General features: G+C 48.0%; 5 protein-coding genes and 1 pseudogene across 16 annotated transcripts; 3 read left to right on the top strand and 3 right to left on the bottom strand.

Moving 5' to 3' along the window:
- Positions 1–86,798: 86,798 nt before the first annotated feature.
- Positions 86,799–129,502, bottom strand: NKAIN1 (sodium/potassium transporting ATPase interacting 1). 2 transcript variants are annotated; one of them, XR_014794163.1, is made up of 7 exons: positions 129,056–129,502; positions 93,634–93,771; positions 92,181–92,261; positions 89,863–90,076; positions 89,376–89,436; positions 88,862–88,943; positions 86,799–88,712 (listed from the first exon to the last, which is right to left on the bottom strand). XR_014794163.1 is itself a non-coding variant. In XM_084874376.1 (7 exons), the coding sequence occupies exons 1-7, from the start codon at positions 129,107–129,109 to the stop codon at positions 88,703–88,705; spliced, it is 624 nt and encodes a 207-aa protein (XP_084730502.1). In that variant the 5' UTR covers positions 129,110–129,502; the 3' UTR covers positions 86,799–88,702. The 2 variants fall into 2 exon arrangements, 1 of the variants encoding a protein (XP_084730502.1); XM_084874376.1 differs by having other exon boundaries at positions 89,863–90,060.
- Positions 121,219–121,724, top strand: LOC311617323 (large ribosomal subunit protein eL32-like; annotated as a pseudogene). The gene has a single exon. The product of its transcript is annotated as a large ribosomal subunit protein eL32-like (transcript).
- Positions 129,503–146,682: 17,180 nt separating the features above from the next.
- SNRNP40 (small nuclear ribonucleoprotein U5 subunit 40) lies at positions 146,683–174,267 on the bottom strand. Its single transcript, XM_084873116.1, has 10 exons — positions 174,061–174,267; positions 171,348–171,477; positions 169,551–169,644; positions 167,957–168,122; positions 162,326–162,448; positions 159,723–159,843; positions 157,665–157,747; positions 152,087–152,148; positions 147,798–147,901; positions 146,683–147,212 (listed from the first exon to the last, which is right to left on the bottom strand). Exons 1-10 carry the CDS (start codon positions 174,202–174,204, stop codon positions 147,163–147,165), a joined length of 1,077 nt encoding a protein of 358 aa, XP_084729242.1. The 5' UTR covers positions 174,205–174,267; the 3' UTR covers positions 146,683–147,162.
- Positions 174,268–174,397: 130 nt separating this feature from the next.
- ZCCHC17 (zinc finger CCHC-type containing 17) lies at positions 174,398–214,137 on the top strand. Of its 9 annotated transcripts, none has more exons than XM_084874369.1 (9): positions 174,460–174,497; positions 182,514–182,634; positions 185,135–185,217; positions 190,073–190,130; positions 195,156–195,256; positions 196,460–196,551; positions 202,273–202,373; positions 204,389–204,531; positions 213,242–214,137. In XM_084874369.1, exons 4-9 carry the CDS (start codon positions 190,079–190,081, stop codon positions 213,401–213,403), a joined length of 651 nt encoding a protein of 216 aa, XP_084730495.1. In that variant the 5' UTR covers positions 174,460–174,497; positions 182,514–182,634; positions 185,135–185,217; positions 190,073–190,078; the 3' UTR covers positions 213,404–214,137. The 9 variants fall into 9 exon arrangements, with proteins under 9 accessions (XP_084730489.1, XP_084730488.1, XP_084730495.1 ...); XM_084874364.1 differs by lacking the exon at positions 185,135–185,217 and adding an exon at positions 178,855–178,908 and having other exon boundaries at positions 174,480–175,117; XM_084874368.1 differs by lacking the exon at positions 174,460–174,497 and adding an exon at positions 178,860–178,908.
- A 636-nt stretch (positions 214,138–214,773) lies between these two features.
- Positions 214,774–222,955, bottom strand: FABP3 (fatty acid binding protein 3). Of its 2 annotated transcripts, none has more exons than XR_014794162.1 (4): positions 221,644–221,822; positions 218,418–218,590; positions 215,463–216,633; positions 214,774–215,268 (listed from the first exon to the last, which is right to left on the bottom strand). XR_014794162.1 is itself a non-coding variant. In XM_084874375.1 (4 exons), exons 1-4 carry the CDS (start codon positions 221,714–221,716, stop codon positions 215,044–215,046), a joined length of 402 nt encoding a protein of 133 aa, XP_084730501.1. In that variant the 5' UTR covers positions 221,717–222,955; the 3' UTR covers positions 214,774–215,043. The 2 variants fall into 2 exon arrangements, 1 of the variants encoding a protein (XP_084730501.1); XM_084874375.1 differs by having other exon boundaries at positions 214,774–215,097; positions 216,532–216,633; positions 221,644–222,955.
- A 27,449-nt stretch (positions 222,956–250,404) lies between these two features.
- Positions 250,405–271,030, top strand: SERINC2 (serine incorporator 2). The gene is made up of 10 exons (XM_084873100.1): positions 250,405–250,552; positions 260,472–260,633; positions 262,080–262,270; positions 262,671–262,750; positions 263,178–263,315; positions 264,245–264,414; positions 265,994–266,084; positions 266,398–266,539; positions 269,398–269,604; positions 270,459–271,030. The coding sequence occupies exons 1-10, from the start codon at positions 250,514–250,516 to the stop codon at positions 270,592–270,594; spliced, it is 1,356 nt and encodes a 451-aa protein (XP_084729226.1). The 5' UTR covers positions 250,405–250,513; the 3' UTR covers positions 270,595–271,030.
- Positions 271,031–279,429: the final 8,399 nt, after the last annotated feature.

The raw sequence follows: 279,429 nt of genomic DNA, 5'->3' as shown, positions 1-279,429 counted from the left end.
CCGATCCATGATTCTCTCTCATCATGGATGTTTCTCTCTCTCTCTCTCCCTCTCCCTTCTTCTCTGAAATCAATTTTTAAAATTTGTGGGGGGTTTTTTTTTAAAAAAAAAAAAAAGAGGGGAAGGAAAAGGGCTCCCCAAAACTGCCGAGGGGGTTAGTGAAATAAGATGTGTAAGGAAGGGGCTGAGTGCAGGGTCTGCGGCTTGAAAGCAGAGCCTCTCCGTCCATAACCTGCAGGGCCTGGCGCAAAGGAAAAGGCTCTTGAATCCAAATTATTAAGAATTTCAAGACGATAGCCGAGCAGGAAACCATCAACATAAGGCTGACCCGGCTTGTAAGGGCTCCGTCAGCGTCAGCTGCTGTCATTCAGTCCGTTTTCGAATAGGAATAGAAATGTGATCAAAGTGATTCACCCCCCGCCCCCCAATCCGTAGTATTTGATAAGATACAGTTATTCTATCTTACACTAAACTCAAGATGGATGGGAAACTTCGGCAAACTACAGTACTCTAAGAAACCAGGAAAAAAAAAAAAAGATATACGGGGGGGGGGGGGGGGGAAGCTTTACAATGGAAGGAGGGGAGTGTTTATAATGAATCAAAACCAATAAATCATTTTAAAAATTAAAAGAAATGTAAACATTTTTACAGGGAGAGGTGCCGGCAACAAAAAAGAACAAATGAGAAGATAGCTTTACAATATTTCCAGACACACTGTGGGTAAATAGTTCTTCATGATCAATACAGAACTTCTCTGAGCGATCAAAAAGGAGCAGTCCAAAAGAGGCAGACATAAAATGGCCAAGAAACACATAAAAGATACCTAACCAGGGGCTGAGAGCTGGAGGGGGGAGAATGGAGGGACTGCCAGTGAGTAAAGGCTTCTTTGGGGGTGTTGAAAAGGCCCTGAAATTAGATTGTAATGATGTTTGCCACAACTCTGAGAATGCACTGAAACCACCGAACTGTGCACTTTAGATGGATAAGTTTATGGTATGTGCGAATAGATCTCAACCTGTAAAAGATGAGAAATGAATAATAATAAATGCAACTTTGAAATATAATATTTTCATCTATTAAATACACTGGTAAAAATGTAAATGATTAACACCGTTTTAGCAAGTTTTGTGTAAAAAACATGTTTTGTGAGAAGATTAGCACTCATTGATTAAATTGTTTGCATATATATTATTTTTATTTTAAAAATAAATGTTATATATATATAAAACATTGGGTGAGAGCTAATAGTTATCACCCAAAAACATGTTTTATTGATGTTAGAGTGAAAGAAAGGGAGGGGGAGAAAGATTAAAACATTGATGATTCAGCCGAAACCAGTTTGGCTCAGTGGATAGAGCGTTGGTCTGTGGACTGAAAGGTCCCAGGTTTGATTCTGGTCAAGGGCATGTACATTGGTTGCCCTTGACTGGGGATGTGCAGGAGGCAGCTGGTCAATATTTCTCTCTCATCGACGTTTCTAGCTCTCTATCCCTCTCCCTTTCTCTCTGTGGAAAATCAATAAAATATATTTTTAAAAAAAAACAAAAACATTGATGATTGCCTGCCTCCAGGACTCACCCACGGATGGAACCTGCAACCCAGCATGTGCTCTGACCTGGAATCAAACTGGCAACCCATTGGAGCACTAGATGAAGCTCACACCAACCACAACTGTGATCTGACTGGGAATCAAGCAACCCCCAGACCTTCCAGTGTACAGGACGATGCTCCAACCACTGAGCCACCGTGGCCAGCGTGGAAAATACTGTTATCTTTATTTTAAAAATAAAATAGTGAGATTTTTATTTTTGGTGGAGGGAGGGAGGAAGACTTGGAATTTAGAGATCCTGAGCTCGACTATGTCCTGGCTGTGTGACCTTGGGCGAGTCCCAGAGTCTCAGCTCCCTCATCTGCATAATGAGGATATCAATACTTTTCTCACTGGGTGGTTACAATGGTTAAATGAACTACCAGACATCAAGTGCCAGACACAGAATTAGCACTCAATGAATAACTGTTTTATTGTAATTGCAGCCTTAATATTCATCTCTGAATCCCCAGAGACCAACATAGTGCAGGGCATATGGTCATTGCTCATTAAATGTTTGTTAAATGAATGAATTCAACAGCCATTTAGTGTCAACTCTCCAATTCAACAACCCTACAAATAATACACTAGGTTATATTCATAGATCCAGCTCTTAAGCCAGACCAGAAATAACCTTTCTAAGCTCATTTTCCCCCCATGGAACATGAGATTAATAATTTAACAGTACTAAATGAAACAAAGCAGATAAAGCATTTAACCCTGTGAGGTAAGGACACCGGAAAGTGCGGAGTAGCTATAATGGGAAAACATGTAAGAGGAGGAAACAGCAGACATGAGAAAATTACAGTTTCCAGAATCTTACCAGGTGCTGTGCTCCATGATTTCATTCTGAGATCCGTGACTAACTCCTTCGTTTTAGGCTTTAACTTTCATTACTTGAGGGAAGAAACTCTATTATCAGTTTAGTCACAGCCATGTGGTACCACTCCCAGTTCAGGCCCCTCCCCAGTCAAATGCTGTAATCCCAACAGAATGCTAATTACCCACCTCTGGTCTCCCTTAAGGAATTGCTCTAAAGGACCTGCTGCCCCTGCCCAGCCCCAAAATAACCCTATCAGAGCATCACCTCCAACACATTCATGAGACAGCCTATTATCTAGCAAATGCTTACCTGTGTGCCATGCACTGTGCTGGGGCTTTTATATTCCTTATTTCATATAAAACTCCCCAAATATCTTTGACCTAAACATTATTATTTCCATTTTACTTTTTTTTTTAAATATATTTTATTGATTTTGTACAGAAAGGAAGGGAGAGAGATAGAGAGTTAGAAACATCGATGAGAGAGAGTCATCGATCAGCTGCCTCTTGCACACCTCCCACTGGGGATATGCCCGCAACCAAGGTACATGCCCTTGACCGGAATCGAACCCGGGACCTTTCAGTCCCCAAGCCGATGCTCTATCCATTGAGCCAAACCGGATTCGGCCCATTTTACTTTTTTAAAAAATATACTTTATTGATATTTTACAGAGAGGAAAGGAGAGGGATAGAGAGTTAGAAACATTGATGAGAGAGAGACATAGATCAACTGCCTCCTGCACAAACCCTACCAGGGATGTGCCTGCAACCAAGGCACATGCCCCTGACCAGAATCGAACCTAGGACCCTTCAGTCTGCAGGCCTACGCTATATATACACTGAGCCAAAATGGTTTCAACCCATTTTACTTTTTAAACTGAATTTATTGGTGGTGACATTGGTTAATAAAATGATATCGGTTTCAGGGGTACAATCCTATAAGACACCATTTGAATATTGTAGTGTGTGTTCACCACTCCAAGTCAAATCTCTCTCCATCACCATTTATCCCACCTTTTTATTCCCTTTTTTTTTTTTTAAATGAGAAACTGAAGCTTAAGGAAGTTAAGGAACAAGATTAGCATTTAACCAGAAATGTTACCTAAGGCTATTTGCTGAGAATTGTCTGGTCTGGAAGATGTTGAAATCATCCCTAAAGCTTAGGAATCTTCACAATTCTTCTGGTGAAACTCATAAAATCTTATCAAGATGCAGTGAGGATTAGGGTGGATTTGAGAAAGGTATTTTAACTCTAATCAGTAGAAACCCAATCCATCCCTTTGTAACCTAATCAGAGAGAGACAGAGATCTTGAGACAGAAAAATTTAGTAAAGACCATTTAAGAAAGCCTTGGTTGGTTCAAGAATTTCTAATGTCGGGGGTGCAGAGGGAGAGGTGGAAGAGGGAATAGAGGGGATAAATGGTGGTGAAAAAATAAAACAAAATAAAATAAATAAGAATTTCAAATGTCTACCACTTTCTTCAGTAGTGATTGTCAAACTATATGACCTGGGACTCACTAGTGGGTGCACCAACCTGGCCATGTCCCAGAATGGACAAATACTATTCAATTCCACAGTCTTACATTCTTTTTGTTTGTTTGTTTCTTCTGCCGTCTTTTTAAAAATATATTTTATTGATTTTTCACAGAGAGGAAGGGAGAGGGATAGAGAGCTAGAAACATCGATGAGAGAGAAACATCAATCAGCTGCCTCCTGCACACCCCCCACTGGGGATGTGCCCGCAACCAAGGTATATGCCCTTGACCAGAATCGAACCTGGGACCCTTCAGTCCTAAGGCTGACGCACTATTCACTGAGCCAAACTGGCCCTGGCTATTACATTCTCTCTTACAACCAACTGCTATTGGCTATAAAAGTTACCATGTGGCAAACTATAAAATATCCTCAAACAAAGCTGAAATACTCCCACTTATCTGAAAAGATACTTTGTTATCACTGTTGGTTTCAGTTGCTCTTGCAACGCTGTTACAATTGTGTTTCTGGGTATTTGTAGAAACTCTCTTGGGTGGCACTTTCCCACAGTTGTTTTGTTTCTTGGAAACGGTTACACTGTTAGCATTTCCATTGTCTTTGGGTTTCTTGGAAAATCTTGGTTATTAGAATATGTTTTCCATAGTGAGGGAGGGTTTGGGCCTCCGGGGTTGGTGACTAGATAGTTCTGACCGCTCTCGGCACTGAGGAAAACTGGTAAAACTAGAAAAACCTAAACTCTCCTTGAAATCATTGGAAAGTTAACAGATTAGTACTGAATGAAATAAAGCGGATAAAGCATTGAACCCCGTGGAGTAATGGAAAATGCGGAGTAGCTATAATGGGAAAATATGTAAGAGGAGGAACCATAGTAGATATGAGAAAATTACAGAGTTTCCAGGTGCTGTGTTCCATGATTTCATTCTGAAATTAATGAAAAAGGAGGAAAACTGGAATTCAAGACCCACATTTGGGACTCCTTTTCCGGGTGGGGAATTTCCTGGGAGGTAGTTAAGAGACTGAGTAGTGCTTTTAACAGCCTTGGTAGTTTTGGGAAAACAAAGTAGAGTCCAGATCCTTCTAAGAGAGAGCACCTAGTAAATTACTACTTTGGATTAGGAGCCCAAGGGACTGCACTCTAAAAGCAAAGGTGAATAGCGTCGACAAGCTCTTTTTTTTTTTTTTATTTCTTTATTGATTAAGGTATCACATATTTGTCCTCAATCCCCCATTCCAATCCCCCACACCCCCACTGATGCCCCCACCCCCCTATTGTCCTTGACCACTGATTAGGCTCATATGTGTGCACACAAGTCCTTTGGTTGATCTCTCCCTTTTATCCCCACCCTCCCTTTGAGGTCCAACAGTCTGACCCATGGCTCCTTATCTCTGGGTCTGTTCTTGTTCATCAGTCTATGTTGTTCACCATTTCCCCTAGATGAATGAGATCATGTCCTACTGGAAATATACTTATCAGAATCAAAAATGAGACAAGCAATAATCGTTATCCTGAAAGGCATATGCATCAGTCTGTAGTGAGCTTCTTTGTGGGCCAGCAGTTCTTTTGACATTTCAATGTCAAACAGTTCCTTATGTGTACATGTCAGCCATGATATTTCAGTTCTGGATGGTGGGCAAATGGTGTAAGCTGCAGTTCTTGGGTGAGGCGCCTGGAACCACAGAGAAGGGAGCCTGGTTCCTGGGCGTGTCATCTGAGATCCGCCCCCTTTTTCCATACTCTGGAAAGGCTGTATAAGATTAGCATGATCCGTGCCTTGAAAGTTGATAGAATTTGCCTCTAAAACTACTAGGGCCTGAGGTTCGTTCTCTTTGTTGGAAATTGTTTACTGCTTCCATGTTTAAAACCTTTTTATTATGAAATAATTATAGATTCACAGAAAGTTGCAAAAACATGTACTGGAAGATCCTATATACCTTTCACCCAGTTTTTCCCAATGGTAACATCTTGCTTAACCACAGTACAAGATCAAAACCAGAAAACTGGCCTTGAACAGCCTACATGGCTATTCCGATTTCACCAGTTTTGAATGCACACAGTTGTGGGTAGATGTGTGCACACTTTGATGCAGCTTTATCACATGTGTAGATTTGTGGAACCATTACCACAATCAAGATACAGGACTGTTCCATCATCGCAGGCTCCCTCCTACTACCCTTGGTAGCCATAACTACCTCCATTTCTAATCTTTGGCAATCATTAATTCTGTCATTTTGTTAACTCAGGGATGTTATAGAAATGGAATCATACAGTATGTCACCTTTCAAGATTAGTTTTTGGTGTTTTTTTTCACTCAACTATTTTTTGTATCAACTAGAGGCCCAGTGCATGAACTTGTGCATGGGTGGGGTCCCTCTGGGTGGCCTGCAGGAATCAAGCCGAAACCCACAGTCCAATGCCGCCTTCAGCTCCTACCTGCCCCTCCTGCTCATCCCAGCCCCACTGTGCTTGCAGTGGACTCCTGCCCAATCAGTCCCCATCAGGAGAGGCTCAGGTTTGCCACAGCAGTGCTCACCAGCCATGAGCCTAAGGCGAGTGGCCTGCGGGATCCGGCTGAAACCGGCTCTCTGATAACCAGGCCAGGCTGAGTGACCCCACCGGAGCACAATTGGGCCAGGGAGGGCTTGTGGGAGGGCTCTAGGGCATGTCCAGCCCATTTCACTCAGTCCTGATCAGCTGGGACCCCAACAACAAGCTAATCTACTGGTTAGAGCATCTGCCCCCTGGTGGTCAGTACACATCATAGCAAGTGGAGGAACAGCCTTAGCATATCATTAGCATATTACACTTTGATTGGTTATTTGGTTGTTCTGCTGGTCGGTCTATTTGCATATTACCCTTTTATTATAAAGGACTAGAGGCCCGGTGCATGAAAACTCATGCACTGGAGGGGAGTTCCTCAGCCTGGCCTGCCTCTTCTCACAATCTGAGAGCCCTCACGGGCAGGAAGCAAACCAGTGATCAGGGGAAGGTGACACCCCCATCACACCTCTGCTGCTGCCACTGCCAGCACCTTTGCTGTTTCCACTGCCAGTAGCACAAGCCTCAGAAAACCCTGGTTACCTGAGCCTTGAGCAGCCCTACGCAGCTGAGCAGCTGCCATCTGAGGCTTGCTTGTGCCTTGGCCGGCCCTGGGTGGCTGGGGACTGAAGGTGGGTCTGGCCACACCATGTGCCTACCACCCCCCCAGCGGGGCTGAAATGACAGAGGGACTCCAGTGGGGCTGAGGAAACTGAGCGCTGCCATCTGTGGATATGAGCACTGCTATATTTGTGATGGTGTGATGGTCAATTTGCATATTCCTTCTTTATTAGATAGGATAGTTTGTTCATTTCCATTGCTGAATAAGTAGTATTGAGTGGTATGGATGTACCATAGATTCAACCATTTGAGGACATTTTATTTTATTTTATTTTTAATATATTTTATTTTTTTTGTACAGAGAGGAAGGGAGAGAGAGAGTTAGAAACATCGATGAGAGAGAGTCATCGATCAGCTGCCCCCTGCACACCCCCCACTGGGGATATGCCCGCAACCAAGGTACATGCCCTTGACCGGAATCGAACCTGGGACCTTTCAGTCCACAGACCGACGCTCTACCACTGAGCCAAACCGGCTTCGGCTGAAACGTTTACTCTCATATAGTGATTTCTTATTTTCCATAATAATGTTTTTTGTCTTGAAGTCTATTTTCCTTCCGATATACTAGTACCATGATTGGCAAACTGTGGCACGTGGCTCTTTGGCCCCTTGTGTGTGGCTCTTCCACAAAATACCACGGCCTTGGAGAGTCTATTTTGAAGAAGTGGCGTTAAAAGAAGTTTAAGTTTTAAAAATTTGACTCTCAAAAGAAATTTCAATCATTGTACTGTTGACATTTGGCTCTGTTGACTAATGAGTTTGCCGACCACTGTAACTATACATTTTATTTAATTTTACTTTTGGTTAAAATTTACCTGAAAGGTGTTTTTTTTTAATTAATTTTATTTTAAAATATGGAATGCTTTCCCTAGCTGGATTGGCTTAGTGTAGGGGTGTCGAACTCAATCAGAGAAGGGGCCAAAATCTAAAATCCAGCCTAAATCGCGGGCCGAATGGTTTACTGAACAGTCATAAACTGACAATGTCATAAACTGACAGCGGAGTGCAGTAATGACAGCGCGGTGCGGGCCACATTGCAAGGCCTGGCGGGCTGGATTTGGCCCGCGGGCCTTGTGTTTGACACATGTGGTAGTGGATAGAACGCTGGCCTGTGGACTGAAGGGTCCCGAGTTCAATTCTGGTCAAGGGCACATGCCCAGGTTGCAGGCTCAATCCCCAGTAGGGAGCATGCAAGAGTCAGCTAATCAATGTCTATCATCATTGATGTTTCTATCTCCCTCTCTCCATTCCTCTCTGAAATCAATAAAAATATATATTAAAAAATAATAAAATATGGAATGCTTCACGAATTTGTATGTCATCGTGCATAGGGGTAATGCTAATTTTCTCTGTATTATTCCAATTTTAGTATACGTGTTGCTATAGGGAGCACTTTTTTAAAAATACCTTTAAAAAAATATATTTGTATACAGCCGAAACCGGTTTGGCTCAGTGGATAGAGCGTCGGCCTGCGGACTAAAAGGTCCCGGGTTCAATTCCGGTCAAGAGCATGTACCTTGGTTGCAGGCACATCCCCAGTAGGGGCTGTGCAAGAGGCAGCTGATCAATGATTCTCTCTCATCAATGTTTCTAACTCTCTATTCCTCTCCCTTCCTCTCTGTAAAAAATCAATTAAAAAAAAAAAAAATATATATATATATATATATATATATATATATATATATATATATATGTATGTATTGATTTCAGAGAGGAAGGGGGAGAGAGAGAGAGATAGAAATATCAATAATGGGAGAGAATCATTGATTGGCTGCCTCCTGCAGGCCCCACAGTAGCGATCTAGCCTGCAACCGGGTCATGTGCCCCGACCAGGAATCGAACCATGACCTTCTGGTTGATAGGTTGATGCTCAATCACTGAGCCACCTGGCCAGGCCCTTATTTCTTTTTAAAGCTGATATCTATATTGTTCCTCTGATAAGATGAAAACTTTAGCGTGCTCTCTTGTTCCTTGATATCTCCTCACTCATCATAATGATAATGTCTGAAAATTTAATTCTGGATTGTTATGAAAATAATTCTTCCTTTTTTGGAAAAAGAAGATGTTTTGTTTTTGTTCTGTTGTTTTAAGACTGCAGCAAGCCTTTCCAACATTTTTTATTAACTTTGCTTCTTATCTCTGACAGCATCTCCTGGGTTTGTTTTTCTCCTTGAATTCTCTCCAAGAACAACATTTCCTATGTGCGTCTTTGCATGGCAACACTTTGCATGCTTGAAACTGTTTTTATTGTTCTACATTCACAGAGTGATAATTTAAATAGTTCAAAAATATTTTGCTTTAAACTCTTATTTATTTAATAGTCACCTTGTATCTATTTATCCAACATACTACTACCCTGTTTCCCCAAAAATAAGACAGTGTCTTATATTAATTTTTGCTCCCAAAGATGCGCTAGGTCTTATTTTCAGGGGATGTCTTATTTTTCCATGAAGAAGAATATAGTACACATTTATCGTTAAATGAAAATAAAGGAAATTTATTACCTGTATACGGTACAGTAGTACGGTAGTTGTCAACACAAACCAGACAAACTGAATCCTACAGTATCAAGAATTTACTCATTTATTCAATGACAATCATGTCATCATCTTCTGGAACATCATCATAACAATCCAATTCCTGAATTTCCTGGTGAATTCCTTGTGACTCCATTTCTTTCAGAATCAGTGGACCAAATCTCTCATGTTTAGCCTGGGGGGGGGGGCGCTTATTTTCAGGGGGATGCCTTATATTTCACTCAGAAGGAAACCTGTAAGTAGGTCTTATTTTCGGAGGATGTCTTATTTTTGGGAAAACATGGTATCTAACACAACTCTATTGTAATTTTGAAAAGTCCAATTTCTTTTTGTAATTTTATTTATTGATTTAGAAAGAGAGATTTTTTGTTCCACTTATTTATGCATTGATTGATTCTTTTTTTTTTTTTTTTTTTTTTTTTTTTTGCATTGATTTTCTTGTATGTGTCCTGACCCGGGATCAAATCTGCAACCATGGTGTATTGGGATGACGCTCTAACCAACTGGCCAGGGCAAAAAGTCCAATTTCAATCCTATTTCCTTCTTTCTTTCTTTCTTTCTTTCTTTCTTTCTTTCTTTCTTTCTTTCTTTCTTTCTTTTAAAGACTGTGCTTTTATTTTATTTTTTATTTTATTTTTAAAATATATTTTATTGATTTTTTTTTTACAGAGAGGAGGAGAGAGGGATAGAGAGCTAGAAACGTCGATGAGAGAGAAACATCAACCAGCTGCCTCTTGCACACCCCCTACCGGGGATGTGCTCACAACCAATGTACATGCCCTTGACCGGAATTGAACCTGGGACCTTTCAGTCCGGAGATCGACGCTCTAACACTGAGCCAAACCAGTTTCGGCTCAATCCTATTTCTTATCCCTTTGGAAATTCTGTGTTTTTTTCTTTTCTTTTCTTTTTTTCTGATTAGAAGCTTTTAGAATTTCCTCATTTGAGTTGATATTTTTAAATTTTACTGAAATGTATTTAGAATTATTATTATTATTTTATTGATTTCAGAGAGAAAGGGAGGAGAGTCAGAAACATCAATGATGAAAGAATCATTGATCAGCTACATGCCCCCCTACTAGGGATTGAGCCCGCAACCCAAGCACTTGCCCTTAACTGGAATCGAACCTGGGACCCTTTAGTCTGAAGGCCCACTCTGTATCCACTGAGCCAAACAAGCTAGGGCTAGAATTTTTATCTTTTCTTTTTGGCACTTCATGAACACTTTCAATCTGATGTCTTTCATTTTTCTCTAATGCTGAAAGTCCTTTCTTTTTAAAATATTTTGTTCTCTAATATTCCTAAACTACAAATGTTGGCCCTTCTACTTCTTTCCTCCATGTCTCATATCTTTCTATTTTCCTTTACTTTACCCTTCCTTTCTTCCTTCTTGGGGGTTTCTTGAAATCTGATCTTAAATCCAATCATTCATCCTTCAGCTATATCTAAGAACCATTTATCCCATCTATAATGTCCTTTATTTCATCTATTATATTTTTCCTGGCTAATATTTTTACTTGGTTCTTTTTTCTATTTTTCATATTGTTAATACTTTTTTAAATCTCTCTAGTATATTTATTTTTTTCTGTTAAATCTTTGTGTTTTTTGCTTTTAAGACGTCTGTTTCTGACCATATGGGCAATCGATCTGTTGGTTTTCCTTTGAGGTACTTCTAGTTGTATGACATCTTCTTAATTTGGCCTGTCAGCTCAGATTCTGCTGGGGTTATTGACTCCTGCACCTTGGAAATGCTTCTTGGGAAAGGGAGAAGAGAGGAAGGTCAGCTCCAGTCTTCATCCCAAAGAACATCACAAAGTCCCTTTGGCTTTACCTTCCAACCTCTAGGAAACAGACTGAGATGAACTGGAAGAAGTGGGAGTGAATAAGTCAATGCCCAAGGCAACTTAGGCACCATCTGTTTCCCACTGTCTCTCCCCCCCCCCCCCCCCCCACTGTCTTCCTTTGATCACTGTCACATGTCTGGGTCATGACCCCAGATTTTTGTAGCAAGTGGCCAGGGAACAGCTAAACCATGGTGATGGTGGAGGGGTACAGAATTTAAACTACTTCTTAGGAATGTATCCTTTCATAGTCCTGCAGGCTACCCTTTGTCTCAGCTGCATGTGTGTGTGTGTGTGAGAGAGAGAGAGAGAGAGAGAGAGAGAGAGAGAGAGAGAGAGTGTGTGTATGAGTGTGTGTGTGTGTGTGAGTGTGTGTGTGTGTGTGTGTGTGTATGAGTGTGTGTGTGTTTGTGTGTGTGTGTATGAGTGTGTGTGTTTGTGTGTGTGTGTTTGTGTGTGTGTGTGTGTGTGTGTGTGTATGAGTGTGTGTGTTTGTGTGTGTGTTTGTGTGTGTGTGTATGGGTGTGTGTGTGTGTGTGTGTGTGTGTCTGTGTGTGTGTGTGTGTGTGTGTGTGTGTGTGTGTAAAGAGTTTCCCCAGGGTTTTCTCCCTGTTGTTTTGGTTCCTTATCTTCTGTATCAGTTTCAGTTTGAGTTCCTTGGGGTGGGGTGGGGTGATTTGGGGAGGAAGCAGCAGCCCATACCATTTTGCTGTTTTAGTAGAAACTGAAAGCACATGGATAATCTTGAGTCCAATCTGGGATAAAGGTAAGTTCTCCAGAAAATTAAACATAGCATGCCACGTGACCATCAATTACACCCCTGGGTGCATATATATACAAGAGAACTGAAAGCGTAGATCCATGCAAAAACTCACACACACACATGTTCATAGAGATATTATTAATAGCCACAAAGTGGAAAAAATCCAAGTGCTCATCATTTGATTAGTGAATAAACAAAATGTGGCATATCCAAAAAATGGAATAGGATTTAACCATAAAAATGAATGAAAGTTTAATATATATGACCTTGAAAACATAATGCCAAGTGAAAGAAGCCACAGGAAGCCATATGTTGTAGAATTCCATATATATGAAATGCTGAATAGGAAATGCATAGAAACAGAAAGTAGGTAAGTAGTTGCCAAAGGCTGGACAAAGAGAAGAATGGAGAGTAACTGTTTATGGGTTCAAGATTTCTCTTTGAGGGGGTCAAAATCTGGAATTAGATAGTGGTGATGGTTGTACAGGTTTGTGATTATACTAAAACTCACTGAAATGTATACTTTAAAATGTTGAATATTACAATATGTGAATTACATCTCAATATTTTAAAAAGTTTAAGGTGGATAGAGCATCGGCCTGCGGACTGAAGGGTCCCAGGTTTGATTCCAGTGAAGGGCATGTACCTTGGTTGCAGGCATATCCCCAGCAGGGAGTGTGCAGGAGGCAGCTAATCAATGTTTCTAACTCTCTATTCCTCTCCCTTCCTCTCTGTAAAAAATATCAATAAAAATATTTTTAAAAAAGAAAGAAAAGAAAAAAGACTTCAGAGGATCAAAATAAAAAGATGAAATTATCACTACTGCATATAACATAATCACCTGTCTAAAAAAGCCAACAGGTCTGGCGGTTATGGCTCAGTGGTTGAGAGTTGACCCAGGAACCAGGAGGTCACAGTTCAATCTCAGTCAGAGCACATATGGGTTGCAGGCTCCATCCCCAGTGTGGGGTGAACAGGAGGCAGCCAATCGATAATTCTCTCTCATCATTTATGTTTCTATCTCTTCCTTCCTCTCTGAAATCAATAAAAAATACATATATTTTTTAAAAAGCCAACAGAATCATCAAAAAAACTATTAGAATAGCAACCTATCAAAGTCAATGAAATTTGTCTCTATCAGCAATAACCGACAAGAAAGCATAATTTTAAAAATTAAGAAACATGTCACAACAAAATCTTATTGTATTTAAGAACTAACCAAGAATATGTAGGTATCTCCTGAGAAAACTTTAAGACCATGGTATTGGAGATAAATGATAATCTGTTTTTGGAGATAGATGTTAATCTGAAAAATGAAAAAAAAAATGCCTCAGAAAAATAACTCAAAATTTATATAGGTGCCAACTCTCCCCAATGGTCTACAAATTAATTGCAACCTCAATAATACTGCCAAATTAGAGTTCCACAGAGAAAGGTCTACCTTGAGAAGACTGAGTAAAGAAAGGACACTAGCCTTGTCTGTTATTAAGACACAATCTGGCCCTAACCAGTTTGGCTCAGTGGATAGAGCGTCGGCCTGCGGACTGAAGGGTCCCCGGTTAGATTCCAGTCAAGGGCATGTACCTTGGTTGCGGACACATCTCCAGTGGGGAAGGGGGTGTGTGTGTGCAAGAGGTAGCTGATTGATGTTTCTCTCTCATCGATGTTTCTCTCTCGTAGATGTTTCTAACTCTCTATCCATCTCCCTTCCTCTCTGTAAAAAAATCAATAAAATATATATTTTTTTAAAAGACACTCTGAAACCATAGGAATGAAATGTATTGTAACATGGTTCAAGAACAAACAGATAGCCCAATGAAATAAAATAGAAAGCTTATGCCCTAGCTGGTTTGGCGCAGTGGATAGAGTGTCAGCCTGAGAACTGAAGGGTCCCAGGTTTGATTTCGGTCAAGGACACATGCCCAGGTTGTGGGCTCCATCCCCAGTGGGGGACATGCAGGAGGCAGCCGATCCATGATTCTCTCTCATCATGGATGTTTCTATCTCTCTCTCCCTTTTCCTTCCTCTCTGAAATCAATAAAATATATATATATATATATATATATATATATATATATATATATAAATAGAAAGCTTAGAGGAAAATCCATGCATATAGGAGAATTTAAAATACAAGAAAGGTGGCACCGCAATCAGTGTGGAATGAATGTCTTATTTAGTCGGTGGCTCACAGTAACATGATGATGACTTACCATTGCATACAAACGAAGACCCAAATGGCGTAAAGACCTAAATGTGAAGGGCAAAGTCTCAAGTCAATAGGGAAATACATTTGTGACTTAAGAATGAGTATTTCTCTTAAAAAAATAAATAAATAATATATATATATATATATATATATATATATATATATATATATATATATTAATTATGGATTTCAGAGAGGAAGGGAGAGGGAGAGAGATGGAAACATCAATGAGAAAGAATCATTGACTACCTCTTGCGACCTCACACTGGGGATTGAATCCAGGCATGCGGAATTGAATCCATTGTATGTGGATATGCTCAACCACTGAGCCACGCCAGCAGGGCTAAGTATTTCTTAAGTGAAACTTTAAAAACATAAACTGTTTTGCCCTAACTGGTTTGTCTCAATGGATAGAGCGGCGGCATGCAGACTCAAGGGTCCCAGGTTCGATTCTGGTCAAGGGCATGTACCTTGGTTGCGGGCATATCCCCAGTAGGGGGTGTGCAGGAGGCAGCTGATGGATGTTTCTCTCTCATCAATGTTTCTAACTCTCTCCCTCTCCCTTCCTCTCCGTAAAAAATCAATCAAAAGTATTTTTTAAAATAATAAAAACAAACTATTTTAATCACATTAAAATGAAGGAATTCTATTCAAAGCATGATACAATAGACAAAGTTCAAAGACAGAAGACTGGCCTGGCCCTGTAGCTCAGTTGGTTGGAGTGTCCTCCAATTGGCCAAGGTTTTGGTCAAGGCACAAGTAAGATTCAACCAACGAATGTATAAATAAGTGGAACAACAAATAGCTCTCTCTCTCTCTCTCTCTCTCTCTCTCTCTCTCTCTCTCTCTTGTTCTCTCTTTCTCTCTCTCATCAATAAAAGATTAAAAAATAAAAAGACAGAAGACAGTGGACGAAGATATTTACAATGACTGAAAATGACTAGAACTGATAATGACTCAAAAAACAAAGAATTCCTGCCAATCAACATTGGCAACAGATATATAAGCAGGCAATTTACAGAAAAGGAAAAGCAAAAAGCTAACAAGCATATGAAGAGATGCTCAAGCATGTTAGTCATCTGAAAAAAATGCAAATTAGAACCATGGTGAGATACCACTTCATACTATTACAGTAGCAAAAAGCAAAAAGCCAAATAATTTGAATGTTGTCAAGGAGAGAGGCATATAGGATCCCTCAGGCCCTAAGCCATTTTAAGGATCAACATATCTGAATTTGATAAGATTAAGGATAAGCCTATCCGATGATACAGCAATTCAACCTCCTATCTTAGATTCCAAAGAAATGTTTACAAGGGTCCATATATCATAGGAGGATGCTTATCGTGGCTTTGTTTGTGGCTACAGACACAATTAGCCAGCAGGTGTCCAACACTTGGGGAGTGAAAAGATGAAATTGGGTGAATGCACTCAGCAGAGTACTGTGCTTCAGCACACAAGGCACCATGAATGAACATTTATTTATTCTTAATTTACTTTATTCTTTATTTAATTCATTGGGGTTATCCATACTAATAAAAAGGTAATATGCTAATTAGACTGGATGTCCTTCTGAATGTCCTTTTGGACAAAGCCACAGTGGCGGGGGCTGAAGCAGAGGTGGCTAGGGGCGACCAAGCCAGCAGGGAAGAGCAGTTAGGGGCAATCAGGCCCCCAGGCAGGTAAGCGGTTAGGAGCCAGTGGTCCCAGATTGCAAGGAGTCCTGGATTGGAGAAGTTGCAGGCCAGGCTGAGGGGACCCGCCCCCTCTACTATTGGTCATAAAATTACATAGGTTAAAAATATTCAATTATGGCCTAGCCAGCATGGCTCAGTGATTGAGCATCGACCTATAAACCAGGAAGTCACAGTTTGATTCCCCGTTAGGGTACATGCCTGGGTTAGGAGCACAGTCCAACCTGCAGGAGGCAGCCAATCAATCATTCCTTCTCATCATTGATGTTTCTCTCTCTCTCTTCCTTTCCCTTCCTCTCTGAAATCAATAAAAATATACATTTGTAAATAACACTCTGGCTATTGTGTCAGAAATAGACTGAGTGGGGCAAGGATAGAAGCATAGACACCTCCCTGGTGGCTGTTTACAGTAAACCTGAAAAAGTGAAAATGGGGGCTCAGACAGAAGTATCAGGAGGCATCTATGAAGGTGGTAAGAAGAGGCTGGATTCTGGATTTTTTTTTAAAGTATATTTTTATTGATTTCAGAGAGGAAAAAAGAAATAGAAATATCAATGATGAGAGAGAATTATTGATTGGCTGTCTCCTGTAGGCCCTGATCAAGCCAGAAACCCGGAGTGGTAATCGAACCACAACCTCCTGCTTAATAGATCATTGCTCAACCACTGAGCCACATTAACCCGGCTGGATTCTGGGCTATTTTTTAAAGGTGGAGCTAATAGGATTTACTGAATAAAAGAATGCGGTGGGTAGGAGGCAGTGAAAGAAAAGGGAGGAATGAAAGAAGATAGCAGACCGAGGTGTTGGTCGTGGTAATAAGATATGTCTCTTTGGGTTAGGCAATAAAGAGTCAATAGCCAAAGCCGGTTTGGCTCAGTGGTAGAGCGTTGGTCTGCGGACTGAAAGGTCCCAGGTTCGATTCCGGTCAAGGGCATGTACATTGGCTGAGGGCACATCCCCGGTGTGGGGTGTGCAAGAGGCTGCTGGTCGATGTTTCTCTCTCATCGATGTTTCTAACTCTCTCTCCCTCTCCCTTCCTCTCTGTAAAAATTCAATAAAATATATTTAAAAAATAAAAATAAAAAAATAAAGAGTCAATAAAAAGTAAGAAATCACGTGTCTTATCTGTAGAGAATTTTTAAGTCATAATAAAAAGGATTAATGCTGCTCTGCTGTTTATTATTATTTGCAGTACCAATTTTTAATATTATCTAAAAAGATATTATCCCTTCCCACTGCCTGTTCCACCCGCCAACCCCAACCTTGGTCTACAACTTAGAGGACTTGAGGATTTGGAGGCCCGAGTACTGGAAAGTTGTCCTCATTTTTTTTTTTTAAATATGTTTTATTGATTTTTTACAGAGAGGAAGAGAGAGGGATAGAGAGTTAGAAACATCGATAAGAAAGCATCATCGATCAGCTGCCTCCTGTACACCCCCCACCAGGGATGTGTCCACAACCAAGGTACATGCCCTTGACTGGAATCGAACCTGGGACCTTCCAGTCCTCAGGCCGACACTCTATCCACTGAGCCGAACAGGTTTCGGCAGTTGTCCTCATTTTATTGCAGAAGGTTATAGATGAGGAAGTGGGGGGATTGTGAGGGGAGATATTAGGAGTTCAGTTTGAATTTTAAATTTGAGATGTTGACTCATCATTCTAGCATAGGGGTGTCGAACTCAATCAGAGAAGGGGCCAAAATCTAAAATCCAGCCTAAATCGCAGGCCGAATGGTTTACTGAACAGTCATAAACTGACAATGTCATAAACTGACAGCGGAGTGCAGTGATGACAGCGCGGTGCGGGCCACATTGCAAGGCCTGGCGGGCTGGATTTGGCCCACGGGCCTTGTGTTTGACATATGTGTTCTAGCAGATTCATGCATATCAGTGACTAGACAGAGAAGTAAGTCTGGAGCTCAAGGAAGAGGTCTGGGCTAGAAGTATAAATTTGGGAGCTGCTTGCATGCAAGTGATATTTAAATGATGCAATAGGATGAGATTAAGAAGGGAGTAAACGCAGATAGAGAAGAAAGTAGAACAAACTTAAGCCTCAGAGCATTCCTACAGGAAGAGGTCTGAGAGAAGGGAAGGACTCACAAGACGGCAGGTAGATGATGAGGGATCTGGAAACCAAGAGAAGAAAGTGTATCAAGGAGGAGGCGGGGGCATAGGTGACACACAGAGGAACTATGCAAAGTAGCCATGAAATTTAACCACGTTGAGGTCATCGGTGACCTTCACCAGAGCAGTTTCAGTGGAATGCCAGGGACAGGAATCAGATTAGGGGAGGGTTAAAACAGAGTGAGAGGAGAGAAGTTAGAGGTAGTGGACGGACACAACTCTTTGGAAGAGACTGGCTTCGAAGAAGCTGTGACTGGCGGAAAGTTTCTCTTAAGAGGGGAGAAGTGGCCAGATGTGAGCCGGTGAGAAGGACCCAGGAGTGAGCACAGGTTGGTGATGCAGGAGAGAGAGGAAGAAGCCTGGAGCGATGTCCTTGGCAATGTCATGGCCAGGAAATGTCTAATGATCCAATACGATCCATGGAACATCATGCCCAGGACTTTCGCTGAAACTGCTGAGGGAGTCTGTGTTCTTCCTGCGCGCTTTGCTAGGCTGTGAGGAGATAAGGGTGGCTCTGCTTAGTGCCACCTTTGCTGCCTTGTAGGAAGAGCCTTCCAGAGAAGAACAGGAAAATGAAGGCAAGGCATGGCGACCTGAGGCCCTGAGGCCGTGGTTCTAGCCATACCCCAAAGCCAGTCTTCCGGAGCCAGAAATTCTTTCTGCTCTGTTTGTGCTTACGTCAGTTCTCTTTAGTTTTCTATAATCTAGAACTGAAAGAATTTTAGACTATATAGCCTGGATATTTCATGTTGCTGTTGTTCATGTTTTTCATCTCGGATTCTCTTTTCTTTTTCTTTTTTCTTTTTTTTCTTCTTTTTTGTTTAATATATTTTATTGATTTTTTACAGAGAGGAAGGGAGAGGGATAGAGAGTTAGAAACATCAATCAGCTGCCTCCTGCACATTCCCTACTGGGGATGTGCCCACAACCAAGGCACATGCCCTTGACTGGAATCGAACCTGGGACCCCTGAGTCTGCAGGCCGACGCTCCATCCACTGAGCAAACCGGTTAGGGCGGATTCTCTTTTTCTTTATCAGTTTTCGGTGATTCTATTTATGCAGCTATAACTTATATGCTAATTATGCTCAAATTTAAGTGGTTAGTACAGATGTCTCTCATAGTCACCAAATGCTTATTAGACTCTTCCACATGGATATCCCAAAGATAATGAAAATCCACTTTGCATGGGCCTTTACTTATCATCTCACTCCTCCTCCCCAAACCAACTGTGTATCCCCATGTCTGTAAGTGGCATCACTGTTTACCCAGTTGCCAAGAAAATTGTACTAGACTTCTCTCTGACTCATCCGATCAGTCCAGAAACCTCAGGTCATTGCACCTCCTTTACCCACATTCTTTCCTCCAATCCACTACTGTGTTTGTGGCAGGTATTAAATGAGATAACCTATGTAAAGTATTTAGAACATGGTCCGAAATATTGAAAATCCACCTGCCTGAGTCTTCCTTTCGGCCCAGAGACCAGGGACTATCCTTGGTCCATCTTCAAACCTACAGTGTCTAGCACCTGGTATGCTTATTGAATGAAGGAATGAATGAATGAACGAATGAATGAATGACAAGACAGTATAGGGAGGAAGACTAGAAAAGCAATCCAACAGAATGTCATTATACCTTTGGATTATGGTCTTGAGGAAAGTAGAAGAAAAGCAACTTCAAAGCTTTTAGAGAGAACAGATAAACCAAGAGGGTGCTGCATTTCAAAAACCTCAGGCAGGCCTAACCGGTTTGGCTCAGTGGATAGAGCATTGGCTGAAAGGTCCCAGGTTCGATTCCGGACAAGGGCATGTACCTTGGTTGTGGGCACATCCCCATTCGGAAGTGTGCAGGAGGCAGCTGATGGATGTTTTTCTCTCATCGTTGTTTTTAGCTCTCTATCCCTCTCCCTTCCTCTCTGTAAAAAATCAATAAAACATATTCAAAAACAAAACCTCAGGCAGGAGGAGTAAGCTTGAGTGAAGACCAGGTTGCTTAAAGGGCCCAGTTCTTCAAGTCAAGAAAATGAGAGTAGAGAGGCTCTGTCTGTAGCCCTCTTCTCATCTCTTCCTCAACCTCTCCGGGCGGTAATTGTCATTGGATTGGGGTAAAATAGCGCCTATTATCTGGGATTGGTGTCCTCTCCCCGGGCATTAATCACCATCGCCATCTGATCACCTGCATAGCAGAGCTTCTGTTTGTTGTAGTGAAGGTTGAACACTATATAACACCACCCTATCTAAGGGGGTGTCATTCAAATAGTAGATACCTTTGCTATTTTAAAAAATATATATTTAAAATTAATTTCAGAGAGGAAAGGGGAGGGGAAAAGAGATAGAAACATCAATGATGAGAATCATTGACCAGCTGCCTCCTGCACATCCCGCACTGGGGATCCAGCACAACCCGGGCATGTGCCCTGAGCAGGAATCCAATCCTTACCCCTTGGTTCATAGGTCAATACTCAGCCACTGAGCCACACCAGTCAGGCAATATCTTTGCGATTTAAACAATTTTACAATGTTTTGTTATAATTTTCCTGACTCTATAGTTATTTGTATTGCAACAATGTTTAAGTATATATTAAAGTATTTTTTTCTAAGCCCTGGCCAGGTAGCTCAGTTGTTTAGAGCATCATCCCTATACGTCAAGGTTGTGGGTTCAATCTCCAGTCGGGGCACATATAAAAATTAACCGATGGCCGAAGCCGGTTTGGCTCAGTGGTAGAGCATCGGTCTGCGGACTGGAAGGTCCCAAGTTCGATTCCGGTCAAGGGCATGTACATTGCTTGCAGGCACATCCCCAGTAGGGGATGTGCAGGAGGCAGCTGGCCGATGTTTCTCTCTCATCGACGTTTCTAGCTCTCTATCTCTCTCCCTTCCTCTCTGTAAAAAATCAATAAAATATATTTTTTAAAAATTAACCAATGAATGCATAAATAAGTGGAACAACAAACCTCTCTTTCTCTTCCTCTATCTCTAAAAATCAACAAATGAAATAAATAAAAGAATCAATAAACAAAATTTAAAATAATAATAAGAATGTCTTTTTCTAACAAAGTCAATCTACATCATTTCACTTTAACAATAATAAAAAAAATCTTGTCACTCTAATATCGTCTAAGATAATTTAAATACACAAAAGGAAAAAAAAGAAAAAAACTTAAACAACAGCTGCTTTTTTTTTTTTTATTACACTATTGATCAGTAATAATTAAAGAAAAAACAAAAAACAAAAACAAGAATCCCATTGGTATTATTGCCCTGGCCAAATGTGACATATTTTAACTTACAATTCACACCATCTGCTGTTTCTGTACAATGAGGTTATTGTTGAGTTTCTAATTAAATTTACTAGTACTTCCATTATGACATAAATTACTGTGTAATAGCCAGCGCGAATCTCCCATTAAAAATCTACAAAAGGCTCCCTCTCCCTCTCAGGGGCATGCTCCCGCCTTTCCCGTCAGCCACGCCTTCTTCTTCACGTGGGTTACCTTTGCCTTTCTCTCTCCCACGCTCCAAGGACCCTTCTTTTGCTTCCGTAACTTGTTTTCTGAGCTACGAAGCTGAGCTGGCTCACTTCTACTACCTCTGTAACTTTCTAAATAAACTGCCTCTTATAATTAAAAAAAAAAAAAATCCACAACGAATTACACAGATATAACTTAAAGATTATTATATAATGATCTGCTAATTATATTATAGCAGTTGTTTATGCTCTATCCACTGAGCCAAACTGGTTTCGGCTACTTTAACCTATCTTAAAGGAGATTTTGCCTCATTGTAATGTCTAGACAAAAAAAAAAAAAAATCAAATCAACACTAGAATGAGAATGAAAGCAAAGATTGGCAGCATTTACTGCATATTTCTAACAAACATAAAAAAAAGTGACATGTACACCAACCACACTGAAATCTAATTCCAAAAATATATCCATGTGAAAATGAGAAAAAATACTGGGTGCTGTTTTTGAACATCTGATACTTATGATTTAGTTTTTGGTGAGGGACTAGCTAAGCTCATCCAAGAAAGTTAATGAGTATGATAATGGAAAATGTTTTTTATTTGGCAGGAATCCTAGCAAAATTTGATACCATTATTTCAGAACATTTATGCAACATATAAATACTGACACAAAATAATATTACACATTGTTTAGGGAATAAAAGACAACATTAAATAATTGAAATTATAGATACAATGAATAAGATCCTGTTAAGTAAGAAAGTTAGACATTACTGAGTTATTTTAAATACAGCGCCAGGAGCAAGGTATGTTGAAGACATAGCAATTCTTTTAGATTTGTTGATTTCCAAAATGCAAATATATCTATATGTGAACATCTTGGGGCAATTTGTTTAGCAGATGACTCGACTAGGGAAGGATTTTACATTCTCAGTAGACTACTTACAGAAACTAAATCTAGACAAAAATAACCCAAGGGGCCAGAAATATGACAATGCAACAAAAATGCATGGGAAACTATAATGGGTTGTAACAAAAGATCTTTGAAAAATAATTCTGGGGAAATCTTTCTTCTTTGTTTTTTGTATTCTTTCAACTTGATAGTGAACTTCATTGTAAAAAGGTTTTTTTACATCATTGAATTTAAAATATTGTCCAGGAACTATAGAACAAAATTTCAGTCAATTTTATCATTGTTGTTGCTAATCCTCATCACAGGATATTTTCCCCATTGATTTTTTTAAAATATATTTCATTGATTTTTTACAGAGAGGAAGAGAGAGGGATAGAGAGCTAGAAACATCGATGAGAGAGAGTAATCGATCAGCTGCCTCCAGCACACCCCCCACTGGGGATGTGCTCACAACCAAGGTACATGCCCTTGACCGGAATCGAACCTGGGACCTTTCAGTCCGCAGGCCGACGTTCTATCCACTGAGCCAAACTGGTTTCAGCTTCCCCATTGATTTTGAGAGAGAGAGTGGAAGGGAGGAGGAGAGACACAGAGAGAGAAACATCCATGTGAGAGAGACACATTGATTGGTTACCTACTGCACCCGCCCTAACAGGGGAGGGATCAAGTCTGCAACCAAGCTGCATGCCCTTGACCAGAATTGAATTCAAAACCCTCAGTCCAAGGACTGACACTCTAACCACTGAGAAAACTATCCAGGGCTTGGGCATATATTTTTAAATACAAATTTTCAAATGTTGAATTCACAGTGAGAAAGTCAAGTGGATGAAATGTCACTAAAAACTCAAAAGGCAGAGGCAAGGCCCTTTTCAGGAACCCTTAATTATATTAATAATGAAATTGATTCTACAATGCCAACTACACAGGCAAATTTCAGCTTTTAAATGTATTTGCTCATCATTAATATGAAATGGTGCCGAAACCGGTTTGGCTCAATGGATAGAGCGTCGGCTTGGGGACTGAAAGGTCCCGGGTTCAATTCTGGTCAAGGGCATGTACCTTGGTTGTGGGCACATCCCCAGTAGGGGTTGTGCAGGAGGCAGCCGATCGATGATCCTCTCTCATCGATATTTCTAACTCTCTATCTCTATCCCTTCCTCTCTGTACAAAAGCAATAAAAAAAGAAAAAAAATATGAAATGTTATTTAGGTAAGATCTTATAAGTAAATCATATAGGAACCAAATTTAATATATGTAATGCCTTTGAAGACAGTGACAACCTAAAGGTGTTCATTGTTTTAAAAAGGAAGCAAGATATATGAAAAATAGGTTATTGATGGCTAATGACATTTCAACATTGCTGCTATTGCTCATGAAGAAAATTCTAAGAAAAAGGAGGAAGAATCATTTTTTTGTGATTTCTAAAACCCCAAACTAAATTTCAAAATTACTTTATTTTGCTATTCTAGACCCACTAATAGCATCTTTAAAAGATTTATGATACTCAAAGAATATGGCCTTTTTAAAGTGTTCTAATCCAGATAATAAATCTAATTTGAAGAATTATAAAAAATATGGTATACTACAATTCTGTAAAAATTTATGATTGAGCCCTAGCTGGTTTGGCCCAGTGGATATAGCGTCAGCCTGTGGACTGAAGGGTCCCAGGTTCCATTCCAGTCAAGGGCACATGTCTAGGACGCAGGCTATACCCCAGGAGGGGGTGTGCAGGAGGCCACGGATCAATGATTTTCTCTCATCATTGATTTTCTATTTCTCTCTCCCTCTACCTTGTCTCTGAAATAAATAAAAACATATTTAAAAAAATTTATGACAAATTTGAGATGAGATGTTGCTGGCATGCAAATGGTATTAAAATCATGCGATTGGATGAGATTTGGAAAAGAGTTAACGTAGATAGAGAAGAAAATAGAACAAACTTAAGCCTTGGAGCATTCCTATATAGAAGGAAGTGATTTTGATGGGACATTAATGTATTAAGACTCCCAAATCTTGGCTGAATGAGACTTCAGGTGGTGCATACAATGCAATATATAGATGATGTATCATAGAAATTGTATACTTGAAACCTATATAATCTTATTAACTCCAATAAATTTAATTTAAAAAAAAAAAGACTCCCAAATCTTGTGATTTTTCTAAAATCAAATAGTGAGTATGAGTCCCACACTGCTCTCTCCCCTGAGAATTTTAATCTTGAGTGAATATGCATAGTAATGCTGAACCGGTTGCTATGGGTGTCAGCTTTATAGAGTAGGGCTTCAGGTGTGAACTCAGGAGTCATACTGCTTAGATTTGAATTTCAGCTCCACCACTCACTAAACTGTGTGACTTTGGGCAAGTCACTGAACTGGGCCTGGGTGCCTTCACTTGTGCAATGGGTATCAGAATGACAGGTCACACTAAGGCCTCATCTCTTGAGGATTAAATAGGCTCATTCCTGTGAAGGGCTCAGAGCAAAGCTTGGCACAGGGTGGGAGCCCATAAAGAAAGCTGTCCTTAGTCCTAGAGAGCTAGCACACAAATTCCTGTAGTCGTGACCCCTCTTCCTCTCCCCTCGGCCGGGTTATTTGTCCTTCAGCTCTCTTTAAGAGAGCCTTTTGCCCAGCTGGTGTGACTCAGTGATTGAACATCGACCTGTGCACGAATTTTGTGTACCAGGCCTCTAGAGAGTGAGTGTGTGTGTGTGTGTGTGTGTGTGTGTGTGTGTGTGTGTGTATAAATTGATTTTTAGAAAGAGAAAAGGCGAGAGAGAGAAACCCTAATCCTAATCACTGACCAGGGATTGGATCTACAACCTGGGTATGTGCCTGGACAGGGAATTGAACCCACTACCTTTCGGTGTACAGGACTACACTCCAATCAACTGAGCCACACAGGCCAGGGCATTGTCTTTTACTTTTCCCTCCTCCCCAGCAAGCTGACAGCTTTTGGAAGGCCCTGGACTGTGGCTCCCCGCCTCAGAGGCCCCAGAACCTGGCAGGGTGGGACCAGTTCATGTCTTTTTTTTTTTTTTTTTTAATATATATTTTATTGATTTTTTACAGAGAGGAAGGGAGAGAGATAGAGAGCTAGAAACGTTGATGAGAGAGAAACATCGACCAGCTGCCTCCTGCACACCCCCCCTCCGGGGATGTGCCCGCAACCAACGTACATGCCTCAGACCAGAATCGAACCCGGGACCTTTCAGTCCGCAGACCGACGCTCTATCCACTGAGCCAAACCGGTTTCGGCAGGGACCAGTTCATGTCTAACAAGTGGGAGAATAAGTGCATTTTAAAGGAACGGAAAGAAAAGGGTGTCTTTCTGAGTCAAGGAGCCCAGATGAAATCTGGTCAACTTCTTGTTCCCTTTAGCAGAGCCACAAACAGACGCTGGTCATGGCTCAGTCCTGAGCTCCAGCCACTGGGGTGAACCCTCCCAGACTTGACATTAACTCCAAGGCTCTCTCCACCTGGAGGGAGGGAGGGAGGGAGGGAGGGAGGGAGGGGTAGAAAGGGGAGCTTTTTTACACAAGTGCACAGCGACAATGACAGGTGGGCTGTCTACCCAGCCCGAGGGGTAAATAAACAGCACAGGTGCCCTGTAAGCGAAGGAGAAGAAGCAGGCTGTTTACAACAAGGCTGGCTGGCTCCTGGCGTGCTGAGTAGCTACATTTTCATTCTGTTTTTTCCATTTCATGCTGTTTAGAGCATGCATTACCTTTTGAAGCAAAAGCAAAGCCCAAATAAAATATTACTTTCAGAGACCGGTTTGGCTCAGTGGTAGAGCGTCGGTCTGTGGACTGAAAGGTCCCAGGTTCGATTCCAGTCAAGGGCATGTACCTTGGTTGCGGGCACATCCCCAGTAGAGGGTGTGCAAGAGGCAGCTGATCGATGTTCCTCTCTCATCGATGTTTCTAACTCTCTATCCTTCTCTCTTCCTCTCTGTAAAAAATCAATAAAATCAATAGTAAAATAAATAAATAAAATACATTAAAAAAAAACATTGCTTTCAAAGTCATCTTTTTTATTTTTTGATCCTCGCTGGAGGATATATTTTCACTAGAGGCCTGGTGCACAGATTTGTGTACTGGGAGGGGTGGGGTGGGGGGGTCCCTCAGCCCAGCCTGTGCCCTCTCTCAGTCCGGATGCCTTGGGGGATGTCTACCTGAAGTGGAGGTGGGAGAAGCTCCTGCCATCACCGCTGTGCTCATCAGCCATGAGCCTGGCTTCTGGCTGAGTGGCGCTCCCCCTTTGGGGAGTGCACTGACCTCCTGTGTTGAGCATCTGCCCCTTGGTGGTCAGTGGTTGTCATAGCGACTGGTCATTCTACCATTGGGTCAATTTGCATGTTAGGGTTTTATTATATAGGATTGAATTCTTACAGAAAGAGAAAGAGAGAGAGATGAGACATGGATCAATTGCTTCCCCAAAGTCCATCCACCAGGGATCAACCAGAAACCTGAGTATGTGCCCTGACTGGGAATTGAACCCTTAACCCAACCAACCGAGTCACACCAGCAAGGACTGTGGCTGATTATTCTTTATTTTCAGTGGAGTAGATGCCAGACTCCTTCCCCCAGATTCTGCACACATACAAACCCCAGGAATTAAATCATTATCATTATACAAAATTACAAGGAAGAAGAAGAGGCGGTGGGGGAGGAGCCGGGTCCTGGAAAGGCCTATGGGTAAGAACAGGAGCAGATCCAGTTTAACCAGGTGGCCCGCAGCCTCTTACCTCACTGCAGGCCTTACCCCCAGGCCCCAGCGCTCCCGCACACCTGTGAGGGGGCGGGGAGAGGAGGCGTGGAGGAGTGAGGGGGTGGGGCAGCAGGTGTAGGGGCAGCACAAAGAACGTCCTGGACTTTGCCACATTCCCTCTGCGACGGCACTTAAGAAGAAGAAAAAGAAATGAATTTCCATCTGCTCTTTTCTAGAAGCATCTAATGACATGTTTCTGAAGCAAAAACAATGACAACATTTTAAAAACACGATTTCCAAAGCAGCTTTTCGAAGGCAGCTCTCCTCCGCTTCTCTGCCCCTGGGCCAGGCCACCCTGCAGGGCCGGCTGATGGGTGGAGAGGCTGGCCAGGCCCTGACCTGCGGGGTCCCGGCCATGCCGGCCTCCCCTTGCTGCCATCTTAGCAGAAAGAGCCGCACGCAGATCCTCAGGCCCAGATGGGAATGAGTCCCCCACAAAACGCACGACCCCGAGACCCTCCTAGGTCTTGCACAAGTGAATTTTACAACCGGCACAAAAGCTCTGAGGATGCTGGAGTGCGGAGGATCCACTTCCAGTTCTCCTCAGACTGTCTTCTGCTTAATTAAGGAAACCACTGCCGTGCTCCCAGCTGAAGAAACGCAGGAAGGGCCAGGAAGGGAACTTCTCCCAGCTCCACCTCCCCAGGTTGCCCCAGCGTCCAAGCCAAGCGTGGACTCCCAAAATAGGGCTGGGGGGAGGGAGTGGGAGGGCGGGGGGGGGGGGGCGGGGCGCGATGTCAGGCTCTGGAGCCAGGCCAATGGACCTGGGCTTGGATCCCTGTGGCCCACCTTCGTTTCCTCCTTTATAAAACTGAGCCAGGCACTGCCCTACAGGCCTGATGCATGTTAATTCATTTCATCCTGCCCACCACCCTAGGAGGGAGCTGCTATGATTATCATTTTACAGAGAAAAAGGTTAAGGAAGTTACTCAAGTCACACAGCTAAGTGCATGGCAGAGTGAGAGTCTCTGGTCCGGTAGCTCAGTTGATTAGAGCATTGTCCTGATGGGCCAAGGTTGTGGGTTTGATCCCAGGTGAGGGTACATACAAGAAACATACCAGAAGCAATCAATGAATGCATAAATAAGTGGAATAGCAAGTGGATGCATCTCTCCCTCTCTTTCTCTCTCTTGCCCTCTCCCACTAAGTCAATCAATCAATCAATCAATCAAATCGCAGAGTTGGGATTTGAACTCAAGCAGTTTGTTGCCACTAAGTTCTAGGGCCCCTCACTGCACAAACATGGTAAAGTCCTTCCTAATGAGCTTAAAAAAAAGTTTAAAAAAAATAATAGTGGAGCCAGCCAGTATTATTAAAAAAAAATAATAGCTGCTTAGTAGTTGAGCATCAATCTATGAACCACGAGGTCACAGTTCCATGTGAGCCTGATCCCCAGTTTGGGGCATGCAGGAGGCAGCAGATGAGTGATTCTCTCTCATCATTGATGTTTCTATCTCGCTCTCCCTGTCCCTTTCTCTTTAAAATCAATAAAAATATTTTTTAAAAAAAATAATAACAGTGGATTTAAAAGTAAGAAGAAGAATAGGAAAAACAAAGGAGAGAATGGAGAAGAGAAAAATCAAACAAAAAACAGAAAGCAGACCTTGGTGATATAGGCAGCTGCTAAAATTTTCTCTTTAGTGCTTTTATTTTAAAACTAGAGGCCTGGTGCATGAAAATTCATGCACTCAGGCGGGTCCCTCAGCCCTGGCCTGCACTCTCTCGCAGCCCAGGACCCCTCAGGAGATGTCCATCTGCTGGCTTAGGCCCACTCCCCAGGGATCAGGCCTAATCTGGCAGTTAGACATTCCTCTGGCAGCCTGGAGCCCTCAGGGGATGTCCAACTGACAGCTTAGGCCTGCTCCCTGGGGTGGAGTGGACCTAAGCTTCAGTTTGACATCCTTAGAACTGCTGAAGAGGTGGGAGAGACTCCCGCCACCACCGCTGGGCTCACAGCCTTCAGCCCAACTATGGCAGAGCAGAGCTCCCCCTATGGGAGAGCACTGACCACCAGGGGGCAACTCCTGCATTGAGCGTATGCCCCTGGTGGTCAGTGCGTATCATAGCAACCAGTTGTTCCCCAGTTAGGGTCAATTTGCATATTACCCTTTTATTATATAGGATAACATTTATGCTTTTTAAATTCTTTTTTAAAGTTATAATTCTAATATGTGCTCATAAATATTTCAAACAAAATTTTAAAAACTCACCATTGCCTGGCACGTGTGGCTCAGTGATGGAGCATCAACATATGAACCAGGAGGTCATGGTTTGATTCCCAGTCAGGGCACATGCCCAGGGTGTGGGCTCGATCCCCAGTGAAGGGCATCCATGATTCTCTCTCATCATGGATGTTTTGACCTCTCTCTTCCTCTCCTTCCTCTCTCTCTAAAATCAATAAAAGATATATTAAAAATAAAGTCACCATCATTATAAAAAAACAGTATGGAGATTCCTCAAAAAAATTAAAAAATAGTACTTCCAGATGATCCAGCAATCCCACTTCTGGGTACTTATCCAGAGGAAATGAAAACAAGACCTTGGAGATATTTGCACGCCCAAGTTCTATGGAGCATCATTCTTTTTTTTCTTCTTCTTCTTTTTTATATATATATATTTTTAATTGATTTTGTACAGAGAGGAAGGGAGAGAGATAGTTAGAAACATCGATGAGAGAGAGTCATTGATCAGCTGCCTCTTGCACACCCCCTACTGGGGATATGCCCGCAACCAAGGTATATGCCCTTGACCGGAATCGAACCCGGGACCCTTCAGTCCCCAAGCCAACGCTCTATCCATTGAGCCAAACCGGTCTTGGCTGGAGCATCATTCTTATTTTTATTTATTTATTTATTTATTTATTTATTTATTTATTTATTTTTAAATCAATCTTTATTGTTCATATTATTACAAAGGTTCCTCATTTCTTCCCCCCTCCACCAGGTTCCCACCCCACCCTCTGCCCCCTCCCCATCCCCCATTGTCCTCATCCATTGGTGAAGTTTATGTTCAGTCTCTTCCTCCCTCCCTTTCCCCGATAGTAAATCCCTTTTCAGATAGTAAATCTGTTACTTAGCATTTTCTCATATCAATAATACCTCCACATGCCCAATGATACACTTCACACAAAAGACATTTCCAAATAGGTCAACCAGCCTCATCCAGGCCCCACCCAAGGCACTCACAGATCAACACCCCAGCGCTATACTAACTCAACACATCCAGATCTAAGCCTTCATCACTTGATTCAGCAGACCCTCAAGTTCCCGCAAAAGTTTCCAGCCATGTCTGAGAGGCAGCTGTGGGCAGGTACAGGCGAGGAGCAAGCTGTTTCGGGCCTGGCTGCTCCGGGCCTGGCCTCTGTTGCTCTGGTTCGTTCCACAACCAGCTGCTCCGGGTCTGGGCACTGCCGCTCCCGACCTAGTTGCTCTGGACTTGGCTGTTGCTGCTACAGGCCTGGCCGCACCCGACCCGGCTGCTCTGGGACCGGTTGCTCCGGTCCTGGCCGCTCCGGGCCTGGCTGCTCCCAGCCTGTCAGCCGCTGCTCTGGGCCTGGCCGCTCCCAGCCTGGCAGCCGCTGCTCCTGGCCTGGCCGCACCAGACCCGGCTGCTCCGGGCCTGGCCGCTCCCAGCCTGGCAGCCGCTGCTCCTGGCCTGGCCACTCCCAGCCTGGCAGCCGCTGCTCCTGGCCTGGCCGTGGAGCATCATTCTTAATAGCCAAGATATGGAAACAGCCCAAGTGCCCGCTGACAGATGAATGGATGTTCTTCAGCCATGAATAAGAAGGAATCCTGCCATTTGTGACAATATGGATGACTCTGGAGGACATTATGCTATATGCTACAATAAATGAAATAAGCCAGACAGAGAAAGATAAATAGCAGGATTTCACTTCTACGGGGAAATTTTAATTGAATTAAGTTTAGAGGTCTAATGTACTGGCATAATGACTGACTATACTTAATAATAATACTGTATTGATCACTAGAATATGCTAAGAGCCCTGGAATGTTCGCTCAGTGGTTAGAGCATCAGCTCAAGGACCAAGGGGTTGAGGGTTCACCTCTCGGTCAAGGGCGAGTACCTGGGTTGCAGAATCCCTGCCCTGGTTGGGGGTGTGCAGGGAGGCAACCTATCAATGTGTCTCTCTCACATGGATGTTTTTCTCTCTCTCCCCCTTCTTCCCTCCCTCCCACTCTCTCTAAAAATCAATGGGGAAAAAATATATCCTTGGGTGAGTATATATATATATATGCTAAGGGAATAGATTTCAGGTACACGCATCACACACAAAAAGAGCGGTAACTACATGAGGAGATTATGTTAACTGGCTTGACTATAATAATTACTTCACAATGAATATGTATATCAAATCATCATATTGTACACCTTAAATATATATAATTTAAAAATACATAATTTTTATTTAAACATATATAGATAAGTGTATTCTTTCATTGGATTTTTCATCACTTTGCACAGCAGGGGTTCTAAATACCTTTTTATGTTCCTCAGCCATTTCTTTTGTATGTGTGTTTTAGTTTTTCATTTATTAGTCACAGGCTTTCTGGAACAGATTGTTTCTTAAACAAACTAAATATAAGACATCCATTCAAAACACTTTTGAAATCCAAATAATTTTTTTTTTTTGTAAATAATGATTTACAAATGAAGTCATTCCTTTCCCCTTAACATTTTGATAGGTTATTAATTAATTTTTTTATTGTTTAAAGTATTACATATAGTATTACATATGTCTCCTTTTCCCCCTATTAACTCCCCCACTCCTCAGCCATTTCTCTTGTGAATTACCTATTTATTTTATTATTTAAAAAAATATATATTTTTATTGCCTTTTTACAGAGAGGAAGAGAGAGGGATAGAGAGTCAGAAACATCGATGAGAGAGAATCATCGATCAGCTGCCTCTTGCACACCCCCTACTGGGGTTGTGCCTGCAACCAAGGTACAGGCCCTTGACCGGAATCAAACCTGGGACCTTTCAGTCTGCAGGACGACGCTCTATCCACTGAGCAAAACCGGTTTTGGCTATTTCTTTATTTTTATTGTCATTTGTTTTTAGGTGAGCTGTGCTTATACTGTGTATATCAGTGTTTTTCAACCTTTTTTGGGCAAAAGCACACTTGTTTCATGAAAAAAATCACGAGGCACACCACCATTAGAAAATGTTAAAAAATTTAACTCTGTGCCTATATTGACTATATATTGATATAAAGTAATTCTCTTGAATAGGAATCAAATAAACACAAAGAAAGTATTTTATAATTACTTTATTATGAAATATTAAGTAAACAAAATAGTGAAAAATTATAAAATTCTTGTCTTATCTGCACCTACGGCACACCAGGCAACATCTCGGGGCACACTAGTGTGCCGCGGAACAGCGGTTGAAAAACGCTGGTGTATATCACATATATTTTATAAATAGTTACTCCCAATATGCCATTTTTAAAAAAACAGATACATTTTTATTGATTTTAGTGAGGAAGGGAGAGGGAGAGAGAGAGAGAGGGAAACATCAATGATGAGAGAGAATCATTGATTGGCTGCCTTCTGCATGCCCCCTTACCGGGGATCGAACCCACAACCCAGGCATGTGCCCTTGACCGGAACCAAACTCGGGACCCTTCAGTCTGTAGGCCAATGCTCTAGGCACTGAGCAAAACCAGCTAGGGCCCAATATGTCATTTTTAAAACTTAGTTTTAGACGCTTGCAATACATACGTTTAATTTTTTCCCCCTCACTACACGAGTCAATCTTGTACATCATGGCTCTGGTTTGGTGTTTGTTAGGAATACTTTCCTGAGCCCACATTATAAACGTGTTCAGGTGTTTTCTTCCTGAACTTTGGTGGCTTTAGGTTTAACATTTAAATCTGTAAGGGAGCTCCACTCCGTCTGGGCCACAGTCCAGCCTCTCTGAGAGTGGTTCCTCCCAAGCACGGTGACTCGCTGGGACTTAACTATTATGGCCTGACTTTCCTGCTAGAGAGGTTGTCACACAGTGAGCCATCCTCAAACAAAGAGCTCTTTTTGCAGGATTGCAAAAAAAATCAGCTCAGGTGGGAAACTACCTTCCCCGTCTGCCCTCCGGCAAGCCCCACTAATCCACAAAATCTGCTCTTTGTTCCGGGTGTCTGCTTCCCTCTGGGTCTCCATCACCTTCACCTGACAATCAGAGGCTCGCACTCCCCCACTGGCCCTGCCACCTGCACAGGGCACTTCATCCCCCTCACCCAGTGAGTCACACTGGGACTTCTGCAGGGCTCACAGCCCAGGTGCTCATTCCGTAGCTAGAGCCTGCCAGACAGGAGGTGCTCCCTACATGTCTGTTGACTAAATATATGAACAAACAAGTAAATTGAGTGCTTACTCTATGCACTTAGACTATTCATCTCTACATACTTTCCTACCTACAAAGTAATATATGACTATTATAAAATACTAGAGGCCCAGCGCGCGAAATCACGCGAGACCCAGGCCTGCCGTGCTGGTGGGACCCCAGACCCATCACCGGGAGCCGCAAGCCCCACCACGCCCTGTGAGCTGTGAATCCCCACCCTGCCGCTGCAAGCAGCTCGTGGGCTGGGGGGTAGGGACCCTGAGGTGCTCCATGCACCTCCTGGTGACCAGTGGTTTTGTCGTTCCAGCCACTGGCCTTTCATAATATAGATTCCCAATGATAGGAGTCTATAAAACGTACCTGTCCCCCATAATCCTGTCCCTATGGTAACCACTGAGAACAGCTTGACATACACATATTATTTTGGCCTTAGCTGGTTTGGCTCAGTGGGTAGAGTGTCAGCCTGAGGACCGGTCAAGGGCACGTACCTCGGTTACAGGCTCCTCCCCGACCTGGGCCCTGGTCAGGGCACATGCAGGAGATAACCAATCCATGTTTCTCTCACATGGATATTTCTCCCTGTCTTTCCCTTCCTCTTCCACTCTCCCTAAAAAAATCAATGGAAACATATCCTCGGTAAGGATTTAAAAAGCAAACAAATACTATTTTCCATTCTTCCAACAGCTGTTAAGATAGGTGTTGTTGCCGGGACTGGTTTGGCTCAATGGATAAAGCGTCGGCTTGGGGACTGAAGGGCTTCGGGTTCGATTCCAGTCAAGGGCATGTACCTTGGTTGCGGGCATATCCCCAGTAGGGGGTGTGCAAGAGGCAGCTGATCGATGACTCTCTCATTGATGTTTCTAACTCTCTATCTCTCTCCCTTCCTCTCTGTACAAAAATCAATAAAATATATTAAAAAAAAAAAAAAAAGGTCTTGTTATCCCATTTTTCAGTGAAGGGAAGTGAGACCCAGAAAGGTGCAGCCGCTCGATCAGGGTCATAGAGCTGGTAAGTGGTTGAGTCAGGATTGATAGGAGTGGTCTTTGCCACTGTCCCTGAGACTTACTGCTACACCCACAGCTGAGTACGTGAAAGGTCCTGAAGTCTTTTTGTGGGATTAAATGGGAGCAGCCAGCAATGCCCGAACTCAGAGGAATACTGGAAATAGGAGGATCCCCTGATGGTGTCTCTTGGTTCTCCAAGGCTCTAACATTCGGGGATTTGATGCATAACCCAGGATCACATGTGGAGTTCTCTACAGGACCGGTCCTGGATAACGTGTTCACCCGCAGGGGAGGTCACAGACCTGGACGGAGCCTGAAGGACATTGTGAGGGGGGATGCACCCTAGACAAAGGTCAGGAGACTGGAGCCCTAATCCTGGCTGTCCCATATACCTGCTGTGTGAATTTGGGCAAATCACCTCAGCTCTCTTGAGTTTTCACTTTGGGTTTGTAGACTAGAGAGATGATAAAACCTGCTCTCACTGCGTCACAGCAGCTATGGGGAGGTAATTGGGCATGAAATTGGAAGTGTTGGGGGACCTCTTGCTCCCTAAGTCTCTTGTGCTTTCCTCTCGCTTTGTACTTATTACCCCGCATTGGAAATACCTTTTTACGAGGCTGGCATCACTGACAGAGAAAGGGAAGAAATCATACATATAAGTGTATATATGGTAAGTGCCAAGTCCTCCTTGTGCATTAGGCTGGTTGGACAACACGGACTTAAGCTTACAAACTCCAGAAACAACTGCCCGGGTTCAAATTCTAGCTCCACCAATTCAAATTGTGGGAATTGGGGCAACTTACTTAACCTTCCTAGGATTTGGTTTCCTCATCTAAAGCAAGGATAAGGACAGCACACACTTCATCCTATTTATAATAAGATTAATTGAGCCACTTATGACACTTAATGGGTTTAGGACAGGGGTCAGCCAATTTCATCCCACAGGCCAAATCTGGCCTGCTGTGGATTTTTATGCAGCTCATTAGCTGAAAACAGCGTTCACATTTATAATCCCATTAAAAACTGAGTGGAAATTTCCTTTCTCTTACGTTATATAAGTACCTACACGATAGCTTCCATTTTGGCTCTTTGCCTACAAATCTTAAAATCTTCACTGTCTGGCCCTTCACAGAAAAAGTTTGCCAACCCCAGGTTTCGTATAATTTCTGACCCCTAGGAAGAGCCCAGGGACTGTTAACTATTTATTGAAATGGTACGAGATATGTATTTTTGTCTGTATTTTTAAAGATGGTAAGATTAAAGTTGAGAGACGGGTAGTGACCCTGGTCACACCTATAATTCTGGCAGCATTGATCGGAATGAGTCTGCGAGGGTGCCAGGGCCCACCTACACAGATGAGTCCTCGGTCCTCACCAGTCCACCGCTCAGGTCCCTGGTCCGGGAAAGGCCTAGCACATGTCCGCAGGCCAAATCCAGCCCGCCAGGCCTTGCAATGTGGCCCGCACAGCGCTGTCATCACTGCACTCCGCTGTCAGTTTATGACATTGTCAGTTTATGACTGTTCAGTAAACCATTCGGCCCGCGATTTAGGCTGGATTTTAGATTTTGGCCCCTTCTCTGATTGAGTTCGACACCCCTGGCCTGCCCTCAGCACAGGAGGTGAGGCACCAGTTCCCTTCACTGTGGATTGCTCCGTGGAATCCTCCGTCTGAGGCTTTCAGCAGCCCAGCCTCATCCACCCAGCATACGTTCATAAAACAAGTGTTTATGGAGACGCTCTGGGCTTCGCTGTTTCCCTGCTTGGTCTGAGGGTGGGACCGCCAGGCAGCGGATGGGCTCCTGCCCAGGCCCCACTGCTGCAGCTCAGAAGGGCCCAGAAAGCTCCGCCAGAGGATGAGTGGGGGAGGAGGCCCAGAACAGCTGCAAAGACAAGAGACATGGCTGAGTGCTGACCCCGGATCAGAGGGAGCCCATGAAGGAAAGCTCCCTCCCGTGAACTGGGCATCATAAATCTGTATGGATTAAAAGCTCAGGGTTTGGAATCCCGGCTCCAGCCGCTATTTATGTGGCCTTGGGCCAGCCACTTCCTCTTCCTGTCTAGGGAGGCAGAAGTGACCTTAACAACCACCCAGGCACAGGCCTTCATTTTGCAGTTAAGAAACTGCTATGGGCTAAATTGTGTCCTCCTAAAATTCATATGTTGAAAATGTAACCCCCAGTACCTCAGAATGTGACCTTCTTTACAGAGGTAATCAAGTTAAAATGAAATCATTAGGAAAATTTGGAGACAGGTGTGCATATAGGAGAGCACCATATGAAATGAAGAAAAGATTGGGGTGTGGACTCCATAAGCCAAGTATCATTAAAGATGGCCTGCAATAAAAAAATAATAATAATAATAAATAAATAAATAAATAAATAAATAAAGATGGCCTGCAAACCACCAGGAGCCAGGGAGGAGGCACAGACAAACTCCTTCCTAGTATCCCTAAGAAGGAACCAACCCTATTTGACACCGTAAACTCAGACTTCTGGTTTCCAAAACTCTTAGACGATGCATTTGTGTTATTTAAAACAACTGCTTTGCGGTATTTTGTTATGGCAGCGCTAGCAAACAGTTACAAAAATTGAGCCCAGGAGACCTGAATTCTTGCCCCAATTAGATTTAGCTTTGTAACAACCCTTAATCTTGTCTTTAAAAAAAATTATAAGAGAGAAAGCAAGATATCGGCATAAACACCTAAACTGCTGCCTCACACAACAATTTCAAAACTACAACTAAAAGACAAATGGACACCATCCAGAACCACAGAAAGGCTGGCTGAGTGAAAATTCTAGAACTAGAAGGAAAGAGAAAAGCACACTGTGACCCAGAGGAACTGCAAAAGGCAGAGGTATGAAGGCGGGTGCGCTCCGGGAGAGTTGGCAACTGAGTGGCTATCTTTCTCAATCAGGAGGGAGACAAAAGCTCCTGAAGGCTCTGAACTCCAGTTATAGGTGATAATCTGGAGACCCAGACTCATTGGGGGCGAAACGGGACTGTCTGGCAGTGGGCAAAACTCAAGGGCAGCTTTCTCCCAGAGGTGCTTGCAGCGAAACCAAGGGGCCTCTTAGGGCAGGGCTGACAGGAAGCCATTGCTGTTTGCTTCGCCCTGGGACTTCGCCCCATCCAAGCTGAACACAGAGGCTTTTGCAAGTCTTGTCTCATAAGGGTGTCTCCAGCACAGAAGTTCTCCCAGTGTAGACACAGCTGATCCTCACAGACAATTGGCCTGGGGGTCAATTCCTCCCAGTGATACCAACAACAATCAATGCTTAACTACAACAAGACTGTGCACACATCCCACAAAGGGGTGCACCAAGAGTGTCCACCTCAGGTAACTGGGGAGGCTGAGCCACTGGGCCCTATAGGACACCTAGCACACAAAGCCACTCTATCAACTCAGGGAAGCAGCCAAAATGCGGAGTTAAAGAAACAGGTCACAAATGAAAAAAATGGGGGAAAGCAAACTACTGAATATAGAGTTCCAAAACCACAATTATAAGGTTTTGCAAGAATTTTCTAGAAAAGGCCAATAAATTTAGTGAGTCACTAGAGGATATGAAAAAAGACCAACTAGAAATTAAGCATACACTGACTGAAATAAAAAACATTATGTAGAGACCCAACAGCAGCCTAGAGGACAGCAAGAATCAAGTCAAAGATCTGAAATATGAAGAAGCAAAAAACACCCAACTGCAAAAGCAAAAAGAATCCAAAAATATGAAGATAGTGTAAGAAGCCTCTGGGACAACTTCAAGTGTACCAACATCCGAATTATGGGAGTGCCAGAAAAAGAGAGAGAGCAAGATACTGAAAACCTATTTGAAGAAATAATGACAGAAAACTTCCCCCACCTGGTGAAAGAAATAGACTGATAGTCCTGAGGGGTCATGGTTCCTATTCAAAGCAGAACCTGTTTCAAAAGCACAGAAAATCCCAAACAAAAGGAATCCAGAGAGGACCACACCAAGACACATCATGAGTAAAATGCCAAGAGCAAAAGACAAAGAGAGAATATTAAAAGCAGCAAGAGAAAAATAGGGAGCACCTATACGATTGTCAGCTGATTTCTCAACAGAAACTATGCAGGCCAGAAGGAAGTGGCAAGAAATATTCAAAGTGATGAATAGCAAGAACCTATAAAGCTATCATTGAGAATTGAAGGTCAGATAAAGAGCTTCACAGATAAGAAAAAGCTAAAGGAGTTCATCACCTCCAAACCAGTGTCATATGAAATGCTAAAATGTATTCTTTAAGAAGAGGAGAAAGAAGAAAAAGGTAAAGATAAAAATTATGAATAACAAATACATATCTATCAACAAGTGAATCTAAAACTCAAGTGAATAAAAAATCTGATGAACAGAATAATCTGGTGAATATAATAGAATCAGGGACATAGAAAGGGAATGACTGACAGTTCTGGGAGGGAAAGGGATGTGTGGGGTGTGGGAAGAGACTGGATAAAAAACCACAATAATTGGAGAACCTCCAGATAGGAGCAACTCCAGGCTTATGAACTCTGCTGTTTCACGAGACCCCATCCTCAGAAGGGCCCCGGCTTGGTTCAGTGCTCTGCTGTTGCCCCTTTGAAATTCTTAATAATTTCATCTTTGAACTTGTGTTTTGTATAAGAAATCTGAGAGGATGATGGAGCCTGTGCATGAGCAGAGTAGATAAGCACCATGTGACGGCCATTCCTTGCCACTCTCATTTGCAAATACATACAGTATTCAGGAGACTGTGAGCACAGAATTCTAGTGGACTCACTGCAAGAGAAAGAAAGTGAGCTATATCTACGCCTGGCTAAGTGTGAGCTCTGATAGTCCCGAGGGGGCATGGTTCCTATTCAATCCAGAGCCTGTTTCAAAAGCAGGAAGAGGACAGTGGCATTCTCAGAGATACACGTGGCTGGAGAACCTGCTCCCATCACTTCTTACTCATGTTACTTTCCTGTATTAACCGAACACTGGTTCTGAGATAGGGCAACTCAAAATTCACCTCATTCCTTATTCATCAGTAATTATTTCATATGATGAATTATTAGCAGTGGTGGTTATTATTAAGATTAACATTATTATATGTAGTAGTAATTCTTATTTCATTTCCTTCGTTATTCATCAGTAAGCCATGCTGATAGAATGTGTGCATAACAGAAGTGAAATAAAAGCAGCTGAGTCTGGTACAGCATTTCCATTGTTCTGGTGAACATGTATGTTTGTATGTATGTTTGTACAAGCTATGAAACACAAATTGTGTAAATTGGGTGATTCTGCCCAAGAGTTAAATGCTCTTATAGTTGGATTTGAAACCAGAATTTTATTTAGAATATATAACATTAAGAACAAAGTTATTATGTTTGAAAGGACTGAGAAAACTTCAGAGCCAAGAATGTAAGACAAAGTGAGAGAGGTGTAGGGAGCTGGTCGGTAAAGTATCTTTTTTTTTTATTATTAATATTTTTATTGATTTTTTACAGATAGGAAGAGAGAGGGATAAAGAGTTAGAAACATTGAAAAGAGAGAATCATCGATCAGCTGCCTCTTGTACACTCCCTACTGAGGATGTGCCTGCAACCAAGGTTCATGCCCTTGACCGGAATTGAACATGGGACCTTTCAGCAGAAGGCCGATGCTCTATCCACTGAGCCAAACCAGTTTCGGCGGGTAAAGTGTCTTAATAGTCCTGGCTGTTAAGTAGCTCGGTGGCTTAAAGAGTCATTCTGAGTCACCAAGGTTTCAGGTTCGATCCCTGGTCAGACACATACAAGAATCAACCAATGAATGCATAAATAAGTGGAATGACAGATCGATGTGTTTAACAAACAAACAAAAATTGTATTGTCCTCCAAATGAACTAAGGAATCTTAACTTTGATTTTTTTTCTTTTTGTTGTTTAAAGTGTTACATGTCTCCTTCCCTCCTACTCCCCGATTAATCTCCCTCCAGCCACTCCCACCCCTGAGGACAAGCCCCCACCACCCCAGTGTCTGGGTCCATTGGTCATGCTAATATGCATGCATACAAGTACTTTGGTTGATCTCTAACCGCCCTACCCCCCCACCCCCCCCGCCTCCCCACCAATGCCTTCTCCCCGAGGTTGAATGGTTTGCTCAGTGCTACCTTGTCTCTGGATCCATTTTTGTTCATCACTTTATGTTGATCATTATATCCCACATATGTGTGAGATCATGTGGTATTTATCTTTCTCCTACTGGCTTATATCGCTTAGCATAATGCTCTCCAGTCCCCTCCATGCTGTTGCAATATGGTAAAAGTTCCTTCTTTTTATAGCAGTGTGGTAGTCCGTTGTGTAGATGTACCACAGTTTTTTAACCCACTCATCTGCTGATGGGCACTTAGGCTGTTTCCAAAAATTAGCCATTGTAAATTGCACTGCTATGAACATAGGGGAGCATATATCCTTTCTGATGGGTGTTTCTGGTTTCTTGAGATAAAGTTCTAGAAGTGGGATTATTGGGTCAAATGGGAGTTCCGTTTTTAACTTTTTAAGGAAACACCATACTGTCTTCCACAGTGGCTGCACCTGTCTGCATTCCCACCACAGTGCATGAGGGTCCCATTTTCCCCACATCCTCAATAGCACTGGTCCTTTGTTGATTTGTTGATGATAGTCATTCTGACAGGTGTGAGATGGTATCTCATTTTTTAAATTTGCATCTACTTTGAGCATGTTTTCATGCTTCTTGGCCCTTAACTTTGATTTTTATCAGACAAAAAGTCATGAAAATATTTAAGGTTTTCAGAGCTGAGTTTCAAAAGGGTCCATTTTGCTGCATAGACACCCTCACCTATAAAATGGAAAAGCAATGCCCTAGATGGCATGGCTTATTTGATTGGGCATTGTCAGTGCACCAAGGAGTTGCCAGTTCAATTCCTGGTGGTGGTGCATGTGGTAGGCAGCCAAACAGTGTTTCTCTCTCACTCTATGTTTCTCTCTCTCCCTTCCTATCTGTCTAGAATCTATGAAAAATGTATCATCGGGTGAGGATTAAAAATTACATATCAGCATTAAAAAAAGGGGTGGATGAAACTGGTTTGGCTCAGTGGTAGAGCGTCGGTCTGCGGACTGAAAGGTCCCAGGTTCTATTCTGGTCAAGGGCATGTACATTGGTTGCAGGCACATCCCCGGTAGGGGGTGTGCAAGAGGCAGCTGGTCGATGTTTCTCTCATCGATGTTTCTAGCTCTCTATCTCTTTCCCTTCCTCTCTGTAAAATATCAATAAAATATATTTTTTAAAAATTACATATCAGCATTAAAAAAAGGGGTGGCCGAAACCGGTTTGGCTCAGTGGATAGAGCATCGGCCTGCGGACTGAAAGGTCCCAGGTTCAATTCCGGTCAAGGGCATGTACCTTGGTTGTGGGCACATCCCCAGTAGGGGGTGTGCAGGAGGCAGCTGGTTAATGATTCTCTCTCCTCGATGTTTCTAACTCTCTATCTTTCTCTCTTCCTCTCTGTAAAAATAATAAATAAATAAAAATAATTTTTTTTTTTTTTAAAAAGGGGTGGGGTGGGGTGGGGAGTAGAGTCAACACATTTCAGGATGGTGGAAAACGCTGGCAGCGTTAACCTGACGGGGAAATGAGAATGCAATGAAGGGCTGGAGTCAGAGACGGGCTGTGAACGCAGGTTCCACGTCCCTCCCAGACGCCTTTCCATCACACAGAAGGGCAGGCTCTGGTGGGAGCGCTCATCTCTGAAGCAATTAAGCCAACTCCGCGGAGACAGTGAGCACAGGGAGGGCGGTAGCTCCTGCCCAACACAAATCCCTCCTCGAGCTCCGCTGGCACCAGGACGGCCCTCCCTCTCCAGCCAGAAAACCCCCAGCGAGTCCTCACAAGTCCCGAGGGCCTTTGCGATGCCTCCTTCTTAGCCATGCACACCCAGCGAGGCTCGCCACGCATCTGAGGAAAGCCTGCCACATCAAAGCAGAGGACCAAGATATACAAGCAGGAAAAAAGGCCTTGGAGGTAAAAAAGATAATTTAATGGGCCCAGTTGGTGTCCTCAGAGAAATCTGAAGTTATTGCAATCCATTAAACAACACTAGCATGCTTGTTAAAGTGAACGGAGAAAGACTTATTGGCATTCATAATGATTGCTTGTGGTTTTTTTAAACTGCATTTGGAGAATTTTAATAAAAGGTGATAAAATTTCCCAGAATGTAGGAGACAGGCAGAGACGTGACCCAAAAATAACTGTGCAATTTGAATCCCCAACCATCAAAACGAGATCGGAAAGTGGTTAAAGTTCTATCACTATTACTATTATGAAATATGTTTTTATTGATTTTTTGAGAGAGAGGAAGGGGGGGGAGAGACATCAATGGAAAGAGAAACATCTATCAGCTGCTTTCTGTATGCCCCATACCAGAGATTGAGCCTGAAGCCTGACCAGTAATCAAACTAGTGACCTACTGGATGATGCTTAGCCCCCTGAGCACACCAGTCAAGGCAAAGCTTTATTAATTTTTTAAAAGTATGAGATCAGATGTTTTGTGAGGAACAGAATATTTAAATGACATATATATATATAAATAATGTCCCAAAAATATTTATTACAAATGGAAAAAATGGTCACCCTGGCCAGTTGCTCAGTGGTTAGAGCCTCAGTCTGGGGATCAAGGGTCTTAGGTTCGGATCCTGGCCAAGGCATGTACTTTGGTTACTGGTTTAATCCTGAGCCTCGTCTAGGCTCATGCTGGAGGCAACCAATTGATGTGTCTCTCACACATTGATGTTTTTCTCTCTTTCTTCCCCTCCTCTTCCCCCTCTACTCTCTTTAAAAATATCAATGGAAAAAATGTCCTCAGCCAAGTAGGATGTGGCTCAGTGGTTGAGCATCAACCTTGGGGTTTGCCGAAACCGGTTTGGCTCTGGTAGAGCGTCGGTCTGCAGACTGAAAGGTCCCAGGTTCGATTCCGGTCAGGGGCATGTATGTTGATTGCGAGCATGTACGTTGGTTGAGGGCACATCCCTGGTAGGGAGTGTGCAAGAGGCAGTTGGTCAATGTTTCTCTCATCTACGTTTCTAGCTCTTTATCTCTCTCCCTTCCTCTCTGTAAAAAATCAATAAAATATATTTTAAAACAAAAACAAACAAACAAACAAAAACCTTGGGGTTTGATTCCTGGTCAAGGCATATGCCTGGGTGGTGGGCACAATCCCCAGTCGGGAATGTGCAGGAAGTAGCCAATCAATGATTCTCATCATTGATGTTTCTCTCTCCCCCTCTCTCTTCCTCTCTAAAATAAATTAAAATATATATATTTTTCAAATGTCTTCAAGTGACGATTTTAAAAAATAATAATTTTAAAAATACTAACTTTTCAGTGAAGAAACTAGGAGGACAACTTAACTGAATAGTCAAAGTTAACTCACCATGATTGGGATAGCTGACAGTTTATCAGGTACAGTACTAAGTATTAAGAAGGACACACCTCACTTCTGTGATGTTCCTGCTAAAAATGCCCAATCTGAGCTCAATCATGAGGAAACATTAGGCAAGTTCATCTGAGGGACATTCTACCATGTTTCCCTGAAAATAAGACATCCTCCGAAAATAAGACCTACTTACAGGTTTCCTTCTGAGTATAAGGCATCCCCCTGAAAATAAGGCCCCCCTAGGCTAAACATGAGAGATTTGGTCCACTGATTCTGAAAGAAATGGAGTCAACGGAATTCACCAGGAAATTCAGGAATTGGATTGTTATGATGATGTTCCAGAAGATGATGGCATGATTGTCATTGAATAAATGAGTAAATTCTTGATACTGTAGGATTCACAGTTTGTCTGGTTTGTGTTGACAACTACCGTACTACCGTACCGTATACAGGTAATAAATTTCCTTTATTTTCATTTAACGATAAATGTGTACCGTATTCTTCTTCATGGAAAAATAAGACATCCCCTGAAAATAAGACCTAGCGCATCTTTGGGAACAAAAATTAATATAAAACATTGTCTTATTTTCGGGGAAACAGGGTACAAGATAACAGCCTGGACTCTTCCAAAATGCCAAGGTTGGAAAAACAAATTAAGGCTGAGGAACTATTCCAGATTAAAGAAGGGTTTTAAAAGGACAATTAAACGCAGTTTATGATGTTGAGTTAGATCCTGGGCTGGGGGTGGAGGGGAAGAGGGGTGGGCAAGAGATACTTTTAAGTGGCATCACTACAATAATTACTGATAATTGAATATGGGTTGTATATAGGTAATAATAATACCTTAATATTAAAGTTCCTGATTTTTATCATTGTTTTCCAGTTATAAAGGAGAGTGTCTTTGTTTTAATTTGAAGAAAAAATTAAGAGAGAGAGAGAGAGAGAGAAAGGGAAAACTATAATTATGTAAGGCAAAATGTAAACAATAATTGTATGTGAAATACCTTTTACTGTACTGTTCTTAATTTTTTTTTCTGTAAGTCTAAGATTATATCAAAATAATTTTCAGCCCTAACCGGTTTTGCTCAGTGGTTAGAGTGTTGGCCTGCAAACTGAAAGGTCCCAGGTTCAATTCCAGTCAAGGGCATGTATCTTGGTTGCAGGTACATCCCCAGTAGGAGGGTGTGCAGGAGGCAGCTGATCAATGTTTCTCTCTCATTGATGTTTCTAACTCTCTATCCCTCTCTCTTCTTCTCTGTAAAAAAAAATCAATAAAATATATATAAAAATAATTTTCAAAAGCTCTGATGGTGTGGCTCAGTGGTTGAGTGTAGATCTATGAACCAGTTGATCACTTCCTCCTCCCTTTGTTCATTTAGCTTCTGGGACACCATACTCTTAATTATTCTACTTCTCTGGCTTCTCTTCCTTAGCACTCTTTGACAAAGCCTCCCTCCTTTTCTAACCTCTAAATGTTGGAGGTCCCCATGACACAGTCCTTGGACCTCTTCTTAGCTACCGTCTCTTCTTACATGATTTCATCCAGTTTCATGAGTTTAAATTCCATTCCTATGCTGACAACCACAGATTTATATCACCAGCTCTGACCTCTTCCCTGACCTCCAGACAAGGAATTCCATTATTGGGCAAACTTTTTCACTTGGCAGTTCAAACAGGCATCCCAAACTTAACCTAATCAAAATGATACCTTGATTTTCCTTGCTAAGCCTGCTCCTCTCCCAATTTTCTCCATTTCATCAGTGACAGCTCCATTCATCTAGTTGTTCAGGTAAAAAATATTGCATTCATCTTGATTCCTCTCCTCCTGTGTCTCTATTCTCCAATCCATCAGAATGCTATCAGCTCTGTCTTCAAAATGTATTTCTAACCCAGCTAGTATGGCTCAGTGATTAAGCATTAACCCATGAACTAAGAAGTCACTGGTTCAATTCCCCATCAGGGTACATGCTAGAGTGGTGGACTCTATCCCTGGTGGGGAGGTATGCAGGAAGCAGCCTATCAAAAATGTTTCTCTCTCATCGATGTTTCTTTCTATCCTTCTCACTTCCTCTCTCCCTGAAGATCAATAAAAACATATTTAAAATATATCTCTAAAAAATATCCTATCTAATAAAATAGAAACATGCAGATTGACTATATCCACTACCCCCACAAGCCACGCCCATCATCAACTCAGGATTGAGTACGCAAATTAACACACCCTAGATGGTGGTTAATTTGCATATCTAGACACAGAGCTAAGACTGAAGACAGTGCAGAAGGAAGCTGAGCTCTGCAGAAGGGAGCAAAGCTGCGGAGAAGCAAGCAAGCAAGCAAGCAAGTAGGGTGGCGGAGAAGGGAGGGAAGCAGGTGGGGCAGCGGAGATCACTGCAGGAATCTTCCTGCAACGGGCCTCTAGTATATTTTTATATCTCTCTACTTTGGATACTTCTTACACCCCCATAGCCACCACATCAATGCAAGCCACCATCATCTTTCTCCTGGATTATTTTTTTGGCTCCAAGTGTTTCCACCTTTGCCCTGCCCCATAGTCTATTCTCCACTCAGCACTCAGAGCAATACTTTAAAAACTTGTCATTTTTCTACTTAACTCTTTAAAATATATATATATATATATATATATATATATATATATATATATATATAATTGATTTTTTTACAGAGAGGAAGAGAGAAATAGAAAGTTAGAAACATCGATGAGAGAGTCATTGATCAGCTGCCTCTTGCACGCCCCCTACTGGGGATGTGCCCGCAACCAAGGTACATGCCCTTGACCGGAATCGAACCTGCGACCCTTCAGTCTGCAGGCAGATGCTCTATCCACTGAGCCAAACCTGTTTCGGCTCTACTTAACTTTTTATCCCCATAACACAACAAGCTCATGTTGGGACCTTTACCTCTGCCAAGAATGTCCTTCAGGTGATTCGCACGATCAAATCATTTCTCAATGTCAACTGATCACAGGGGCCTTCCACAAGCAATGAATCTAAAATAGCACTTCTGGCCCAGCTGGTGTTGTTCAGTGGTTGAGCATTGACCTATAAACCAGGAGGTCACAGTTCAATTCCCAGTCAGGGCACATGCCTGGGTTGTGGAACATCCAGGAGGGGGTTTGCAGGGGGCAGCCATTTGACGATTCTCTCATCATTGATGTTTCTATCTCTCTCTCCTTTCTCTCTGAAATCAGTAGATATATCTTAAAATAGCCTTTCTAGTTACTCTCTACCCCTCAACTTGCTTTATTTTTCTTATAGAAGTTATCGTCCCCCGATATATTTTGTATTTATTTCTTGTGATTATCTATCTCCTCACTGGAATGTACTGGTAAGCTCTATAAAGTCAAGAATTTTTCTATCTTCTGTTTATTAATGTGTTCCTACCACCATTAGTAGTCCTTGGTCTATAGGAGTTGTTCAATAAATATCTGTTGAATTAATGAATGCTGAATGATGTTTTTGTTTATTTAGGAAAACCCAATAACTCTAGTAGAAGAAGAAGAAGAAGAAAAACCCACATCAAACTTCCTGTAGTAGGTTGAACAGTAGCTCCTGAAAAAGATATGTCCACCTCTTGGGACCTGGGAATTCGAGCTTATTTGGGCAAAGAGTCTTTGCAAATGTAGTTAAGTTAAAGATATTGAGATAAGATTGTCCTGGATTATCTGGATAGGCCCTAAATCCAATGACAAATGTCCTTATAAGAGACACACAGAGCAGAGATGGCCAGAGAAGAGGAAAAGGCCGTATGAAGATACAGACAGAGATTGGAGTGATGCGGCCACAAACCAAGGAACACCTGGGGCCACCAGAAGCTGTAGGAGGCAGGATGGACCACCCCCGGCAGCAGTGGTTCTCAACCTCTCTAATGCCTCGACCCTTTCATACAGCTCCTCATGTTGTGTGAACCCAACCATAAAATAATTTTCGCTGCTACTTCATCACTGTAATTTTGCTACTGTTATGAATCGCAATGTAAATATCTGTTTTTTCCGATGGTCTTAGGCTCTACAGCAACGGTTCAGTGGAGTGACCCTGCCACTGGAGTTTGGACTTCTGGCCTCCAGAACTCTGGGAGAGAAAATTTCTGTTTTAAGCCACCAGGTTAGTCATGGCTACCAGACTAACAAGAGAACTTGGTAAGGAGATGGCTACAAGATAAATAGGACAACATCAATTGTTTTTCTTTGTACTCTCAAGAAGTAATTAGAAAAGATCATTTAAGAGAGCCTGTATTTTCTAATTTTTCTGAATTAACTTCCAATCTCAGCGGAAAAAAGATAGAGAGGAGTTCAGAAGAACAACAGCTAACTACTAGGGATTTCAGAAAGAGAACAGACCTCTGGAGAGAGGTCTAATAACACTGACCCTCGGAGGGAAGGGATCGGGATCCTAATCTGATCATTCCCAGAATGCAAATTTCCTCCACTCCTCCAGTCTCCATCCGGGTACCAATTTAGAGAGGCAGCCCATGGCAGGCCACCAAGAGCACAATCACACACTCACACAAACACACACACACACACACTCACACTCTCACACACACACACACACACACTCACACACACAGCAGGCAAACCAGCCCTACATTTCCATAACTAATATGTGTCACTCCAGGAACCCTTCCCTGGACAGCTCTGCCCCTAAATGACTTTCTGTGTCCGTCTAGGCTGGGAAGCAATCAGCCGTTTAAAAATAGCAGCTTCTCTAGCCAAACCAAAAATTAGGCTCTGTCTCACCAGGCAGCCTTCTACATTATTAACAGCGAAGAGACCATTTAAACCTGCCTGGGCCTGCCCCACAGCCTGGAAGCATCAGAAAGCCCCAGCTAGAGGCGCTCTCAGGACCCTAACCTGATACACTTCAGCTTGCCTCTCTGCTTATTTACAGCGACTGAGCAATGAGCTCATTGCTCAAGGTCGCTCATCCAGGGGACTGCCAAACTCAGGGAACAGCCTCATCTCCCGGGCCTTTTTCATTTGGCTGTTTAAGGGGGTTTATCTGACTGCATGGCTCTGTGTAGAGAAGAGGGGTTCAGCACGACGGAGGTCACCAGGGGGGTGCTGGTCATTGTCCAACCACCAGCTGCTGCGTGAACAGGCAGCTCTGGTTTGTGGCGTTCGTTGATTTCCTCGGTGTGAACACTCCCTGTGACTGATTTCTAGTTCATTTTCAACTCAACAGCAACCTGAAAACAGTGTGCAGTCAGGAGCAGAGGTGAGCAGACTCCACCACCCAGGGTAAACTTGGGGCCCTTCTGAGGACATGCTACCAGGGTTCTGACACCTTGTAGGCCAACTCTTGCCTCTTTCTCACCTTGGCATTTAAAAAAGTGTCACTGGTAGGGAATTATATTGAGGCAACATGAGCAGAATGGGACAGACACTTGGGAGATTTATAGCCTGGGTTCTCAGTAGCAATCCCACCATTTACGACCCAAATTACCTATTCAACTGCTTCACCAATCTGGGCCTCAGTGATCTCATCTGTAAAATGGGGATATTGAGAGAGGATCCAAGATGGCTGCTCGGGTATACACCTAGCCGCAGCAGCTCACAACAATTTCAAGGGAATACAACTAAAATGTAGAGTGGACATTGCCCAGAGCTACAGGTAGTCGACTGACTGAAAACTCTACAATAGGAAGGAGGGAGAAAACCAGAAGGAAAATCAGAGGAACTGAAAAAAAGCCTAAGGTACGGAGACATGCTGCGCGCTCACACGCACGCGCGCGCGGAGAGGTCGCAGCCGGAGAGGAGGAGAGGGCTGGGTGCTGCCTGGCGTTCCCTAGCAGGAAGGAAATAGAACCCCCAGCCTGGGCTGAACCCCCGAACCGGCAGCGCTGAGCCCCAAGTTATGGGCCAGACCCTGGGGACCCAGGCTCCGGCAGGGGGAGACAATCCCGGGGGACGGCGAAATGCGGGGCCCCCGGAGTCGCGCGCACATGGCGCGCAGAGGACTGAATGTTGACTCTGATGCTGGATTGCCCTAGCCGGAAGAAACAAAGCCTCCGGCGGCAGCTCTGAGCCTCAGTCCAGACCGCCCCGAACTCCAGGTCTGGGCCAGTCCCTGGGGACCCAGGCTCGGGCAGGGGGAGACGGAGCTGTGAGGTGGAGTCCTGGGAGCGCAGCGAAAGGCCGAGCCCCCGGAGTCGCGCACACTGTGCGCAGAGGAGAGTCTGTTGACTCTGATCCTGGACTCCCCTAGTGGGAGGGAGAAATAAAGCTCCAGACTGGAGGAACGCCCCGAGGAGCAGGAGCCCCTGCCGGACACCGGCCAGCCGGGCGGCAGCAAGGAGCCGGGCGCCAGCAAGGAGCGGGGCGACGGGGCCCCCAGTGGGGGGGGTGCCCCTGAGCCTTCGACTGCTGAGCGCTGGCAACGAAGCCAAGGACGGGGGCTGCTTCCTGGGCGGCGCTGACCCCGGCAACAGGCTGGAGCAGCGCGGGAACCCGCGGAGAACAAGGGGGTGCCACAGGCCAACCTGCTGAGCTCCCAGGACAAGGAGGAAGAAACCAAAGAAGTTCTCAATGTGAAGAAATCAAGTGAGAGCAAATGATAGTAAAATTACTTAAGAAAGAATACAAAGAGGATCTTGAAGGATCAAAGACTAAGTCAGAACTCAACGCACCAGCCAACATTGCAACATAAATGCGTTTTGTTTTTTTTTAAAAAAAGAAAAAAAAAGAGAGAAAAAAGGGACAGAATGTTGGAACAGCGGCGACCAGGCCTAGAGTGGCCAGGCACAAGGCAGTGGCAGCTGGGCCCGGAGCAGCAGTGGCCAGGCCCCAGAGCAGCAGCAGCCAGAACATGAGCATCAACGGCCAGCACTGGAGCAGCCAGACCTGGGGCAGTGGCAGCCAGGCCTGAGGCAGAGGCGGCCAAGCCCAGGGTGGCCAGTCCAGGAACACCCAGACACGGAGTGGCTGGGCCCGGAGAAGCCCGGCCCAGAGCAGCCGGGTTGGGAGCAGCCAGGCCCAGAACAGCAGTAGCCAAGCACGGAGCATCCAGGCTGGGAGCGGCCAGGCTCGGAGCAGCCGGGTCGGGTGCGGCCAGGCCAGGAGCAGCGGCGGCCAGGCTGGGAGTGGCCAGGCCCGGAGTAGCTGGGTCTGGTGTGGCCAGGCCTGGAGCAGCGGATGCCAGGCTGGGAGCGGCCAGGCCCGGAGCAGCAGCTGCCAGGCTGGGAGCAGGCAGGTCCGGAGCAGCCGGGTATGGTGTGGCCAGGCCAGGAGCAGTGGCTGCCAGGCTGGGAGCGGCCAGGCCCGGAGCAGCCGGGTCTGGTGTGGCCAGGCAAGGAGCAGTGGCTGCCAGGCTGGGAGCGGCCGGGCCCGGAGCAGCGGCTGCCAGGCTGGGAGCGGCCAGGCCCGGAGCAGCAGCTGCCAGGCTGGGAGCGGCCAGGCCCGGAGCAGCCGGGTCTGGTGCGGCCAGGCCAGGAGCAGTGGCTGCCCAGGCTGGGAGCGGCCGGGCCCGGAGCAGCGGCTGCCAGGCTGGGAGCGGCCAGGCCCGGAGCAGCCGGGTCTGGTGCGGCCAGGCCCGGAGCAGTGGCTGCCACGCTGGGAGTGGCCAGGCCTGGAGAAGCGGCTGCCAGGCTGGGAGTGGCCAGGCCCGGAGCAGCCGGGTCTGGTGCGGCCAGGCCCGGAGCGGCGGCTGCCAGGCTGGGAGCGGCCAGGCCCGGAGCAGCCGGGTCTGGTGCGGCTAGGCCCGGAGCGGCGGCTGCCAGGCTGGGAGCGGCCAGGCCCGGAGCAGCCGGGTCTGGTGCGGCCAGGCCCGGAGCAGCGGCTGCCAGGCTGGGAGCGGCCAGGCCCGGAGCAGCAGCTGCCAGGCTGGGAGCGGCCAGGCCCGGAGCAGCCGGGTCTGGTGCGGCCAGGCCAGGAGCAATGGCTGCCAGGCTGGGAGCAGCCAGGCCCGGAGCAGCGGCTGTCAGGCTGGGAGCGGCCAGGCCCGGAGCGGCCGGGACCGGAGCAACCGGTCCCAGAGCAGCCGGGTCGGGTGCGGCCAGGCCTGTAGCAGCAACAGCCAAGTCCAGAGCAACTAGGTCGGGAGCGGCAGTGACCAGACCCGGAGCAGCTGGTTGTGGAACGAACCAGAGCAACAGAGGCCAGTCCCGGAGCAGCCAGGCCCGAAACAGCTCGCTCCTCGCCTGTACCTGCCCAAGGCTGCCTCTCAGACATGGCTGGAAACTTTTGCGGGAACTTGAGGGTCTGCTGAATCAAGTGATGAAGGCTTAGATCTGGATGTGTTGAGTTAGTATAGCGCTGGGGTGTTGATCTGTGAGTGCCTTGGGTGGGGCCTGGATGAGGCTGGTTGACCTATTTGGAAATGTCTTTTGTGTGAAGTGTATCATTGGGCATGTGGAGGTATTATTGATATGAGAAAATGCTAAGTAACAGATTTACTATCTGAAAAGGGATTTACTATCGGGGAAAGGGAGGGAGGAAGAGACTGAACATAAACTGTGCACCTATGGATGAGGACAATGGGGGATGGGGAGGGGGCAGAGGTTGTGGTGGGAACCTGGTGGAGGGGGGAAGAAATGAGGAACCTTTGTAATAATATGAACAGTAAAGATTGATTTATTGTAAAAATAAATAAATAAATAAATAAATAAATAAATAAAATGGGGATATTGATACTTGACGAGGTGGCTGTGAGAAATAAGATAATGTCCATGTACTTGCCAATCAGTTCATATGACTTTCTTCCCTACATTACCATGAGCAATTGCTTATGATTTGTGTGCAAAAATCAAACTCACCCATGATTTATTAATGGGGAGGTACTGGTTGCGTGTGATGGAGGCAGGGAGATTGACAGAGAAGGGAAAGAGGGACATTTCAAAGATGATGTAAATATTTTTTACCGTGAGATGGTTACGGGAGTATGCCTTTGTCAAAACTCATCTTGCCCTATCTGATTTGGCTCAGTGGATAGAGCATCAGCCTGTGGACTAAAGGTTCGCGGGTTCGATTTCAGTCAAGGGCATATACCTGGGTTGTAGGCTCGATCCCCAGTGAGGAGCATGTAGGAGGCAGCCAATCAATGATTCTCATCATTTCTCTCTCTCCCTCTCTCTCCCTTTCTGAAATCAATAAAAATATATTTTAAAAAACAACAAACTCATCTAAGTGGAATGCCCTCAAAGATCCCGGATCTCTTTTTAAAAATATATTTTTATTGACTTCAGAGAGGAAGTGAGAGGGAGAGACAGAAACATCAATGATGAGAGAGTCATTGATTGGCTGCCTCCTGCACGCCCCACACTGAGGATTGAGCCCACAACCCAGGCATGTGCCCTGACTGGGAATTGAACTGTGACCTCCTGGTTCACAGGTCGACCTCAACCACTGAGCCACACCAGCAGGGCCCACATCTATCTCTTGCTTCAGCCGCTGACCACCCTCTAATGTCTTTTCCAGTCACCACGTTTGGAACCACTTTAGCCATCCTCAGCTTCCGAGACCAGCCAACACCATTTATGGTTGTTGTTGTTGTTGTTTTTTTAAAAAAAAAACAACTTAACTTCTTATTGCCAAACAACCAGGGGAGGTGGAGGCTGCCGTCAACCGCCTGGCCAGCCTGCATCTGTGGGCCCCCACCCATACCTCTCTCTGGGCTTCTCTATCAACCGGGAAAATGTGGCTCCGGAGGGCGTGACCGCTTCTTCTGGGAGTTGGCAGAGAAGTGCGAGGGCACTGAGCAGCTTAAAGATGGAAAACCAACGCCGTGGCCATATCTCCAGGACGTGCTGAAGCCTCCCAAGACGAGTGGGCACAACTCAGGACCCCGAGGCAGCCACCCTGGCCTTGGAGAGGAGCCTGACCCAGGCCTGGGGAGCGGCCGCCCCTGGCTCTGCCGCAGGCTCCCATCCCAGCACCTTCCCGGAGAACCACTTCCGGGCGAGGAGGTGAAACCCCTGGTGAAGATGGGCGACACCTGACTCCCCTCCGCAGGCTGGCCGGCCCCCAGCTGAGCTGGGCGAGGTCTCTTCTGGAAGCTTCCCCCTCAAGCACCACTAGGAGCCTTTGGAGCCCAGACGCCCTTGAGGGGCTCCTCTGCTTCTCCTGGTGCCTGGCTTAAGCCTGAGCCTCTTCCTGAAACCACTAGCCATTCTTTTAATATATTTTATTGATTTTTCACAGAGAGGGATAGAGAGCTAGAAACATGGATGAGAGAGAAACATCGATCAGCTGCCTCCTGTACACCCCCCACTGGGGATGTGTCCGCAACCAAGGTACATGCCTTTGACCGGAATCGAACCTGGGACCCTTGAGTCCGCAGACCTATGCTCTATCCACTGAGCCAAACCCGTCAGGGCACCATTAGACATTCTTTTCACCACCATGAAGCCCGCTCCCGTGCATGGGACCAAGTGAAACAATAAAACTTTTTGCAGAAAAAAAAAACAAAAAAAACCAAACCCACAAAAACTCATATAACTTAGAGCTGTGGATGCCGCTATTAAAAATGAAAAAAAAAAAAAAAAGTGGTGGAAGGAGCATGATTATACATTACAAGCGACTTTAAAAAGCGTACACATTAACAAGTGGATACGAGGCTAAGAGAAAGAGGTAGGTGAGCAGGCTCACCAGGCCAGGCTAAAACCCCCCTTCTGGCCTTGCCTGGAGGTGGCCTGAGCCCTCTCTCTAACATGGAAGTGTCCAGGCAGCTGCTGATCACAGCGACCACGGGGTCCTGAGCTTAGGCAAGGGAGCTATGTTGTCCGGCATCATCACACACAGGGAGCTAGGTTGTCGAACATCTTCCCAGCAGGCAGTGCTCCAAGACCCCCTGCCGAGGGAACCAGACAGGGAAGTCAGAGTTCAGTCAGGCTTTCATTGCGCCAGGGATACTGAAACCAGGCCACGTGACTCGGCTGGAATAGCTCACCCTGTAGAGCTGGCTGTTGGACCACGTTTATTCAGCGGACATGGTAATCAACCCAAGCATGCCTTTGAAGTCTATTCAGCAATGCCTTCCTGCTTCCTGGATTCCTGCCGCCAGTGCCCTGTGCGCTGTGCTGAATCTGACCCTCTCCAGACCATGGGCGTCTGTGATCCGACTCAAAACTGTTGCCAAGATACCAAAGGCGCACGAAGCCTAAAGGAAACCTGTCCTGCAATATTAACAGAAGAAGAAGCAAAAAAGAATGTTCAGAAAGGCCTCTCGAACAGAAACCTGTAAGATCTGGTTTCTTTTACACCCTTTCCTACCCCCCAAAATGTGCCATATACTAACGAGAAGAGAGAAAAGGCAGTAGTTGCTTCAACATGGAATATGAGTCATTAGTAAGATGAGCAGAACTTCCCTTTCCTGTCATACTTGGCCTAAGACCTTAGCAGATATACATTCTTGTATGCTGTGTTTCCATTCCATTTCTATGACTTTTAATCTGAATACCAAAAGATGGGCAACAGAGTTCAATATTAAGATTTAGCTTTTGAGCCCTAGCTGGTTTGGCTCAGTGGATAGAGTCATGTAGGCCTGTGAACGAAAGGAACCCATGTTCAGTTATGATCAAAGGCATGTACCTTGGTTGCAGGCTCCTCCCCAGCACAGGCCCTGGTTGGGGCTCCTGTAGGTTGCCTCCAATCGTTGCGTTTCTCTCACATTGATGTTTCTCTCTGTCTTTCCCTCTCTTCCACTCTCCCTTAAAAAAAAATAAAATAAATAAAGGTTTAGCTTTTAAAAGACTCTAATGCGGTTTTCACTTAGTTGTCTCCTGTGGGTGAGCAAATCTATAATAATAAAAGCTTAATATGCTAATTAGACTGGACAGCCGAATGACTTTCCGGATGTCATTCTGGACAAAGCTGCGGCGGTGGGGGGCTGAGGCAGAAGTGGTTAGGGGTGATCAAGTAGGCAGGCGAGCAGTTAGGGGCAATCAGGCAGGCAGGCAGATGAGCGGTTAGGAGCCAGTGGTCCTGGATTGTGAAAGGGATGTCCAACTGATGGTTTAGGCCCAATTCCACCAAACCAGCAGTCAGAAATCCCCCTGAAGGGTCCCAGATTGAGAATGCGGGCAGGCCCGGGCTGAGGGACAATCCCCTCTGTGCATGAATTTTGTGTACCAGGCCTCTAGTAATATAGAAATGTCTAAACATCTAATTATACTGAATTTTAAAAATGTTTTACAAAAAAGAATAAAAGAGTAATTGAATGTTATCTCTTTTTATTTATAAGAATAATGTGTTTATAGTGTCTCCCTATTTTTCTGGGAAAGTAATTTGAAAATCACATAACACTAATTTGTGAAAAGTATCTTAACAGGACTTTGGGACAGACTGATGCCAGAATAACACATTTCTTACTCCAGAGCACAATTTGTGGTGTTCTATGTAAACAAAACGCAACTCTGAATAAAAACAACTTGTCTTGCAGATTGGTTTCTTCAGAATAGAAATTAATTACTGCCTCTAAAATAAGAAACTTATAAACAAGTTGGCCACATAGACTGATTTGGTTTTGTGGCTGAACACATTTTCAGTTTATCTGCTTCAAAAATAACCCAGCTAAAATTTTCTTTATTTTTAAATTATTTTTTTAACTGATGAGAGAGAGAGAGGGAGAGGGAGAGAGAGAGAACGATTTGTTGTTCCACTTATTTATGCTTTCATTGGTTCCTTCTTGTATGTGCCCTGACCAGGGAGCAAACCTACAACAGAGTCCATTTCTTTTGTCTTTCAAGATTTAACATCACAACCAGACTCTGTGTGTGTGTGTGTGTGTGTGTGTGTGTGTGTGTGTGTGACTATGGAAAGCTTGTTTTTCTCTTTGGAACCTTGTAACTTTATCTTTTTGTCCCTATTGTTCTGAAATTTCCTGCTATGTAACTTGGCATGGGCCAACTTTCATTTAATTTTCTGGGGACTTAGTGGACCTCACTATGATAATAAAAGTTCTTCGGAGTTTTTTGTTGTTTTTTGTTTTGTTTTGTTTTGTTTTTCTCTTGAGGATATCCTTTCCTGTTTCCTCTGTTCTTCCTGCAATTCTTGAAACTCAGGTCCTAGACAGGCCCTCTAGTTTTCTGATAATTTCTCTCCTGTTTTCCATCTCTTTGTCATTCTGCTCTACTTTCTGTGACGTTCCCATTACTTTATATCCAACTCTTCTGTTCCAAGTTCTATTATCATAACTTTAACTCCACGAGCTGCCTCATAGGTGTGTAAGACACCATTTGACACAGAAAAACGGTCTGAACTTCCAAAAGCATCCCCATGTCAAAGCCAAGGACAAAGGTCTTTTTATGAGATTGGTTTTCACAGTATCGGGTCCAGCTCAAGGAGCTGCTTTTCAATTCCACATAATTAATGGCTAAAACCAAGGCCCTTCCTGGGTAGCTCAGATGGTTACAGCATCATCCCGATATACCAAGGTTGTGGGTTCAATTCCCGATCAGGGTACATAAAAGAAGCAACCAATGAATGCATAAATAACTGAGTGGGACAACAAGTTGCTGTCTATCTCTCTCAAATCCATATGAAAAACACAAACAACCAACACACCTTTGTGCAATTGCCCAAGTGTTGATATTACTGGCTTGGTACATGGAGCTATTCAACACTGCATTTTGGACCAAAAGAAATACCATGTTTGGAAGCAGTGGAAATGGGAAGGGTGCCAACTTAGACTGACGCTGCACCATTGGTAGAAATGTCAGGTGATTTAACTTCAATCTAGAAAACTTATATACAACTAGAGGCCTGATGCACGCAATTCATGGAAGACTAGGCCTTCCTTCCCCCACTGCCAGCACCAGCTTCCCTCCGGCCCCAGCTTTGTCTAGAAGGGCATCCGGAATGACATCTGTTCTAATTAGCATATTACCCTTTTATTATTATAGATAAAGCTTTTATTGTAGAGCGATGACCCTACAGCCCTGAGCATTGGTCAGAATCCCCAAAGAGAAACGTCTTCAACAACAACGGAAGTTCCGAGACAATCTACTAGGGGTGCAATATTTAAAGTGTTAGCGAATACTTTGAAACACAAGAGGCATTTTGGAAACATGTGTAAGTCTGAGGATGAGGGCCCAGACAGGAAGGTGTATAGGTTTACGTCAAGAGTTCCTTCTAGAGCCAAAATTGGTTTGGCTCAGTGGATAGAGCCAAACCAATTTTGTCAGTCTGTGGACTGAAAGGTCCCAGGTTCTATTCCAGTCAAGGGCATGTACCTTGCTTGCGGGCACATCCCCTATAGGGGGTGTACAGGAGGTGGCTGATCGATGTCTCTCTCTCATCAGTGTTTCTAACTCTCTATCTCTCTCCCTTCCTCTCTGTAAATAATCAATAATATATATATATATATATATATATATATATATATATATATATATATATTTTTTTTTTTTTTTTTCTACACACCAACAGCGAATTTATAGAAACAGAGACTAAAAAAGCAATTCCATTTACCATCGCACCAAAAAAATTAAGATACCTAGGAATAAACTTAACTAAGGAAGTAAAGGACCTATATGCGGAAAACTACACGACACTGAAAAAAGAGATAGAGGAAGATGTAAACAGATGGAAGAACATACCATGTTCATGGATTGGTAGAATCAACATCATCAAAATGTCCATACTTCCTAAAGCAATCTATAGGTTCAATGCACTCCCCATTAAAATACCAACGGCATATTTCACTGACCTAGAAAGAACTCTCCAAAAGTTCATTTGGAACAATAAAAGACCCCGAATAGCCACAGCAATCCTGAGAAAGAAGAGTAAAGTAGGAGGGATCTCAATACCAGACTTCAAACTATATTACAAAGCCACTGTTCTCAAAACAGCCTGGTACTGGCACAAGAACAGACATATAGATCAATGGAATAGAATCGAGAACCCAGATATCAACCCAAATCACTATGCTCAATTAATATTTGACAAAGGAGGCACGAATATACAATGGAGTCAAGACAGTTTCTTCAATAAATGGTGTTGGGAAAATTGGACAGACACATGCAAAAGAATGAAACTAGATCACCAACTTACACCATTCACAAAAATAAACTCAAAATGGATACAGGACTTAAACATCAGACGGGAAACCATAAAAATACTAGAAGCATCCACAGGCAGCAAAATCTCAGACGTATGCCAAAAGAACTTCTTCACTGATACTACCCCTAGGGCAATGGAAGCTAAAGAGAAAATAAACAAATAGGACTACATCAAAATAAAAAGCTTTTTTACAGCAAAAGAAACCATCAACAAAACAACAAGAAAGCCCACAGTGTGGGAGAACATATTTGCAAATGATACCACTGATAAAGGTTTAATCTCCAACATCTACAAACAGCTTATACAACTAAATAAAAGGAAGATAAATAATCCAATTAAAAAATGGGCAATGGACCTAAATAGAACATTTTCAAAAGAAGACAGAAGGAAGGCCAAAAGGCACATGAAAACATGCTCAAAGTCACTAATTGTCCGAGAGATGCAATTCAAAACAACAATGCGGTACCATCTCACACCTGTCAGAATGGCCAACATCAACAAATCAACAAACGACAAGTGTTGGCGAGGTTGCGAGGAAAAAGGAACCCTCGTGCACTGCTGGTGGGAATGCAGACTGGTGCAACCACTGTGGAGAACAGTGTGGAGTTTCCTCAAAAAACTGAAAATGGAACTCCCATTTGACCCAGTAATCCCACTTCTAGGAATATATCCCAAGAAACTAGAAACACCAATCAGAAAGGATATATGCACCCCTATGTTTATAGCAGCACAATCTACAATAGCCAGAATTTGGAAACAGCCTAAGTGTCCGTCAGCAGATGATTGGATCCAAAAACTATGGTACATCTACACAATGGAATACTATGCTGCCATAAAAAAGAAGGAATTCTCAGCATTTGCAGCAACCTGGATGGAATTGGAGAACATCATGCTGAGTGAAATAAGCCAATCAATGAAAAAGAAACACCACATGACCTCACTCATTTGTGGATAATAAAGAGCATTATAAACTGATGAACCAAAAGATAGATATAGAGACAGTATATCAACAAGTAGACTGTCAAATTACAGCAGGGAGGGGAGGAAGATCTGGGGGAGATAAGAGATCAACCAAAGGACTTATATACATGCATATAAGTACAACCAATGGACACAAAACTCTGGGGAGGGAGGGGATGTGTGGGAGGGAGGAAGGGGGGCAAAAAAAAAATCAATAAAATATATTAAAAAAAAAAAGAAAAAAGGTGGAGGGATTAAGCAAATATGTATATTTATGTATAGATGTAGTTTGCAATTTAGTTTCAATGTTTTATAAATAAATATAGTTAAAGAATGTTAAAAATTAAAAAAAAAAAAAAAAAAAAAAAAAAAAAGAATTCCTTCTAGAGCCAAAACTGGTTTGGCTCAGTGGATAGAGTGTCGGTCTGTGTACTGAAAGGTCCCAGGTTAGATTTTGGTTAAGAGCATGTACATTGGTTGGGGGCACATCCCTGGTGGGAGGTGTGCAGGAGGCAGCTGGTTGATGTTTCTCTCTCATCGATGTTTCTAGCTCTCTATCCCTCTTCCTTCCTCTCTGTGAAAAATTCAATGAAATAAATATTTTTTAAAAGTAAAAGAAAGAATTCCTTCTAGGAAACTGAAGAGTCAGGAAATACTTGTCTTATTTGTACAAAAAGCTTCCCCATGAAAGCATGTAGATCTTTGCCTGTGGCTCTGAATTCCACATAAGTGAGGTTATCGAAAATGATGACTCTAAGTGCTACAAGCTGGGACAGCCTCTTCTGTTTAAGATAAGAATACCACATCTGATATTTCGCATTAAAGTACATGAGCTCCCTAGGGACAAGTTTATGGTTAAATAAATAAGGCTTATCAATAATTCTTACTCTCCTGACTTGTTGAAGGTTATTCTTGTCTTTTAGGAAGATTTTATTCATTGACCTTTACATTTTTTATTTCTTTATGGTTTTTTGAGAGGAAGGGAGAGGGCAAGTGAGAGACTTGTTCCCCTTATTTGTACATTCATTGGTTGATTCTTGTATGCACCCTGACCTGGAATCAAACCCACAACCTTGCTGTGTAGCTCTACCCACTGAGATACCCAGTCAGGGCTCTCTATACCTGGTGGGCTTTAGTATCCCCTCAATCACATTTCTTCTCATTTTAGTGAGAAGGAACACTTATTTAAGCAGGAGTACACTCTGACATATTTAACTAGAAATAAAAAGTGATTTCCCCCCAAACTCTTTTAAACCAGAGAAATGTTTTTCCCCTCCCTAGTGGGAAACCACTTGGAAGTCCCATATATTAAAGAGAAAAAGTGGAGTTGCTTGGGTTGGGGTGGGAATGAGGTGCTCTCCACATGGGTTGTGTTCTATTTCTGAGTCCATTAATCTCTAGACCAAGGTTTCACTTGACTCAATTTGTCTCAATTAAATGGCAGCAATAACGTGCTTTCTCTCAGCCTGGCCTTGTGCTAGTTCCTGAGAAGGCAGCTGTGGACAACAAAGCCCCTGCCTTCAGGGAGTTCACGGTCCAGGGGCAGAGACAGACATGCATAGAGAGAATTATGAGGTTTCAGGACACTGGGATGAGAACGGGAGAGGGGACCAGCAGGGGACTGTCTTTCCGTTGCTCCCAATAGACACCCATTCAAACTGGCTTCAGCACTGCTAGAGGGACAAGGGCATGTGATGAGCTCCCAGGGCAAGACATGCAGCCAGGAGGCCTGGACCCTGAGACCAGCAAAGCCACCCCTCTGTCCTTCGGTAGTTAGGTGGGCCCGCCTTCTCTGCTAGTCACTCTTGGAGTCATTCTTTTTATATATTTTATTGATTTCAGAGAGGAAGGGACAGAGAGAGAGATAGAAACATCAATGACGAGAGAGAATCATTGATCGGCTGCCTCCTGCACACCTTATGGAGCCAGCAACCCAGGTATGTGCCCTGATGGGGAATCGACCTCCTGATTCATAGATCGATGCTCAACCACAGAACCGGCCAGGCTGGAGCCATTCTTTTTATATAGTTTTATTAATTTCAGGGAGAAAGGGAGAGGGGAGAGATAGACACATCAACGATGAAAGAGAATCATTGATTGGCTGCCTCCTGCACGCCCCGCACTGGGGATCGAGCCTGCAACCTGAGCACGTGCCCTTGACCAGAATCAAACACAGGATCTTTCAATCCTCCGGTCAACACTCTATCCACTGAGCCAAACCAGCTGGGGCGTGAGTCATTCCTTTTTTTAATCAGCAATTCATACACTTTATTTATTTATTTATTTATTTAACCCTCACCCAAGGGTATTTTTCTATTGACTTTTAGAGAGAGGGAAAGACAGAGAAATATCAATGTGAGAGAGCCACATCAATTGGTTGCCTTTTGCACGGGCCAGGGAGGAGCCTGCAGCTGAGGTATATACCTTTGACTGGAATCGAGCCCAGAACCCTTTGGTCCGCAGGCTGACGCTCTATCCACTGAGCCGAATCAGCTAAGGCTGGAGTCTTTCTTGACTCTTGTCTTCTACACCTATTTGCAATCTGTCAGTAAGTTCTATTGCTTTTATCTTCAAAATATAGCCTGTCCAGTGTGGCTCAGTGGTTGAGGATCAACCTTTAAACCAGGAGGTCATGGTTAGATTTCAGGTCAGGGCACATGCCCAGGTTGCAAGCTGGATCCCCAGCATGATTCTCTTTCATCATTGATGTTTTTATCTCTCTTTCTCCCTTCCTCTCTGAAACCACTATATATATCCAGAATCTGACTCTTACCAACTCCACCATCACTCATGGCCTTCTTTTTTATTCTTTTTTATTAAATCTTTATTGTTCAAATTATTACAGTTGTTCCTCTTTTCCCCCCCATAACTCTCCTCCATCCAGTTCCCACTCCGCCCTCTGCCCTTACCCACCCTCCTGTCCTCATCCATAGATGTATGATTTTTATCCAGTCTTTTCCCACATCCCCCAAACCCTTTTCCCCCCAAGGATTGTCAGTCTACTCCCTTTCTATTGATATGTCCCTGATTCTATTATATTCACCAGATTATTCTGTTCATCAGATTTTTTTATTCACTTGAGTTTTAGATTCACTTGTTGATATGTATTTGTTGTTCATATTTTTTATCTTTACCTTTTTCTTTTTCTTCTTCTTCTTAAAGAATACCTTTCAGTATTTCATATAATACTGGTTTGGCAGTGATGAACTTCTTTAGTTTTTTCTTATCTGTGAAGCTTTTTATCTGACCTTCAATTCTCAATGATAGCTTTGCTGGGTAGAGTAATCTTGGTTGTAGGTTCTTGCTATTCATCACTTTGAATATTTCTTGCCCCTCCCTTCTGGCCTGCATAGTTTCTGTTGAGAAATCAGCTGACAATCGGATGGGTGCTCCCTTGTAGGTAACTTTTCTCTTGCTGCTTTTAGTATTCTCTTGTTGTCTTTGCTCTTGGCATTTTAATTATAATGTCCTCTTTAGATTCCTTTTGTTTGGGGTTCTCTGCACTTCCTGGACTTGTAAGTCTATTTCTTTCACCAGGTGGGGGAAGTTTTCTGTCATTATTTCTTCAAATAGGTTTTCAGTATCTTGCTCTCTCTTTTCTCTGGCACCCTCATAACTCGGATGTTGGTACACTTGAAGTTGTCCCAGAGGCTCCTTACACTCTCTTCATATTTTTGGATTCTTTTTTCTTTTTGCTTTTCCAGTTGGGTGTTTTTTGTTTCTTCATATTTCAAATCTTTGACTTGATTATTGCAATCCTTTAGTCTGCTGTTGGCTCTCAATATATTATTCTTTTTTATTTATTTTTATTTATTTATTTTAAATAAATTTTTATTGTTTGCTGGGACCGGTTTGGCTCAGTGGATAGAGCGTCGGCCTGCGGACTGAAAGGTCCCGGGTTCGATTCCGGGCAAGGGCATGTACCTTGGTTGCGGGCACATCCCCAGTAGGGGGTGTGCAAGAGGCAGCTGATCGATGACTCTCTCTCATCGATGTTTCTAACTCTCTATCTCTCTCTTCCTCTCTGTGAAAAATCAATAAAATAAAAATAAATAAATAAATAAATAAATAAATAAATAAATTTTTATTGTTCATATTATTACAAGTGTTCCTTTCCTCCCCCTTTCCCACCCCATCCTCTGCCCTTTCCCCACTCCCCATTGTCCTCATCCATAGGTGCACAGTTTATGTTCAGTCTCTTCCCACATCCCCCTCTCCCCTTTTCCCCAAGAATCGTCAGTTCACTCCCCTTCCATACCTCTGATTCTATTATATTCAACAGTTAATATTGTTCATCAGATTTTTTTTTTTAATTTCCTTGGTTTTTAGATTCACTTGTTGATAGTTACGTATTTGTTGTTCATAATTTTTATCTTTATTTACTTTCTCTTCTGAAAGAACCCCCTTCAGCAATTCATATAATTCTGGTTTGGTGGTGATGAACTCCTTTAGCTTTTTTTTATTAGTGAAGCTCTTTATCTGACCTTCGATTCTGAGTGATAGCTTTGCTGGGTAGAGTATTTTTGGCTGTAGGTTCTTACTATTCATCACCTTGAATATTTCTTGCCATTCCCGTCTGGCCTGCATGGTTTCTGTTGAGAAATCAGCTGACAATCGTATAGGTGCTCCTTTATAGGTAACCACCTGCTTAGCTCTTGCTGCTTTTAATATTCTCTCTTTGTCCTTTGCTCTTGGAATCTTTTTTTTTTTTTTTTTTTTTTTTTTTTTTTTTTAAATATATTTTATTGATTTTGTACAGAGAGGAAGGGAGAGGGATAGAGAGTTAGAAACATCGATGAGAGAGAGTCATCGATCAGCTGCCTCTTGCACACCCCCTACTGGGGATATGCCCGCAACCAAGGTACATGCCCTTGACCGGAATCGAACCCGGGACCCTTCAGTCCCCAAGCCGACGCTCTATCCATTGAGCCAAACCGGTCTTGGCTGCTCTTGGAATCTTAATTATGATTTGTCTTGGTGTGATCCTCTTTGGATTCCTCTTATTTGGAGTTCTGTGTGCTTCCTGGACTTGTAAGTCCAATTCTTTCCCCAGGTGAGGGAAGTTTTCTGTCACTATTTCTTTCAGTATGTTTTCGATATCTTGCTCTCTCTCATCTTCTGGGACCCCCATGATTCTGATGTTGGATCGTTTGAAGTTGTCCCAGAGGTTTCTTACATTATCTTCAATTTTCTGGATTCTCTTGCCTTCTAGCTTCTGCAGAGGAGTGTGTTCTGGCTCTTTATGTTCCAGATCTTTGACTTGATTCTTGTGATCTTCTATTCTGTTTTTAGGACTCTGTATAATATTTTTTATTTCAGACAATGTATTCTTTATTTCTTGTTGATCCCTTTTCATATCCTCATAGGTCTCATTTATTTTATCGGCCTTTTCTAGGAAACTCTTGAAAAACCTTATAAGTGTGGTTTTGAACTCTATATCCAGTCGCTTTTTGTCCTCCATTTCTTTCGTTTGTGATCTATTAGGTTTAGGCATTTTCGCAGGCAGCTTTCCTGATGGGGCGGAGTTTCAGGGTGGAGCCTACAGCTTTGGCTTCTGTCAGCCCCGCCCTATGCGACTCCTGAGACTCAGGGTCCTTCAGTACTTGTTGCAAGCACCTCTGAGAGAAAGGTGCCCTCGATTTTCGCCTGCTACCAAACAGTGTAGGCTCTCCCGCAATGGGCCCGAAACTGGGGTTCAGTTCAGTTGGAAGTAGAGTTGGAGATGGCGTTCAGAGCAGTCTGGAGCCCCTGTCTCCTTCCTGCCAGGGCAGTCCTACGGCACAGCCGGCCGTCCCTTCTCTGCGCGCAGTGTGCGCGCCTCTGGGACCTCCTTTCGCCGCTTCCCCGGGTTCCGCCTTACAGCCCAGCTCCCTCTGGATGAGCCTGGGTCCCCGGGGTCTGACCTAGAACGGGGTTTCAGAGCAGTCGGGGGCCCAGCACAGTCGGAGTGTTTATCTCCTTCCCGCTAGGGAACGCCAGCCAGGCACTCGGCCTCCCTCCTCTCCGGCTCCGTCCTCTCTGCGTGCGCCGCGTGTCTCCGTACCTTGGGCTTTTACAGCTCCTCCACTGTTCCTTCTGGTTTTCTCCTTGCTTCTCGTTGTAGAATTTCCAGTCAGTCGACTTTCCTGTATTTCTGGGTAATGTCCATTTTATATTTTAGTTGTATTTTATTGAAATTGTTGTGTGCGGCTGCGGCTAGGTGCCTACCCGAGCAGCCATCTTGGATTCTCTCCTCAATATATTATTCTTTATTTCGGTCAGTGTATGCTTAATTTCTAGTTGGTCCTTTTTCATATCCTTGAGGGTTTCACTAAATTTATTGGCCTTTTCTAAAAAAGTTCTTGAAAAACCTTATACCCATGGTTTTGAACTCTATATCCAGTCGTTTGCTTTCCTCCATTTCTTTCATTTGTGACCTGTTTCCTTGTCTCTGCATTTTGGCTGCTTCCCTGTGTTGATAGAGTGGCTTTGTGTGCTAGGTAGTAGGGTCCAGTGGCTCAGCCTTCCCAGTTATCTGAGGTGGACACTCTTGATGCACCCCTTTGTGGGCTGTGTGTACAGTCTTGTTGTAGTTAAGCCTTGATTGTTGTTGGTATCACTGGGAGAAATTGACCTCCAGGCCAATTGGCTGTGAGGATCAGCTGTGTCTACGATGGGAGAACTTCTGTGCTGGAGACACCCTTAAGAGGCAAGACTTGCTTCAGTGGGGCTTTGGTGCTCCCAGGTTTTGGTGCGAGTCTGCCCCCTGAGTGTGTCCTTTATGGATCTGAGGAGTTGTAATCTGGATGGTCCTACTCTGACCCCTGGATACACTGGCTCTTGGATCTCTAAGGAGGTGCTAATTTAGCCCCTGCCTGAGGCCACCCAGTAGGAGCTATGGAGAGATCTGCAGATTCTTCTTCTTTGTTTGGGGTTTGGAGGTGCCCAAATGAGGCCCAGCTGTGAAGCAATGCAAGCTGCTGGGGGGCCTTGGGCCTTCTTTTGGATGTTCTGGGTCTCACTAACTCAGCTGCAGTTTGTTAGGTAAGTTTAGATTTCAAAGGACCAGGCCATTCATATGCAAATGCCTCTGCACACAGCTTGGTTGGGGTGGAGTCTCAGGGCAGAGCAAACAGCAATGGCTTCCCATCAGTCCGGCCCTAAGAGGCCCCCAGGTCTCAGTATCCTGTGGTAATCGCTGCAAGAACCTCACTTTCCGCCTGCTGCCAAACAGTCTAGTTTCTCCTCCTATGAGTCTGGGTCCCCAGAGTCTCGCCCAAAACTGGAGTCAGAGCAGTTAGGAGCCTGTGTCTCTCTGCGGCTTGAAAAGGACAGCCGTCTACTCATATGCCAGCCCTATCTGTGCACGCCTCATTATCTCTGCCTTTACTTCCACAGCTCCTCTGAGTCTCAGTGTGCTTTTCTCTTCCCTTCTAGTTGTAGAATTTCCACTCAGCCAGCCTTCCTGAGGTTCTGGATGATGTCCATTTTGTCTTTTAGTTGTAGTTTTGAAGTGGTTGTGCGAGGCAGCACGTTCAGGTGTTTACCTATGCCGCCATCTTGGTTTCTTCCATTTATTGAGCCTCTTCTTTGCTCAGACAGTGCTAGTTACTAGGGATGTGAATGAACAAGACAGAAGAGAAACTTTTCTTGTGGAGCTTGCAATCCAGTGGGAGAGAGAAACACAAAATGATAGTCACGTGGGTAATTAATTTATTAATTAGAAGCATAATTACACAAGATGAATTTGTTATTTACAAGTGTCCCAAATACAGTGTGCTCTAAAGAAATATGACATGGCCGAAACCAGTTTGGCTCAGTGGATGGAGCGTTGGTCTACGGACTGAGGGGTCCCAGGTTCAATTCTGGTCAAGGGCATGTACCTTGGTTGTGGGCACATCCCCAGTTGGGGTTGTGCAGGAGGCAGCTGGTCGATGTTTCTCTCTCATTGATGTTTCTGGCTCTTTGTCCCTCTCCCTTCCTCTCTGTAAAAAATTAATAAAATATACATATTTTTTTAAAAAGGAAGAAGTATGACATGGACATCATCCTGCCTGGGGCCTCAAAAGGGCTTTTCTGCTGGGACTACAGAGGCAAGTAGGAGTTAGCTAGGCAAAGAGGGGGAGGGGTTGGGGGGGGAGGGGAGAATATTCTGCAAGAAGAAATGAGTTATGTAAAGACCCTGAGGCAATTAAGAGTATGGTACATTCAAGTGACTAAGGGAGTCCAGTGTGGCTGGAATGGGCTGTGCAAGAGATGAATGTGAGATGAGACAGAGGTGGGGGTGGGGCCAAGTCAGGCCATGCCTGCAGCTGTGGTAAGGGACTTGGATTTTATTTGAATTTTTTAAAGTGGAAGCATTTCTGCAAGGGCCCTAAGCAGGGGAGCAACGTGATGTCATAGGCAGCTTAGGAAGGTCACCCTGGAGGCAGGTCTAGATGTGCTGACATGGAAAAACATTCAAGACAGAAGCTTAAAGAAAAAGGGCAGGTTGCCAAGTGAAACACAGAGCTATCTCAGTTATGAAAAAAACAAGCAAAAAAAAAGCACAAGTCTGAGTGAGAGCATAGTTGGAGGTCTGAAAGGACACCATATAATTAATAGCATAGTTTGTCCTCTTAGGGAGCAGTGGACTTGAGGTTGGTGAATTTAAACATGGCTTTGTGCTCAATTTTTTGTTTTTGTTTTGTTTTGTTTTAAATAAACAGCGATGGAAAGTGAATGTATTGCTTGCCTAATTAAACAAATGACCAAATAAGTCAATAGCCCTGGCCAGTTTGGCTCAGTGGTGGAGCATCAGCTGGGAGACTGAAGGGTCTCGGATTCAATTCCTGGTCAAAGGCACGTACCTTGATAGCAGGTTTGAGCCCTGGCCCCAGATGGGGCACCAGCAGGAAGCAACCAATCAATGTGTCTCTCTCATGTCTATGTTTCTCTCTCTCTCTCTCCCATCCCCCCTCCCTTGCACTTTCTCTTTAAATCAATGGAAAATAATACAGTCAGGTGAGAATAAAAACAAAACAAAACAAACAAACAAACAAGTCCTGTTTCAATAAAAGTAAATACCCATAGACACAGACAACAATGTGGTGATGGCCAGAGGGAAGTGGGGGTGGGGGAGACTGGGTAAAATGGGGACATCTGTAAGTGTCAACAATAAAAAATCAAAATCAAAATCAGATAAACAAATAGGTTGGTCTTTCCAGAAGCAGACCTCCAGATGAAGCCTCGCGTACAGGTGATTTATTACGAAGGCTCGCAGGAGGCATGGGGAAGGGCGTGGGGGAAGGACAGGAAAGGGCAAACAAGAATGTGATTTCAGATAGGATCCTGAGAGGGAGCAGCAACTGCCTGAATTCCGGAGTGGAAATACTGAGCTGTCTGATGTCTGAGGCCAGGGAGCTGGGCTTCCATTCCATTCTGACCAGTCACTGACGAAAGCATGCCCACAGGGAGGGGGTGGGGTGTGGGGAAGAGCTAGAACTTAAGTTCCAGGTTCTTCCAGCTCTCCGGAGGGCAGAGCAGGGCTGGGCCATTACTAAGCTAAATCACAGCGCAGAAACAGAGAAGCGCATACAGAAATGCCCTGGGGGTCGAAGAGAATCTGGATTGAGCAACAACAAAGTCCATTATGACATTTTAAAAAATGTGTTCTGTACAATGTGCTATAAAGTATGACCTGGGATATCACCCAGCACAGCCAGGCAGGTCCGTCTCTCTCCCATCAATGATTCTCTCAGCCTCAACCCCTCCCTTCCATCCTCTCTACAGGTCAAGGGAGGGAATATCCTCGGGTGAAAATTAACAACACAAACGAACACAAAATTTTAGTAAGTAATACCTGCAAGTGGTCGAAGAAAACACTTAGGACAAAACTGTGTAGTCTGTCCCTGCATATTTTTGCTTGGCCTTAGAACTGTTTCCAGAGATTTTCTGGGCACGTACAAGCATGACTATATGTTTCCTACCTTCTTTTAAAAAGGGGGAAATGAAACAAATAGCAGCATCTCATTTCTCGCTTTTCTTATGTCACATCTTGGAGATGGTACCATGGTGGTACATTTAGACATGCTCATTATTTTCAGTGACTGCTGAAGAGACCTTATTGGGGGACCTGTAGATTTTATACCTACTCTTGACTACAGCACATGAACAAAACTTCAATGCATATTCTTTGCATATGTCTTGTATACATCCACAAGTATATGTGGAAGTCAGATTTGTAGAACTGTCTTTTTTATTTATTGATTAAGGTATTATATATTATTTATTACAATAAATAAAATACATTTCATTTATTGATTGATTTTTTCTTTCTTTTTTTCTTAATATATTTTATTGATTTTTTTACAGAGAGGAAGGGAGAGGGATAGAAAGCCAGAAATATTGATGAGAGAGAAACATCTATCAGCTGTCTCCTGCACATCCCCCACTGGGGATGTGCCCGCAACCAAGGTACATGACCTTGACCGGAATCAAACCCGGGACCTTTCAGTTCGTAGGCCGACACTCTATCCACTGAGCCAAAGCGGTTTTGGCTGATTTTTTTTCTTTATTGATTAAGGTGTGTGCTTATCGCCCCATTGCCGCCCCCCACCCCCCAACCTCCTTGTAGAACTGTTTGATCCAAGGTTATATGCAGTTAGATTTTTAAAAAATAGATATTAGCAAATTGTCTTCCGTAGGCCTGATACTGAATTAGACTCCTCCCAAAAATCCTGAAGATTTTGACAACTTATTTAACTCAGATAAGGACACCTTCCACAGAAGTCTTCAATTGGTGCATTTATCTTTCTGGGCATTGGAACAAAAAGCAAATTATAGTCCTGGCCTGTGTTGCTCAATGGTTAAGGCGTGGGCCCATGCACTGGAGGGTCTTGGATCCCATTCCCAAGCAAGGGCATGTACCTGGGCTGCAGGTCCCACTCCTGACCAGGTTGGGGCACATGCACACTGCATCTTAGGGAGGCAACCAATTGATGTGTCTCTCCCACATTTCTCTCTCTCTGTGTCATTTTCCCTTTCTTCCTCCCTTCCACTATCTCTAAAAATCAATGGAAAAAATACCTTTGGGTGAGGATTAACACAAAAAAAACTTATTTTTAAAAAAGCAGATTATAGCCGAGGCCGGTTTGGCTCAGTGGATAGTGCGTTGGCCCGAGGACTGAAAGGTCCTAGGTTCAATTCCAGTCAAGGGCATGTATCTTGGTTGTGGGCACATCCGCTGTAGGAGGTGTGCAGGAAGCAGCTGATCGATGTTTCTCTCTCATCGATGTTTCTGACTCTATCCCTCTCCCTTCTTCTCTATAAGAAAGGAATATATATATATATATATATATATATATATATATATATATATATTAAAGCAGATTACAGTTTATGAAAAGAAAAAAAAACACAATTTTAGGAATATTTACTGGGCTTTTATCAGCATTGGAGAGGAGCTTACCACAGCTGTGAATACCTAGGTGGTCCTTCTCCTTCTGGGGCTTATATTCTAGGAGAAAAATGACAGTAAAAGAGAAAACGAACACACTAGCCACTCATAAGAGCTGATACCTTCTAGGGAGAAAAATTGAGTGGCCTGGGCCATTTCTTTATTGAGTAATCTTTTGTATCTTTAGAATTGTGTACTTCTACCAGTAGTAATCATTTTTTGAAAAATGTTGATTCATTATTTTAAAAGTAATGCCATACGGAGATGCACTACACCCATCAGACTGGCTAACATAAAAAGATTGGCAGTGCCCAATGCTCAGGAGGTTGTGGCACTGCTGGAATTCTTAGACATAGCTGGGGAGAATGTAAAATGATATGACCGCTTCAGAGAGCTCTTTGGCAGTTTATTTTCTTTCCTTTTTTTTTTTTTTTTTAATATCTTTTATAAGAAGGGAGAGAGAGAGATAGAAACATCAATGATAAAAAAAAAAAAAAAAAGAAAGAAACAGCAATGATAAGAGAGAATCACTGATCAACTATCTCCTGCATGCCCCCTACTGGGGATGGAGCCCCCCACCCTGTGGATATACCTCTGGCTGGAATCAAACCTGGGATCCCTCAGTCCGCATACCAATGCTCTATCCACTGAGCAAAACTGGCTAGAGTTTGGCAGTTTATTATAAAACTAAAGGCCTGCTGCACAGATTCATGCACCAGTGGGGTCCCTCGGTGTGGCCTCCCGGGATCGGGCTGAACCTGCAGTCCTACATCCCCCAAGGTATGCAGTAGTGCACGAAGCGGAAGGCCTGGCTCCCGCTCATCCGTCCCCGCTGCACCTGCCCCCGGGGCCACTCAGTAAGTTCGCTGCTACTCTGCTGTGGTTTCCCATGCCTGTTCTAGGTGATACCAGTGCACCCATGACTGAGAAGCTCACACCCAGCCAATCCCGATCTTGGTCCCGGTCTGGACAGGGGAGGGGTGTGCAGGGGGAGTGTCCGTGGAATACCCTCGTGCTGTTGCAGCTGTGCTGGCCAGCGATGAGCCCAGCGGTTGGTGCCCATTGGTCAGCTGAGCGGCGCTCCTGCTGTGGGAGGGCACTGACCACCAGGGGGCAGCTCCTGCATTGAGTGTCTTCCCCTAGTGGTCAGTGCACATCATAGCGACCGGTCGAACAGTCGCTTAGGCTTTTATATATAGAGAGAGATTAAACAAAGAATTACCCTATGGCCCAGCAATCCCACTCCTTTACCCAAGAGAAATAAAAACTCATGTCCACAAAATGATTTGTGTGAGGATGTTCATAACTTAATACTAGTCCCAAACTGAAAACAACCCAAATGTCCATCAGCAAAAAAATGGATAAACATGCTATGGTATCCTGTATAATAAAAGGCTAATATGCAAATAGACTGAGCAGTGGAATGAACAGTCACTATGACATGCACTGACCACCAGTGGGCAGAAGCGCAATACAGGGCCTGCCCCCTGGTGGTCAGTGTGCTCCACAGGCAGAAGCCAGGATTGTGGGGTGTGGGCCTAAGTCAGCAGTCCGACATCCCCAAGAGGGCACAGGCCGGGCTGAGGGCCTCTAGTAATTATATAATGAAATACTACTCAATTATTGATTGATTGATTGATTGATTGATTAAGGTATCACATATTTGTCCTCAATCCCCCATCCCACTCCCCCACCCATCCCCACTCATGCCCCCACCCCCTTATTGTCCTTGACCACTGGTTAGGCTCATATGTGTGCACATAAGTCCTTTGGTTGATCTCTCCCTTTTATCCCCACCCTCCCTGTGAGGTCCAACAGTCTGACCCATGGCTCCTTATCTCTGTTCTTGTTCATCAGTCTATGTTGTTCACCATTTCCCCTAGACTACTCAATTTTTTAAATTGCTAATACACACAACAATGTGGATGAATCGCAAGACGCTTATGCTGAATGAAAGAAGCCAGACTTAAAAAATGAAAGTAGCCAAAACCGGTTTGGCTGAGTGGATAGAGCAGCAGGAACTCCGTGAACTTTCTGTGCCCCTGGAAATGTTCTAAGTCTGGTAGAGGTGTGAGCTACAGGGGTGTTTTCGTCTGTCAAAACTCATGGAACTGCACGTTCAAGTTCTGTCTGTGCATTTCGTTGAATGAAAATTATACCTTATGTTTTTTTAAAAGAAGTATTTGAACAGGGAGAAGGACTGCACACTATGTAAATGTGCGACGGGATACCTCCACGGGGCGTGGGTGTGCGGAGAGAGCAGGGAGGAGATGAGGGCTCGGTCTTTATGGGGTGGTGGAGGAGGGCGCACTAACGTTCACACCCTGCAGCTTTTATTTGTGTTTTTGCATCTAGTGTCACAATCTCAGCATGTTGGCTCCCATTTTACAAGTGAGGAAACGGAGATTCAGGGAGGTCAGAAGGCTTGCCTAAGACCAAGGACTAGGACGTGGCAGGAGCCAGGTTAGAGGGCTGCATAGTTAGTGTAGGTTTCCTGACCCAGAACCTGAAACCAGCCCGCAGCCTCCGCAGGGTGGAGGGCTGGAGCACAGGAATGTTCGGAACAAAGACGGGCCGGGCTCGAAAGTCGCACCTCCCGCCCCCCCCCCCCCCCCCCGACGCCAGCACCTCCCACCCCCCAGACGCCAGCCTCCGGCCTCCGGAGAGAGGGGGCGGGGGAGGCGCCGAGGTCTGGCTCCACGGGGCTGACTCAGCGGCTCCCCGGTGGCCGGCGGGTCGGCTCCAGAACAAAGAGTCCGCGGGGCTGGGGGGCGGGTCCGATAGGGGCGGGGCTCAGGCCGCGATGGGGCGGGGCGAGAGGTGGCGAAGGGCGGGGCCGATCCCAGGGACACAGTGGGTTCCCCCCTTCCCCATACCCAAAGCCGAGGAGAGAACGGGAAGGGGTGGGGTGAAGGCGGGCCTGAGTTCCTGAAGAGAAGGGCGGGAGCAGCGGGTTCTAGAGGAATTCTATTGGGGGAAACAGAGAGGCTGGAGGGGCCGAGCTGGGGAACGAGGCGGGGAGTGAGCGGGCGGGGTGCAGGGGACGGGGCACAGGGGGCGGGTGCAGGGGGCGGGGTGCAGGGGCGGGTGCAGGGGGAGGGGTGCAGCAGAGGTGTGCAGGGGAGGGGTGCAGGGGGCGGGGCGCAGGGGGAGGGGCGCAGGGGGCGGGTGCAGGGGGCGGGGTGCAGGGGGAGGGGTGCAGCAGAGGGGTGCAGGGGGCGGGACGCAGGGGGAGGGGCGCAGAGGGCGGGTGCAGGGGGAGGGGTGCAGGGGAGGAGTGCAGCGGGCGGGGCGTGAGATGGGGTCGCAGAGTTTGCAGTGAGCAGCTCGCTCCGCAGCCCCGCCTGCTGGCTCGGGCAGCCCTGGAGCCAGTCTCTCCCCTGCCTGGTCACTGTCCTGTTCTGTGAAATAGTAAGGTGACCAGATGTCCCGCTTTTGGCGGGACAGTCCCGATCTTTAACCATTTGTCTTGGATCGCAGGGTCATTGGAGAGGGGGTTGAGAGAATGGAAACGAAGAGGAAGACTCGTCGTGCCCTTCTGTCTTTTGTACTTGCCGGGAAGAACTGTCTTCATACACACATTTTCGTTTAATCCACAAAACCACCCACAGAGAGAGGTCATACTGTCATCCCCATGTTACAGCTGAGAACACTGAGGCCTAGGAGCCTTTTATAGAATGTTCTATTAACAAGTTGGTACGTGTCAGAAACACTTAAATCCGAAACCAGGGGTCCGGCTGTGCTCAGTCGTGTTGTGGATGCTACGGAGGCACCAGGCATGGGAATGGACTCTTCCCCAGACAGGGGTCTTCAAACTTTTTAAAGTGGGGCCAGATCATGGTCCCTCAGAGAGTTGGAGGGCCTGACTATATGAACTACTAATTCCTACTGTAACACCTTGGCTGCGCTCACTGCCCAAAAACCCTGGTGGGCAGGATCAGACTCCCCTGGGGGCTGCATGTGGCCCGCGGGCCGTAGTTTAAAGACCCCTGCAAGCACTGCCAAGAGACAACCCCCCCTTTGACCCCAAATGGAGCAAAACGCCCCAGCTGAGCCCTGCCTGAAATCCTGATGCACACAAGTGTGAGATGTATTAAAATGCTTCCACCTACTGAGTTCCCTATTGCAGCAATAGAAAACCGAAACAGAGGGAACAAGTCCCTGAGGAGCCAGACTCGGGGTGCTGGCTGGGCAGCCACGGGGACTCCGGAGGGCAGGCCGAGGGAGCGGTACTCTGGTGGGAAAAGGAAACGGTGAGAGCCTTATTGCACCCGGCAGGGCTGTGGCTGGAGGGACAGGCTGCCCACCTCTCCCTGGCTGGCCACCTCACAGAGAAGATGGTGACTTACCTCACTCGGCTGGCCTGGGGCGGAAAGGGCACACAAAATGGAGCTCAGTGACCCATGGCTCTTTAAAATCCCCGTGCAGCTCTGGCAGCTTTGGCTCAGTGGATAGAGTGTCGGCCTGTGGACTGAAGGGTCCCAGATCCAGATTCGATTCCCATAAAGGGCACATACCCAGGTTGTGGGCTCGATCCCCAATGGGGAGCATGAATGAGGCAGCTGATCAATGATTCTCTCTCATCGTTGATGTTTCTACCTTTCTCTCCCTCTCCCTTCCTCTCTGAAATCAATAAAAATGTATTTTAAAAAATTCCCTGTGCAACACACACATCTGGATAGTGGGTCTGCATGTTAAACAGGTAAAACTGAGGCTTAGAGGGAGAAAATGATTTGCCCTTGAGGCAAACAAAGCTCCAGCTATGGAGGTGTGGCCTGGCCAAGTCAGAGGGTTCAGAGTCGCTGGACGATGTCATGGTGGTGGTGACCCCCTGGGGCTGAGTGCCCTGGGGGAGGGCCTTAGATGCTCCCTGCCTGGAGGAGGGCTTGTATACCTGTTCCAGGAAGAAGAGGATGGGGAGAAGTGGGGAGTCCAGGTCCCCTAAAACCCAGGGAATCAGCCAATGTTCTTGCTATGCCCATGAAGGGCATGACATGCTGCAAGACCCGGGGAAAGAAGCTAAAGAAGCAGAATCTGCAGCCAGGACACTCCCTGGGCATAAGGCCAGGATACCAAGAAGGTGGACACAGACGCATACAGGGGTGTCCACCTGAGAGAGTTAGGAAGTCAGCGTTCTTGGAAGGTGATATCATTGTTTGAAACTCAGTTTCCCTGTCTATGAAACAGTGACAGTAACCGTGAATGAGCCAGCGGCTGAGGGGAAGCCCCTAGCCCAGTGCCTAGCACCGTAGCCACAGGACTTGTGGTGCTGGTATTGAGGACTCGAGAGTCCCTGCTCTCTCCATAAATCACCCAAAGTTTGTGGTTCTTTTGTGTGTGTGTTAATCCTCGCCCGAAGATAGTTTTCCATTGATTTTTTGAGCGTGGGAGAGGGAGAGACAGAGAGAAACATCGATGTGAGAGGGACACCTCAATTGGTGGCCTCTTGCACACACTCCAACCAGGGCCAGAAACCTTGCAACCAAGGTACATATCCTTGACCAGAGTGGAACCTGGGACCCTTCAGTCTGCGGATTGACACTGTATCCACTGAGCCAAACTGGCTAGGGCTGTTTGTGATTCTTAATCTGATATTTGGGAGTTTCCGATGGCAGAATGAGGTCCTTGTGCTGCTGTGATATTTCTGAAAGCCAGAGGGCCGTCCCCTGTGTAAGCGGGGAGAGGTTGCACAAGCTGACAGAAGAATCTCTGTTCTGGGCCGGGATCGCCAGCTCTCCAGAAGGTCACGTGGCGAGTCCTGCCCCACGCAGCTGGGACAGCTGTCTTGGCAAATAGGAAACAAATTAATAATTAATCAGTGCTCTGCTTTCTGAAATGGAACCCGGGTGGGGGTGGTAATCTTAAAAGTGGTGAGCCACAGGTCTGGTTTGAGTCCTCTCTTCACCCCAATGCCGTTGGATGGGCAGAGGACACGGAGGCCCCAGTTTGGAGCCACGAGATCACAGTGTTGGAAGTGGCCATGGTTTGGTGAGACCAGGGCCAGGGGCTGTCATTCCTGTATTTCTCCGTAAATATCCATTGGGGCCTCCTATGTGTCAGGCACTTCACAGGGATTCCCATTAATGATCACAATAACACCTTGAAATGCTGTGCCATTTTACAGGTGAGAGATGCTTTACCCTCGTCCAACTTGATGACTTCACTTACTTAGCTGCCTCTGTGTAGAACAGTGATTCTCACTGTTCCTCGGGGACATGTTGCTCCTCGGGGACATTTGGCAATACCTGGAGGCATTTTATTTTTTAATATTTGTATGGATTTCAGAGAGGAGGCGAGAGGGAGAGAGAGATGATAAAGGCATCAATGATGAGAGAGCATCATTGATTGGCTGCCTCCTGCACACCTCCTACTGTGAATTGAGCCCACAACCCAGGCATATGCCCTTGATTGGAATCTAACCTGGGACCCTTCAGTCCGCAGGCTGACGCTCTATCCACTGAGCCAAACCAGCCAGGGCTGGAGGCATTTCCGGTTCACTCCTGGAGGTGGGACACATCTTGTGGGTAGAGCCCAGGGATGCTGCTAAACACAGGACAGCCCCCCACACACAAGGAATTATCTAATGCAAAACGGAATGATGCTGTTGGAGAAACTCTGTTCCAGAAAGCTCCATGCCTGCCCTCTGGGCCACTCCAGGAGGCCTGCCCTGAGGCCTCTCCTGGGATAGGTACTCCTCCTGGTGGCCCCTCCAGCCACCATCTGTCCTAGGTTATCGATCACTGATGTGCTGCCGCTAACCAGAGCCGTTTGGGCAAAGGGCAGTGAATTGATACTCAGTGCCTGTTGGCTTGAAACACAAGGCCGTGCCCATCTTTCTATGGATGCCTTGCTTTCATTAGGCTGGTGGCTCCTTCAGGTCTGGAGCGTGTGTGACACAACCCACAGCTCTGTTCTTGCCAGAGAGGTGGTGTGTGCAGTGTCACTTGTGCAAGTGGACAATCTGACAATCCACCCATATTGCTTAGCACAGGGCCTGGCAGGTGGCAGCATCCTGAGAAAGTTGGCCATCACTATGATAAGGCGCTGCAAGCAGCAATGCAGTTTCATTGAAACAATAGCGAGGTTCCTTCTAAACACGAAACCCCGCAAACATGGTAGTCCCTGTCACACTTCCATGCCCTTGAGCAAGCTGCTTTCTGTTGTTGTTTTCATTACTTTTTTCTTGCTTAGAATGCTGTTCTCTCTGCACATGTCTCCAAACACACTCCTCTTCATTCTTCAAGTCTCAGTTCATGTGCCCCCTCCTCTCTGAAGCCTCCCTTGGTTTTCCTCTTCTCTTCTGCATCCACCATGATTCTCCACCTCATCCTGGGGCCACACTGCCATTAGAGTATCTATTCTATCATTAAAAACGTTTGTGTTAGCCCTAGCTGGTTTGCTCAGTGGAGAGAGCGTGCAGATTAAAGGGTCCTGGGTTCGATTCTGGTCAAGAGTAAGTACATGCCTGGGTCTCAGGCTTGATCCCCAATTGGGGGGAGGGGGGGGAGGGTGAGGAAGAGCTAATAAATAATTCTCTGTTATCATTGATGTTTCTCTCTCTCTCTCTTTCTCCCTTCCTTTCTAAAATCAATAAAAATATGTTAAGAAAATAAGTTTGTATTAAATTTCTTCCCTATGCAGTCTGAGTCCTTCCCCCATCCTCTCCTCCCTGCCTCCCTGGGTCAGATCTGTCTTTGCAGCCCGGCACCAGAACACAGACATGTGGAAGCAGCAATAAACTTCCATGGAATGAGCGCTGGGTCTGATTCTGTGAAGCCCTCCAGCAGGCTTCTTCCACAGACCTTTACCAAGGCACTGCCCTCCACCAATGAGCAGCATCAGGTCTGCTTTCCCCAGTGCTCCAGGTTTCGAGCCTTTGAATCCAGAAGGTCAGAAGGAAGAGTGGAGGGAAGGAAACTGACATTTCTTCTGAGAACCTGTTTGATTTCTTTAAAATGACATGAGTAGCCGGAACCGGTTTGGCTCAGTGGACAGAGCGTTGGTCTGCGGACTGAGGAGTCCCAAGTTCGATTCCGGTCAAGGGCATGTACATTGGTTGCGGGCACATCCCCGGTAGGGGTTGTGCAAGAGGCAGCTGGTGGATGTTTCTCTCACATCAATGTTTCTAGCTCTCTGTCCCTCTCCCTTCCTCTCTGTAAAAAATCAATAAAATATATTTTTTAAAAAAATAAAATAAATAAAATTAGTATTGCCCTGGTGTGGCTCAGCAGTTGAGCGTCAACCCAGAAACCAAGAGGTCTTTGGTTCAATTCCCAGTCACGGCATATGTTGGGGTTGCGAGCTTGATTCCCCAGTAGGGGCGTGCAGGAGGCAGCTGATCGATGATGTTCCTCTCTCATTGATGTTTCTTTCTTTCTTTCTTTCTTTCTTTCTTTCTTTCTTTCTTTCTTTCTTTTTTAAATATACTTTATTGATTTTTTACAGAGATAAGGGGAGAGGGATAGAGAGCTAGAAATGTCGATGAGAGAGAAACATCGACCAGCTGCCTCTTGCACACCCCCTTCTGGGGATGTGCCCGCAACCAATGTACATGCCCTTGACCGGAATCGAATCTGGGACCTTTCAGTCCACAGACAGACGTTCTACCACTGAGCCAAACCAGTTTTGGCTCTCTCATTGATGTTTCTATCTCTCTTTCTCTAAAAATCAATAAAAAAAAATGCATTTTAAAAAATAAATGAGTATTAGAGTAATACTCTAATAACAACAATCAGAGTCCCTATAGGGGTTTTAAAGTGCATCCACAAATTCTTTGACAATCCTCCCTTTCATAGTGAGAGATGAAGTGCTAACCCTTTCAGCGTGGATTGGACTGAGTGACTCACTCCTAACAAACAGGTGGTGGAAGGGAGGTGTGTGGCTTCTGAGACTCGGTCTTTCTAGTCTTCCTCTCCCTCCCTCTCTCCCATCACTTGGTCTGGGGCAGGCTGGCTACCATGTTATGAGTCTAGCCAAGCACCCCAGCGGGAAGATCTATGCACAGAGGACCTCAGGCTTCCTTTCGGCAGCCATTTGCTGTAGCAATGCTGGAAGTGGCAGCTCCAGCCCAGCCAAGCCTCTGTCTGTCTGCAGCCCGGGCAAGCTCCTGGGGGACCCTGGCCAGCACCACCCAGCTGAGCTGTTCCCAAATGTCTGCCCCACAGAAACGGAGACGATATTTGCTGATTTTGTTTCAGAGGCAGTTTTATGGTCGTTTGTTATGTGGCAAGAAAACGAATAGAGTCGCCCAAGTCCTCGAGCCGTGGTTCTGTCTTGGCTGGGCACAGGCGTTTCCAGGAGGCGGTGTGCCCAGTGGCTGGAGGACGAGCCCGGGGTCAGAGTGGCTGGGCTGAAACACGACTGCTGCTCACCAGCCGTGTGGCTCTGGATAAATGACAACCTCTCCCAGCGTTAGTGGCTCCCGCGGTTGTCATCCCAGCTTTGCGGGCAGCTCCACCCTTCTCCGCTCTCAGGCCAAAAAGCTTGGGGGCAATGGGGGGTGGTGTTTTCTTTGGTTCTTTTCTTTCACTCACATCCCACATCCAATCTACCAGAAAGCCCCATCAGCCCTACCCAGAAGATAGATCGGAGTCTATTTCTCAAGTCCTCCGCTGCTGCTACCCTGCCTGAACCACCGGCATCTCTCATCTGGATTTCTTGGTGGCATCGGACCTGGTCTCTCTCCCTCCGTCAGCCTGGATTTCCTACAGTCTGTTCTCCACACAGTATCCAAAAGGGTTTTCCCCGGCGCCGGGTCACATTCCTCCTTTTAGTCTTTCAGAGGAAAAGCTAAAGCCCTTATGAAGTCCTTTAAAGCCAATAGAGTCTGACATGCCTCCCCACTCCTCACCTCTAACCTTCTCTCTTACCTCTCTGCCCTCTCCACACAGGCATGCGCAGGGCCGGTGCACTCGCTGCTCCATGTGCTTTCTACCTAACCTTCTTTAGGTCTTTCACCAAAAATTCTTCCCCAGGAGACCTTCCTGACCTGGAGTCCAAGTGAAAACTGGAATAAATACTTATCCGACACTCCCTTCCCTGGCCTGTTTTGCTCTCTGACACTAAGCTTGACATATCATAGGTTTTGCTGGTTTATTTGTTTCCTCCCAGTAGCTATCCTCCTGAGATCAGGGATTACTTGTTCACTGTTGTATCCCCAATTCTTGGTGCACAGTAGGTGCTTCATAAGTATTTGAAGGATTAATTCAGGTGCTTGGGTCCCAATGAATTAGAACCTGGTATGTGAATGTGGCCCAGGAATCTGTATTTCAAAGAGATACCCCCAAGTACATTAGGGTTGAGAGGCCTTTTCTCAAAATGTCAGTCGGAAAGAAGTCATCATGCAAAGTTCAGCCCTCGAGGCACCAAGGCCAGAGGTGGGAGGAGTTGACCAGGTCCCAGGTGGCAGGGGCAGAGGAAGCAGAATTAGGGACTGGACAAGCAGCCCTGGGCACTCTGCAGCTCGGTCTGCACAGGCCTGCCCAATCAGATTCCAGGGCCTGCAGAGGGGGAGTGTGAGTCACTGGAAGCCGGGCTTAGGGCCGGGCGTGGCCCCAGCTCAGGTGGTCTGAGGCCAATTGGAGCTGCACTCACCTCCCAGTGACCGAGAGGAAAGGCAGAGCATGGTCCTGCCTTTGCCCAAACTAAGTTATGGTGAAGTTATGTCCATGTTTAAGTTCAAGAGTTGATCTCAGCCGAAACCAGCTTGGCTCAGTGGATAGAGCATTGGCCTATGGACTGAAGGGTCCCAGGTTCGATTCTGGTCAAGGGCATGTGCCGTGGTTGCGGGCACATCCCCAGTAGGGAGTGTGCAGGAGGCAGCTGGTCGATGTTTCTCTCTCATTGATGTTTCTAACTCTCTATCCCTCTCCCTTCCTCTCTGTAAAAAAAATCAATAAAATATATATTTTTAAAAAGTTGACCTCAGCCTTTAAAATACCTAACCGTTAGGCCCTAACCCATTAAAAAAATTATAACAACTAAAAGTGGGCTTCGGGGCAATAACTGAAATTTAACTCTGATCTGAAGGAGCTGACAGGCTTACTTTGGTGGGGCCTCCATGACACTGGCTTCAAGGAAGAATAAAAAATGTTTGCATGCCTCTTTTCCAGGGCTGAGGATTTCCCAGACCTGCATCACCTGGGGACATTTGTAAAGACAAAAGCAAACAAACCAGGTTCCTATTGCTGCCCAGATGTTGGGTTGTGTCTTGGATCTGGCTCAGAAATTTGGATTTAAAGGGACTCATATATGCAAGTGTGAGGAACACTGCCTGGGCCAGTAGCCTGGGCAATAATGAATCATGCAAAGCAATGAGGCTTTGGCATCAGGCCCTCCCTCACTTCTAATCCGTTTGAAAACTCCAAGACCCAATTTCAACACATTGAAGAAAACACTAGCATGCCTATAAATCTCAGTAGACTATTGTGCTTGTCAAATCCACCTTTGAGAATTTATGTTCGGTTGCTTCACGGAAAGCCTTGGGCACTCTTATGACCGAGCAGTTGTTGAAGATTGTCTGTCTTATCTGGATTATTCTAACCGGCAGAGGTTGCTGGGAGATGGCCCCAGGAGCTGGGGAGTTTCACTGGGTTTGGTGGGAAGACCAGTTTGGTAGTTTCCAGAGGCATTGTTTTTTTAATTGATTTTTTACAGAGAGGAAGGGAGAGGGATAGAGAGCTAGAAACATCGATGAGAGAGAAATATCAACCAGCTGCCTCTTGCACACCCCCTACCAGGGATGTGCCTGCAACCAATGTACATGCCCCTGACTGAAATTGAACCTGGAACCTTTCAGTCCGAAGGCTGACACTCTATCCACTGAGCCAAACCGGTTAGGGCCAGAATCATACTTTTAAAAAAATATATAATTTTATTGATTTTAGAGAGGAAGGGAGAGATAGAAAATCATTGATCGGCTGCCTCTTGCACGCCCCCTACTGCGGATCCAGCCCAAAACCTGGCCATGTGCCCTTAACTGGAATTGACCCCTGTGAGATTCTCCCTCTCCCCAACTGGTGGGCGGAGTTATGACATTACTGGCATCTGCCACAGAGACAACCCCAAGACATTGAACCACCAATCAGCGCGTGCCGAAGTGCCCTGGAGCCCACCCCTTCCTGTTCCGCCCTGGATCCAACCCCTTTCCTGTTCCTCCCCTCAAAAAGACTCCCCAGACCAGCCACGTGTTGCTTCTCTCCATCGCCATCTATGGAGGCAGCCCGCTGGGTCCTTTCTCCCCTCCCCACTCTTTCAATTCTGATTTCTCTACCTCCCTAATGAGTTCCTCTCACTACTGGGGGATAAATTTTACTTTACTATATCTTGGTGGTCAATTTCCTGCGCCTCAAACCTTACAACCCCGAGGCCCTTCAGTCCACAGGCCGACACTGTGTCCACTGAGATGAACCAGCAGGGGCCAGAGTGATACCTTTGGACCCAGGTATGCCTGACTTCTGCATTTGATGCTCTTCGTTGCTGTACTACCCTCCAAGGTTAGAGTTCATGGTCACACACATATGCCTCATGAAACACACAGGGAGCTGAGACACCCTAGGCCTCTTCCCAAAAGAACACTGCGTCCTGCTCTCCTCCTCCAACCCGCCCCTCTCCAGCCCCACGGCTCTCTCTGCAGGACAGCTCTAATTGATGGCTTTCTTCAAAATCCTGCGGAAGCCACCGTGTCTGATGCCCCTGGTTTGGCATTCAGGGCTATAACCTGGATACAACTTCCCTGTGGAAGGCAGAATAATGGCTCCTAAAGCTAATCCACATTCTAATCCCTGGAGCCTGTGAATGTGGGGCATGACAAAGGGGAGTTTTGCAGCCTTGGCCAGGTGGCTTGGTCGGTTGGAGCGCTGTCCTGTTACACTAAGGCTGCAGGTTCAATCCCCAGTCAGAGCACAAACAGGAATCAACCAATTAGCTCTGATCTGAAGGAGCTGACAGGCTTACTTTGGTGGGGCCTCCATGACACTGGCTTCAAGGAAGAATAAAAAATGTTTGCAAGCCTCTTTCCCAGGGCTGAGGATTTCCCAGACCTGCATCACCTGGGGACATTTGTAAAGACAAAAGCAATGCCCCCTCCCTGAAAAAAAAATCAATCAAAATCTTTATTTTTTTTAAGAAGGACTTTAGCAGATGTGATTAAGTGCTTTGAGAAGGGGATATTTTCCTGGACTATGTGGGTGGGCCCAATCTGGTCAAGACTTTAAAAGTGAAGAGCTTGCTGGGACCGGTTTGGCTCAGTGGATAGAGAGTCGGCCTGCGGACTGAAAGGTCCCGGGTTCGATTCCGGGCAAGGGCATGTACCTTGGTTGCGGGCACATCCCCAGTAGGGGGTGTGCAGGAGGCAGCTGATCGATGATTCTCTCTCATCGATGTTTCTAGCTCTCTATCCCTCTCTCTTCCTCTCTGTGAAAAATCAATAAAATATATTTAAAAAAATAAAATAAAATAAAAGTGGAGAGCTTTGCCCAGCCCCCAGCCGGTGTAGCTCAATGGTTGAGTGGCAACCTAATGAACCAGGAGGTCACAGTTCCATTCCCGGTCAGGGCACATGCCTGGGTTGTGAGCCTCCAGAAAGAAAGCTTGACTTTAAGTCCCCTGACATCCATGTTGAACTTCCGTCAGATAATATATTTGAATTAAGCCGCTGAAGCTGTGATAATTTATGACAGCAATAGGAAACATTATATACATAATACAATCTCCAAAGAAGCTTCCTCCAACCGGTTAGTCCCAGCTAGCCTCACTCCAGGTACCCTGTGTCCTCCCTCACACCTTTGTCCTGCTGCTGCCCCGCCCAGGACACTCAGACCACCTCTCTCCCAAGCTCCTAACAACTGCTTTTCCCTCTACACTAGGGGTGTCGAACTCAATCAGAGAAGGGGCCAAAATCTAAAATCCAGCCTAAATCGCGGGCCGAATGGTTTACTGAACAGTCATAAACTGACAATGTCATAAACTGACAGCGGAGTGCAGTGATGACAGATGACAGCGCGGTGCGGGCCACATTGCAAGGCCTGGCGGGCTGGCTTTGGCCCGCGGGCCTTGTGTTTGACACATGTGCTCTACACGGTCCTCAGCACTGACCCCCTGCCGGCAGCATTCACTGTCAGCCTGCCCATCCTGCGGGCTCCCCTCCAGACCATGCGGTGTCTGGTTTATTTTCCTCCGACCCCATGACCAGAAGGGTCCACAGAGGTCTGCACAGTGAATCTGGGGCACTTTTGGGGAGCCCCTGGTTCTTAGCCCCCAGCTGCATCAGGATCACCAGGGAGCCCTAAAAACTCAAAACCCCAATTCTCCCAAATCACTGCGGAAGGACGGGCCGCGGCCACGCGTGTATTATTGGGGGAAGGTTTCCAAGGATCGGCAAGGGAAAAACAACAGGGGGTTCAAAAGTAGAATATGTTGTCACTTGTGTGAAAAGATGGAAAAAACAAATACTTATAAAAAATTTAAAAGCATCGACTATCTTTGGAAAGATATAAAAAAAAGACAAGAGAACATAACTCCTGGTAACTTTCTGAATTCTGTATCATATATACGTAATATTAACTGCTCATAAAAGTAAGTAACATTTTAAAAACTCAAAATGCTGATTCTGGAGTATCTGCAGGAAGGACTCAGAATGCCCCCCCGGGGGGGGGGGGCACAGGAATCTCCTGGGAAAGCACCATCTGCCAGCTCATCCCAAGTCAGGAACTGAACTGTCAGGAAGAGGGCAGAGCCAAGAAGCAAGGGATACTTGAAAGCATACACTGAAAATGCACTTAATCAGAAAAACAAATAGGGCCAAAACCGGCTTGGCTCAGTGGATAGAGCATCAGCCTGTGGATTGAAGGGTCCCAGGTTCGATTCTGGTAAAGGGCATGTACCTTGGTTGCGGGCACATCCCCAGTAGAGTCGTGCAAGAGGCAGCTGATCGACGACTCTCATCGATGTTTCTAACTCTCTCTCTCCTTTCCTCTGTAAAAAAATCAATTAAAAAAATATATATAAAAGATTAAAAAAACAAAACAAAAAACAAATAGGAAGCTTTCCAAAGGACTGGGAAGCCCTAGAAACCCCCTGACTCAGTCCCACCTCAGAATCTTATGGACCAGGAAAGAGAGGGAGAACAGCCTGCGCAAAGCTACACAGCCAGTCAGAGGCCCAGGCCAGGGCCCCGGGAACGACAGTGACAAGGACATTGATTCCAGCCCCTGCCCACCCTCCTGCAGGGGCCCTGCTGACTCACAAGGCCGGAAGGAGGACAGGAGGATAGAGAAGAAAACACCATCTTTAATCAACCCGCCTGCACAGAGACCAGGGGAACGCTCCCTGCCTTGCAAGGTCCCAGTGAGAACTCCGTCCCCTTGCAAAAACTGTCTTATAAAAACAAAAGGCTTCAAAGCACCAGTGGCTACACCCCTTGAGTAGAAAGGGGGTTGGGGGAGTGGAGGTGAGATGACAATTGGCTGGGGGGAAGGAGGGCAGGGAGGAGAAAGAAGGGAGGGCTGGAAGCAGGAATTAGCCAAGTGGTGGGGCAGCAGTCAGGCCTGAAGGGAACTGTCCCATCTTGAGCTGTACCCACCGGCTAATGGGCTGACCATTTGGGACCTCGGTGCCTGTGGTGACCAGGGAAACTCCTGGGGCTGGTTCCTTGGCACAGAGCTGCACTCGGAGTGGGGTTTTAGCTCAGGCTATGCCGGCTTTAGACAGTAGGAAATACTAGACTGGAGAGTGAAGAGCACAGAACGAAGTGGTCACCACAGACGGGCTCAGGTGTGCAAACGGTCTGCACTTCCCTCCAGCTCCCTGAGGCCTCCCGCCCCTCCTTCCCCAGGGCCACTCCAACTTCACAGGCTGGGAGCTGAGGCCTGACCCTCCTGCCCTTGGACTCACCCGCCAGGGCCCAGGAGGCAGGGTGCTCTGGGATGCCTGTGGAGGGAGGTGGGGAAAGGAGCTCTCATCTCTACTTGCTCTCAAGGAAGTGTGCTGGGCCTCCTGACCCCCACACCAGCCCTCTCTCCCTCTTCAGAGCTCCAGGGCATTGGAGTAGTCATAAACGCTAGGGATCTGTGAGCGCGGTGACCCCGCAGAGCTGAGCAGCCCTTTTCCGCTCTTAAGTCACAGGTCTTCCAACTGCTCAGGTGGCGTTGCTGAGCGCGGAGGGAACCACAGGTGCAGCAGCTTTAGGGACCTGGAAAGGGGGGTGACGGCTGATTGGGAATCCCCTTTCCTGGAGAGAGCTTGGAAGGTTTGCCAACGGTGGACAGAAGCCAAGTCTAGGAAGGCCTCCCGGTGGGTCAGGCTGGATTCAGGGCTCTGGGCTACCTATGTCTAGTTCCCGACGAGAGAACGGGTATATTGCTTTAAGAGAGGCGTTGGCAAGTGGTGGCGGTGATGTGGAAATACGGTGTGGATCTCATCGGGTTCTAGGGTGTCTAAGTTGGAAAGAGGTTTGAAAATGACATCTGGAGACCAGGCACTGGGTTTTGGAGGTTGAAACTACAGAAAGTACACTGTGTTCAAAAGCCTAGCGGTGTGGCCTCAAAGCAAATCGCTCTACCCCCTCTGGGCCTCAGTTTCCTTATCTGCGAAATGGGGATTATAACCCCCGCCTAACCCAGGGAACTCAAGAATCCATTGAGAGAGAAGGCTAGAAAGAGCTCCATCTGCTAAGGGGTTATTTTAATTATCTGAGGTGGGGAAACTGAGGGCCAGAGAGGGCAAGGGCTTTGCCAGATGCCACACAAAGAGTCGGTGATGGAGCTGCGATTAGAACCCAGGACTCCTGCTCCTGGCTCGCGGTGTGAAATGAGTGTGGTGAGATGGGGAGAGTGTCCATCCTGCCTCTGCTCTCTGGACAGTGAACAGGATGCTGAATGAAGGTTGAAAGAGAGAGGCTGGAAAAAGGGAGGGAGGCCCCAGCGCCCGCCAAGGCTGAGATTTAAAAAAAATACAAATCCCGAGATTCCCCTCCCTCACCCCGCCCCGCCCCGCCCCATCCCTGAAGTCCATCCAGGCTGCACAGGGCCAAGTCCAAGTCCGCTGCAGGCCAGATCCGCTGCAGTCAGCCCGCCAGACACCAGGGGGCGCGCCTGCCTTCTGGGCCCGAGCTCGCAGCAGTGGCTGTCCGTTTAGCACAAAACACTGGGCACCGGGGTGGGCGTGGGGCTGAAGCTACCCCGACCTGCAGGAAACAAAGGCAGGTTAGGAAAGTGGATCCCGGATGATGGGGGAGCAGAGATCCGTCCGACTGCTCTTCCCACCCCTCCTCTCCTTTTTACTGACCCTAACGCCCGGGTCCCCCATCCCACCCTGCTCGGGGCCATGACCCACGTGTACAGAGGCTGCAGCTGTAAATGCGACGTCTTCTGGGGTGCCTGGTATCCGTAGGAGTCAAAGCCACCGATGAAGTCAACTGCGGAAGGGGAGGGGGCATTTAGTTAGAAATGGGCGGGGGGTGGGGCATTCTGAAGGGAGAAGGTTCTTGGGGGCAGGGCTTGAGCCACTTGCGGGGAGGAGACGGGGTTGGGGGGAAACGCTAGGAATGGGAGGTGCCAGATAGGGACCAGCCTTGTGGAGCCCCTCCCAGGGGCAGGGCCTGAGAGGGGCGGGGAAGGCGGGGGTCCTGGAGCCCTGGACTGGGTACCTGGACATCTGGACCTCAGTCCAGAATGGTCCGACTACCGTATATAAATCTCACCCACCCCTGGCTCCTCTCCTCCCCACTCAGAGAGGGGCCGCCCCGGGCTCCCTCCCACCGAGGTGGTGCGGGCCCCTGTCCAGGGTGCTGAAGCCCGGGGTGACCGCGGCCAGGCTTTCCCGCTTCCTGAGGGCGCCACACACTTACAGCTGTCTTCTTCCTCCAGGAACACTTTGCTCACGTAGCAGGCGAACACAAAGCCGAACAGCTGAGGGAGGAAGAGAATGAGGAAGAGGGAAACCCTCCCTCCACCCTCTGCCTGGCCCTGCCTACCCACACTGGAGGGGCAGGGCGTGCTGATATGAAGGCAAACCCATAACAACTTCCAAGTTAATGACTGGGCCTTCAAGTCAAACCTTCCTGGTTCCAGTCTCTGACCTGGGAGTGTGACTTTGGACAAGTAATTATTTGAGCCTCAATTTCCCCAGATGGATCTGGGCAATACCTTACTGGCTTGTTAAGAGGAAAGAGAATTACACGTGGGGGTGGGGAAACCCTCCCCAGGCAGGCTGGAAGACCTAGATTTTTTTTTTTTTTAAGACCTAGATTTAACCCTTTTTAAGTAGGGCTAAGCAAAAGGGTTTTCAGACCGCACTCCTGGGGGTGCTGTGAGGTGGGGGACAGGAGGACTCACAGCCAGGAAGATCTGCAGGGCGCTGCTGAGGGCTTCGATGTAGGGATAGTCGAGCAGGCAGCCAGTGACGGAGATGACATGGTGGTCTTCCAGGGCCAGGCGGGAGTTCAGGACAGGTGTCACCAGGCAGCCTGGCCCGTTCTCCATCCACCAGGAGCGGTGCAGGGATGTGTTGAAGGTCATGATGAAGTCCCGGTCCTGGGGGTAGAGGGGCCTAGGATACTGAGCTGGGGTGGGGGCATCCTCCCCGGGGCCCAGGAGACTATATATAAAGCCTCTTTCACGCGTGCACCGTTAGAGCAGCCTCCTCCCATCACTTGCTTTGTGGAGGGCATGGGGGTGAGGGGGTGCGAAGAGCACGTATCTGCAGATCCACATTTGGCCAGTAGGTGGCACGTGATGACCAGGCAAGCCTCCCCATGCCATCAGCAATAGAAGGGGCTGGTACTGAGCTTACAGAACCCCAGGATTTCAGGGCTGGAAAGAACATTAACAGTGACCAGATACAATTTTCCAGCTATTGGTGAAATCTTCAATACAGGCCCTTTCATGACCCATTCAGCCTCTCCACGCCTGCTCCCCATGTGTGACCCTGGGCAAACCTTTTCCCTCGGCCTCGGTCTCCCCATTTGAAATGGCGAAGCGGCTGACCTAGGCCAGAAGTTGTTATCCATGAGGTGCACCCCCGTGTTCATTAATCCATTCACTCATACAGGCCACTAACAGACAGTCACTGCATGCTGACCAGGTGCAAAGACTCAGCAATCAAAGGAAGTCGGGGTTGCTCTATCTGAACTTACTGAATGAGGAACTGAAATTCGGAGAGAGGAAGACACTTGCCCAAGGTCAGACAGCTAGAAAACATTGGAGCTGGATTTGAATCTAGTAGGTAGTCAAACTACAAAGCCAAATGCTCTCATTCATGTAATGCTGCCTTCTTAATATCTAAGAATGAAAGCTGTGCCTTGGCCAGTTTGGCTCAGTGGTTGGGGTGTCGGCCTGTGGACCAAAGGTTGTGGGTTGGATTCCTGGTCAAGGGCATGTACATACTTCCACTGCAGGTTCCTCAGCTCTCACAGGGGCACGTGCAGGAGGCAACCTATCAATGTGTGTCACTCTCATGTTGATGTTTCTCTCTCTCTCTCCCTCCTTCCCTTCCACTCTCTCTAGTTATTAATGAAAAAAAAAAAAAAATCCTTGGGTTAGAGTTAAAAAATGAAGAGAAAAAAAAAAGGAGCCGAAACCGGTTTGGCTCAGTGGTAGAGCTTTGGCCTGCGAACTGAAAGGTCCCAGGTTCGATTCTGGTCAAGGGCATGTACATTGGTTGCGGGCACATCCCCAGTGGGGGGTGTGCAAGAGGCAGCTGGTTGATGTTTCTCTCTCATTGATGTTTCTAGCTCTCTATCTTCCTCCCTTTCTCTCTGTAAAATATCAATAAAATATATTAAAAATAAACAAATAAATAAATAAATAAAAACGTTTTTTAAAAAAATGGAAGTTATACCCTCTGGGTTTACTCTTCTCAAAGCTAAATATTCCTACTTTCTTCAGTATTTTTCCATGGGACATGGTCTGTTCAATTTTTCCCAAACAAACTCTAGTCAATCTCTTTTTCTTTTAATATTTTTTTCACTTTCATTTTATTTTATTTTTTAATATATTTTATTGATTTTTTTACAGAGAGGAAGTGAGAGGGATAGAGAGCTAGAAACATCGATGAGAATCATCAATCAGCTGCCTCTTGCACATCCCTCACCGGGGATGTGCGTGCAACTAAGGCACACACCCTTGACCAGAATCGAACCGGGACCTTTCAGTCCACAGGCCAATGCTCTATCCACTGAGCCAAACCGGTTTCGGCTCAATCTCTTTTTTCTTCTGAAAAATACTGATCAGCACTGAACTCAAATCTTTGTGGTCTAAACAGTACAAAATGCATGGGATTTTCACCTCCCTTGCACTGAGGATGTGTGAGGCCTAAGAGTAGCTCTGCTGGCCACCATGTACTGTTAGTTTCTACAAAGCTTGTTATCAGCCGGGACCCCAGCCCATCTTCACACAGACTCATCTCCATCCTTATCTGCTCTGTCATCATTTGTGTCTGAGAGGGCAGAGGGGGCCAGAAACAAAAATGTGGGGTGGGAGATGGGAATAGATTACTTGGGTGTTCGGAGGGAAGTTTCTTCAAGAGATAATCCCTCCCCCAAAAAAAATTCACCAAAGAGATGATGGCCCAGCCCTCTATCACTGTGGGAGCCTCTAGGGCGGAGGGGAGAGGTCAGGCTGTGTCCTCTGGCACTGCCAGGCCTGAGGCTTACCTGGGACAGCTGTCCGACCTCCAGGTAGAAGCAGATGATAAACGCATTCCAGCCAACCCAAAGCACCAGCCAGGCCGCATACTGGGGAAAGCAGAGGTGGGGTCAGGGTGGGGCCTGAGGGTACGTCCATGGACACAGAGTTAATGGACTGAGAAGACTTTTGCAGGGGAAGTTACGACAACACCTTGCTCCTAGAGCACCGAGAATCGTTAACAAATCATTTTTATACCAAACCAGTCTTTGTAACAGCCCTGCAGGGAAGGCCTTGTCCTCGCTTCAGAGATAACTACAATAATTTAAGGCCGAGAGAGTCTTTTTTTTTTTTTTTTCCCCCCCAAGATCACACAGCTAGAAAGAGGCAGGGCTGGAACTCAAACCCAAGTCCTGGGGTAACTAATGCTATCCACTCGGCAGAAAACAACAGCCACCGCACATGGCCAAGAGCTGGAGCGGGGCTGGCTATTTGCACCCAAACCCTATGCCGACAATTCCCGTGGCTGCCACCAGCAGGCGAGCATTTTATACTGGTGCCTGGGCGTCCTGAGAACTGGAGAGAAGGGTTCTCGTGTCTCACTCAGATGAGAGAAAACCCTGGAAGGGCCATGTTCTTCTCCTGGCCTCTGGGAGGCGGGGACAAGCCCCAGAATGAGGGCTAGAGGGCGCTGGGGGTAGCAGGACACTGGGTGTCACTGTTATTGCAGGTGCCAAGCATTTCTGTAGTGAATCTACTGAAAAGCCTTTTCCCTCAAGAGAGGGAAGTGGTGAATGGGTCACAGAGGAAGAGCAGGGGACACAGGTGAACTGAAAACCGGAGTTTGACAGAGACCAGCCAGGACCAACCAGGACTTAGAAAAAGGAGCCAGGGACACAACCCACTCTGGGGATGGGCCGAGGGCCACTCTCAGCAGTATTCTCGATGAACACCGAGGGACGAGGGACAAACGCCAAGCTTTCCCGAAGCAACCCGAGGAACCAGGCTAGACAAGGCTCCTTCCTCACACGGGCTTCCGGAGGCAGCGTGGTGAGGTGGCAGGAGCATCCGCTCTGGATCGGAGGCGCTAGTCCTGGCTCTGCCTCCCACTGGCTGTGTGACCTTAGGAAGTGTTGTAACCTCTCTGAGACTCACAGAAAATGGAGCTGGTGCGACACACCTCGCAGAGCTGTGTAAAGATCCAATAAAGCAAGGACACCTTCGCAGAGAGCCCAACACAAGGTAGGCACTCCTTAAATGATGTATCATGTTCATAGTTGGATTTTTTCCCCTAGGAAATTCTTTAGGAAAAATGCCAATCTTGTCTCTGCTGAATAAAGAAGCATTGGGATTTGGGCATTCACACCAACAGGGCAGGGTCTGGGTGCCTGTGGTGGTGGTGGGGGACAGTTTTGGTTGGAAGAGTGGGGGCGATGGGAGGGGGTGAGGAGAAGGGGTTGGCTTAGGAGTCATGAGCCATACCAGAATGAGGTACCGGGAGCGGTACTGCACTGTGCCAAAGATGCCCAGGATAACCGCCATGATGTGCAGGAAGTTGGCCAGGATAGGAGCCCATTGGTAGCCCAGGAAGTCAAAGATCTGCCGCTCCAGTGCAGCCACCTGTGGGGAAGAGCAGACGGAGGCCGTGTGCGTGACATAAAAGGGAAGGACGGGGACTCCTTGACCTTGTGGATGAGGTGACATCAGTTATGGTGGTGATGAGGCACCATGGCGGATGGTGCAGAAATCCCAGAGCCATCCCAGCCCTGCAGTACCAAAGAGGTGCTGGGAGGTGGGACAAGTCTGTGGGGGTGGAGGACTGAGCCCTGAGCATGACTTTGGGGTGGGCTGAAAGGAAATGGGAGCCAGAGTTTAAACAGCTACCTCCTTGCCAAGAAGTCCTCCCATTTGCTCCCTCCTTATGTGGGGGCTCTCAGTCAGCAGAGTCAGGATCCAGACTCCTCCCCCGGCCCTGCCCTTGGAGGCCTCAGTGATGCCTCTGGGTCTGAGTCATCTCTTCCCAGGCCCCCTCTCTGTGGCTTAGGCAGTGTTTCCCAAAGTGTGGTACTCGTACCCCCAGGGGTACGAGAAGAGTTTGGTGGGGATATGCACTGCACTGTGCTTAGCTGCACCTAATTCTACGTTCTCATGAGTACAAGGGGTACTCAGCATTACGAAAATTATAGAAGGGGTACACCTATGTCAAAAGTTTGGGAAACACTGGCCTAGGGGATCCATGGGCCACAGAGAAAGGGATTTTGCTTTCTCCCCTTCCCTGAGGGAGCTGCAGTAGATTGCAAAACTGGCCTCAGATTCTCCTTCCTTTTTCCCTTTTCTTTGGCAGGGCCCGCCCACACTAGCTCTGCACTTGGTCATGTGACTTGCTTTGCCCAATGGGAGTTAAGTAAATGTGAAGCAAGTAAAGACTTGAAAAATGCTTGTGCACTGGAGCTTGCTCCCTGGCTACACTTGTAACAGAGAACACCTTGTGGAAGAGCCCACGCTGACCTGCTGAATGGCAGGCACCCCAGCTGCCAGCCAGCCAGCCATCAGAGTGAGGCCACACCAGCTCATTCAGATGCTGGCCAACCCACTGGCTGACCACAGCCACACAGCCCAGACCAGAACAATCCCCCAGCCGACCCACAGAATCATGCGCTGAATAAAATGGTTCTTTTTTTTAAACGACTACATTTCGGGGTGATTTGTTACACAGCAAAAGCTAGCTGATACAGGACACAATCAACACTCCCTTCCCAGCAGCCCCTAGTTCAGTCTTTCAGCTGATACAATCAGGAACAAAGGTGCCACGTATTGACTGACCGATATTCCTTCTTCTGGTTTTGGAAGCTGCGGCCCAGACACTCAGTCCGTGTGGCTGGGTGGGGCTGATCCCACTTCTAACTTCCACAGCGGGCTTGTGACCTATGCCTAACCAAGTAATCCACACAGTGACTCTTCAGGGGGCGCACTCACTGTGTGCCCTCTCCCGAGAGTCACCAAAGCTAAGCAACAGAGAGAGAGTGAGGAAGGTCGATGAACAGGCAGGAACAGTGTCCCTGGTGACATCATTTTAGGTCTGAGGATCCAGACAGGCCTGGAACTAACCGTCCCTCCTTGTACCTGCGATTTCTGTCACTTGCAACCAAGAGTCCTGACTAAGACAGAAGGAGGGGAGATTAGAGGGTCTGGCTTGGGAGGGAGAGGGAAGATTCTGATAAAGTGAAAAGATCCCAGAAGCTCTTTTCCTGGCAGGGAGGAGGAGAAGGTGGACCTGATGCCACCACACAGATGGCAGGGCTGGGCAGAGACCCAGGAAGCTGCGGGCTCACCCCTGGCACCCACCCACCCACCTGGCACCCGCCTGCCTCTTGTTGGTGACGCCCCTCCCAGGGCTCTGCAGATGGTAAAGAGCGTTCCAAGTTCATCTCCCCCTTGATACTCCTTGGCAGAAAGGCAGAACGGAGGCCACTGTGTCGTTTTTGGAGAAAGAGACGAGGCTCAGAGAGAGGAAGTGACTTGCCTAAGGTCACACAACTGGTTGTGGCAGAGCCAGGCAACGGTTCTGCCTCTCTCCGCCCTTCCTGGCCCCTCCCGAGTCCAGGGCAGCTCACCCTCCCTTGCACTCAGACCCCTAAATATCAAAGAACCTCAGGCTATAGCTGATTCTTTTTCATACTCCACTTGTCCCAGCATGCCTACTCAAGCTTCAGCGTCTACCTGCTCCTGCTTCAGCTTCCAGCCCCTTTATTCTTTTTTTAAAATATTTTTTATTGATTTTTTATAGAGGAGAAGGGAGAGGGATAGAGAGCTAGAAACATTGATGAGAGAGAAACATCCATCAGCTGCCTCCTGCACACCCGCCACTGGGGATGTGCCCGCAACCAAGGTACATGCCCTTGACCGGAATCGAACCCGGGACCCTTGAGTCTAAAGAACAACGCTCTATCCACTGAGCCAAACCGGTTTCGGCGCTTCCAGCCCCTTTAGAAACCAGCTACCCACTGGATGGCTCATCGTGAACTTAACACGCCCAAACCTGGCCCGTTTCCAGTGATGTGGGGCCCCGTGACGTGTTCACTGCAGGAGCTAGAAAGCTGAACTTTAGGTGCCGGTCTCCCTCTCCCCCGCCCCTCCACGCCGGCCTGTCCAGGTCTGGCTCTCTGACCTGCTCAGTCTCTTACACGGCAGGTCACCTCTCTCCCTCCGCGGTCTGCTCTCACCTGGCCTTTGCAATGCCGCCCCCCTTTCCCTCCTCCCCCGCCACGCCCCACTTCTAACCCACCCCTCTTTCCTGAGTGAAACCTCCAAGAGGCTCCCCTGCTGCCCCTCCCCCTGCCCTTAGCTCCCCACCCCCACCCTAATTATTTATTTATCGGGTAGCTGCCAGCTGAGGGGATGCAGTTGCCATGGGAACCTTCAGCCCCAGTCAGGGCTGCTTCTGTTCTCAGTAGGATGCTCTGGTCTGTCTAGACGCCAACCCCAGGAGTTCAACACCAGGTGGGGGGTGGGGAGTGGGGGGCAAGGAATGAATAATGGAGATGGGCTCACCCCACCCCCAGGAAGCTGGCTAGGGGGAGAGGACAGGGAGGGGGTTGGGCTTGGGGCCAAAACCCACCAGAAGTCTCTTGTACCCAAGCCCTCGCCAGCCAATTCTGCAAGTCAACTACTTTCCTGGCCCAAATCCCAGGCATGTCGCCCCGGGGCTCAGACACGGAAGTCAGGCTGTCTGAGGAATGATGAGGGAGAGGCCCCTGAAGTGTTCCCAGGATGGTTTGGTCCAGCCAGATACTCTTTTTTATTGACTTCGGTTCACGGAGGGCCAATTTGGGAAGAGTTCCCCATTTGGGATCAGGCAGACCTGAGATCTACCCCCAGCTCAGTGCTGGTGTGACCCTGGGTGAGTCACTCACCCTCTCTGAGCCCAGGAAAGTGACCCATGGATTCAGGCAGCGCACTTTACGGAAAGCTCTCAGCTCAGGGCTGGCACACAGTTGGTGTATATGGCAGCAGCCCTCTTTGCATCCCCAAACTCAAGCCCCCCCTTTTCCCAGTGGATTTCTGAGGCAGCTGACGAAATTAAACCCGACTCAGCCCCTCATCCGTGAAATGAGGGAGTGGGATTGAAACCACGGACAGCAGAGCTGGGAGGACCCCTGGAGATCTGCCGGTCCAGCCCCCTCATTAGGGAGGTAAGCAAACTGACAGCAGAAAGGGACAGAAAGGGATGGGACCTGTCGAGGGGGAGGGTCTTCTCCCTCTCCCTGAGCTCTGCCCCATCTCCCGGGGCCATTTGGGGTCAATGCCATCTGAGCATGAGCTGAAATACACACCCAACAAGAGACAGAAAGGAGTACAGTCATGGAGACCAGGCAGTCTTTGCCAGGACAAGACAGACGGGCTTGGCAGGGATGCAATTCATTGTACAAATGTTTCTTGAGCACCTACTATGTGCCAGGCCCTGGGCAGGGTTTGTGGACAAGTTGGTGTGGCTCCTGCTTCCAAGAGTGCAAGTCTAGAGACAGCTGTCACCGAGCCCTGGGAGCTGATGATGGGGCTTCTCTGCCAGGATCCCATCTACCCTGGGGCTCCTTCCTGTCCCCCAACACACACACACACACACACACACACACACACACACAACACACACCACTCTGGGACCCCTCCTGTCCCCCAGCACACAGGCGCACACACACATACACACACACACACACACACACCATTTGTTTTCCAGGGCTCCCGTAGCCCTTCTGCTTCTCTCGGTCCCAGCCTGGAACCTGCTGGAAAATGGCCAAGGCAATAACCGTTAAGTGAAATAAAACAAGCTGCAGAACAATATGATTCCATTTGTGTAAAAAAAAAAAAAAAGAAAGAAAAGAAAAGAGAGAGAGAGACACGAAATGTGTGCGACTGTAAATGCACAGTCAAGAGCCATGGAAACACAATAGATGATCATGAGAAGTTCTCTCCAGGGAGTGGGAGTGGGGAGATGGGGAGACTTTTACTTTTAAATATACACGCTTCTGTATTTCTGAAATTCTTTTTGACAACAGTTCTATTTTTTTGGGGGGAAATGTTTTTAAATGTTGATTCACCGCTCAGCCCCTGTAAAAATAGGGCCAGAGCGGCTCAGCGGATCTGAGGTCTCCTCCTCTGATGTGCATGTGTGCGGGGCCCTGGGAGGTCTCCTCCTCTGGGCCTCAGGGTTCTCCTGTGCCACGGGGGCCGCTGTCTGCCTGCCTGGGGGGGACCGGCCTCGGGGTCCTGTGGCCTCTGCTGAGATCCCAATGGCCCTTCCCCCCAGAAGCTGGTTCTGCCGGCCCTGGTACAGCCTGGCCCCACGTTCTGCCTGAGCCGTCACAGCCCTGCTTTCCCCGCCCCACCAGACCGGGACCCATCGCTGCCCTCATCTACGGTAGGTTCGGCCAGCCAAGAGTTCCTCTGCCCTCTACCCTCAGCCCTAGTGGAGCTGCCTCTGTATGAAGGTTCCTTTTTACAGAGCGGTCACCTGAGTCTCCTGAAAACAGACAGGAAGTGGCGGAGCCGCGATCTGAGTCTGTCTCTGTACCCATTGCTCTTCCCACCCAGCAGCCCTCTCTCCAGAGCCAGGGGCTTAGGAAGGGGGCAGAGCAGAGGTGGGGCAGAGCCTGCTCTGGGTCAAGGGCCTCTCCTAAGTCTCCCGGGCCGTGATGTAAGTTCACATTTATTAACCTCCCATTAGTGCCATCTGTTCGTTCATTCATTCTACAAATAGTTCTCAAGTGTCTTTTGTGTGCTAAGTTCAGAGAAGTCCCGGGGAACAGAGACAGCCCCACTCCTGACCTCAGGGCTGACAGTCCTGCCTCAGGGCCGACACCAGGACACGGGCCCCAGCCCAGACAGCAGGGGAAGCACAGAGGGGCAAGAAGAGGGAAAACAAAACAAATTCTCCCCGAAGATTAATACCTTCTCTCCATGGGTCTTAGAATTGTAGAATCATTTATTGAGCACCTGCTGTACGCACATCACATCTCTTAGTCCCACCCCCGTGGATGGACCAGGCCCAGAGCAGTGCAGGGCCTGCCCAAGGAAGCGCTGAGGCTCCAACCATCAGTGTGGGCCACGCCCTCGCTCTTTTCTACGCATGGCTCCCTGAGCCTGTGTGCATGAAGTGGCATTTGGGAATTCCACCCCTTAAAATCCTGCTCCCTCTTCCTCAGGACAGCTCCCCATTCCCTCGAGCCCCCACATCACCATCTGTCTTCCTCACACCCTCCCGCCACGGCCCAACCCTCTGCCTCAGTGGAGCCCGGGAGCAGGGAGCAGCTGGCCATCACCTTCCAGGTAATTAGCCCTGGGAGACCAGCTTGGAGCTGTTAGGGAGGCCAGGACTGTCTCCGAGGGCTGATCTAACCAGCCCTGGTTCTGTCAGAAGGTAGCCACTGGGGCTTGGCCTCAGTCTCCATGGCAACCCCACTCCAGTGACTGCTGACCCATCCCAGCGAGGGGCGCTCCTCAGGCCCCTTCTGGGCAGATCTATCCCAATACACCTCAGAACTGGCAGCTCCATTAGAAAGAGGGGATTGGTAGTGGTCTCATTAGCATATATCTACATTAATTTGCATAAACCCTAGGCCTAGCAGCCCAGGGTGATACCAAGGTCAGTCTAAAAAGAATCAAAGCGTCCCTCCATCTCCTAGGGCTTATCTCATGTACCATCTGGTCCAGACCCACAGGCAGCACAGTGGGAAGTGGTGTGGGCAGTGCAGGGAAGGGCCAGTGACTCTGTGACTCAGTCTCCCCCTCTGTAGAATGGGGACAGGGTGCCTACTTCAACTAGGTGTCGAAAGGACTGAGGGATCTTCTCCACCATTCCCAAGCCCAGGCCCTGCCCTGCCCTGTCCCCACTCACCGCAGCCTCCGCTCCTGGAGCTCCTTGCTTTCTGTCTGCGGGCAGACCCACCCCTCTTACAGGCCCAGAAGCCAGCAGGAGCCCAGCAGAGCCTGCACCTTGGATCTGGGGCTACTATGCCACCCTCCTCCTACCAGGCCCTTCCCCCCACTAATTTCTGGGTTCTGGCAGGAAGTGGATTGGAAGCTGGATTGGAAGGAACATTCCAGAAGGGGATGGAGGGGAAGGCAATCGGGCGGAGAAAGCCAGCAAAGCCCGGCTCTCCCAGGAGCGGCCGGCCACAGACAAATGGACATTTGTATAAATACAAAGATGATGAATCAGATCCCCCCATTAAATACCGTGAATGACATCCTATAATTAAGCCAAAATCTCATGGCAGAAAGCACCTAGATGGAGCAGGCACTTAGGCAGAGAGAATTAATAAGGAGACACTGAAAGTTTCAGGAGTGGCTATAAGGATGGAGTTGGGGTGGGAAAAAGCATAAGGTAGACAAAAACAGCTGGGTGTTAACATCTGCCCAGCAGTTAAAAATCTCAGGCTCGCACCTAACTGGTTTGGCTCAGTGGATAGAGCCTCAGCCTGAGGACTGAAGGGTCCCAGGTTCGATCCCAGTCAAGGGCATGGATCTTGGCTGTGGGCACATCCCCAGTAGGAGGTGTGCAGGAGGCAGCTGACCCATGTTTCTCTCTCATTGATGCTTCTAACTATCTTTCTCCCTTCCTCTCTGTAAAAAAATCAATTAAAAAAAAAAATAAAAAAAAAATATATATATATATATATATATATATATATATATATATTTTATTTTTTTATTTTTTTTTTTTAAATCCCAGGCTCTGGGAGTCAGGCAGACAGGGGATGGATTCCCAGCACTCACTTACAAGCTTTGGGGTCTGGGAGAGTCAGTTTCCTCACCTATAAAATGGGAATATTATTACAAACACCTAAGGGGTGTGAGCATTCAGCGAGGCAGCGATAGTAAAGGGCTTTGCCTATAGTAAGAGCTCAGTAAATCACCCTTCCTTGAACAAGTCACATTCCCTTCTGGGTCTTAATTTCTTTTTTTTTTTTTTTTTTTTTTTTTTTTTTTAAAATCAATCTTTATTGTTCATATTATTACAAAGGTTCCTCATTTCTTCCCCCCTCCACCAGGTTCCCACCCCACCCTCTGCCCCCTCCCCATCCCCCATTGTCCTCATCCATAGGTGCACAGTTTATGTTCAGTCTCTTCCTCCCTCCCTTTCCCCGATAGTAAATCCCTTTTCAGATAGTAAATCTGTTACTTAGCATTTTCTCATATCAATAATACCTCCACATGCCCAATGATACACTTCACACAAAAGACATTTTCAAATAGGTCAACCAGCCTCATCCAGGCCCCACCCAAGGCACTCACAGATCAACACCCCAGCGCTATACTAACTCAACACATCCAGATCTAAGCCTTCATCACTTGATTCAGCAGACCCTCAAGTTTCCGCAAAAGTTTCCAGCCATGTCTGAGAGGCAGCCGTGGGCAGGTACAGGCGAGGAGCAAGCTGTTTCGGGCCTGGCTGCTCCGGGCCTGGCCTCTGTTGCTCTGGTTCGTTCCACAACCAGCTGCTCCGGGTCTGGTCACTGCCGCTCCCGACCTAGTTGCTCTGGACTTGGCTGTTGCTGCTACAGGCCTGGCCGCACCCGACCCGGCTGCTCTGGGCCCGGTTGCTCCGGTCCCGGCCGCTCCGGGCCTGGCCGCTCCCAGCCTGTCAGCCGCTGCTCCGGGCCTGGCTGCTCCCAGCCTGGCAGCCACTGCTCCTGGCCTGGCCGCACCAGACCCGGCTGCTCCGGGCCTGGCCGCTCCCAGCCTGGCAGCTGCTGCTCCGGGCCTGGCCGCTCCCAGCCTGGCAGCCGCTGCTCCTGGCCTGGCCGCACCAGACCCGGCTGCTCCGGGCCTGGCCGCTCCCAGCCTGGCAGCCGCTGCTCCTGGCCTGGCCGCACCAGACCCGGCTGCTCCGGGCCTGGCCGCTCCCAGCCTGGCAGCCGCTGCTCTGGGCCTGGCCACACCAGTCCCGGCTGCTCCGGGCCTGGCCGCTCCCAGCCTGGCAGCCGCTTCTCCAGGCCTGGCCACTCCCAGCCTGGCAGCCACTGCTCCGGGCCTGGCCGCACCAGACCCGGCTGCTCCGGGCCTGGCCGCTCCCAGCCTGGCAGCCGCTGCTCCGGGCCTGGCCGCTCCCAGCCTGGCAGCCACTGCTCCTGGCCTGGCCGCACCAGACCCAGCTGCTCCGGGCCTGGCCGCTCCCAGCCTGGCAGCTGCTGCTCCGGGCCTGGCCGCACCAGACCCGGCTGCTTCGGGCCTGGCCGCTCCCAGCCTGGCAGCTGTTGCTCTGGGCCTGGCCGCTCCCAACCTGGCAGCCGCTGCTCCGGGCCTGGCCACACCAGACCCGGCTGCTCCGGACCTGGCTGCTCCCAGCCTGGCAGCTGCTGCTCCGGGCCTGGCCGCTCCTAGCCTGGCAGCCGCTGCTCCAGGCCTGGCCACACCAGACCCAGCTGCTCCAGGCCTGGCCGCTCCCAGCCTGGCCGCCGCTGCTCCAGGCCTGGCCGCACCCGACCCGGCTGCTCCGAGCCTGGCCGCTCCCAGCCTGGATGCTCCGTGCTTGGCTACTGCTGTTCTGGGCCTGGCTGCTCCCAACCCGGCTGCTCTGGACCGGGCTTCTCCGGGCCCAGCCACTCCGTGTCTGGGTGTTCCTGGACTGGCCACCCTGGGCTTGGCCGCCTCTGCCTCAGGCCTGGCTGCCACTGCCCCAGGTCTGGCTGCTCCAGTGCTGGCCGTTGATGCTCTTGTTCTGGCTGCTGCTGCTCTGGGGCCTGGCCACTGCTGCTCCGGGCCCAGCTGCCACTGCCTTGTGCCTAGCCACTCTAGGCCTGGTCGCCGCTGTTCCAACATTCTGTCCCTTTTTTCTCTCTTTTTTTTTCTTTTTTAAAAAACAAAACAAAACGCATTTATGTTGCAATGTTGGCTGGTGTGTTGAGTTCTGACTTAGTCTTTGATTTTTCAAGATCTTCTTTGTATTCTTTCTTAAGTAATTTTACTATCATTTGCTCTCACTTGATTTCTTCACATTGAGAACTTCTTTGGTTTCTTCCTCCTTGTCCTGGGAGCTCAGCAGGTTGGCCTGTGGCACCCCTTTGTTCTCCGCGGGCTCCCACGCTGCTCCAGCCTGTTGCCGGGGTCGGCGCCGCCCAGGAAGCAGCCCCCGTCCTTGGCTCCGTTGCCAGCGCTCAGCAGTCGAAGGCTCAGGGGCACCCCCCCCCACTGGGGGCCCCGTCGCCCGGCTCCTTGCTGGCGCCCGGCTGGCTGGTGTCCGGCAGGGGCTCCTGCTCCTCGTGGCGTTCCTCCAGTCTGGAGCTTTCTTTCTCCCTCCCACTAGGGGAGTCCAGGATCAGAGTCAACAGACTGTCCTCTGCGCACAGTGTGCGCGACTCCGGGGGCTCGGCCTTTCGCCGCGCTCCCAGGACTCCACCTCACAGCTCCGTCTCCCCCTGCCCGAGCCTGGGTCCCCAGGGACTGGCCCAGACCTGGAGTTCTGGGCGGTCTGGACTGAGGCTCAGAGCTGCCGCCGGAGGCTTTGTTTCTTCCGGCTAGGGTAATCCAGCATCGGAGTCAACATTCAGTCTTCTGCGCGCCATGTGCGCGCGACTCCGGGGGCCCCGCATTTCGCCGTCCCCCGGGATTGTCTCCCCCTGCCGGAGCCTGGGTCCCCAGGGTCTGGCACATAACTTGGGGCTCAGCGCTGCCGGTTCGGGGGTTCAGCCCACGCTGGGGGTTCTATTTCCTTCCTGCTAGGGAACGCCAGGCAGCACCCAGCCCTCTCCTCCTCTCCGGCTGCGACCTTTCCACGCGCGCGTGCGTGCGAGCGCGCAGCATGTCTCCGTACCTTAGGCTTTTTTTCAGCTCCTCTGATTTTCCTTCTGGTTTTCTCCCTCCTTCCTATTGTAGAGTTTTCAGTCAGTCGACTACCTGTAGCTCTGGGCAATGTCCACTCTACATTTTAGTTGTATTCCCTTGAAATTGTTGTGAGCTGCTGCGGCTAGGTGTATACCCGAGCAGCCATCTTGGATCCTCCCTGGGTCTTAATTTCTTACTGGCAACAATGGGACAATAATGCCCCGTCTTCTTCACAGAGAAATTAGAGATCACATAAGATCATAACCATGAAAGCCATTTATATACGCTAATGTGCTTTTTTAAGCTATAAAGTGCGATGGCCACATTATTAGGATAATCACGAAGTCCTTGGCTTCGTAGTAAGGTCAGATTCTTGCTGCTTGTTCCCTGAGACACTGCGCACTGTGGTGGTTAAAAGCATGGCCTCCGAGTCAGACCATCTGGGCTCGCATGCTGCCTTTCACGCATTCGCTGTGTACCCTTCAGCAAGTCACTCACCCTCTCTGTGCTTTAACTTCTTCACCAATAGAATGGGGGTAACGATAACGGTTCCTGCCTCATGGGGTAGTTGTGAAGCCTAAATGAGGGGATGCGTGTAAAAGGCCCAGAATACCGCCTGGCCTGACGCCATGGGGAAAGAGCCATGTCAGCTGTGATGATGCTCCCCACAGGGAAGATCCAGGCCCCAGACCTCTCAGAGGACTCACGTTCTGGAGAAGAGACCACAGCTGTCCTGGTGGGCAGGCCTCTTTGAGGCCAGGCAGGGCTCCCTCCACAACGGTCCGCCCTTCCTCTCCGTATTCACCTGTCAAGCATTCATGGCACCCCCACTAGCCCCCCACGCTGGGGGCACAGACCATGAAGTGCCTAGGGAACAAGGACTTCCCTCTGGGGACTGGCACTGAGCCTGTCTGTACAGGCTGCCTTATGTCCCCTTCATTCATTCCTCTCAACTCTTCCCCCGCCCCACCCCTTAATCCTCACTGAGGATATGGTTTTGTTTTGTTTGTTTTTTAGAGAGAGAGAAGGGAGAGAGAGAAACATTGATGTGAGAGAGCAACATGGATCTGTTGCCTCCTGTATGTGCCCCGACTGGGAATCAAACTCTCAACCTTTCGTGCACGGGAGGACACTCCAACCAACTGAGCCACCCAGCCAGGGCCATTCCTTTCAGCGTTTGAGATGTGTTATCCATATGTGGAAACAGAGCCCACGGAGCAAAGAAATGGACTCAGGTCACAGAGCAGGGGCAGGATCCAAACGCAGACCTGTGGGCTCTGAAGCCTGCCCACCACCACCCACCTTTCCCATGAGCTCTTCTGCTTCACAAATGGCTGCTGGGCCCCGCAGTGCCCCCACCCACCGAGGCCTGACTCCCTTCTGCTGAAACTGGCAGCCCTCCCAACGCATCTGCTGGTGACACTGATGATGCTGAGCTGTGTTCTGTCCAGACCCATCATGGACCAGCCACGTGACCTCCAGCCAGCGTCTGGCACGCCCTAAGCCCGTTTCCTCCATGCTAACAAGGAAAAGATTAAAACCCGCCTTTCAGAGTCGACCTTAAAGGATGCAAACTATGGCACTTGGCTCAGGAGGGACTCCTGACAAATGCCATCCTTTCATCAGGTCTGAGTGCAATCCTCCCGGGGCCCCGTGCCCCGCTCCGCCCCGGGCCTCCGAGGCTTGTGCTCTGACCTCGCTCGGCCTCCGATGAGCTTTCTCGTTCCCGCTGCCTTCCTCTGGGGAAGGTTCCTTTCATTTTTCTCTGAGGCCTTTCTTCCTTGCTAATGAGACAAAACAGAGTCCTCCCTGCAGCCCTTCTGCCATCTCCTCCAGCAGGAGGCCTGCCCGCCTCACAGCTCAGTGGGAACCTCTATGTCAGGGCTCAGTTGGCTGGGCCCCAGGGCTCCCTCACAAGCACCCTCGAAGCTGACCTGGGCTCCCGCACGGCAGGCCAGCTTTGATAGTGGCCACCGCTCCTCGCCTGCAGCAGAGGCACGCCAACAGACACCAGACGAGATGCTGCCGCACCAAACACTTCTGCCTTCCCGTGCCTCCTCCCGCCTCTGGCTTTTCTGACCGGGCTCTGGTGTGGGTCTGGGACAGCCTGTCTCAGAATGATGTTGCTAAGACATTGGGCAGATCACATGACCCATTCAGGGCCTCCGTTTCCTCATCTATAAAATGGGAATTGTAATCCCTCCCCTTCTGGCTTCTTGGGCTAAGGGTGGATCCAACAGGATAAATGAGATCAAGGAACCATCAAACTCTCCCCTCACAGGGGAGTCCCCGGGGCTCCCACGTCCTGTTCCAACTGGGTCAAGAGTAGCACACTTGCCTGACTGGTGTGGCTCAGTGGTTGGGCGTCCACCTATGAACCAGGAGGTCATGGTTCAATTCCTGGTCAGGGCACATGCCCAGGGTGTGGCCTCAATCCCCAGTAGGGGGCGTGCAGGAGGCAGCCAACTGATGACCTCTCATCATTGATGTTTCTATCTCCCTCCCCCTTCCTCTCTCGGAAATCATTTTTAAAAATATATATTTTATTGATTTTTTTTTTTTTACAGAGAGGAAAAGAGAGGGATAGAGAGTTAGAAACATCGATGAGAGAGAAACATTGATCAGCTGCCTCCTGCACACCTCCTACTGGGGATGTGCCCTTGACTGGAATCGAACCTGGGACCCTTCAGTGTGCAGGCTGATGCTCTATTCACTGAGCCAAACCGGTTCGGCTGAAATCAATTTTTTAAAAACATATTTTTTAAAAATAGCAGCACAGTAACATTCACGCTCCACCTCCTTCCCACCTAAGCATCTCCAACAGCTGCAAGAGAGGACTCTTCTGTGAATCTGTTTTATCTTAAAAGAATATGCATCCAGCTGAAACCAGTTTGGCTCAGTGGTAGAGCGTCGGTCTGTGGACTGAAAGGTCCCAGGTTCGATTCCGGTCAAGGGCATGTACATTGGTTGCAAGAACATCCCCAGTAGGGGGTGTGTAGGAGACAGCTGGTCGATGTTTCTCTCTCTTCGATGTTTCTGGCTCTCTATCTCTCTCCCTTCCTCTCTATAAAAAAAAAAATCAATAAAATATATATATTTTTTAAAAAGAATATGCATCCAGCATTCTCTTCTAAACAGAGCCTCCTCTTTATTTTTTTAAAAATATATATTTTATTGATTTTCTACAGAGAGGAAGAGAGGGGGATAGAGAGCTAGAAACATCGATGAGAGAGAAACATCGACCAGCTGCCTCCTGCACGCACCCAACTGGGGATGTGCCTGCAACCAATGCACATGCCCTTGACTGGAATCGAACCTGGGACCCCTCAGTCCACAGACCGGAGCTCTATCCACTGAGCCAAACCAGTTTCAGCAACAGAGCCTCCTCTTTAGTTCACTTCCCCGGAAATCAGGATAGAATCAATGCTCTGCACGGACGCACGGTATCTGTATCCTGTGGCTTAATGTCCTCCTCCTCCCAGCCTGGCAGGTACAGGGACTGCGACCTGAGATGCCATCAGACTGGGTATAAATCCTGTCTCCGCCACTTACAGGCCACTCGCCTCGTAAGCCGCTCGGCGTGGCCGAGGCTGTTTTCTCCTCTGAAATGGGGATGATTTATACCAGAACGAAAGTCTGTGGGTGAAGGCCAGGGGAAGGCGGAGAGGGTGGGTGAGGAGGAAGGATCCGAGCCTGAGGTCAGGGCCATGGACAGCTGGAGTCGCTGCAGGAGGAGCTGTGAGAGGACTGGCTCTCTCCGCCTTCATTAGGCCTTCATTCTCACCTCATTTACTGACTGTCAGTCACAATACCAGACGCTGAAGATACAGTGGCGAGCAAAAGCAAAAACAGACACAGCCCCTTCCTTTCAGGATAAAAACACTCAACAAAACTGGAACAAAAGGGAACTTTTTCCATCGGTTAAGGGCGTGTATGAAAACCCACAGCAAACATCATGCTTAAAGGTGGAAGTCTGAAAGCGTTCCCCCTCAATTCAGGAACAAGGCAAGAATGTCCGCTCTCCTCACTTCTATTCAACATTGCACTGGAGATTCTAGCCCATTAGGCAAGAAAGAGAAATCACTCCCAGGCACCTGGATTGGAATGGAAGAAACAGCCCTAGCTGGTTTGGCTCAGTGGATGGAGCGTCAGCTAGCAGGCTGAAGAGTCCCAGGTTCGATTCTGGTCAAGGGCACATGCCTGGGTTGTGGCTCGATCCTTAGTGGGGTAGCGTGCAGGAGGCAGCCAATCAATGATTCTTTCTCATCACTGATATTTCTTTCTTTCTCTCCCTTCCTTCCTCTTTGAAATCAATTTAAAAACAAAAGCAAAACTTAGGGCTACTAAGTTAGATCAGCAATGTTGTAAGGTCCAATATTAATATACAAAAATCAGTTGTATTTCTATACACTAGCAATGAACAATCCAAAATTGAATTAAGAAAATTCCATTTACAATAGCAGCAAAAAGAATAAAGCACTTAGGATAAATTTAACCAACTAGGAGGGTGAAAGATTCATACACTGAAAGCTATAAAATACTGTTAAAAAATTAAACAAACAAACAAACAAACAAACAAATAAATAGGAATCCAGTGTCCATGGGTTGGAAGACTTAATGTTGGTAAGATGGCAATATACTCAAATTGATCTCATAGATTCAATACAATCTCTGTTGAAATTCCAACTACCTTTCTCCCCCTCCCCCCCCCAGAAATGGATAAGTTGGTCCTAAAATTCGTATAGAAATGCAAGAGACCCAGAATAGCCAAAATAATCCTGATACATGGCCAACAAGGATGCATCTTGAACACATTACGTTCAGTGAAAGCAGCTAGTCACAAAGGACCACACACCGTATAATTCCATCTATATAAAATGTCAGGAACAGGCAAATCCAGAGTCAGAAAGAAGATTAGTGGTAGCCAAGGGCTGGCCGGAGGGAAAATGGGGAGTGACTGTTAGTGGATGAGGTTGTGGTGTTTTTTTGAGGGATGAGAATGTTGTGAAGTCAGATAGTGGTGAATGTTGCACACACTGGTACTCTGTGAACATACTAGAAATCACTGGCTTTTACACTTTGAAATGGTAAATTTAATGGTATGTGAATCACACCTCAATAAAGGAGAAGAAAGGAGGAGAAAGAGGAGGAAGAGGAGGAGGAGGAGGAAGAGGAGAAGAAAGAAGAGGAGGAGGAGGAAGAGGAGTAGGAGGAGGAGGAAGAGGAGAAGGAGGAAGAGGAGTAGGAAGAGAAGGAGGAGGAGGAGGAGGAGGAGGAGGAGGAGGAGTAGGAGGAAGAGGAGAAGGAAGAAGAGGAGGAAGAGGAGGAGGAGGAGGAAGAGAAGTAGGAGAAGGAGGAGGAGGAAGAGGAGGAGGAAGAGGAGGAGGAGGAGGAGGAGGAGGAGGAAGAGGAGGAGGAGGAAGAGGAGGAGGAAGAGGAGGAGGAGGAGGAAGAGGAGGAGGAGGAAGAGGAGAAAACCCAGACACAGTTCTTGTCCTCATGGAGCTTATATTCAGACACCCCCCCCCCCACACACACACACACACACACACAGTCCTCTGAAGGAGGGGTAACCAGAATGAGAGCTATGATGGAAGTAGTCGAGGAAGACTTTCTGGAGGATGTGATCTGAAGGAAGAGGGTTGGCCAGGAAAGAAGGCGGAGGAGGGAGGCTCCTGTGGAAGGAGGGGTTTGGGTAGAAGGGCCCAGAAAAGATCCCTGTGGCTCGGACAGAGGAGATGAGAGGGAGCAGGGCAACAGAGAGAAGGCTGGAAGGGCTTCTGTGTGCCATGGCCAGAGGCCAATGGGGCAGGGCCAGCGGCTGAGGGGGCACCAAACCCTCTGAGCACCTCGGGTCAAACATCACTGGAGGTATCAGGCCAAGTGCTCCCTGGAGAAGAGTTGGAGGTCATTTCTCTGGGCTAAGCCTCTCCCTTTGTTTGTTTGTTAATCTTCACCTGAGGATATTTTCCCACTGATTTTTTTTTTTTTTTTAGAGAGAGAGTGGAAGGAAGTGAGGGAAGGGGGGGGGGGAGAGAGAGAGAGAGAGAGAGAGAGAGAGAGAGAGAGAGAGAGAGAGAGAAGAGAGAAGAGAGAAGAGAGAGACAGACAGTCAGACATTGATATGAGAGATACGTTGATTGGTTGACTCCTACATAGGCCCCCACTGGGACCAGGGATTGAACCCACAATCCTTTGGGGCTCAGGTGGGCGCTCTAACCACTCAGCAACACCAGCCATGGCTGGGCTGAGCCCCTCTGGATGTGACCTGATAGTGAGGAAAACATCCAATTCCCTGACTTATTAGCGATACCTCCTGTACTGAAACTCCAGGGAAGGAAATACTGATGAAAACCAGCCTCGCTGCCTCACTGCTATGGCAACAGCAAGCCCTTCTGACTTCCCGCCAGACTGAAGGCCAGATGGGGAAGTCTGCCTAGCAACAGTGGTGGGCTTCAGGAGCCCCCCTCCCCACCAGGGGCTTCCGGATTCCCCTTCCATTACCGTCCCAGCCTTGGCTCCCATCCCAGCCTCCCGCTTCTCCTCCCAGCAGAGAACCACAGCGGCTACCGGCATCCAAACAGGCCTTCACAGCCCCGTCTGTGATTTGTGTCACCACCGAAATGTGGGATTATAGCCCCGCTGGACAGATAGAGACACTGAGGCTCAGAGAGGGGAAGGGGGTGCTGCCAGCCTGGTACCCTGCCCTTCGCTCTCCAGGATGGAAAAGGTCTGTGCATCGGGCAGGTCTCCCGCTCTGATTCGTCTGTGACAAAAGGAATAAACGAATGGAAGGAGTGCCATCCCTCCATCCTGTCCCCTCCTTCTTTTCCTGGTAATCCACCAGTTCTGGGGCGTGGGGGCGCTCTGCTCTGGTCTAGCCCAAAAGAGGGGAAAGGGAGGGGTCACTGGAGGCCTGAGAGCCAGAGAAGTAGGAAGGGTGGAGGTGCCCTGGCTGGTTTGGCTCAGAGGACAGAGCGTTGGCCTGCGGACCGAAGGATCCTGGGTTCAGTTCTGGTCGGGGGCGCATGCCTGGGTTGCAGGCTTAATTCCCATGAAGGGGTGTGCGGGAGGCAGCCGATCAATGGTTCTCTCTCATCATTGATGTTTCTATCTTTCTCCCTCTCCTGTCCTCTCTGAAATGAATAAAAATATATAGAAGAAGAAGAAGAAGAAGAAGAAGAAGAAGAGGAGGAGGAGGAGGAGGAGGAGGAGGAGGAGGAGGAGGAGGAGGAGGAGGAGGAGGAGGAGGAAGAAGAGGAGGAGGAGGAAGAAGAGGAGAAGGAGGAGGAGGAGGAGGAAGAGGAGGAAGAAGAGGAAGAGGAGGAAGGAGGAAGAGGAGGAGGAGGAGGAGGAGGAGATTTTGCGCACGCTTACTCTGTCAGGCTCTGTGCCAAGCACTTTGCCTGCGCCTTCCCGTTTTGCCCTTGACCACGAGTGAGGGATGGGTCACCGCCCCGTCCTGGAGTGGGGTGTGCAGCCTGAGGTCTCAGAGCTGGAGGGGGCAGAGCTGTGGCGAACCAGGCGGGTCAGGCCCCAGAGCCCAGGCTCCTACCCAGTACTATAGCCCCCAGGAGGCTTCTCTTCTCACCTCCCAGCCCCAGCCCCCAGGCTGGCTGAGGCTGAAGGGAGGGCAGAGGAGCTGGGAAGAGGGAGTGGAGCTGCCGCCTGTTTCCGGGCCCGGGGCCAGAAACTGATGCGGGGAGAGGTGTGCTGTGGAAGAAAGAGTGGAGGGCGGCCCTCCGAAGCACGGCCCCTGCAGGCCTGGGCTTCCCAGGAAAAGGAAGAAACGGTTTGTAAGTGCCTACTATGTGCATATGCTGAGCGCAGCACGTTTCAGGTGGCGTCTCATCTTATCCCCAGAAAGACACCAAGATAATAGCTAACGCTTATTACATCCAAGTATCTCTCGCATGCTTAGCAGGCTTTGATTCATCTAATCCTCACAGAAAGCATGCCAGGCAGAGTCCGATCATCCTGGCTTCCCACATGGGAAACTGAAGCGTGAGGAAGAGAACTGCCCCCGGTCCCACGGCTGGCAGCATGTGAACCGGGGCTTCTGGTGCCAGCGGCCACGAGGAGCAGACGCACAGTCCAGCTGGGGGAGTGGCGTCCCCATCTCCCAGAGAGGGCGAGGGAGGCCGCCAGGTGCCAGAGATGGGTTGGAGCCCCATCTCCGGGGGGCGTATGTGGCGTGCTGGCTTACTGAGTGGCACCTCCTGGACGGATGGGCCCCTCTGGCACAGAGACCACGGGGAGCGGCCCCAGCTGCAGACAGGACGGAGCAGGGGAGCATTTATGTTTCAGGGCATTTTTGTCCGGAACCACACACCCAACTGTGTGTGATCCATTCCAGCGACGGCATCAGCCCGCTTCCTAGAACAGTCCATGGAGGACCCTGATGCCAGGCATCGGAATGGACCGGGCATGCCCCACTGCCTCCCTGGGCCTCTGTGGACCTGTCTGTTCAAACAAAGGGTTGGAAGGATGTTCTCTGGGATCTTCCCGACTCCCAAAGCCCAGGATCCTCTGCCCGGGAGCTTCCCACTCAGCACAGCCATGCCTCCCCCAGGCACCGCCCTCCGGGAGCCGGACGGGGATTCCTGTGAGCCAGCCGTAATCACAGCAGCTACCGCGTCCTAAGCCTTGGCCAAGTGCCAGATGCTGTGCGGAGTGCTTTTCACGGATTCCCTCGTGGAGTTTGCTCAGCAGCCTTAAGCGGCATTTTACAGGTGCAAAACCTCAGCTCAGAGCGACTGAGCGACTCGCTGTGCTCACACTCCTGAGCAGCAGAAACAGGATGTCTCCGGGTCACCTGGTGCAGGCCTGGATAAACCATGCCCCCCCCCTCCTACCCTCATCCTGTCCCATCAGGCCTCAGGGGGCCCACCAGCCCAGCCTGTCACAGCTGACAACCACGGCATGATGCCCAGGACGGGCCCCAGAAAGCCTCTCACTTTGCTGGGGGAATCCCGTGCCCCTGGTGGCCTATCTTGGGGATGACAGCTAGCAGCAGCTTGGGGACAGCAGCCTACTCAGATGGCACCTGGGGCCGCCGGGAGCAGACAGGCAGTGACAGGCTGGAGCAGCTGGAATTGCCCGGAGCAAATCAGACACCTGCACCCCCACACCAAGCCCAGACCCTTCTCTCTAACAGTGGGGGTCTTCAGGACCGAGGCCTGAGTGTCTAAGTAAGTTAGAAACCAAGCTAACGCACTCTTAAATAAGGAATGGACAGCCAGGCTGTGAATTTCCATTTCTCTGCCTCCTTAAAGCTCTAAAAGACAGCAGCACCCTCTGGCTCCAGCCGGCACTCCCTCCTCTGCCTTCCTTCTGGGCCTCACACACAGGTCCGGACACACGTGTAGGCAACATCCACGCCTGCCCTTCTTCCCAACACAGTCTCTGGGTCTGGGGGTGCACACACCAGCCACACGGGCTGTCCTCTGGAGAAGCCGCGGGTCCTGAAAGTGGGCTTGGGGCTGACTGGACAGGGGGCCTGGGGTCTGTCAGAGTAAACTGGTCACCCTCACTGGAGACACGTTCCCAAAGCAGAGTCTCGGGCTCCGGAGGCAGCACGGAGGAGAGGAAGGGGAAATAGAAAGAGAGCTTGCGATTTGGGATTTGGCATCGGAATCCTGGCAAACCGCAGCTCTGCCACGTGCCTGCTGTGACTGTGGCCCCGGGAATTCCCCTCTGAGGTCCCATTTGTTCATCTGTGAAGCAGGGATGGCAGTTCCTGCCTGGGAAGGCTGCAGGGGGAGTCAATGCGATAAGATCCACGCAAGGGTTTGCGCTTTGTTTGCAGACTGTTCGATTCCACGCTGACCAGCGTCTCTGAGAAGCCCTCTCTGTACCTCCAGACCCTTCAGCATCTTCTCCTGGACAGCACTGGCCAAACCCAGCTCGACCTGAGAGCACCTGAGCCCACAGCGGCAGGGGCTGTGCCTCCCACACCGCGGAACCCCAGCGCCTAGCACAGCGCCTGGCCCAGAGTAAGCAGCAATGGCTATTGGACTGGCTGAGTACACGAAGCTTTGTGTCTGCTCACCAGGCTTTCTGTCTGCTCCTGGGGTTCATCCAAGTCTATCACACATTCACCGAGGGCCTTCTGAGGGCCAGGCCCCAAGGTCCAGATGCTCAGTCACCGCACCAAGCCTCACAGAGCTCCATCTGGGGAGAGGGTCCACGTGGAAACAGGAACAGATGCCAACCGTGTGGTGCCTGCAGTAACGGAGGAGGTGTCTGATTGGCTCCCCCCAAATGAAGGGCTGAGGGGCTGCCTCCTTGGTGACAGCAAGGGCTCCTGTATCCATGGTGACCCTCTCTCAAGAGGCCTGAGACCCTCGTGTGCCAGGCCTTCCCTTTCTCTGCCAGGGCGGGTTTTGGGACCAGTGACTCCTTCCTGTCTGGTGGCAGAGCTCCCCCTCTCTCTCTTCAGCTGCACAGAGTGAGAAAAAAGAGGAACAAGAGGATTCAGCGTGTGACCTGCCCTCAGGAGGCGGACACAAGAGGGCACACTGAACAGCCCACCAGGGAAACTCAGAACCACTCCGGTCCACACGGAAGCTCAAAAGAGAGCAAGCTGAGCTCTCAGACCTGGCAGAGCACAAAGCATGAAGGTTCTCGAGTCCAAAAGGCCTGGCTTTGAGTCCAGCACCAGCACCGTGGCATCCTGGGCAGGCTTTGTCACTTCCTGAGCCTTGGCTTCCTCACCTGGACATCAGAGATAATCTTAGAATCTACTCCTGGGGTTCACGTCTGACGTGATACACAGCCCCCGACACCTCCCTGCGTCTCTGTCTCCCTCTCTCTCAGGCCCCTGGTGATCTCTCTGCTGGTGGGACGTCTGGGGGAAGAGCCGCGGCTGTGGGGTCAGACACATCCCAGGAACACGGACTGCTGGTACTGTCATCATTACTCCTCCTCGCCGGGCCATGAATGGAGCCTGTCTAATCTCGTCTGCCCCGGCCCCCGAGGTAACTTACATTACCCAGTGCAGTCTTCCTTCACTACAGCCTGACTCAGGGTGTTTTCTAGAAAGCAAGAGCCATGAGCTTCTCCGTTTTCCTGCAATGCCCAGAGCAGGCTTCCTGCCAAGGAGCACCCGGGCAGCTCAGCATGGGAAGGACTTGGAAATCATCTACTCTCTCTCGGTCTGCAAAGAGAAACCCTCCTTCCTAGCCTCCTCAAGCGCCCAAACGCCTCCGGGGGTGAGGTCCCTCATCCCTGCGGAAGGTGGACGGACGGTGCCCAGGACTCCGGGAGGCTGAGCTCCGTGGAGTGAGCAGAAGCTGAGCAGGCAGCTGCTGGAGGGAACTCCCGGGGCCACCCCCAAGCCCTAGCAGCCCCCCCTGCCCTCCCGCTGAACGCTGATAATAGGAGTGGTTCTAATTATGCTCTAATTGCTTTCTTCCAGGCAGTTTCTCTGGAGCCAAGGAGTTCAGAGTTCATGAATAAATGAAGAGGGAGGAAGCGGGGAGGGGTGTTTATTGATCCACAAATCTCGACTGCCAGTGTCTGCCCCACAAATGCTTAGGCAGGGAGCTGTGTGCAGTTCTGCATACATACATTGAAACAACATAGCCCTAGCTGGTTTGGCTCAATGGTAGAGCGTTGTTGGCCTAGGGTAGGGGTGTCGAACTCAATCAGAGAAGGGGCCAAAATCTAAAATCCAGCCGAATGGTTTACTGAACAGTCATAAACTGACAATGTCATAAACTGACAGTGGAGTGCAGTGATGACAGCGCGGTGTGGGCCACATTGCAAGGCCTGGCGGGCTGGATTTGGCCCGCGGGCCTTGTGTTTGACACATGTGGCCTAGGGACTGAAGGGTCCCAGGTTCGATTCCAGCCAAGGGCACATGCCTCGTTGCGGGCTCGATCCCCAGTAGAGGGCATGCAGGAGACAGCCAATCAATGATTCTCTCACATCATTGATGTTTCTCTCTCTCCCTCTCCCTTCCTCTCTAATATCAATTATATATACAACGTACACACCACAGCCCCCCAAGCCCTCTCCGAAGAACTAGTGGGTCCCAGAAAAAGAACTGGCTTTGGGTCCCAGCTCCAACTCTGCCACTGAATTGCACTGTGGTCTCGGGCAAATCCTAGTTTTCCGGGGTGTAGACCGTGGGGGCGAAGGTAATGTCTGACAGCCCCTCTCAGAAAACCCAGATTTCAGGATGTCCATGGGAATCACCCAGCTCGACAGAACCCTGAGCCGGACCGGGTAGGCACTGTCACCCTCCCCCTCAGGTTGCCCCTTCGCCCAGATGCCTCCTTCTCTAAGAACCGGCCAGGCAGCGGGGGGCTCCAGGGCAGCGGTGGGGGGAACACCCACACCTCCGTGCAGGCAGGACGCCTGGTGGGGAAGAGCAGGGGCTCTGGATGTTGATCTCTGCCCACCCGCTGTGAGGCCCTGGCCAAGGCCATGAAGCTTCTTGAGCCTCAGTTGCTTCATCTGTTAAATGGGAATGACAGACTATGTTATAAAGCAGGGGTCCTCAAACTTTTTAAAGTGGGGGCCAGATCACGGTCCCTCAGAGAGCTGGAGGGCCGGACTATATGAACTACTAATTCCTACTGTAACACCTCGGCTGCGCTCACTGCCCAAAAAACCTGGCGGGCCAGATCAGACTCCTCTGCGGGCCGCATGTGGCCCGCGGGCCGTAGTTTGAAGACCCCTGTAAAGGTTCACCCAGGTCACATAATGGCCTTAGCCGAGTGCCTGGCATATAGGAAGCATTTGGCAAGTGGTAGGTATATGTGATCGCTAATATCAACAATATTAGCTGCCAGGTTCAGAGTGGTGACTTCTTTACAGATGAAGAAACAAACCATGGGTCAGGCAGCTTACCCAAATCACTAGGAAGTGGTAGGATTTGAACTCAAGCCCATCTGACCCCAAACCCTCTGTAGCCCAGTCTTATTTCTCCACTGTGTCTAACCCATCCCCAGGAGCTGGCACATAGTAGGTGTCCATAATAGCATGCCGAGTGACAGAGAAATGTAGGGAAAAAATTAGTTTAACAGGCTCTATTTCTAATGACCAAGGTAAGGGTGGGTTTGTGGAGTTAGAATGAGGCCAACATTTCCTTCAAGGTCAAAGCAAAGTGCTGGGTCTGCTTCCTCAGTGGCTGGGGCCCGGGCAGGTGGGATATGGGGATCCTTGGTATGTGCTTGTAGAAGGAAATCTTTTTTCTTTTTTAAATATATTTATTGATTTCAGAGAGGAAGAGGGAGGGATAGAGAGAGAGAAACATCATTGATGAGAAAGAATCATTGATTGGCTGCCTCCTGCACGCCCCCTTCTGGGGATTGAGCCCACAACCTGGGCATGTGCCCTTGGCCGGAAATTGAACCTGGGACCCTTCAATCCACAGGCCGACACTCTATCCACTGAGTCAAACCGGCTAGGGCTAGAAGGAAATCTTTTTACCCCTTCCCGACTTCCACTAAGAAGCCAAAGTCAGAAATCCCGGCTTTGGCATTCGCCAGAACCTGCTCTGCCACTGCCTTGCTGGGTGACTTTTGGCAAGTGACTTCGGTTCTCTGAGCCTCCGAGCCCTCACCTAGGAAGTGGGGGTAGCAGCGGCCCACCTCTGGGGCTGCTGCGGAGGAGATACGCGATGACATGCGCAAGGCTGAATGTTAGGTTAGGAGGGGGGCCTGCAGTCCGATGGCCAGGCTTGCACCCCAGCACTGGCACTGCCTGCAGCCTCGGGTTCTGCTCCTGTAAAACTGTCACTAAATATGGGTGAAACCGTTACAACAGTAGGCAGTGTGCGTAAGTGCTCCATCAATCTCCATTAGGCTACGCCGCGTGCAGAGAGCCCGGGTTCATTTCACACCTGGGGAAACAGCCCCAGAGAGGTGTGAGGACTTGTCCAAGGCCCCAGAGCCAGCCCACGGCAGACCCAGGCCTATGTAGGAACCTGCTGTATGCAAGGCCCCGTCCAAACCTCGGCTTGCACGGATGACCACAGACAGACCTTCCACAGACCGGGGCCATCCTACTCAAGGCTTGAAGACTCTAGGAGGCGGGGGGCGCGGTGGAAGCTCCCCTCTCCTGGCCTCCCTGGGGGCTCCAAGGCTGGCTTAAACCAGCAGGGTGTGTAGAGGGCAGGAGGGAGGACTGACCCACCTTCCTGGCCCACCTGGCTGGCCCCTCCATTCCTGGGCTGGCTGCAGAGGCCTCAGAAACAATCCAGGGACCCGGACCGGAACACCATTTGTCAGCCCTGCATGGTGGTGACGGGCTCATCTCCATGGCAACAGTACAGTGTGAAAGCATCCTGACATCATTAGGGAGCGCGCTGAGTAGTATAAACAGAGGCTGCAGTAGATTACACGCCTATTATGAGCAGTCTCGGGCTCTGAGCACTGGTAATTATGCCTAATTGTGCATTTAATTGTGTAATTGAAAACCCACATCTCTGGTTCCGGCTGGGGCTGCAGAACTTACCCCCCCTCTAAAAAGAGGAGGCTTAGGAACCATCCCTACCCTGAAAACCCCAGGGTGGCCTCCCCTTCTAGGGAAAGTGGTACCCAGAATAGTCTCAGGGGGAAGGTGCATACAGACTCCATGTCCCCCGTTTCCTGGGCCGGGTTCTGAGATTTGGGTTGGGAGGGGGTGGAGCATGCTTAAAGAAGGCAAAGGCAGATGGGAAGAGGGGAAAAAAAAAAATGCTCACAATTTTAATTATTCGTACTAGCTACCATTCTGTACTACTGCCCTTGTCCTCTCAGACCCAGACCACATCTGGTGGCTCCAAGGGACCTGGGTCATCACTAGCTCCATTATGCATCCAAGTGGTCATCCAACTTACATATAAATTCTTAATCACTGCCAGGGACAGGGAACTCACCACCTGATTGTCAGTCTGCAATACTCTTACCCCCATCCCCAGTGTCACAGAGCGGAGAAAAGGAGGCTCAGAGAGAGGCAGGGCCAGCTCAAAGTTGCACAGCAAGCGAGTACGAGAACTGTGGGATTCTTGCCCTAACCGGTTTGGCTCAGTGGATAGAGCATTGGCCTGTGGATTAAAGGGTCCCAGTTTCGATTCCAGCCAAGGGCATGTACCTTGGTTGCAGGTACATCCCCAGCAGGGGATGTAGCAGGGGATGTGCAGGAGATAGCTAATTGATGTTTCTCTCTGATCAATGTTTCTAACTCTCTCTCTCTCTCTGTAAAAAAATCAATAAAATATATTTAAAAAAAAGAATTGTGGGATTCTGGCTTGTAGACGAAGGCATTTTAAAAAAAGATACGTTTTTACTGATTTCACAGAGAGGAAGGGATAGGGAGAGAGAGAGAGAGAAACATTAATGATGAGAGAGAATCATCGATCAGCTGCCTCCTGCACGCCCCCTATTGGAGATGGAGCTTGAAGCCCAGGCATGTGCTCCTTCCGGGAATAGAACTGTGACCTCCTGGTTCATGGGTTGACGTTCAACCACTGAGCCACACCGGCCGGGCTGAGGGCACACTCTGTATGTACCCGAAGGTGAATCAGCACTTAGGACTGTGCCAGCACTTTGTGGGGTCTTCAGCAATAGTTGCTGAATGCAACTCCGGGCAGGGCTAGGGAGTGGCGATCCTTATTCTCTGACCCAACAGCTACTTAGTTTTTCTGGAGTTCAGGAAGCTCACCGGTGGTGACCAGGGGTTGGTGATGGGTCAGGACCTCTTGCTCTGAACCTCTGTGGTCTGAGACTTCATTTCACAACCAAACATACCATGTGGGCATTGGGGATGGGGACAGTATAAACCCTCGTTCCAACAGAAAGAGGAAAGAAGATGTCACCTGAGTCCCTGACAATCTGACACCAGGTGTGAAGCCTGGAGCAGGCCATCAAAGGCAGGCATCTCCTCCTGTCTCCAGGGCCTGATACCCACTCTCCCACCCTCCCCCACTCCTGTCAGTCACGCTGCCTGCAGCAAGGGGGGCCGCTGCGGCAGCAGCTCTGATCTCCACCTGGGAAAGGACGAACTTGTGGATGACGCAGAGCTGGAGTCCAACCTTCTTCCTCTACAGAAGGGGACACAGAGGGTCAACCTTTCTGACCCCCTCTGAGTGAGGGCCCGACTCTGTGCCCCGCTCTCTCCCTGCAGTATCTCAGGCCACCCTTACGACAGTCCCCACATTACAGAAGAGAAAACCAAGGGACAGTCAAGGCCACGGCCACAAGATTCAGCAGAACCTCTGCTCCAACCTGGTCCTTCTACTGGTTGAAAGGGGATAGGTCCCATCTCCTTCCCCTCAGTATTGATTCACAGAGTCTGCTTTCTCATTTCCAGGGCACTCAACAGTGTGAACCCTTCGTGAGCTCCTACTCAGCATATCTTACCCCAGAGGAGCCTCTGTCAACTCTCTGGGGCGGGTTATTACTATCCTGCCTGGCAGGTGGCTCAGCTGGTTAGAGCGTTGTCCTGATATGTCAAGGTCGCGGGTTTGATCTCTGGTCAGGACACATACAAGAAGCAACCAATGAATGCATACACAAGTGGAACAGCAAATCAATGTTTCTCTCTCTTTCTCAAATCAATAACAATTAAACAAGATGATTACCATCCTGATTTAGAGAAATGCAGGAGGAAGCTCAGAGAGGTTAAGTGTCTTACCCAAGGTCACCCAGCTACAAAGAAGCAGGGGTAAAACTCAAACCCCAGCCTGACCCCAAAGCCCAAGCTCTTCCCAACCTCCCTGCCCCAGGGCTCTCCAGCTGTTTGAGAGGCAGGGGTCAGGCGGCCAGGAAAACCCATCAAACCTGCAACCTCAGATGCAGCCCTTCTGCCACCCTAGTGTTTGCTGGCAGAAGTATGTCTCAGGGAGCCTTGGTTTGCTACCTGAGACTCTCCCTGTCTCCAAATCATCATCCCTCTCCCTTTCCTCACCAAGGAGGGAGGCCAAGGGCACTGGGATTGGGATTCCCAGGACCAAAGCCAGCTCCACTTCCCGTGGCCTGGAACTAGCTTTGAAAAAACACATCTCTGGTCTAAGCCTGCTCTGCCTGCACCCACTCCTCCCTGAAGGAGACGTCAATGATCAGAGCTCGGTTCAGATTTTACAACCGTCTTCACATCCTTTCCCCTTGATCACTCATCTGAAGCCCAGACTGTATCTTGTTTCCCTGGCAACAAGTCACTTCTTTCTTTTGAGCCTCAGTATGCCAATCAGTGAACGGGTATAAAAACACTATCTACCTGCTCTTCCCTGGCGCTGCCTACGGAGGTGGCAGCCATCTCCTACTGGGCACCATGGCTGCCCTCAGACCCCTCGTAAAACCCAAGATTGTCAAAAAGAGGACCGAGAAGTTCATCCGGCACCAGTCAGACCGATCCGTCAAAATGAAGTGGAACTGGCGGAAACCCAGAGGCGTTGACAATAGGGTGCGGAGAAGGTTCTAGGGCCAGATCTTGATGCCCAACATTGGTTATGGGAGCAACAAGAAAACAAAGCACAGGCTGCCCAGTGGCTTTCGGAAGTTTCTGGTCCATAACGTCAAGGAGCTTGAAGTGCTGCTGATGTGCAATAAGTCTTACTGTGCTGAGATTGCTCACAATGTCTCCTCCAAGAACCGCAAAGCCATTGTGGAAAGAGCGGCCCAGATGGCCATCAGAGTTACCAATCCCAATGCCAGGCTGCGCAGCGAAGAAAATGAATAGACAGATTGTGTACACATTGTATTTGTGTTAATAAAATCATAAAATTCTGCAAAAAAAAAAAAAAAACCACAAAAAACAAAAACAAACAGTATCTACCTGCCGAAACTGGTTTGGCCCAGTGGATAGAGCGTCAGCCTGCGGACTGAAAGGTCCCAGGTTCGATTCCGGTCAAGGGCATGTAGCTTGGTTGTGGGCACATCCCCAGTAGGGGGTGTGCAGGAGGCAGCTGATCAATGTTTCTCTCTCATCCATGTTTCTTTCTTTTTTTAAAAAAAAAACATATTTTATTGATTTTTCACAGAGAGAAAGGGAGAGAGATAGAGAGCTAGAAACGTCGATGAGAGAGAAACATCGACCAGCTGCCTCTTGCACACCCCCTACCGGGGATGTGCCCGCAACCAACGTACATGCCCTTGACCGGAATCGAACTTGGGACCTTTCAGTCCACAGACCGACGCTCTACCGCTGAGCCAAACCGGTTTAGGCTCTCTCATCCATGTTTCTAACTCTCTATCCCTCTCTCTTCCTCTCTGTAAAAAAAAAAAAAAATCAATAAAAAATATATTTTAAAATCTTTATTAAAAAATAATATCTACCTTATACAGTTCTTATGAAGGCTGATAAGTGTTCAATACCGGTCAATTCTTCCCTGTGTAACTTTTTCTCAACTTCCATCATAGTATCCTGAAACCCAACACTAGCATTGGGATGAATAGAAATAGGAACAGGGATGGGGGTTTGTGGAGCATTTGAATAAGCAGCTCAGAATATCGTGTATCTAGTAATGCATGCATCGAGGAAGGATTTAGATTTCCCCATCACCTTCCACATCCAGCGTCCCACAGGCTTACAGGGGGAGCAATGGGCATGCAAGGTAGAGGCTAGGAGTCCCAGGTCTGGGTTTGAATCCTCATTCTGTCCCTACTGTACATGTGGCCATGAATTAGCTAGAGAGTAACAAGAGACAGCTATACCAGGAGCCAGTGCCTGGCTCTTAGCAGACACCAAACAAAAAGGTGGTTATTATTGTTACTGTTATTTCTGCTGAACCATACACTTTCCAGATAAGGAAACTAAGACTTGAAGCGTTTAGGGGCAGGACTCCGACCACTACATCTCTAATCCAGGCAGAGAGGGGACAGAAGTGAGGTGTCCAAGCCTCAAGGCAAATAAGAGCTGGCCACCGGACCACGTCCCCTTAGCCGGGCACTGTGCCATTCGGGCATTGTCTCATTGAATGCCCCAAACTGCCACGGGGTAGGAGCTGTTGTTCTGACTGCTTTATAGAAGCGAGGCTGAGGCTCAGAGAGGGTAAGAGGGGCTTTCTGGACGTCACAAAGCAAGGCAGCAATGACTGACCCACTGGGGATGTGCCCACAACCAAGGTACATGCCCTTGACCAGAATCGAACCTGGGACCCTTCGGTCTGCAGACCAACGCTCTATCCCCTTAGCCAAACCGGTTAGGGCTCTGTGCCAGATTTTAGAGTGGCTGCCATTTATGGGGGGCTTATCTGAAATAATCACCCACACAGCCTGCAAAGGAGCAGAACCAGGGCCACCCCCAGTCCCACCGAGGCCCCCCTTCTCCATTTCACCCTGCTCTGCCAACATCATAGGGTCTTGGGAACTGTTTGTCCTCAGTCCGTTCACCTGCAAAAGGAGCTGATCCCCCGCCCCCCCGCTGTCCGAAGGAGTCCGTAGCCGGCACAGTTTCATGCTCCTGACTCCCAGGCGTGGCTCACGGACCTGAAGCACCCGGAGCAGAGCCAGGCGCTCCCCGGGAAGCCACGAGCTTGCGTGGCAGCTGCTTCAGGGCGCAGGAGCATCTCCCTCCAGTCTTCCCCATCACTCTCCTAATAGCCACATCAATCAGGCTGACCACGTTTCACACCATTACTCGCAGCTCAGCAGGAAGCTACGTATTTCCCCCCGTCACCCACCACCTTCCAGAAAGCAGAGTGCGTTCCAGAAGGGAAGAGAATGAAGCTGCTGTGTTTTTTTTTGTGTGTGTGTGTTTTTTTTTCTTTTTTCTGAGTACCTATTATGTAGATGGCACTGGTTAAGCCCTTTTGACGACTCTGAGAGGTAGGGACAAGTCTCTTTGGCAGGAAGAGAACGCTCCAGAGGAGTGAATGCATGTGTCCAAGGTCACACGAGCTGGGACAAGAGCAAGCACAGCAGTGACGGATTGCCGAGCACTCGCAGGCTCACGCTGCCCCGAATGTGCACGATCCTATTGAAATACTCTCGTTTCCACTCTCCAGGTGAGCAAGCGGAGGCTTGAAGCCGGGAACAGACCTGTCTGAGGGTTCACACTGCTCACATGTGAACTGCAGAGAGCACAGGGCCGAGAGGGTGGCTCTCTGCTCGGGCAGAAGGGTGCTCCATCCTGGTTCCGTCACTGACTAGCTTCGTGATCGCGGGCACACCTCCTCGCCTCTCTGAGCCTCAACCTCCTCCTCTGAGAAAGGGGACACGCACATCTCTCCCATCATGTGGAATAACAGGAAGAAGGATAAAAACGGTAAAATAGCTAACTTTTATCAGTCATTTAACATGCGCCAGGCATTTTGCCAAGCACTTACATATGTAAGCTCATTTGGTTAAATGAGGTAATGCCTATAAAGTGCTTAGCACAGGATTCCAGAAATGGGAGCGATAATGGCGATGATGAAGAAATTGATGATGACTCCCTTGGGCAAATCCCCTCGGTTCATCCTCTTAACGGGAAGAATAGCGGCCTGTAGGGTTTCAGGAAGGAGGTGGAAAGAAAGGCTGGGTCTGGCTGGGGGCAGGAAAAGGGAGATACATAAAAATTAGGGAGTGAACAGCATTGATAATGTCAAGATGATACATCAAGTAGGAGCTAGGAAGCCAAGGGGCCCAAGATATTCTACAGATGCCCGGCTGGCGTGGCTCAGGGGTTGAGCATTGAACTACGAACCAGGAGGTCATGGTTCGATTCCCAGTCAGGGCACATGCCCAGGTTGCGGGCTCGATCCCTAGTAGGGGGTGTGCAGGAGGCAGCCGATCAATGATTCTCTCTTATCATTGATGTTTTGCTCTCTCTCTCCTCTCCCTTCCTCTCTGAAATCAATAAAAAATGTTTAAAAATTAGATATTCCACAGAACGGAACGAGATTGTGATGCATCAAAACCTCCAGGCCAGCCCAGACCTCATCCCAGAGTCTCCGATGGGCAGAACTGGCAGGACCCTAGAGAGAGACACTAATGGTTCTTCCCATTTTACACATGGGAAAACCAAGGCTTGCAGTGGGGAAAAAACTTGGCCATGCTCACAGGACGTCAGTGACGGAGTTGGGCTTGAATCCAGGCCTCCTGCCTCTCAGCTCAGGGACCCATACCTGTTGCTTTCCACAAAGCAGGGGTCGGCAAACTGTGGCTCGCGAGCCACACGCGGCTCTTGGGCCCCTTGAGTGTGGCTCTCCCACAAAATACCACTGCCTGGGCGAGTCTATTCTGAAGAAATGGCATGATATTCTTTTTTAAGTTTAAGTTAAAAAAATTTGGCTCTCGCCGAGACCAGTTTGGCTCAATGGATAGAGCGTCGGCTTGGGGACCGAAGGGTACCGGGTTCGATTCCGGTCAAGGGCATGTACCTTGGTTGCGGGCATGTCCGCAGTGGGGGGTGTGCAGGAGGCAGCTGATCGACGACTCTCTCTCATCGATGTTTCTAACTCTCTATCTCTCTCCCTTCTTCTCTGTACAAGGTCAATAAAATATATTTAAAAAAAAAAAAATTTGGCTCTCAAAAGAAATTTCAATCGTTGTACTGTTGATGTTTGGCTCTGTTGACTAATGAGTTTGCCGACCACTGCCACAAAGAAAGAGTGCAGGGGGCACCTGGATGCGTGGGCCACAACTCCTGCAGAGCATTCCAAGGTATAGACATCATGAAGATAATAACAATGAAAAACTAAGGTTCATTCTGTGCTTGGCACAGTGCTAAATTCATTATGAGCACCTAATCCTTGCCACAACCCTACTTCACAGATGAAAAAACTGTGGCTCAGTAAGGGTAAGCAACTTACCTAAGGTCACAGCTAGAAAGAGACAGTCGGGACTCAAACCCAGGTCTGACCTATCAAACTCCCTGGCCTTGTCTCTTTTCTGTCCACCTGAATGGTAGAGCCCCTATCTGCTTCTCCTACAGTTTTCAGCCGAGAAACCATCAGCCTCTTCCTTCTCTGGCCCTTTCCACTGGGTGAGCACACAGACTCCCTTCTCCCTAGGATGTCAGGCGGGTGAATTCCAGCATCTGGGAGCACTTTACAGAAGCTGCCAGGGAGCAGAGGCTCCTGGGGGTGACAACTGAAGGGACCCACTCTGCAATCAGCTCAGACGGAGCAACAGAGCCAAGAGACCAATTTCCAAGTCCCTCTTCCGAGCTCCTCCCCACACCATCTCCTGTAACCCTCACAAGCTGCCAGAGCTGCCCAGCCAAGACACAGGAGACTCAGAACCCCAGCCAGGTCATGTGTAACTCCAGATCCCCTTGAGCTGGTGAACCCTCTACGTTAGGGGTGTCGAACTCAATCACAGAAGGGGCCAAAATCTAAAATCCAGCCTAAATCTCGGGCCGAATGGTTTACTGAACAGTCATAAACTGACAATGTCATAAACTGACAGCAGAGTGCAGTGATGACAGCACGGTGGGGGCCACATTGCAAGGCCTGGCGGGCTGGATTTGGCCCGCGGGCCTTGTGTTTGACACATGTGCTCTACGTGGAAGAGCGGGACTTAGGCCGAGACCGGTTTGGTTCAGTGGATAGAGCGTCGGCTTGGGGACTGAAGGGTCCCGGGTTCGAGTCTGGTCAAGGGCATGTACCTTGGTTGCAGGCAGATCCCCAGGAGGGGGTGTGCAAGAGTTTGCTGATCGATGACTCTCTCTCATCGATGTTTCTAACCCTCTATCTCTCTCTCTTCCTCTCTGTACAATAAAAAATAAAAATAAAAAAAAAGAGAGCGGGACTTAGCTTAGCTCATGAGAGCTAGAGGCAGGGCGATTACCTTCATTCACCACCTCATCTCAGAGTAGTAAGCACTTCCCAAGGGACCCCTGACTTAATCAGGCCCAGAACTAATTACTACTATTTTATAAGAAGGCAACAGAGGATGCTGGTCAGCTGCCTGGCTGCACAGCCTGGCTCCTACCTACACAACTTGGGCAAGTTACTTTACAGGGTCATTCTGAGGATTTAATGAGTTAATGGGTGGAAAAGTGCTTGCAATCACCTCGTATGTGCTCCCTAAAGCTAACTATTGTTATTTTTTTAAAAATAATTTATCATTGCAACCCTCATCTTTCATTTTGTATATACTTATTTTTGTTAAACCTCACCTGAGGATATTTTTCCCATTGATCTTTTGGAGAGAGTGGAAGAGAGAGGGAAAAACAGAGAGAAACATCGATCTATTGGTTATCTCCAGCAAGGGCCCCACCTGGGGCCCGGGCCTGGGAGGAGGCTGCCACCAAAATGTGTGCCCTCGACCGGAATCGAACCTGGGACCCTTTGGTCCGCAGGCCGACACTCTATCCGCTGAGCCAAACTGGCTAGGGCAAAGCTAACTGTTGTTATTATCATCAACAGAATGAACCTGGGACAAACTCTTAATTAGTACTTATCTTTGGGGTGTGGAACTGGACATACAAGGAAAACTTACCTTTCTCTTCTGCTCTGTTTGGATAATTTATTGATTCATTCATTCTTACAACATGTGTGCATTACTTTGCTAATAAAAAAGCTCTAGTTTAAAATGTAAACACGAAAGAGTACAGAAAAAGGAACCTTCTGAAAAGTTTTAGCACTTGTTGGCATTTTGTGTGCCTCAGAGCAGATAAAGAAGGGTGTTTGTGCTGTGCGCCAGGAGTGGCCAAAACAACGGATTCACTCAAATGAATGCGAATATTAATGGAGTGCCACGCACTGTTCCAGCTGCTGGGGATTTAGCAGGGAACAAAGCCGATCACGCCTGCCCTTCTGGAGTTTCCATTCCTCCTGTTCTTAATTAATCTCCTCTGCAACCCTCAAGGATGAGCAACTTACAGATCTGCAGACCAAGGCGGCCAGTGAGGGGAAGTCACTTGCCTGCGTGCCACCGCTGGGAGCAGGGCTACCACTGCCCAAGAGGGCAGGGCCGTGGATGGCAAATTTTGGGCTGGTGTCCCCAAGAGGGGAGGTCTGCCCATCCAGGTGCAAAGCTTCACTCTGTGTTACTGCACACACCTATGGTGGAGGGGCCGTGGAGCAGGCGAAAGTGGAGACCAGGTCACTGAGGCAGGCACAACTCTCACGCTTGAGTTTCGTCCATGGAGGTTCCCATGCGTTTCTACCCGGAGGAGCAGCGCAGCTTCAAAAATCCCCTGTTGTGGGGCCTCAGCTCTGGGGCGGAGAGGACCCTGGCCTCTCCTTAAGCACCTCCCCAATCCACCTGCCAGAGCCTGAAAGGAAGGGCAGTCGGTCCCCTTCCGCTCCTGAACTCACTCCACTAGCCTCCCAGGAGACAAGAACCTGGGTTCCCTAAGTTGGGGTCGGGCACAGCGTCCTCAGATGCTCCCATCCTCCCAGGGCACCCCTGAATGCCCAACTCCGTCCGTGCCAGCCCTGAGAGAGGACCGCTCTGCCTGCCCTCACCCCTGAAGCTCTGGTGGAGCGGATGACGGATGGAACACCCATGCCACGGTGGCCACAGGCAAAGCAGGGAGGGCGGCTCAGCGCCTGGTGAGTCAGACTGGCCAGCGCCTGGCACCTCCGTGTGGCCCTTTCCAGGGAGGTGGCTCCACTCCCAGGCCTGATCAGTCCGGGGGTGAGGGGGGTGGGGGTGGGGGGGCGAAACAGCACAAAGGAGAGAAGGGTTCTTGGCGACTAAGATCCCAACAGGATCCTAACACACACACAGATGGACATGGACCAGATCCAGAGATCTAGAGATGCCCAAGAGGAACCCAGAGACACACACGCACAGGAGCTGAGACTTTGTGAGAAACGCTCCCGGGGCGGAGACCAGAGGCAGCAGCCCAGAGGGAAGGGAGACCCACGCAAACAAACGAGTGATCTAGGCAAACACACGGCAGGGGTAACCACGGATCCACACACTAGCCCCGGCCACATCCCCAGCCCCGGCCGGCTTGGGGGCTCCAGTCCCACAGCGCACCCCGCAACAGGAGGCCGGGCGCGCGGAGCCCGGGGCGCGGGGCGCACTCCCGGCCCGGGGCGCGCCGGCGAGGAGCGCACACAAAGAGACAGCGCGGCCAGCAGGGGCTGGCTCCGCCCGTCCGCTCCGTGACTCCGGACCACCCCCCGCCCGGGCACTCTCCCCGGACACACACCCAGGGACCCCGCACCCACCCGCGCGCCCGGGACCCCGCCCGCCGCGCCCACCCCGCTCACCAGCTGCAGGCAGCAGAAGGCGACGAGCGTGCAGCGCCCGCTGCACTTGCCCATGGCTCCGGGGCCGCGCAGGCCGCCCGCCGCGGCGCCCGTCTGCTCGGCGGCCGTCGCTCCCTCCGCCCCGGGCGGTCTCCGCGCTCCTCCCGCTGGGCGCCCCGGGCGGCGGGGCCGGGCGCTCAGGGCCGGGGACGCGAGCGCCGGGTCCTCGGCGCCGGGGCGGGCCGCCCGCGCTCTGGGTCCATGATCGGTCCGTCCGCCGCGCCTTCTTTGTCTGCCCGGCCGGGCGCCCGGCGCACCCCTGCCCCGGGGCGGCCGGCGGGGAGCGCGGGGCGGGGAGCGGGGAGCGCACACACCGGCGCGGCGGGGAGAGCTCTGCCAGCGGGGACAGCCGCCCGGCGCTCCGCGGCCACGGCTCCCGGCCCCACCACGTGGCTCCGCCGCCGCCGCCGAGAGGGAGGGGGGCGGAGGGGAGGGAGGAGAGGTGGGGCGGGGCGGCCGCGGGAGGCAGAGGCGGTGGGAAGGGTAGGAAGCGGGGAGTTGGGGGAGAGAGGCGGGGAGTGCGGTGGGGAAAGCGCAGGCCTGGGGGCTGACAGCCCCGGGTCAGACCCGGACTTCACGACCTGCTCTCTCTCTTTCTGTGACCTTGGGCACATCACGTCGCCTCTCCGGGTCTCAGTTTTCTTAAACAAAGTAGGACTAAGGATGTCGCTTCAGTGTTGCCATGAAGAGGAAAGGTGTTTGTGTGAACAAAGCACTGAGCCCTGGGCCTGGCCTCCTGAGGGCTCTGTCCAGCCTGTCTGTAGGGTCTTGGTTGGGGTTCAAACTTTGGCCCTCCATTTTCCACTCCAGTTCCCAGATCTGCTGAATACCTGGTCACATTCTCGTCCCTCTTTTCTTCTCCTGGCATTTATTGGGCGCTGACTGCATACACAGACACACACACACACACACACACACACACACACACACACACTGGGATCCAGAAATGAGCCCTGCTGTTCCGGAACCCACTGGTCGAGCCTCCCACTCAGGCTCCCAGGGGCAGGCCTGCCTGGCCAGCCTTGGCCCAGGCTGCAGAGGGGAAGGGCGAGGGGAAGGGCTTGCCCTAGAAGACTGCCTTCTCAAGACGTCCCCCCAAAACTCTCAACTCTTTTTTTTTTTTTTAATATATTTTATTGATTTTTTTACAGAGAGGAAGAGAGAGGGACAGAGAGTCAGAAACATCGATGAGAGAGAATCATCAATCAGCTGCCTCTTGCACACTCCCCACCAGGGATGTGCCGGCAACCAAGGTACATGCCCTTGACCAGAATCAAACCCGGGGACCCCTCAGTCCCCAGGCCGACGCTCTATCCACTGAGCCAAACCGGTCCCGGCGAAAAACTCTCAACTCTTAAACACATCCTAAATCCATTAAACCATCCCTGCCCCACAGCTAAGTAAAAAAAAAAAAAAAAAAAAAAAAAATTCTCAAGAAGCATCGATCAAATGCTCAAACCTCAGAGGAAAGGTAGGAGAGAGTGGGGGTAAGGGAGAGAGGTCAACCAAAGGACTTGTATGCATGTATATAAGCATAACCAATGGATACAGACAACAGGGGGTGAGGGTGAGGGCATGATTGGGAGGGTGGGAGGGGGGGAATAGGGAGATAAGGACACTAATATAGTACCTTAATCAATAAGGGGAAAAAATTCAAAAAAATCCTCACCTGAGGATATATTTACATTTTTAATTTTAGAGCTAGAGGGAGAGAGAAACATCGATCAGTTGCCTATTTGTGCACCCCAATCCACCTGCAACCTAGGTATGTCCCCTGACCAGGAATCGAATCCATGACCTTTTGGAGTATGGAAGGGCACTCCAACTGACTGACAGTCCATGTGGCCAGGGCCACAGTGACTTCTTGTGGTCATCTTGATGATTAGCATCACTCAGATGGGAATCCCTCATCCCCCTCCAGGCTTCTCTATCCCGTCTGGCCTGTGAACTGTGCCTTCCAGCCAGTATCTATGAAATACCTACTCTGTGCCAGGCTCTCCCCCGGAGAGAAGGGGGTGCACCAGCCTCTGCACTCACAGAGAGAACAGGCTGGAGAGGAAAAGTCATTAAAACAAGAGGCCCTGGCAGAACATTTCTGATTCTTGTCCTTCCTCTCCAGCCCTCTTGACTCAGAAGGCAGTATGGCAGAGATTAAGAGCATGGTTTGGACCCCAACAGCCAGGGCTCCAGGCCCAGCACTGCCACTTGTAAGCTGCTTACATAGTGAGCACTCAAATGCATGCTTATCTACTCCCGGGACTGGCTGCATGCTTTGTGGGGTCCAGTGCAAAACGCCAATGCAAGGCTCCTTGTGAAGGAATTAAGAATGATGACACAGCAGAGCAGGAAAACAAGCACAGGGGGGCCTTGCATGACTCAAGCCAGCCCTCTTCTCCCTGAACTATCGAAACGGTCTCTTCACTAGTCTCCCCCCCGACCCCCGACCCCCCCCCTCCACTCACTCCTTCGCTGTGCCACCCGGCATGTTAAAGTACTCGGGAAACTCAGAGAATTGCAACAACACGTGCTGAGGTTTTCACTTGGTATAACGAGCTGAGATAATAGTGGGGAACTTTTCTCAGCCGTGCTCGGGGGAGTAACAGCTGGGTCCAGCCAGGCTCCGTGACTAGACAGCCTCCCAGGAGTCTGTGAAGTCCCTGAAATAATATGCAAAGCCTCACAGGAGCAGATGTGCTTTTTTTCCCTGGGAACAGGGTCCACAGCTTTCATCAGATTCTCCAAAGAGTTTGTTTCCCACAAAAGAATAACAAATCAGCCCACAAAGGATCAGCCGAGGTGTGACAGTTCTCTACCAGGTCCTCTTCGGGTCTCTTCCAGAGAGAGCGTCTGCCAGTTGCTTCTGTGCTAGCAATGCAGTTCAATAATAATAACAACAATAACAGCTACCATTTCTCGGGGAGGTCTCTCTAAGCCAGGCACTTGACATAGGCAGGGGTCTTCAAACTACGGCCCGTGGGCCACATGCGGCCCGCAGAGGAGTCTGATCCGGCCCGCCAGGTTTTTTGGGCAGTGAGCTCAGCTGCGGTGTTACAGTAGGAATTAGTAGTTCATATAGTCCGGCCCTCCAGCTCTCTGAGGGACCGTGATCTGGCCCCCACTTTAAAAAGTTTGAGGACCCCTGACATAGAGTATCTCACTGAATCTTTATAGACCCCACCTGGGCTGTGACCGGCCCTTGCAAAGTTTTTGGCTCTCTCCTGCCTGGGGTACCTGTTCCAACGCCTGGCTAACTCAGTCTTTTATTTATTTATTTATTTTTATTTTTATTGATTTCATAGAGGAAGGGAGAGAGGTACAAACATCAATGATGAGAGAGAATCATTGATCCGCTGCCCCCTGCACAGCCCCTACTGGGGACAGAGCCCACAACCTGGGCATGTGCCCTGACCGGGAATCGAACTGTGACCTCCTGGTTCATAGGTCAACACTCAACCACTGAGCCACATCAGCCAGGCTAGCTGACTCACTCGTAGGCCTGCCCAGTGGGAACAGGGATGGCCTGAGTGATTCAGCAGAACTAGCCTTGGTCTCTGGGTCATTCCCACCTATTACAAGTCTTACCCTCATGAACCCGCACACACCGTGCCCTCTCTCACTTCCGGCCTTTGCATTATGTTCTTTCTGTCTAGACCGCATCTCCATCCAAATTCTTGCCTGAAGAATTTCTATTTAAATTTCCAATCTCAACTTCCTCCTGGAGGCCTTCCTTCATACTACGATCCAGGGGAAGGGCCCTTCCTTTGGGCTCCTAGGGAGTCTGTGACACCTTTATCCCAGCTTTTACTGAGACTTCCTGTACTTGCCTGGTTTTGTTTCTTTCCCCCGATAGACTGTGAGCTGTACGAGGACAGGGACTGTTATAAATCATCTCCATATCCCATAGGGCTCTGATGATATCAGCAGTCAGCAAATATGTGGAGAATGGATGGTCTTGCCAGCCTCAGGCCCCGGTGTAACTTGTGCCCTCTTTACCACCGGAGAGTCCCGGGCTCTAAGGGGGCGGGCGATCTAAGTATGGGAACAGATGGAACGGTCTTAGGCAAGAAGTTGGAGGGGCTGAAACCAGTTTGGCCCAGTGGATAGAGCGTCGGCCTGCGACTGAAAGGTCCCGGGTTCAATTCCGGTCAAGGGCATGTACTTTGGTTGCGGGCACATCCCCAGTGGGGGGGTAAGGGGGGTGCAAGAGGCAGCTGATCGATAATTCTCTCTCATCGATGTTTCTAACTCTCTATCCCTCTCTCTTCTTCTCTGTAAAAAAATCAATAAAATACAAAAAAAAAAAAAAGAAGTTGGAGGGGGTTTGGAGCTGGGGATGACGTCAGGAGGGGCTTGGAGTAGTCAACACGGAGGATTACTAACCCCTCAGCTACAGAAGGTTTGTGGGGAAAAGGAAGAATTCGGTAATACAGGACAGAGATGAGTCGGAACACAAATCAGCCCTGCAGAGGCCCAGTAGGAGCTGCTGAAGTGCTGAGGTTCCTGGGGAGGTAAAAGTGCCCTCCTGGGCTTAAACCAGGGTTTCATCTTAGTCCCTCCGGGGGTTAAAGCGCTGAAGCATCTGAGGAAGTTCACTCATCAGATAGCCAAAATGTCAAACCTGTATCTCCTTCTTCCAAGTAAGAGGACTGAACGTGCTCACTAAGTATAGTTTCTGGGGGTGTTTTCTGATGCCAACGAATTCTCCAACACCAGCTGGTTGTCCGACAATTTAATTGAGTTCTGGCACTAACTGGAGGTAGCGAAGGGCCGCAGCGTTAGGGTTCAGTGCCGCAGACTGCCTCCGCCTCACATGCCGATCTCCGGCCACTCCTGCTTCTGATCAGCCAGCCAGAAACCGAGGGTTCCCACCACCACCTCCTCAGGTTCCATAACTTGCTTGTAAACGGTTCACAGAACTCAGGAAGTTAATTTACTTACCTCCACTGTTTATTATAAAAGCTACAAATGGGCCAGCTGGCATGGCTCAGAGGCTGAGCGTTGATCTATGAACCAGGAGGTCATGTTTAATTCCCAGTCAGGCCATACGCCCTAGTTGCAGGCTCCATCCCTTGTGTGGGGTATGCAGGAGACAGCTGATCAACTATCTCTCTCAGTATTGATGTTTCTCTCTCCCACTCCCTTCCTCTCTGAAATCAATAAAAATATCTATGCAAATACTGTAAAAGGGTAATATGCAAAAAAGGGGGTGGTAATATGCTAATTAGACTGGATATCCTTCCAGGCAAAGCTAGTTGGCAGGGGCCTAGGCAGAGGCAGTTAGGGGCTATCAGGCCAGCAGGGAAGCAGTTAGGGGGTGATCAAGACAGCAGAATGGCAGTTAGGGGTCAATCAAGGTAGCCAGGGGGCAGTTAGGAGGCAGCCAGGCTGACAGGAGGGCAGTTAGGGGGTGACCAGGCCAGCAAAGGGACAGTTAGGGCATGATCAGGCTGGCAAACAGAGGCAGTTATGGCAATGAGGCAGGCAGGCAGGTGACCAGTTAGGAGCAAGTGGTCCCACAGGGATCATGCCTAAACTGGCAGTTGGACATCCCCTGAGGTGTCCTGGATTAGAGACAATGCAGGCCGGGCTAAGGGACTCCCCCAGCGCATGCATGAATTTCATGCACCAGGCCCCTCTAATAAAATATATATAATTATATATATATATATATATATATATATATATATATATATATATATATAATTAAAAAGCTACAAATGAGTGGACAGACGAAGAGGTACACAGGGCAATGTCTGGAAGGGCCCTGGGTGCTTCTGTCCCTGTGGAGTTGGGTGTGTCCCCTCCTAGCAGGCTCACCAGCCCAGACGCTGCTCTGGCTCTCACTGTTCAGGAGTTTTCACAGAGCTCAGTCTCCAGGCTGACAGTTTCCACTCTCCAATCACTTGGCCTTCCCGGCAATCAGCAGCATCCTGAGTCTGTCTTAGGGGTCCCCTCACAGCAACCCTTTGAGGAAGGTATTATCAAGGGACCCCTGAGTGACAAGAGGCACTCATATCACTGTGGACACTCCCAGAGTTTTAGGAACTCTGGGCCAGGAATGGAGAGAAAGACCAAATATATTTCTGTATTATATCACACACACATATTTCTGTATTATGTCACACATATTCTGGTTTCTCCCCGGATGGTATAAATCTTTTGCCTTTTGTATTATGTCATAATCACAAACACCTATTAAGCATTCTGTACCAGGCACTGTTCTGAGCGATTTCTTTTTCTTTTTCTTTTTTTTTTTTTTCCATATATTTTATTGATTTTTTACAGAGAGGAAGGGAGAGGGATAGAGAGTTAGAAACATCGATGAGAGAGACATCGACCAGCTGCCTCCTGCACCCCCCCACCCCCCCCACCCCCCCGCCACTGGGGATGTGCCCACAACCAAGATACATGCCCTTGACCGGAATCGAACCCAGGACCTTTCAGTCTGCAGGCCGACGCTCTATCCACTGAGCCAAACTGGTTTTGGCTGTTCTGAGCGATTTCAACACATTGATTCATTAAACCTCACAGCAACCCTCTGAGGAAGATATTAGCCCCATCCCCATTTTCTAGACGAGGAAACTGAGGCTCGGAGAGGTTAGCTCACTTGTCCACGGTCACACCACAAGGAAGTGGCAGGATCAGGATTTGAACCAGGCAAAACGACATTTCTTTACAACTCCTATTCCATTCTTTACAGAGTTCAAACTTCTCTTTCTTGGAATCAGACCCCTTTCTTCAAAAGAAATAATAATTTCTAAAACTGAAAATAGCAGAATGCTCAGGTTGTGAGGGGAGGGACTGGCGCCCTGCTGTCAGTCTGCACTCACCTGTGAAGGCCCCCACGTCAGCACCACAATCCAAGGTCTCTCAGGACCAAAGTGGAAACACTACTGGCTTCCATGATCTTCAAGCCCCCTGTTTTGGAGAGGGGAGAGAACAAGAGAGGGGAGGCGGAGGGCAGAGAGGTTCGGCGGGTTCTGTAAAGTCACACAGCTGGATCCCAAGTTCTCCAGGGCAGTTTCAGGACTGTGCTTGGCACTGAGCTAGGAGCTTTGCAAGCAAAGATGGATCAAATAAGTTCCCCTGAGAATCCTTGGGATAAAGGGGTGGGTGCTAGCGCACTGGCCACCAGTGTGACATTGCCCCTGCTTATATTCTTTTTTTGTGTGTGTGTAGTTTTTTTTAGTATATTTTTATTTATTTACAGAAAGGAACAGAGAGGGATAGAGAGTTAGAAACATTGATGAGAAAGAAACATCGATCAGCTGCCTCTTGCACACCCCCCACTGGGGATATGCCACAACCAAGGTACATGCCCTTGACCAGAATCGAACCCGGGACCTTTCAGTCCGCAGGCCGATGCTCTATCCACTGAGCCAAACCAGTTTCGGCCCTGCTTATATTCTTAAACAGCAGTTTCACGCATTTGTCTATCCTCTCACCCCTGATGGCATCTGAGTTTGTGACTCTTGAGTCTGTGGGAGAGGAAGACTAGACAAACAGACAGTTACAAGCAATACGAGAGAATGGCAAAGCATCTGTGAGGCACAGAACCAGGATGGATAGCTTTGCTTGGGAACAGGTAGTGATGGAAAACTTTAGGGAAAAGATGATGCCTGAAATACAATTGCCAGTCAGAAAAAGAAGTGCAGACACAAAAAGCACCTAACCGAAAGGTGCATTTCAGGGACTAGGCCCCCTTTAGTGTAACTTCTGTACATACTTTACCCTTCCTATTGCCTCCTTATCATCAACACCCCCCTCCAATCAACTTTCTTTAAAATCTCAGTTCCAGAGCAAATCTTAAAAGGAAAAACAAATCTCTGATAAGAGCAGATGGTGGAGAAATAAAGAAAGACAGTACAGGGTGTATATGAATGGGCAGAGTCCAGATCAGAACAGCTTTGATGGCAATAAAGCTTGTAGAACGTTGACTCCCCTTCTCTGGGCCTGTGGGGTCCAGAATCCCTAGTATAGAACCTTCTGACACCAAGAGAAGTCTCCCTTTGCACTAGCTCTTGGAAGGCTGTATGGACTTTCAAATAGGGCCAGCTGAGCTGAGGACATTGAGAGGCAAGCGGTCCTCTTCGATTGGCCCCGCAGTCCGCGGGGCCTTTATTGGGCAGCACTGGGCTTGGCCAAGGCCAGCTGGGGATAGGAAGGCAGCTCAGGCCCCTCTAGCAGGTTCCAAATGCGCTCACAGGATTCTCAACTCCCTGCTGGCTCCTGGCCCCTTATCATTTTCTGTAAGTCCTCACCCAGGCACCCTCACAGCCAAACAATTCATCAAATCCCCAAATCACCACCCAAGAGTCTGAAAAAGGCCACAGAGGCCCTCTAATTGCGTGGCTCCCAAATGTTAGTGCACAGACCTGCATCTGCATCAGGGCCCCACACCAGCCCAACTCAAGCAAAATCTCTAGAGGTGGGACCTGATCATGGGGATTTAAAACCTATACTCCTCAGGGGTTTTGACGAGCAGCTCCAGCCCTCATTCAACACAGCAGAGGCATTCCTGTCAGGGGTCACCCAGCTTTGCCTGCACACCGGAGCGGAGGAACGCAGGCCACTCTGCGTGGACGGCTCTGATTCTGTGGCTTTCTCCGCTGAGTGTAAATCTGCCTTCTTCCACTTTGTCTCGGCTCTGCATTTTGAGCCACCAGCCCCCCCCCACCAGGATGAGTGCTTTTCTTTTCCAATGTAGCCTTAAAAAAAAAAAAAAAAAATATATATATATATATATATATATATATATATATATATATATATGTATACACACACCCCCCCCCTATATATTATTGATTTTAGAGAGGAAGGGATGGAGAGAGAGAGAGATGGAAGCATCAATGATGAGAATCATTGGTCAGCTGCCTCCTGCACGCCCCCTACTGGGGATCAAGCCACAACCCAGGCATGTGCCCTTGGCCAGAATCGAACCTGGGACCTTTCAGTCCACAGGTCAATGCTCTATCCATTGAGTCAAACCAGCTAGGGTCCAATGTAGCCTTTTGATGTTTAAAGACAGTGATCTCATTGATCTTCCCTCGTTCGCACAACTGTTCCCCACAATGACCTTCTCAGTGAGGACCGGGAACCAAGGTGTCCTCAGGTGTGGTCCTCCGACCACAGCCAAGAAACTCTGCTGGCGCCCTTTCCATAGGACAAAACCCACGGCTGCCAGCCTGGCTTCAAGACACTTTGTACTCAGGCTCCTTCTAACTTTTCAGGGTTCCTACTCACCTGTCGCTTCCAACATGCTATCACCACTGCACGCTGTGTCAGTTTTGAATACACCAGATTTTTAAAAAAAATTTTTATTAAATTATTATCTGTGTACATATCTTACCATTTCAAATACACCAGATTTGATCTGTGCGCATCCATGCTTCTCATCCATGTTTTTCCACTCTCAGTCCCCCTTTCCCCAATATCTAACCTTCCTGTGGGATTCACTTTAAGTGTCATTTCCTTAGTAAAAGTTTCTCTTATTGCTCCTTAGGCACTGCCTCCTTCTTTGTAGGGATCTCTGACAGTTTGTATTGGATTATATTTGGATTGCTTGCTTATTTGTTACTAAAACATGTACATGACAAGACACAAAGCACAAATAAATGTGGCAACGTTTTTCTGGAGTGTCATTCTACTTGGTGTTCAGTGATTTAAAGCATGTATTAATGTAAAACAAGCGCAACTATTTTTATGAAGCAGCACACAAAACCCATACATTTAAATAGTCTATTTCACTGGGGAAAAAAGGTAGGGGGACTGCTTCAGATTAAGAGACTCTGGAGAGATAGAATAGCCAAATGCATGACTTGGTTGATTCCAGATTGAAAGCTATGAGGACATTTAAAAATACATTTTATTAATTTTTTTACAGAGAGGAAGGGAGAGTTAGAAATATTGATGAGAGAGAAACATCGATCAGCTGCCTCCTGCACACCCCCCATTGGGGATGTGCCCACAACCAAGGTACATGCCCTTGACCGGAATCGAACCTGGGACCTTTCAGTCTGCAAGCCGACACTCTATTCACTGAGCCAAACTGGTTTCAACTACGAGGACATTTTTGATACTGAGGAAATTTTAATATGACTGTTAGATGGTACAATGGAGTCGCTGTTAATTTGCTAGGTGTGGTAATAGTATTGTGGTTATAAAAGAGAATGTCCTTAGGAGATACCTGTTAGAGTGAGTATTTAGGAATATTTGGGAATAAAGAATTATGTCACCATCTTCAACAGCCATTGAAAATGATATATAGGTATGCATGTGAGACAAGAGATTGTTAAATCGAGGTGGAACATATAGATGCTCCTCAACTTTCGATGGGGCGATAGCCCATTGTAAGTGGAAAGTATCATAAGTAAAAAATGCATTTAGTAACTACACTGTGGAACATCAGTCGTTTACCCTTGTGATCCCGGGGCTGTCTGGGGGCTGTGGCTCGCTGCCACTGCCCAGCATCACAAGGCAGCATCATATTGCATATCACTAGCCCAGGAAAAGATCAGAACTCAAAATTCGAAGCATAGTTTCTACTGAATGCATATTGCTTTTGTACCATTGTAAAGTGGAAAGTGTTAGGGACTGTTTGAAAATTTTCAAAATAAAATGTCGGGGGCGGGGTTTAAATTATACATTTTACAAATTCATGCTAAAATTTCAAAAATAATCTCAGGAGTCCCTCTTTCTGCTCCAGCTCATTCTCTCTGGCCATTAAGAACATTTCATGGAGAAGATTGAGAAGCCCTAATTTTTGTTTTTCTCCCACCATTGTGCCCCAGGAGCCCCCAAAGAGGCTAGGACTGTCATTTCTGTATTCTCAGAACTAGGCATGGCCTGCCACCGAGGGGTGCTGAATAAATGCTCCCTGAATAGGCAAAACCACTAACTTACATGCATGTGACCTTGGGAAACTGTATGTACACGCAGGCTCCCCTTCTGTAAAAGGAGGTTGGACTCGACGACCTAAGGTCCTTTCTAGCCCTAGAATACTCGGGGCATGAAAGGTACACAAAACCCATCTCACCAAGCAGAGATGATCACAGCGAATTGGCCTCTGCTCTCTGGCCAAGCTCCTACCTTTCAGGTGAGCCAGGGGCTTTGGGAGAGGTGTTCTTAAAAATCCACAGCACATGTGATAGAGCAGTGCTTTTCCTGAGAGCCAGAGGGTGGCAGGGCAAGTCAACTGAGCTTTAGACTGCCCTCTTGGCTGTAGTCATAGCATTGGCTCACACCAGTGTCTTCAACCTTGATTGCACATTGCAATCACTTAAGGAAGCTTTAAAATATACTGATTTTCACCCCAGGGACTCTGATTTAATTGGCTTGGGGAAATGATCTAAGCAACTGGATTTTAAAAGGCTACCTAGGTGATTCTATGTGCATTCTAAGGCCAACATCATGATGATGGGGTAAGAGCTCTAGTTGGATTTACATCCTGGCTTTGCCATTTCCAAGTTGGCTGGGGTGTTACTTCTCTTTGAACCTGTTGACCCGTATGTGACAATCAAGTGAGATAATGCATAAAACATGGAGCCAGAAAGAACAGCTAACTAGTTAAGGACAACTATTTAAAAAAATACTTTTTTTTAATTTTTTTTATTGATTTCAGAGAGGGAAAGAGGGAGAGAGATAGAAATATCAATGATGAGAATCATTGATCGGCTGCCTCTTGCACGCCCCCACTAGGGATTGAGCTCACAACTTGGGCATGTGTCCTGACCTGGAATGGAACAGTGACCTCCTGGTTCATAGGTCGACACTCAACCCCCGAACCATGCTGGCTGGACAAGGACAACTATTAATGAGTAAACATGAGCCGAAACTGGTTTGGCTCAGTGGTAGAGCGTCGGTCTGCGGACTGAAAGGTCCTGGGTTCGATTCCGTCAAGGGCATGTACATTGGTTGCGGGCACATCCCTGGTAGGGGGTGTGCAAGAGGCAGCTGATCGATGTTTCTCTCTCATCGACGTTTCTAGCTCTCTATCTCTCTCCCTTTCTCTCTGTAAAAAATCAATAATATATATATATTTTTAAAATGAGTTAGACACGGAGAATCCAAGATGGCTGCTCGGGTAGGCAACTAGCCGCAGCCGCACACAACAATTTTAATAAAATACAACTAAAATATAAAATGGACATTACCCAGAACTACAGGAAAGTCGACTGACTGGAAATCCTACAACAAGAAGCAAGGAGAAAACCAGAAGGAAGCACGGAGGAGCTGTAAAAGCCCAAGGTACGGAGACACGCGGCGCACGCGAAGAGGACGGAGCCGGAGAGGAGGGAGGCCGAGTGCCTGGCGGGCGTTCTCTAGCGGAAAGGAGATAAAACTCTGACTGTGCTGGGCCCCTGACTGCTCTGAACCCCCGTTCTGGGCCAGACCCCGGGGACTCAGGCTCAGCCATAGGGAGCTGGGCTGTAAGTCGGAACCCCGGGGTAGCGGAGAAAGGAGGTCCCGGAGGCGCGCACACTGCCCCCAGAGAAGGGACGGTCGGCTGTGCCGCGGGATTGCCCTGACGGGAAGGAGACTGGGGCTCCAGACTGCTGTGAACGCCACCTCCAACTCCACTTCCAACTGAACTGAACCCCAATACCGGGCTCATTGTGGGAGAGCATAGACTGTTTGGCAGCAGGCGAAAATCGAGGGCACCTTTCTCTCAGAGGCGCCGGCAGCGAGCACTGAAGGACCCGCAGAGGGCGGGGCTGACGGAAGCCAAAGCTGCAGGCTCTACCCTGAAACCCCGCCCCATCTGTAACTGCGAAATGCGACAACAAAATAGATCACAAACGAAAGAAATGGAGGACAAAAAGCGTCTGGATATAGAGTTCAAATCTACGCTTATAAGGTTTTTCAAGAATTTCCTAGAAAAGATGGATAAGGCCTATGAGGATATGAAAAGAGACCATCAAGAAATGATAAGGGAACAACAAGAAATAAAGAATACATTGTCTGAAATAAAAAATATTCTACAGAGTCCTAAAAACAGAAGGGAAGATCGCAAGAATCAAGTCAAAGATTTGGAACATAAAGAGCCAGAAGACACTCCTCCACAGAACCTAGAAGGCAAGAGAATCCAGAAAATTGAAGATAATGTAAGAAACCTCTGGGACAACTTCAAGCGAACCAACATCAGAATTATGGGAGTTCCAGAAGATGAGAGAGAGCAAGATATCGAAAACATACTGAAAGAAATAGTGACAGAAAACTTCCCCCACCTGGTGAAAGAATTTGACTTACAAGTCCAGGAAGTGCACAGAACTCCAAACAAAAGGAATCCAAAGAGGACCACACCGAGACACATCATTATTAAAATTCCAAGAGCAAAAGATAAAGAGAGAATATTAAAAGAAGCAAGAGCAAAGAAGGTAGTAACTTATAAAGGAGCACCTATACGATTGTCAGCTGACTTCTCAACAGAAACCATGCAGGCCAGACGGGAATGGCAAGAAATATACAAGGTGATGAATAGCAAGAACCTACAGCCAAAAATAAGCTACCCGGCGAAGCTATCACTCAGAATCGAAGGCCAGATAAAGAGCTTCACTAATAAAAAAAAGCTAAAGGAGTTCATCACCACCAAACTAGAATTATATGAATTGCTGAAGGGGGTTCTTTCAGAAGAGAAAGTAAACAAAGATAAAAATTATGAACAACAAATACGTAATTATCAACAAGTGAATCTAAAAACCAAGGAAATTAAAAAAATCTGATGAACAATATTAACTGTTGAATATAATAGAATCAGAGGTATGGAAGGGGAGTGAACTGATGATTCTTGGGGAAAAGGGGAGAGGGGGGCGTGGGAAGAGACTGAACATAAACTGTGCACCTATGGATGAGGACAATGGGGAGAGGGGAAAGGGCAGAGGGTGGGGTGGGAACCTGGTGGAGGAGAGCAATGGTGGGGGGGGGGGAAGGAACATTTGTAATAATATGAAAAATAAAAACTTATTTAAAAAAAAAAAATAAATAAATAAAAAAATAAATAAATAAATAAATAAAATGAGTTAGACACGAGAAGCCTCTGTGGCTCTCCTAGGAAAAATGAACATTTTTTGAATTTGAAGAGCAGTGGTTCTCAAACTTGCATCAAAATCACCTGGAGGACTTGTTAAAAGATGGCTGAATACCTCCTTTCCCCAAAGTGTCTGATTCAGCATGTCTCAGGCGGGCTCTGAAATTTGCATTTCTAGCAAGTTCCCAGGTGATGCTGATGCTGCTGGTCCAGAGACCACACCCTGAGAATCACTGTGCTTGAGCAGGGTTTCTCAGCATCACGAACGGCATTTGGGAGCACCTTTGGCCTCTCCCATAGATGTGCTCTCCAGTGGTGACAATCCAACATGTCTCCAGGTACTGACAGATGTCCTTGGAAGGCAACATTGCCTAGATCAGCCCTACTGCTCTAGAGCAGTGTTTCCCAACCTTCTCTCATGATGAGAATCACCTGGTGGAGTTGTTAAAACACAGATTCCTGAATCCCAACTAAGAAGTGCTAAACTAGAATTTTTGGGAACATATAGGTAAAATTGTATACTTAACTAGTGCTCTAACACAGATGTTATATACAGAGCACTAAGTTAGGTATGCAATTTTACCTATATGTTCTCAAAAATTCTAGTTTAGCACTTCTTAGTTGGGATTCAGGAATCTGTGTTTTAACAACTCCATCAGGTGATTCTCATCATGAGAGAAGGTTGGGAAACACTGCTCTAGCGGACACAGGTTAAAGACGAATCTAAGAATGTAGGTGGGTTTCAGAAGCAGGTGAGAAAAAGAAGTTGAAGCCTAGAAGAAAGGAGAGTTTGGGATATAGCTCAGGGATTCATGCAGAGGGTGGGCGCCCGCTCAGAGCTTTTTTGGAGAAAGATCATTATGGGAGATAGTTGACCAAGTGTGCAGGACCAAATGAAGCCAAAACCCAAATTTGGCTTCACTTGGTCCCACAGGAACAGAGGCTGTAAGTCTGGCCCCTCCTTCTGTCCTGGGACACAGCGGCCAAGCCCTAAAATCCCTAGGAAGGAGCAATTCTGTCCTAACTCAGATGGCCTGACAGCTTTTCCCTCAGGCCTACTTGCCTGCAGCCCCGAATTGCCCAGGGCTCTCACACCGCAGGTTCCCATCCACACACCTTGAGAATTAACAAGCAGCGGACGCCTGGTCTATCTGTGAGAACAAATAACTTTGCAGTTTCACTGTGAAGAAGCAACTCTGACAAGAGCCCTGACCTGTCCAAATCCACCTCCCTGACAGTTCAGTCTACAAAACTCAACCATCCAATGGGGGGGTGGGGGAGGGGGGCGGAAATCTGGCTCTTTCAAGTGCCAACAGTATTAAGTGTTAAGAGACGGTGGAAGTCAAAGGGAAATTAACTGAAAACCAGAGATGCCATTACTCATTCGGGAGCAATCTCTCTCCCAAAGCGAGAATACAATTTGCACCCTCTGGGGATGTTTTATACTCAAATCTTTATTCCCCAGGCGAGGGCCTCTATTTTCCTCAAATTCTAAGTGGTGCTGCTACTTCCTACTAATAGCCTCTCCCCAGCCCTTTGGAGGCACTTGGCAGGAGAGAAGAGGCTAAGGTTAGAGGAAAGCCCTGCAGTCTCCAGGTCCTCGTTCTACCCAATCACTGCCAACTTCTCAAGGGATTATTAGGCTTTTAAAAGTGTAACGTCAAGCCGAAACCGGTTTGGCTCAGTGGATAGAGCGTCGGCCTGCGGACTGAAAGGTCCCGGGTTCGATTCCGGTCAAGGGCATGTACCTTGGTTGCGGGCATATCCCCAGTGGGGGGTGTGCAAGAGGCAGCTGATCGATGATTCTCTCTCATCGATGTTCCTAACTCTCTTTCTCTCTTCCTTTCTGTAACAAATCAATAAAATATATATATAAAAAAAATAAAATAAAAGTGTAACGTCAAGGTTCAAGCCCCGGTTTACCCCAAGCCAAGAAAGAAGGGTGAACGGAGGGCACTGAACTAATTATGAGGTATGTGGATTTTAAAAGGAATTAGGGAGGAACCTGTGACAGTGGGAGAGCTGTGAAGAGCAGCTTGCAAAACATCTTCGGCCAAACCTCTCCTGGTTAAAGGCATAACCACACATGTAATTATTGCTCAGGCCCGAAATGAGTCATCATTCCCTTTGAAGATCCCACTATAACTTGTACCCTAAAGGGTCCAAGCAGTCCGGCAGTTAAATCTTTAGGCCCATGTTTCTAACGTACCTGGGAAACAGTGTTCTGTGGAATATCCTTTAGAAAACCTCTACCTATAGGATCAGGTTCATGAAGCACAAGCTTTCCAGGATTTGGTTATCACCTGCTGTTCTCCCCCCATAACAATGCCGAAGTTCAACGCATATGTTCTTTGTCCATCTGGCAAAAGCCCCACTCATTTGTTAAGTCCCAATCTAAGCATAGTCACATAATGTGGAAAACTCTCTTAACGCTCCCAGGTACAATAAATTGCTGTTTCCAGTGGTCTTTATTAAAATTTTATCCCCAGTGTATTAAAAGTGATTGAATTGCCGAAACCGGTTTGGCTCAGTGGATAGAGCGTCGGCCTGCGGACTGAAAGGTCCTGGGTTCGATTCCAGTCAAGGGCATGTACCTCGGTTGCGGGCACATTCTCAGTAGGGGGTGTGCAAGAGGCAGCTGGTCGATGTTTCTCTCTCATCGACGTTTCTAACTCTCTATCCCTCTCAATTCCTCTCTATGTAAAATCAATAAAATATATTTTTAAAAAAAGTGATTGAATTGATAGCTTTACCATCCTCTTGGTTCCTTCATTAATGAGTTAAATATTGGACGTGTGCTCACTTAAAACCATTCCTTCTCTGTTATAAGTTAAGATACACAGATGATTCAGGTTGGTGAGCTTAAGTATAAAACCAAACATGTTAGAACAGGTTGGAGGCATGAAGACCTTTATGAAATATGAGATTCAGTCGAAACTGGTTTGGCTCAGTGGATAGAGTATCGGTCTGCGGACTGAAAGGTCCCAGGTTCGATTCCAGTCAAGGGCATGTACATTGGTTGCGGGCACATCCCCAGTAGGGGGTGTGCAGGAGGCAGCTGATCGATGTTTCTCTCTCATCAATATTTCTAGCTCTCTATCCCTCTCTCTTTCTCTCTGTGAAAAAATCAATATTTTTTTTAAAAAAAATATGAGATTTAGAAAACATACACTTCACTTTCCCATGTTAGATGGAATCCATGAACACTGGTTTGTGTGCTTGACAATCATAAATGATCTAGGAAGACAGTAACCTGTCTTGGGGGTAGGAGACAACTATTGGCATTTCTTAAAGAAATTGATGCTATGTTCTCAATAGGAGAGCAGTATTTGTTACTGATATTCTGTCATTTTCATGGGAATGAGTACAGTAAACAAACAAACAAACAAAAAAAACCCACAAAAAAACAAAAACACACATAAAAGAGGGAAAAGCCAGACATCCTAGTAAACGGCTTCTTGGAAGTTTACTGGAATGTGTCACCTGTCCACATCATGTCCTGCTCAGATTTACAGTGGTCAAGTATCAAAGAAAAGATAGCAATAAATCCAATCCACACGGCTCTTGTAAAAAGGCATCTATTTGGCTTTTTAATACAAAATGACTCAGAGAAACAGAGATAAAATTTACAAGCCAATTATTAAAACAAATCCACAATAAGCAAATTTCAGTCTCATTCCCTGTCTTCAATCTGGATGAGAAAACAGGAAACTACAAACCAACCAATGTCTGTCCCTTTGAAGAAAAAAAAAAAAAAAAGAAGAAGAAGAAGAAGAAGAAGAAGAAGAAGAAGAAGAAGAAGAAGAAGAAGAAGAAGAAAAAACCAAACAGTCCCTGAAGTCTGGCAGGTGGTTTTGAGAGGCCTCTGTAAGCTTGCTTTAATCATCCATCCTGGTGAAATGAGATGCATGGTTGCTGGAATACAGCCGCCTCCTACTGGTTTCTTGATCTTCATCTGAAGGAGGACGCTGGCTTGGGCATCTCTTGATGCCACTGATGCAGTCTGAGGTCAAGCAGCCTGGGCGTCTTCCATTCCTGATCTTCACTGGATCTCCCCCATATACAGTCTCTTGTCACTGGATGCTGAGAGAACTGAGGTGAGAGAATAGAGGATAACTGGAAATAATGAAGGCTCAAGGAGACTTGGTGCTCAAGGGCTCTTATTTCAAGAGCCAATTTTAGTATAAAAGAGCAATTGGATTTAGCTTAAACCCCCCTCCTCCTAAACAGCATTCACAGCCTGGCTTTTCCATCCACGTCCTCTCGAAATCACGAGGGGGGACTGTGCTATGGGAAATACATTACCAGGCTCTATATCTCAATGTCTCTTTTCAGTAAAACCCTAAGAAAAGACTTCAGTTATTCTAGAAAAGAAAAATCAATGTTGGTGCTTCCATTGTGTAAAAGAGCTTAGCCCTAGAGAAAGTTACATTTTCTCCTTTAAATTCAAGGCCCATTATTTACAAAACGATGGGCTGGCCAATAAAATGTGGGTTAAGTTATAAAACGAAACACTGCTCTTACCCTCACCACTTTAAACAACGGTGACTACCATTGATACCCATGTTTGCATGGACATTCACAGAAAACGGACATCCAACTTTGCCTCTATATTCTCGGGGATCCTTTTGGGAGATTCCCATAGTTTCCTTTTCCCCAGAGTCAGGACAGACTTACTGATGGGCTCGTCGGGGTGGAAAGCCACTTCATTGATGGAGCCAGCATGGCCCGGCAGCTTATACAAAATCCTCCTGCTCGTGGTATCCCACACATACACAAACCTGCAAGGCACCACAAAGAACAAAGCATGGCTTTTTAAGGAAAATGGAAGCAACTATTTATTAACCCCATGTTTATTGAATTGTATTCTGACTTTTAGAAACTAGGAATACAGATTGCGATAATTAGGCATGGACCTGTCCTTGAGAAACTGACTGGAGAAATAGGAAGAGCCAAAAATATAGGCATTACTTTCCTAAACATAAACTAAGGAAACTGGAAAGAACATGGAGGAGAAAGACAGGTTTTCCTACAGACCCCATAAAGAAATCTTCCTCAAAAAGCACCCATATAATTAGGCTGTCATTAACATCACACGCACCCAGAAATGTCTTAAAGGTAACCCAATGCATGGTAGGCTGGGAGCCTAAGTTGCAGAGGCACCTGAACTTCTAGTATTGAAACCGCATAGCCAGAGAAGGAACAGGAAATTTGTGCTACATAAACATAAGCCAAATATACACTTGACCCAAATCTTGCACTGACTCCATGAGCAGAAAGGATACTAGTATGGGAAGGGGCCAACAGAAAACAGCAAGTATGACCTTGTTTAACAGATAAGAAAACTACGGTACAGTGACTTTTCCAAGTTGACACTGTTCATCAGTATCAGAAGTAAAATCAGAACTCTTAATATATTCCAGTACTCTTCTTTGGCTTAACCCCCTCAAACACCTTTCTCCCACATCCCCCAATAAAGAAGTTCCTTTGACCCTTAACCTTGCTTGGGTCGTTTTAAACTGAAGGTAAAATAAAGAGATATTATCTTCATATTACCATGCAAAAAGAACCTGTTGGTACATTCAAAGGGCTCCTGGTTTCAACCAGGTTATACAAAGTTACACATTTGTTTTGTTCCGTCAGCACTTAAAAGGGAACACTCACCAGTGCTTGATTATAAAATGCCTAGTTCTGATGTGACAGTACTAGTAAACACTTCTAGTCTAAAATGCAAATAAACAAGGAGAGCTTTGGAATTATACTCTTTAGTTCTCAAAAGCTAGGCTCCACGGGAACTGAACAAAAGCTCCAAGCAAGATGGAAAAGAAGCAGGAACCCTATCTGCCTACAGACTCCTTGGCTCTGATGCTCATGCTCTCCCTACTGTCTTTTTTCCTGCCAAGCACAAGTCACTGTCCTCATGAATCCAGCTGAGGACGATGTGCCATGGTGAAAAAGTGTATGAGCTCTGGAGTCAGAAAGACCTGGGTTCAAGTCTCAGTGCAACTATTTAATAGCTAAATAACTTTAGACAATTATTTAAGTAACTTCTCTGAGCTTCTCTTCCCTTAGTCGTATGGAGATAATATTGTTCCCATAGCTTAGTTGAGAGAGTAAGATACGGTAATGTATGCGAAATGCCTGGCACACAAAATTAATGATACCTATTGCTACGACAAACGCAATTATTATTAATTATCAAAATACAATAATATGAAATCAAGAGGTTAAATAAATCGCTCAGAGTGGAAAGACTGGCTGGTCTTCCCATAGTCTGTGATGGGACTTTTGAAGGGATTCAAGTCTGAACATGAGGAGGGAGGTGATTTGCAAAGAGAGAGGGGAAATCTGCCAAATCCAGGCCAAGCTGAAAAGCAGTTTTCTGAGGAGAGTCACATTTCCCAGGCACTTAAAGGCCAGCAGAACCCAGATCTCCAAAGGTCTACTTCAAGGCCTCACTCCCCATGGCTGCCAATTAGACGCTAAATTTAGAGGGTTCCATGTCCTCCCGTTACTCTGGCATGGCAACGTTCGGCAGGAACCAGGCTCTTTATGTAACAGAGCTGCTTGCTGCCTTTGGGCTAATTGGCGAGGAGGCCTGTGAAATCTGGCCAGCCCCAGCAGGTAGACAAGCAGACTCTCCCCAGACCAGAGCCATGCTTCCACATGGAAGGTTTAAAGGAACAGTGGGGAGAGAGAGAGAGAGAGGACATTGAAAGTCAGGGCCAATGAATGTCAGAAACAAACTGCTGGGAAGAAAAGCTTAGGCAAATGTCATTTAAAAGCATAAGTACAGAGGAAAGATACAAAATTCTGTGCTGAAGATAATGTAAAAATACTTAGAATGGTTCTTACTCTGTCAGAATGCAAGATACCTTATGTTGTACATCTGTTTAAGATCTTTAGTAACCCGACAACTGAAAATCTCCTCCATTCTTTCAAGGCAGTTCTCTAAACCAGCGTTTTTCAACCGCTGTTCCGCGGCACACTAGTGTGCCACGAGATGTTGCCTGGTGTGCCGTAGGTGCAGACAAGACAAGAATTTTATAATTTTTCACTATTTTGTTTACTTAATATTTCATAATAAAGTAATTATAAAATACTTTCTTTGTGTTTATTTGATTCCTATTCAAGAGAATTACTTTATATATAGTCAATATAGGCACAGAGTTAAATTTTTTAACATTTTCTTTCTTTTTTTTTTTTTTTTTAAATATATTTTATTGATTTTGTACAGAGAGGAAGGGAGAGAGATAGAGAGCTAGAAACATCGATGAGAGAGAGTCACCGATCAGCTGCCTCTTGCACACCCCCTACTGGGGATATGCCCGCAACCAAGGTACATGCCCTTGACCGGAATCGAACCTGGGACCTCTCAGTCCCCAAGCCAACGCTCTATCCACTGAGCCAAACCGGCCTCGGCAAATTTTTTAACATTTTCTAATGGTGGTGTGCTTCGTGATTTTTTTCATGAAACAAGTGTGCCTTTGCCCAAAAAAGGTTGAAAAACACTGCTCTAAACCACCAGGAGCCCTTTCCTCCCCAGAAAATAGCCAAATACTGGTTTGTTCATTTTTCCTGGCATTAAACTTGAAAAAAAAAAAAAAAAAAAAAAAAAAAGAAGCAAACTCTGGAATTTTCAGGTATGTTCACAAATATAAAGGTGTGGGACAGACCAAAATGAGGTTTTTCTATGGCTGTGCCCGGGCCACGAACAGAAGACCCTGGAACATGTGGAAAGCCCAATCTAGCCCAGGAAAGGCTTCATGTTTATAGGATGGTGCCTGTTTCAGCAGGGAAATCTCTAGAGAGAAAGATGGGAGTGAAACCCAGAGTTTGTCACCAGAGGGCTTCCTCAATCTTTGGCATTCTACATCTGTGGCCAACAGCCTGGGCCCCCGGACATCCCTCTTCAACCTCTGTCATCCTTCCAAGCATAGGTCACCACATGCAGGGTGAAATTCGACTGCCAACCTTAGGCTAGGAATTCATTCATATAATATTACTACTAAGTGCTTAGAATAGGTCAAACACGGCTCTGGGTTCAGAGATGACTAAGATTCATTCTCTGACTTCTAGGAGCAAATAATGTTCTGGGGTGCCCTACTTACTATAAGATGTAATAAATGCTAATAAAGGTTAGGTGTACAAAGTGTGACAACAGCACAAAACAAAGAGGAATCCGTTATGCCCAAGAGGTAAAGGAGAGAGAGGACCATGAAAAATTGATAGGCATAACAGAGAGAGGTGATTACGGGATTGGGCTTAAGCTGGCAGTCAGACATCCGTCTGGCAGCCTGGGAGCCCTCGGGGGATGTCTGACTGATGGCTTAGGCCACTGTCAGACATCCTTAGCACTGCCAAAGAGGCAGGAGAGGCTCCTAACACTGCCAGTCAGCAGAGCTTGTGGCTGAGCAGAGCTTCCCCTGTGGGAGTGCACTGACCACCAGGGGGCAGCTCCTACAATGAGCATCTGCCCCTTGGTGGTCAGTGCACATCATGGTGAATGGTCGTTCCACCATTAGGGTCAATTTGCATATTACCTTTTTCTGATATAAGATAAATGCAACAGAATCAAAGAAATTGTTTATCCTTCAGGTCTAAAATGTATCCAAAGAGGGTAGAAATGATGCGCTTGCCCGACATGATCTTTAAACTTTACACAGTATATACTCCTATGTCTACTCTAGCTCAGTATCCAAACTGAATGAATTAAACATGAGAAGATACCAGCATCATTCTTTTATATTTTTTTAATAATTTTAGAGAGAGAAGAAGGGAGAGGGAGAGAAAGAGAGAAACATCAACATGGATTAGCTGCCTCCTGCACACCCCACACTGGAGATTGATCCTACAACCTGGGCATGTGCCCTGACCAGGAATCAGCCACCTCTTGGTGCATGGGTTGATGCTTAACCACTGAGCCACATTGGCCAGACAGCTCTATCACTCTTTGCCACACTTACCTGTCGGCTGAGCCAGCTGCTATCTTGCTTCCATCAGGTGACCAAGAACATCTTAGAAGATTCTGAAATAATTAATAAGCAGGAATCCAATGAATAATGTACCAAACCCTCTTTGTTAGACTACAGAATAACCAAGAGACTTTAACGTTTCTTGAGTTTTAATTATTCTCCCAAGAAAGGTGATCAGCAATTACTTTTTACTAGAGGCCCAATGCGAGGGGGCGCCCCGCCGGGGGCTGGGATCTAGCACTGGCCGCTGCGTTGTGTCCGCTGGGGTGGGGGCAGGTGCTCTTGTGTCTCCACTCTGGCCCGCCCCCAGCCCCAGCCTCCCCGCGGCCACTCGGGCTGAGGCCAGAACGCAGTTCCCTCCCAAGCGGTTGTGATACAGCCTCCTCCTGAGTGGTCATGACTCCTGTCTAATTAGCATATTCCCTGTTTATATATATAGATTCTGTGGCCCAAGACAGCATACTTTATGATTTCATACCATATAAAAACCAACTTTAGAAAATGCTTAATTTATAGTAAATCAGACTGGACCTGGCAACAAAAATTTTGTTCTACCTACAAATGGAGGCTTCCCTTTGCTCCATTTACCTTGATCCTCATTAAAAACTTTATGTTGAAGGAAAAGAAAACCAAATCCAACAAAAAATAAAATTTCGCCGAAACCGGTTTGACTCAGTGGTAAAGCGTCGGTCTGTGGACCGAAAGGTCCCAGGTTCGATTCCGGTCAGGGGCATGTACGTTGGTTGTGGGCACATCCCCAGTAGGGAGTGCGCAAGAGGCAGCTGGTCGATGTTTCTCTCTCATCAACGTTTCTAGCTCTCTCTCTACTTTCCTCTCTGTAAAAAATCAATAAAATATATTAAAAAAAAAAAAATTTCAACCTGAGGATCCAAGATGGCTGCTCGGGTATACACCTAGCCGCAGCAGCTCACAACAATTTCAAGGGAATACAACTAAAATGTAGAGTGGACATTGCCCAGAGCTACAGGTAGTCAACTGACTGAAAACTCTACAATAGGAAGGAGGGAGAAAACCAGAAGGAAAATCAGAGGAGCTGAAAAAAAACCTAAGGTACGGAGACATGCTGCGCGCTCCCACGCACGCGAACGCGAACGCGGAGAGGTCGCAGCCGGAGAGGAGGAGAGGTCTGGGTGCTGCCTGGCGTTCCCTAGCAGGAAGGAAATAGAACCCCCAGCCTGGGCTGAACCCCCGAACCGGCAGCGCTGAGCCCCAAGTTATGGGCCAGACCCTGGGGACCCAGGCTCCGGCAGGGGGAGACAATCCCGGGGAACGGCGAAATGCGGGGCCCCCGGAGTCGCGCGCACATGGCGCGCAGAGGACTGAATGTTGACTCTGATGCTGGATTACCCTAGCCGGAAGAAACAAAGCCTCCGGCGGCAGCTCTGAGCCTCAGTCCAGACCGCCCCGAACTCCAGGTCTGGGCTAGTCCCTGGGGACCCAGGCTCGGGCAGGGGGAGACGGAGCTGTGAGGTGGAGTCCTGGGAGCGCGGCGAAAGGCCGAGCCCCCGGAGTCGCGCACACTGTGCGCAGAGGACAGTCTGTTGACTCTGATCCTGGACTCCCCTAGTGGGAGGGAGAAAGAAAGCTCCAGACTGGAGGAACGCCACGAGGAGCAGGAGCCCCTGCCGGACACCGGCCAGCCGGGCGCCAGCAAGGAGCCGGGCGACGGGGCCCCCAGTGGGGGGGGTGCCCCTGAGCCTTCGACTGCTGAGCGCTGGCAACGGAGCCAAGGACGGGGGCTGCTTCCTGGGCGGCGCCGACCCCGGCAACAGGCTGGAGCAGCGCGGGAGCCCACGGAGAACAAAGGGGTGCCACAGGCCAACCTGCTGAGCTCCCAGGACAAGGAGGAAGAAACCAAAGAAGTTCTCAATGTGAAGAAATCAAGTGAGAGCAAATGATAGTAAAATTACTTAAGAAAGAATACAAAGAAGATCTTGAAAAATCAAAGACTAAGTCAGAACTCAACGCACCAGCCAACATTGCAACATAAATGCGTTTTGTTTTTTTTTTAAAAAAGAAAAAAAAAGGAGAAAAAAGGGACAGAATGTTGGAACAGCGGCGACCAGGCCTAGAGTGGCCAGGGACAAGGCAGTGGCAGCTGGGCCCGGAGCAGCAGTGGCCAGGCCCCAGAGCAGCAGCAGCCAGAACAAGAGCATCAACGGCCAGCACTGGAGCAGCCAGACCTGGGGCAGTGGCAGCCAGGCCTGAGGCAGAGGCGGCCAAGCCCAGGGTGGCCAGTCCAGGAACACCCAGACACGGAGTGGCTGGGCCCGGAGAAGCCCGGCCCAGAGCAGCCGGGTTGGGAGCAGCCAGGCCCAGAACAGCAGTAGCCAAGCACGGAGCATCCAGGCTGGGAGCGGCCAGGCTCGGAGCAGCCGGGTCGGGTGCGGCCAGGCCCGGAGCAGCGGCGGCCAGGCTGGGAGCGGCCAGGCCCGGAGCAGCTGGGTCTGGTGTGGCCAGGCCTGGAGCAGCGGCTGCCAGGTTAGGAGTGGCCAGGCCCGGAGCAGCAGCTGCCAGGCTGGGAGCAGCCAGGTCCGGAGCAGCCGGGTCTGGTGTGGCCAGGCCCGGAGCAGCGGCTGCCAGGCTGGGAGCGGCCAGGCCCAGAGCAACAGCTGCCAGGCTGGGAGCGGCCAGGCCCGGAGCAGCTGGGTCTGGTGCGGCCAGGCCCGGAGCAGCGACTGCCAGGCTGGGAGCGGCCAGGCCCGGAGCAGCCGGGTCTGGTGCGGCCAGGCCCGGAGCAGCAGCTGCCAGGCTGGGAGCGGCCAGGCCCGGAGCAGCCGGGTCTGGTGCGGCCAGGTCTGGAGCAGCAGCTGCCAGGCTGGGAGCGGCCAGGCCCGGAGCAGCCGGGTCTGGTGCGGCCAGGCCAGGAGCAGCGGCTGCCAGGCTGGGAGCGGCCAGGCCCGGAGCAGCCGGGTCTGGTGCGGCCAGGCCCGGAGCAGCGGCTGCCAGGCTGGGAGCGGCCAGGCCCGGAGCAGCCGGGTCTGGTGCGGCCAGGCCCGGAGCAGTGACTGCCAGGCTGGGAGTGGCCAGGCCCGGAGCAGCAGCTGCCAGGCTGGGAGCGGCCAGGCCCGGAGCAGCCGGGTCTGGTGCGGCCAGGCCAGGAGCAGCGGCTGCCAGGCTGGGAGCGGCCAGGCCCGGAGCAGCCGGGTCTGGTGCGGCCAGGCCAGGAGCAGCGGCTGCCAGGCTGGGAGCGGCCAGGCCCGGAGCAGCAGCTGCCAGGCTGGGAGCGGCCAGGCCCGGAGCAGCCGGGTCTGGTGCGGCCAGGCCAGGAGCAGCGGCTGCCAGGCTGGGAGCGGCCAGGCCCGGAGCAGCCGGGTCTGGTGCGGCCAGGCCAGGAGCAGCGGCTGCCAGGCTGGGAGCGGCCAGGCCCGGAGCAGCAGCTGCCAGGCTGGGAGCGGCCAGGCCCGGAGCAGCCGGGTCTGGTGCGGCCAGGCCAGGAGCAGCGGCTGCCAGGCTGGGAGCGGCCAGGCCCGGAGCAGCAGCTGCCAGGCTGGGAGCGGCCAGGCCCGGAGCAGCCGGGTCTGGTGCGGCCAGGCCCGGAGCAGCGGCTGCCAGGCTGGGAGCAGCCAGGCCCGGAGCAGCGGCTGACAGGCTGGGAGCGGCCAGGCCCGGAGCGGCCGGGACCGGAGCAACCGGTCCCAGAGCAGCCGGGTCGGGTGCGGCCAGGCCTGTAGCAGCAACAGCCAAGTCCAGAGCAACTAGGTCGGGAGCGGCAGTGACCAGACCCGGAGCAGCTGGTTGTGGAACGAACCAGAGCAACAGAGGCCAGGCCCGGAGCAGCCAGGCCCGAAACAGCTTGCTCCTCGCCTGTACCTGCCCATGGCTGCCTCTCAGACATGGCTGGAAACTTTTGCGGGAACTTGAGGGTTTGCTGAATCAAGTGATGAAGGCTTAGATCTGGATGTGTTGAGTTAGTATAGCGCTGGGGTGTTGATCTGTGAGTGCCTTGGGTGGGGCCTGGATGAGGCTGGTTGACCTATTTGAAAATGTCTTTTGTGTGAAGTGTATCATTGGGCATGTGGAGGTATTATTGATATGAGAAAATGCTAAGTAACAGATTTACTATCTGAAAAGGGATTTACTATCGGGGAAAGGGAGGGAGGAAGAGACTGAACATAAACTGTGCACCTATGGATGAGGACAATGGGGGATGGGGAGGGGGCAGAGGGTGGGGTGGGAACCTGGTGGAGGGAGGAAGAAATGAGGAACCTTTGTAATAATATGAACAATAAAGATTGATTTAAAAAAAAAAACAAAAAAAACAAATAATATTGTGACCATGTAAAATACAATAATGGTTACTAGAAAGAGTGAAAACAAATTAAATAAATTATACAAACATTATGGATTAAAAAAAACAAACAAAAAAAACAAAAAAAAACATACAACCTACATACAACCTGCTTGTCTTAAAAACTAAGCTAAACTTGTACTTTGGAATTTTATCTATTTTATTTATTTATTCATTACCTGCTGCAATGCTTAAAAAGTCAGAGGTTTTAGATTAATATAAAGTAAAATCATCATAATATTCGCTAGATAAAAGAAAGTACTTAAATTTTAAATTTAGAGCTGACAAAGTAAACAGAGTATGTTCAAAAGAGATTAGTGAGTCGCTACCCTCATGGCTCAGTAACATGGACTTGAAAATCTACTGAAATGAGTATTTAAAGTCAGTGTTCATGTGAAGACGGCCCACAGCTTCTACTGCTGCATGATACTGACAGATAAAGAGGTCTTCATTTACCTTTTGATTTCTACTGCTTAATAAATCAGTGAGCTGTAATAGTTCATATATTGGGGAAGCTGCTGCGAAAATTGGGCTGAAGTCCTGCTCTCATTGTCCTTGTACCTCTCCAGAATAAACTGCCTTTTGGTAAAATAAATCTCATAAAAAAAAAAAAAAAAAAAAAAAAAAATTTCATTTACAAAGTTAAACTATCTTAATGGGATCTCAAAAGAGTCTCTATTATCAAATTATCTTGGGAGAAAGCTGCTTTTAAGAGCTGACCTGGGCTTTGTGAGTTTAGAAGACATTTCTCTCTCTCAGAACTTGGGCCACAGTGCTTACTGCAGAGAGAGACGTACTCTCGGGGCTCTGAACAGCTGGTCACTGGGCGGTGACGGAGGATGTTTGGGTAATAGCCATAGGAGCCTGGGTCCCATTTGGAACACAAACCTAAGAGGGTTAAAGTTACCAAGGAATTAAAAGGATATGAGTGTCTTATTAAAGTTGGAAATCCTAAATTGGAGGGTTGGTGCCATCACCATTTATCTATGCGATAGCCTTCTACTAATTTTTTTTTTCTAGCAAGGACAATTTTGATGAAGAACAGTGTTACTGGAATGCAGCCCTTTAGTAGAGCTATTGATCTCTAGCCTCAGCACCATCTCTCTCTTTTAAAATTTAAATTGAGATAAAACCGACATAACATTGTATTAGGTGTACAACATAATGATTTGATGTATATAGATACTGCACCGTAGCACAATCTTGAATGTTTCTTCGAATCAAAAGGACAGAACTCTTTTGCTATGCTGAACTCACCTTTTCGAAGTTGTGGACATTTCCTTGAAATATCTTTACACATCTCTCTTTGGGAGCAAATGGCCGGACATCCCAGACCCGAACTGCAAATTCAAATAAACCGAGCAAAACAGTTATCAGCCAGAGGCCCCCTGAGGACCCAGCTGAAATCGACAGATGCTATTTCCTGGGGGGAGGAGGCCAATATGGTACAATGCTACCTGGTAAGGCTCTCTCCTTTTGCTAAGAGGAATAAAATGCATTCAAGTCCCATTAACTGGGTCTATGGGCACAGGGATGAGGGGGCAGGAAGGAGAAATGTCAAACACACTGCTGGGGATTTGCAACAGAGAATACTTTGGCGTGACAATGATTTCAACAGAACATTTTGCAAATGTTCTGCCAACCCAAAGAGTCAGTTAACAAAGCTTTGATATGACAATCTAACCATCATTGACTACTGTGACATTCAATCTATAAAAATCAAACTCAGGACTAACCTTTTATAAATTTGCTCAGAGGGGCACCTGGCAGTCTAAACTTGAACAAGGTAAAATATATATCAAAAGAGCACTGTACCAAGAATCAGAAAGCGAACTTTTGATTCCATTTTTAGCTATATTATATATATGGGTGGTATCAGAAAAATAGTGAGGTTCTTTGTGTTTTGGTCTCCTCTGTAAAAAGGCATTAGCAAGGGTATTTTAATGATTAAATATGATAATATACATGAAAGGGTTCTAAAAGATTGGAGGCAATAAACAAAAATAAAGAATTTGTAATTTTATTATATAGCCATAACAAAAAATTCCTCTTCTTCTTAATTTAATAACCATTTAGGGAATCTCATCTTTCCTTACTGTAAACAACGTTAGATTCAATCAATGGTAAATCCATTGACATCAGAATGTATGTATAAATACCCACAGTGAGCAGTGTGAAAAAAATAATTCTTCAAGTCAGAGAGGCATAAAAAGGCAAAGCTGTGCATAAAAGTTTGCTACAGAGCTGACAAACAGTCAGAAGGTAAAGAATATTCATGCATTCCACAAATATTTATTGAGCACGCATTGAGCGCTAGGCACTGTTTTCATTACAAAATGTCAGTGAAAACAACACCTCCCAACAAGCCTATGAACTGTGTACCTAAGGGGTATTTCCAAAAATATTAAGCATATAATCCAACAAGCCACCATCCTTTTCTGCTATATTCATTCTCCTACTCAACAACTCAAAAACAAGCAAAGATAAGAGTGTGTACAAATTCAGAATGTTGAGTTGTTTTAATGAAGGTCTCTTGTCACAACAATGCGTTGGAGTGGGGAAGGAAGACATACCGGCAGAAAGAGCACAATTGAGACTCAACAGGTCTTTCAATCATCCAAGTTGGAGCTCTCTGAAAATGCCTGAGAACTGCCTTGGATGAATCTCCAGACTCATCTTTTTAAAAAAATCAAATCAGGAGTTTCTCGAATCTTGCTTGAACCCATACAGCATAGCAGGGCTAAAATGGGCCTTAAAAGTAAAGTCCATTCCTCTTCTTTATCAGTGTAGAAACTGATGCCAAGAGAAGTGTTATGTGCAAAGTTGCTCAGGGAATAGGTGGCAGATCTGGGACTAGAATCCTTTTTCTATTACGTGTTCTCCTAATTGCTCTGGTGAAACCTGTGAGCCATCCTGACTCTATCCTTGGACCCTTATTTATCCTAGCACACATTTAAAAAAAAAGTTTTTATTGATTTCAGAGAGGAAGAGGGAGAGATAAACACATTAATGAATGTGCATATCTCCTTTGTCTTGACCTTAAAACTTTGTTTTTTTCTATATAAAATAAACACACTATAAAAAAACATAACAAACATTAATGATGAGAGAGAATCATGGATTAGCTGCTTCTTACATGCCCCACACTGGGGATGGAGCCACAATCCCGGCCTGTGCTCTGACTGGGAACTGAACCTGGTTCATAGTCAACGCTCAACCACTGAACCAGGCAGGCCCTCTGGGCCCAGCACACATTTCTAACACCCGATGTCCACTTTCTTTAGGCATTTGGAGTGCTGTCCTTTCCAGAGTTACCTGTATTGTCCATTGCATTGGACAGAAGGTAAGAGCCTTCAGAACTTAAACTCAGGCCAGTCACTGAATCCGCATGGCCTCTCATGGTGTAGGTCAGCTTGTTTTGACGCAGGTCCCAGACCTACAAAACAAGAAGGTGCTCTTAGAAATCAAGTTGTGAATAGCAAAGAAATACGTAGAATTACTAAAGAGTCAACTGTCCAGAGAAATTGGTATCCCTTCTTAAACTGGCTCCAGAGCAAGAATTACTTTATCACAAAATACAGGATTTCTATCAGAGAGAAAAAACTCATCTTTCTAAAAAGGGAGCCAAGTAACTATATTTGACTAGATAGATACAAACAAATAAATGTCAAATATTAGGTAAACTAACAACCTATGAACCAGGCTCAATCCCCAGTGTAAGGCATGCAGGAGGCAGCTGATCAATGATTCTCTCTTCATCAGTGTTTCTATCTCTCCCTCTCTTTTCTTTCTTTCTTTCTTTTTTTTTTTTTTTTTTAATATATTTTATTGATTTTTGTACAGAAAGGAAGGGAGAGAGATAAGAGAGTTAGAAACATCAATGAGAGAGAGTCATCGATCAGCTGCCTCTTGCACACCCCCTACCCGGGATATGCCCGCAACCAAGGTACATGCCCTTGACCGGAATTGAACCCGGGGCCCTTCAGTCCCCAAGCCGATGCTCTATCCATTGAGCCAAACCGGTCCCGGCTCCCTCTCCTTTCTTCTCTATCAATAAAACATATTTTTAAAAATGCTTAAACTATGATTCTTAGCAATTAAAAATAAACTATAACTATATAAAAACAAGTAAACATGTTATATAAAAAAGACATGATTGCATATAAAATGTATAAAATAAGTTAATATGCAAAGATACAGACTTAAAATTTTTCACTTAATGTCATATATGCACACACATATAATTATAAGAAAGCATATTTATTAAAAGAATGTCTGTGTAGGAAATCTAAGAGAAACATTTCAGCTGGAAGAAACTTAATATCAAGTAGAAAAAAAATATATGGTTTATTAAGTATGGCTCATCAACACATTCTGGTCAAGGGCATCTACCTCGGAATCAGGTTCGATCCCTAGCCCTGGCCTTGGTGCGTGCAGAAGGTGATGAATGGATTTCTCTCTCTCACATCGATGTTTCTGTCTGTCTCTCCCTTCCCTTCCACTGTCTCTAAAAACCAATAAAAAATATCCAGGTGAGGATTAAGAAAAACAAAACAATATAAAACAAAAAAATGCTTAGCATATATATGTCTAGCATACAGAAGGCCCTCAATAACTGATAGGTATCATCAAGCTACTCCTAAAAATCACTCTGAAGACCAAATGTAAAAATGTGAGCAATTAAGCAAATATAAAGAATACAAACCAATATTTATATTTACATAGACTATAATGATGTGAAAACATATAAAAGAAAATAGAAATGGTCTGGAATGTCATATACAAAAGGAATAGCAATTTTGTTAATGTTGTTGGTATTGTACAAAATTTCCTCCAAATTTGATTTAATGTTGCCATGTAGTTTTTCTAAGTTAAAGAAAAAAATCTGCTGTCCCTTTTGGCAACTAAGGCATGTGCCTCATCTAGAAATGAGTTTGGTGTTGTCAAAGTAATAATCAAGGCAGACAATTCCACTTCCCCATCAATAGTTCATTCATGTGTGGAATCCAACACACTTTATATACAATCACTTTTTTGTCAAGATGTGTGTTGGCTCAATAATGAAGAAAACTTAAAATGGCTGACACTTTTTTATTCAGAGAAGGCACTGCTGAAATCTTTAGTTTATTAACAACCAAGAGAGAATGCAATTCACCATCCCTTACAGCACCTGATGCCATTTCCAGACTTTCCCCATTAGGGCCTGCACATGGTATTTGTATAGGCCAAAATGTATTGGGATTTGACATAGAAAGAACGAATAGGGCACTAATTTCAGGGGGAAAAATTACATATATATTTTTTTATTTTAGAGAGAGAAAGGAGAGGGAGAGAGAGATAGAAACATCAATGATGAGAGAGACTCACTGATCAGCTGCCTTCTGCACAATCCCCACCACAACCTGGGCATATGCCCTTATCAGGAACTAAACTGTGACCTCCTAGTTCATGGGTTGACATTCAATCACTGAGCCACACCGACCAGGCTTAAGCAAAATGTTTTATATCTCATTAGTGGAAAGTACTTGATTTAAAAAAAAAAAGTCACAATCTCTGCTCTCAATGAAGCACTTGGGCAAGGTATGAAAGATGAGGTACTTTTTTACTTCAACAAAGGAAAGAAGTATTCCTAGGCAAAAATAATGTGTGAAAACAGAGACAATTAAATGAATTAATAACATAAAGCTCTAAGAACAATGCCTGACACAAAGTAAGCATCTACATAAGTGTTAGATGCATTTATACGAGCAACCCTTGACTTAGGAAATCAATAAAGATAGGACAGAAGAAAAGAAGATCTAAATTTCTATGTTCCTTCTCATTGTTAATAAGTGTAAGCTCTACAATCTCAGAAGTTTGAAAAGATTCTCCTCTGTAAAGACAGTGAAAGGGAAATATAACACAAACACCAAACATACCTTGATATCATTGTCTATCCCACCAGAAATAATCTGATCGCTTGTGTCATTGAAGGTCACAGCCAACACCTGGTAGGTATTCTGAAATGTCTGGATGGCTGCTTTCTTCCGGATGTCCCAAAGCTGAAGCAGAAAACAGAGGAGTCTACAGTAACAGCACTTCAAGAAGTAATTGCATCATACACCCTAAGTTTAGCCCAAGGACTTTGTAGAGGTGAATCCACCTCTAATAGGGGCCTGTTCAGAAACTCCATTGGGTATCCTAGGAACACGGTGAGAAGTGACCACAATTTTGCCAGCGTATCTGAAGGTTGGTGAAACAAATCACTTTGGTTATATTTTCAGAGTCCTTTGTTAAAATTTAAATAAACATAGTTAATCAATATGTCCTTAGAGTGGAAAACCTCTACCTGCTTAGTTCATAAGTCCTTAGTACAGCAAGGATATAATCAGACCAGTGTGTTCAAATGGTATGTCCTACCTTATTAGTAGGCTACAACTCACATAAAAAAAATATGTACATTGCCCTAGCTGGTTTGGCTCAGTGGATAGAGCGTCAGCCTACGGACTGAAGGGTCCCAGGTTCCATTCCAGTCAAGGGCATGTACCTTGGTTGCGGGTACATCTCCAGTAGGGGGTATGCAGAAGGCAGCTGATTAATGTTTCTCTCTCATCGATATTTCTAACTTTCTATCTCTCTCCCTTCCTCTCTGTAAAAAAATCAATAAAATATACTTAAAAAAATATGTACATAGACAGCAAAAACTGCAGAGTAGGGAATTTTAAGACTGTCCCTCCCCAAAAGCAGAGAATTATCTAGCAAAAAAAACCTAGCAGAATAAACTTTATCAGAATTCTAGAAACTAATAAAAAATTAATAGCAACCAGGCAAACATTTAATGAAGTAAACATAAACCCTGGGTCTTAGGAAGAGTTTTGTGGTGTTTTAACTTACCCTTGCTCCATCCCGTAACCCAACAATACCTTTGAAGACAACAGTCCATATTCCCAGTGTAGGTTCCCAGGATAGGAAGAACAAAATGGACCTTATTCTTAAAAAACATGGTTGTTTTTACCTGTCTGGTGGCACCCTGAGGATGAGCTCAAAGAGTTTTCCTTTCTTTGCCTAACTTGGAACTCTCCCAAGGCAGAGGTATTTATCCAAAACACTTACACGCAAATAATGTGCTAGGCTCTGCTTGCTGAAGCAAGGACTAACAGTTTGGGCAAACAAAAGACAGCCAGACACTGGGGACTGAGAGTGGGAGAATGAGACAACCTGGAGCACAGGAGAGGCTTTGAAAAGCACTAACACATTCCCGGGACTCTAAAGGTCGTTTGCATGCCCGCGGCTGTGCACATGCTCAGAAAATAACCGAGAAGCCCCCACACTCTCACCTGCAGGCTCCGTAAAAGCAGGAAATGAAGGCTAATGCCGAGTTGGAACTGCCTGGCTGAGAGGTGAAGGCAGGCCCCAACACATACACACAGTCAATCTGCAAAGACCAGGAGAGTTCCCCAAACCCCTCAATTAAGAAAATCTTTGCCCAACCATTAGCAAACCACTAAGCTAATGAAATAGAGACTTCGGTGGCTACATGCAACTTTATAAAATTACACCAGAAAATTCACCAAATAAATAGCTACACCAAGCAGCAATAACAACAAACTCTTGAGGAGCATCTATTTCCAGAGTTGCCATCTCTATTATAAAAATCCCGTGGTCGCCGGGACCGGTTTGGCTCAGTGGATAGAGCGTCGGCCTGCGGACTGAAAGGTCCTGGGTTCGATTCCGGGCAAGGGCATGTACCTTGGTTGCGGGCACATCCCCAGTGGGGGGTGTGCAAGAGGCAGCTGATCTATGATTCTCTCTCATCGATGTTTCTAACTCTCTATCCCTCTCTCTTCCTCTCTGTGAAAAATCAATAAAATATATATAAAAAAAAAAAAAAAAAAAAAAAATCCCGTGGTCATGACACCAATAGCCATCACGGTGTCACAACCAAATACCAAAAGGCATCTGCTGAATGTCATATGATGTCATCATGGGAACAAGTAAGTGTTGCTCTGCTCAATTCTCATCTTCCAATGAAAGTTCATTTTTAAAAATATATATATATTTTATTGATTTTTTACAGAGAGGAAGAGAGAGGGATAGAGAGCTAGAGAAGTCGATGAGAGAAAAACATTGATCAGCTGCCTCTTGCACACCCCCTACTGGGGATGTGCCCGCAACCAAGGTACATGCCCTTGACCGGAACCTAACCCGGGACCTTTCAGTCCGCAGACCGACGCTCTATCCACTGAGCCAAACCAGTTTCGGCTGAAAGTCCATTTAAGTGCTCCTGAGAAGGAGAGGTTAGGGCAGGAAACTATTCTTATCTCCGTCCACAACTGTCTTCAAGGTGGACGGGGCTGCGTGTGTGCAAGGCAACGTGGGTGTGTGGGGACTTGACGCTGGGTCCCTCGACATGCCTGGTCTCGTGGGATTTTGTGCGGTGGGCATCTAGTATTATATATTCAACTGTCTAGTTTTCAACAAAGAAATTATGAGGCAAAGAAGCAGTAAAAAGTGTAGCCCACACAGATGAAAGAAATTAATAGTTTTTTCACAAGTGGTGCTGGGATAACTGGATAACCAGCTGAAGCTAACCCTTACCTCACACCACATGTAAAATTTAACTTGACATGAATCGAAGACCTAAATGTAAAAGCTAAAACTATAAAATTCTTAGAAGAGAACAAAAGGGTAAATATTCATGACTATGGATATGGCAATGAATTATTAGATAGGGCACCAAAAGCACAAGTGTCAAAAGAATAGATAAATTAGACTTCATAAAAACATAAAACTGTTGTACATCAAAGGAAGAGTGTCATGAAAATGAAATAACTGCCAACGGGAGAAAATACTTGCAAATCACATATCTGAGAAAGGTCTAGTATCCAGACAAAGAACTATTGTAACTCAACGACAAAAATACAACAAGCCCAATTAATAAATGGGCAAGGACTTGAATAAATATTTCTCCTCAGGTCCAGCTAGTGTGGCTCAGTGGTTGAATGTCAACCTTAGAACCAGGAGGTCATGATTCAACTCCCAGTCAGGACACATGCCCGGGTTGTGGCTCAATCCTCAGAGAGAATGCAGGAGGCAGTCAATCAATGATTCTCTCTCATCAGTGATATTTCTAACTCTCCCTCTACCTTCCTCTCTAAAATATATAAAAATATTTTTTTAAAAATTCTCTTCAGAAAATATAACAAGAGCCAATAACCACATGAAAAGATCTCAACATCATAAATAAAACAATAACTGGGTACCAGTTTACACTCATTAAGATGTAACGATATTAATAACAGTAACAAACCCACACAGAAAATAACAAGTGTTGGTGAGGATGTAAAAAAATTGGGGGTTCTTACATTAAAAAAAATCTCATACATTGCTGATGAGAATGTAAAACGATGTGGCTGCTACGGAAAACTTTAGATGTCCCTCAGAAGTTAAACATAGAAATACCATTATGTCCCAGCAATCGGACTCCTAGATATACGGCCAAGGAAAATGAAAATAGGTGTTCAAACACTTGCCCATGAATGTTTGTAGCAGCATTATTCATAAATATTTTTTTAAAAGATGGATAATTTCATGCACCGGGCCTATTAATTAGTTACTAATAAAGTTCAATTTGATAATTTGGTTAAGATGTTCTTTGACACGCTTTCTTGCATAAGATGTTCAAGGCTCATCTAGTACGTTCCCTGCCCAGTCCTAAAAGGAGCCCTGGTTCCTTTTAGTGGAAAATGGTACTTTCAAGGCCAAGCCTGAGCAGTAGATGTGCTCATTGCTGCTGGGGTGTTATTATTCCTAACCCCTCTCAGTGGCCAGTAGGAAATATATGTATACATAGGTATACACACACACACCTACATTCATTTTTTCTATATGTTTGCATACTGAATGTCATGAATTCACACTGATACTTCCAATTTGATACCAATCACACACAATGCATTTTAGTTTTCTCTACTTCAGTATTGGAACTCCTCTCTCTGACAGTGAGTAGTCTGTTTTCTATTATACTTATTGGATCAAGCTTCCTGTATAACCAACCTCCCATATCCTCTTCCACCCTTCCCCTGAATAGATACCCTTTTTCCTGAATGGCGATTCCCATTCTTGGCTAACTTTATGTGGACCCCTTCCTCATCCCATTTGGGTCATCCCTCTGTGTGAAGGAACACCTTCTTCATTCTGCTTGGGTTTTATACCCCTCTCTAGGCTGCCCTTCCATAGGGGTGCCATCTTCATCCTGCTCCGCCTCAGATACATCCCCGGTTTGGGCACCCTCAGCTAAGGTTCTGACACTATATTGCCACCAACGTGTAGATGATCCTTTTACCTCACTCTCCATGCTGGGCAGTGCCTCCTTCCTCATTCTCCAATTCCCCAGGCTGCCTACCCTGTCCGTGTGGATGCCCTCCTCACATCACTTGGGCTTTGATATGCTACTCTGGACCACTACACATACTCTTTTTATTAAAGCCCTTACCCGATGACACACTTTTATCGATTTTAGAGAGAGAGGAAGGGAGAGGTAGAGAGATATCAATATGAGAGTGAGCACATTGATTCCACACTGGGGAATGAACCCACAACCTGGATATGTGACCTGGCTGGGAATTGATCCTGCGACCTTTGGGTGCATGGGACAATGCTGATCTGAAAAAAAGCTATATATTGTATAATTCAAACTATATGACATTCTGGGAAAGGCAAAATTATGGAAATAGTAAAATGATCAATGGTTGCCAGGGCTTGAATGAATAGGCAGAGCAAAGAGGATTTTTAGGGCAGTGAAAATACTCTGTATAATACCATAGTGATGAATTCATGTCATTGTACATTTGTCCAAACCCAATGAATGTACAACACTAAAAGTGAACCCTCATGTAAACCATGGACTTTGGGTAATTATGATGTGTCAGTGTAGGTTCATCAATCATAACAGATGTGCCACTCTGGCGGGGGAGGCTGTGCATATGTGGGACAGTGGATATATAGGAAATCTCTATATCTTGCCCTCGATTTTGCTGTGAAGCTACAACTGCTTTAAAAATAGTCTTAATTTAAAAAGAATAAAAAAATCTCACTTCAGACCTACTGAACCAGAATCTGGTTGTTTTTTGTTTTTAACAGATTCTTTGAGCGATTCTGACATGCACACAGGTTGGAAATCATTGGACTAAATGACCTTTAATATCACATCCTGTGTTACTAAACTAGTATGTACTGACCTTTCTATATACTAATTTCACAATAGCCTTGTATGTGATTAGCATTGTCCCATACATGTATACTACCATGACCATTGTAAAGATTGAGAAACCGAGGATAAGAAAAGCTGCCTAAGACCACACAATTAAGTAAATAGCTGAGCCAAGAATCTAATTCAGGTGGTCTATTTTAATCCAAGATTTGGTTCTGTTAGATACGTAAAGTGTCTGTTTTGGGAAGTGACTGCTAAAACAAAGTTGTGGCAAGGAGGGTACAACACAGAGGAGTAGGCAAGATAAGGTTCACATTATGTCACCTCAGAAACTGCAACACTCAGAGACATCACCCACCTTAACTGTACCGTCATCACTGCCAGTGCAGACAAGCTGGGGGCCCCTCCTGGCCGGATAACAGGAATTCACAAAGGAAGTATGTCCCTTCAGCCTTTTAACTCTCTCACCTGTTTCACTATCCCACACTGCCACAGTTTTATCTGTGGATGCTGAGAAGAGCATACTAGAAGGTAAGAGGAAGAACAAACAAACAAACAAAAATAAGTGAATACAAATGCCAGCGAGCTCTCTTCCCCTTACCAAAATGTGCCCAACCCTTTAAGGTCACTGACATGTCCTCTGACAGTCCAGCACGTGATGCTGGAATGCCTGCCTCGCCCTATCTACCAAAATCCTATTGGTGCTGTAGATACGTTACATAGTCTACCCTAGTAAAAAAAAAAATGTCCTTCTATCATTCCCCATGATAGAGTAAACATTTAATGCAGCAGTTTTCTCAATCTTTTTCTTCTTTGTAATAGTTAAGACTTTATACATAAGATATTCTCCCACTTGGAAATATTTAATCACTCCTTGCTGCAGAGGAGAGACTAGCAATTCTTAACCCAATGGCTATGCAACTACAAACTTTTCCCTAAAAATCAAAGTTTTTATTTTGTATCTGAGGACAATTTTAAAAAAATATATATATATTTTATTGATTTTTTACAGAGAGGAGAGAGGAATAGAGTTAGAAACATCGATGAGAGAGAAACATCGATCAGCTGCCTCCTGCACACTTCCTACTGGGGATGTGCCCGCAACCAAGGTACATGCCCTTAACTGGAATCGAATCTGGGACCCTTCAGCCGCAGGCCAACACTGAGCCAAACGAGTTTCTGCTCTGAGGACAATTTTTAAGTTATAATTATTTTATAAGGCTTTCTTTACTCAAATATTAATAAGAAAATGTATACAAGGCTAAGTACCAGTTGATTCAGGGAATACTAGGTTTTACATACCAGAGGTTTAAAACAAGGAATATTTACTGAAATATCCAATGGGATTAATATCTCTTATAAACGCATTTCTATATTACTTACAATGATTCTAAAATTATGCAGTCATTAAAGTGTTTATGATAAATAGTATATTAGGCGAATAATGTTAAGGAAAAAAAGCAGCAGAGAAGATCGTAAATGTAGCTCTAACATATAAGTAAAAACCAAACAGTTTTGAGTAGGAAAAAGGCTTGAGAAAAATATAAAGTATCATAATATTAAGTTATTCTCTTTGGACTGGCGGAATATGGGCTAATTTTTCCTTGTTGTTTTTTTGTTCTTAGTTTCTTAAAATAATATTTTATTACTTTCATAATAAAAATAGCTAATTTATACATATAAAATTATTTTATTTTATGTCTTAAGAAAGAAAACAAATTTATCTGAGATGTTGATATATTAGATGATAGAAATGACATACTTTTAAATGCCTACAAGGAACAATAAACACCTTATTTGGAGTGACAGTGATAGACTAAAGCAATTGCCCAAATATAGCAGTTTTTAATAGCATAGTCTACTGAGAGAGAAAACCCAAGGATCAAAGTGAAAGGATGCCAAGGAGAATTAGTTTAAGTAACAGCTGCCATTCCACTATGCAGAACACTCACCTGCCATCTGTGTTATAATGCAGTTCCATCACGGCTCCACTGTGTCCCTTCAATGTTGCATAGTTATCACAGTCACCATAGACATTCCATAACACTGTTAGGGAGACAGGAGTTCTGTGAGCATTGCTAGGCAAAAGGAAATTTATTACTGACCATGGATGTGGGACCTATGAATTTATCAGAACAATAGTGCTTAGAACACTATTGGTTCTACCAGTTGGTCCAACTTTCCTGGCACTGTAACAAAAATAGTGCAATATTCTCACATCTTATAAGGTAAAAAAGTTAGCGGGTACAATTTTTTAGATCTTAAATTTCCTATAATATTAAAAAAGCTGACACTCACTATTGCTCATCTCCTATTAATATAATATAACTGTAAAATGGCAGCACTTATGGAAAACTGAGGAAGCACAAATGACTTGAAGGTCACATGGCAATGATTTTATCTGACATTTACTTAATCCACATGTAGTAAGTACCTAAAACATGTCAGGTACTGGGATAAAACAAGGTAAATGAATAGACACAGTTGCTATCCTCAATGAGCTTGCCCTAGTGAGGAGTAAAATTTAATGAGAATTATTAAGGAACACCTCTATACATGAGGCTTCTGTTACCTTCTTTTTCACTTTTTCTCATGACTTCCCCAAAGTGATTTTCTCTACCTATTTCTCAAAAAATGGGTTTTCCTCCCTATGAGTTGAGAATCTGGTAGCAGATCCTAATAATGTACAGACAGATTATCCAAGTGAACTGCCACTTTAAGGGTCCCCCTTCCTTCTCATTTGCTAAGATTCTGAGAGTGAACCAAGAGAAGGGTCTCTTGCCTTTGGGGGAAAGAAATGGTCTTTTTCTCTTTATTACTCCCACTAGAGGCCCAGTGCACGAAATCCATGCACTGTGTGTGTGTGTGTGTGTGTGTGTGTGTGTGTGTGTCCCTCAGCCCAGCCTGCACCTTCTCCAATCTGAGACCAGTTGGGGGATGTCCGACTGCTGGTTGGGATCGGGTCTAAACCAGCAGTTGGACATCCCTCTCACAATCCAGGACTGCCAGCCAGATCACCCCCTAATCACTCCCTTGCCAGCCTGATTGATACCTAACTGCTCCCTGCCGGCTCAGTCCTCCCCAAGTGCTCTCCCCTGCAGGCCTGGTCCTCCCCAAGTGCTCTCCCCTGTAGGCCTGGTTCCCCCCCAACTGCCCTGCCGGCCTGGTTGCCCCTAACTGCCCTTCCTGCTGGCCTGGTTGCCCCTAACTGTCCTCCCTGCCGGACTGGTTACCCCTAATTGCCCTCCCCTGCTGGCCTGGTTTCTCCCAACTGCCTTCCCCTGTAGGCCTGGTCCCCCCAGCTGCTCTCCCTCCCTGCTGGCCTGGTCACCCCCAACTCACCTCCCCTTCTGGCCTGATTGCCCACAACTACCTTCCCCTGCCAGTCAACTTAGACCACATGGGGGTGGCCATTTTGTGGGAGGGTGTACAGGTGAATTTGCATGTTTCTCTTTGATTAGTGTAGACAGGATTAATCGTTAACCCTAGAATTCTTATCTTGCTAAATCAGCTTAAGATTTGCCCCCATGAGGAAGATATTCTCAAACTAGGGCAACTCACTTTCCAACCAGTAACATAATTCCTTCCGTATTTACCACTTGGACTCTGAGTTCTACAATCAAGATCATTCAGCATTTTCACAACGATGTAGTTTGTTATGTGACCAAATCAGACTGATACCTTCTGTGGCACTAAAGGTTTTCAAAAAATAATCACTACTTATTCCAGATTCAAACACTATGCCTTACATATCAGTCGGTCGAATCCTGCAGATGCCAAGGTGGATCCATTGGGGTGAAACTTGCAGCAGTACACTTCGCCTTCATGTCCTGAGAGAAGCATGATTGGGGCTTGAAGGGAGGAACACCTTGGAGGCCCCTAAACAAAGAAGAGAAATACAGGCTAGTCATTGCATACTGGCAAAGGAAGCTGCAAATTAGGAAGTGGATGTAGGGAAAAGAGAAGGGAAACAATGACCGGTGGATTTCTCCTGATCTAGAGAACTCTTCTCACAAGTTATGCCTCCAATTGGATACTTTCCTGCTGAAGTTGCCAGTGTCTGCCTGCTTTACTAACTTTCCTATCCCCCATCCTGCTCCTGTCTCAGAGCCAACTAATTGCTCACACATGTTAAACTCATTTCTACCTCGGGATCTTTACACTTGTTGCCCTGACAGGAATCCGCTTCCCCTAGATCAGTGTTTCCCCAAGTTTGGTATGCGTACCCCCAGGGGTACATGTTGCACCAGTTTGGTGGGGATATGCACTGCACCGTGCTTAGCTGCGCCTAATTCTACGTTCTCATGAGTACGAGGGATACTCAGTGTTACGAAAATTATAGAAGGGGTACACATATGTCAAAAGTTTGGGAAACACTGCTAGATTTTCCTGTTTGGCTCTTTTCAAATGTTTTTGTTTAGAATCGAACTCAAGCAGCACCCAACCTCCCCTCTGTGTTTCACTAACTCTACTGTATCCCCTCACTGCACTTATCATTACCTGAAATTCCCTCCTTGTGTATTGGTTTACATATTTGCCTTTTTCCTCACTAGAAAAGCTCTGTGAATGCAGGGATCCTGCCCGTGTCATTCAACACTCTTTTCCCAATCGCTAGCTCATTTAATGGATGAGTGAATGATTGAACTGAGCAACAGTTCAGGGTACAGATTATTGGGAATGGCCTTTTGATTATGATTTTTTTTTTAAATTAGTATTTTTAATTGATTTTTTCACAGAGAGGAAGGGAGAGGCATAGAGAGCCAGAAACATCGATGAGAGAGAAACATCGACCAGCTGCCTCCTGCACAACTCCCACCGTGTGCCTGCAACCAAGGTACATGCCCTTGACCGGAATTGAACCTGGGACCCTTCAGTCCGCAGACCGACGCTCTATCGATTGAGCCAAAATGGTTTCGGCTTGATTATGATCTCGAAATTAAGTCTAGGCATGAGCAATATGCTGGGACCTGGGCTGATATTCATATTTGCGAGGTAGATGAACAAGTACATTATTAACAATCCCCAAATTTCTTCAGTAGTTTCCAGCTTATTCATTTATTTTAAGAAATGCTATGTGCCAGGCACTGTTGTAAGCAATGGGAAAATAAATGGAGTTTGCTTTCAAGTGAGAAGCAGGAAGAGAAAGAGGGACAGAGAGAACACAAGTAAAATATATAGATGGTTTTAGGTGCTTTGAGGAAAAACACAGCAATATGGGTTAGTAAGCACTGGGCATTGCAATTTAAAGGGGACCAGAAAAGCCCTCCCTAAAAAAGTGGTATTTAAGGAAAGATTTGGAGGATATGAGTATATAAACCAGATGCACATTTGGAAGAGTACTCCAGTAGAGGAAACAGCAAATGCAAACACTTTTAGGCAGTGTGATTGGAGCAAGTGTGAGCCATGGAAAATTGGTAGATCAGAGAGGTAAAGCGGCAAAAAGGGCCAAAGGTTGTAAGGATTTTGGTTTTGCAGTGAGTGAAGTGGAAAGCCACCAAAGTTTTCAGCAAAGGGTAATGGAATCTGACATTCAGAAGGCTTCCTCTGGCGTCTGGTTTGAGAACAGAATGATGACCCAGGAGCAGAAACAGGAATACCAGTTAGGACCTTACTGCAATAATGCCAAGTGAGATAGTAATAGCTTAGATCAGGAACTAGTGATGGAGGTGGCACAAGTGGTAGCCGTTTGTAGATCTATTTTGAAATGGTGCCAGGCGGATTTGAGGACACAGGCTTCTTTATCTGAGGCTAATAGAAGGAGAGGTATGATCACTACCTCTATCTTACAAGAAATGTAAAAAGAAGAAAAAAAAAAGAAAAAAAAGAATTGAGTCTGGGTTTAAGATGTTTCCATCACTACTAGGTAAGAGTTTGTCTTCCCATCTACAAAGTGGAATAACAGTTCCTAACTCTTACCAAGATTAATGGAGTCTTCATTTAAAATAAAATAACCTAATACAAGGCCTCAATGAATATTAACTATTCTCGGGTTGTTGTTAATAGTGTAGAGAAATACAGGGAAAAACAACTTGCCCAAAGTGAGCAAGATCATTAATTTCATTCCTTCCCTCATTCATTCATTCATTCACTCACTCATTCAATATTCTCCATCCTCCCACTCTTGCAACTTTTCTGAATGTGTACTCTACGCTGAATCCCTGCAAGGTTTAGGATACGAAAACCTCGATCTTGATTTTGAGGTCAAAATAAGGATCCTTAACTTTCATTCTAACCCATCCTCACAGGGAGATCGAGACGCTGAAAACGGGTGTCAAACAGGGAGACGTATGGAATCTCCGGAGGGTGTCGGCCGCTTTTACAGTGTTTTTCTGCCTTAACTCCAGGTAGAGGTTTTCGTGCCGCCCCACAGTAGGCGGAAAGGGCCGCTGCTGGACCACCCGGTGCAGCTCTCAGAGGAGGAAGATGAGCTGAAGGCCGCAGGCCGCCGGCTCCTTCACTCACCGCTTGCAGCAAGGCCCCCGGCGCCGCCTGCTGCTGTCCCGCTCCGGGGCCCGACCCCGCCGCTCCCAACAGCAACTCATGCCGCGGCCTCTTGACTGGAACCAGCGGCAACTCTGGACCCTTGCGCTTCTGCTGTTCAATCATGGCGGTGGCCGCTCTCCTCCGACACCCTGAGACCCCGCGCGACTGGTTCCGACTTAGTCCTTCCCTAGCACATCCGGCTTGGAGAGGCCAATCGGCTTCCAGTACTCTCAGCGCCCACGGATGGGCTCCTCCTATTGGTCATATCTCTCTGACGTCACGGAATCATGATTCTAGGATTGGTGGATGGGGCTGAGGCCCCGCCTCCGCACGCTGTGTCTTGTGGGTGGGAGCGCGCCGGCCGGGTTTGGGCGATTCGCGCAATGCAGCGGCGCGGAGAGCGGAGCGGACGCTGAGTGAGTGTGAGTGTGAGGGAGGCCGGGGGCGGGCGGCCGCGGAGTCTGGAGGCGGTGCCTCGGTTGTGCCGGGTGAGCCTGACCCTTCTCCGCCGAAGTTTTGGTTGCTAGCGGCAGAGGCGGGCCCGCACGTCCCAGCGCGGGTGTGCGGGAGCCTGGGTTCCCTTTCTAGGCGGGAGCGGAGCTTTGGGGTCTCCTCAGCGGCTGCCTGAGGCCCTCGACGGCCGCCTTCAGCGAGCGCCTGCCGTGGCCGCCCGTGTGCCAGGCGCCCCCAGGGAAGAAGGCCTGTCTCCCAGCCTCCGCTTAGGGTCCCGGCTGAGGAGGCGGCTCGTGTCTGCCAGCCTTTTCCCAGGGCCTGCTCTGTGCTCCTGTGAGGGACGGAGGGGGAAGAAAATGCCCGACGCCTGCCGGTCCAGCTGATACTGATTGTGCAAAGCATCGAGGTTACGTTGTGAGCCAGACAGGACCCCTGACCTCTCAGGGCTGTGAGGCTGGTGGGGAAAACGAATGGAAAGGGGTCTCACTGAGAAATGCGGAGTGCGTGCGACCTGGGAGAGGCACCTGAAACGAGCAGGGAAGCTTCTCTGAGGAAAAGCCGCCTGAGGGAGAATTCGAATGAGGTGGGTGAAGAGAGGAAGGCAGACTGTTCCTGGTAGAGAACAACACGAGAGACCGTGGGAGGAGGATGGCCAAAAAGCACAGAGGCCCGTGTGGCCAGGAGAAAGGGAGTGAAGGGGAGGTGAGGGGGAGTGTGGTACAAGATGAAGCTGGAGGCGGGGAGAGGTCAGATCTTGCAGGACTTTGTAGCTTTTACCGAAAGACTGCTAAGGTTTTTGTTGTTGATGGTTTATTTTTTTTTATTATTTTTTTAAATTTAAAAAACATATATTTTATTCAGTTTTCACAGAGAGGAAGGTAGAGAGACAGAGAGTTAGAAATATCGACGAGAGAGAAACATCGATCAGCTGCTTCCTGCACCCCCCCCCACTGGGGATTCCTGCACACACACACACACACACACACACACACACACACACACACCCCACTGGGGATTCCTGCAACCAAGGCACGTGCCCTTGACGGGAATCGAACCTGGGACCCTTCAGTCCGCAGGCCGACGCTCTATCCACTGTACCACACCGGTCAGGACAGTGGTGGTTTATTTTTTATGGGGAGTGGGTAGTGTGGTGGGGGATTGGGCTTGATCATTCAGAGGCTGGATAGTGAATAGATGGAGGACAGATAGACTGTTGGGAGTGAGGACTGAGGAGTTGGTGGAAATGCAGAGTTGGACAGGTTCTAAAGGTGTAGACAGGAGAGGTAAAATCAGTAGGACTCGCTAATGGATTGGATTCAGGGAGTGAAAAAAGAGGACTTCGAAGTAACTACTAGTTTTCTGGCTTATGGCAACTGGGTAGGTGTTTTGTTTTTGTTTTTTGGACAAGGGAAGGAAGAAATCATTCTTGACATCGAGGAGGCAGTTTGAAACAAGGGTTTGGAACTCAGAAAAGATATTTTTTTTGAAATATAAATCTGAGAGTAATTTGTATTTGGTGGTAATTGAGTCATAGATGTGAGTAAGATCACCTACGTCAGAACCTTTAGTAGTCGGGTTAATACTGCTAGGCACTAGAAATTTGAAGGGTATGCTAATGTGCAAGAATACTCAAAAAAATTTCATAATTAAAAAAGAAGAAAAAATGTTTGTAAATAGGATTTGAATCTCATCAGCATCATTTATAAGTTTGTGATTTTGAGCAAGTTACTCAGCCTCTGTGTGTTTTAGTGTCTTCATCTGTAAAATGAAGTTTTTTTTGAATGAGTGAACAGAGCCTTACTATGTGCTGAACAGATCAGAAGATGGGAGACTTTCAAATGACAACTAGTGGTCCAACTTCCCGCCTTCCCATCCAATATCTAGAATTACTGTCTTAGAAAGATGCTACTTCTTTTTTGAATTCTAGTAATGAATCTGTTGAGAAAACAGGTCAAAAGCAGGAAAGAGAAAAATAATAAAAAGCAAAGAAAAACACAAAAAGTGAACTCAAAATATGAAAGCTGAAAGCAATTATGGAGAGCATTTAGCCCATTACTCCTATTTAACTGAAAACAAACTAGCAGAGATTAAGTGATTTGATAGCTGGTACTAGACCTCAAGGCCAGTACTTACTCTACTATCTACAGTCAGTAATCCTGAAGGTCCCTTCCAACTCCTCTAATAATAATTGCTAATACTTGAGTACTTCCTATTGCCATGTATTAACCTAAAATATTTACTTGTCTAAACCAATTTTATTCCCTATTTTGACCACCCTAGGAGATAGGTAACCTTTCTGTGCGTGGGATGGCGCCCAACCAATTGAACTACCCGGGCCGGGGATGTGAATTCTACAGGGCATTGTAGACTAGTGGTTGAGAATGCAGTCTCTGCTCATATCTTAGAATTTTAATTTATCAACTTATCTCTTCTCAATTCATATACCCAGTGGTGCCTCGCATAAAGAACGCATCGCACAGCGAACGCTGCACACAACGAACTTCATTTCATGATTCATACAACGAACTTCGTTTCACACAACGAAGTCGCCCGAGCTTGCACGATCGCTGCCGATGTATTGCATCCTTCCGCGCAGGCACTGCAGGCAGTCGTTAGTCACTGCGCTTAACTTAAGCACGTATAGCGGCAATCGTTCTTCATTACGAATTAAATCACGCACGTATCACGGCAGTCGTCCTTTTAAGTTAAATTCAATATTTTTTTTATATCATGGCTTCTAAAAAAAGCAGGAAGGTGATTTCTGTTGAAATGAAACAGGAAATAATTAGAAGGAGTGAATGTGGGGTAAAACAGTGTGACCTCGTCAAAGAGTTTGGCCTCAGCAAGACCACCATTTTCACCATTTTGACAAATAAGGATGCAATCAAATCAGCCAAAGTAGCCAAAGGAGTATCAAAACTATTTCATGAAAAACATAGGTCTTCAATCCACGAGGAAATGGAGAGGCTATTAGCAATTTGGATTAAGGACAGGCAGGTGAAAGGTGACGTAACAACCCAAGATATTATCTGTCACAAAGCCAAGAGAATTTATGACGATCTAAAGAAAAACGTCCCTGGAAGTAGCAGCAATCAAGATAATGAAAAAGAATTCAAAGCCAGCAGGGGGTGGTTTTTTAGATTTAAGAAAAGGTGTGGAATCCACAGCGTTACTATGCATGGTGAGGCTGGCAGTGCTGACAAGAAAGAAGCAGAAAAGTTCTCTATTAACTTTCAAAAATGTATTAAGGATGAAGGATACTGCCCACAACAAGTGTTCAATGCCGATGAAACGGGTCTTTTCTGGAAAAGAATGCCGAGCAGAACCTTCATTACAAAAGAGGAGAAGAAATTGCCAGGACACAAAGCACTTCTGGTCCAGCAACAGGACAATGCTCAAAGGGAAGCGTCATCTGATAACGAGGAGCAACAATCAAACAACCAACCAATCCCAACTGCTGACATCAAGAACATCCTGGTCAAATGGAAAGCAGTTCAGGAGTTTACCAATGCCCACTATCCGGATTCAGCTGAAGCAAACAGGATCAACGATCTTTACTCCGATACTCTTGTCCGTTATTTCTGGCAGATGTTGGAGAAAAGAGAAAAACAAACGACTTTGGACAGGTTTTTCATGAAACCATCGGCCAAAAAGCAGAAAATGGATGAAGATGTGCAAGATTCGGTAGACTCTACTTAGTCTGTCTTAAAATTAAAAAAATGTGTTTTTTTTTAAAAAAAATTATGTTTTTAGATGTATCTAAATAAAAATAATAACAAAAAATTTATCTTTTTTTATGTCATCTTAGCATATTTTATGCTACAAAACGAATTATTTTTTTTAACATGTATTGTTATGGGAAAACGCGTTTCACATAACGAACTTTTCGCATAACAAACTTGCTCCTGGAACGAATTAAGTTCGTTGTGTGAGGCACCACTGTACATAGGTTAAAGATGAGTCATTCTCTGCAGTTTTCTTCCTCACCCAAGACAGGTTTTGACCTCACTCTGGGCCACCATTCCCCTGCTATACCACCTATTCACACATTATTCTTTCTTTGCTTTGGGAACAGAGTGCCCAGTAACCAGCTCCCTATTGATTTCCTACGTATTATTGTTGTTTAAAATAGTCACGTAAAATGAAGTACCTAAGGGAGATTTTCTATTTCTAGAACTATTGCAAAGTAACTCCAAATGGTGTATCTCAATCCTTGTCAATTTACTTGCTCTTTTAAGTCTACAGATGTGATCCTATTTGACTGGACTATATTTATTTCAATGTTTTATAAACTTTTTTTTTTTTTTTTTTTTTAAGCAGAACCCTCTCCCCTCCTGCCCCCGCCAATTGAAATCTTACATAGAAGCTTAATAGGTAAGCTAGATCAAAGCAGAATGCACTGTTAAGTTAGTTCCTCTTGCCCTAGCTGGTTTTGCTCAGTGGATAGCGCATCAGTCCCAGGTTTGACTCCAGCCAAGAGCACATGCCTGAGTTGTGGACTCGATCCCCAGTGGGAGGGGTGCAGGAGACAGCCCATCTATGATTCTCTCTCATCATTGATGTTTCTATCTCTCTATCTCCCTTCCTCTATGAAATCTATGAAATTGATTAAAAAAATATTTTAAACAAATAGATCTTCCTTCTGTAACTTCTACTCCTTCCTACCATGACCCACCTAAGGCTGGGAGGGCAAGTGGGAATCAGCAGTAATTTTTGAGGAGGGGCTTCTAGCTTTCCAAATGTGCTGAGTGGGACTTCCCTCAATTCTGTTTTGTTTTTTGTTTTTTTTTGGGGGGGGGGGGGGCGGGTCCTGCTCCTTACATCTTTGATATATAGGCTATCTTCCTAGAGTCCTACTTCTTTAGCCTTCTGGACATGTATGATCCCTAGATATTTCAGAATTGACTTTTTAAAAGTAAATTTGACCCAACTGGTGTGCTCAGTGGTTGAGCATCGACCCATGAACCAAGAGATCACTAATTCTATTCCTGGTCAGGGCACATGTCCAGGTTGCAGGCTTGATCCCCAGTAGGGGGCATGCAGGAGGCAGCCAACCAATGATGTTTCTATCTCTCTATCCCTCTCCCCTCCTTTCTAAAATAAACTTGAAATACCTAAGGAGCTTCTGAATAAACCACCATAGAACCCTAAACCATAGAACCCTATGTATCTACAGAACATAATAAAAAATTTTTTATTTATTTTATTTTATTTTTTTATATATATTTTATTGATTTTGTATAGAGAGGAAGGGAGAGAGATAGACAGTTAGAAACATCGATGAGAGAGAGTCATCGATCAGCTGCCTCTTGCACACCCCCTACTGGGGATGTGCCCGCAACCAAGGTACATGCCCTTGACCGGAATCGAACCCGGGACCCTTCAGTCCCCAAGCCGACGCTCTATCCATTGAGCCAAACCGGTCTCGGCATAAAAAAAAATTTAAATACCATTTTAAAAAATGGCAACCTTCTACTCTCCTGAATTGTAAACCTATAATTTTACATTTCAGACTTTCCCTAAAAACTGCTGCTAGTTTTCTAAAAGAATTGCATAGGATTTCTCAAGCTATTGTTCTAGAGAAGGATCAAACAGGAGAACTTTAAACTTGGCTGTTCATATTCTTATCACAGCAGAAATCAGCAAGAAACAACTTAAGATTGTTTCCAGCCAAAACTGGTTTGGCTCAGTGGATAGAGCGTCAGCCTGCAGAGTGAAAGGTCCCAGGTTCGATTCCGGTCAAGGACATGTACCTTGGTTGCGGGCACATCCCAAGTGCGGGGTGTGCGAGAGGCAGCTGATCGATGTTTCTAACTCTATCCCTCTCTCTTCCTCTCTGTAAAAAATCAATAAAATATATTTAAAAAAAAAAAGATTGTTTCCACTTACTTCTATTGCTCTTTCCACAACCTTTCTATAAGGAGGAACAGGTGAAACTAAGATATTTGAGCCTAATTTAGATGTCCTACCTACTGATGCCTCTATGGATTCTTTACCTCATTAATGCTTTAGGAGTTGGAGGGATAATTAAGGTTTTTTGATAGAGCCATTGACCCCAGGTTAATTTCTGTTCTAGGATGTGATATGAGGGATACTGGGCAGAGGGAAGGGAAGAACTAGAGTTGAGACTACTTAGCTAGGAAGTGAAAGAAAGAATCCCAACTAGGCTACGATACTTGGATTTAACCTGTTTATCAGCCACTTCTTAAGAACTGACAAATCAGCCTGCATTCTCTCTATCTGCTATTAATAAAGTAATAGCCCTGGCCTGTGTTTCTCAGTGGTTAGAGCATTGTCCTGTGCACTAAAGAGTTGTGAGTTTGATTCCCAACCCCAATCAGCGCTTGTGTGGGAGGCAACCAATCATGTTTCTCTTGTGTTGATATTTCTCTCCCTCTCCCTCTCCCTCTCCCTCTCCCTCTCCCTCTCCCTCTCCCTCTCCCTCTCCCTCTCCCTCTCCCTCTCCCTCTCCCTCTCTTCTCTCTTCTCTCTCTTCTCTCTCTTCTCTCTCTTCTCTTCTCTCTCTCTCTCTCTCTCTCTCTCTCTCTCTCTCTCTCTCTTTTTTTCTTTCTCCAACCCCATCTCTCCCTCCTTCCTTCTTCCCTTCTCGCTCCCTTTCACTTTCTAACTAAAGATTAATAAAAAAAATATCAAGTGAGGATTAAAAACAAACAAACAAATAAATACATAAGGTATGTGTATATGTATATAAGAACTGCTAAAATATATTAAAACTAGAGGCATGAATTGGTGCACAGGTGGGGGTCACTCAACCTGGCCAGTGATCTGGGCTGGTTGGAGTTGGGGGAGTCCGCAGGAGGTTGGCTGTGGGAGTGCACTGACCACCAGGGGGCAGCTCCTGCATTGAGTGTCTGCCCCCTGGTTGTCAGTGTGCATCACAGTGACCAGTTGTTTGGTCTCCTAGGTTTTTATATCTATACTAGAGGCCCAGTGCACTCGGGGGGCGGGTCCTCAGCTGGGCCTGTGCCCTCTCAGTCTGGCTAAGCCAGCAGTCAGACATCCCCCGAGGGGTCCTTAGTGCTGCTGCCATTATGTTCACCAGCTATGAACCTGGCTTCTGGCTGAGCAGCTCTCCCCTTGTGGAAGCACACTGACCACCAGGGGGCAGTTCCTGCATTAGCGCCTGCCCCCTTGTGGTTAATATGTGTCATAGCAATCGGTCTTTCTGCCATTCAGTCGATTTGCATATTAGCCTTTTATTATGTAGGATATCTATATATCTACTACTATTGGCTGCCTCCTACATGTCCCCTATTTGGGAATCGAACTGGCAACCTGGGCATGTGCCTTGGCTGGGAATGGTACCCTGATCTCCTGGTTCATAGGTCAAAGCTAAACCACTGAACCACACTGGTTGGGCATACTGTGTGAACTTCTAAAATGAACTTGTGTGTTTTAAATTTATCAGGAAAAAGTAAGCATATTGGTTAAAAGTGTGGACTCAGGTGTCAGCCAGAATTTGTCTCTACCATTTCTTGGCATAGGCATAGAGATTGGACCTCCAGAAGCCTTGGTTTTCTCATCTATATACTATGATAATAATAGAATTTATATCTTGAGACTTTTGAAGGTTAAATGAGATATTGGATGTCCAGTGTTGATCATAGTGCCTGGTCATAGTAAGTGCTTGATAAATGTTGGTTCTTATTACTATTACTGTTTCCAATCCATTTACCTCCCATCCTCCAAAACCTTTCATTGGCAAAAGAATACCAACTATAGCAATTAAAAAACAAGAAACAAAATAGACTGATGGCCTCGGGTAAGTATCACAATGAAAAGAAATAAGATCAAGGTCTCTAAAACTCCCCACAATTAGAGTAGACAAAAGAGATTTGGATAAAAGTACATGGTGTTAAATCTATGTTATTACTCTGAGAATAGCTGTGGATTGTCTGTACTTTTCTTCTTTAATGCAGATGTCTCAAATTATTGCCTGTCTTATTTCTTTGTGACAGTACACTTGAATTAGCTTTAGCAGAAGAGATATGGAGGAGCCATAGAACATTAAGGATGAATTCAGGAAGACCCGAGACCATGGAGAACTTGCCTGCTCTCTACACTATTTTCCAAGGAGAGGTATATTGTTTGGGCTTTGAAAATGTACCATTTATGTTAAGTATAGGTTGAAGGTGAAAAGTAGCTGGGTTTGGAGATCCTGTTATTTGAGAATATCTTGAGCATTACAGTTTAAATGGGAATGGCTAGTGGAGCATCTGGCCATCACCTGTACCCCTTCTAAACTCCAGATTTCTAGCTGCATACTTGGCATCTTCATTTGGAAATCTCATAGCATCTCTGACTTATGTTTTATATATTTTAATATGCTTTATTGATTTTTAGAGAGAGAGGTGAGAGAGTGATAGAAACATCATTGACTTGGTGTCTCCTCATGCCCCCTACTGGAGATCAAGCCTGAAACCTGGGTAGGTGCCCTGACCTGGAATTGAACCAGTAACCTCCCTCTTGTTTCCTGGGTCAGTGCTCAACCACTGAGCCACATCAGCTGGCCTGGTTTATGTTTTAAATAGAATTTTTAATTTCCTCACAAAATCTATTCTAGTCTTTCCCATATCAGCAGATGGAACCACTGCCTATTCATCTACCCACACTAGATATCTGGACATTATCTTTGATTTTTCCTTTTAATTTGATTTTGATGTTCCCTCCCGCTCTAGTCCATTAGTCCTATAATTTCTTCCTCTCAGATATATCCGTGGTCTTTGTACTTCTTTATTGTGGCAACCCATTAGTTTAAGCTCTCCATCTCTTCCCTGCCTCTTACTGGGATCTTTACTTCTATTGTAGCCTTTTTCCAATCTGTTCTTTACATCATAGCCAGAATAGCATTTTAAAAACAGATTGGACCATGCTGCTTTCTCACAGCTTTTCTAGGTTTCTCATTACACTGAATACATTCAAGCTTGTTTTTGAGACCCTTATATGACTTAACTTCTATCTAATCTGACAGTGTTGTTTTATCTACTTGTCTCCTAGCCACTCTGTCACTATTACAGCTCTGAATATTACAAGTTTGCTTCTTTCTCAGGAGTTTTACATATACTTTGAAAGTTGCTTCTAACTCCACTTTCCCCACCAATTTCTCTTTATTTTTTAAGTCTTAGACTTAATGTCATTTCCTTAGAGATCTTTTTCCACTATGAGTACACAGATTCATCCTGCATTTATTTGTGTACTTGTTTAATGTTTGTCTTCCTCACATGATACTAAGCTTTATGAGGGCAGAGCCCTGTCTGTTTTGTTCAGTGTTGTCTATTTTAATCCCAGATTGTATTTGTTTTCAGAGTAGAGGCTTTTGAACGGGAAAAGCCTGGATTCCTGTCCTGGTTCTTTTATTTACTACTAGAGACCCAGTTTACAAAATTTGTGTACTCAGGGGTTGGGGGTGGGGTGGGGGAGGGGTGGCAGGGGAATCCCTCAGCCCGGCCTGCACCCTAAGCCAGCAGTTAGACATCCTTAATGCCATCACAGAGGTGGGAGAGGCTCCCGCCACTGCTGCTGTGCTTGCCAGCCATGAGTCTGGCTTCTGGTCACTGAACACTGGGGTAGCTCCTGCATTGAGCATCTGCCCCCCTCATGGTCTGTGCGCAACATAGTGACTGGTCGTGCCACTGTTTGGTCGATTTGCATATTAGCCTTTTATTACATGGGATAGGATAGGATGTTATCCTTGAGACCATCACTTGATCACTTGAATCTCAGCTTTCTTATTTATTAAATTGAGAGAACAACTTCCATGGAATTGCCATGACTGTTATTTTTTAATATATTTTCTTGATTTTTTTTTTTTTTTTTTTTTTTTTTTTTTTTTTTTTTTTTTTTTTTTAATAGAGAAGAAGGGAGAGGGATAGAGAGTTAGAAACATCGATCAGCTGCCTCCTGCACATCCCCAATTGGGGATGTGCCCACAAAGTATATGCCTTGACTGGAATCGAACCTGGGACCCTTCAGTCTGCAGGCTGACACTCTATCCACTGAGCCAAATGAGTTAGGGCAATATAGTATTTTAACTATATAATTCTTATGGCATTTATTCTTGCTTTATGGGTTGATAAAAAGTTTTACCTCCTCATAATGTTAGGTCTTTGAAGATACACTTTGTTACTTTCAGTTGATTATAGATAATTGTGGCTCTTGATTTTTGTTAAGTTTATCCCAACCTGTAATATAACAGTCAAGATATAAAGGCTGATAAATTTTAAAAAATAGCAAACACCTTCACTGTTAGAGCCTTTGATGTTTAAGAACCATAGTACTGCCAAAATCGGTTTGGCTCAGTGGATAGAGCGTCGGCCCACGGACTGAAAGGTCCCAGGTTCGATTCTAGTCAAGGGCATGTACTTGGTTGCATGCACATCCCCAGTAAGGGGTGTGCAAGAGGCAGCTGATTGATGATTCTCTCTCATCGATGTTTCTGACTCTCTCTCTCTCTTCCTCTCTATAAAAAATCAATAAAATATATTTTTAAAAGAAGTTAAGTAGCCTTCAAATGGTTAATAAATGGCAAAGCTGGGGTTCTAAAGTTCTCTCTTTGAGACTGCGTTCTGCTACTCTGCAGTTGGGATTGTTCTACTGTACATAAGTGCATGGAGGAACTGAAAGACTCACAAGAGAACTCTTGACTGAATTGAGGTATAAGAGGTAGGTAAATGGTAAATGTGGTTGTTCCACGGTCATTTGTTTGTACCTTTATTATGGTATTAAATATAGTCTGTCTTGTATTATTTTTACTTTTACATGTGTGACTCCTTCACTGGATTGTGAATTAGTGGAGAGCAGAGGCCATGGCTGTCTCATGTATCTTGGCAACTACTTCAAATTCATTTTAAAATAAGCTAGGCATTCCTTTTTTTTAAGTTGTTTTTATTTTATTTTAAAGTACCCTGCATGGCCTCCTTCATATAGGTTCTCAGTAAATGTTTGATTTAAATTGATCCCAAATCTCTTAGGTCCTACAGTTGAAGAAACTGGTGGTGTAGCCCATTTCCCAGAAGTTCCTTCAGTGGGCTGAGCAGGACTGAAGGGCCCAGTGACAAAGTAGCTGAGAAGCCAGCATTCATCCTTTTCTTTCCATTAAGTGTGGTAGGGAATACAAGCATAGCAGTGGGAATTGGGTTTGGCTTAGCCTAGCCATAGTTAAAGAAATACTGAGGGGGGCTTCCTCTGCAGTTTGCATGAACACACCTTACCACCTTACCACCTCCTCTTCCCTCAAGACCCACACTGCTCGCTCTCTCACCAACGGCTCTTCTTTTGCCTCTAACTTGTTCCTGAGCCCACACAGCCAAGCTGGCTCACCTTTTTTTTTTTTTTTTTTTTTTTTTTTTTTTACTTCAGTGACTTTCTAAATAAACTTTCCTTGTATTTGAAAAACAAAAATGCTGAGGGAGATTGGTGTTGGTAAGGTGGACTAGAAGTTAAAATACTTCTGTTCTCTACCTGGTCATACTACTTTCTAATTTTGTGAGTTTGCACAAGTAACTTAATGTCTATGAGCTTCAAATTCCTCATTTACATTACAGAGAGAAATAGTTTCAAGGCCAATGCAATCTCTAATCTGAAGATGGTAAATTCATTTTATCCAAGTCCTGAGTTTAGTTGAGATAATTACTGAATCCCCCTGCCCTCCCCCAACACACACACACACACACACACACACACACACGCACGCATTCTATTTGATTAATTATTCTGGGGACACCAGAGCAAACTGTGTGATCATTTTACAGCAGGTGCCATTCTGTTAATTTCAACTCTGCATCCTAGGAGACACAGTGATGGAAACACCTGCTGCTGGAAATAGTCCTTTTCCTAACTGAATAGTTGAGTGCATCAATTCTGGTGCACATTAACCTTTCCTTTTGGGAGAGGCCACATTAAGGTCTATTATAATATTTCTTCAGAAGATCATAATGTGACACTGGAGCTTCAGGACTGAAAAGTGAGATTGTCTTAATTAACAACAGCAAGGTGATTTGGGTTCCAGCTTCCAGATGCTACTTTTGTTTGTTGGAGTGTTGTGCCCTTTAATAATGTTACCCAGTATGAGACATCTTAGCTCTTTTTCTAGAACCTTGGAACAAGTGCCTTTGGTTGGTTCAGAAAGAAGGGGGTTGCTTATATTGTAATTAAAATTTCAGCCCTGACCATTTGGCTCAATGGATAGAGCATTGGCCTGAGGACTCAGGGTCCCAGGTTTGATTCTGTTCAAGGGCATATACCCTGGTTGTGGGCACATACCCAGTGAGGAGTGTGCAAGAGGCAGCTGATTGATATTTCTAACTCTCTATCCCTCTCCCTTCCTCCCTGTAAAATATCAATAAAATATATTTAAAGATAAAATAAATTTTCTGCCGAAGCCGGTTTGGCTCAGTGGTAGAGCGTCGGTCTGCGGACTGAAAGGTCCCGGGTTCAATTCCGGTCAAGGGCATGTACGTTGGCTGCAGGCATATCCCCGGTAGGGGATGTGCAGGAGGCGGCTGGTCGATGTTTCTCTCTCATCGACGTTTCTGGCTCTCTATCTCTCTCCCTTCCTCTCTGTAAAAAATCAATAAAATATATTTTAAAATAAAATAAAATTTCAAGTCGCCTTTTTTATCCACATGATCCTGTTTTATAGAGGACCATGTGAACTTAGGTAAGCACTTCATGTCTCTAATCTTCACTTTTGAAAAACAAAGGGGTTGAACAAGCTAATCTCTTAAGATCCTTCCTCCAGTTCCACCTTGTTTTGATTATAAATGCTAGTACCTGCCTGATTATACTGGTGTGTTTTTTTTGGTGGGACTATCTGGTCTCTACCCTAGCATAGCATGTTCATTAGTGTAAAACTTCTGGTTTTTAACCCATTCTTTTATTTTAGTATATGTGCTGCCGAAGCAAGCACCCATTCTTTTATTTTAAAAAAATGTTTTTGCTGATTTTAGAGAGTGAGAAACATTGATGAAAGAGAAACATTGATGAAAGAGAAACATTGATTGACTGCCTCCTGCACACTCCCTACTAGGAATCGGATCCACAATCTAGGGATGCATCCTGACGAGATGTCCTGGTGCATGGGACAATCCTCAACCAACTGAGCCACACCAGCCACGGCTTAACTCATTCTTAATGCTCTATCTTAAGAGAGTTGGTTCAAGTGCTTTGTCTCAATATCCCCATTAACAAATGAGGAGAATGAAAACTTTAATCTAGTGTTATCCTAACATTGAAGTGGGTAGTAATGCTGTTTGGTAAAGTAGGAGGCACTGGTCCAAGAGTCAAGGGACCTCGGATCTGTACCTATCTTGTATCTAAATTAGTTTTATGCCTTTCTGTGCTTCAGTGTCTTAGACTGTCAATTCTTAAAAAGCTAAAATTTATTGAATGTACATTGGGTGCCAGATACCAGTGCTCGGTGCTTTGTGTACATCAGTTGTTACCTGCAGTTGTACATCAGTTGTTGCCTGCAGCAGCAAAGGGACTACAAGGGGAACTTAGACCCCGAAATGCAAGTTGTGCTCAGATCCCACAGGTGAGAAGTGGGAGATCTGGAATTAAAGGCCACATCTTTCACTCCAAAGCCTGTGCTCTTTTTCTACACCTGTGCTATTTCACCTTGTCTGCAACATGGGAATCTCCCCTTTATGCTTCCTAAGATTGTTGCCAGGAGCAGAGAAGATATCACCTGTCCCATTGCTTTTGGCTGCTAGGATTTTATAGTTAAAGAGAACACAGAAGCAGTTTTAATGTAGTTAAAACTTTAGTTTTAGTTCAGATCCCAGTAATGTCATTTACTAGATTGGAATATTGGTCAGATAACAGTCTCTCCACGCATCAGTTTTGTCATCTATCAGATGAGGATTATAACAGTATAAACATCATCTGCTATCATGAGGATTCTGTAAAGCACTTTAGATAGTGTTTTACTTGTATTGTGAGTGTCCTATATAATAAAAGTAATATGCAAATTGACCCTAACAGCGGATGACTGGTTGCTGTGATGCATATTGGTCACCAGGGGGCAGACACTCAATGCAGGCTCTACCCCTGGTAGTCAGTGCACACCCACAGGGGGAACTCTGTTTAGCCACAAGCTGGGCTGATGGCTGCAAGCGCAGGGGCAGTGGTGGGAGCCTCTCCCACCTCCTTGGCAGCACTAAGGATGTCTGACTGCCTAAGCTGCAGTCAAACATCTCCTGACGGTCTTGGGCTGCCAAAGGGATATCTGACTGCCAGCTTAGGCCCAATCCCCGGGGAAGAAGGCCTAAGCTGGCAAGTGGACATCCCCCCAGGAGCCCCGGACTGCGAGAACGCGCAGGCCAGGCTGAGGGATGCCTCCTAAGTGCATTGGGCCTCTAGTTAATTATATATTAGCGAATAGCAGTACAGCAGATGTTGTCTTATTCCTTCCCCTTATATCACATGTGTCAAACACAAGGCCCGCGGGCCAAATCCAGCCCGCCAGGCCTTGCAATGTGGCCCGCACCGCGCTGTCATCACTGCACTCCGCTGTCAGTTTATGACATTGCCAGTTTATGACTGTTCAGTAAACCATTTGGCCCGCGATTTAGGCTGGATTTTAGATTTTGGCCCCTTCTCTGATTGAGTTCGACACCCCTACCTTATATGATAGTTGTGAAGCTGAAAGAGTGAACAACTAATAAAAGTCACTGAAAAAAGTAAAGTTTATATGTGTAAGATTGTATTGGATATTTTACAAAAGTAATAATGAATTTAAGATAAATATAGTATGTAGTGACAACTTTAATCCCAATCCACAGGTGAGAAGGGTGGGCTAGAAGAAAGAGGGGAGGGGAGAGAGGTAGTCTGGAATAATTACTTGGCAAGGGATCTGGGTCGGTCATTCTATTACATACTGCACAGTAGTACATAGACTGATCAAACCTCTAAACCCTCCATCTTAGGCCAACTCTATAAGAATTGAGGACAACTCTTGCTCTTTCCGATTATATCTTCTCTGTTTCAGTTGTCTGTGTATTGGCTTATTCTCTAATTATCTTGATAAAACTCAGACTCTGGTTTGAAGTGAATTAACCATACACCCATAGGCTGTTTGGTCTGGTTTGATTTGAAGTAGGAAAAAGGGATGTCCTACATGATTTATCCCATATTGTTAAGAGTTCTCTGTATTGGGATTGGAGCTGTCAGTCCCAGCTAGTATAAAGTGTAACTTTATTACCTGATTTCCTGCTGTTTGTTCCTTTTGTTCACATACTTTGGAGATTTTAATTGGTGTGGGATTCGGGCATTCTTGGGTACTGTCATAGCATCTGACAATAGTCCAATGTCACCAATGTTTGAGTTCACACATATTTATCAATCTAAATTTTTTATAGAATAAAGAGAATGTTTGACAGAACATCATTGTTAGGCAGTTTTGCAGCAGACAGACAGGCAGTCGATATCAAGTAGAAATTCAGGGAGACTAGGTTAAATGCTACAGAAGAGAGACTCATTTGTGAGACATTGATTCTTTTCTTTTTTGTCTTTATAGGTTGCTATGGTGACAGACTATGGAGCCTTTATCAAAATCCCAGGCTGTCGGAAGCAAGGTGGGAGCCTATAACTTGAAATTTAGCCTTCCCACCGCATTGCCTTTGCTGTCACCCCCACCACATCCTAATTATAGGCTCTACATTTTTAGATAGTTTTGTTTTTGTGTACAGATATAAATACAGACAAGTGATGACAGTTAATTTTTAGCACATCATAAATGGTGTTCTCTGACCTGGAGGGAGGGTTGGGGTACAGCTACTTTGGTTCACTTCTGGAACCAGCTCTTCCTCAAATTTCACCTGTGACCCCAGGCAAGTCACAGGTTGAAAACTGCTGCTGTAGAGCCTAAGACTATCGGAAAACACAGATATTTACATTACAGTTCATAACAGTAGCAAAATTACAGTTATGAAGTAGCAACGAAAATAATTTTATGGTCAAAACCAGTTTGGCTCAGTGGATAGAGTTTCGGCCTGCGGACTGAAAGGTCCCAGGTTTGATTCTGGTTGGGGGCATGTACCTTGGTTGCGGGCACATCTCCAGTGAGGGGTGTGCAGGAGGCAGCTGATCGATGTTTCTCTCTCGTCGATGTTTCTGACTATCCCTCTCTGTCAATAAAATATATAAAAATCAATAAAATATATTTAAAAAAAGAAAAGAAAAGAATTTTATGGTTGGGGGTCACCACAAAATGCAGAACTATATTAAAGGGTCGTGACATTAGAAAGGTTGAGTTTCATATTCTGTAGGAGTTAATTATCAACCATTAAAAAATATCTTTGATACTTGCAAAAAAAAAAAAAAAGAAAAAGGTTGAGAACCACTGCTAGGGCATCTGAGTTTCCTCTCCTGACTTTCCAGTTAGGTTGCTCTGCTCATTACATCATTGTGGGGGAGGTGGGGGGAACCAACTCCTTGAAATATATCCAATTTAGAGATTATGTAATGGTCTAAAATTAAAAGTGTGGGGTATATAAAACACTTTGAGGACCCAGGGTTATTCAGAGATAGACTTATCACCTCTAAAGTCAGCTGAAATAGGTTGGTGAGGCCCAGAGGCCCATGGTCAGAGAAAGCAGAGGCTTCAATAGGAGCTCCAAACAGAGAGGGCCCACACTTGGAGTTATAGGTCAGGCTCACATCTGTGTGAATGCTTGTGAGTGAGAGAGAGATGGAGAGAAAGAGAATAAAGGTTAATAATTTTCCAAAAAATCTTTAGGGAGGGCATTTATTTTAGATATAAATCTTTGTTTTATTATATCTATCAGTTTTTTTCTTTAATTTGATTCCTGGTTTATATTCATTCAAGATGTTGTTAATTATATTTATTTTCCTCAGAAGAGAAATAGTTTCCTCTATGATTAAAATATTTGAAAACAAAAAAACCTGTAATTCTATATCCTATTTTAACCATTGTGATAGCATTTTTATAGTAGTTCTTTGTCATTTTTAAAATCTAGTTTAAGCATTTATAATCACATTATACAATTTCATATTGTATTTCGTTGTTTACATGGAAAATGCTAGTTATTATGCTTGGCACATAGTAGGCACTTAATAAATATTCACTAAAATTGAATTATTGACATTTTTATGTAATCTTTGAATATCACTTAAAAATATATTTTTATTGATTTCGGAGAGGGAGAGAGAAAGATAGAAACATCAATAATGAGAGAGAAACATCGATCAGCTGCCTCCTGCACACTCCCCACTGGGTATGTGCCCGCAACCAAGGCACATGCGCTTGACCAGAATCGAGTCTGGGACCCTTGAGTCCCCAGGCTGACGCTCTATCCACTGAGCCAAACCGGCTAGGGCTTGAACATCATTTTTAATGGGCCATCAAGTGGCTCTCTATACTATAGTTCATTTTCCATTATCCTACTGTTGGATATTAAGTTATTTCTAATTTTTCTCTATTTTTAAAAATACATTGCATAATTTGATGTAGATTGCTTTCCCAGATGCATATAGCCTTTTCTGTGTATAAGATTATTTTCTTAGGATAGAGTCCCAGAAGTGATTATGTGCTAAATTAATTATTAGTCAGGGACAGATTAGTAATTAATCAAGGAACAGAATACAACTGAGAAACATTTTGTTAATTTTGCTGGGGAGTACAGGATTAATCTGGCTTCCACCAGGGCTGTATCAAGTTGCTCAGTTTACACATGCAGGGCTTTGTCTCTTTGCTTCCCTTTGGCTGACTCTTGCCACCTGGTGGTAAAAATGGGCATTGATAATTTTTTGTGGTTTATAATCCTGATAAGAGTCTTAAGAAATATTATTTGATTTGGATGATTTAACTATTGTCTTGTGTTTGACCCTAAAACAATGAATTGCAATGGTTGAGAATATGAAGTACCCTTTTTTTTTTTTTTTTTTTTTTTTAATTTTAGAGAGAAGGGAGAGAGGGAAACATTAATTTGTTATTCTACTTATTTATGCATTCATTGATTGATTCTTTTTAAAAAAATATATTTTATTGATTTTTTACAGAGAGGAAGAGAAAGGGATAGTTTGAAACATCGATGAGAGAGAAACATCAATCAGCTGCCTCTTGCACACCCCCTACTGGGGATGTGCCCACAACCAAGGTACATGCCCTTGACCGGAATCGAACCCAGGACCTTTAACTCCGCAGGCCGACGCTCTATCCACTGAGCCAAACCGGTTTCGGCCATTGATTGATTCTTGAACGTGCCGTGACCAGGGATCAAACATGCAACCTTGGGATGATGCTGTAACCAACTGAGATACTCAGCTGGGGCATAAACTACCTTGATTATCTAAGCCTGTGTTGTTGTGCCCGCAATAGAGGGTTAGGTCAGCTCTAATTTTTTTTTTTTTTTTTTTTTAATCAATCTTTATTGTTCATATTATTACAAAGGTTCCTCATTTCTTCCCCCCTCCACCAGGTTCCCACCCCACCCTCTGCCCCCTCCCCATCCCCCATTGTCCTCATCCATAGGTGCACAGTTTATGTTCAGTCTCTTCCTCCCTTTTCCCGATAGTAAATCCCTTTTCAGATAGTAAATCTGTTACTTAGCATTTTCTCATATCAATAATACCTCCACATGCCCAATGATACACTTCACACAAAAGACATTTCCAAATAGGTCAACCAGCCTCATCCAGGCCCCACCCAAGGCACTCACAGATCAACACCCCAGCGCTATACTAACTCAACACATCCAGATCTAAGCCTTCATCACTTGATTCAGCAGACCCTCAAGTTCCCACAAAAGTTTCCAGCCATGTCTGAGAGGCAGCCATGGGCAGGGACAGGCGAGGAGCGAGCTGTTTCGGGCCTGGTTGCTCCGGGCCTGGCCTCTGTTGCTCTGGTTCATTCCACAACCAGCTGCTCTGGGTCTGGTCACTGCCTCTCCCGACCTAGTTGCTCTGGACTTGGCTGTTGCTGCTATAGGCCTGGCCGCACCCGACCCGGCTGCTCTGGGCCCGGTTGCTCCGGTCCCGGCCGCTCCGGGCCTGGCCGCTCCCAGCCTGGCAGCTGCTGCTCCGGGCCTGGCCGCTCCCAGCCTGGCAGCCGCTGCTCCTGTCCTGGCCGCACCAGACCCGGCTGCTCCGGGCCTGGCCACTCCCAGCCTGGCAGCCGCTGTTCCGGGCCTGGCCGCACCAGACCAGGCTGCTCCGGGCCTGGCCGCTCCCAGCCTGGCAGCCGCTGCTCCTGGCCTGGCCGCACCAGACCCGGCTGCTCCGGGCCTGGCCGCTCCCAGCCTGGCAGCCGCTGCTCCGGGCCTGGCCGCACCAGACCCGGCTGCTCCGGGCCTGGCCGCTCCCAGCCTGGCAGCCGCTTCTCCAGGCCTGGCCACTCCCAGCCTGGCAGTCACTGCTCCGGGCCTGGCCGCACCAGACCTGGCTGCTCCGGGCCTGGCCGCTCCCAGCCTGGCAGCCGCTGCTCCGGGCCTGGCCGCTCCCAGCCTGGCAGCTGCTGCTCCGGGCCTGGCCGCTCCCAGCCTGGCAGCCGCTGCTCCTGGCCTGGCCGCACAAGACCCGGCTGCTCCGGGCCTGGCCGCTCCCAGCCTGGCAGCCGCTGCTCCGGGCCTGGCCGCACCAGACCCGGCTGCTCCGGGCCTGGCCGCTTCCAGCCTGGCAGCTGCTGCTCCGGGCCTGGCCGCTCCCAGCCTGGCAGCCGCTGCTCCTGGCCTGGCCGCACAAGACCCGGCTGCTCCGGGCCTGGCCGCTCCCAGCCTGGCAGCCGCTGCTCCGGGCCTGGCCGCACCAGACCCGGCTGCTCCGGGCCTGGCCGCTCCCAGCCTGGCAGCCGCTGCTCCGGGTCTGGCCGCACCAGACCCGGCTGCTCCGGGCCTGGCCGCTCCCAGCCTGGCAGCCGCTTCTCCAGGCCTGGCCACTCCCAGCCTGGCAGCCACTGCTCCGGGCCTGGCCGCACCAGACCCGGCTGCTCCGGGCCTGGCCGCTCCCAGCCTGGCAGCCGCTGCTCCTAGCCTGGCCGCACCAGACCCGGCTGCTTCGGGCCTGGCCGCTCCCAGCCTGGCAGCTGCTACTCCGGGCCTGGCCGCTCCCAGCCTGGCAGCCGCTGCTCCTGGCCTGGCCGCACCAGACCCGGCTGCTCCGGGCCTGGCCGCTCCCAGCCTGGCAGTCGCTGCTCCGGGCCTGGCCGCACCAGACCCGGCTTGAGCACTATTTTAAAGAATATTTGTGCCGAAACCGATTTGGCTCAGTGGTAGAGTGTCGGTCTGTGGACTGTAAGGTCCCGGGTTCGATTCCTGTCAAGGGCATGTACGTTGGTTGTGGGCACATCCCTGGTATGGGGTGTGCAGGAGGTGGCTGGTCGATGTTTCTGGCTCTCTGTCTCTCTCCCTTCCTCTCTGTAAAAAATCAATAAAATATATTTTTTAAAAGAATATTTGTTAGTTGATTAGATATAAAAAGTGATCTTGAATAGTTTTAATTTGCAATTTTAAATTAATGATTTTTTTTTTTAGTGAATTCCCAACTTCCATCTTCTTGTTACCTTGTTATTTAGAGTATAAACACCAGAGGTAGAGCATCACACCAGACATACCTTGTGCTTTATTTCTTTTTCTTGTGCCCAGGTCTGGTCCATCGAACTCATATGTCATCCTGTCGTGTGGATAAGCCTTCTGAGATAGTAGATGTTGGAGACAAAGTATGGGTGAAGCTTATTGGCCGAGAGGTAAAGTTCTGTGCTAATTTCATTTGGTTAGAAAGGATTAGGAAAAGCCGGGATTTTCTTGGTATTTTAATGTGGTGTGTATATGTTGTTAATTGTGGCTGAGAATTTTATTTTGAATCCTGCCCCATAATCTGTCCTGAATATAAACCTTCTGGTTCTCCTCTCAAACTGAGAAGGAATGATGTAAACTACAATAAGTGTAGTACAAAAGACGTAGAGTTTACAGTCACTTTTCCTAATATCTGGCACCATGCAGCATGAGGAAAATGAGTAAGCTCTGGAGGACCCTGTTACAGCTCACTCGAGGGTATGTGGGCTATGGGTCATCCATTCATATGTAATTTTATAATTTTTATTTTTAACCTTTGTAGATAATATACTGCAAGTATTTTTATATGCCCATAGGTTTATGGGAAGACCACAGGAGAAATATGAGCATATACTGAGGTCTGCTCTGCTATCAGGGGTGACAGCCTGAAAGAGATACTATTCAACAGTATTCGAGTGCTTTATATGTATTAGGTCAGAAGGACAGAGTGAACTAGACATAGATGACCCCAGCTGTTATAGAGCTTATATAGAATATAACTGGAGGAGAGAAAGAAAAAGTAAACAAAATAGTTAAAAATTATTGTAAGTGCTATAATGGGTTCAAACAATATCAGAGGTAGGTTTAGATAAAGTCGTCAGGAATGGGCTTTCTGAGGAGATGGCGTATGAACTGGGAAGGAAGTAGTTATGAAAAGCTGAGATAAATATATTCTTGGTAAAGAATAGCTGGTCAAAGACCCTGAAGTAAAGAAGGGCTTCATATGCTGGAGGAAGCAAAAGAAGACCAAAGTGGCTAACAATTATCCTCATGTATATAGAGGATCTAGGCCAAGTCCAAAGGAGATCTAGCCTATTGGAATGTTCTGAAACCCATTGATCACTATGCTGAGTTTACCTGGAAGAAACAGCTTTTATTTTCTGCTGGGTCACTGACAGAACTTGGATTTGGGGACAACCATTTTTGTCTTTCCCCCCAAGAGGGGCAAAAAGAGATAAAAACCATTTCCTAAAATTCTCCTAGCATAGGACCTTTGCTATTAGAGGAGTACTGTTTGTTATGACGATAAAAATTTCTATTTTTAGATAATTCTAGATCAGTGGTCTAAATGACGTACTTTGACCCTTTAGTGACTTGGTTTTCATCTTTTTCAGATGAAAAATGATAGGATAAAAGTATCTCTCTCCATGAAAGTTGTCAACCAAGGGACTGGGAAGGACCTCGACCCCAACAACGTTATCATTGAGTAGGTAAAAGGTTTGGGAATGCTAATTGAGAGATTCTCTGTCTCTCAAACCTTGGAGTGCTGTAGTGAATCAGGCTGACGGGAAACCCTGCCATTATTAGGCTGTGTATTGATGAGCTCTGTAACCTCTGTCCTTGGATTTCAGAGGTGCTAGTATAGTGTTATATATAACACTTGTAACACGCAAAGCTCCCAGCACCGAAGTGCTCCCTTGTGGGTTTCGTTTCTTTTCCTTTACTCTTTTTCTGCTTCTGCCCTTTAGCCAGTCAGCAAGCAAGTATTCATGAAGTACTGTTATTTGCCACTCTCCTAGCACTGGGACTAAAAAAGGAAGAGACCCATTTGGAGGGGAGGGTAATCTAGGAGCAACTCCAATAGGGTTTAGCTGCCTGTGTCTTGGGATGCACTGTATTCTGAACACTACATCTTACTTTCATTGGCACTTCTTCTTTTTTAAAATATATTTTTATTGCTTTCAGAGAGGGAGATAGAAACATCACTGATGAGAGAAAATCATTGATCAGCTGCCTCCTGCACGCACGCGTTCCCCCCCCCCCCCCCCCCCCCACACACACACACTGGGGATTGAGAACGCAACCTGGGCATGTGCCCTTGACCGGAATTGAACCCGGGATCCTTCAGTCCACAGGCCGATGCTGTATACACTGAGCCAAAGCAGCTAGGGCTCATTGGCTCTTCTGACCTTTAATTTGCCAGTGGAAGATTTTCTATTTATGTAGGATAATGTCTGGTGATACGGAGAATTTACCATTTGTACTTCTTTTTTAATATATATATTTTATTAATTTTTTTTTTTTTTTACAGAGAGGAAGGGAGAGAGATAGAGAGTTAGAAACATCAAGGAGAGAGAAACATTGATCAGCTGCCTCCCGCACAACCCCCACTGGGGATGTGCCCGCAACCAAGGTACATGCCCTTGACCAGAATCGAACCTGGAACCTTTCAGTCTACAGGCTGATGCTGTATCCACTGAGCCATACTGGTTTTGGTGCATCTGTATTTCTTGAATATGCCAGTGATTTCTAACCAGGGGCTCCTAGGTCCTTTTTGGTTGTTATTGTTTTTTTATTTTCTATTTTTCCCCCTAGATCCTTAAAACCTCTTCAAAAGGAGTCTTAGGGATTTATGAACTGCTTCCAGTGTTTCAGAAAACCAACCAAAATCATACATTTATCCTCATGTTAACCACGACATTATGTTGTTGCTTTTGATGATAAAGTTTTATATTTAACTCATACTAATCAGGTGCTCTCAATGATAGTTATGATATCAATTTTTAGAAAATAAGAAAAAAAAATGTTGCATGAGTGATATCTTGATGGTGAAAAGTTTGGAAACCCTACGTTTATTGTACTCAGTGAAATCACTTTGGATATGAAGGTATTTTATCTTAAAGGAAGGGAAGTGATATTTATTGAATACATACTATGTGCCAGGTATTGTGCAAGGCAGTTTATGTACATTAGTGCATCTGATTCTCATAACAACCTGCAAAGTAGATATTTTCTCCATTTTACTTTATATCTCTAGTCTCTAACATGATGCTTGTAATAACTTGCCTAGGGTTTTATAGAAAATCATAGTGGGTTAGGATTTTTAATTTCAGCCTCCCTGACATTAAAGCTAATCTCCTTTATACTATATGATGCTTCTAGCAGTTACATGCAATTTACAGAATTTTTCATATATCTGTAATTTAGTCTCTACATATTGACAAGTTTGTAGGGCTGATTATTGACAAAACACTTTTCATTTATAGTAGGAATCTCTTATAACTCTGCTCAGAAATGTTATCTAATTCTGGCATTTATCAATTGCATTATAATAAACTGCTTCCGCTCCAAATAATTTTATGCTGTGCAGCCTCATTAAAAACCAGTAAAATTTCCCAAAGCCACCTGTGCAAGGGTAAAATATGAAAATAAGTAACATAAAAGAGCTACCTCTCTTTCTCAAAACAAGAATAGGGAAGGGAGCCGAAACCGGTTTGTCTTAGTGGTAGAGCATCTGTCTGCAAACTGAAAGGTCCCAGGTTCGATTCTGGTCAGGGGCATGTACATTGGTTGCGGGTCGATGTTTCTCTCTCATCGACGTTTCTAGCTCTCTTATCTCTCTCGCTTCCTCTCTGTAAAAAAAAACCAAAACAATAAAATATTAAAAAAAAAAAAAAAAAAGAATAGGGAAGGGAAAAGGCTCCCTGGGTATACACTGGATGTGTTTCTATGTATAAACTGTTTCTAGTAATAACCAAGTGGAAGCAGTACTTTGTTAAAACTGTTTGTAGAGCTGCATCCAGGAAAGAAGCATGGCATGGTGAAATGATGACAGGTTTTATTTTTTATTTATTTATTTATTTATTTATTTTTAATAAGTTTTTATTGTTCATATTATTACAAATGTTCCTTCCCCCCCCCTTCTCACCCCACCCTCTGCCCTTTCCCCACCCCCCATTGTCCTCATCCATAGGTGCACAGTTTATGTTCAGTCTCTTCCCACATCCCCCTCTCCCCTTTTCCCCAAGAATCATCAGTTCACTCCCCTTCCATACCTCTGATTCTATTATATTCAACAGGTAATATTGTTCCTCAGATTTTTTTTTTTTTAGTTTCCTTGGTTTTCAGATTCACTTGTTGATAGTTACGTATTTGTTGTTCATAATTTTTATCTTTATTTACTTTCTCTTCTGAAAGAACCCCCTTCAGCAATTCATATAATTCTGGTTTGGTGGTGATGAACTCCTTTAGCTTTTTTTTATTAGTGAAGCTCTTTATCTGACCTTCGAATCTGAGTGATAGCTTTGCTGGATAGATTATCTTTGGCTGTAGGTTCTTATATTCATCACCTTGAATATTTCTTGCCATTCCCGTCTGGCCTGCATGGTTTCTGTTGAGAAATCAGCTGACAATCGTATAGGTGCTCCTTTATAGGTAACTACCTGCTTAGCTCTTGCTGCTTTTAATATTCTCTCTTTGTCTTTTGCTCTTGGAATCTTAATTATGATTTGTTTTGGTGTGGTCCTCTTTGGATTCCTTTTATTTGGAGTTCTGTGTGTTTCCTGGACTTGTAAGTCCAATTCTTTCACCAGGTGGGGGAAGTTTTCTGTCACTCTTTCAGTATGTTTTCGATATCTTGCTCTCTCTCATCTTCTGGGACCCCCATAATTCTGATGTTGGATCGTTTGAAGTTGTCCCAGAGGTTTCTTACATCATCTTCAATTTTCTGGATTCTCTTGCCTTCTAGCTTTTGCAGAGGAGTGTCTTCTGGCTCTTTATGTTCCAAATCTTTGACTTGATTCTTGCGATCTTCTATTCTGTTTTTAGGACTCTGTATAATATTTTTTATTTCAGACAATGTATTCTTTATTTCTTGTTGATCCCTTTTCATATCCTCATAGGTCTCATTTATTTTATCGGCCTTTTCTAGGAAACTCTTGAAAAACCTTATAAGTGTGGTTTTGAACTCTATATCCAGTCGCTTTTTGTCCTCCATTTCTTTCGTTTGTGATCTATTTGGTTTAGGCATTTTCGCAGGCAGCTTTCCTGATGGGGTGGGGTTTCAGGGTGGAGCCTACAGCCTTGGCTTCCGTCAGCCCCGCCCTTTGCGACTCCTGAGACTCAGGGTCCTTCAGTACTTGTTGCAAGCGCCTCTGAGAGAAAGGTGCCCTCGATTTTCGCCTGCTGCCAAACTGTCTATGCTCTTCCCCAATGAGTCCGGTATTGGGGTTCAGTTGGTAGTGGGATTGGAGGTGGCATTCAGAGCAGTCTGGAGCCCCTGTCTCCTTCCCACTGGGGCAATCCTGCTGCACAGCCAGCCGGCCCTTCTCTGCGCGCAATGTGTGCGCCTCCGGGACCTCCTTTCGCCGCTCCCCGGGGTTCCGCCTTACAGCCCAGCTCCCTATGGGTGAGCCTGGGTCCCCGGGGTCTGGCCTAGAATTGGGGTTCAGAGCAGTTGGAGCTGGGCCCAGCACAGTTGGAGCTTTTCTCTCCTTCCCGCTTGGGAACGCCAGCCAGGCACTCAGCCTCCCTCCTCTCCGGCTCCGTCCTCTCCGCGCACATCACGTGTCTCCGTATCTTGGGCTTTTACAGCTCCTCCGCGCTTCCTTCTGGTTTTCTCCTTGCTTCTTGTAGAATTTCCAGTCAGTCGACTTTCCTGTAGTTCTGGGTAATGTCCATTTTATATTTTAGTTGTATTTTATTGAAATTGTTGTGTGCGGCTGCGGCTAGTTGCCTACCCGAGCAGCCATCTTGGATTCTCCAGGTTTTAGAGTAGACCGGAATCAGAAAGAGTTCTAATTCTGCCCCAGAGTAGTATGACTTTGAGCAATTACCTAGCCTCCCTGAACTATAACTTCTTCACTATAAAATGACACCTACCTCAGAAATGATAGAATGATTTAAATAAAATCTTGTTTGTAAAGAGCCTAGCTTATTGTTTAGTCTATCATAGAAACTTAATTTATAATAACTAATTGTGGTTACTGTTTTAAAATGTCTCTTTGTTTTTCTTCTAACATCTGAAATTATCATATCTTTTAAAAGAATAGATGGGAAAATGGGCTACATCTTAACTTATTTCCCATTGTATCTGATGTATAGCAGTCATTTAGTTAATGTATTCATTTATTCCTTCATTCAACAAGTGTTTTGGGTTCATATTCTGTTTGAGGTAGAATGGCAATACCAAGATTTCTGCCCAAGGACCTTACTGCCTAGTGTAATGAAATAATTATGCAAATAACTTCAATAAGTGCTAAAAGAGTGGTTGAAAGAAAGGATTCCAGTCCTGGCTCAGGGTCGCTCCGTAGGTGTAGGTTGGAGCATCGTCCCGTACACCCAAAAGTCACAGGTTCTATTCCCAGTCAGAGCCCATATCTCGGTTGTGAGTTCAACCCTTGGTTGGTGCATGGAAGGCAACCAGTGTTTCTCCCTCTCCCTCCCTCATTCCCTTCCTTTCCCTCTCTCAAATACCAATGAACATGCCCTCGGGTAAGGATTAAAAAAAAGAAAGAAAGAAAGGATTCTAGAAATTAACTTGAAGAGAAAGAGTTGATTTAAGGCTCTGGTGATAGAGAAGTGGCATTTGAACTAGTTCTTGAGGAATGGATAAGATTTTGTCAGGCAGCAGGAGAAGGAATGGCATTCGAGGCAGTAGAAATGGTTTGAGGAGCCTGGCCATTGTGTTTCAGTGGTTGAGCATTAACCCATGAATCAAGAGATGTCCATCTAGAGAAAGTAAAGTAGTCTAGGTGGCTAGAGCATATTGTACAAGTAAAGATGAGGCTGGAAAAATAGGTTAGACAGTAAAAGGACTTGAATGCCAAAGTAAGGAATTTGGACTTGTTTTTCCAGGAAGCCTTTAAAGGTCTTTTATATCCAGGCGTGATCTTGTAAGGGTTGTAGGGGACTTAGCAAGATGCATAATTATCTCTTTATCCTCTGTGCATCGATGAGATGAAGTCTAGTTTCATTCATAATTATTAATTTAGAGCCTTGTCCTGAATGAAAAAAAAAAAAATGTCTATTTCACACCATTGCTTTTAGTGCCCATCACTTTTAGTGCTCCTTATGCCCAGCACTTTTCCTTCTTTCTCCCTTCTACCTGACAAAAGCAAAACAAAAACCAACATACAGCATTACCTTGTAGTATCTCTGGCCACATCTCTTAAGCAGGCCCACAGTCACAGTATCCTTTTCATTACAGGCAAGAAGAGAGGCGGAGGCGGTCCTTCCAGGATTACACTGGGCAGAAAATCACCCTTGAGGCTGTCCTGAACACTACCTGTAAGAAGTGTGGCTGTAAAGGTAAGGTGAAGCCTCTGCCATTTCAGTCTGTCTCTCCTTGTGGGCAGACCCTGTATTGGATGAGTAAGTAGCCTAGTGAGTTTAGTTCACCCTGTTTTTAAGCCAACTAATGGCTTGACCTGTTCATGCTATTATTTCTACCAGACTTACATCAGAGTTTATGGCTTGCTACTTTTTCTGTTTCCTTTTCTGAATGCTAGCCCTGCTGCTGGCTCTGGTGGTGACCCTATTATACCATCACCACCTCTTCTCACCTCTCTGCAGCTAATGCCCTATCTGGGCAAGGTCCCAGGTACTCTGCCAGGAAGGTAAGAGTGTTGGATTATGATTAACACTCTAATAAATTTTATCTCCAAAGTATCATTATTGTTCTGCTGCAATAATTAAGCAACTTAGAAATATATTCCTTAAGGATTCAAGTTAAACCCTTTCTTGCTCATCTCTTTTAACTTCAGAGTTCTGAATGTAGTATCCTTTTAGTAATAAAGAACACCCTCTAGTCATTTCCTTTTAGCCCTGCTTCCTCAGGTTTCCTCTAGTCTTACTCAAATATTAAAGAGCTCTTTCAGCCCGACTTCCTTGTTAGAGCAGTAATGAGAGGGATTGCCAACTTCTCATTTCAGAGTGGCCTCAATTTGTCACCATGCTCCCGAGCTTTCCATCTACCTAGCCTTGCTGATTTTTCTATTTGCGCCCTGGTTGAGGTTGTGGGGTTTAAGCCCCTATTTATCATTAATGCAGAGGGAGGAAGGAAAAATGAAATGGAGAGAAAGAATACCTCCTCAGAGGAATTGTGGGAGCATTTCAAATATTTGGAAAACTATGCTGTATTCTTTTTCTTTTTCTTTTTTTTAATATATATTTTATTGATTTTTTACAGAGAGGAGGAGAGAGGGATAGAGAGTTAGAAACATCAATGAGAGAGAATCATTGATCAGCTGCCTCTTGCACACCCCCTACTGGGGATGTACCCGCAACCAAGGTACATGCCCTTGACCGGAATCAAACCTGGGACTTTCAGTCCACAGGCCAACGCTCTACCACTGAGCCAAACCGGTTTCGGCTTATGCTGTATTCTTTCAGGCACCATCCAGCTTCTGGATTCTGAGTTACAAAGTAGTTTACATGTTGCTTTTGATGGTTTTATCCAATTCTCTGTGCCCCTGAGATAGGGTCTACAGTAAGCTCAGGCAAAACCAGCTCTGTGGCATCTTTTAAAGGGGCCCTTGATAGCACTGTAGGCTCAGGGAAGGTGGGGTCTTCTTACCTTCAACTTGTGTCCACCAGGTATGACATGAGGCAGAGAAGAATTATGAGAGATGGAATTTGGCCAGTCGGCAAAGGCTGGGCCAAAGGTGGTTGGCTTTGGTGCAGCAGAAAGAGTACAGGGCAGGGGGGCACAGGACCCTAGGTAAGTTTTACTTCTGCTGCTATCTGTGTGACCTTGCACTACTTTTCTACTCTGAGCCTTCATATTCTCTGCAAATGCAGTCTTGGATTTGATTATTTCTAAGGCCCTTGCCAGACCTGACAATCTGTGCATGTCAAGTGCCCTAGGTGACAGTGCCTGTCTCTCTGTGTGTTAGCTTGGATGCTGTCCTCCTGCCAGCTGTCTGAGAGCTATCTTTCTTCAGGACCTTGGTCTGCCACTTGGCTCACTCTACTAAACATTCTGCTCTCTGGAACAGCCTTTTGCTGCCAGGAATAAGTTCCAAGTAGATCTTTAAAAATGACTAAGCTTCATTGCTAATAGAGGGCAGTACCAGCCTGCATCCTCTGTATCTTCTGCTGTTTCCAAAGCAGCAGTAGTGTTTCCCACAGCTTCAGGACCAGCTGCAAGTCAGGCTCAGGTTGAGTAAACAATGTCATCTTGAGGTGACAGAAAATCTGTCCCAAATCCAATAGCTGCTCTGAATGAACTTGGTAATACCTCCTGAACCAGCTAGCCCTTCCAGGAGTCTCTGGGGAAGCTTCACCTGCTTTTTCCTCCCAACTTTTCTACTTCTCTTCTGCAGGCCACTTTGCAAAGGATTGTTTCATGCAACCAGGTGGGACCAAATACTCTCTGATACCTGATGAGGATGAGGAGAAGGTAGAGGCAAAGGCAGCAGATTTTGATAAGGCTGACCCTACAAAGAATTCTAGGAAAAGAAAGAAGGTGAGTGCCATCGTGCTTTTATTTTATTTATCATGTTTTTTGTTTTAGAATGAAAATGTACTTTGCACAGAAATGTAAGAAAAGCTGAAAAATATAAAGAATATTAGGATCTCCTGTTATCTTTCTACCTAGGGAAACTCTTAAAGTATTTTTGGTATGTTCTAATGTTTTTATAGGTAATATTTAATACACACACACATATATACATAAAATTATAGTTATCTAGACATAATTTATACCCTACTTTTATTACACTTACTAAAAGCATTTTCTGGTGTCCTTATGTGTTCTTCAAAAACTTGATTTAAGAGCCACTGTGTGATGTTTTATTTAATAACTAGAGGACTGATGCATGAAATTTGTGCAAGGGTGGGCCCTTGCAGCCCCAGCTTCATCTGGAAGGTCGTCCAGACAGTTGTTCTGCTGTTCGGTCTAATTAGCTTATTAGCTCTTTATTATATAGGATTTTTCTATTGTTGGATATTTTTTATTATTTCCAACCTAAATTTTTGGCCACATATCTTATTGTTTTCTTTGGTTGCATTCTTAAAAAGATTACTGAATTAGGGCTTTAAGGCTCTTAATACATTTTGTCAAATTATTATACCAGAAAGTGGTGGATGAGCATGTCTGTCTCAGTGAATTAAGTCTCTTATCTATGTAGTACTTACAGCAGAAGAATCCATAAAACAGATTGTGGTGCACAAAAATTGCATTTGTAATTTGTCACATGATACACAGAGGAAATGAAAAACTATGCAACGGTTTGGTTAAGAGATAGTGGTTCTCATGCTGTGTAGTATTTTTCTAATTGTGGCCAGTTATTATGTTTGGGAGTTTTGTTTTGTTTAAAGCTTTAGCAAACTTTTGTTGTGGCCACCTTGTTTCAGACATTGCAAACTGAGGAATATAAAAACTGTGATCAAGTCCTTGTTCTCAGTGAGCATTATCTTACAAATTAAGTATTATCTTCTCCCTGGTGGCATGGCTCCGTGGTCAAAGATGTCAAGTGGGTAGTCGAATATCTAAATCTAAGGTTCCAGAGAAAAAGTGAGGGATAGAATTACAGATTTGGATTTTTTTTAAAAGATACAAACACTTAATTTGGGGATTATTTGCATAAAATTGTATGCAAAACCACAGGACAGGAAGAGATTGCGTAGGGAGAAGGTAGCCAGAGAAATTTTAAAATTTCCTACCCAAAGCTGCTCCTTTTACATTCTGCTCTATCTCAGTGAATAGATTACCATTCACCCAGTTACTTAAGCCAAAACCTTCAGCCTTTGGGTATGTTTGTTTTTTAATTGTGGTAAAATACAGATAACATAAATTTTATCATCTTAACCATTTTGAAAGTGTACATTCTTTGACATGAAGTAAATTCAGTGCAATCAGTACTGCCATTTATTTCCAGAACTCTTTTCATCTTGCAAAACTGAAAGTCTATGCACATTAAACAATAATTCCTCATTTTCTCCTGCCCCAACCCCTGGAAACCACTATTCTGCTTCTGTCTCTATGATTTAGACTTCTCTAGAAACCTCCCTGAGTGGAATCATACAGTTTTTGTCTTTTTGTGACTGTCTTGTTTGACTTAGTATAATGTCCTCAGGGTGTAGCATGTGTCAGAATCTTTTTAATATTTCATGTATGTATATGCCATATTTTACTTATTCATTTATTCATTGTTGACACTTGGGTTGCTTCCACAGCTTGTACAAGAGGCCACTAATTGATGTGTTTCTCTCACATTGATGTTTCTGTCTTTCCCTCTTTCTTCCACTCTCCCTAAAAAATCAGTGGAAAAATATCCTCTGGCGAGGATCAACAACAGGAACAAAAAATCTTTAGTGATTTTTCCATTATACTTAAAATCCAGAATACCTCCTGTGAAAACAAACTGTCTAACCCTATTCGTTTTCAGCTACAGCCTTTAGCAGGTAGTAACTTATATGTAGCTAAAACATTGTTTTGTCTTTTTTATGTGTTTTATTATTTTTTATTATATATTTTTTATTGATTTCAGAGAAGAAGAGAGAGGGAGAGAGTGATAGGAATATTAATGATGAGAATCATTGATTAGCTGTCTCCTGCATGCCCCAAAAAGGGATTGAGCCTGCAACCCAGGCATGTGCCCTTGACTGGAATCGAACCCGGGACCCTTCAGCCCATAGGCCGACGCTCTGTCCACTGAGTCATACCAGCTAGGGCTATTTTTATAGTTCTCTTTTATGTACGGCAAGGGATGTAAGATTTATATTTACAGTTGTGGTATAAAGTTTCCCTTTTCAAGAAAAAAATTTTTTTTTTTCTATTCACTGGTGGGGTCCCCAGGTCTGGCCTTGTGCTCTTGCAATCTGGGACCCCTCAGGGAATGTTGAACTTCTATTGTAGTTTTGGCCCAGTCCCTTTAGGCCAGGATCACTGGTGTACTTCAAGAAACATTTTTTAAAGTAAAAAGAAAAATAATAAAATTTTAAGTAAATAAATAGCAAGTTATAAACACATGGAAGAAAAATTGTGGCAATATTATAGCAATAACTAATACTTGGAAAACATTGATTTAGAGCAGTGGCAGTATTATTTTAGTTTGATAATATTCTGTGAATCAAAGAAATAGAAATTAGCAAAAGTCCCTGCTTCTAGTGCCTTCCAGAAGCCTTCTGCAAACCTTTAGCATTGCCAGATTTAGCCTTGTTCCTTCACAGAGACAACTCTGGATCCACCCAGCCTGCAGTATTGCTTTATTTTGAACATAGGACTTGGCTTTACATACCTTTATTTCTTGAAGTTTCTGAAGCATCCTTGTAGATCAGACAAGGGACTTGATTTAAAAAGGAAAAAGGGAAGTTTCAACTACATAATTTTATTATTATATACTAGAGGCCTGATGCATGGTATTCATGCAAAAGTAAGCCTTCTGCTGAAACCAGTTTGGCTCAGTGGATAGCGCGTTGGCCTGCAGACTGAAAGGTCCCGGGTTCGATTCTGGTCAAGGGCATGTACCTTGGTTGCGGGCATATCCCCAGTAGGGGGTGTGCAAGAGGCAGCTGATCGATGATTCTCTCTCATTGATGTTTCTAGCTCTCTATCCTCTCTTCCTCTCTGTAAAAAATCAATAAAATATATTTAAAAAAAAAAGGAAAGAAAGAAAGAAAGAAAAAGTAAGCCTTCCTTCCCCCGGCTGATCTGATGGCACCAGCTTCCCTCCAGCACCTGGAACCCTGGCTTTTTTTTTCTTTTTTTTCTTTTTTTTAATGCATGTATTGAATGTATAACCTTGTCTAAAAATCTAGTATGCATTGGTTTAGTTCTACATACTGATTTGGTACCGTGACAATTTTTATTCCAGTGTCTGAAAACTGTAAGTGATTTTTGTTGGACATAATTAGGACAAGAGGAAACTGTTTTTCAAATGGAAATGAGATATGAAGTGGTTGGCAAAATTGGAATAGAGGTTTTTGTAATGAAGCCCTGAAAATTTTTCCAGGAAACTGTGGTCTGGGCTTTGCTGGCCTCTTTTACTTATCATGTGCCAACATGAATCTTTCTGAATCAGTGCTATATTTTGAGCAAGCATGTGCCTCGAGTCTCAGGCTGTCCACTGATTAAAGTGAAGTTTAGCTATGTTTGATCCAGAATATAATTTTATTCTTTTGATGTGGTTACTATAATTACTTTCTGCTGAATTATATATGGGAGAACAGAAAGAGGAATGCCATCTCTTGGCTGCAATACTGGCTCTGTCCTGTTGTCCAGGACAACTTCTGGTGCCCATCTAAGAGAGAGATTGCCAGTCCTGGGTCCAGTTTGCTTGAGCACTGGGTCATCCAGTACAATCTGAGTTCCTTTAAGACTCTTCACAATCTGTCCATTTTCCCAGTATCCTCTCTCATAGTCCCTTCCCTTACACTGTATTCTAAGCTGATTTATTAAAAGAGCATATGCTGTCCTGGCTGGTGTGGCCCAGTTAATTGAGCATTGTCCCATGCACCAAAAAGGTCATTGGTTCGATTTTTGGTTGGGGCACATGCCTGCGTTGAGGACTTGATCCCCAATGATGTTTCTCTTTCACATCGATGTTTCTCTTTCTCCTCCCTTCTCTCTCTAAAATCAATAAAGAAAAAGCTTATTAAAAGAGCATCTACTGTGTGCCGAGCTCTGTTCTGATCACTGCAAGTACAATAGTGAATGAAAGAGCTAAAATTCCTGTTTTCATGCACCTACATTCTGATAGGATCACAGACAATAAATTTTTTTTTATATATATATATATTTTATTGATTTTTTACAGAGATGAAGGGAGAGATATAGAGAGCTAGAAACATCGATGAGAGAGAATCATCGATCAGCTGCCTCTTGCACACCTCCTACTGGGGATGTGCCCACAACCAAGGTACATGCCCTTGACCGGAATCGAACCTGGGACCCTTCAGTCTGCAGACCGACGCTCTACCCACTGAGCCAAACCGGTTTCGGCAACACAGACAATAAATTGCTAAACCAAATACAAAATAGTACTAATATGTCAAGTAGTGATAGGTTTTATGGAGAAAAATTAATTTGGTTATCAGAGACAGGGAGTACTAAAATGGGGGTAGGTGGGATAGGTGACTTGACATTTAGGTAGGGTGGTAAGGGCAGGCCTTTTTCATAAAGCATCATTTGAGTGGATATTTGAAGAAAGCGAGGAAGCAAGCTACTCATAAGTGGAGACAGAGCTTTTCGGTAAGTACAATAGCCTGATGTTGGCATGTTTAGTAATAGTAAAGAGGCTGGTGTAGCTGGAGTGAGGTGAATGAGAAGAGAGGATGTTAGAGGAAGCACAGGGCTATCTAGAAGAATATGAAGATTTCACCTTTCATGTGGAGTAAGATGAATGTCATTAGAGGTTTTGACTAGATGAATGATATGTTCTAACTTAACTTTTAAGAGAATTATTTTGGCTGCTGTGTGTAAACTAGGTAGTCAGAAAGCAAGAGTGGGAGCAATTAATGGCCATCCCCGGTGGGGGGGTGCAGGAGGCGGCTGGTCGATGTTTCTCTCTCATCGACGTTTCTGGCTCTCTATCTCTCTCCCTTCTCTGTAAAAAAAAATCAATAAAATATATTAAAAAAAAAAAAAAAAAGATTGAGGTTTGTTATTTCTCCTTGCTAAGTAGTGTACATGTCCTAGCATGCCAGGGTTCTCAAATGATTTGTTTTTCTCTTTGTTTCTTCTGAGCCTGCATCTTTGAAAGAGATTAAAGTGGAAATAATGCCAAACTCTGAGTAAGAAAGTACCACATTCTCATCACTATAGTGTGGATCAACTCATTGTACTTCTCTGCTTTGCAGTTTTCTCATTTCTAAAATGGGACTAATAATTCCTGAACTTTTACCTTACCATATTGTTGTTATATAATAAAGGATGCAGTGGCCTGAAAGGTCTCAGGTTCGATTCTGGTCAAGGGCATGTACCTTGGTTGCGGGCATATCCCCAGTGGGAGGTGTGCAGGAGGCAGCTGATCGATGTTTCTCTCCCATTGATGTTTCTAACTCTCTATCCCTCTCCCTTCCTCTCTGTAAAAAATCAATAAAATATATTTTTTTTTAAAAGATAAGGGATGCAGCCCAACCTGTGTTGCTCAAGGGTAGTGCATTGATCCATGCACCAAGAGGTTGCCGGTTCAATTCCTGGTCAGGGCATATGCCCAGGTTGTGGGCTCAATTCCCCATGAACATGCAGGAAGCAGCCCATCTATGTTTCTCTCTAACTCTCCCTTCCTCTCTCTGAAATAAATAAAAATATTTATTTATTTAATTTTTTTACTTATTTATTTTTATTGATTTCAGAGAGGGAGAGGAGAGAGAGATAGAAACATCAATGATGAGAGAGAATCATTGATCGGGTGCCTCCTGCAGGTCCCCTACTGGGTATCGAGCCTGCAACACAGGCATGTGACCTTGACCGCAATTGAACCCGGGACCTTTCAGTCCGCAGGCCAACGTTCTACCAACTGAGCCAAACCAACTAGGGCAAAAAAATATATATATTTTTAAAAGGGTAAGGGTTGCAGTTGGTTGGAGCATTGTCCTGTACACCAGAAAGGTTTCGAGTTCTGTTTCCGGTCGGCGTGTCTGATGGGTGTAATCTCTCATATCTTTCTCTCTCTTTCTTTTTCTTTTTCTCTCTCTCACTCCCTCCCTTCTTCTTTTTTTAGAATCCTCAGGTGGCGATTAAAAAAAAAATCCCTGGCTGGTGTGGCTCAGTGGTTGAGCATTGACCTTTGAACCATTAAGTCACGGTTCAATCCCTGGTCAGGGCACATGCCCTGGTTGCCGGCTCGATCCCCAGTATGGGGCGTGCAGCAGCAATTCTCTCTCATCATTGATGTCTCTCTCTCTCCCTCTCTCTTCTTCTCTGAAATCAATAAAAATATAGTTTAAAAAAAGATAGGGGATGCAGAGTACTTGATAAACTAGTGCTACTGGATGTAAGGAAGTATTATTACTCTCCTTATTTATTTTTCCAGGTTGGGCCAGGCTTTGGGGGAATGGGTGCCAGATTCTGCATTTGCTTATTTACTTCCCCAGGGCCCTGCCTTACCTAAGGGGCAGAGCTCGGGGAGACTCCTAAGCCCATATAGTCTGTGATGGGCTTCTATGATCTTGCCACCCAGGAAGGTGCAGTACCATAAGCCAAACCTTTGGTTTGCCATCTCTCAGCTCCTCACAGCCATGGTTCCTATAGCTTGGTAATGTGGGCCTAGGAAGCTCCCCTTCTCTCTACTCTATTGGAGACTCCAAAAATTTTTTTTGTTTAATCTCTCAAAACTTGGGTTTATCTGTCATAGATACATAGCCAGACTGTTAGAACATTCTGGGAGTTCTCTGAAATGAGAGAATACAATACTTCTAGCTACCCCTGAGTGTCTACCATGTATCAGGCACTATAGGTAGAATTTGTCTTGTTTAATACTAATAGCATCCTTTGAAGTAGATATTTATCACTTGCAATTTACTAAAAAGAAAACTAAGGTTCAAAAAAATCTCTTATTTCAAGTCACATAGCTAGTAAGTGATCATCATACCACAAGGCCTCCAGCACTATATAGGAAGAGGGACTATATAGGCTACAGAGGAAAATTCAGATTTCCAGTCCTGTGATTTACATGCAGATCCCAACCCTGCTTGTGGGATCTGGGGCAAGTGGCTTTCAACTTCTCCAGCCACAGATACTATCTCATTAAATCTTAACCACAGCCATGTGACCTCTCTCTCTTGCTTTTTTTTTTCTTTTCTATTCTTATCTGTTTACATTTGAGGAAACTTGGTAAAGGTGAAATAATGTGCCCAAGGTTACAGAATAGAATAGTAAGTGTCAAAGCTAGAGCTCAAGTGTGTGTCTAATACCTGGTTTGGTGTGTTCTCTCTCTCTCTCTCTCTCTCTCTCTCTCTCTCTCTCTCTCTCTCACACACACACACACACACACACACACACACACACACACACACACTTCTCACTGCCAGCTCCTAAGATGTGGTGCATCACTCAGGCAAACTCACAGCTTTCAGGATGCTGGTTAAAAGCCTATAGGAGCCGAAACCGGTTTGGCTCAGTGGATAGAGTGTCGGCCTGCGGACTGAAAGGTCCCGGGTTCGATTCGGTCAAGGGCATGTACCTTGGTTGCGGGCATATCCCCAGTAGGGGGTGTGCAAGAGGCAGCTGATCGATGATTCTCTCTCAGAAGTTTCTAACTCTCTATCCCTCTCCCTTCCTCTCTGTAAAAAATCAATAAAAAAAAAAAAAAAAAAAAAAGCCTATAGGAGCAGAGCTTCGTGCTCTTCCACTCTGTTTCCTTCTTTTCCCATAATCTCTCCTTCTTAGAAACCTTACTAAGGCAATATAAACATTTACAATTCAAGAAGGTTTATGCAAAGCTTAAAAACTGCCCAGGGCACCCCACAAAAGTCTGGGAACCTGCCTCCCATATTTTCTATAAGTTTGCACTGTTACTCTGGCAGCAGGGTGTAGTGGGTAGTTTTGAGGAAGTTCTTCCTTAAATTTTTCTTTATCAATAAAATCTTGTAAGATTATTATAAAGGTTAGAGATGATAAATATTTAAGGACAGCAGGTAGAGCCTTAATAATTGATGGCAGTTATTTACCCTGGCAGCAGGAGCTAAAAGAAACCAGACTGGGAGTCAGGAGTCCTAAATCTATTACTCTCTTATCCTGTGACCTTGGGCATGTGAGGCACTGTCTCTAGGTAGACTAGGTGATCTCTAAGGACTCCTTTCAGCTTTAATATCTGTACTTTTACAAATGAAAGTAATAATGCTTGTTTTAAAAAAAATCAAATTGGACAGAATTATTTGAAGTAAAAAGTGAAAGACAAAATACATTCCCGAGGTAATACTTGTTACCACTTTGTGTGCCTTCCACTGTTTTCTGTGTATTTTAAATATATACAGGTACATGTATATATGTGTACACATTGTATGGGATGTATGTGAAACACACTGGAATCTAGAATACATACTGTAATAGGACTTGATCCTTTTACTTGCTTTGGGCATTTTTTCTTGTTAATACTTGAAGATATAATTTATCCTTTTTAGTTAATGTTTTGCATATTAAGTGGCCCTCTAGTGATTACATGTCATGATTTTTAAAAGCAAATGTACCAGTACATACACTATGTTGAATTTTTAAATTTTCTTTTTAGGAAAAGAAGAAAAAGAAACATAGAGACAAGAAGTCATCTGACTCTGACAGTTCAGACTCTGAGAGTGATACAGGCAAGAGAGCACGGCACACATCAAAGGACAGCAAGGCGTCCAAGAAGAAAAAGAAGAAGAAGAAGCACAAGAAGAAGCATAAGGAGTGAGAGTGCAGAGCAGAGGGGTGGCTGAGAGAAGAGGGACCCAGGAGTCTTGTCCCCTTGCAGCCCTGGCTCCTACACTCAGTAGTGAGAATATGGCCTCCCACCCCATGACTCTCCCACTGGGAGATGGCTTCCTCTCATGCTGCAGGAAGCCAGATGTCAAAGGCATCTGCCTGAATGAGTTGTTTCCTTGTCACTCCTGGTCCATTTGCAAGTGACCCCTGCAGCTCACCCATCCATTCACCCAGTTTCCTTCATTCAGCAGGAGATCCTTTTGCCCTCTCCAGCTGCCACTGCCAGAGCTTGATTCCTATGAAGAGTCCAGGCTAGAGCCATTTACTGCTGTGGAAGGGAGTCTGGCTGTAGTTGGAGAACAGTACCTGGCCCCTCCCTGTTGGTTCCCCCTGGGCTGGTTGGTGGGTGATTTCTGCTGTATCCAACACAGGGGCAGATGGATGGAGATGGGTATTCTGAGGGAGAACATAAGAAGTGGTGCTCACTCTTTCCATTCCCCCTACACGATTCTGCTATGCTAGAAGTGACAGCCCATGTTCCGCAGCCAGAAACCATTGTAGTGACTGAGCTTGTGCGTGACATTCTGCCAGACCACCAACCAGACAGCTCAAGCTAAGTTCATGGTTTTACTTTGTGTTTAATACTATGAGTGAGTGGATTCCACTTCAGGTTCCTGCTTCAATGCCTGGCACTAAATGAAAGTGTGTTTGGTTTTCAACTTACTGGAAATTTTTATTGCTATTATACCTCTTCCCAGGTAACTTACAGACTTAGAAGTCACTGAATCTACAAGTTGACAGAAAAATATTTAATATGTAACCTTAGACCGTGGAGAAAGGTCTGCTGAGGTTCGGAGCCAGGTGTACTAGCAGGTTACGGCATTCTTATCACTAATAAGCCCTCTGAGCTGATCAGAGAACCAGTGGAATTTTACAACTGGGAGTAATGTTCTGTGCATTGGTGGGAGCTCAGCAGTCATCTTGGCCAGTGGGCATTTCTTCCCACCACAATGGCACAAGCCTGGATCCGTTGTCCTGAGCCTGAATTCTGGAAAAAGAGACTGCAGCATTGCACAGTGAAGGGCAACTGGCCAGACCCAAGGGCTTTCGGTGCAGGTGGGCCCAAGGTAGCCAAGCTTGGAGAAGCCCTGCCACTGATTAGTCCAGGTTGGACTAGCTCATTTGGCCATGAAGAGGAAGTAAATTAGGCAAGGTGTAGATATAGCTGTTATATTTTATATGTGTAAGGCGGTCAGCTACTGCCGTCCCCGAGACTGTCCACTTCAGTGTCATCCAGTGCTGCTTCCTGAGTGAGCTTCAGGCCGGTGTTTCTGCCCACTCAGACACAGGGAAACAGGCTCATGGAGAAATGTCACCAAAGGCAAAAGGCAACGGTGGCCTTGGCTCTGCTTTATTGACCTGAGAGCACTCTTTGGATGCAGTTAAAAAAAACAAAACACAATGGGAGCTGGAACTGTATCCAGGATGGTGCACCTGACCCCAGAAGTATCCCCCCTTCCCCCCCAAGGTGGATTTATACAAAATGCCAGAGGAAAAGACGAGGCAATCTGGTGCTGAGTCCAGGGCTAGCCAGTTGGCAGAGGAGCAGTCAGTGAAGCAGTGGGCAGGTCATGCCTCTTTCTCATAAGTGCGCGTACACACTACATTGCCGTGGGTGAGCGTCTGGAAGGAAAGAGAGAGTCCGATTGGGGCAGGGGTGAGGGAATAAACATATTGGAAGTACTCCATTCTGGTGGGGAAGCCCTCTGCCTTCATCCTAATAATCATTTATTGACTGCCTACTATATGCCAAGCACTTGACATAATTTTTTCTAATACACCAGGTTTTTAACCCTTTGCACTCCGCTGTCCCCTCTCAGGGGACATCGGAATTCTAGCATATCACTCGGATGTCCCCTCTCAGGGGACATGGCAGTTTATTAGTGATTACGGGGAATTGAGTTAATTCAACGCACGTTTCCGCTGTTAGCGTCGAGTAGCTGGTAGCCAATGTCCAGAATGGTTCGGAGTGCAAAGGGTTGAGTTACGCATGTAATCTCTTTTAGAGATTTGGGAAAATGAGTTTTGAGAGAAGAAGTAAGTTGGTCAAGATCCATAGTGTTTCTCTTTCCCTTGCACCATTCTTCTCCCTTCATCCTTAATGCCTAAGATGGCGCCTAGCATGTTGTGTCTACACAACAGGTGAATACAAATATCCAGAGATTCATAGGGAAGGACTGTGCTAGGCCACCAACTTCCTTTCCTTCCCTAACTTGGGTAATCCCAGGGCCAGAGTCCTAAACCATCACCATCCAGCCTGGCATCGTGGAGCCAGGCCCATGGTCTCACCATAGCTGATTGCCCAGAGTGTATTTGGTCCTGCATATTGCACCTCTGCCACAGGCAGGCACCTCATTCTTAACTCTGCAAGGATCTGCTCTGTGTGAGTACAGGAGTGCTCTGACCCACGAAGATCTGCCATGAAGGGCAGAGTGAAACCTGGCCCTATGGAATTAGGAGATGGAGACCAAGGCTGACTGCTGTCTCTGCTCCCAGGTCTGAGGGTGTTCATTCAAGTCTACATTCTCCAAGTGAGGCCCCCAGGTTTGTCCCTGAACAGTCAGGTCACCAGCCTGTTATTGCTCAAAGGCTTTACATGTGGCAGCACAGTCCTAGGGAGGAGAGGGAATGCTGTGATAGAAGGTGGGAGCCCTGCTTTCTACTCTGGGGAGAGGCAGCAACACAGGAAACTTAAGGCTGTGGAGCATCTGCTGTCTCCCTCCCATATCAGTGACGCTTTGTACTCTGCGTCCACTGTCTTATTCAGACTTCCCAGCAGCCCTCCAGGGTTAGTGTTGCTATTGTTGCAATTGGACTCAAAGGTGGTTTGTTCAAAGTCATACAGCCTGTAAGTTGAGATTTGAACCTAGGCCTGAGATGTGAGTCCAAAGCACTACACAAAAAATTCCCACCCAATATCACCCCAACATGTTCTCCACCCTCCACTGTCCCAGCTTCCAGTGCTGCCAGGGGGAGACCTTGGCTTTTTACGACATGCTTGGCTGAAGGGGCAGCAGTGGTAACCACTGGGAAAGGCTCCAGAGTTTTCCGTCTTACCAGAATGAGTTTTCCATCCACGAGCTCCCGCACAAGTTTTGTTTCTTGCCCGTCCCATTTCTGCACATGGACGAGTTTGCCTCCGTCCATCGTCACGGTGGACTGTGGAAACGGTAGAGGCCAGAGCTGTAATCTGAGTCAGGATTGAGGGACAGCATGGGGTCTGGTCACTGGGCCACAGAGGACTCGGCCTCTGGCCCAAACTAATGTTGGTGGTAGGCCCAGAGCTCAGGCAGCCCACCTCCAGCTTAGCCCTGCAGGATATCCAGCTCACCTCCAGCTTCTGCTCCAGTACTGCCTGGCTGGGAAGGGGCCTTTGGGTACTGGTAGAAAGGCAGGTAGTGTGGCGGACAGCCTGGCTCCGAAAAGTGCCACCAGTGTTCAGACAGGCATTTATCTTGTATTCTAGGTGATGCCACAGCCCCGGTGCTCCTAAGATAAGGGTCATGCACCAACCTATATCCCTGGGAAAGACTGGCGAGGAGAGTCCGGAGGCTCCAGCCTTATGATCACATATAATGTCTAAAAGACCCTTGGGGCTGGGGGGTATTAGAAAATTGGGCTTCTGCTCTGTATTCCCACCCCTCTTCTTAGTCCACATCATGTGATCCCTTCAGCTGACAAGTGGGCAGCAACTGCCAGGGCCTGGGACTGGGTGCCCTTGGAGTATTCCACAGCCCTGGCCAAATGCCCACTTGGTCTTCCGGGTACTACCAGCCTGCATCAGCTGGTTCTCACTTGGCAGCTCTCCCATTCTCTAGAAATTTAAATTTTTTGGGGGGGGGCGGGGGGGTGGTCTAGGCCAGGCTAAGGGACCCTGACTGAGTAGAGCTCAGTAGAAGAATCTCAGAAGGTTGTGTTCATATGTTTGGGGCTGGGAGGGCTGGGTGGGGGCTGCTGACGTAGCCTTATTTCTAATCCCCTTAGTTTTTGCCCATTCAGCAAATTATTTTTAGCCAGGCATCCCAGGGAACTACTGTTGCCTTTAGTCGGGGTTCTTGGCCCTCCAGGTAGGCTAGTTCAAGGAAGTATAGGCATGTGGTAGGGGCAGCTACTTCCCAGATAGGCTGCATCTTTGGGCAGCATCCCCTGCAATTCTGGGATGAGCTCCAGCTTCCTCCACAGGGAAGAGACCAGATCCTTCCCGGTGGCAGCTGTGAGGAAGGGAAATGGCTGAGGGCTGAATGATGAGTCTGTAGAGGTCAAAGACCCTTAGTCCTCTTTCCCAGGCCTAGCCCAGGGGAGGCTTGAGGGAAGCTGCCAAGAAAGAGCCACTGGCAGGTGACAGCCCTGAGGACGTGGACTAAGGCTTGGTCAGAAGATACTACAGACACATGCAGGACAATGCCCTGTCCAGATCATAGCTTCTCCTGCCTGTGGACTGGCGGCATTGGAAATACTTCTTCAGGGTCATTGGCCAAGCCCTGGAGGAGGAAGCATCTGAGTGGATCTCACTCCTTGTCCCCAGCTTCCTCCCTTGCTGGAGGCCAGGATGACCTGCTAACTCAGTGGAGGGCCCTGACTTCTGGGCATCATTCCTAAAGCATTTGAGGTAACATCCATGGCCACAACACTCCCCCATCTTGGAAGAGAAAAGAAAGAGTTATTGCATGTCGTTCACAAGGTCACGCAGCTAGAGAAGGAGCAAACACTGAGGTCAGAACTGACTCTGCTGCTCACTCCCAGAGGCAGCTGGTGGATGCTTCCCCAAAATGGAGGAAAACAGAACAGGACTAATGCATTCAGCACTGGAACATTCCAGTAGAGGCTTTAAGGCTGTTGTCTATTTCAATTTCCCACTACAATAATAGCCTCCAAGACTACCAGCTCATTCCCCTTCAGGGTCTCAATGTCTTGCATTTCCCATGCCCCATTCCCTGACTCACCTTGACCTTCCTGTCATCTGCCGTTGTCTCGTCAAACTCCACTCCCAGCTTGAAGCTGATCTCTGAGTTCTTGAAGGTGCTGTGTGTTTTTATGGTGATCGTGTCCCCATTTATTTCGATGATTGTGGTAGGCTTGGTCATATTGGCCACCTGCCTGGTAGCAAAACCCACACCTAAGGGCAGAGGAAAAGCTATAAGTATAAGCTGGAGGAGAGGAGGGGTGTAAGGAACTCTGAACAACTCAGGCTGGATGTGGGAAAGGGAAGGAGAGGATGAGGACCTTCCAAGACTGTATGGTCTTTTTAAAAAATTATTCAGTCTTATGTGGTGAAGAGACACTGTTGATCCCATTAGACAGATGAGAACTTAAGGGACAGGCATTACACAGCAATTTGGTGGCAGAGCTGAGATTAGAATAACTTATTGAGTGCTTTCTATGTTAAAAACTGTGTATGTGTTGCCTCATTCAATCCTCCCAGTCTTCCTGAAGGGTTGATATATTATCTCCACTTCTCCAGATGCAAAAACAGAAAAGCCCAGGGTCACAAATCGGAACTGTTTGACTGAAGAGCTCACTTACCTGCTAGCTAAAGTGCCTCGGGCTGGAGCATAGGGTTCCCTGGTAGGGCATCTGAGCATTTACAGTACAATAACCCATGGAGGACATGGGATAAGTTCCTGGCTGCCAACAAGCTCTATGTAGCCAGGCACATTTGGGGACTTTAAAAGACAGATCACCCACCCCCTCCTGACCTAAGTATAGATTTCAAGCCACAGGCTAAGGAAGAAATGGGGTCTTTTCCTCCCAAGGCTTTGGGATATGAGTGTTCCACCTTTGGAAGTTTCTACCTTGAGATGCACTAGTGCTTTTGTCCCCCATATATGGCAAAGTCTCTTATGCCAGATGTAGGAAGTAGGCAGAAGGGTTTGTTGGTCATTGTACAGATTTAGAAAAGGCCTAAAGTGGTAGTGCGGTCAGGACTTGGATCCAGGTTTCCTGGCTCCTGGTCTAAGGCCCGATGGAGACTCGCCCCCTTCTGACCTAAGTATAGCTTCCCTGGGTGCTGGCAAAATCCTAAGTGTCCTGCAAAAGAGTGGAACAAAGAGCCCTTAGGCAAAGTCTAAGGTGTGATGGTGTGATCTGTCTTTTAAAGTCCCCAAATGTGCCTGGTTACATAGAGCTTGTTGGCAGCTAGGAACTTATCCCATGCCCTCCATGGGTTATTGCACTGTAAATGCTCATAACAGCCCTGAGAGGTGTTTTATTGTCTATTTGACTGGACCCAGATTTGATCTAGGCTCCAAAACTGTTTGCTATTCCTGGGCCATTCTGCCTCCTGTGATGTGTATCTGATCACTGGTACTACCTTTGCCCCCTTAGAACCCTTAGTATAAAACAATGGGCCTAGGCTACCTCTGGAGCTACTTGCAGTTGGCCCACCCAGCCTGGCCGGTGAGGGACTTTGGCCTTACCCCCCGCTGTCAGAGTGAGTCAGGCCAGTTCCACTGGGCAGCAGAGCTGGGCCTTATCACTGCACAGGGAGCTCTGTTTGCCTAGGACCTACCTGGAGGAGCGGAGTGTTTGAGGAAGGAATCCCCTGGAGAGGGAAGGAGGAACTAAACCAGGAGAAACTGAGAATGACACCTGGCTGACAATTTGGGAGACTTGGGAAGAGGTGGGCTCTGCTTAGAAATGAAGCTGAAGCTATTTACTGAGCGCTCAAGAGGGGCTTTTCTCCCCCGTGGGTCTCAGCCTTCCTACCAGTATAACAAGAAAAGTAGACGGGTGGACTGTCAGCCCCTAGCCCAAGCTGGGGCAAAATAAGGGAGCTATGGTGGGAAGGATGTTGCCGCCCACTTCAGGGACCAGGTCTTCTGTTGGCATCTGCTGTGGGAGACGGAACAAACCCTGGGCATTCCAACTTCCCCAACAGCTCAGGAGTCAGTAGCCATCGTCCGGAACAGGTAGGCCTCAAGAGCCAATATTTGTAATCCCTATTTCAGGAAAAGGTTAGGAACTGAGGTGAGAGGTGCCTGGAGTGGGTCTTTTCCCCTTTGGGTATCAGCTGAAATCCAGCCCGCCTTCCCAGGGAGGAAGGCACAGAACATAGCGTGACCAGGATCAACATTCCGGTTTTCCCGACCCCAGCCTGGAGATAGATCTTCTATCTAGGCTAACCTCATAGCTGGGATTTCAGGGAGGGCTGAGGTCAATCATTAGATAAGCATTTCCAGCCACTTCCGCGCCCGCGGGGCCCATATGGGAACTGATCAGGGTTGCAGATCAATAAATCTAGGTTTTCTGCTTTGCTGTGGAATTTTTATGACAGTCTCTACTTTCTCTGGGTCTCAGTTTCCCTATCTGTTGAACTAAGCAAGGTATGAGAATCTGCAAGGATCTCACTTGCAAGATTCTTTGAGTTTTTACTCTTCTGCATCCCAACACCACGCCTGCCTAGAGCAAAGACCACCTCATGTACCCCTCCTGCCCCGTGGTTAACAGGTCTTGGCCTTGCTGCACCCTGGGAGTCCAATGGCTTTCTCCCCTGGGCTCTTCCCCACTGAGTGGCTAGGCCTTGGGTTGTTACTGATGCTGGGGCCTCTAGCCCCATCTCACCACTAGGCTCAGACCCTGATTAAATCAAAATCAGCCTGGTTACACACCACTGCAGGCAAGGTCAGAGACCGGCTGGTGAAAGGGCATCCTCCTAACCCAACACGGAGAAGCAGGGGCTGTTGCTAACTGGGTTCCTCGCTCACCTTCTCATATACCATTGCTGGGGTTACCCACTCTTCCGTCTCCCTCCTCCCGGAAATCCACTGCTTCTGCAGGCCACAGTACACTCGCTGCCCGCACCATTCCCTTCCTGTGTTCACAGTTTCCAATTCCTAAACCGCCCGTGCTCCTGTTCTTTCCTTCCCCTAGTCAGCCTCCTACCTTTTTTATCCATACCCCTCTTCCCGAAAAGCCCCTCTCAACCCCCGATTCACCGGCTCATCCGCTTCCTTGAGCCTCCCCACCTGGGAATCCGCCAGGTTCAGACCCTGAAAGCCCCCTCCCAACAGGCCTAGTCCAGGTTGCCGCCTTTTCCGGGCCCCTTTCCCCATCCAACCTTGGTCAGGAGGGATGCAGCAGGCTCGCAGGGTACCAGCCAGGGCGGGAGCGCTGCGCCGGACGGGCACATGGCCAGACCCTCCCCAGCCCAGCATCCCGAACCCCGCTCACCGATGGACTTCATGTAGTCATCGAAATTCTTGCTGTCCACCAGCTTCCAGGTGCCTGCGAAGGCGTCCGCCATGGTGAGGCTGGGCTAGGCTGGTAACGGAGAATCGGCAAAGCAGGAGTGGAAGGACTGCGGGACCCCGGCTCCCAGCCCGCGCTGCCGCTTTAAATAACCCCCGTGTCACGTGACGAGGCGTGGCCCACCCCCACCCCCATCCCAGCTCCCGAAATAGGAGGCCCGGGTGGCGCTCACCCTCCGGGGGCTGGCCGCCCCTCCCCCAGCGCGCCGGGGCGAAGTGGGCAGCCGGCGGTGCCAGGCGAGCCTGCGTCAGCGCCGCTGCCGGCCTCCGGTCCCTGCCCGGAGCTGCGGGCGGACGGACCGGCTTCCTCCCCGGACCCCCACGTCCTTGGAATCCGAGAAGAAAGCCTGGGGGCGCGGTGCCGGCGGGCGGGGGCGCGTGCCCCAACCGTCACTCATCCCCTCCCCTCCCCGGCGTGGAGCTCGGGCCGAGATGAGAGATGACAGGAGAAAGGAAACCCGCCCCTGGGCTGATGCCCACGTTGGGAAAGCTCTGGCTGGCTCTTCTCGGCGCGGGCATCTCGGTCCTCGCTTTTTCCAGGTGCGGAGACGGAGGGGACCTGCCAAGGTCGCAGGAAACGAAGGTGAATGAGAGCCCCAGTGCAAGCAAGCCTGGTCTAGCCGGCTCCCGAATCTGCCTCTCCGACCACTCCCCATGCCTGGCGGCGGGGAGAGTGACCGGGGCACCGTCAGGGGCTACGCTGCCCCTGTGCCCTCCGACTGCTCCGGCGAAAGCGTGACCCCGCCGCCATGCCCGCCCCACACGTGCTCGCCCCGCCCGGAGGAATGTCCGCCGTGCGCGCGCCTTTCCGCCCAGCAGTCCAACTCCCCACACACCCGGCCAACGCCCCAGGTCTCTGTGACCTCTGCGCACAGCTCTGGGCATTTGCTTCTGTCCTTCCCCCTCATCCTCCTTCGAAAATTCTGCCCCTCACCTGCTGCCCTTTCTCTAATCTTTGTCCACCTCCTGTAAGGAGACGGCTGCATGGTGGACACTCCACAGTCCATAAGGCACCGTTAATAATAATAACCTGCCCGGCTGGCGGAGCTCAGTGGTTGAGCATCTATCTACCTAAGAACCAGGAGGTCCCTGTTTGTTCCTGATCAGGGCACATGCCTGGATTGTGGCTCAGTCCCCAGGAGGGCGTGTGCAGAAGGCAACCCATCAATGATTCTCTCATGGATGTTTCTATCTCCCTTTCTCTCTGAAATCGATAAAAATATACTTTAATAAATAATAAGACCCGCATTGTATTGACGTGTGCCGCATGCTGAGGGCATGAAGTACATTCATGTTTCGTTGAACTTTTAAAGCAGTCCATGATATAGGTATTGTTATTATCCCTGTTTTACCGATGAGCAAACCAGAGCTTAGAGGAGCCATTCATTTTAGTTATTAAAGCACCTATTTTGTGCCAGGCCCTGGGCTAGGCTCTGGAGAGACAACCAGGAATAAGACACACATAACTCACCTTTGGGTGGGCAGCCGCAGAACTATCGTGGTGGCTTTAACGGAAGGCCTGGCCTGATCTGGTGGCTCAGGGGAGACTACTTCCCAGAGGAAGTGGGGATCAGCAAATCCCTGCCAGGAAGCTCTGCGTTTGTTGGGGGCAGAAATGGGATATGGGGGACCAGCTATAATGATAAGAAATGTTAATCCTGCCGAAACCGGTTTGGCTCAGTGGATAGAGCGTCGGCCTGCAGACTCAAGGGTCCTGGGTTCGATTCTGGTCCAGGGCATGTACCTTGGTTGCGGGCACATCCCCAGTAGGGGGTGTGCAAGAGGCAGCTGATCGATGATTCTCTCTCATCGATGTTTCTAACTCTCTATCCCTCTCTCTTCCTCTCTGTAAAAAATCAATAAAATATATTAAAAAAAAGAAAAAAAAGAAAAGAAATGTTAATCCTGCTCGGTAACTGTGATGGTTCTCTTCTGATTAGAGAAAGCATAATCTCACCCTGCTGAGAGCTATACTCCCTGGAACATGGGTGCTAACATCGGAATGCAGTCCATCCTCCTGTCCCGAAAACTGCCTATCATTATGGGAAGATTTACAACCTCCTGGCTGGAACAATCTAGTCCCAGAGGCACCCACTCTTTACAGCCCCAGTCCCTGTTACCTGTAATCTGGTCTCTAGCTCCTCCCTGTGCGACCCCCTCCCCCCGCCCGCCTCCAGCCCACATGACTTGTCACCTGTAATGATTACCCCGTGCCTGCGTTCCCATACCTGTGATTCCTACTGTGATTCCCACGCAATCTTTGTCCTTTTACCCGATATAAGCAGCTGGCTTATGGGGAGAGGCAGAGCACATTTTTGCGAATGGCCTGCTGCTCTCCCAGAGTCAGCAGTATTGGAATAAATGTTCATATAGGTATGATTCAAGTAGTGACAGGCAGCCCAGACCCCTTGGTGGTCCCGTTACACATTGGTGCCCAACCGAACAGCCAGCAGAGGACACCCAGGGGGACATGCAGGACTGTAGGCCCAGTAGCCCCGGGCCCCTGCAGCTCTGCCACACATTTCCAGTGTGGCCGACGCCCCTTGCTGGGCCTCAGTTTCTCCGTGTGGAAGCGGAGAACATCTGCCCCTACTTCCGTTTCCCCGACTCTCTGGGAAGGAGGCCAGGGAGGAAGAGCCCTCTTTCCCCCCAAGGTCTCGGTTCTTTTGGACAAATCCGCTTGCCAGAAGGCTGAGGGGCCTGTTTCTGCCAAAGCTGCAGGGACAGGCCTCAGGGCTGGGCATGGAGCCTGGTGACCTCACTGCTGGAGCAGGTGCCCGGGGAGGACGGGAGTGGGAGGATTTCTGACTCAAGGTCACAGCCTTTAGACACAGGGCCTTCTCTCTCAAGGACTGAGTGGCTGGAGACCCAGGGGCCAGAGCTGTCTCCCTGCAAGGTCTTTTCGATGCAGTGCTGGAGAGCTGGGGCGGCAGATAGATTGCATTGTGGTCCAGCTATGTAGCTGTTCACTTAGGCTCCATTGGATCTTGAAAATGGAGGTAATGACAGTATTTACCCCATAGAGGTGTTGGGGGATCAAATGAGAAAATGCATTTAAAATGCCGAGCATGCCGAAACCAGTTTGGCTCAGTGGATAGAGTGTCACCTGCGGACTGAAGGGTCCCAGGTTCGATTCCGGTCAAGGGCATGTATCTTGGTTGCGGTCACATCCCCAGTGGGGGGTGTGCAAGAGGCAGCTGATTGATGTCTCTCTCTCATTGATGTTTCTAACTCTCTATCCCTCTCTGTAAAAAATCAATAAAAAATATTTTTTAAAGAGAGAGAGAGAGAGAGAGAGAGAGAGAGAGAGAAAGAATTAAAAATAAAATACTGAGCATGGTAAACTTAATAAATAATGTTCACTTCTGCTGTTGTTGTTGTTGTTATTATTATTATTGTTATATCCATGGACAGTACAGGAGTCCTAAGATCTGGTCACAGCACTGCCCCTCACTTGCTGGGCCACCCATAGCAGGTAGCTTTGCTTCTCTAATCCTCACTTTTCTTTCTTCTGAGGCAGCATTAGAAACTGCTGCGTTGTGAGGAAGGGGTGATAGAGCTATTTAGGACGGGTTGAGGGGGATACTGCCAGAAAGTCCTTGGGGACCGTGTTGAATAGCAGGGTGCTTTGAGGAACTCTAGACACACCTGAGACCCACTAGTCTCACTGCCCTGCCCCCATCTCCCATCATGCTCAGACCTGAGTCACCAAAGTTGACTCCTAATCCGCACCCTATCTCCTGTCTGCCTGGTTCTCAGATTTCTTTCCAAGTGTGCACAGCTTTCTCTTCATCCCTCTGATTACTGCATCCTCCTTGCCCTGCTAAGCTCACTACCATTTTGGAGAGAGGGGCAAGGACTCACGTTTCCTCCACTCGTTCTTGCTGTTGGAAGGTCCAGGGTGGATATAACATCTGGCAAGCAGCAGGACCAATCGCTGCCAAGAGCAGCATCTCCCCAGCCCTAGCCCTATGGTGATATCACTGTTCTCTGTTTCCCTGGCAACCACGGGCTGGGAAGATAGAAAAGGAGATGAGTAACCAGGAGAGAGCCAATGAGATGGGCCGGCAGCACCGGGTGATCCATGGGGCCACAGGGAGGGGGAGGGAGGCCTACTCAGCATCTTCAGCTGCTCCCTCCGCTGGGGGATTTACTGTTGGCACAGGGAGAGATGCCAGAAGTAGATGCCAAAGAAGCTGAGCTGGAGGCTCCACTGACCCAGGGACATGGAGACTCCCTTTGCCCCTGTAGGGCCTACGCCTATGAATGCTGTCCGCCCCCACTGCACCCCTCCCCACATTCCTGAAACTGGGAATTGTTCTCTTTGGCTGGTAAGGGTGGCGGGGCCCTGTGTGTCTGCCTGCCTCAGATCCCTCAGGCTTCTCCATACCCTCTAAATCCTCCCTCAGTGCGTGGTGTTGTCAGAAGCATTATAGCTGGAGACCCAAGCGAGTCCCTCTCCCCTTCTTTTTTTAAACATCCAAACCTGGAGAGAATTTGTATAAAATTTATTTGAGCTCAATAGGAGATGTGCCTGGAAGCAAGGTTTCAACAAACTGGGATAAAAGCTTCCAAGACTACGTTTGCAGTTTCTTTTGTGCCTTTGAAATTATGGAGGGAGCATAAGGAAGATGACGTGCAGGTAGGAGAAAGCCAGGTGGGACTGGGATTACAAATTGGTTAAGACTGTGTGCTTTCTTGAGAGTTGTCATGCTTTAGAAGTAGGGGGCTGAGAGTGTGGTCATGCATTAGAGCTGCGGTCGCCAACCCTTCGGACCTCACGGCCCACCCATGGTTGATGGGGTTGGAATTAGAACGAGGGTCCAAAGGGGGCATTTCAAAGAGGGCTTCACCTACATGCATTGCAGCTACCCGCAGGGCTTGCTTAGGGCAAAGATAAGCCTCTTACTAAAGGTATAGGCTTGGGACATGGTGACCCACGTGACCTGCCCAGTTTGGAATTTATGATCAGATCACCTTGGGAGGTGACTTTTCAGAGAACCACTTTTCTGCCCACACCTGCAGCCACCGCGGGCGGAATGGAGTGTTCCTTCTGCCACTAGGAACCCGCTTCCTTGTTCCTCCGGAGTTCTGGATACTGTGGGTCTGAGAGAACAAAAGATGGCAAGGAGAGAGGTGTGCTCAGCACCAGCTTGCTTCCCAGAAGCTGTGGCCTGAGGCGGAACGCTCCCCGAAAGAGAAACAATGGCTCTCCCTACCGGGAAGAGGGGGTGCGGCTCAGCGTGGAGGGGCTGTTGTCACCTCTGCCTTCGGAAACCAGCTGTCCTACCTGTGGCTTCCAGAATAAAGCCCGTATTCTTTGTCCTTGTTCGATCTATTTCATTGGTCTGGTTCAGTGGTCTGCAAACTCATTAGTCCACAGAGCCAAATATCAACAGGACAACGATTGAAATTTCTTTTGAGAGCCAAATTTAAAAAATATATATTTTATTGATTTTTTTACAGAGAGGAAGGGAGAGGGATAGAGAGTTAGAAACATTGATGAGAGAGAAACATTGATCAGCTGCCTCCTGCACACCCCCTGCAACCAATATACATGCCCTTGACAGGAATCGAACCTGGGACCTTTCAGTCCGCAGGCCGACGCTCTATCTACTGAGCCAAACCAGCTTTGGTGGGAGCCAAATTTTTAAAACTTAAACTTCTTCTAATGCCACTTCTTCAAAATAGACTCGCCCAGGCTGTGGTATTTTGTGGAAGAGCCACACTCAAGGGGCCAAAGAGACACATGTGGCTCCAGAGCCGCAGTTTGCCGACCACGGTTCTAGTTTATCACTGAAATCCTGCTCCAGGCATGAATGAATGTTGAATGAATGAATGAATGAATGAACAGACGAATGAATGAGGAATCCAGCCATCCCTCTAGCTCAGGGCCTCTGGAGTGAGACCCACGTGGGTGCCAATCCTGCCTCTGTTACTCACACACCAGCTGTGTCTTCGGGCGTCACAGTCTCCCCAGGTCTCAATTTCTTTAGCTGTAAAGCACCCAGCTGACCACCATTTGTCCACCAACCAGATCTGAAATAGCATGGCTGACATGTACACATAGGAACTGTTTGACATTGAAATTGGGACTCAAAAAGAACTGTTGGTCCAGAAAGGAACTCACTACAGACTGATTCATTTGCCTCTCAGCATAACCATTAGGGCTTGTCTCAGTTTCGGTTCTTACAAGGGTATTTCTTGGATCACATGATCTCACACATCTAGAGGAAATAATGAACAACACAAACTGACGAACAAAAACAGACCCAGAGAAAGAGAAGCAGCGATCAGACTCTCAAACCTCAGAGGGAAAGTAGGGGAGGGTGGGGGTAAGGGGGAAAGATCAACCAAAGGACTTGTGTGCATGCATATGGGCCTAGCCAGTGGCCAACAGGGAGGTGGGGGCATATATGGGGAGGGGTTTGGGATGGGAATGGGGGGATGAGGACAATTATGTGATACCTTAATCAATAAACTTTTTTAAAAAATGCAAAGGGGGAAAAAAAAAAGCACCCAGCTGGCCGCCCAAGGGCTCTGGGAAGATAAGGCAGTATAAGCCTGGGAGTGATGCACAAAGATTAATTGTTTCTCTTCTCAGCCTCCCTCTCTGGCTGCTCATGGCCTCAGCACAGCACCGCCATCCCATGCCCCATGGCCCTCTGGCTCTGACCCCTGCCCACCTCTCTTTCGCCTTGCACTGCAGTCACGCCACCCTTCTAGTACCTCGAAGGGGCGCCGTGTTTCTCACTTGCCGTGTGCACCTAACATAGTCTTCCTCCCTCGCCTCTACTCCTCCCTCTAACCCCTCGTCACTCGTTAGCTTTCAGCTTAGTAACTGTCCCTTCCTTCGGGAAGCCCCTCCTTCCTTATCACAGCTCTCATCCTGCTTTCCTGGGCTCCTTTTGTTCCAGAGTCTCTTTCCTGTGACACCAGGTCCCGGTCCACGTGCCCTGTGCTGTGTCCACAGGGCCTGGTACAGGGGCTGGCACGGCTCTGTGGAGCGGCAGTCTCTCCAGAGCAAAGAGAGCAGTGTTCTCTCTGATTGAGAATTCTGCTGCTGTTCTCAGCTTTCCTCCTGCCAAAGGATCCCATCTCGCGTCCTCTTTTTCACTCCATCCCCGTGGGCCCCGGGACTGGGCCATTTCCGTTGTGTAGTGAGGCCCCAAGCAGTCCTGTCACCAAAAAGGGGACCGGCCCCACCGGTCTGCCTCAGGCTGGGCCGGTAGCGTGTGGGTTCTTGACTTCGTGCAAGAAAGACTTCACAGCGTGAGTGGGGGTGATTTTGATAGTACGCTTATTCCAGCCGGGAGAGTGAAACAAGGGCGGGCTTAGGACAGAAGCAGCAACAGGAGGGAAGGTAGGCAGGGCTGCTGTCCGCTCACTGAGAGTCAGAGAAGAAGGGGCCTTGGGGACAGGTGCTGGGGGTTAAAGGTTAACCCGGGATGAGCTGCCACTGCCCATTCCTCCCCTGGTTGCAAATCTCTTGGGATGCCTTAGAGCAGGGGTCTTCAAACTACGGCCCGTGGGCCACATGCGGCCCGCAGAGGAGTCTGATCCGGCCCGCCAGGTTTTTTGGGCAGTGAGCGCAGCTGAGGTGTTACAGTAGGAATTAACAGTAGGAATTAGTAGTTCATATAATCCGGCCCTCCAGCTCTCTGAGGGACCGTGATCTGGCCCCCACTTTAAAAAGTTTGAGGACCCCTGCCTTAGAGTTTCGGATACACGCATGTGGGGGACGAAGAGGGGGAGAGGAGAAGAGCAGAGGGGAACAGAAATGACTCAGTCTCTTCCTTTCCGTGTTCCGGAGAGCCGTAGCTGGATTCTTCGTTTTGAGGGTTTTTTACATCTGGGAGTTTAAGAGACTTCTAAGGGTCAGGCGTCCACTGTTTGGCCAGGGCAGGAGGCCAGTGGTTATTGCAGCTGGTCTTGGCTTTGCCTGTCTAGTTCTGCTGCTTTCTGGGCCTGGAGCTGAAAGACCTGTGAGACATAGACGTTATCTCTGGGGAGGAAAGGTCAGGGAAGGGCCCCCGACCACAAGATCAGTGATAAGGAGAGGGGTGGGGGGAGAGAGGAAAGGCCGCCCTAGGGGTGAGGTTTGGCCCTCACTAGGCACCTGGGGCTCTCTGCCCTCCTGACTTCTGTCTCTGTCTGTACATTGTTCGGTTAGTTTGTTCGGCTGTTGGCTACCTATCTGTTTCCCCATTGCACTTGCCAAGGAATTTTTCTAGTTTCTTACGATCTTAGCCTCAGTCCCAGGCGAGAACTGCCTTTCTGGGCACCTAGGTGTCGCCTGAAGCTCACTGGTAGCTCTCAGAATGTGAGGGTGATCTGGGGGTGCCCTTCCTCCCTGTCCATGTGCGAAGAGGAGGACCTTCCCGCTCGAGGAGAGGACCTCGCTGTGGTCAAGGGCATAGGAGTCGCCGTGCTCTCCTCCCCCTGCTAGAACCTCCCAGCGAGTTCTCAGTGGCAGCTCTCTTTGGGGACAGGCCTGTTTCCAGGAAGTAATCAAACCATATCCCAGACATGGGGCCGCCCCGGCTCCTTCCCCAACGGCTGCTCTATCGAAGGGAAATGCTGCCTGTGAGAGAACACAGATACTACGAGGTTAAGTATAATTAGCTCCCATGGTGCAGTGTCACTCCCCAGAGTGCACTTCATTCAGGAGCAGCCTGCTCGAGATCCTGGAAAGATTCAGGCATCTCTAGGAGGCCAGCTGAGGCTGGTTGGGGAGAGTTGGCAAGCCGCGGCAGGGGGCCTGGCAGAGAGTGAACTTGGCCTCAGGAGTCCGGGGCCAGGTGTGTTCCAGGAAGCAGGCACAGGGCCAAAGCTGTTTGCGTGGCTCGAGCTGTCTTAGGGGCTGGGAGCTGTGAGGAGAAGCCTCCCTGGGCTCTGCAGTAAGAGACACACGAGGAAGGAGGCATCTGCAGGGAGGACGGGGCAGGCTGAGGGCGCCACCAGGACTGGAGCCTCTGATGAGAGAGTTCTCCCTTTAGGGGTGGGAGGTGGGAAGACCAAGGCTAAGACCAAGGACAGAATCAGGTCCTGACTGGTTTGGCTCAGTGGATAGAGTGTCAGCCTGCGGACTAAAGGGTCCCAGGTTTGATTCTGGTCAAGGGCATGTGCCTGGGTTGTGGGCACATCCCAGGTGTGGGGTGTGCAGGAAGCAGCTGATCGATGTTTCTCTCCCATTGATGTTTCTGACTCTGTCCCCTCTCCCTTCCTCTCTGTATGTATATTTTTTAATTAAAAAACAAAAAGGACGGGATCAGCCTCCTGAGGGGATGATGGGTAAAGGTGTCCTCCCTGCAGTGGAATCATCAGGGCAGCATCAGGACCCAAGGGCTGGCTCTCCATCTGGCTCTCTGGCCCCCTCTCCCAGGGATGAGTTAGTGGCAAGGACGAGGAGGAGGGGGAGAGGCCCGGGCAGGGCAGCTGAGACACCAGCTGTATGAACTTGGCCTGTCAGCCTCTCTGTATGCCTGTTTCCTCCTCGTGTGCAGGGGGTAGTGATGTCCACCTCTTAGGGTTGTCGGAAGGGACAAAGGGGGGTTGCAGGTGTTGGGAAGGTTTTTATGCTGCAAAGTGTAGTACAGAAATCTGCTACAGACACCGATGTGGCACTTACCAGCTCTCTGTCTGTAACTCCTATCACCCTGATAACAGCAGTGAGGTAAGTACTGGTATCCTGGCCCCCAATGTGTAGATGAGAACCAGGGCTGAGAGCAGGAAGACTGGCCCTAGGTATTGTATGGCTTACCCCTGTTTCACATCGCCTTTGCCTGGGACAGTCTTCGCCTTGACCCTCGACCTTGACCCAGTCTCTTCCTTCCGTGTTCCCATCTCCACGGCAGGGGGGTCAGGCCAGATGGGCTCAAGTCCTTCACCATTTGGTGGTTCAGGGAGACCATGTCCAAATGGGGAAGAGGGTGCAGTGGGGCCAGAGTGGGAAGGGAATAAACTTTTCCAATGCTCCTGCCCCTCCTCGGCGGGTAGACTGGCAGCCTCCCCTTTGCCCTATAAGCTGTGTGGCCAACGGAGCAGGTGACATTCAGCCTGAAATACTCGCTGGTCACTGAGGTCACTGGGGTTTGAGTGCCAGGGCCGCCCGCCAACAGGCAGGCAGGGCCCATCTGCCTTGGCGAGCAGACCCCAGAGGGCAGCAGGGTCACAGCCTCTCAGTCTCTGCCCGCCCATCCTGGGCTCCCACCTCCCTCACTCAGGGTCAGTTTATCCGGGCAGCAAGCCTGGACTAGGGCCCGGGATAAGGCTATTTCTAGATGTCCTCCCTGTCTCCTTGGCCTGGACCTCCAGCCAGCTCAGGAGACATGCACGCACAGGCACACACACACACACACACACACACACTCTCCTTCTATCACTCACTGAGCTTGACTGCTACTGGCCTGGTACCTGGCAGGGTACCTGACAACCAACAGATGACCCAGACTTGGTGACCCAGAGGCGGATGCAGCTACGGACCATGACAACACAGAGAGACCATCACTCTCCCAGAGGGCTGAACACAGCATGGGAGATCGGCGGGAGCTGCTCGGTCTGCAGGAGGGCCAGGAGAGACCTCCCATGGAAGCTACCTCTCTGGGCTGGGTCTTGAAGGATACTTAGGAGTCTGCCAGGAGTGGGACGAGGACTTGGGAAGGCAGAGGAAGGAAGAATGGTTAAGGAAGGAGGGATTTTCCCGATGATTGGTCTGGGGTGAGGGCCGAGGATAAAAGTGGCAGGTGATGAGACTGGGAAGATAGTTTCAGATCAGACAGGAAAAGACCTTGCCCATCTTCTGCAGCAGTGTGGAGTCACCAAGGGCTCGGGGCAGGCATCACGGTCTCACCCGAACTGTGGTAAGAGTTCTCTGGCTGGACTGGAGACTGGTGAGGAGGCTGTGCCCGCTGTCCCAGTCGGCTCACCGGTGCCCGTGGCGATCAGGAAGCGGAACGGGGTGGGGCACACCTGTCCTCATGAAAGCCGTGACCTGGCAGCTGCACACATCTCTCTCTTGGCCAGAAACCAGGCCCATGGCCACGTCCCGCTGCAAGTGAGATGGGGAAACATGGCCATTGTTCTGGACTGCCCGTGAGTCTGGGTCCTAGGCTCTAGCACAGGGGTTCTCAACCTTCTTAATGCCGCTACCCTTTAATACAGCTCCTCATGTTGTGGTGACCCCCAACCATAACATTATTTTCATTGCTACTTCATAACTGTGATTTTGCTACTGTTATGAATCGTAATGTAAATACTTGTGTTTTTCCATGGTCTTAGGCGATCCTACTAGCGGTTCTCAACCTGTGGGTCTCAATAGGAGGAAATGGAAGAACATGTCAGGTCTGATCAAATAATTGATTCAATACTCCCTCTGCTAGACCACTTCACAACACATTCCCTTTCGCTCAGACCACAGTCCACTTGCTTAGACCACATTCCACTTGCTTAGACCACAGTCCATTTGCTCAGACCACTGTCCTTCCCTTCTGGACCTTCCCAGGATCTGCACCCGCCCAGAGAATTCTCCGCCCAGAAAAAGCCTGCCTGGAGTCCTTTAAATTTCCCCACCCCTGGGTGCTGGCACCATTTTGGGGTGATCTAATGACTTTATAGTTCCTCACCACTTTGGGCCTCACGGGTCCCTCCTTCGGCGGCCCGGACAGAATACAATGGTTAAAACCTGTCTCTGAAGTCAGATTTCCTGAGTCTGAGTCCTGCCCCCGGACTTACCAGCTGCCCTCGGACTTACCCTCCCTGGGCCTCAGTGGCCTCACCTGAGGGTTCAGTGAGCTAAACCACCAAGTCTTAGGGTACAGCTGGCACAGGTGAGGCCCAGGGCTGCCTTTGGTTTCTGAGAGAGGGGGTGTCCTGGGGACATTTGCTGAGAAGCCCCTGTGAGGGCTGGTGTATGGCTAGGGCAGCCAGGACTATTGAGCCCTCATTCCTTACAACAACGCAAAGGATGCTGGGAACAGGATATGGGGGCCTAGGAAAAGAGTGGCCGGTTTTGGAGAGAATTCAAGAATAAGTGACCCAAGAAAAGATACCCCTGGGCCCAGCCTGTAGCCCCTTCTTCTCACAGGGCAGCGGGTCTCCGCAGACCAGGGGGAGGAGGTTAGTTTTGAGTCAAGAGCACTTGAAGCCAGGCGCAGACTGGCTGGTGTGTGACTGCAGGTCTCCAGCCACCACCGCCTGTCTCTGAACCCGGGCCTTCCTATGTGGAGGCTGGGGTTTATTTATCCAGCCTTCCGCCACGGGACTACAAAGAATACTAGTAGATGTGAGTCCTGGTTCTGGAATTGGGTTGCACTGCGGGGCTGAGCGCCAGGAAGGGATGGGTCACCGCAGGTGACAGCGCGCCCCCTCCTGGGAAGAGAGAGCATCGCAGTTCTGTCCAGTTAAGCCACTTGCCTGGCCCCATAGACTCTATGGCATAGAGTTTTAGAGAGAGTGGAGAGTGGAAGGAAGAGAGAGAGAGAGAGAGAGAGAGAGAGAGAGAGAGAGAGAGAGAGAGAGAGAGAGACGTGTGTCTCTCTCACACCAATTGGGTGCCTCTCGCACGCACTCTGACCAGTACCCTTGACTGGAATGGAACCCGGGCCAAACCGGCTAAGGCTAGGGATCTCTCTCTCTCTCTCTCTCTCTCTCTCTCTCTCTCTCTCTAAATAGATTTTTATTGATTTCAGAGTGAGAGGGATCAGGTCTGCAACCTGAGCATGTGCTCTGACCGGGATTCGAATGCTGACCGCCGGGTTCATTGGACAATACTCAACTACTGAGCAACACCGGCCGGTCATTTCTCTCTCTTAAAAAAATAAAATTATATATATAATTCTGAGAGGAAGGGAGAGGAAGAGATAGAAACATCAATGCTGAGAGAAAGTCACTGATCAGCTGCCTCTTTCACATCCCACACTGGGTCTCAAGACCACATCATGTGCCCTGACCAGGAATTAAACCATGACAGACACTCAACCACTGAGCCACGCTAGCCAGGCTCCAGGCACTATCTTTTCCTTCATCTGGCCTTTCCCCAGGCTCCAGGCTTTGAAACAGGGTGAGATAAGAGAGCTAATGTGGGAAGGAGAGGAGGAGAACTAGGGTGGGGGGTAGTGTGTGTGTGTGTGTGTGTGGGGGGGGAGTGGGGGAGGGAAGGAGTGAGGGCGGGGAAGATTTGTGTCCAAGCAACTCTGGCAAAGGGCACTGCAATTGCCCTTCTATTCCTGGGACTGTACCATCCATTGCCCATGAAGACACCGTGGTCCCACTGAGGGTCTCAGATTCCAGCAGAACTTCTTCTGTTCAGCAGAACTCGAAGCAGGAGGACGAGGAGAGGAGAAATGAGGGGGACGGTGAGATTTGGAGTCAGAGGCTCCTGGCGCCACCCGGTTATGTGATCTGAGTCTCAGTGCCCTCATCTGTGCAGCGAGGGGTGAACGCAATAACATCCCCAAACTCCCATTTGTCATGGAGGAAAGGGGGGAGGGGAGGGGAGCCTGTGCTTTGGCTGCTCAGAGGCAGTGATGGTGGGCGCAGCACGGGGGGAGGGGGGGAGGGGGCTGTGGGTGCTGGGGAGGGCGGGGTTGGCTGGAAGGTTTTGTTTGAGCCTGGGCTCTACCACCCAGTTGGGGCATGTTGTCCCTTCTCAGGACCACACTTTCCCATCTGTCTAAGGGGACAAGATGCTCCCAGATCCAGGAGTCAGTGACTGCGCTTGGAACCAGAGCCTGGACTAGGACCTGGCGCCGGCTCAGGGCCGAGGGGGAAGCTGTTAGGGAGGGTACAAGCCCTGGAGGGAACCGAGGGATGAAAACATCCAACTTTTTGAGTTTACAGACTAAAAAGTAAACCCAAAAAGTTGGATGTTTTGGGAAACTGAGACCCAGAGGAGCACCCGGGCACAGAGACGCCCGTGCGCCGAGCTGGAAGGGGAGGAGCAGCAATCTCCCCAGCCTCCTGCCACCGCGTTTCCGTAGTGTAGTGGTTATCACGTTCGCCTCACACGCGAAAGGTCCCCGGTTCGAAACCGGGCGGAAACAACATTTTTTCCTCGTGAAATTAATGACTTAAAAACCCATTTCACTGAATTTAAACATTTTCACGACCTCGGGAGCGGGTCGGGAGAGTGGATGGGGGGTGGGAGGAGAGGAAGAGGAGCAATTGATTGTCCAATATCCCAGAATGGGTTGCGGACAGAGCCAGGATCAGAACCCAGTCTCCGGACCCCCTGTTTCAGCTTCTCCTCAGAGAAAGCCGAGATGGGAGGCGCAGGGATCAGTCTGGTCGGGGAAGGAGGAGGCTGACCTATCCCTAATCCCTAGGGGGCAGGCGGGGGACCCCTGTGGAGACGGGGTGCACCGCGGGAGCCCAGCCAGCGTGGGGCCTCTTTCCTCGCCTCCCTCTGCCGTCCTGCACTGAGGACGTTGTCATCGGCGGGAATGGAGGGGACCTGCCCTCCCCGTGAGTCCTGGGCGTCCAAACGGCCTCCTGCTGACCTCTCCGACCGTCCTCTATCGGGGGCCGCTGCCCAGCTCCTGCCCTCGGGCCTCCCGGGGCGGCCCCTGCGCACTGGGTGTGGCCCCGCCCCTCCAGCCCCCGGCTGTGACTGATTGGTCCAGGAACGCCCACCTGAGCCGAGCGGGCCAATCAGATCCTTGTCTGGGGGCAGGCGCTAAGGCACGGTGAACCTGTTGACTGTAAAGCGGCTGCCTTCACGGTTCGCTGCTGTTTGTGCAAAGGAAGAAGCAGGAAGCGGTGCCCCGGGAGGAGAAAAATGAAGTAGCGACGAAATGGTGTGTGGGGAGGGACAGGGGAGCCGTGCATGCTCCCGGGGAGGGCCACGGTGGCTCTTCCTCCCACCATGTATCCTTGGGACGAGCCCTGAATTTGCTTCAATTGGCCTGAGACATTGCTGCTTCTCGCAGCCCCAGGGCCTCATGTAAGGCACTTACATTGAAACATGTCAAAAGAAAGAGCTGCAAAGCCCCGGAGCGTGTGGGTGTCATTGTCGTTGTTGGAAGCGACATATCCCAAAGCACAGAGCTACGTCTCGTGGTCATATGGTCATCTGAAGTTAACTTACAGTTGTAATTCAACCAAAGTTTGAAATGGAGTCACGTTCCAGCCTACTAACTCTTTTCCCAAAACACTTATTGTCATTAAATCTGATCCATAATGTCACACAATTTCTCACTCTCCTATAAATACTGGTACATCCATTAAACTAAAAGCTCTTTCAGCTTCAGCATTTGAGTTTAGTTTGCACTAAGACCATTTTGTCCATCGCTTTCTTTTTAGTCTAGAAAGTCAACAAAACAACAAATCAAGTTCCGAACACGGAGTTGGGGAGATATGTGCAGAAGCACAGCCTGTGTCCAAGCCTCACTGTACAGACAGAATAGATGTAGATGAACCCAAAGGAATAGGAAATAGTAAAATGTAGTAAAATCTCTAGGAGATGAGTTTTGAGTATTGTCTTTATTTTAATATAATTCATTTAATTGTAAATTTATGCAATTTAATTTTCTAAAAATTCTCACCAGAGGATAGATTTTTAATTTTATTTTATTTAAAAAATATATTTTATTGATTTTTTTACAGAGAAGAAGAGAGAGGGATAGAGAGTTAGAGAGAGAGAATCATCGATGAGAGAGAATCATCGATCTGCTGCCTCCTGCACACCCCTTACTGGGGATGTGCCCCCAATCAAAGTACATGTCCTTGACCAGAATCGAACCTGGGACCCTTCAGTCCGCAGCCCGACACTCTATCCATTGAGTCAAACTGATTTCGGCAAGGATAGATTTTTAAAAATATATATATTTATTGATTTTTTTACAGAGAGGAAAGGAGAGAGATAGAGAGCTAGAAACATTGATCAGCTGCCTCCTGCACACTGGGGATGTGCCCGCAACCAAGGCACATGCCCCTGACCAGAAATGAACTTGGGACACTCAGTCCAAAGGCTGATGCTCTATCCATTGAGCCAAACCGGTTTTGGCCTGAGGATAGATTTTTGTTGACTCAAGGGAGAGAAATAGAAATATCAATCAGTTGCCCCCTGTACACACCCTGACTGGGGATTGAATCTGCAATCTCGGTATTTGCTTTCACTGGGAATCAAAACTGCCCACCTTTTGGTTTATAGGATGACACTCCAACCACCGAGTTGGCCAGGGCTATGCAATTTAATTTAATAATAATTATTCAAACACTTGTGTGTAAAATTTCTGAACTTTTAGCAATTGGCTTTTGCGAGCTGGCGTGAGCTACAATAGTTTTGGTGCACTGCTGGGCTTGTCCCTGCCTGAAAGCGTCCGTGGGACATTGTCAACAAGAGTCCCCACGGCCAGAGAGACTATGGTGAAGCCATTTGCTCTGGGAAAATTTGAGCTGGTTTGTGCCTGGGAGCAGAGGAAGGAACCAGAAGAATGACTCATCCATATGGCTAGGGGGGCATGACCATATTTATTTGTCTACATCAATTCGTCCAGTGAGATTGTTGCTTAGTATTGTTAGGTGCTCAGGAGACATCCTGACCCTTGGCCTCACTCTGCGCCTGAGCCTCACCTCACTCACCACGGTCAGTAGCTGCCTGTTCTCACCCCAGGCACCCAGAGCAGCAGCCCTTCTTGTTTGCTAGATTCTTCTATCCACATTACAATTTGCTTGCCCTTTTTCCCAGAGAGAGGTAGAATTTTCACTAAGATCATTATTTTTGCCTAAATCAATGTGACAGAGAGAAATTGTTAAATTTTAAAAAATGCAGTGCCACCCGGCCAGTGTGGCTCAGTGATTGAGCATCGACCTGTGAACCAGGAAGTCACAGTTCAATTCCCGGTCAGGGCATGTGCCCTGGTTGTGGGCTCCATCTCCAGTGGGGGGCAGGGGTGGTGGTGCAGGAGACAGCCGATCAATGATTCTCTCTCATATCATCTCAGAGAGAGGAAGGGAGAGGGAAAGAGGGATAGAAACATCGATGATGAGAGAGGGGCAGGGACTTGCCTAAGCTCACACAGCTCAGGAATAGGTTGAAAACCAAGCTTTATGCCTCCAAGGTCAGGACTCATTCTGTCAACTCCCTTACCAGAGACAGAGAAACAGGCCTGGGGAGAGGGAGATGAGCACAGACTCAGCAAGTGAGGGGTCTGAGAACTCTGGCGAACTCACATCTGTCTCCTCAGGACCCTCCCCTTCCTACTGGGGCCCGGAAATGAGAAGCAATGACTCTGTCAAATTCTTGTGGGTGCGATCTCAGTGCACTCAGGCTCAGGGTCAATTCTGTGGGTCCCCCGTCTCAGAGCTGATGGAGGCACGCACCACTTTGTCCACCAGAGGGCACAGCAGAGCCCACATAGGAGCGTGGTCAGCTCACCGAACCTCCAGCCTTGGTTTATCTGTACTTGGGCCAGACAGGCAAAACCCAGAGGCTGGGAAGGGAGGGACCTGTCCAGGTCACCCTGAGAGCCAGAGCCAGAGCTGGCACTTGACCCACGCCTCCAGGCACCAGGCAGGTAGGTGCAGTCCCGAGGTGGCTGAATGGGGCCCGAGAGCGTGGCTTCTCCATCGTGTCAGGATCTACAGCCCTCAGCGAAGGCCCTCGTGGGTTAGGCTGTGCTGAGCCACACCCCTGTCCAGCATGGCATCTCACCTCTCCTGGGGACACCCACCAGTGCGGAGCCACCCTGGCCTCACCCCACTCTGTCCAGGGGCCGCCTCCCCTGCTGCCCCTGTCACCAGCACAGGGTCTTTGTGGTTCAGGAGACCCGCTCTGTTTGTGTGGAGAAGAGGGTGGGACTGGGGTTGGACGAGGTGGGCTCAGTAAGCTACTCAGCCTCAGACCAGGCTCACGCAGTGAGCAAAAGCACCGTACGCTCTCCAGGCTACGGCTCACGGGGGTAACAGATAGAACTTCCTTCTTGTTCAGCCGGAATTGGCCATCTCTCTCTGCTTCTGGGTTATACTGGAGGACACAACGTCATTCTGCTGGGTTGGGGGTCATACTGTGGTTTGGGGTCATTCTGGAAGGTCCCTCTCTGGGCTCTGGCTGCCATCCACAGGGCTCTCACCACTCGCTCCACCCCTCCCTCTTCCCCCTGCAGCCTGGGGAGGTCTTTAAAAAAAAAAAAAAAAAAAAAAAATATATATATATATATATATATATATATATATATATATATATATATTATTGATTTTTTACAAAGAGGAAGGGAGAGGGATAGAGAGTTAGAAACTTCAATGAGAGAAACAGACCGATTCAGCTGCCTCCTGCACACCTCCTACTGGGGATGTGCCCACAATCAAGGTACATGCCCTTGACCGGAATTGAACCTGGGACCTTTCAGTTCGCAGGACAATGCTCTATCCACTGAGCAAAACTGGTTAGGGCGCTGGGGAGGTCTTTAATCTGCTTACAGACCACCTGCTTGTATTGGGAGGGGGAGAGAAGGAGAGACACACACAGGTCAGTTAGATCCACACACATTTCTGGAATGCCTTTTGTGTCCCAAGCACGGTTCCAGGCCTGAGGCTGCCGCTATAAGCAGGCAGACACAGCCCCTGTGTCTCTCAGGGGAGCTGGAAGGGGCAGGTGGGGGTGGTCATGATGGCTGCCATTTATGGAGCTCTACTCTGTGCCAGGTCCTATGTCATTTCATTCACACCTGGCAACAACGTAATGACATGCCGCTATCACCCCATTTTATAGGCGGGGAAATAGAGGCACAGAGAGGGTCAGTGACTTGCCCAAGCTGGTAGATAATAGGGGCTGACCCGGAGAGTCTGAACATTAAACAGGGTCACGGGGTTGAGAAGAGCTGGCTCCGCGTCCGGCTGAGGACACAGCGTTTCCTGGAGGAGGAGGTGGTGTGGGGCTGGGACTCGCCCGGTGAGGAGCGGCCATGCCTAGATCTGGGGAGGAGCACTGCAGGCAGAGAGCAGCCAGTGCAGAGGCCCCGGGACAAGAACCGACTCGGTTTACCAAGGACTAAAAAGAACGCTGCTGCGGGGAGGAGCGTGGGAATGAAGGGGGGAGAGTGGAAGGAGGTGAGGGAGGGAGTAGTAGAGGCACCAGATGGGCAATACAGAACTCTGGCCTAGTCCTAGCTGGTTTGGCTCAGGGGATAGAGCGTCGGCCTGTGGACTGAGGGGTCCCGGGTCCAGTTCCGGCTAGGGCACATGCCTGGGTTGTGGGCTCGATCCCCAGAGGGGGCGTGTAGGAGGCGGCCAATCGATGATTCTCTCTCATTATTGATGTTTTATCTTTCCCTCTCCTTTCCTCTCTAAAAATCAATAAAATATATTTTAAAAACACACACACACACAAAATTGGTCGCTGTGGCTCAGTTGGTTGGGTGCCATCCCAAGCACTGAAAGGTTGTGGGTTTGATCCCTGATTGCTATCAGGGCACATGCCCAGGTTTGGGGGCTCATCCCTAGTGGGGGTGGTGGATCAATGTTTCATTCTCATGTGGATGTTTTCTCTCTCCCTCTCCCTTCTCAAGAAATCAAGTAAAAATCTTTTTTAAACCTTCCCCAAAACAAAACAAAGAAACTCGAGGAGGGCTGGCAGTCACCTGGGCCTCTTTCCTTGAGCCAGGCAGGGCCAAGCCATAGTCCCATAAACCCAGGAGGTCATTATCTCTCTGTCCCTGCCGGGAGCTGGGGCGCCCGCTGCTGCGGCCTCTTCTAACCTCTCCTTGGTCCTGGGCCCGTGATGACCATTGAGCTTCCTGGTAGTGGCGGGGGCAATGGAGGGCTGGAGGGGAGGACCGGAAGTGCTGACCCTGAGTCAGAGGCCCTGAGGGCTGGCCCAGGGGTGGCAAAGGCACTTTGATTGGTGTCATAAGGTCACCGACCTTGGTGGCCTGGCCCTGGAGCCAAGCTGTCCCATTGGCTTCCCTTAACTTCCTGGCCTAACCTCTCTGACCTCGGCCTTGACCTGGGAGAGGCCCCTCTGAGGGTACTAATGAAGCTTTTCCCCTGACTCCCCGAACCTCCTCCTTCCTGAGGCCAGGCATTGCCCCTATTCCTCCCTTCCCCCACATCTTAGGGGTTCAGCCGAGGTCAGCGCAGCCACGTTTCCCAGGGCCTCCCGGTTCTGCCCATAAGGAATTGGCACAGATTGGTGTCTTTGCCCACGTCGCTCCCTCTGCTTGGGCTGTCCTGTCAAATTCTGTTAATATTGGAAATTCCTCCTACCACTGTGCGTATAAAAACTTCTGAAAGGATATAAACAAAGTGGAATTATAAATGGTTTTATTTTCTTCATTATTAATGTACCATCTGAGCTTTCTCTGTTGTTGTTAAGCCCGAGGATATTTTTACATTGGTTTAAATTTCAGAAAGAAAGAGAGAGGGAGAGAGAGCTTGAAACATCAATGATGAGAGATAGTCATTGATTGGCTGCCTCCTGCATGCCCCTTACTGGGGATCGAGCATGCAACCCGGGCATATGATCTTGACCGGAATTGAACTCCGGACCCTTCAGTCTACAGGCCGATGCTCTATCTACTGAGGCAAATCAGCTGGGCTTTACACTGATTTTTTAGAGAGAGTGGAAGGGAAGGAAGGAGGGTGGAGATAGGGAGATAGATAGATAGATAGATAGAGAAATGTTCATGTAAGAGAGACACATTGGTTGGTTGCCTTCTGCTCCCACCCCAACCGGGCCAGGGATCGAACCTGAACCCAGGGATGTGCTGTTGACCGAGAATTGAACCCGAGACCCTTCGGTTTGGGGAATGACACTCCAACCACTGAGTCACACCGGGCAGGGCCCTCATTGTGAGTGTGTATTTTTGTTTTTAATAATTCCTCATTCCCCGTTCTCCCGGGCCCTGAAACCCCTTCTATTGTACTTCCTGTCTCCGTGGGTTTTTCTCTAGGAACCTCATCTAAGTGAATCCTGCAGTGTTTGTCCTTCTGTGTCTGGCTTATTTCACTGAGCATAATGTCTTTGAGGTGCATCCGTGCTGTAGCATGTGCCAGGATCTCCTTCCTTTTTAAGAACGGATAATATCCCATGTGTGGACGCACACTAGGTGGGTTTTGAGTGTCCTTCAGCTCCAGCATTGTAGGATTCTCAAGGCCAGCGTCTCTGTCCTCTTGGGCTGATTGCTGCCTGGTGGGGTGCAGCCCTGGCCGCCAGCAGACTCTCCCTTCTGTTTGTGTCACGTGAACCCAGCAGCGCTGGGAATGAAAGACTTTGGCTCAACACCTGCCGCCTTCTCTCTGGGGCCTCAGCGGCCAGGCCAGGGCCGGGGGCGGGCCAGGTGAGGAGCTAATGATGGCCTGTGGGGCTTGGCTGCAGAGGCCTCCCCTGATTACAGGGAGCCCTGCGCTTCCCTCCCCAGGGCCCCGCCTGGCCCGGAAGCAGCCTCCACACACCCAGCTGCTCCAGAGCAGCAGCGGAGATCCACGAACTGAGGAATCTGGGGTAGCAGCTGCCAAAAGCATTGGCTTTGGGGTCTGAAACCACAGATCCGGGTCGTGGTGAAGCCAGCGGGTTCCTGTGTGGCTCTTCTGTGGGGTTAATTACTCATAACAGCCACTGTTCCTGGAAGTTTTAATCTATGTATCATGTGTCAAGCATTGGGCACGAATTCTCTCATTTAACCTCACACAGCCTTATGAGGTTAGTATCATCATGCCCATTTTACAGGGGCGTAAACTGAGGCTTGGAGGCCTTGCCTGGGGCCATGCAGCCAGACCGGGGCCTGCTTCTGGGCTGCAGCCTGTACTTACCCGCTGGTCTGCGAGTGGGTGGGAGTCTCTGTGGGGAGCTTCTTGGTGGAGGGCAGGTGAGGGGGCTGAGTAGACAGAGATGACCTGCCTCTTTCACATCGACCTTGGGCGGCAACTCTTGTCATTTTACAGATGGAGAAACTGAGGCCCTGAGAGTGGCAGGGAGCTGACCAGGGTCTCTCTGACAGGGTCCAGGGCAGAGCTGGGATTAGAAGTCAAGTCCTGAAGAAACCGGTTTGGCTCAGTGGATAGAGCGTCGGTCTGCCGACTGAAAGGTCCCAGGTTCGATTCCGGTCAAGGGCATGTACACTGGTTGCGGGCACATCCCCGGTAGGGGGTGTGCAGGAGGCGGCTGTTCGATGTTTCTAGCTTTCTATCCCTCTCCCTCTCTGTAAAAAATCAATAATATATATTAAAAAAAAAAAAAAAAGTCAGGTCCTACTTCCCAGCCACGTGCTGTTTCTGATGCCCACATGGCCTCCTGGACCCCGTGTGTGACCCAGACAGGCAGGAGGGTAGTCTGGGCCTCCCCTGCTGGCCGGGCCCCCCTCCTGCAGCCACTGAAGGGCGGGCGTGCAGAGGTGGCAGGCAGTGGGGACAGAGGACAGAACCTGGGCTGGATCTCAGTTCTAACTCTGCTGCAGACTCTGTGGCTTGGGCAGCTCCATTCTCTCTAGGCCTCAGTTTCCCCACCTGTACCACGTGGGCCCACAGGCACTGGGCAGGGGAGAGGAAATGGCCAGACAGGCGGTAAGGCATGTACGGGGAGGAAGGGAGGAGCCGAGGGCTGCAGGGGGCTGTGGGCACCCTGCTCTTGCCTTCCCCTCTTCCAGGAAACACCTCCGTTTCAGCCGCCCACATCCCTGCTGCTGGCCGAGGGACGCCGCTTGGTCTGAGCGTGTCCAAGCCTCGGATAACAGAGCTCTTGCTCCCAAGGCTGCCCTGGGGCTAGTGGCTGCCCTTTCTCAGCCCGAGACACCCTCTCGTTCCCAGAATGGTGCTGGCCACACGGGGCTGGGAGAGGCGGAGCTCCTGGGTGGGCTCACACCTGGGTGCCCAGCCCCACCCACGTGTGCACACATCCCTACATGTACACGTGTGTGCATCCACACCCGTACCCAAGGCATTCTGTCTTTTCAGGCTGCCAGTAGTTAAAAATGAAGAAATGTCACAATGGTGGCATTTTTACATGTTTTTATTTAAAAAAAAATTAACACCTTTAACACACACTCACTCACAAACAGAAGCAAAGGATGATTACAGAAATTATACAGAGCACGAGCTCGCAGTGCCGTGTGGTCGGTGATGGGATATATGTTTAAAACAGGGGTCCTCAAACTTTTTAAAGTGGGGGCCAAATCACGGTCCCTCAGAGAGCTGGAGGGCCGGACTATATGAACTACTAATTCCTACTGTAACACCTTGGCTGCGCTCACTGCCAAAAAATCCTGGCGGGCAGGATCAGACTCCCCTGGGGGCTGCATGTGGCCCGAGGGCCGTAGTTTGAAGACCCCTGGTTTAAAATCACATGACAACCTTCTAGTCGCCCCTTCTTGTGCATCATTCTTTGGGTTTAAACATCCAGCTTCCTTGCATTTCCATTGTTTATGAACATTTCACCATGGAAAAGTTCCGTCACCCAGAAAAGTTGAAAGAATTGTACAGTAGCCAAAACCGGTTTGGCTCAGTGGATAAAGCGTCGGCCTGCGGACTGAAAGGTCCTGGGTTCGATTCTGGTCAAGAGCATGTACCTTGGTTGCGGGCACATCCCCAGTAGGGGGTGTGCAAGAGGCAGCTGATCGATGTCTCTCTCTCATCGATGTTTCTAACTCTCTATCCCTCTCTCGCTTCCTTTCTGTGAAAAATCAATAAAAAAAAATATATATATATATATAAAAAGAATTGTACAGTGAACACCCACATCCTCACTGCCTGGAATCTACAATGAAAGTGTTGCAATATTTGCGTTATTGCATATCCATCCCTCTATCGGTCCTTCTTTCCTTTTATCCATCAATCAATCCAGATCTATCCACCCATCTATTCATCAATCTAACCCTCCATTCATCCATCTCATTAAAAAAATATATATTTTTATTGATTTCAGAGAGGAAGGGAGAGGGAGAGATAGACACATCAATGATGGAGAGAGAGAATGATTAATCGGTTGCCTCCTGCATGCCCCTCCACGCCCTCCACTGGGGATCAAGCCTGCAACCCAGGCATGTGCCCTGACCGGGAATTGAATCTTGTCATCCTGGTTCATAGGTTGAGGCTCAACCACTGAGCCACGCCGGCCTCCATCTTGTTTTTTGATACATTTTTTAGGCTTATGAATGTAAGGCCTGGGCCAAATGACACTCTCTTCTCTCAACCTTCTCCCCTACAGTAACAAGACCCCCCACCCCTCACATACACACGTACATGCAAAAACCCATATGCACACACAATGACTCACCCATTTACACATGTCCACTCCACACACATATCCACATATGCAAACACCACACCTAATCACTCGGCACACATGTGTAGAGTTACACACACACACACACACACACACACACAGTGCACACATGTGCGCTCACAGCAGACCCTTGATGCCTGTGAGGAAAGCACCCAAAGTCCTCTTAGAATCCTCAGACCTGTGACCCCTGTGGAGCCTGTGCCAGGCCCTGACTTACTCTGCACCTCCCATTTCTGGCCAAGCGTCAGGGGCTCCCCTGCAACTCCCTACCCCACCTGTCCCACCTTTAAAAAAAAAAGTCCACCACAGTCTCCTCACCTCCCGGCACATCCCACCAAGAAAACCTCCCACAGAGATTCTGTGCAGAGTGTCAACAGCGTGTGGCCAGGAAGCCACCAAACTGCTGCTCCAGGAGGCACAGACTGCGTTGGCCTCGTTCCCACCACATCCCCCGCACCTGGCTCACAGGGGCCTCGCTGAGTGTTGATTGTAACAGGAACAAAGCAGCACAACAGTGCATGTACCAGGCATCCTCAGGACACCTGTCACACATGCTTACATCCATGCGCACACACACTGTGCGTGCACCCATGTGCCCGCAGGCATCAGCTGTGTGTTCGCACACGTGGGAACACGCACTGTTTGCACACACCTGTCTGCCTGTCTCCTTCTCTGGAGATGAAGTGAATTCCAGGACCCAGGTCCTTTCCCAAAGCCTTGGCCACCTAAGACCACGGTGAGCTCCTCTGCTGCAGTGTGAGGTCCAGGGGTGGCCCCATGACCATGTGCCCAGGGCTCCAGGCGAGCCTGGGCAGCAGGGGCTCAGAGCACCAGAGTCTGACAGCACCTGCGTCCATCCCCGCTCTGCACGCAGCCACTGTGCACCCTCCACAGGTGATGTATGTGTGAGTTACTCCACTGCATGGAGCCTCAGTTCTCTTCCCCGTTCCATGGGGAGAATAGTTCCCACCTTAGAAGCACCTTACAGGAGATGCTCTCAGCAGGATGCCTGCAGGTTGTGAGCACGTAACAACGGTTGCTGTGGGTATTCTTTGCCCCGGACTCCCATGCACCCTTTGGGAGGGCGGGCAGCCTTGGTGGGGACAGTGTATGGAGAGAGCCAGTGGGAGTGGATGGTGCTCTGGGGACGCCTCTCCCAGGTGCTCCCCCAATCCCAAGCCCTCATTATCCCACATGCATATTCATAATGGATAATCTCAGCCCTGCTCTGTAAATGCCTCAGAAGCGGGAAGTGGAGGCCAGTGCAGAGAGTGAGGCCCCGGGGACAGGAGGCTCGAAGCCAGAGTGCATCTGAGTCCCCATGGACGGGAGGATGGTGAGAAGGGATGAGGCAATATGATTTGGAGTTATTGGGGGTCACTTGGGGACTTGAGCAGGGGCTTGTGCCTATATTTCAGATTTGGAAACTGAGGCTCAATGAGAGCAGCTTGGAGCGACTGGCTGGAGAAGCCAGGGCTGCTTCCATTGGGTGCCGGAGAGCTGAGCATCTGTCCGGGCTGGGTGACAGGCACAGGGGATGGACTGAGGGACCGCTGCTGTTTCTCGCGTGGACACCGTCAGCATGGCAGTGCATGGTTGCTGTGGTGGCCCCGAGTCTCAGCCTCCGTGAGGCTCAGAGAGGTTAGGTGGCTTCCCAGGAACACACAGCACTGACCGTGCTCTTGCCTTTGGCGGCGCGAGAGACAGTGATGCTGGCCTCATGCAGGAGGGTCAAGGCTGGGAGCCAGACTGGTCAGGACATAGAGAAACGAAGCTTCTTTCTCTGCCTTCCCGTTTCATCTCCTCGAAAGTCCCCTTAGAGATACCGGCAGCCACAACCATTGTCTCCCTTTTACAGATGAGAAGCATGAGGCTGCCTGAGGATGAGGCACCAGGACAAGACTACACAGTGAGTATCTGCAGGGAGGGCTGGCCCCTCCACGCAGGGTGATGCAGGGTGAGGGGACGGGACAGCCCACGTCACCTCGGTCTGGGCAGGGTGACTCAGGACCATGGCACCCCATCGCCCCGTTCTTCTTCTTCTTCTTCTTTAAATTAGGTTTATTTATTTATTTATTTATTTATTTATTTAAAAATATATTTTATTGATTTTTACAGAGAGGAAGGGAGAGGGATAGAGAGTTAGAAACATCGATGAGAGAGAAACATCGACCAGCTGCCTCCTGCACACCCCCTACTGGGGATGTGCCCGCAACCAAGGTACATGCCCTTGACCGGAATTGAACCTGGGACCTTTCAGTCTGCAGGCCGACGCTCTATCCACTGAGCCAAACCGGTTTGGGCGGAGCTTTCTTCTTTACACTTGCAGTCCAGCTACCCCCTCACTCCTCTCAGATACCTGCCCATCTCTCTGAATGCTTTCTCAATGCTCACAGCGGCTCTGTGAGGTTAAGCAGAATAACCAGCCCCCTTTCAGGGGCGGGATGGAGGGATAGAGAGGTGCAGGGGCTCCCAGCAGAGTGTGTGAGAGGCTGTGAGGGGCAAGAGTCCCTGGCGTTGCTCTGCTGGATCTTTCTGCTGGACCAGCTCACGGGGGCGGGGGGGGGGGGAGGGGGGAGCCTGAGGCATGGAAATTCGGCCCTCGGGGCACAAGTGTCAAAAGGAGCTGACTCGGTGCAAGGCCGTGGCATTCCGGGGCCGAAGGCTGCTGGGTGGAAGGGGACCGTATACAGGCTGTTTTGGGGTCAGTCAGTCACAGAGGAACGAGGAAACTGGGCTTGCGTTAAATGTTCAGACAGCAATTCATTCATCCAGAAGGCATTTACTGCCGTCCTGTCAGAGGTGAATCAGACAGGCCCCGGGCAGCTCAGCGTCTCCTAAGGGCCCCGGACTAGGGCCGGATGGAACGTATGATTGGACCAAAAAAAAGGTGGACTGGGTATTGCCACCCCCACTTTCCAAGCAAGGCAGCGAGGTGTCAGGGCCAGGCCCTGGGTTTGAGGTCAAGGCCAGGCCGAGTGGTCTTCCAGCTCGGCCCTCCGAGCCACAGTAACAACCACCCCGTGTCCGGGCCATGTTTGCCTAGCGCTCAGTCTGCACGGAGGCACGCCGCTGGCCTTCTCTGAGGCTCCGTGTCCTCCTCTGTAAATGGGGGTGAGGTGAGGGATGAATCTGCTTCCAGGGTTATCTGGGGCTTCAGTGGGACCATGTAGGCAAAAGAGCTTCCAGCTCTGTGGTAACTCGCGTTATTGGTGAGGCCAGCACGGAGGCTCCCGTTGTAGAAACTCAGGGAGGTTGGATCATTCATTCCTCACGGACCAGTAGAGGTTGGGGGGTCGGGGGAGAGGGGGTGTTCTCTTCACAGAGAAGATAAGGATGTGAAAGAGGCTTCAGAGGGCGGGTATTGGGGTCAGGAGGGAGAGAACGTTCACAGAGAAGGACATGGCGTGGGCGCCAGCAGGGAGGAGGGAAGTGCAGGGAATGTTGGTGGGGCCCTGGCACCGTGAATCACCCAGGGATGCAGTCAGGCGGGATCGCCAGCCCTGGGGCCATCTGTGCAGGGTCTAGATTTCCTTTCCTAACAGGATCCTGTCTAGGGTTGAGTGAGGAGAGGTGAATTCAGAGCCTGTTTCTGCGTCCCTTCCACCTACCCCTTTGGGACTGGACCGTCTGCCAGGAATGTGACCCCCCTCCCCACTCTGACCTCCTTAGCTGGGGGCCAGGGTCTGGGCATCTTTCGGAGGGCTGAGCCGCTCAACAGGTGGCTCTGGGGGCATGCTGGCGGGTGGCGACAAGGACTCAGTAGAGACTGAGGGCCAGGTGGCTAGGGGGAAGGCAGCTGACAGGGTGCAAGCCCAGGGTCTTAGATGAATCAGGGAGCTCCCATCTGTCAAGCATCTAACAGCTGAGGTAGGTACCCTAACGTCACAGATGGGGGAAGTGAGGCTCGGACAGGTGACGTGACTTGTCTGTTTCTCTCCAGTGTTTCCCAAACTTCTCTCATGATGAGAATCACCTGGTGGAGTTGTTAAAATACAGATTCCTGAATCCCAACTAAGAAGTGCTATCAGGAATCTGTATTTTAACAACTCCACCAGGTGATTCTCATCATGAGAGAAGTTTGGGAAACACTGCATCCGATCATTCATCCTTCCACACCTATGTATTGGGCTGAGAGGCTCTGAGAATCAGGGGTGACCCCCTCTTGGCCTCTGACCCCTGCAGGAGGCCAGGCCAGCGCCTCTCCAAGGCGCTCTGCAGGAGGCCAGGGCTCGAGGGTTCAAACCCAGACCTCAGTATCTCCAAACTCGCACTTGGGACCAGGACACGAGCGGTGTCGGGTCGGTGGCCCGGCCCGCGCTACCGCGGGAGGCACCGCCCCACCACCTTTCCCCGGGTTCCGCCGGGCGCACCTGCCCAGGTGAGTCCCTCCCGGGAGGGAGGCGGGCGCGCACGGGAGCGCCTTCCCGGGCGGCCCTGCCAGGTGGGGCGGGGCGGGCCGGGGCGGGGCCATCGGGCCCGGGGCGGGGCCAGGCCGGGCACCCGGAGCCCGACCGGATCCCGCGCCCCTCCGGCCCCTCCGCACCCTCGGGCCCCGCGCCCCGCCGCCGCCGCCGCCATGGGCGCCTGCCTGGGCGCCTGCTCGCTGCTCAGCTGCGTGAGTCCCCCCGGCGCCCGCCGCGCGCCCGCCACTTTGTGCTGTTTTCTTCCCGCAGTTTCTTCCTCTCCTTCCTCCGAACTTGTCTCTCTGGGTCCGCACCCGCCTCTGCGCCCGGGCCCCTCTGGCCCTCGGTTTCCCTCCCCGCTCCCGCCCCAGCCCTGGCCCCGGGCGACCGGGACAGCTGCGCCCGGGCCTCGGGTTACCGCCGGGGCGGGGAGGGTGGGGCGCCGGGCGGGGGAGGGGCGCGCTCTCCGCGGCGCCTCCCGGGACCGGGGAGACTGAGGCTGGGGCTGGGAGACTGAGGCTCGGGGCCTGGGTGGGGCTGGGGGTGGGGGTGGCGGCCCCTCCGCGCCGGACTTGGACTTGGGGACGTCCTCCGGGCGCGCGTTTGGGGGTCTGCCTCCCGGACGCTCGGACTCTTTGTGCGCCCTGCCCGGCCCCTGGCCCCCTCTGCCCCGGGTCCTCTCTGTCCCGGGTCCTCGGTCTCTCCCGCAGTCTGTCTGCCCCTGCCCGCCGGTCTCCGTTTGTTCATTAGTGTTTATCTGCTATTCGTCTCCGTCCGTGCGTTGGTCCGACTGTCTTTGTCCGTCGGTGGCTTTTCCATCTGTCATTGTCTACAGTTCGGAGTCGGTCCGCCTGTCCGTCCGCCTGCCCGATGCGCCCTTGACCCTGAGCATTCAGTCCGGCTCAGGCCAACTCCTGGCCCTTCTCCAAGGCGTCCAGACCCTCCCCCCTGGGCCCCAGAGCGGGAGGGGAGCGGGCAGGAAGCCCCTGTCTGCCTTCCCCAAATCCCGGCTGAGTCTGGGCGAGAAGACCCAAGAACTGAGGGAGGTTAGGGTGTGTGTTTGGGGATGGGGGTGAGGGTGGGGAGAGGGAAGAGGAGAGGAGGAGGACCTGGTCGCCTGGGCTCAGGGACCTGGGGGCCAGCCCGCCTCATTTTTGGGGCTGCAGCCAGCAAAGGGGAGGAGCTTCAGCCAGACCCCCGCCGAGAGGCCCCTGCACTTTTCCCTTCTCCTAGCTCCCTCCTCTTTTCCTGTTCCCCTCATTAAATCCGAGGTTCATTCAGGCGTTCCCCTCCCCCTCTGCCCGACACAAAGAGGAGCAGAGAGGAATAGGGGCGTCGAGGGGGTCTGGTGGCTGCTGAATCTCAGGACTGGCTTTCCTTTGTCCCTGGTGTGTGTGTGTGTGTGTGTGTGTGTGTTCGTGCGTGCATGTGTGTGTTAAGATGGGGGTGTAGGGGCAGGAGCTGGAGGATGTAGAGATTTACTTTATGGCAATTTTTTTTTTTTTTTTTTTTTTTTTTTTTTTAGAATGATAGCTGTAGAGTGGGTCCCTGGACAGTCTCTTGTCCTCTCTGGGCCTCCGTTTCCCCATCTGTGAAGTGCGTGCCTGTGCACACACAGGAGGAGGAATCCAGAGCTGGTCCCTGACATCCCTCCCCTCTGATGAAATCAAGGTTTGGGCTGGGTCTCTGGCCAGGAAGAGTTTGCTTCCTGATGGGGGAGGGAGAGTTTCCTAGGAGCTGACCAGGTTTCCATCTGGCTGGGGGTAGGGGATGTGGAGGGGAGACCTGCCAGTCTCCGTGCCTTTCTCTCCTACGGGCCAGGCCGTTGGAAAGATTAAAACGTGCCCCGCCCAATCCTGGCATTTCGTGCGAGCTCAGAATGGGAGCTCCGGTTACTATCTTCTGGGAAAGGTGGGTGGAGGTTTCCTCTGGAGCCGAGTGCTGGTCCTGAGTCATGGAATTCTACTGCTGAGACCAGAGGCACCTGACAGGCTCCTCCGGAGGAAACGGCACAGGGGGCCCGCTGACTTGCCTGAGGTTACACAGCGAAAGGATGGGGAGGATTAAAGTCTGATTTGTCATCCAGACTTCTCCTGTCCTAGCTGCCTGAGGGACAGGGCTGCCAGGTAGAACAGAGAGTTTCACTTAGTGAGCATCACAAACCTGCAAGGAGCCTCCTTTCTGTGACTCCTACGGGGGTTCTGACCTCTGACATTGGCTGCACACCTACTGCGTGCCAGGCACTGTGCTGTGCTCCTCGCTCATTTCACTTCATTGGTTCCCTCTCAGCCCTGTGACATACCGTGTTTCCCCGAAAATAAGACATCCTCCGAAAATAAGACCTAGTGCATGGAAAGATAAGATATCCCCTGAAAATAAGACCTAGTGCAACTTTGGGAGAAAAAATTAATATAATACACTGTCTTATTTTTGGGGAAACAGGGTAGTTATCCTGTTTTACAAATAAAGATGCCAACAGCAGCTACCATTACCACATCTTATCCTAGGCCCAGCACTCACTGTCCAGAGCTGTCCGGTGGTGGCACTGTAGTGAGCACTTGATTTATTTTATTTTATTTTTAAAAGATATATTTTATTGATTTTTTTACAGAGCTGAAGAAAGAGGGTAGAGAGTTAGAAACATTGATGAGAGAGAATCATCGATCAGCTGCCTCTTGCACACCTCCTACTGGGGATGTGCCCACAACCAAGGTACATGCCCTGGGACCTTTCAGTCCGCAGGCCGACACTCTATCCACTGAGCCAAACCAGTTTCAGTAGAGCATTTGATATATATCCTTTCGTTTTTTCATTCTTTCAATCTTTCCCGTATTTTATTGATTTTAGAGAGAAGGAAGGAGAGATAGAAACATTCTGTGTCAGGATAGGTTGCCTCCCCTACCTGCCCTGCCCAGGGATCAAATCTGCAACCTAGCTATGTGCCCTGACTGGGAATGGAGCCGATACCCTTGTGGTGTGTGGGGTGACCCTCCAACCAACGGAGCCCCACCAGCCAGGGCTGGTACACATCCTTCCATGTAATGCTCACAGTGATCCCTGAGGCAGTTCATCTCATTCCCACTTCACAGATGGGGAAACTGGGTCAGAGAGGGAAGATGAATCCAGAGAACTGATACCCAGGAAAAGGCAGATTCTAGAATTCTCATTGTGCTCTTCAGCCAATACTTATTCCTCCTCACAATACCACCCATTGATCGACATCATTAGGGTTGTATTTGTGAGATATCCATTTTAATATCTATCCTGATTCTTTTTTCCCCCCTCTTTTTTTCTAAAATATTTTTTATTGATTTTTTTACATAGAGGAAGGGAAAGGGATAGAGAGTTAGAAACACCGATGAGAGAGAATCATCGATCAGCTGCCTCTTGCACACCCCCTACTGGGGATGTGGCTGCAACCAAGGTACATGCCCTTGACCGGAATCGAACCGGGGACCCTTCAGTCTGAAGGCCGATGATCTATCCACTGTGCCAAACCAGTTAGGGCTATCCTGATTCTTAAGGCAAATTACCAGCTCGCTGAAGACAAAAAAGTATTAAAATAGTAAAGTTTACGCTGTGTCTGTTCTGCCACACAGTATTACTGTGCAGTTGGTTACCACTGGAACCAGTAACAACCTGTTTCAATGGAGATTTGCCCCACCGGAGTGACCGCGGGGGGGTTTTCAGGCATCCTTAGCGGGATTGGTTGGTGGGGAAGACTTCTCTACCCTTCCATCGTGAGGTGAGGCATTTGCAGCTGCCAATCACGGTTCTCTCTCGGCTGGAGCTGAGTCCTGGGCTGCAGGAGTGAGATGGGCCCACAGAGGGTGGGAATCACCAGGCAAGCCAGCGTACGATGGATGGTGAGCAAATATGTGTTTAGGGAGCGCCTTCTCTGTGCGAGGGCGTGTGAAAGGCCTTGGGGTCAGACTGGTTGGACTGAGATCCTGGCTTGGCCTCTTCTCAGCTACTGGACCGTGGGCAGTCACTTCCTCTCTCCCCTTGTCGGTGAAGTGGGAGGACAATGGTACCTGCCTCTAGGCACTTTGGGAGCATTACATTGGCTGAGATAAACAGGCAATGTCTTTAGCATGAAGCTCGCTTGTAGCGGCCACTCTGTAAACACCCAAGGGTGGTAATTTGCTTTAGACCACATTCAAGGAAGTGGTGAGGCGGGTAGAACCCAGGGCTGCCTGACCTTAGGGCCTGGGCTCGGAGCCACTTGCCCATCCTGCCCAGGAGCCCATTGTATGAATGAAGAACTGAGTCCCATGGAGGGGGAAAGAGACTGGTCTAAGGTCATGCTGCAAGTTGGTGGCAGAGCTCTCTATTCTCAGCACTTGCCGGGTGTGGGGTGGGGTGGGGTGGGGGGGTGGGGATGAGAGAGGTGGGGAGGGGAGTAATTGTACTTGAGTAGCTTGGGGCTGACCTCTTCTCCCTATGTTCTTTCTAGTTCTAGGCTGGCTCATTCACATCTCTAAAATTTATTTAATTATGATAAAATTAAGATAATGTACATTTTACTATTTAATATTGTTTAAGTCTTCAAGGAACTTGTCACTTATTTTAAGAAACATGGTAAGGCCCTAATGGTTTGGCTCAGTGGATAGAGCGTCGGCCTGCAGACTCAAGGGTCCCAGGTTCTTCTCAGGTCAAGGGCATGTACCTTGGTTGTGGGCACATTCCCAGTAGGAGGTGTGCAGGAGGCAGCTGATTGATGTTTCTCTCTCACCTATGTTTCTAACTCTCTCTCTCCCTTCCTCCCTAAAAAAAATCAATAAAAAAATATATTTTTAAAAAGAAACACTGCATTAAAATGGGCATTTGCTAAATACAACCCTGACGAATCAGTGAGTGGTACTGTCAGGAGTAAATATTATTGGCTAACGCACACAATGGATTCCAGAGTCTGACTTTTCCTTGCTCTCAGTTCTCTGCACTATTGTTCCCTGACTCTCCCTGTCTGTTCCCAGAGACACTGCACTCCACTCCCTTGATCTGCCTTCCATTCTGGGGCCAAGTGACAGCTCTAAAGTGCAAACCTGGCCCCAACCAGCTTGGCTCAGTGGATATCGAGTTGGCCCATGGACAAAGGGTCCTGGGTTCGATTCCGATCAAGGCCAAGTGCATCTATCTGGATTGCAGGCTCAATCCCTGGCCCTGGCCGGGTCACAGGCGGAAGACAACCAATCCATGTGTCTCTCTCTGTTTCTCTCCCTCTCTTCCGCTCTCTCTAAAAGTCAAAGGAAAAATATCCTCAGGTGAAGATTAACAACATTTCAAACCCCAAAACTAAAATGCAAATCTGATGTTGATCTATTCTTCAGTAATGGTTCCCCTTCGCCTGCAGGATACAGCCCAGACTCCTGGACATGGCCTCCGGGGCCTGGCCATCACCTCTGTCTTCATTTTATTGCCCAGCTACCCCGAAAACACAGTGTTCCTCTTAGCTTTGCACATGTTATGCCCTGTGTAGGAATACCCTCTCCTCCCTCACTTGGCTAGCTTACTACTCTTCCTTGACACCTCTCTGTCCTCTCCTTTTTTAAAAAACTTTTTATTTATAGGATATATATATATATATATATATATATATATATATAGTGAAATGTACTATTTGTACCATTTTAAGTGTACAGTTCAGTGACACTAAGTTCCTTTCACATTGTGCAAGCATCACCACCATCCATCTCCAGAACTTTCTCATCTTCCCCTGAATTGAAACTCCTTATCTATTAAACAGTAATTCCTCTCCCCTACCCCCAGTTCCCGGTAAGCACCATCCTACTTCCTGTCTATGTATTGATATTTGCCTTCTCTAGGTACCTCCTATGTGTGGGATCCTGTGTGTTTATGTTTTTGTGATTGGCTTACTTGACGTAGCACAATGTCCTTAAGGTTAATCGTGTTGAAACATGTATGAGAATGCGATTCCTTTCTAAGGCTGACTAATGTTCCACTGTGTGTGTCAACAGTCGACGGGTTGCTTCCGCCTTTTGGCTGTTGTGAGTAATGCCGCTGTGCACATGGGTGTGTGTACAGGTATCTGTCCGGGTCCCTGCTCTCAGCTCTTCGAATAACACCCAGAAGTGGGGGGCCAGCTTGTTTTAAACAAAACAGCTTTATTTATTTATTTAAAAAAATATATTTTGTTGATTTTTTACAGAGAGGAAGGGAGAGGGATAGAGAGCTAGAAACATTGAAGAGAGAGAAACATCAACCAGCTGCCTCCTGCACACCCCCCACCAGGGATGTGCCTGCAACCAATGCACATGCCCTTGACCGGAATCGAACCTGGGACCTGTCAGTCCGAAGACCGATGCTCTATTCACTGAGCCAAACCTGTTTCAGCTAAACAAAACAGCTTTAAACTGTGTTCCCCACCTTCAGCTACCTACTCTACCCAGCCAGTGCCCCAGGAACGGTTCTAAGAACCTACGTCCCTGGCTCTAGCGACAGCCAAGAGCATGTGAACGATCGGTGTCAGCCTCTCCCGCCGTGCCGAACCACGGACAGCTCCGGGCTGTCCAGCTGGCCGGGGAGGCAGGGGGCTCCTTGCCAGGGAAGAGGATAGCCAGCGGCCTCGCTGCGGATTCTGCATCAGAGGCTGGATTGGTCGAATGCCAGGCAGCCTCCACGGGGAAGACACCAAGACCCAGGGCTTCGTGTTCTCCTCTCAGAGACCCTGGCTGGTGCTCAGGGTCCTCCCAGCGCTTTCCTGTCGCCGCCTTTGCCCTGGGCGCGCGTGGTGGGGGCGGGAGCTGTAATCTCCATGGGGGAAGTTTTATAGTCGCCTGGGCCTCTCCCATTGCATCATAACCCTTAGCCCGGGCTGCTCTGCCGCCTGGTGACTTTCATCTCTCCTGTCTCCATAACGTCCCTGCGGTAAATGGGCCACCACTGGCCCCTGGGCAGTGAGGTCACTTGCAATCTCTCTAGATTCTAATAACCCCATAAAGCCTAAAGCTTTGCGCCTATTTTAGGCCCCGCCCCCTTAATGAACAATTTTTATTTTTAAATAATAAAACCAACCTCATTGAGGTATAATTTAATTATATTTAGTTACGTGGACCCATTTGAGTAGGACCTCCCCATCTGCTCCCTTGAGCAGAGACAGCCCTCTGATGGAGTGCCATGACGCACTGCTGAGCATTTATTTTCGATTTCCCCCTGTTATTTTCCTGGCGTGAACGAGTGCCCCCCCGTGGACTTCCGAGTGTGCGGAGGTGTGCGCGTCTGCCCTTCCTCCCGCGGCTGGCACTCCTGTAGGAAGAGGTTCCTGTAGGAGAGATGCCCACAGGTGGCGGGCGGTCAGAGAGCATGAATGTTTCAAGGCTGGATGGGGGGCAAAGTGGGGGTGGGAGCAGTTGGCGAGAGTTTTTCTCTCCCAGACCTGGTCTCTCTGGCCACTGGCTGGCTCAGGGAATCCTGAGGTGTCAGATGTCATGTACCCCTGGATTTTGATCTCCAAAAAGCAGAGTGAATTGAAAGGCCAGGCTCCCCAACTGCGTTGGGGTGCCTTTTCTTATATCTCAAATGTTTTTTAAAAAATATATTTTATTGATTTTTCACAGAGAGGAAGAGAGAGGGATAGAGAGTCAGAAACATTGATGAGAGAGAAACATCGACCAGCTGCCTCTTGCAGACCCCCACTGGGGATGTGCCCACAACCACGGTACATGTCCTTGACCGGAATTGAACCTGGGACCTTTCAGTCCGCAGGCCGACTCTATCCACTGAGCCAAACCAGCTTTGGCAAGGGCATATATTCTTGACCAAAATCGAACCCGGGACCCAGGAGTCCACAGACTGACACTCTTTCCACTGAGCCAGACCAGCCAGGGCATGTTTTTAATTTCTCTGAGCTCAGTTTCCTCATCTGTAAACGGGAACTAATAGTCAGCTTGGTCTGATGACCAGAATGCTCTTGTGGTTGGTTTACAAAACATTTTTCTGGCACTTGCTTGCCGCCTGAAACCCCAAAGGTGGCCATGGAGAGGAGCCCGGGCTTGGGGTGGGGGCTGCGGGATACAACGCCAAGCTGCGGGTGAGTGAACTGTCACGCTTTGGACATGAGGGAGCATCCACTCCGCAGGCATTTCATTTAGCATTCACGTCCTGGCTTTGCAGGTGGGAGTTGGGTGGGAAGGAGCAGCTCCAGTCAGGGGCGGGGGGCGGGGGGCGAGGGGTGAAAGGGGAAGGCAGAGACCCTTCAAGCAGAGTGTGCCTTACGCCCAGGACCAGTCCAGAGAGCAGGGTGCCGGGTCGCAGAGGAGCAAGGTCCCCTTTTAGCCTGTTCCCCACAAAACCGGTCATTCAGCATCAGGCTGTTCCGGTCCCTCCTGGCTTCCAACCCTGAGTGGATGCCCACTGCTGCCCAGGGCCTGCCATCCTCCTTGGCCTCACCACTCATGGCTCCCTGCCTGTCACGGAGCTTTGGGTACAGGTCCTTCTTTTTGTCCCTCCGTTGCCCAGCTCCCGCCTGCCCCAGAGCCACCCGGGTCCTGTTCCCTGGAGCGACCTTTCTTCTCCTTTGTCAGTTCTCGGCCAAATGGTCACTTCTTCCGGGAGGAGACGTGCCACCCCCACCAAACTAGGCCCCATCTGTCACTGAGGGCAGCACGCACATTTTCTTCTTTTTAAAATTATTTTAAAAAATATATATTTTATTGCCCAAACCGGTTTGGCTCAGTGGATAGAGTGTCAGCCTGCAGACTGAAAGGTCCCAGGTTCGATTCCAGGCAAGGACATGTACATTGGTTGTGGGCATATACCCAGAAGGGGGTGTGCAGGAGGCAGCTGGTCGATGTTTCTCTCTCATCAATGTTTCTAGCTCTCTATCCTTCTCCCTTCCTCTCTATATATTTTATTGGTTTTTTATAGAGAGGAAGGGAGAGGGATAGAGAGCTAGAAACATCAACCAGCTGCCTCCTGAACACCCCCCACTGGGGATGTGCCCGCAACCAACGTACATGCCCTTGACCGGAATCGAACCTGGGACCTTTCAGTCTGCAGGCTGACACTCTATCCTCTGAACCAAACCATTAGGGCACGTTTTCTTCTTAGCACGTCCCACCACGGTGTGATGATCTGTTGATCATTGGACGCTCCACAAAGGCGGGACTCTGCCTTTCTGGCCTCGGAAGTACCTGGCTGAGGAGCTGAGCTGTTGGGGGGAAGATAAACTTCCACAAAGGCTCAGTGGACTGATCCAGCTCCCGGGGGGCTGGGGCTCTTTGGGGCACCGCCTGGGAATGGCGTGGCACTCCCAGCCCCTAAATGATTCCCGTCAGCCCCAGAGTAGGAAATCCCAGCTGCTCACGGGCTTCATTCCATGCATTCAGCAGGTGTTTACCACGTGCCTGCGGTTTCCTCAGGTCTTCACATGTGTCTGGTGCTACATTCTTTCCCCAGATGGTCACCGAGCTCCTACCCTGTGCCAGGCCCTGTTCCGCTTTCTGGGAACACCACAGTGAGCAAAACAGACAAACATTCCTGCGGTGGCGGAGCTGGACATGATCAAGCTTTGGACATGAGGGAGCTGTATGGATAGAGCTCTATCCAGGCCAAATGCTGGACATGGGAGGCAGGCAAACATCAGTAAACTCTGAATCTTAGCAGATGATAGGAAGTCCTACGGAGGAAACCGAAACCAGGAAAGGAAACTTGTATCGTGAGGAGTAGGTGCCCTTCCGATTCCTGCTGTGTAGAGGAGGGCACCGCAGTTCAGAGGGGTTGAATGAGTTGTATGAGGCCACATAGCTAATGAGGGATGGAGCTAGACTTCTGGATTTTTAAACATTTATTTGTTTACTCCTCTGCCTCCCCCTAAGTAAGACACAGTGTGGCACAGCTCTCTCTCTCCGAAGCCACGGCAGCACCTGAGGTTTGAATCTGGGTTCTCTTCCTTGCTGGCTGTGTGACTGTGTGACCCGGCCTCTTCCAAGCTTGGTTTCCTCAGACCCCCTCAGGCTTGGACGTCGTGTGGGATCACACTGGCGCAGGGGTTGCACAGGCGGCGGGCTCGTGTGGATCTGGAGGCATCGGAGGGGCGGTGGTGGGTGCTGCGTGCCTGGCCATGGGGGGAGAGGAGGCGGAGATAAGGGTCCTGTCCTGCCCTCCCCGCAGGCCTCCTGCCTCTGTGGCTCTGCCCCCTGCATCCTGTGTGGCTGCTGCCCCTCCACCCGCAACTCCACCGTCAGCCGCATCATCTTCACATTCTTCCTCTTCCTGGGGGTGCTGGTGTGCCTCATCATGCTGAGCCCTGGCGTGGAGAGCCAGCTCCACAAGGTGAGCAGCCGGGGGGTGGGGGTGGGGGAGGAGGGAGCCTGCGTGTGCCTGGGGAGCAGCCTGGAAACCTGCTGCTACGGGACCAGGCTTGGGGTCCCCGCTGACCAAGAAGAGGTGGGCAGGTGTGTCCAGGGCGTTTCTTCAAGTGGGAAGGAGGGTTTGGGCCTCACATGGGGATAACCGGTTCTCGTAAGCCACGGTCTCCTTGGAATAGGGGTGTCGAACTCAATCAGAGAAGGGGCCAAAATCTAAAATCCAGCCTAAATCGCGGGCCGAATGGTTTACTGAACAGTCATAAACTGACAATGTCATAAACTGACAGCGGAGTGCAGTGATGACAGCGCGGTGCGGGCCACATTGCAAGGCCTGGCGGGCTGGATTTGGCCCGCGGGCCTTGTGTTTGACACATGTGCCTTGGAAAATCACATGAATCATTCCGGCAAGCCCAGTTGGGGGGTCCCAACTCTTCCCTTCATCCAAGTGTCAGGCCATTGGTGTGACAGGTTAGGGTGTACACAGGTATGGATTCCGGGGCAGCGGGAAATGCAGTCTCAGAGTCACCTGAGAGGCGCCAGTCCTGTAGGAGATGGGCCTCTGAGTCTCCGTTTCCAGAAGAATCTCAGGGAATCTGGTGTTGTTACGCCAAGATTTCTTGATCTCCAAGGATCAACAGGGAGCTGAGTCCGATGCAATAAACAAAAGAGCCTCTTCCATGCTAGCATGGGCTCTGTCCCACTCACGCCCACAGCATGGCGGAAGAGAGCGCAAATTTCGCCATGCCCCGGGGTTTTACACCGGTGGTGATGTCACTGCTTTGGCTGACCCTGATTGGTTGGGTGAGGGCTAGGGTCCAGTTACACAAAATGGAGGATAGCTCCGCCCTGGCAGGGTGAGGATAAACTCCGGACTCTGGACTCCACTGTGGGGCAGGGCAGAGTCATCCTCACCCTGCCCTGCCCTCTCAGTGTAGGTGGTGGGTGGAGGGCATTTTGGGAAATCTTGCCTTAGACAGCGCCATGTGTTCCTGAGGCGGTGGGCAGGATGACAGGGAAATAGAGAGTAACAAGATGTAACTGGACCGTCTGTGTGTGGGGGTGGGTACACCTAGGACTTCAGCCCCAGGTGTGGGTAGCTATGGGGATGGTGGTGGGAGGCTCAGCTCCTGTCCCAGCTCCTCCATGCTGGGAGGGCCTCCCTCCTGGCCCTGCTGGGAGGGCCTCCTCCCGGCCCCGCCTCTGCTGGGAGGGTCTTCTCTTGGCCCCACCCCTGCTGGGAGGGCCTCCTCCCGGCCCCACCCCCAATGAGAGGGCCTCCCTCCTAGCCCCGTCCCTGATGGGAGGGCTTCCTCCTGGCTCCGCCCCTGCTGGGAGGGCCTCCTCAGGGCAGGCCTTGGCAGAATCAGCCCCAGGGAGGGTGGGGCCGTCAGTGGCACCTCTGTCTCCACAGCTGCCTTGGGGGTGTGATGAAGGGACTGGGAGCACTGGCGTCATGCAGAGCCACATTGACTGTGGCTCCCTGCTCGGCCAACGCGCCGTCTACCGCATGTGCTTCGCTACCGCCGCCTTTTTCTTCCTCTTCACCGTGCTCATGATCTACGTGCGCAGCAGCCAGGACCCCCGGGCCTCCTTCCAGAACGGGTGAGTGCTGGGGGGGCCCTTGCACCCCGTCGGGTTCCTCCTGCAATGGTGCCCTGTCCCCGGCCTGTCTCCAGAGATCTCCAGCCCCTACAGCACCGAAGGCAGCTCATTTAGGGTTTCCTGTTTCTCAGATGAGGAAATTAAGCTCAGAAAGGGCAGCAACATGCTCAGGCCACACAGCATTTAGTGACGCAGCTGGGGCCAGAACTTGGGTGACCAGCCCCCTTACCCCTACTTGGCCCTTCACTCTGGGGCTTTTTCTAGGGCCAGGACAAATTTCCTGTGCCCATCAGACCATGAGAAAGCCCCTCTTCACTTTTTAGGGGTGAGCATCTGGGGGCCAGATCTGTCCCTCTAACCCTGCTCCACTGTCCTGTCTGCCCTAATCCCCATCCTGTAGGTTTTGGTTCTTTAAGTTCCTGATCTTTGTGGGCATCACCGTGGGCGCCTTCTACATCCCCGATGGCTCCTTCTCCGACGGTAAGCGTCTTGGTGGGGAGGGACGAGGGGTCCCCATGGGAGGAGCGCTGGCGGGGCTGCTCTGTGCCCTGGCACACAGACTGCCGACTGGGGCCTCGGCTCCTGGTCAGGAGACAGCGCTATGGTGCGTGGCCATAGGGCTTTTGGGCAACTTTGGGGACAGGGGGACGGAGGTACCTGCCTAACCCTCACCCATGCCCTGCCACGCTGTCTCTGGGCATGGCTAGGGGCTCTCTGAGAGCAGGGGCTTTGCCCTATCTCAGTGTCCCGGGGCAGGGGTTGGCACCAATGATTGCTGAATGAATACATGTGTGTGATTCCTGTGCCTGCCCCAGGAATCCCAGAGAGCCGGGTGGGTCAGGGGCCCTGGCACCCAGGCTTCTGCCCAGGGCCAGACTGGCTCCCTCACTCTCCTCTCCCCATCCAGTCTGGTTCTACTTCGGTGTCGTGGGCTCCTTCCTCTTCATCCTCATCCAGCTGGTGCTGCTCATCGACTTCGCGCACTCCTGGAACCAGCAGTGGCTGGGCAAGGCCGAGGAGTGCGACTCCCGCGCCTGGTACGCAGGTCAGTGCCAGGGCCGGCCTCTCGGGGGCATCCAGGGGTCTCTGAAGCTGATGAATGCCTGGAGGGCGTCGCGAGCAGCCCCTGCCTTCGTGCAGGAATCGGTCTGTGCCAGGCAGAGGGAGGGAAGGGTGTGTGTGTGGGCAGCCAATTCCAGGGCAGCTTCAGCGGATCAGACGGGAGAGGAACTGCGGAGGCCTCGGAGGGTCTAGTTCAGCGGTTCCTGAGGGATGGGCCATGCACAGCCAGCCCCAGTCAAACTTCAGGTACCTCTTGGTCTTTGGTACCCAGTGGCAGAAAGGTCCCAGCTCAGCCTTCAGAAAGAAAAGCTCACCGAGGCGCTGGTTAGTGTTCAGGCCTCTCTGAACTTGCTGTCTCTCTGGCAGCCAGAGCAGGCGCCAGCAGATCCCACACATATAGTTCACTTAAAAAAAAAGAAGTTTTTATTGATTTCAGAGAGGAAGGGGGAGAGAGAGAGAGCGCGAGAGAGGATGAAAGAGAGTAATCGATCGGCTGCCTCCTGCACGCTCCCCACTGGGGACTGAGCCTGCAACCTGGCATGTGCCCTGACCGGGAATGGAACCGTGACCTTCTGGTTCATGGGTTGATGCTCAACCACTGAACCACACTGGCTGGACCTAGTTCACTTTTTAAACAATCGTTTTGTATTCCTTGTATTTATTTACTATTACTTTAAAAAAAACCCTTTATTGTTGAGAGTGGTCATTGTATTTATTTTTATGATTACTTATGGATAGTGAATCATTCTAGCTCAGGATGGGGCCAGAACTCAGAGGTGTTGGGAGTGATGGAAGTTTAGGGGACACTGATGTCAGTCCTTGGATGACGAAGTGGAGGCTGGCTCCGCAAGCCCCCTGGAGGGAGTGGGGATCCCTGTGCCTCCTGACCCCCTGCTCGCTGCCCCCGCCCAGGCCTCTTCTTCTGCACCTTCCTCTTCTACTCGCTGTCCATTGTGGCCGTGGCCCTGCTCTTCGTCTACTACACCGAGCCCGACGCCTGCCACGAGGGCAAGGTCTTCATCAGCCTCAACCTCACGCTCTGCATCTGCGTCTCCATCATCTCCGTCCTGCCCAAGGTCCAGGTGAGCTGGCTGCTCTGCCCGGCCGGAGGCCAGGCCCGCTGGGGTGTGGGATGTCCTGTGGGAACCTTAGCATCCTGGGCAGGGCTGGTGGCCACAGAGCCGTGGGCTGAGTGTGGGCTCCCCAGTCAGCCTCCCTGGGTTCGAGTCTTGGCTCTCACATCTACATTTGAGGTGTCTTTGGGAAGGTGCCTTCACCTCTCTGTGCCTCTCTCTCTCTTCTCAAATATAAAAGGGGGCTAATAATACCTGCCATGTGGAGGATTGAGATCATGTTTGTGAACACATAGAACAGTGCCTGGCATATAGACATTGGCTATTGTTATCATTATTGGCGCTGGCATTGTTTTTATGTGGATTGGGAGAACATCCCCGAGCAATGATCCTTAGACACCTCAAGACTTAGTAGTGTTAGAAGGTGCAATTCCAGTTTCTAATCGCAGACCATCTGGGACAATGGTCGGCAAACTCGTTAGTCAACAGAGCCAAATATCAACAGTACGGTGAAATTTCTTTTGAGTGCCACATTTTTTAAAACTTAAACTATAAAGGTAGGTGCATTGTTATTAGCTTAATTAGGGTACTCCTAAGCTGGCCTTTGCTAAAACTCAAGGGGCCAAAGAGCCGCATGTGGCTCGCAAGCCGCAGTGTGCCGACCACTGGTCTGGGAGAATGAATGGGGGTTCCCAAGTAATTGTTCTTCAGAAAAAAAGCCTTCTGAGCCCAGTGGTACTTCCCAGTTTGGGACCTCAGCCCAGCAGGGGATCCAAAGGAAGCTTAGGTAGCTTTTGGGGGTCATTAGCAGAACGTTTGGGAACTTTCTGGTCAGAGTCTGCATTTCCCCTTCAGAGAACTGAAGCCCAGAGAGGGTGATGCCTCTGCCCCAGGTCACACAGCAATCGGTATTTACGCAGCAAACACCTCCTGGGCACTCACTGTGTATCAGGCGTCCCTCTAGATGTCGGGCATACAGCTGTGAGGAAGAGGCGGAAGGATAATTAAAATAGCGAAGGGTGGGAAAGAATAAGCAACAGACTAGGCAAAGTAAGGTCGTTTTGGATGAGTGCTTTGAGGGGACTAAGCGGGTAGTGGGCTGAAGGTAGGCAGGGCCAGGGGTGCTGTAGGCAGGATTTTCAGGGCCTTGTTGCATCCTGTTTGAGCCGAGGTCTGAAAGCATCGAGGGGCTGCCCGTGCAGAGGTCTGGGAAGGAAGACGTCAGGGAGAGGGCACAGGCAGGAGGAGGCCACAGTGGCTGGGGTGTGGTCCGCAGGAAGGAGCAGGGCAGGGGGATCAGGCAGAGGTGAAGGTGGGACCGGCCAGGGAGGGCTTTGATCCAGAGCGTGCAGGGACGCCCCCCTTGCACAGTTCTCAGCGGGGGAGCAAGGGCGTGACCTGTTAGGAGAAAGAATTAGGACTCCCCCTTTGGGTGGGCGAGGTAAGTGGTGGGTGGCTTGGGCCGTGTGGGGGGGAGGGCCCTAGGGCGGGGAGAGTTTCTGAGGTTCCCTGGTGGAGGGTGAGTGGGTGAGCGGGGTGGGGGTCCCCAGGCCTGGCAGGGCTCATGCTGATGAGCTGCTCTCACCAGGAAGCCCAGCCCAACTCGGGTCTGCTGCAGGCCTCGGTCATCACGCTCTACACCATGTTCATCACCTGGCTGGCGCTGTCCAATGTGCCCGGTGAGTCTGGGCCTGGGTTCGAGGAGGCCTGGTCTTGTTCTTAGGCTAGTAAGGCCCTCTGTGGGGTGGGGGGGAGGACTGGGGACCCTTACAGATGACAGGGACATCCCAGCCCAAGCCTAGTGGGAGGGCCCCATCTGTTCCTGGAGCTGTTTGTCGTTCTGTCTGCTAAGTGCCATCTGACGCTGGGACTTGGATGGTGGGTTCCGTGTCTGTCTGTCCATTTGGGTTGGCTCTCTGCCCATCCTCTGGGCTAATGGGCTCCTCAGACCTGGCCTGCACGGGCTGAGGGGGACCCTGCTCCTGTCCCCAGACCAGAAATGCAACCCCCACCTACTGACCTCCCTGGACAACGGGACGATCCTGGCAGGCCCTGAGGGCTACGTGACCCAGTGGTGGGACGCGCCGAGCATCGTGGGCCTCATCGTCTTCATCCTGTGCACCTTGTTCATCAGGTAGGGCCGGGGTCTGGGTTCCGGGGAGGGATCATGATTGGGGGGCCCAGAGCCGGAAGGGAGGGGAGGATGTGGGAGCCGGGACGCCAGGCTGGAGGCAGCATGTCCGGCCCTTGCACTGTGCTGGTGGGGAAACTGAGTCCCTCAGAGGGCACAGTGTGACTGGAAGCGGAGGCGGGGCTGAACCCCACCTCCTGGCCTCAGGCCCTTTCCTGCCCATGGGGCTGCCACGTGCCAGCTCAGTTGGTTGCAGGCAACTGTGGGGTCAGAGAAAGAGCCTGGGCTGGGCCAGTGGGTCCGTCTGTCACTCATCTGCTGTGGCCTTGGGGTAAGTGGCTTTCCCTTCCCGAGCTTCCGTTTCCCCCTCAGTAAAAGGGTAACGTTAGCCTCTAAGGCCCAGGGTGGCTGGGACCCCATGTCTCACTGAGAGGGAGCAGTTTCTACTTAAGGTCACATGACAACTTGTTCGAAAGGGGCATCTTAGCCAGTGCTTATCGGGGTGAACTCCGGAGCCCGGGCCGCCTGCGTCTGAGCCTGGCACTGGCACTGACTGGCAGTGTGATTTCGGAGGAGTCCCTTAACCTTTCTGTGCCTCAGCTTCCTTGTCTGGAAAATAGAAATAAAAACAGTGCCTACCTCAGTAGATTGTTGTAGGGTTATGGGTGAGTGAGTATGTGGAAGGCACTTAGAAAAGAACTTGGCAAGTAAGAGGCACCAAATAAATGTTTGCTGTTATGACCAGTAACGTGGAAGGTTTGCACAGCTGGTGGCTGTTTGGTACGAGTCACTAGATGGTGAGCTCCAGTGGAGCCATGTTTGCCGGAACCTGGCAGACTCCGTGCTGGCGCTGGGGCCAGTGTTTCTCCAGGCGCCACTTCCTCTGCCTGCCCTTTCCTCCCTGGAGGCAGCCTCTGGCCACACCCCCGCCAGGCCCCGGCTAGAATTTCTGAGGCCGGTTCACAATGCCCTCTTTCAGAGTCATGTTTGGGCCGTTTATAAACATCTCTCGTCTTTGTCACCTCATTTGTTTCCTTTTCTAATCTGGAAAGGCCCCTGTCACGCCCATTTAAAAAAAATATATTTTTAATTGATTTCAGAGAGGGAGAAGGAGAGGTGATAGAAACATCAGTGATGAGAGAGAATCATCGATTGACTGCCTCCTGCCATATCCCTACTGAGGATTGAGCCCGCTACCCCGGGAATGTGCCCCTGACCGAAATCGAACCCAAGACCCTTCAGTCCGCTGGCCAATGCTCTATCCACTGAGCCAAACCAGCCAGGGCCTGTCACATCCATTTTAGAGGAAACCGAGACTCCGTGTAGGGCAGCCGCTTGTCTGAGGCGGTGAGCACACAGTGGCCGTGGGGCTTGTGCACACGCCCTCCCCGGCCCATCCGGGCAGCTGGCTTCTTCGGGCTTCTCCCACTCAGACCTCCCTGGCCTGCGGGCACTGGGCAGCGCCTCTGAGAACCAGGGGGGCTGTCTTCTTATCTCTCAAAACACAGGAAGTGCCTGGCCAGCGTGGTTCAGCTGTTAAGTGGCGACCTATGAACCAGGAGGTTGGGGTTTGATTCCCAGACAGGGCACGTGCCCGCCCAGGAGGCAGCTGATCAGAGATTCTCTCTCCTCATTGATGTTTCTATCTCTCTCTCCCTTCCTCTCTGAAATTAGTAAAGACACACACACACACACACACACACACACACACACATATATATATATATATATATATATATATATATATATATATTTTTTTTTTTTTAAAAGCATTAATGAAAAAGAAAACACACACAGGGAACAAAGAAGCACCAGCAGCCAGGAAGCAGGGACCATGATGGCTTTCACCCCAGCTCGATCCCGCCATGTGGGCGTTTGTGTGCCGTTTGTTGGCAGGGGATGGGGGGCCAGCTGCAGCTCAGCAAGGGGTGACCTCAGTTTGGGGTGTGGCTGGAACCCAGGTCTCCTTTCGCTTTCCCCCCCAAATACCATTAGATTTTCAAAATTGTCTGTATGTCTCAGGCTAGTATTACTGTTAAAAACATCAAGACCACATTATAGAAAAGCAATGACCAAAAAATCATTACTATTATTATTTTTAAAATTATAAACATGAAGAAAGGGGAGGTAATTGGTGAAGCCACTTACCTAAAAATTATAAAAGGAAAAGAAACTTAATAGCAAGTAAGCATGGTTAATTTTTATTATTATTATTTATATTTTATTGATTTTTTACATAGAGGAAGGGAGAGGGATAGAGAGCTGGAAACATCGATGAGAGAGAACCCTCGACCAGCTGCCTCCTGCACCCTTCCCTCCCCCCCAAGATGTGCCTGCAACCAATGCACATGCCCTTGACCGGAATCAAACCCGGGACCCCCCAAGTCCGCAGACTGATGCTTTATCCACTGAGCCAAACCGGTTTCGGCAGCATGGTTAATTATTAACATTATTAATAAATGTAGGACCTGGCGTGATGCTTTGCAGGACTAAATGCTCAGTACATGTTAAAGGAAATGGCAATCGAACCAACAGAATAACAGAGGCAGTTTATGTATTTATGTTGTACCAGGCACAGTGCGAGGGACTTTACACCATCATTCCATTCCGTCCTCCCAGCAGCACTGTGAGGCGGGTACTGCTGTCCCTGATTTTATAGACAAGGAATCAGGCTCAGAGAGGGTGCCTTGCCCAAGTTCACACAGGGGCTGGGGCCCGAGTTGAAAATCAAAGCGGTTTGTTAACTCCTGGTCCCAGGACCAAAGCTCCCGATCCCGGGCCCTCAAGGCTCCGGGACCATCATGCCTGTTGTTATGACCCCCTGGCACTGCCCACCTGCCCGCCTCCTCCCTCCCCTGCAGCGTGCGCTCCTCGAACCACCGGCAGGTGAACAGCCTGATGCGGACGGAGGAGTGCCCGCCCATCCTGGAGGGCACGGCGCAGCAGCGGGCGGCAGGCCAGGCCTTCGACAACGAGCAGGACGGCGTCACCTACAGCTACTCCTTCTTCCACTTCTGCCTGGTGCTCGCCTCCCTGCACATCATGATGACGCTCACCAACTGGTACAGGTGCGTGCAGCCTGGCCGGGCACGGCAGAGCCCTCGGAGCCTGGCCACACGGCTCCCCTCCTTTGGCCCCTCACTGAGCGTTAGGAAAACCTGCTCAAGACAGGCATGGAGGCATCTCTCCAGGACTCCCCATGGTGCCTGCCCCAGTTTCCCCGCCAGTGCCTCACACTGCTCAGCTCCTGTACCTCCACTGAAAAGCGGAGTCCTGGGAGGTGGGGCTGGGCCTGGGCGGGCAGACCAGGCTTATAGGTCGGTGTGGTAATTTGGATTGAGGGGTCGGACCTAGGACTCATGGTTGGAGGGTTAGGGTTAGGGTGTGGATATCAGAATCCAAGTCACAGGGTTAGAGTAGGAGTAATGGAGTCAAGAGTTGGGATTGGGGCCATGTAAAGTCACAAATTTGGCCATTTGATTAAAAATGGGGTTTGTGGGCTAGAAAGACAAGTCAAGGAGCAAAGATAAGAGTAACAAGGTCAGGGGCCCAGGGTCAGAATTGAGGTCAGATATCAAAACTGTGGTCATAAAATCAGGGGTCAAGGGTTGGGTTACAGGATTGAAGGTCAGGGTCAAGATTAGAGGTCAGGACTAAGGTCTGGAGCTCCAGGGGTCAGGTCACTATATTAGTCTAGGACTGAGGTCAAGATTGGAACTGAGGTCAGGAACAGGTCTGTGGTACAAGGTCAAGAACTGTGTCTAGAGACCTAAGACCACGTGCCAAAAATACCAGAGACGGGACTAGAGTTACAGAAGAAGAGTCAAAGGTGAAGTCAGGAGTCACGGCTGGGCCGTAAGGTCAGGCCAGGGCTGAGGTCACAAGCCTGGGCCAGGCTCACTGGCATGCTGGTGTGTTGCAGGCCCGGCGAGACCCGGAAGATGGTCAGCACCTGGACCGCCGTGTGGGTGAAGATCTGTGCCAGCTGGGCCGGGCTGCTGCTCTACCTGTGGACCCTGGTCGCCCCGCTCCTCCTGCCCAACCGGGACTTCAGCTGAGACAGCCCTGCCGCCTGCCCACCTGACGCCAGGCTGACTCTGCCCCGCCTCCAGCACTTGCCCCCGAGCTGAGTGCCTTATTGTCAGTGCCTCCAGGGACGAGGGGCTCAGGCTCACATCCGAGCCCCTCAGCTCACACCTCTGCTCCCCTAGACCATGGGGCTTCCTCTCCCTTTCCCCTGCCCCCCATCACCCACGCTCCCCTCCTTGGGGGAAGAGGGGCCCTTTGTTCCCAGGCTCCCCAGGAGCGGGACCTGCGGAGGGAGATGCTCAGAGCCGCCCAGAGGGCGGGAGCATGCGCTATGATGGGATGCCCAGCACTGAGGCGTTGGTATTCCTGACCACACCCCCCGGGCGCCCCGTCACCCTCCTCGACTCCGTGCCTTACAGAGTCTCTAAGACTTTGCCCAATAAAGAAGCCAGAGTGTGTGCCTCCCGTGTTCTCTGCCCCCTCGCCCTCAGTGCAGTGCCCATCCCCTCTGGGGTCAGGGTGGGGGCTGGGGATGGAAGGTCAGGGCTAAGGGGCCAGACCGAGAAGGGCCAGACAGAGGGGCCTGGGCCGTGTTCTCTGGGTCACGGGGAGCCTGGGGGTGGGGACTATAGAGGAAGGAGGGGCTTTGAACAAAGAGGCTCTCGGGGTCAGGAAACGGGCCTGGAGCAGTGCCCACATGAGGAGGCGTGGTGAGGCCAGAGTCGGGTGGGGCGGGGGCCGTGGGAGGTGGCTGAGAGGGCTGTCTTCAGGGCCTTGCCAGTGTCTGCCCTGAGGTTCTGCCACCTCTGTTCTGCCTCCAGGTCATCACCATCTCCCCTTCTTCCTGCCATTATCTAGACCAGCAGTTGCCAACCGGTGGACCACAGACCACTGGTGGTCCGTAAGGTCTGAAAGGTTGGCGCCTGCTGGTCTAGGCACCTGCTTTGGGCCAGGTGCCGTGGGGAATGAGGAAGAGCATGCTCAGGAGAGGCCAGGAATCCCGCTGAACTTCAGAGGCCACGGGGGATGCCCCAAACCCCTGTGTGGTTCAAGGTCAATTGTACTAATAAGCTTGCTATAGGGACGAAAGCTCCTTGCTCCAGGCTGTGTGCACAGGAACCATTCAGCAAACATTGGCTCCTGTTATCATTTTTCTACACAGACACACACACACACACACACACACACACACACCCCTGCAGTTGAAAATCCACATACATAGATTCCCAACTGTGGATTAAAAACATACACAGAGAAAGAAATTTATTAGAGAAAAGAAAAATGGAACCCCTGACTCCAGTCTTCTCTGACCCCCAGTCTAAATAAGTCCCCCATTTCTCTAAGTGAACTCTCTATGTCCCCGCATAGCCTTCATTACTGTATTAGAGGCCCGGTGCACGAAATTTGGCATGGGGGCAGGTGGGTGTCCCTCATCCCAGCCTGCACCTTCTCACAATCTGGGACTGCTGGCCTCTAACCACTTGCTTGCCTGCCTGATCGCCCCTAACCACTTGCCTGCCTGATTGCCCCTAATACCTGTGCCTGCCTACCTGATCGCCCCTAACCACTCTGCCTGCCTGATCACCCTTTAACACTCTGCCTGCCTGATCACCCCTAACTGCCTCTGCCTGCCTTATTGCTCCTAAGCACTCTGCCTGCCTGCTTGATTGTCCCTAACTGCACTGCCTGCCTGATCACCCCTAAGCACTCTGCCTGCCTGATAGCCCCTAACCACCTCTGCCTGCCTGATCACTCCTAACTGCTTGCTGGGAGGCGGCTGGCTGGGTGATGGGCTATGGTCATTCTGGTCTCCGGTTCTGCCATTTTGGTTGCTGGGCTATTATTATATAGGATGTGATGATCATATCCATGTGTGTGATTATCACTGTATTGTCTGACTATCCCAAAGAGCAACGAGGGTGAGAACCTCCCCTTATTAACAGTACATCATTTCCCTGGGCCTTAGAACAGAGCTCGATACAAAGAAGGTCCTCCCTGAGGGGTGAGTGGAGACTGGCCACCGGAATGAATGTTAGTTGATTCTGGAGCAGCCACGGGAAAGCCCAGGGCTGGAGAGTTTATAGCAGAGGACGAGGGGGAGGAGCCCTGGGCTGGGACCCAGGGGCCCAGGTTCTCTTGCCCAATGTGCTGGGTCAGAGGAGAATTTCGAGGAATGGCTTTGAAGCTGAGACCTGCAGAATAGGTGGGGCAGAGAGCGTGGGAGAGTGGTGGGGGCCGGGAGCTGCATGGAGCGGCCCTGCAGTGAGAGGAACTCAGAGGTCACAGACTAGAGACCCCAAGGGTTGTCTGCTTTGGCCCTCACTGTGTTTAACACAAGAACCTCACAAAGACTGTGGTGCCTTGCCATGGAACACACCCTCCATCCACTCCAGTTCCCATGCTCCTCCACTCGCCACTTCAAGGGACTCACCTGGGTCCCTCACGAAGACATCTGAGCTTGCAGCCTGATGTGGGGTCAGGCAGGCTGTGGGCTGACCACAACGAGGCCTGAGACCTGCCCACCGTCCTCTGAAAGGCCTCAGGGGCTGGGAGCCTGGTCTGCCTCAGCCTCTCTCTGGTCTGTTTCCCAAGGAAGCCCAGGCTGGTGAGGCCCGGCTTGGGGGAGTGGAAGGGCCTTGAGGTTGGGGCAGCGGGGGACAGTATCTGGGGGTGGTCAGATCCTGAGCCTGGAGTCTGGCGGGCCTGACTCCAATTGCCAACCTCTCTCAGCGTCAGCTTCCTTACCTGTGAAGGGATGATGAGTCCTACTGCCCAGGGTTTGGGATAAGTCTTGTTTGACTTTGAGCAGTTCTGGAAAGCCCATTCGTACTCATTTGTTCAACGTGCCAGAGTGCAAGAGTTTAGCTAAGTGTGCAGTTTAGTTTATTTTTAAAATCCTCACCCGGGGATATTTTTCCATTGTTTTTTTTTTTTTAGCTAGAGTGGAAGAAAGAGGGAAAGACAAAGAAATATTGATGTGAGAGAAACCCATCGATTGGTTGCCTCCTGCATGGGCCCTGACCATTGCTCAGATTGGGATGGGGAGGCTTCAACTGAGGTACGTGCCCTTGACCGGAATCGAACCTGGAACCCTTTCGTCTGCAGGCCGACACTCTATCCACTGAGCCAAACCAGGCAGGGCCCAAGTGTATACCTTAGAGGGAACACAGTTCATAAGAGAACCCTCACTTCGGACACCAACCGCAAGGTCAGAGGTTTCCAAAGCCGCCTCACATTCTGTGAGTCACTAGAAGAACTCATGGAGCTCATTGAAAGCTGTTACACCCACAGTTAACAGTTTATTGCGGGGAAAGAACAGATTAAATTCAGCCAGGGGAAGATGCACAGAATGGCATCTGGGGAAGCATCAGAAGCTGAGCCTCCATTGTCCTCTCCCGTGAAGTCAGGATGCATTCGTGTCCTTGCAGCCGTCAGCAGTGACCTGCATGGAGCTCCACCACCAAGGGCAGCTCACCGAGCCTCAGTGTTCAGAGTTTTGGTTGGGCTTCCATTAGGTAGGCATGACTGATGGATTGAGGATTGGTTGAATTCAGTCTCTAGTTCAACTGATACCACAAGACCTCCCCCCCCCCCCGCCCCACCCCAATTCATGTGGTGGTTCTTTCTGGTGTGGCCAGCCCCCACCCTAAATTACATTGTTCCTACCTGGATTCCTTGCTGGGAGCCGAGGGCAAAGGTCAGACCTCTCTCTGGCAAGGTTAAATTTGACCCCCCCCCCCCAGCTTTATTGAGATATAATGGATGCATAATGTGTACATTTCAGGTTTGCAATCTGTTGATGTGACACATTTATAAATTGCCAAGTGATTACCACCATAGTTTAGCTACCATCTCCATCCCATCACACGCTTACCATTTTGGTGTGTGGAGAGAACATTTAACATCTCTCTTAGCAACTTTCAAGTACCGTATTTTTCGGACCATAAGACGCACTTTTCCCCCCCAGAACTGGGGGGAAAAAGTCCCTGCGTCTTATGGTCCAAATATAGCCTACACATATACTTTAAAAAAAAAGTTTTTTACTTGCCCGGCTCTGTGTGGTCTCTGTGTGCTTGCCCGGCTCTGTGTGCTTGCTGCAGCCACTGTCCATTCCTCCGTGCCCAGAGTGTCTGCCCCGCTCTGTAAACCCCGAGTGGTAGAGGAGTTCCCATGTATGGTAGTCAGTCTCCATGCCCTCGCTGCAGCCATATCTCCATGTCAGCCCAGGTGCGGTGTACGGTAACTGCGTAATCCAAACCGTAATCATCTCCTGTACCCCTTGCTGGCCCGTACTCCGTGCCCGGAAGAATGCCGCGACAATTCACCCAATCATTCCTCTCCGCCCTCTGTTGCCGTGCTTGACTACTGGGTAGGCGTACTGTAGATCTCAGCAGAACCTTTACCATAAATCTTCAACTTTATTCTAATTTATTACTGAAGTCTCTCGTTATTGTGTTTTACAGTACATTTTGTCTTTTGCTGACTGTATTTGTTAATAATGGTTCTAAATCAGGGGTCTTCAAACTACGGCCCGCGGGCCACATGTGGCCTGCAGAGGAGTCTGATCCGGCCCGCCAGGTTTTTTGGGCAGTGAGTGTAGCCGAGGTGTTACAGTAGGAATTAGTAGTTCATATAGTCCGGCCCTCCAGCTCTCTGAGGGACCGTGATCTAGCCCCCACTTTAAAAAGTTTGAGGACCCCTGTTCTAAATGGTTCTAAATGCTGCTGTTTACTTTACAGGGTTGATTACATGTGTTTATAACTGTGATGTTGGGTTTTAATGCACATAAAATATTTTAGGACACTATTTGTTTCAGAATCTTTTTTTCTTCATTTCCCTTCTCTAAAAACTGGTGCGTCTTATGGTCCGATGCGTCTATGGTCCGAAAAATACGGTATATGACACAATATTATTAGCTATAATCACTATCTTGTACTTTAGGTTTTCAACCTTGTTAATCTTTTTGTTTTGTGCTGTTGATCCTTACCCGAGGATATTTTTCCATTGATTTTTAAAGAGCGTGGAAGGGAGAGGGAGAGACAGAGAAAAACACTGAAGTGAGAGAGACACATTGATTGGTTGCCTCCTGCACACACCCCGATCGGGGCCAGAGGACCTGCAACCAAGATACGTGCCCTTGACCAAAATCAAACCCAGGACCCTTCAGTCCGCAGGCTGACGCTCTATCCACCGAGCCAAACTGGCTAGGGCTCAACCTTGTTAATCTTATAACTGGAAGTTTGTACCCTTTGACTAATGTCTCCCCATTTCCCCCATCTCCAGCTGCTGGTAACTATTAACTTCTTCCCTGTGTCAAGGTCAGCCTGGAGGGGAGATGTGACTTCTGCACGTTGGAATATTCCAGGGAAGCCACCTGACCTCTGCCCGGAGGGGTCTGGGGTTGGCAGGCTAAGCCTAGGGTAATCAGAGCTAACGTTCGTTAGGTGCCAGCACTGGCTCAGCCTTTTCCATGTGTTATTGACCTAACCCTCCCACCTTTACACAGGAAGACATTCATGGCTTCATCTTATAGAGAGAACCCCAAGCAAGGAGAGGTTGGTAGCTTACCTAAGGCACACAGTAGTAAGGAGCTGAGCCTAGGATTTGGACACAGGTCTGGATGACTCCCAAGTGCACACTGCTATCCTGCCTCCTATATTTAAAAGCATGGGCTTGGGCTGAAACCGGTTTGGCTCAGTGGATAGAGCGTTGGCCTGCAGACTAAAAGGTCCTGGGTTCGATTCCGGTCAAGGGCATGTACCTTGGTTGCGGGCACATCCCTAATAGGGGGTGTGCAAAAGACAGCTGATCGACGATTCTATCTCATTGATGTTTCTAACTCTCTATCCCTCTCTCTTCCTCTCTGTAAAAAATCAATAAAAATATATTTAAAAAAATAAAAGCATGGGCTTGGGTTCAAATATAATGGGTTCAAATTCTGGGCTCAGCCACTTACGGGCTGTGTGACCTTGGCCAGGCCAGGGTCCTTACTGAGTCTCATTTCCTTATTGACAACAGTTAGGATGTCTCCTCAGCGCCCTATCCCTCCTGTTAGGCTCCGGACTCCGTTGAGGTTATGTACCCGACTCCCCCACATGGCACGGCATTCCTGGAGGGGAGGACTCATACCTGTGTGCGCACCCACCTCCCCCTGCCACACCGCCTGGCACAGAGCAGGCGTCTGTCAATGATTGCCGCTATGAAGAACGTGGGAACACGCTGCCGAGAGACCAGCGACCAGTCCTGTGGAGCAGGCAGAGGGCGGCTGCCCAGCGTGGGCGGATCCCTCGTATACAACCCGCCCTGGGAGCCTGGTTACATATCACGTGGAAAACATGGACCTTACCCCTAGGGGGCCTGGCTGGGCTTAGACCAATGTCTTGCCTTGCAGGGTGATGCTGAACAGGGGACATAATCCCTCCGGCCTTGCTTTTCCCGCTGGGAAGATAAGACTGTTGACCTGGTAAAGCTGCTTTCCCATCTTGGCCGAATGGCCCTGGGAGCTCTGGTCCTGTCCCCACAGAGGAAGTGTCTGATGTTTTTATTTTTTAAATTAAATTATTATCTTTGTACAGATACCATTGCCCCCCCTCCCATACATGCCCTCCCTCCCCAGAGTTTTGTGTCCATTGGTTGTACTTATATGCATGTATACAAGTCCTTCGGTTGATCTCTTATCTCCCCCAGATCTCCCTACCCTCCCCGCTGTAATTTGACAGTCTGCTTCTTGATTTACTGTCTCTATATCTATCTTTTGGTTCTTCAGTTTATAATGCTCTTTATCATCCATAAATGAGTGAGGTCATGTGGTGTTTCTCTTTCATTGACTGGCTTATTTCACTCAGCATGATGTTCTCCAATTCCATCCAGGTTGCTGCAATTTTTTTTTTTAATAAATATATTTTATTGATTTTTTACAGAGAGGAAGAGAGAGGGATAGAGAGTTAGAAACATTAATGAGAGAGAAACATCGACCAGCTGCCTCCTGCACACCCCACACTGGGGATGTGCCCTCAACCAATGTACATGCCCTTGACCGGAATCGAACCTGGGACCCTTGAGTCCACAGGCCGACGCTCTAGCCACTGAGCCAAACCAGTTAAGGCCTGATGGTCTTTGTGATAACTCCTTCTCTCTGATCTTGATGGCCTATTAATCCCTCAATTCCCCCCATCATGTGTGTGCACATGTGACCCACAAGCACAAAAGCAGAAACATGCAAACACGTACATAGTGCATACATATGTGTGGGCATACGTGTGCAAACAAACATACACATGCATGCATGTGGTGATGAATTTATCACGTGATGGTGAATATGATGGACTGCCACTCAATACCTATTCACCCCTCCTCTCTGGACCTGCCAGCAGGGGCTAGAAAGCGGAAACTGTATGTCCCAGACTCCCTTTCAGTTACAGCTAGAGTTTTGGGTGTGACTTAGGTTCAGCCAATTGAGAAACTTAGTGACCTTTGGAAGGTGTGAGTTTCTGAAGATAAATATTATCTTCAGGATTTTTTTTATTTTATTATTATTATTTTTTTCTGTGGCCATTTCCAGAGTGTGAGCACCGGGTTCGGGAGGGTAAGAGGCGGGGCGGGCGGTGCGTCCGCGGCCCGTGCCCCTGGGTTGTGGCAGGTGTGGCTCCTCCCCCATCCCGGGCTTTGAGGGTTTCCGGAAGGGGGAGAGGTGGAAGACACAGGCCGGGTCACACCTTGAATTGTGTGAACACTAATAGAAGGAAACTTCGCTAACATGGAGGCCGGAGGCCAGAAGGGGGCGCTCTCACACAGTGCCACTTCATGCCAATTGCAGGAAGCATTGTCACTTACACTCTACAATAGAAGAATAGTTAACAGCAAAAAAATGATCAATTATAGACCCCAACAGGAAATGATGGACACGGCATCTCCTACAAGAACTTGACAACCCCAGCAACTCGGCCAACGAGAAACCACCACGTCCCTGAGCTCTGTTTTCTCCAATGGACTTTCTGTAAGAACAGCCCCCTCCCCACTGTCTTCTTTTTCTCCATAAAATAACTTCCTTCTCCTTTGTTCATTGGACTTACCTATGGCTTTTGCTGTCGCTTGCTTGTCCTGAATTGCAATTCTGTTTTGTTCCCAAATAAAACCCATGCTTGCTGGTAAAACAGCTGACTGTTTTATTTTTGAAAACAGAGGCCACGCTAAAGAACTGGATTTTGTCCTAAGTACAATGAGAGGCCATTGGAGGCCCTTATGCAGGGACATGATGGGATTGATTGATGTCTCAGGAAACCAGAATGATGTCAGAGGGTGGGGGAAGGACAGGGTGGCAGCAGAGAGACCACTTGGGAGGGGACCGTGGTGAACCAGGCGGGAGATGGCAGGCTAGTGCGATCACCGTGGAAATGGTGTGATGTGTGAAAGGTTCGGGTTGGGTCTCGCACTGATGACATGAGGCCATCATGTAACAAAAGAACTTTTATTTCAAGCGCCAGGGGGCAGGTGGGCTGAGTCTGAAAAAAGGAGTCAGCGTCCACTGAAGGGGGAGGCAGGCTTTTATTAGCTTTTGCTGGCTGCAAGCACTTCTGCTGACGTACAGAGCTTGACTGGCGGGTCCTGTCCATCCTGGGTTCCTCCCGGCGCCAGATGCCCAGTGGTTATTTAGGCCAGTGGTCAGCAAATTGTGGCTCGAGAGCCACATGCGGTCTTTGGCCCCTTGAGTATGATTCTCCCACAAAATACCACGGCCTGGGTGAGTCTATTTTGAAGACGTGGCGTTATGAGAACTTTAAGTTTGCCGAAACTGGTTTCGCTCAGTGGATAGAGAGTCTGCCTGCAGACTGAAGGGTCCCCAGTTCGATTCCGGTCAAGAGCAT

This window comes from Pipistrellus hanaki, assembly GCF_964339955.1.
Source record: "Pipistrellus hanaki genome assembly, chromosome: 2".
NCBI classification, from domain to species: Eukaryota; Metazoa; Chordata; class Mammalia; order Chiroptera; family Vespertilionidae; genus Pipistrellus; species Pipistrellus hanaki.
Note: the sequence above shows the minus strand (reverse complement) of the source record. Positions and strands in the feature narration are given on the sequence as shown.

Coding starts and splice junctions, on each gene's coding strand:
- SNRNP40 (XM_084873116.1), bottom strand. CDS start 174,204: ATGATTGAACAGCAGAAGCGCAAGGGTCCAGAGTTGCCGCTGGTTCCA. Junction 162,449..167,956: donor GTGATGACGGTACAGTTAAG/GTGGGTGATGTC, acceptor TTTCTGCTTCAG/CTTTGGGACATCCGGAAGAA. Junction 157,748..159,722: donor CAATGCAATGGACAATACAG/GTAACTCTGGAA, acceptor TTGAATTTGCAG/TTCGGGTCTGGGATGTCCGG.
- NKAIN1 (XM_084874376.1), bottom strand. CDS start 129,109: ATGGGCAAGTGCAGCGGGCGCTGCACGCTCGTCGCCTTCTGCTGCCTG. Junction 92,262..93,633: donor GCTCCCGGTACCTCATTCTG/GTATGGCTCATG, acceptor TGCTTTCCCCAG/TATGCGGCCTGGCTGGTGCT. Junction 88,944..89,375: donor CCTGGAGGAAGAAGACAGCT/GTAAGTGTGTGG, acceptor CCCCTTCCGCAG/TTGACTTCATCGGTGGCTTT.
- SERINC2 (XM_084873100.1), top strand. CDS start 250,514: ATGGGCGCCTGCCTGGGCGCCTGCTCGCTGCTCAGCTGC. Junction 260,634..262,079: donor TGGAGAGCCAGCTCCACAAG/GTGAGCAGCCGG, acceptor CTGTCTCCACAG/CTGCCTTGGGGGTGTGATGA. Junction 266,085..266,397: donor GGCGCTGTCCAATGTGCCCG/GTGAGTCTGGGC, acceptor TCCTGTCCCCAG/ACCAGAAATGCAACCCCCAC.
- FABP3 (XM_084874375.1), bottom strand. CDS start 221,716: ATGGCGGACGCCTTCGCAGGCACCTGGAAGCTGGTGGACAGCAAGAAT. Junction 218,591..221,643: donor TGACTACATGAAGTCCATCG/GTGAGCGGGGTT, acceptor CTCTGCCCTTAG/GTGTGGGTTTTGCTACCAGG. Junction 216,634..218,417: donor CAGATGACAGGAAGGTCAAG/GTGAGTCAGGGA, acceptor CCGTTTCCACAG/TCCACCGTGACGATGGACGG.
- ZCCHC17 (XM_084874362.1), top strand. Junction 195,257..196,459: donor TGAAGCTTATTGGCCGAGAG/GTAAAGTTCTGT, acceptor CATCTTTTTCAG/ATGAAAAATGATAGGATAAA. Junction 202,374..204,388: donor TAAGAAGTGTGGCTGTAAAG/GTAAGGTGAAGC, acceptor TCTCTTCTGCAG/GCCACTTTGCAAAGGATTGT.